This window comes from Triplophysa dalaica, chromosome 14 (assembly GCF_015846415.1).
Source record: "Triplophysa dalaica isolate WHDGS20190420 chromosome 14, ASM1584641v1, whole genome shotgun sequence".
NCBI lineage: Eukaryota > Metazoa > Chordata > Actinopteri > Cypriniformes > Nemacheilidae > Triplophysa > Triplophysa dalaica.
Genome location: NC_079555.1, coordinates 1,627,486 through 1,915,843, shown reverse-complemented (window position 1 = coordinate 1,915,843; position 288,358 = coordinate 1,627,486). Strand labels below are relative to the sequence as shown.

The following is a 288,358-nucleotide window of genomic DNA, read 5'->3' as shown; positions in this document are numbered from 1 at the left end:
GTAGAATAATGATGAAAGATCTGGGCTTGTAAATCTTGTTCAATTCTTTTAAGAAATGATCTTTGACTTAGTATTCCTGAGAAAAACAATTAACCTCAGGTGACAGCACAAGGATTATGTTTCTTCAATATCTTTAAGAACTATTGTGCACGGCAATTATACAGAAGTTAACAAACTGTTGATTACTTTTGCAATCAGCATGACTCTCGCATGTTATAAATCCATTCAGTTCAATTATGTTACATCAAGCATTCGCTAGTTCATTACTGCATTAAAATTAGCCGTCCTGTAAAACTGTTGTTTCCACTTGTTCAGCCATGCATAAGCTGTCATTTTGTTCTCTATTACTGTTATTTTTGATTCAACAGAAGCTGGCTTAAACATGGATAAAATGGGCAATGCCTATAATGTCTTTGGTTTTGGTTCAAAAACCAAACTGAATTTTTCCTGCTTCATTTTCACTGCATTTCAAAGATATTTGGAAGAATGCTTCAAACAAACAGTTCTAGCACCATTGACTACCATAGAAGCAAAACATGCTTTATAAATTTCTTTATACTGTTGAATACAAAATGAGATATTTTGAAGAATGTAGGACAAGCAAACAGTTCTGGGGTATTTTCGACTACCATTTTTTCCTTCCGAAAATATGGTAGTCGATGGTGGCCAAGAACTGTTTGTGCACAAGCAATCTTTCAAATATCTTTATGTGTTCTGATTAACACACAAATGTGATTTATAACAACTCAAGGGTGAGTAAATAAAAACAAATCTTTATGTTTGGGTGCACTGCCCCTTTAACTGCCAAACCAGATTCATGTTTCTCACTAACGCTGTGACTACTCTTTGTGTGCATCGCATTTATCGTTCCCTCTTGAATTTCATAACCGTACAATATTTGCCCTCTCTCTCTCAGTCCGGCTCATCTTCTAACAAGCTGGAGGCGGTGTTGAGCGTGGCGTCCTGGGACTGCTCTCTCTGATAGCTGGGAGTGAGTTCAGGAGAGTACAAGTGTGATCCCCAGGCCGGCCGGTGCTGCTGTCAGCTTCTATTGTGAACCGAAGTGACTAATTGACTCCCAGGCCACTGATGGCTAGCCTGCATTAGCCCTCGGTGTCCACCTCCACAAAAGGGTTACAAATCCCAACAGCTTGAGGAATTATCATCCCTCTGGATTTATACTTTATAGACAGGAGGAATCTGACCTGTGCTTCAAACGCTGTCTGAGAGAGATCAGATTAAAGGAATGGCTTTGACATGTTTCAAGATGTCGTCGTGAGTCGCAATGAAATCATGGCGTCATTTCACTTGCGATTTTCACCTCCGTGCGCCAAATTCGTGCTTAATTCGGAAAACACAGTCAAGGTTTGAATCTTGCAAAAATCTGACCTTTTATTAAGAATATCCGATCTTGCACAATGAATGTCTTTGCACATACAGTCCAAAATGTTCGTATGCGTTTTTTTGTATTTGGCGCTCATTTGTAGGGTGTCTCTGAATAGTCAAAAGGCTCTAGCAATGCTGTGAAGCGAAATCGTATTTATTTTTAACGTGCAAAAATTTCGGACGCAAACTTCGGACTCGATGTGCAATGGCCTTAAGAGGGAATGTCGTATGTTTGCGTTTTTGAAAGGTTTTACGTACAGGCAACCAAAAAAAATCTGCATTTAGAAATAAATGCTGTAATACACAAGCCAGGACAGTGAATGGAGATGTTGCGTTGTCAAGAAACACTATGTGCCTGCACACATATGCATACACTGTTTAAAGCTAAAAGCACTTTTTGTTGCACAATTGCACAATTTGTTGGCTTGAATTTGTGTTTATAGTTTGCGTATTCAAAAACAGTAAATAACATTTTTGCTAAAAACGTTAATAAGCATGTTGCGCAGCACAAATACACAGCATGGAGGCCGGCATTATAGTTATACTCACGAATGCCTAGACTGGGCGCGTAATACGCATGTATATGACGTCGTTGTTATCGGAGAACGCAGCCTTTAAGAGTGGCATTTCCAAAATAAGTTATTTAACTTGATCTATGTAGAAATTTTGCTCTGAAAAAAGCTTGCAGTTGGTAGACTTCAGGTAATTTCTTATTCTTACATAACCCTTATGTAATGTTTGATCTAGTGGGCAATGCAGAGAATCAGGAATTCAGAAAAATGAAAAAAAAAAAAAACTTCTCGCGGATAAATCATTTAATTCTTAAACCAATGTGTACAAGCAAAAGTCACTTCACATGCAAATCCATGCGTCATAATTCATACATCAGCTATCAATTTTCATTTACGTACTTCAGGCTGGTGTAATTTGGTGCACACATTATGTTAAGAACACACACACACACACACACACACGGTCACACACACAAATGGTTTTTTTAGTCACCCTAAAGGATCTGGATAGGCACATGATTAATGCCCTGTCGAGCTGAATTAGCCCCGCAGCCATCAGCGGGCGCTTGGAGCCGGGCCCGAAGAGATTCACCCCCGCACACAACACGGCACAAAGAGGCGAGCGGAAGAAAGAGACGAACAAGGAAATGAGAGAGAAGAGGATGTGAAGAAGTGAGGCAGGAGGAATATGAAGCGAATTAACTTACGATGGCTGCCGCGGAGAGAATGCGAGAGGCGAATCTGAAAAGCGCATTCACAATATAAAATGAAAGAAAAAATTAAACCCAATATTGAAATATTTTTGATATTTGTTTATTCTCATGTCAGTCCAAAGAAAATGATTCACCCCTTATTCTAAATATTCTGCAGAGATGTGACAGCTATGTGTTAAACAGACGCAAACTTAAGTCTTTATTACCTTATACAATAGTGTCCCCTTTACTTTGCACCTTCAGATGTGCCGTGTTGTGATCTCAATGAAGATAACCTGGTGGATAATAAACCAGAAAACACAAAGTATCTAACTTTATTATCACAAATAGAAAATAAGGGGTGCCCTCTTTTAACTGGGACAAGTAAGAAGAGTATCTTAGTAACCACATGGTAACGCCCTGGCAACCACCCTAGAAACATGGCGTGTTGAACAGGACCAAACAGAATCTAGTTTTAAACCAGCGCGACTTGTTTAAACGACCAACACGAGTGACATCATGTCTTGAGTTTTGTTAGCAGAAGATCCGGCTGTGTGTTTTTAAGACTTGGTTTTGCGTTAAAAATGCAGCCAGTTAATCTGCGTCTGCTGTTTTCTCTAAGTGAGAGTAAATATTTCATTCTCCATTTGCTATCATTTATTTTATGGCATTTATTTATATATTTACCCATTTCCACGTTCAGTTTGTACTTCCAGTCGATATGTCTTTGCATTGTGTGTATGTGGCGCTCTCCGCTTCATTAATGTATCTGGTGGACCATATGGGTATCATTACCGTTGACTCTCAGCTGTACTCGCGCTTCTCCGTTCGCAGGACAGCACATCTCAGTCGAAGCCAGACGTCCAGAGAGAGAGAAAAACGGTCGAGTTTGCTGTCTGCTTAGCTCCCGTGTTGTTGTTGTTTTACCCGCTGCTGCAGTCTGTGTTGAGATAAAAGCTATTTTGGTATTTGCAGTTATAGCTCCGTCAGACACACACACAATCGTCTTCAGACGCACGTGTGGAATCACAGCATGCCGCTGGTAATTGCCCTCACTTTTAAGTTTGTTTGTGGGAGTGAAAAAGCTAATGACTCCAGCCACAACTTAATTGCTGGAGAGGAAGATAGCGAGAAGCCAAATCTCTACTCTAAACACGTTTATATTCCAAAGAGAATTTGTGGAGAAAGATTACGGAGATAAACTTGCGGAGGAATTAAGAGCGTGTGGCTGAGGGACGATCGCCCGGGTCAGGCTCAATATTTTACACCTGCTCTGGGACCATCTCGAGGTCTTTTTCCCCTTTACAAGCATCCGCGGCCAGCTTGCCAAAGCGCGTGTAGGTGTGTTGGCAGGACGGGAGGTAATTAAAATATATGCAGGTAGCAACTGTATAATGAGGTTAGCCGAGTGTTGTTTATTGCTGTCTGTCGGCACGGATGTAAAAGCATGCGAATGGCAGTAGCGTTGAGGAATTCCATCAAGGTGATCTCGCTCATTACTAAAACTCGCTTAAGAATAAAACAGATCACGGCACGATCTGTGCGAGGACAAGGCGAATCAAGACGGAAAATAGCATGTGTAATAAAAAGTGTCAGCCTGTCTTGTGCGCACGTTTTAATTCTATTCAAATAGAGAAAAATGAGCAGCACGTCACCAGTTATAGGATTAGTTTCCTGAAAAATGAACATTCTCTCAGAGTATTACAGATTTAGGACTTTTTTCTTAAGTTGAAAACAAATATTTGTTTAATTTATACATGTATATACAAAAGCATTACCCCTTTATTACACTTATCCAATCAACTCCAGGTTATTAAACGTCATCTGAAGCATTCATGTTTTGAGCTCACTTTGCAAAATGAAAGTAATGAAAGCAATCAATTCAAATATGGTGACACGCTTATTGTTTCAAATCTCATTGGTTCTTGAGTGCCTCATGATGAAATATCATATCAAAACTAGTCACGAGCAGTGTTGGGCAAGTTACTCTGAAAAAGTAATTAATTACTAGTTACTAATTACATATTCAATAGTGTAATTAGATTACTGTACAAATTACTCTTTAAAAAAAGTATTGAATTACTAATTAGTTTCTATATCCTACATCAACCTTGATTAGAATTGATTCAAGGATAGACAATAAACAGCTTATTTAATTAATCAAAATAAATACATAAATGATCTAACCAAAGTATACAAATGTGAGAAGGACACATCAAAGCATACATTTTAAAATTAGACTTCATCATTTTGATGTTTCCGCCATTGAACATATTACACAGTATCAAGTTAAATTACATCAGAAGTAACTAATAAATTGACAGAAAAGATAACAGTAATACCTTTATCGAGGGAAAAGTAATTAATTTACATAGTAGCTAGTTACACCCAACACTGGTCACGAGACACGTAAGAATCAACTAAATTTGAAGTTATAGCAGTGTCGCCATATTTGAAGGGAATCATTTTGCTTCATTATACCATTAAATATGTACGTCACTATGAAATCAAAAAAGGAAAATTCTAAGGCGAGTCACACTTCGCGTCAAACATCGAAACGCGTGCTGAAATATTGTATCGTCAAAATATTTATATTTCCTAGAAAAATGTGGTACATCGCTTCCAATTTTTGCACAAGCTTGCCATGTGTCAATATTTAAAATAAAGAACCTGTGTGCGCAAAGACCATAAAGACCATGTTTTACACAGTGTTGCAGTGATTATTATCAATTATTATAAAAAATTATTGTTTTTTTATTCATTTGCACTTTGAATCTTTAATAACAACATTAAGCTCATCTCCCCCTCTCAATAACAATTATACCTGTAGAAAAATTTCTTTGTTCAGATGAACAAAGATATTTGGAAGAATGTTAGCAACTGAAATTTCTGGGGCACCATTGACTACCATGTTCTACTTCCCCAGAACTCTCAGTTGCTAACATTCTTCTAAATATCTTCCATTGTGTTCAACAGAACAAATACATTTATAGAGGTTTCCAACTACTTGAGGATGAGTAATTCATGACAGAATGTTCATTGTTAGGTGGAGTATCTCTTAAAAAAAAAAAAGGGCTTTAACACAGTAAATGCAGTCAAAAAAAAATTTTTTTTGTTGTCTCTTGGACAGTATGAGGGTTATAATATGTGAGAGAATTTGTATTTTTATGTGAACTATAGGACATTTTGAAATAATGTTGATTGTTTTAATACATACAAAATCTTGTGAACGTCAAACATGTGTTTCGTTGAGTTTGTTTCTACCTTTTATGAGGTTAGCAAACTTTTTTAACGGTCATATTCAACCTAAACTACTAATAGTTCCTTTTACAAAACGCCTGACTGGATTTATCATTCCTGTCAAGCCACTTGTTTAATGGGTAAGTGGTTTTTTTACAGCCACACCTCAATCGTTTTCCCCTGCCCCACAACGGCCTTTTTCTCCTACCGGCTGTTATTTCTCTTAATATCAGCGAGAATCTCTTTGTTGTTGTTTTTTTTCCTTACTTTCTCTAGATTACTGCAACTGTGTCCAAGTTGTTGTCCACGGAGCGAGCAATATCCATTCATCCATCCATCCACCTGTCATAATGGGAGACATACAAAGATTGCATCTTTATTTCTCGCTCATTCTCTCTCTCTCCTTATTTATGACAGCACAGGGCCACACCGGGTGCAGTTTGACTCTAATAACCAATTACAGCATGTGAGCACAAACACTCGTCTCATCCGTGGATACTCGGGCCTCCGGCAGGTCAGGAGACCATCTGCACCCGCAGCTCATTGTCTCCGATGGTTTTCTCTATCCTTCTCTCCTCGATAATAAGTCTGACGCTCACGAGGACGATGCAGTGCCGAACAAGTGTTCATAGCGAACTAATCAGTTTAGATGCGGCAGAGTTATCAAGTGCGGCACTCGAGAAAAAAGAACAGCTGGTGCTCGCTACCTGGGAGACAAATTTATCACACGTCCCCGTTTCCTCCAAATATTTTCATTTTCTTTACACAAGAAGAAAGGAAAGAAATAGCAGATGCTTGTGGTGCTTTTATTCCCACGTGGCAAACACCTGGGTCCTGATGCATCGCCACCCAGTTGCTTAAATGTGAAGGGGAGGGGCACATCTTTTGTCTTTTGCTAATTCTTTTCGGGTCTTCTGTGTGACAACATCTGGCATCACACGTAGATGTCCCCGCTTTCATGTTCTAGGGAGCAGACCTGCAATCGAAAACAAAAGCACTTAAAGGGACAGTTCGCCCAAAAATGTCATCATTTATTCATCCAAATTCATTCCAAATTTGTACGACTATTTGTTGTGAAACTGAAACATTTTCAAATTATGTGCAATATCTTATTTTCTTTGTACTTTTAGATGAAATATAGCGCACTGCAGGATAATATGTATTATGATGTCATGTCCTGTAGCATCTCGATAATAAAGTAAAATTCCCTCAATGCCGCTCTTTTATTTTAATGGTAGTATCGTAGTGCCGTAACTAATGTTGGATATGTTCATGCTAATGTCTTTTTGCTGCTTTTCTCTCCTAAATGAATGTGTTTTGAATGACTCTGAAGATTCATTGAGTCATTCATCAATAGACTTGCTTCGTTCTTGAATGAATACGCTGTTTTGAAGGAGTTGGGTGAATGATTCACTGACGAAAAAAAATGCAGCCACCTATTGGCCGTTTAGTCACATTTAAAGTAAGCATAACAATTTTCTTTAGAAGCATTGCTGTACATGAAATTTGTCACATATTGATCGAACGAGTTACGATGTTAATTTTTTCTCCGTTTGTAGTTACTACAGTAAACGTTGCTAAAATTCTTACCACAGTAAATATTATAGTAGCTTTTTTTCAAATGGTAATATCGTAGTGCCGTTACTAATGTTTGATATCCTAATGTCTTTTTGGGGTCTTTCTCTCCTAAATGAGTATGTGTTTTGAACGATTCGGCTGAGATATTGATTCAGTGAGTCATAAAGACATTTGCTTCGTTCTTGAATGAATCAGCTGTTTTGAACGAGTTGGTTGAATGATTCTCTGACGAAAAAAAATGCCGCCACCCACATGCCATTTTTGTAACATTTAAAGTAAGAATAACATTTTACTTTATAAGGATTGCTATAAATTAAATTTGTCGCAAATTGATTAAACAAGTTCCGATTTTCTTTAGTAGTTACTACTGTAAGCGTTGCTAAAATTGCTATACACTAGTGTTTTTAATTCTTACCACAGTAAATTGTATAGAATACTACAGTATTTGCTAAAAATTATCCAACCACTAAAGTTAATACTACAAATATTGTAGTGTGCAGTATAATACGGTTCACTAAATACAAGTTTCATCTGTTTATTAAGGAATTTTGGTCTATTTTGTAGATTTGAATCATGAAATGACACAGCATTGGAAAACTACTTTGTATAGTCAAACTTCAAAAGGTAAATCGAACAATATTTTTATGTTACCGTGACAACCCTAGCTCCAATCATAATCTAACACATCTGAAGCATCCAACCAGGGTCTCCAGGATGAGCTAAAGATTACAGACAGGTGGTGTTTGATTAAAGTTGGAGCTAAATTCTACGGGACAGCGGCCCTCTGGGACCGGAGTTGAATAGCCCTCTGGTATACATTCAATAAATCTAGTGCAGTCTGTTCTTCAATAGCGCCCTAACAGGCAGACACATGATTAAACCGACAGCTCTGTGCAAGGCGGCGTAATGGGAAAAGATCAAATATAGACAACCAGGCAGGATCAAAGGAGAAGATAACCCGTGAAATTACCAGCCTTTGCAAGGTGCAATTGCTCCTGCCAGCGCAGATGCATTCATGGACACTGTCCACGTGTCGATTCGATTTTCAGTTCATCAGGAATCTATTAGAGGGGCAATTCAAAGCATAGACTAACACAAGGTCCTCAGAAATACACAGATAGCCGCAGTTCTCTCTACCCCGGTTCAATTCGACATATCGCCAACTTGAACTGGCAGACGGGGACAAATGCTCTTGATTATGTGGTTTTATCCCACTGTCACGTTCTCCCTTCATTCAACGTCTTCATTTGAATTATGCAATCAGTGAGCTGATGGGCAGCGATGGGACGTTTGAGCTGCAGTTATTCCGAGAGAGAATTGTACCAGGACAATACAAACTATTCTTTGCGGTAATGGAAGTCTCTAAATGTAACGACTTACAAAATGCAATTGTCGGATGAAAATCCAAACACAAACCTGAGTTTGTCTCTTCTTTTGTAGCCGGTTTCTTTCCTGGTTTCTCTTTAGCTCTATAGATAGATTAATACCCGCTGTTCTCCAATGACCCTTGGTGTCGACTCTCTGGTGTAACATGGATTTCTGCCGAATTTATCTTCGCCTTCAGGGGAGCCAGGCGCCTTCGCTTTTTATGTGGTGGTTCTGGCTTACTTGGTGTCTAAAGTGAGATAAGACTCAACCAAAAAAATGTCGTAATGTGTGTTTCTGCACATTTTTAACATGGAGTTCTCATTTCAGAACCTAACTCTTCATATAACAGTAAAAAAAAAAAAAAAATCATGTTCTTTTATTGTGCATTCCAATTAATGTCAATCAAACTACAGTTGGTTTGTTATTATTTAAGCCATAACTAAAAAAAATAAAGCTAACTAATACAATAAAATCATAAAAAATATGATTCGTGAAATTTTGTGAAAATAGAGTTCTAAACTGTTTTTCTGATTTTAAAATGTACTATTTGTAGGTGTGTGTTTAGGTAAAATTATTTCATTCAGTGAACGACTAACAATAATTCTACTAAATTTCCATTAAATATTGTTTCTTTTTGCATTTATAAACCAAAAAATTTATTTGTTGAATTTCCTTAAAAAAACTGCGTCAAGTGGTTTCACGCAACACTATTGAGTAATTTGAACAAATAAACTTCAGTTGTATGAACAAAATAAATGTAAGTAATGTTGACAAAACTGAGTAAATCCAAACCATTCCGATTGTATCAGTAATTTTAAGTTAATTAAACTCAATATATATCCTTCTCAATGATACTTTTTGTTTCATACATAAATTATATACAGTCAAAACACAATGAGCAAATCAGATGAGAGGTATCTTCGAACCGACATTTGCATCATTCAATGAGCTTTAACTGTGATATAGACATCATGGGCGCGCATAAACCTCTCACAGCCTAAGCACATGTACCACTCTTCGAAAAATGATAACCCTAAAACTAAAAAGTACAACAAACTCTGTTAAACCTCAAATGAAAATGAAAATTAAGCACAAACTAGTCTTTTTTCATTACTGGAAAATCAAAATGAACTGCCAAGATGCAGTCTTACGCATGCTGGGAACTGAAATCCCTCTCAACCAGTCATGTTGAATAAACTTGTTTATATTAAGTGAACTCAACAATAGGTCCAATATTATAGGGTTTTCCGTTCTACTCAACAAGTATTTGACTGGTCATCTTAACATTGTTGAGTAAAGCTGACAGATCTAAATGTTTAGTATAAATAACATAGTTAACTTAAGTTAATTCGGTTACTTGCATTCTTTATGTACTGTGAACAAGGATGAGTTATGTAAAACTAACAGCAGCAACAGTTAATTTGTGTATGGAGAAAATTAAAACTGGAGAAACAGGTCAAAATAATCCTCTGTATTTGTTCAGACCTCGGATACTGAAAAAAATCAAGTTCAATTTTTATGTGATAACCTGGATTTTGTCATGCTGTCAGTCTTTAACATTGCTGTTTGATGGATACGTCACTCCTGCCACTAGACTCGAATGACCACAAGATATCAGAAATGCTGATTTGTAATAACAATTTGAAAGGGTCTCTTAATTCTTCCAAGAACAGATCTGACATTTTCAAATACTTCAGAGACACAGTGATGAACAGATGACGACCTGCAGTTTAACAAAGTGTGACCAAATATAGTGAATGTGTTTCCTGATGCTTAGTGGTAAGATCATGGCGATAGCAAGGCCAAGGTCATGTATAGTATAATGCAATGCAAGTCTTTGCATAAAAGTCTTTGGAGTCTGTCAAATTTAATTGAGGGATATTTTTTTTTTTCATGTTTTTCTTACCTGCAATAATCGCTTGAAGATTTGCACTTCACAACAACAGAAAGACATTCAGTATGAGCACAACACTGAGGAGGTTTATGCAATTCTCAACTCTTAACAGACTGCAAAAAATGGGTTTTTCATTCACAAACGCTCAGCAAGATCCAACAAAAACCCCACATTTCACTTCCGAAACTATATTGCAGACTGAGAAATGGGTGATACATCCAAAGAATGGTTTATCTGTCATTCCTGGCATAAAATAAATGTTATTTTCTCTGAGTTACTGACAACTTCACAAGGCATTCTTTCTCTTCACCTATAGCTTACAGACACTTGCATTGTGCGCTGCAAAATTCAGCTCTGAAATCTGATTGGCCTTGCCACATTCAAAGCTGAACGCATTCATACAGAAGCTTATATTGTTGATATGGCAAGATCCTAGTTTGAGAAGTTCCTCATTGTGTTCACGTCTGTAAAGAATGAAAGAATGACGATTTGTTTATCATTTGCTCACCCTCTTGTAATTTCATACCTGTATGAGTTTCTTTCTTCTGATGAACACAAAAGAGGACATTTGGAAGAATGTTTGTAACCAAACAACACTGAACTACATTGACCTCCATTGTGTCAACACAAAACCACTAAGACATTTCTCTAAATATATTCTTCTAAAGAAAGTCGTACATGTTTTGAATAACATGAGATGAATCAATGAGGACAGACTTGTTACTTTTGGTAGACCTATCCCTTAAAATTTTTGGACCGCTAAATGGCGCAATTTCAAAACAACAATAAAAGGTGAAGTTAAATGACATAATTATGTATCATAGTGGAATTATGGGACATGTCGATTACACCATCCAGATGCTTTTGGAGACTGCCCATCAAGTTCACGTTCATGTAATCTCATCGTAATGAATAAGCTTGCAAGAAACATGGAATGTAATGCTACGTTAGCCCGCAACTGATATTGGATTTTGTCAATTGATTTGGTAGAGTTATGCTACACAGTTTCACCTGTTGAAAACAATCATAAAGTCGTCATTTAAACCTAAGCATTTACAAGTAACATTATTGGCTACATATTTTTGTGCTACATATAGTGTATTTCATAGAGTAACTCAATTCAAATAGTCTGTGCATGAGTTTTTCGTGTACAATAAAAAAAAGGGCGTACCTATCCATTAAAATAAATGCGAGAGCGTCACTGTCGACACAAAGTTGGTCCCGAAGCTCTCTCCATTCAGAAAACGGCACGTCGCTATTAATCCTTGTTTTATTTCTTCATTTGTCCATAAGCCTGCTTGCCTCATATGGCCTACGTTGACACTTTTTGGGGTTTTCTTTACTCGCCAAAGGGTAATCGTGATCCATAATAACAGTTAACAGAACAACAGATCTTGCGTCCCAGATGCCGTATAACCACTTCCCCATTTGCGTGTTGCCGTAATTTCTACAACCGGAAACTGAGGGTAGTGCGGAGCACAGGATATTAAGTCATATGTGACAAATACAAGGGAGACAAGGGACCGGCCATTGTCCTTAATGGGAATTTCTCTGGATTTGCACATTCTTGGGAACATTTGGGATGATACAAGTACACAACTGGAGGAAATATACCACACTGTGCAAGTGATTTTGGGATAGTTCATAACAAAATTCCTCCATATTGTGGCTTTGAGGTAGGAAGTTTTAGATTGTATGCTGAACGTGTGCAGCACGTAGCAATGTTCTGCAAACCCCTAGCATAACAGTGCAACTTTTGCATTTAATAAAAAATCATAATTCGCTAGTTGCACAAGATGGAGCGGTGAGCTTTTGGGATGCCAGAGTCGGCAGAGTAATTTCTGGTCGTGTAACACTGTAACCTATTGGGAAAATGTTTGGTCAGCAAATATGGGTCTTGTTTAGATAAGAAAGAAGAAAGTAACATATATAAATGATACGATAGATCCTCTTTACATTGCTGAACACTTTGTTAAGACTAAACAACTCGAGAGTTTTATTCGACAGGAAATTAGTCTGCAGGCTCTGGCATCGCAAAGCTCACCGGCACCATCTTGTGCAACTAGCCCATTACATAGTGTTTTTCGAGTATTATATCCTCGAGTCCCAGCCAATCAAAATCATTATTTTCTTGCACACTGGGTTGACTCACTTATATTGTGTTAATAAAAGGACCTGGCGCTTTCCCCCTCAATTATCACTGTAAAACTTTTCTCCAGTGAGTTCACACATCTCTCGGGCCTGTATGGACGGTTTGCGTTACAAACCTGTGAAACTGTGGCCGTTCTTACACAAAAGGTCACAACTCCTTCACCAGAGAGTAACATCTCCTTGCATCAACCAATTAGGACCCGATACGTCGAGTCCGTTGCTTTCTCGCCTTTTTCCCTTATTATCAGTTCACACTGAAACGATCATAAGCAGAAAACAAGTTAACGTACAGAATGAAACAACCGTTGAATCTCATTTCTGCCTTTTTGAACCCAGCGACAGAGAGAGTGTAGTCATTCACTGTAAATATGGAGATACCCATGAAAATTAGAACAAGAGAGTAAGAGAGAGATAGACAAAAAGAGACCGAGAGAAAGTGGCTGAAGTTTTGAGGTTGCCAGGCAACAAATGCTTTCTGCAATGTCATTCACTTAATTATAATTTTGTGATTAAAACAAACACTAACATATTACAGCCGTTTCTAAAATACTTGAACTGTAAAATACTCAAATGCTCACCAATGGTATAAAACTTACTTTTTGGCTACTAGCTTCAAACCACAGCTAGCCTAAAGTAGACCAGCTCAACCCATGTGACTGACGACTTGTGAAAGATTTTGATGAGCGTGGTTGTGTTGCGATGGTTAATCACCTTCTCCGATTCATCCAACATGTGCTTGAGGTGCCAATTCCATAAACGCTATTCACATTCCTTCAAGGGAAGAGAATCTTTGATGAGGAACAGCTGTAAACGGCAGGAGATGCTCAGTTCTGTCATTCCTCCGGTAGCCATCTGGGTCCCATGCCTTCAGCCCATCATCATCGATCCTTCACTACACTACGACACCCAGATGTGAGGCGTATCTGTCCCTCAAACCTTCATGTACCTGTCAAAAAAGACAACAGAGGTGAGAATCAAGAGGAATGTTTCACTCGCCTTCAAAGACGCACAGAGCTCTTGAGTTGCGTCAATAGAGCAGCAACCAAACTAATTTTGACATGTTGTTAATGTTCTTTTAATGTTACTCCAGTTCACTCAAGCATGAAACATTTACTGCTTTCTGAAAACATTCAGACTTTTTTTTGTAAAAGCAGCCTTCGGGCATCTATTTCCTGACATTTATTTCATGAAGGTCGTTCCGCAGCATGCAGACTGAAGAACAGTATCTGCATTTAGGATACATGGCAAGAAGTCATCACAAATATTTAGGTGTTTATTGAATCTTTGAGTCTGCTTGTAGAAGAAAACAGCCTTGAAAATACATCTCTAGCCAAAAGCATCCAAGTTCTGTTGGCTCTCCATTTAGAGACGCCTCACATACTTTATCTTGAAATATCTGTTGTTCCCTATCGATCCTTCACTCGTACTGCGTAGCAGGACGCTATGGGGAAAACTCCTTTTCTCCGATGACTGAAGCTTTATAATAACGCAGCGAAAATGCTGCACGGCCATTGGTGCGTGTAAAGTAAAACTTTACGCCAATGGCAGCGAAGCTGCACGGGCCTATGGCGATGGTGCCCGCCAAAAGGGGCGGGGCTTATGGCTATATAAGCAGACACATCGCCGTAGGAACCTCAGATTTCTTCTCCTTCAGCGACGACTTCTCTTCGCTACCCGGACTGACAGCTTCGCCGTCGAGAAAGCCTTGCAGCGGACTGGACCTCTCTGCTCAGCGATTCCGCTGATTCCTGCAGCGTCGTATCCTTTTCCGCGCCGCTATCCGGCAAAGAGCTAAAAGACTAATTTTCCGAGCAAATTTCCTGCGGCGTTGTTTCAAATGCCGCGCCGTTCCTGTCACTCGTGCGGGGTCCGCCTCCACGCCGCTGATGGGCACGGCGAGTGCGTCTCGTGCTTGGGGGTTTCCCACGCTCAGGACGCACTCGGAGAGACAGAATGCCCTCATTGTGAGAGCATGAGTCTCTCCTCTCTGCGCTCGCGGATAGCTTTCTTTTCAGAGAGCGATTCCGCCCCTCCTTCCCTCCCGCTTCACCCTGCCGGGACGGAGCGGCGGGGAAGAGGAACTAAGCGCTCGGGGAAAGGCGAGCTCACGTCCCCTCGGCGTGCCTCGCCTTCTCCACAGAGAGAAACTTCTCCGGTTCGTTTCTCTCGGGCGGGACTGCGCCCGGCGGCATCCGCCGGTGACGTAGTCTCGTTTGGTGGAAGCGAACTCGAGGAAGACGACAGCATGTCGTTAGCGGCTTCAGACGGGGAGGAGCTATCGGGCTCAGTTTTTGACCCCGCCCCCTCTCCGTCTGTAGAGCACAGCAGACACGCGCCTAGCGCGGATACCGAGCTTTTTCGGGTTCTCGCTAAGGCCGTGGAAGAGCTGGGCTTAGAGTGGTCCTCTCCGGAGGAACCTACTCGCAGCCGTCTGGATGAATGGTTTCTGCCGGGGCGTCGCACGGCCCCTCGGCAGCGAAATTCACCATTCTTCCCGGAAGTTCACGACGAACTCACCAGGTCATGGCGCGCCCCCTATTCGGCCCGTCTACGACCTTCTTCCTCCGCCCTCACCTCCATTGATGGCGCAGAGGAAAAAGGCTATGAGAAGCTGCCTCCCCTCGAAGAGTCTGTGGCCGCACATCTGTGTCCGCCCTCAGCTATCGGGTGGAAGGCAAAAGCGTCTCACCCCTCAAAGCCATGTAAGACCACATCGGCCCTTGCTGGACGCGCATTCTCGTCCGCCGGCCAAGCGGCTTCCGCTCTGCACTCCATGGCACTACTGCAGGTGTACCAGGCCAAACTTCTCCAAGGGATGGACGAGTCCGGCACTGACAGTGCGCCCTTCAAGGAGCTGAGGAGTGCGACGGATCTGGCTCTACGCGCCACCAAGGCCACAGCCCAGGCAATAGGCAGATCGATGGCCAGTCTCGTGGTTCTCGAACGCCATCTGTGGCTGACGCTCACGGAGATCAAGGAGGCAGACAAGGTCCCCTTCCTCGACGCTCCCATCTCAGCCAACGGCCTCTTTGGACCGGCAGTCGAGGGTTTTGCGGAACGCTTCACGGCAGCGCAGAAGTCCTCGCAGGCCATGAAGCACTTCCTGCCCAAGAGACCCGGATCCAGACCAGTGTCTGCCCACCCCAAGCCACAGCCGACTCAGCAGCCGGCCAGGATCACTCCCCCCGCTGCTCAGAAGGCATCAGGTGCCGAGACGCGTCAACGCTCTCGCTCAGGGAGACGCTTCCCTCAGCGCCAGGGACCCCGGCCCAAGATCACGCTGGACCCGGCGCCTCAGGCATCCTCCTGAGACCGAAGCAAGGAAGAGGAGGAGGAGATCGTGTCCGGCTGGACCTCCTCCCAAGAAAGCTCTATTGTGTGCCCAAGCACCCCGTTCTGTTCCGGGTGCCGGCATAAATGTATGTTTGTTCAGGGTAACCGGGCCTGTTTTAAAGCCCGCACAACCTACCGCTGTTATAGCGGACACTTAAATAAAACACAAGCATTTTCAAAAAAAAGAGCAACCTTCCTCTTCCACTCTCAGCGGAAGTCAAGCCCCCAAAAGGCGGCTTGCCTCCCCAATGCATTCAACCCCTTGCCATACGGGCCAAGGCCTGGCAGGCCATACCCGGGGTATCGGCGTGGGTGATGGGGATAATATCTCTAGGATATTCACTCCAATTCGCTCGCAGACCCCCGCGGTTCCGCGGGATCATCCCAACCCAGGTTCAGAACGCGAATTCACACGTTCTGCGCACGGAGCTGAGGAACTTGCTGGACAAAGGAGCCATAGAACTGGTTCCCCCAGATCAAACCGAGTCAGGCTTCTACAGCTGTTACTTCCTCGTACCCAAGAAGGATGGCGGTCTCCGCCCCATCCTCGATCTCAGACATCTGAACCGTGCCCTTATGAAACGGCGCTTCAGGATGATTACTCTGAAACAGATCCTCTCGCAAATATGCCCAGGGGACTGGTTATTCTCCCTGGATCTGAAAGATGCATACTTCCACATCCAGATAGCTCCCCACCACAGACGATTCTTGAGATTCGCTTACGAGGGGGTTGCATATCAATACAGGGTCCTTCCGTTCGGACTGTCTCTAGCTCCTCGCACTTTCACGAAGTGCATGGACGCGGCTCTATCCCCTCTCAGGCAGACGGGAATCCGCATTCTGAACTACCTCGACGACTGGCTTGTTCTAGCGCAGTCAGAAGAAGAGCTAAGGTCCCACAGATCCCTTCTTCTCAGCCATCTAGAATGCCTGGGACTAAGAATCAACTTTGCCAAGAGCTCTCTGTCCCCCAGCCAACGCATTTCGTTCCTGGGGGCGGTTTTCGACTCGAGTCGTGTGACGGCCAGGATCGCGCCAGACCGCGCCCTGGCTATACGGCGGCTCGCGGCTTCTTTCACACTGGGAGCGTCTCGCCCCCTCAAGTCGTTTCAGAGGATGCTGGGTCTCATGGCCTCTGCTTCTCAAGTGCTGCAGTTAGGCGTTCTTCGGATGCGTCCACTGCAGTACTGGCTGAAACAAAGAGTTCCGCCACACGCTTGGCGTCATGGACGCCTACGCGTCCGGGTGGACCAAATCTGCATAACTGCTCTAGCCCCATGGAAGGATCTTCCTTGGTTGGAGCAGGGTGTGCCCCTGGGCACATCATGCAGAAGAAAGGTGATCACGACAGACGCCTCCAACACGGGTTGGGGAGCGCTGTGCGACGGTGCACCGGCCTTCGGCCACTGGTCAATTCAGGAGAAGGGGCTGCACATCAACTACCTGGAAATGCAGGCAGTATGGCTGGCCCTTCGCTACTTCCTGCCGGTCTTACGGGACCGCCATGTCTTAATCCGATCAGACAGCATGACAGTGGTCTCCTACATAAATCACCAAGGAGGCCTCTCCTCAAAACGCCTTTTCTCCCTGGTACTTCGCCTCTTGGAATGGGCGCAGTGCAATCTGCGCTCACTGAGAGCAACTCACAGATGATCAGGAGGATCACGGAACAAGCGCACACAGTGCTGTTCGTAGCCCCACTCTGGAAGAACCAGCCTTGGGTTGCGGAATTGTCTCAGCTGCTCGTAGCAGCCCCGTGGCCTATTCCCCTGAGACGGGACCTCCTCTCTCAGGCAGGCAACACCATTTGGCACCCCCAGCCAGAGCTCTGGGCGCTGCACCTTTGGCCACTCGACGGGGGCCTACGATTCTCCCCGAGAGTGTCATGAACACAATATCACAGGCTAGAGCGCCGTCTACGAGACGACTCTATACCCTTAAGTGGTCTGTCTTCTCCGCCTGGTGTGTAACTCGCGGCACAGACCCAGGATCCTGTGATATATCAATAATTCTGTCATTCCTGCAAGAGCTGTTGGATAAGGGCCGCTCCCCTTCAACACTCAAGGTATATGTGGCAGCAATCGCAGCTTCCCATGCACCTATAGCGGGCCAAGGAGTGGGAAAGAACGACTTGATTATTCGTTTCTTGAGGGGTTCCAGGCGGCTACGTCCCCCTCGCCCCCTCACCGTTCCTATATGGGACCTACCTACTGTTTTGAGAGCTCTGAAGGGTTCTTCCTTCGAGCCTCTACAGTCCGTAGACCTCCGCCCCCTAACACTAAAAACTGCACTGCTTCTAGCGTTAGCATCTGTAAAACGTGTGGGTGATCTACAAGCGCTCTCTGTGAGCCCCTCCTGTCTTGAATTTGGGCCTGATGACTCTAGGGTAGTCCTCAAACCAAGACACGGTTATGTACCTAAGGTGCTTTCTACTCCGTTTAGAGCACAGGTGGTGACATTATCTGCGCTCCCCCCCTCCGAGCAGGACCCGGAGCTTTATCTGCTCTGCCCAGTCAGAGCGTTAAAAATTTACATTGAGCGTTCCGCCGCCTTCAGGAAGTCGGAACAGCTTTTTGTCTGCTTCGGTGACCGCACCAAAGGGTCCCCGGTCACCAAGCAGAGACTATCTAAATGGCTAGTTGAGGCTATCGCGCTGGCATATTCTTCCTTGGGCCTTCAATGCCCCACGGGAGTAAGGGCCCATTCAACTAGAGGCGTTGCCTCTTCATGTGCATGGTCTAGCGGAGTCTCCATAGCGGATATTTGTGCGGCGGCTTGCTGGGCCTCGCCTTCCACATTTACCAGATTTTACAGTCTGGACATTCCGGCCTTACAGGCCCGGGTCCTTTCTGCTTAAGACTAGACTGCTGGACCGTGGTTGCTCTCAACCACACTGGCATCTGGCACATTCTTAGGACGATTAACTGGATTAAGCCACCTATTAGCCTGGCTTTTCCGTCTTCTACAGGGCTTCCCTGCATTATACAAATACTCGAGCTACGGCTCCGGTATTATATGATGTTTTTCGTTCTACTTGTGGCACGGCGGGATTATACTGGTTCCCCATAGCGTCCTGCTACGCAGTACGAGTGAAGGATCGATAGGGAACGTACTCGGTTACTAACGTAACCTCGGTTCCCTGAGATACGGGAACGAGTACTGCGTTCCTGGCCGTGCTCACAAGCTGCATATGGTCGTCGCTTCAGTCGAAATAACCTGAGGTTCCTACGGCGATGTGTCTGCTTATATAGCCATAAGCCCCGCCCCTTTTGGCGGGCGCCATCGCCATAGGCCCGTGCAGCTTCGCTGCCATTGGCGTAAAGTTTTACTTTACACGCACCAATGGCCGTGCAGCATTTTCGCTGCGTTATTATAAAGCTTCAGTCATCGGAGAAAAGGAGTTTTCCCCATAGCGTCCTGCTACGCAGTACTCGTTCCCGTATCTCAGGGAACCGAGGTTACGTTAGTAACAGAGTACGTTAACGACTGATAATCCAGTAACTTTGTATTGGCAACATTAGGTATCTGTTATCGATTTTTGTTATACTTCTTTTTTAAGTACAAAAGGGTCTTCACTCGATTAAACATTAAAGTTTTAAGCAGGGGATAAAGCATTTTCATTTTTATCTCCTGCCTGAAACTTAAATGTTTTTCAGAGCGCAGACCTTTAAGGTACTTTCTTGACTACTGATATATAGAACTTGCCATTGAATTATCTAGGAGAGCAACTATGAGCGTCATAATATTTTTTTATAATAAATATTATGAACTTGCCACATAGCTGCCTCCCTTAGATGAATCACCTTGTTTTCCTTGTATAAAAGTGTCTGCAAAACGCCTAAATTTAAATAAAACATAAAATGGATGTGTTTTTTTTGAAAACCTTCATTTTCAAAATGTACGTACGAAAAACAATAACATCACTTAAAGCACTTAAAGTAGCAGGATCTGCGGAGAAAACGTATGAGGCGAGACTAAAGCACTGGAGTCAAGAGCGCTTCCATCGTTCTGTTGTTGTGAACTCGGGGGCCGGGAAACTACAGTCGGCTATGCCTGCAGGAGAAGACCGCCTGACAATCATGAACGAGACTCAAAGGCTCTTTAAAGCGCCTCTTCTCTTCCCTCTTATCTCTCCATCCTCAACCTTCTCCTTCCTCATTAACACGCTTATTTCATCTCTGTATCTGCTCGCGTCTAAGAGGCATTTTTTCTAATCAGCAGCAGTTGTACGCAGGCATGCCAGCTGGTCAGGCATCTCTCTACATTAGAAAGCGGTGCTAGGAGAGGACGCAGAAAGACGATCTGCTCCCTGCCTCATTAGCATGACCTCGGTCTCGGGCAAAGCGAGAACGGGCCAGGACTCTTGCCAAAGCATCATCCAATGAGAAGACTGATGAGGAAACAGCCAATTAGCCGGATCTGTCCAGGAATGAAAGACTGAAGGGCAAACATTCCTCAAATTCTTAAGGTGTGCATTGTGGGGTCATCCCGCCTTCACGTGCTAAAAAACACAGTGTCAGACGGTACAATTCTGAGTATCTGATATACAGATAACCTGCCAGCGCTTCGTTACATCAATTCGACTGCAACTATTCCAAAATGACAAGACAGTTTTTGTTAATTCTGAAATAACTTCAGGCAGTACTTTATATAACTAATGGAGGTTAATTCAATTAATCGCAAGCCTCCGACAGGCACAAAGAAATTGATTCGGGTTTAGAGCAGGAAAGTACACTCACCTGACACGACTACTCCGTGTCATCTGTCTTTACATCCATGTTGGACATTAAGTGAGCATTTGACAAACAAAATATATATTTTTTATTAAAAAAGAAACTTGTATTTTATACTTTTTACGCGCACCAAATGTTAGTTAAACATATATCATGTTAGATATAACACAATGACATTCACAGGTGTAAAATGCTTTTTGGGGCACTTCATTAGCTTACAGTGCCTATGATCTTATATTAAATGATTTTTTAAGAAAAGTCCCGCTCTGTTTTGCCTTACGGACGTCAACGGAGACCTTTCAGTCATCAGGGTTGTTAAAGGATATCTTATATTGTGAGCAGCAGAAGATGAAGTCGTACAGGTTTGGAAGGACATGAGGGTGAGCAAATGAAGTGAAAATTAACATTTTACCAACAACTTAAACAGCTTTCAAATAGGTTTATTTGCATTCATCCTTTGCTCTTTGGACAGCTTCATTCGATTAAACTTTTCTAGTTAACAAAGTTTGCAGAACAACATTTTGATTCGCCGCAATCTGCATCAGGGTCCTGTGCCTGCGAGCAATGTCTGCTCGATTCACCCGGATGTTTCACACTTAATAACCCTGAGGTAGAAAACAACAAAGTTATTAGGTGACGGCTGTCATGTCAAAAGGTTGCAGTCGGTTCACCGACAGTGATTGTTTGAGTTTATAAATGTATATTGAGGAACTTTATAACCGACAGGAGGCAAAGCAAAGTTCACCACGCCGCAGTAAAGCGGTACCCTCATCCTTTTCAAGACAGCGGGGTTGGCAGATGTCATAGCAAGTTTTAATTGCTCACGCGCCTCTGCCGGACGTGGGTCGGGCGAGCAAATGGTGGCTTATCTGTAATGGAAAAATAATTTACTTCCATTAATGGGCTGCATTGTTAGAGCGGCAAAGCCAAAACCGCCGCAGGCAAAATCCTTCCCACAAGTCTCTGCTTTTGAGTCTTGCTGATGTCAGAGTCAGTTACCATTCATTTCTTTAAATACTTCAAACTGGTCATCATAGGAAAGCCTGAGAAACTGCAGAAAGGCAGAGAAATATGCTGTTAAAATATGGAAAACAGTTTTATAGTTGGAAGTCCTCAAAGTTATGCAGGTTTAAATGCAAATGTCCTTATTTCAGACCGCCAGCTCAAACGATTGTGATGCCGCAGAAGTTACAATTTATTTTCTGAAAAAAGGTCCATGGTGCATGCAAAACTCACCAGCGGAACGCTGAGGTTGTCCCAGGTTGTTGCCTACCGGCCCAAATCCAATGAGTCCATCCGTAAGTGTCCTTGACATTGCGGTCATTAGACATGGATTGAGATCTTGGGTTGAAATAACCTTTAGGTCAACAAAGAAAAAACATCATAATTTGATTACTTAAATGGAAATAAACACCCCGACACGATGACAAATCTTCACAGCAAACATATAGGACTGCAAACAGCAGAGAGATTAACTACAAGTACAGGTCAAACTACGTAACAGTATCTGTATCTGTTAGCAGTGTGTAATGTTTGTAGCAATCTGCAGGAAAATATTGAATAAATAAAACAATAAGAATTTATATTTTTGCCTTCCGGGTTTAAAATCCTCATCTGACCAACGTGAAAGGATGTGATGTATTCATGAGACTGCGTTTTCTCAACCAATGAGAAGACATTTCCCCTAATTTTTTGTGACAGTTTCTTGTGTATTTCTATCTGACCCTTCAGAGAGAGGCGTTCATGGCACATGATAGTAATCTGAATGACATTTGCAAAAAGCAAAGATATATGCTACAGATTAATAACCAAAAAGACATTATTTAGGCCTATTTGGCACTAAATAAAGGAAGGCAGTAGGCTAATAATAACAAATTGCGCTTTATAGCCACCTAAAAATACCTCAAGGAAACATCCTTGATCAGCGTGATCGGCCCAATTTTCACGACTAAAGAAATGCCCGTTAAATTACATTTCATAATATTACTTCACGTGTCTTTACGGGATGTAAAGATGGATTTTATGTATGCATTGCAGCTTTAAAAACTGAATAAATGCTTTAAAAAAATGAACATATCTACATTTCAAACTAAAATAGGCACATTTATCTATACAATACAGTGAGCAGAGTAATCACAGCAGCAGAAACTGATAGCAAAGCTTTATTCATACAACACGACAATGATCCGATTCACAAGATGGATTTCTTCTCATCGTCAAAACTCTTTTTTGTCTCACAGGCCTCAAAAACCTGCAATAGATTTAGACCACCCGAGAAAGATGGACTGCAAATTATTGCTGAGGAGCTGCAGTTAGCATCTTTAAACGTCATGCCTCGGCGATCACACAGGGTTTTGACATTCCCCTAATCTCCTGTGTCAAGCTCCTGGAGAAGCTTCGAGTCGGCAATTCATTTCACAAATCAATACACAGCGATCAAGCAGAATACAAAATAATTAATACCGCAGCATGATCCTGGCTGTCATCAGCACCGGCTCCTTCATATCTTCTACAGTCATCTCTGGATTCATCTCCGAGCCCGGACACATTCTGACACTTTTCCAACCTTCAGTTCACATCTGCACCAAAGCGTAAACCATATCTGAGGATTTGAGATTTGTTTTGCAGAATAAGCTAAGCCACTTGGACGCCTCGGAAAAGAGAATCAAATCCGGTCAGACTGAAAATAGAGCGAGAACATAATATTGCAAACTGTTGTCCGTGAGAAACAAACGGATACATTTCTGACATCTCCAGTCGCAAAGTATTATTGCGTTTCCTGAGGAAAATCAGTTATCAATTATCACAATATTTATTTCATTTTGGGGACCCAGAGAGATTTACAAACGTATGTCTCACGCTGGGACCTGTCGGCTGTTTTAAAAGCTTCTAGATAAACCTGTCTTATATTAAATTACAGGATAATTGATGATCTACTGAAAACACGTAATAGTTAAAAAATCTGAACTTTGGTGAAAATTCACGCTGTGTTAACCAATCAGGAGCTTGCTGTAGTAGCGAAGTGATTATGACGTAGCGAGTGGAGACAGGAATCCGAAACAACAACTGCGGACAAATTATCATTGCTGTATGTGGATACCCGGAGTTGTACGATACATTTTCCTTTAATCTAAACTTTTATTGGAAAAAAGTGAGTGAGGAGATCCGACAACCTGGTAAATTGTAAAAAACGCTCTTTACTCTTTTTGAGCTAAATATATAGAGAAGCAGAAGCCACTCCCATGAGGCGAATTTGTGTCGGTTGTGATATGACTTCCTACTGATCAAAGAGCCGTAGTTCACGGAAGACCTTTGCACAAAATATCGAATCGAATTCAGAATCGATTTACATGTATAATTAGTGTGAACCGCGATATATATATCACCCAGCCCTACCTGGGTGGTACGGAAAGGAGCGTCACCTTTATTCTGGAACAAATGTCATGCCATGTTGCCAAACCATTTGTCATCCCACACACTGTTTCTATAAGCTTTATGTAAATCAACACTTCTTGCATTTGCTCTCAAATAACCCCGTGCGTGTTTCCATGTCCCAATTCTCAGATTAAACGCAGTCCTTTATAACACATTATAAATAGCATTTAACTGTGCCAATATAGCACATTAAGGGCTGTATTAACGGACAGCGGCTCCGCTGGTTGACATGCCCTCCACGATGCTTTTAAAGTCTGATATTGACCGTCCTCTGTGACATCACTATGGTAATGTGGGCCTACGCAGACTTTTATGGTAATCAAGTGTTATCTGCTCATTCAGGTGTGTGCATCTAAACACGAGTTCAAACGGAGCTCAAGGATTTATGACTGTATCACACACGGCATGAATGAATTCAGGAGATTAAAACACAAACAGGTTACTGACTTTACATAGAGAACAAACACATACTGTTCATAAAACATCCTTCTAATGTTCTTTGTTTTGGGAGTCTATTATTCACAAAAATCCAGCATCAATGCTACCTCGCGTTCGTGAAAATTTGGGACTGATCTTCAAAAAGCTTTGGTCATTTTTTTCTAGGTGGAGGGTGAGGTTGCACCTCCGTAGCTCAGGAGACTGTTTCAAATGTTCCCCGTTAAATTGCTTGAGTCACAAAAACTTGCTTAAATGTCAAATAATCTGGATTTGGGTACATTTGATGGGAAACGTAAGAGTTCATATCAAGTTATTTTATAATATTGACATCTGATTGTGGACCACAAATCTGAGCTCAGTTTGTGAGTGGAGATCTCTTCTGAAACTTTATGGAGACATTTGTGAGATCATCAGACAGTGCGCAAAATACTGAATCGAGTTCTTTCGCGTCTTCTTGCTCTTAATCTGACACATTGACACAAAATTATGCCAAAATGGCAATATTACCTAGTATCCTTCTAAAAGTAATCAATTATGTCTTATATGAACAAAATGTATGTGCAAACAAAATGCGTGTGGCACATTATATAAGATCAGTGCATCTCTTAAAGGGGCACCAGCATAAAAAAACGTGTCAGTTTTGTTCATCATACAACAAAGAACGCAGACAAAAACACTCACTGTTCTTCACTGATTACATTTTAACATCAGTGAGGTTAAATCAATATTATATATAATACAGAGAAGACTATAAAGTATTTACATTATTTAATTTCTGTGCCTGATAACTCCAGATAACTTTTATTAGATCAACATAAAACACCTGAAATGCACTGATTATTTGTATGTTTGCTTTATAATATTTATCTGTGCTATTGCACATACTTTGATTACTTGATCTTATTTTATTACTTACTGATGAGTTGTCTTCAAAAATATTTGAAATTTTGAGTTATAGGCTAGCAGTCTTATGGTGTCATACCCTTATTTATTAAGATTCCATATGTTATACAACAAACGGATTACTAGATATTGAATACTTTTTTGAGGTGGGACCAGTGAAAATTTTGGCAGGGCCAGTTAAAATTGGAATCACTTGCCCGACCAGGGCCTTGGGAAAAATCCTTAGCATTAAGTCCTGTTTTAAGATTAATTAACCGTGCCATTTTTACGACCGGTTAATGCCGAAATTCAGCATTCGCTGCATCCCTAATGGTGTTAAGAACATTTTTGCTGATACTGAGGATCTGAACAAATCCATCAAGTTCTTTTAGTCTGGGGGCTTTTGACAGGTAGGCAATAAAGCAGGTAAAAAACCTCTTCTGAAGGCAGGTCAAAATCCATATTCAGACACAAGAATATCACAGACACTTGTGATGTGCTCCTATAACTTTTGGATGCAGGTAACCCCCTAGCAACCGCCCCTAACTCTCTATCAACCACCTTGCAACTGTGAGAGCATAGCAATCAACCAGAACAGCTAAACATGCAAACATCCCAACATGCTCCCAAATTTTCTTCCAAAATTTTTTTTCATCCAAATGACTCTTGATCACATCTAAAGACAAAGCATCTCTGAAACGGAGTCAGCAGTTATGCGAGAAGGCTAAATCAATTATGAAAGTTTAAAGAAATCTTAGCTTCTGGATTTTGATTCAGCCTTGAACACAAATTACCCTGGCAGACTGTACACTCAAGTAAATCAGAGCCATTTAGCTGTTAACCACGACACGATGACTTGATGGAACGCAACACAATTCCATTAAAAGTCCAAATGTGAAAAGTTGGAAATGATTCGGATGGCGGCGTTCCAAACATCTGCTACAATATCACACATGGGGAGGTGGGAAAAATAAGAACCGCAGCCACCATAATCATTTCATTTGCATAATTTAAAAGCATTTAGAATGGGAAAATAATCCCTTGTTTGTAAGTATTGTCTAATCACTCCGACGGTCTGTTTCAATGGTGTACAGCAATGCAAGGCTGAGTTTCCATGACAGCTTTATACTGTGATGGATGATGTTTTATACTCAGCCCATGCGAACTGTAAATAGTTTATAGGAATTTATACATTTCCAAAACTTAATTCTAGGATTATCCGTATCAAAAGGAGTAAAAAGAAAGTGAAGTGAAAAGTGAGCCACAGACGTCTCATGCTTACAGGTACAGGGAATGTGGATATCGCCATTAAACAGCTGTGAAATGGAGATGGATTTTACTTGAAAGTTCCATCGAACGGAGACATCGACCCCACGCGCTGTCTGTCACTATCCGACTTCAGATGGGTCACTTCCAATTATTCTGGTGACATGATCATTTTTGAGAAGAGAACGGTCTGGTTTTAGGTGGGCATTATGTTTTCACTTCAAGCTGATCGAGCGAAAATTGATTTCCACAGAGCCAAGGTGGCCTTACACTGGATTCTCAGAGCCTGTGTGTGCCACCCACGGAACAAATTCAACAAATACATTTTGCACATCTCTTCACAGCAGACAGGTATGTGCACGATATTCAGGTCTAGTCTGCAAGTACATCTGTGATTGGGACGACCCGAGTTAACCTGTGTTAGCGGCTCTGTCCTCATAAATCAGCTGCTGCTCTTTAATGAAGCTCTAAAACTGCAGGAGACTCATCGATTCGCCGGTGCTTTCACACCTTCACTGCCCGTCATAAAAGCCAAGCCTCACCACCGCAGGCCGTTCGGAGAAAACACGGATCTTTTTTTCTTAATTGTATCTTTTGTGAGCAATCAATCAGGATCTGAAGAAAAGACATTATGACAACACGCACATGTGCTTCATTAGCCACTATCCTGAGGCATCATGTTAAAAGTAGACGAGAGAAAGTTATGAACAGGGGTATTCCTGGCTCAAAATGAGGCGGTACCATCCTTATCTTGTACACACATGCACCTTGTAGGCCTACCGTACCTTTAAAAGGATTAATCGAACACTCTACATATTAAAACATTTAAATTAGATGAAAATGACAATTATTAAGTTATATAGAACATGACTCACTGTGTACAGTTTAACTTTGGTTCAACGAGCCATCTGCACAGCTTAAACATTATACAATTATGTACGCCACATTAATTTAAGAAACCTTTTAAGAAATTAAAACTACTTAAATGCAAAACAAATAATATTCACTTGAAAATTTCTGAAACACAGCTAATACAGCTCCTATAACCTCATGTACTGCAACTCTTCAGCTCCTCACTGGGCTGATAATGAAACAGCGCCTCCATTGTGGCGTAATGCCGCAACTGCAGTTACTAATGACAGTCCATAGACAGAATACATGCAGTGTTTTTGCAATGTCGGACACCCAACATTATTTTAGGAGACTGAGGTGGCTAGAATTTGATGGGGGCGGCCTCCTCCAAATTTTCTATGCCGGAACTAGCCTGATAAAGTTCACACGAACATCTACTATAACAATGAAATATTCAAAATAATCAGAACACATGGCTACATCGAGGACATACTGTACTGGACATACACATACTGTATATATAAATATTTTCATCATATTTACATTAGGACTTACTAAGAGGCTTTAATCTCGTACAGAAGTCACAATAGTTTTCCTACAGAGTGCTTTTTCTTTGTAAAAGAAATTAGGGATGCACAATAATTTATCAGCCAAATCGGTATTTGCCGATAAATGGTCATTTTGATGTTATCGGTATCAGGCGTTAATAAAATTAAGGCCGATAAATTATTGTAGACATATTGTGAGTCTTTTTCTTTGGTTAAACTTCTTTAGCTGCACGCTGCTCGCAGTTAAAATACAGTACAGTACTGTCTTCTGTTGTGATCATTCACTTACTGCTATTAGCAAAACATTTTTGATGTAGGTACAGTTCGTAGATATTTACGAATGTAAATTATAGTTACAAAAGCATATTTTTTAAAGCCGATTGCTTTCTGTCTTGAGACCTGTTAGACTCATGGCTATTAATAACACTTTCTGGCTTGCTCTGGAAGAACATCTTTAATCTGTTTATTAAATGAACTTTTAAATGTTTCTGGTATAATGTTTAAGTATCTAACTACTGTTAACTAGGCTTGGCACATGATTTTCAGGAAAAAAAGAGAACTAAGGGTTGACTCTAGAAAAATGAAACTGAAAGGTTTTCTATAGTGAATATTTTTAAATAAAAGCAGTTGTCCAATTTTTGCCTTTTCTTTCAGTCTTAAAAAAATTTGCTTTAATAATAATTTCTTATAATGTTGATATTTACATACATATCGATTATCGTCTTCCACTGTTAAAGAAACCTCCATTATCGTCATTGGCCAAAATCGGTGCATCCCTAACTTTGCATTTAGAGCTGAAATCACAGACGCCTTCTTGATTTATCTGGAAAGAAATGTATATAAGGAAAAGAAAGAGCTTACTTAAAAAGATTGCAAACCTTTAAACCCTTGATTACCATAACACCTTGACAAAGTTATCCAGCTATGCCCCAGTGTTCCCCACGGACCAGGCACAGGATCCCTTGCATTATATTACCATGGCAACAACCGGTGAGCATCAGCCAGGCTTGGTTACTTATTATGTAACAGGAGCTTTTATCTAAAGCAACGTGTAGTATACTGATCAGATGAGAAGACCTGACAGAATAAGCCGGAGGTCACTTCTGATGGCAATAGGAGATCTCTGTAGAGCACTATAGTTCACAGGTCGTCCCATACCGGGAATCAAACCCACGACATCTCTGCCACCAGCCCCGATCCACTGTAGCAACACATCTTCTGTTACACTTCAGGAAAGCAATGTGTGTCCTGCAACAATAAAAATATAATGCATACCCAACCACTAATGTGATGAAGAGATCTGTGCATAAATGAAGATAAACAGTGCATTAGCCACTCAACACAACTGATAAAAACTTGTTTTTAGATCATTTGGTGATCCTGACATCATCTATTCCGCTAGACGGAACAAAGTACTGACAGTTGTAAACATCAATGTGGTCGTTTATGAAAATGGTAGAAATACATTACTACAGTAAAAGCTGTCAGCTTGTTTTCTAGACTTTTCAGCACCGGCAGAGCACAAGATCTTCAAATCTACTGCACTAACAATCTTATTTTTTTAACTGCAGTCATCACAACAGGGCTTTCACATATTCTGGCACAGCATCACTCACATTTCTTCAAAATCTTATTAAAGTGATACTTCACCCAAAAATGTTGTTCCAAATTGGTTTAAATGTCTTTGTTCTGATGAACGCAGAAAAGATATTTGGAAGAACGCTTATAACCAAACAGATTTTGCCCCCCATTGAATCACATAGTAGGAAAAATTACTTTATCATTTTCATTTTTTTCTGTTGGACACAAAAGAAGACATTTTGTAGAATCTAGGACCGCAACCGTTCTGGGGCACTTTTGACAACTACTGCATTATTTTCCTACTATGGGAGTCAATGGGTGGCACAATCTGTCTGGTTATAAGCCTTCGTCCAAATATCTTTCTCTTTGATTATCAGAACAAAGAAATTTAAACAGACTTGGAACAACTCGATGATGAGTAAATGATGACAGAACTTTCATATTTGGGTGAAGTTCACTTTAACAAACTAAGCAAGCATTATAGAGGCTGATCTCACGGAGTTTGCTTTAGTTTCGTAAACATATTAATGCAGTTGGGTTAGGGATGTTGTCCAAATCGTTAAATAAACAGCACACATTCTCCGTCCACTATATTGAAATATTGAAAAGACTGTTTCCATTGCTGGAAAAGACAGCAAAGAATATGATGGAGTTATTTTATATAGATCTGTCAGACAAAACACATAGAACTTCTGTTTCTCAGCAGCATAGTTTGAAGGTAAAGTTGTACTGCTGCGCTCTCTCGCTCTCATTGGCTAGATCCATCTTATGCCTTCATAACACATCCTGATTCTTATGAATTTTGATATGCATTGTTGACAAACAATGGGGTTGAGAACAGAAAGAGAGAAAGATACTTTTCAGTACAGTGTGCATTATTTCTGTACAACCAAAGCAAGAAATCAAAAGCCTACGCTTCATTCACTGCATCCACGTGGAGCAACATCACCCCCCTCAGGTTCCCAGCCGTATTCCAGGAAATCTCATCTGTGTTTTATATGATGTAACCCACTGTGATGACTTATGAAATGTGTCGTACTCAATCAAAGTAAGTTCTCTCCCTTTTCTGTCTCCTTCAACTTTCTTTTTCACAACTAAATTGGGAATCTGTAAAATACAATTTCTGCCAATGTAGATTGTGTGTCATGAAATTGTGCCATTGAGAACATGCTATTGACCACACAAATGTCTGCAAACTTCGGCCAAGACGCAAGAAGAAAATTACAAATCTTATTGCATTAGATAGCAAAATATCAAACTATTTTGATTGAAGAGAAAGATCATAAAAATAAAATCTGCAAAGTTTGTTTGGAATTCTAAGCTTATACATTTAAAAGAAAAACGGATGATCCACTTCTGTGGCGGCTCTCTACAATTCCTTAATTGAAAAGAATTTAAAAAAAAATATTTTGTTATTGCAAATGTAAACTGTGCATGCATGTTTAACCAATTGTTTTTACATTCCTCTGGTCTTTAGTGACACGGGATGTTTATCTAACACAATTGGATCTCTAAACTATCCTAATACCTTTACAATTCCACAGTGATAAAGGAAAGCATGTTTTCTACACTTTGACATTTTAGTTGACATTAAAAACATGTTCATGTAGAGGGTTAAAGTTAAACAATAATGATTTAGGCACCATAAGAATCAGAGCACTGCAACTTTTGTATCAAATAATTTAATTCTATCCATCCATTCACGCACTTTCCAAACACACTTCTCCTATACACGGTCAGCAGAGTTTTTGGAACCTAACCCAGCATCTTGGGTCACAGGCAGAGTACACCCCGTATAGATGAGCAGTCAATTGCAGATCACTTACAGACACAAACACACACACAACTTAGGCTGGTTTAGTAACTCTGGTTTAACTCCTCTGCCAGTTTTTAGACTGGAGTACAAGCAAGTTACGCATAGAAAGGCTCAATGGCTCAGCCGGGCACATCTCAGGAACCCTCTTACTGTGAGACAACAGTGCCAACCACTGAACCAATGTGTTGAATATCATTTTAGTAACCCTATAAATTTTATAAAAAAATGATATTTGTTTAATTAACATTAATCTATATCTTGATACATTTTTAACTTGCACTGTTACCCACCTTGGAGTCGGGTCTTTAGTGACCCTAGTCCCTTTTTGTCAAATTGTACATAGACCTTAAATCAACAGAACTTGGTAGCAAAAGTAGAATACATTATAAAATAACAAGCATCAAAGTTTGATTTCAATATTTGTCATGGTTTTACTCAGTCAATATTATTAATATCAAGGTTGTATTTTGACTCAAATCCTGCACGATGTAAAGAACATTTATTGTATGTTGAAAACTGTAATCACAACAAAATACTTTAAATTCTTTGTTCTGCTAAACACAATGGAAGATATTTGAAAGAATGTCAGTAACCAAACAGATCTCATCCCCCATTGACTCCAATAGTATTTTTTTCCCCTACTTTGGGAGTCAATTGGGGAGGAGATCTGTTTGGTAACAGACATTTTTATAAATATATCTTCCATTTTTTTTAGAGAAGTACACAGGTTTTGGACATAAATCATCATAAAAGATTAAAGAGTTTTCATTTATGGGTGAACTATCCCTTTAAACATAACATTTATCATAACTTAAAGTAGTAGTTCACTTTGAAATAAGCCCTCATCTATTTTCCATAGTAGGAATAAAAATTACTATGGAACGTCAATGGGGCCTTTTTTTGAAGTGAAGCTTCTTTAAAATAATTTCTTAATGTTAATATTTTTGTAGAACTTAATTTGTTTTATGAAACGTACACTTTAAAAATTGGTAACATAAACTACTGATTTTCAGTAAAGTTATCTAATTCGGGTTAAGAGTGATTCTTTTTACCATAAATTAATAATAAAATAATAGCATTATAAATTCTAACGTTTCTCTGGTGTTGAATTGTTGATAAGACTTGATTGAGGACACCTGGAAAGGTGGAGGTCTAACTTCAAAAAATGAACAAGGGGAGGGAGTGAATGATGCCCTGGGTCACTTCAGACCCACGGTATGCATGTAAAGGTTCATGTGTCTTTGAGCTCAATGTAGAAGCATTGGATAATTAGAATCAACACGCTGTTCAGCTTAAGGATTCAGGTGAGAAAATAGCAGATGAACTGGGCTATATGCACGTGTAAACTGTTTAGCAGATGCTGTACACTATGGCACACTGCAGTGACGTAATGTACAACATTTGCTAAATTTAACTATTTTCTCAGTTTCCCATGTAGCTCTTCTTTCAGTCTCCCCAATCGGAAGCTGCCTAGGGTTCTTCTCGTGAAACGCGGAATTGCTTATTGCTCACGGGATGTAATAGTTACAAATATTTTTCATGTAGGTGGATTTATTAGCATAGCGTTTAAAGATGCGAGACTTTCATCAGCCAAATCCTTCCTAAACCATCAAATGGATAAACCCTGTTTGCTGTAGTTTATCATAGTGCTTGCGTGGTGCGGTTACCCGGATTGCGGCACGGTTTTGTTTTACAGACTAGGTTAAAGAAAATACAACAATTGACCAAGAAAAGTAAATTAGATTTAGATAATTTGCCCACACAAAGAACAGCCTGTTTATGTGAATAGTAGACCAACACATTATATAAACCACACAAGCAATTTGAGGAAAAGTCTGTAATTCTGACTTCTAAGAGAAATTGAAAACTGCAGCTAGAGAAGTGAGAAATAAAATTACACAACATCTAAATTAATAAATAGATGAAACCTGAATGCGCCCAAGGACGACCTGCTAGTTCTTTGCGTGGGGGAAAGACTATGGAATGCAATTTCATTAACTTCTGTGTTCTCGTGAAAACAGAAACAACCTTGAAAAGTTCTCTAAGGGTTTCACTGCCCAAATGCGTCTCAAAGACAAAGCGTTGAGATCTACTTCACATTATAAATGTTAACTGCTCGCTGTTAACTAAAGTACAATGCACTCATATGTAGACGGAGGCTGTTTCTGATATATGAAGCTAGTGTGAACAGCCTGGCTGTGCTTCAGAAGAAAATTGAACATTTTACAGAACCGTGATTGGTGGCAGAATGAATAGCGCACAATATAAACTCTGAACGCTGATGGCAGCCTCAGACGCCACTTTGGTAAGATGCTTTTTTATTACGTTATCATTATAAAGAGGACAGTTCTGCTCCTTGAATCTGATTGGACGAGACGTATTGAAAGCTCCTGTAAAATACCTGATATACTCACAGCTGTGACACTCCATCAATTGAATTTGATATTATTGCGCCAAGATGCGGTGTTGCTTGGTAACAGTAAACAGCCTGCTGTTAAAGTGATGTACGTTCCTTGGAGGAAGAATTGTTGGGTTTTTCGTGATTATTATTTTTTATTTATTTTATGACCACCGGTGTCTTCTATCATACAGCAGTAAAGGTAGTTGATGGTATTCTATGTTTGGTGCCGTACCTAACAACATCCCTTACTCATGATAAGAATCACTGTAAAGTACCATAATGCCTCAAGTGGCTTGCTGATTTATTAATGCACCAACCGTACACACCCTCCAGTCAAGCCAATTAACTATATTACTCTCCACTTGAATTGTTTATCATTATTGCATTAAATTATTAGTGTCTTTTATCATATTGCCCCTGCCGATGTTTCATAAAAGCAATAAGCAATTTAAGACCCAACCCCAACGTTACAGGCATTTTACCACAGGGGGGTTTTGTCATTTTATGTTTCAACAAAAATCACAATACTTCCCATAAGAGGTAAGAATCAGGGTAAAAAAAATCACTATAAAACTCACTTTAGCAAATCCCCTTAAGTGGTCACAATCAGGGTAAAACGTAAAGGGTACGTTAACCTTCTTGCACATAGCACCGCTGTACAGAGGTTTTAAGTTTTGTAGCAAAAATATAAATCTGTTATCACACATAAAAAAACATCATCACATAAATAGACAGGTAATTGAAAAATGACATGAAAGTTATACAAATGGATAAATTAGGGCCATATAATATTTTGTTTTTGCCCAATTAGTTTTTTCCTTTAAATTTTTTTATTCTGTATTATCAATGCTTTACTATACAGTAGTAAATGCATTTGTCCATAAAAATACTGTTGGCTATACAATAGTATTTAATACAGTAAGCGTGTTGTGTACCATTGAACCTTCCTAAATATTCCATTATACTATAGTGTTTAGTACGGTTTATAAATGAACTTCAAGTTATTTCTTTTATCCTGTTCAAATGAAGCAGACTTTTATTTTGGCCGGTTGTCGCAAAGACGCTTGAGCTTCGGTCTGTTTAACAACTCTGTGGAGGAAGTTCGTGTGTCATGTCCTCGTATAGTAAGATCCTGACAAATCCAAGTGTCACGCTTGTTACATGTTAAAGTGTGCAGACAAGCAGAGGACATACTTAAATAGTAGAATACCGCTATCGTGATTCCGTCCATGTTTTGCCACATCGCGCAGCTCATATGGCTCTAGATCAATGGACTTGATGCAGTTTAATTGCATAAACGAAATAAAAATGAAAATAAATAGTGGTGCGCCATTAGTTAACTTCACACATGAAAAAGCAAAAGGAAAAAAAGGACTTCACACAAACCAGCGACTCTTTATAACGCACCTGGCAAGCTGTATCCGTGCTACACTATTAAATTAATTCGTAGCACAAACAGATTTTTTTTTCGGAGCATGTGCGAGATATGTCGCACTGTACAGCCCTGTAAAAAAAAGAAATCACTTTAAAGTGGTAAAAATCTGATTCAAATTCAATACGGTTTCAAGCAGATTGTGTTTTTGGATCAACAATCATTTGTTGGTCCTAGAACAATAATCCTGTCATCCCGACACCATATTCTGACTGTTTGACAAGAACGTTCCAGGACCAACAGGAGATGTTGATTCAGGAACTTGTCCTACTTAAACTACTCAAAAATGGTTCCCATCTGAGTTGTCGTGTCATACATGAATCTCCATCTGAATAAGGGATGACTTGATTCCAATTACCTCCGAACAATGAATAATGCAGTGAGATCTTACCATCTTAAACTCTCGAGAGGAGAAACGAGTAGCCTTCCGTTACCCTTCTAACTTCATGAATCTGTCACATCATGCCTCCGTCACTTCTGGCTCTTTCTTTACGGTTAATCTGTCTGCTTTTCCCTTTTTAGCTTGTGAGGAATAATGATCATAATTGTCTGTTCTGGAACTTCATTCATCCCCCCATTCCTTTATGTTCTATGTGCTTTGACTGAAAGCCTGTTTCTATTTGCTTTTATCCTTAAATAATCTCTCTCTCTCTCTCTCTCTCTCCCTTTCTCTCCCCCTCTTGTTCTATTCATATTCTATTTAATGGTCTTCGCTTTGGCTTTCCTCTATCATGAGAGTTTGTTTTCTGTTTGTGTTTCTGTGAATGAATCAGGTAAATACACTGGCAAGGCAAACTGCGTAAGAAGTCCAAAGATTATCGAAGGATGAATCATTTGAGATGAAGTCATTCCGTTTCATAAAAAATTTTTGAATTCCATATGGACAATAGATTAAATAACCAATGCAGAATTTCCATCAATGTTTCAGACCATCGTTGAGCTGTTGTGGAAAGTTCAGAGAATTAAAAAAAAAAAAGATATTTTGTGATCAATGATTCATTCACCTCTAAGACATACATAAAGAAACTCATTTCACAATTGCTGCGGGCCACAGCTCACACGATTCACAGTGTGCATTTCGGTCTGAATTATTTGTCATCCTAGCACCAATTACACAAGGTGTCTTCATAAATTGATACCGACTAAGCATAATTTGAGCAAACACGCTTCAGTCAAACATAACAAGAAAGAACTTTTATTTCAGTAGCTCATCCAAAACTGCAAAGTAGACTTCTTCAAATGTTATGTCACTGCATAGAAGCTTAAAGCTGCAGTCCTTAACTTTGGCCTCTTTGTCGCCATCTCAGTTTGAAAGTAGAGCAGAGCTCCAGACAAAAAAATGATGAAGGAGCCATCGGCTCCTGCAGAGGTAAAACACAAGTGCCAAATAATTTTTTTTAACAGTCACATAACATGAACTTAATTTTTTTAATTAAGTACTTTTAGTTATCCTGTTTTATGTACATCTTCCGTCTTCATATGTTTTGCTCACTTAAAGTTTTTTTTTTTCAATTCTGCACAAAAGTTTGGGAAAAATCTGCAGAATTCGGTGGAATAGGATCACATGTGAAATATGATTGTGTGTAAATTTTAGGGGTGCCACAATTCTCAATATAATATTGAACCATTCGGTATGACCCAGGGCGAGCAGAGGCTAGTTGGGTGGCAATTGCCACCCCAGACGAAGTCCTTGCCACCCCTGTTGCCACCCCGCTGGAAACATTACACTGTTAGATTTTTACGAACATTTCCCAAATCTCCCAGCGGACGTGAATGCATCCTTACGCAGCACGCACAAGCGTGCAGCCGCAGCGTGCTGTTGCTGCTACACTTTTCATTGGTTAAGCTGACACGCAGTACTTTCGTGACGTGCTCCAAACGGCTCCAAAACAACGCCGACAGCTCACGGGATCGATGAAGAGCATGTTGCTGGTATGTACGGCTTTTATTGGTATTAAATTAAACGAAGTACTGTTTAAACTGGAAGTAAGGGAGACGTTGCACTTTAGTGCTTAGAATTAATACTTCATGAGCATTACTAGTCGTAAAACTGGCTGACTAATACTGTCACGCCTGCGTGAATATGCTTAAAACATGTCGTTAGCAAATGTTCAGCAACAATCACAGACATTAGGTAGGCTTATTCATATTGGCACGTGTAATGCAGCACTAATCTTAGTATAACAGACCGTTGTCATGAAAAACAGAGCGTTGCCATGGACGTAGGATTCTAACCGTAGAGACCGAACGGACTATTTTCTTTAGCGGAAGCAATATAAATAGTTTTTAAATCAATAACTCCCTTTTAAATCAATATGTTGTGTCAAATTATTTATTTATTTGGTAGGTAGCCATGTAATAAGCGGGATAATGTATAGCGAGGTGGTTGTTATAGCGAATACAACCCCTTCAGGCTGATTTAAGATCCCTCCGCTTCACGCCGGGCTCCTAAACAGCCTGTCGGTGTTGTATTCGCTATGACAACCGCCACGCTATACATTATCCCTTACTTAACATAACATGTCTAGATGTCTTTAAGCAATTTTCCTTGTGTTGTCAAATAGGCTAGACCTCAATATACTCAGATTTTGTCGTCATGTATTACTTTAGTATTTGTATTATTAGTAACGGTGTACTCATGGTAAATAATAACAAGCAAATTGTTCCAAATTATGGTTTCTTCATGAGGTGTGTAAAACATTTTGCTTCATCTCACCAGAACCGCAGAATTATGCTGTTCTGAATCTGAATGTTTGTATTTGTGAACTTGGTGGTGCCATAACATGGGTACATGCAGGTTATACCTGGTACAACTATTGAAGTTTATCATTCGAGTCAGTGTTAAAGGGCTCTATGTTTTTTTTGTATTGTTGTTCTACTATTATTCTTGTAGTACATGTTTGAATGTGTACAACTGCCTACTCCTGCCTTGTTTTGACAGGTCCAAGTTTACCTCAGTTTTTTCTCTTGGACTTGATTAGTCCAAGGAGCACTTTGAATACTTATTGTTCTATTTTTGCTGTATACTTAATACATATATAGTTGTGTACATTTTGGAAAATAAACAACTTTAATTTAATCTATTTACATTTTGTGGAAAATAATTTATTTTTACCTTGCAAGTGTAGCTCCGCCACTGGTATGACCTCCAAGGTTCAATATGTGTAAGTGAATTGTGGTTTTGCGTTTAATATTTTCTGTGCGCTTACTCTGAACTGGCTCTGTCCATGTTTGTCTGTGCGCAGAGATAGATAAACACATCCCAATGAATAACATCTAATATTGAGTTTCTGTCGAACTGTGAAGCGAGACTGCCTGCAACACGAGAAGCAATACGTGTTGAGTATAATGCTGACGATAAAGTGATAATGTCCGAATTTGGCATTTCAAGAATATATTCATACTGCATACGAAAGCAGCACGTTTGCAATGCTCACATCCAGCACATGCCGAAAGAGCGTCTACAGCACCACGCCAAAGTCCCTTTAAGGCCCGATTCATATTTCACGTCTTTTCTGCTTGGATATTAGTTATTTTAACTGTAGGTATGAGCAAATAGGGGGCGACCGCGGTTCATTTGAATAGAGAAAGAGGCGTGGGTCTTGCGTTTTTCGCAAGGTTTAGAAGCAAAAATTAATCGGGCCTAACGAAAGTAATGCCACTCGGCTGTCTTTCGACAGCTATTTAAGTCATAGCAGGAGCGCCTTGAGGCAGCTATTTAGCATTGCATTTCTTCAAATTCATTCCAATGGCAGTGGAGCACTTTGTTTATTGTCTTTTTCCTTTCCCATTGAGCGCTATTGTTTGCAGTGTTAAACACGCACCGTACTTTTGTCGGTTTATTTTCATTACAGCAATCGCAAGTTAGTGCATTACGTAAATTTAAATACTCAGATACGCAAAACTTTGATTTCCGATAATTTTTACCCCAAAATGATCACGGATTGCCCCTTCAAAAAGATTATTCATATTCAGTAAGAACAAAAATCAAATGGCTCCGTTCTAAAACCAAGCTCTCTTAATGTATACACAATTTTGAGACTTTGGTCTACCAGAGATATCCTGAAAAAAAAAAATCTGCCTTCACGTTTTAAAAAATCGGAAGAAAACCCCAATAACATGGATTATACGCTTGCACAGAGATTTTTTCTAACCACTTGAGATATTACCACGACCAACACACACATACACACACATATACACACATACACACCTATTCACAGGAGCATTAACAGGGATAATTCTAGGGGTTTATCAGATGGGTTGATCTGCGCCCGTCAAAAAGCAGTGGCCAGTTCTCACTCAAAGTGGATTACTCAGATGAAGAACTGATTTGCTGAGGGATTTAAAGGTGTTTGTGTGCTACGTTTCTGTTTATTTTCTCTGGTTTTATCTACTCTGGGTCAGAGTAATTGCTTTAGCAAGGTCTCACTAATCTTCTCAAGATATACACTCAGCACAAGGTCAGACTTTTTTTACAACACCTTGAGGAAGTCATGCATAAATGAGGAAAAATATGGATTGACAGAAAAATTATTTGATGATTAAAAAAGCGGTTTAAAAAGTCAGTCATTTAAATATACATAATGAAACTGCCTAATTTTCATTAATGAAAAGGACGTACTGTATATGTGTGTGATGAGTTTGATCCTGTTAAAATCCATATTGTTATATTAAAACTTTTCTGATATTGCAAAACAGTCATAGTGCAGGGATGGGGAGTTGACACAAAGAGTCAATTTCTCGACTCAAAGGTCTGATTCAAATGATTTTAGGGACATTAAGTTGACTCCGTAATATTTAATGCTGTCATTAACTAAAAAGCTTAAGCAATATTTCCTGTTTATTCTTCACCTTCAATCCGATCACATTCAATTCTTTTTGTTATTAAAATTCTCCTATATTTCGTTTGTCCCTCTTCACGCATTTATTTCTCAAAAACTGTTAACTTTGTAAGTTGCTTTGAATGAAAGAGTCACGCTATGCTTCAATATTAGTCAAGTTTGTGGAAACAAATTACCATGAGTTTCATCCAGCTTAAAAACTTAAAAATGAGCAACAGCCAGGAAGTCACAAATCATATATTAAGTTCTTGTTGCTGGGTTATTATCATAGCATATTTGTTGGCTTTAAAATAACATGTTAATATTTTTAAATACTTTTTATTGTTAAATGGCCAACACAGAAAGGCAAGGAGTTAAATTAAGAAAAAAACACAAGGTAGGTTGAACGTCTATTCTCATTTTTAAAAATGTGTTGAACTTAGCCTAATATATAAATTCTTAATAGAAAATAAATAAAACATGTTTAAGGCATGTTTAGTGCACATTTACGGAGCCTCAATTCAAAACAATGAAACGCGGTGTCTAAGTAAAAAACATTTTATATAATCTAAATGTAACTCTCCAAAATCGATGCAATATAAAAATAATAAAGAAAACGAAATGTTTGGAAAACCACATCGGTTTAGGACGAGAAAGCAGTAACAGGTCTGACAGCACAAAAAAAATAAACTCTCGGTGACGGTGTTCGTTGCACAAATGCTTGTGTATTTGCTAATGACTTTGGAATTTGGTTGCCAGGCCAAAGTTTCCAAACTTGTGAAGTTACATTCATTTATTTTGTATTTATATTCCTGAGACCGTTTTGAAATGTCAGTAAATGGAGACCAAGGGTCGATTCCATCGACTCCAAAAGTGAGAGTACAGAATCGGAGTCGACTTCAAAAAAGCCTCAACCAAAACCATAAAGTTGAAATTGGTCTAGTATAGAATAAAATCAGGTTAAATTACAGTCTAAAGTAAAGAGTAAATGTTAATCCAGAGAGAAGATGCACAGGATTCTCTTTCTGAGACCGGTCACCGCACAAATAAGACAAGAAAAGATTACAAGATGCTACATAACAACTCTATACACAACTTGATAATGATATCGCCGTCATAATCTCACTATTCCTCATTTACGGAACTGTTCTCTCATGTTGCAACATTATTGTTTTTTTGACAAAGTCCAGACCACATTGAAGCTTGCAGTGAAAAATCCACAAAACTGAACTGTCTATATTCAAAGGTAAACACAGTGTTGTTTATATAACAACATAAATAATATGAAAAAAAAAACTCACTTTGTAAGCAGTTGTACTGAAAATATTACTGAAGGAGTTTGCAATCTAAAACAGTCCATCTAAAAGTATTAAGTGTTGATTACTTTATACATAAAAAACACTGTACAAAACAATAATAACAACTTGTCTTTTGTTGCTTATTTTTAGCCAAATGTAATGCATGTCTCCCCTACTTGATGCACAATTACTTTTTGAATCAATTATTTTGATTTGAATTTCAAATATGGGAGACTCATTGCCGTGGATCAGCATTAAGAACCACTTCTATACAAACTATCAAAATAACCACACAGTCAACCGTATAGGGATGACCCAGCATATGTGTGATGCCCAAAAGTCCAAACAGAATCACTACATTGTGATAAAGTACAAACAGTCCTGTGTGAATAATGAAACAATCCATGACACGCCGCAGCTCCAGGATAAACAACACAATAGAAGACACCGAGTGACAGCGGTCGTAGCCGCAGAACCCAGCAGACAATGCCTCCAAGACCTACACTACAGTACAGCTTCTGTTATTGCAATCGGAAGCTGACCGCTTGTGAAACATCTGAATATCTGTTAATAAACTTCAGGGAAAATCCAGAATCAAATGTTCTTACTGTGACAAACTACTGCAATGGTTACAAAGCAACTAATTGACCCATCATCGACAACAACAGCGTTAATGACATTTGAACGAAATGAGTCTTAAAAAACGAAAACACATGATAACTGGTCCATTACAGTAACATTCAGTGAGTGTACAACATAACGCATAACAATAACATATTTCTCACAGCGAGTGTCTATTGATCCAACATCATTGCCTCTGATAAACGAGGAATCGCGAGTCGTGTTAAAATATACATCTGTATTATATACATCATATATGCACAAGGGATTTTACCATAATTAAAGTTCTACTCTACAGCCCAACGAAAACAATCTCTTATAATCTCTTCCGCAGGTATCACAATAAGAATGAGATCGTGCATTGCCTTTAACTTACAATCTGTTGCATCAGAGGCATCTTTTAATAAACACTACATAAGGGGGAGACGTTTCCTTTGCTTTTCTCTATGCGAGACAGGTCTGTTTGATGGTAAAAATTTGAACAGATCCAAACAAAGTCAAGTCATCTTGGTTGTCAGCAATTCAGCATTCGCGAAGTCAAATATTTGTGATGAGACATTAATTTATCAAACTTTTCCCAAAACAATGATGATCCGCCAGTCTTCATGACGCTAACACCAAATAATACATAAATAGATAAAGGTTTTCTTTATAAAGCTGTGTGTTCTTCGCCATACTTAATTTGCTGCGGTATCAAATATAGTACGTTTAATTTAGCAAGTATTGTGAAAACGATGGTGTCATGACAACCTACAAAACATTCAATAAACTCCCCTGAACACAACAAACAGCCATGTTTTCTAGTTGTCCTGCAGGGTTAAAACTGTTACACATTAATGACTACTGCACGTTGTAATTCGCTTTGATGGCATGAAAAATAGCTCATTTCATTATTTATTAATTAGAGAGAGATAAATGTCATTTGTAGAAGCGGGAAAGCAGTTTTCTTTTTAATCATTAGATCAGTATGTGTTGAGCAAACCGCCACATTCTTGCCACAAGTGGAAATATAAAAGGGAGAGAGAGAATATTTGTTTGTATTCCACAGAGCTTTAATGAAGCTTTCTTTCAAGTGTAAAAAAAAAAACAGGAGTTTAGTTCAAATTAGTGTTCCCACTGAACTGCAGAAAACTAAGATAGAAAATCATTCCTGCACATAGAATTTAAAGGGTCATATGTTGAGGAATAAAATGTTCCTCGATCTTTTAAGATAAGAGCTTTACATTCGATGTGAAAACAATGTGAATTTTTGATATCTTGATTTTCTTCACTGTATCTTGTATGAAAACAGGGCCTTACAGACCAGACACATTCTTGAGATATCAGTAGATTGCATGCAACTTCCTTTGAGAATTAGGCTTGATTTTTATGCATTTGTATTTTGAAATCTAAAATATGATCTACAATATTGTTCAACCTCACTTCATTTTGACTTTTGCTATCTCAATCCTTTACACACATGACTGCTTTCACTCCAGATGACGGGGCGATAGCATCAAACTTGCTTAAATTATCAGATCATCTGCGACAGCCCGAGACAATCTTAGATCAAATCTCTGAACCGCTCATACTTAAAGGCTGCAAACCAAATTAACCAGTATTTCTGTCAGATTTAACCGCTCAAATGCACACCCTACCTTTCCAAAAGCCCACCATTTAAAGATATTCTAGGACACTTATATCAGTGACATCTGTCAGGTAAAAGGGATTGAGATCAGTTGGGAAAAAAGAGGTATAAACTCTGATCACATCATTCATATAAAGGCCCACAGTCTCACTATTTATCTGCCAGTCAGTATTTGTTGATGAGGAACGAACGCAATCACATGAATTCCTGCTGTCACCTTATCACTGAATATTATTCCCATAGAAAGCTCCATAAGAAAAGCAGTTTATTTCTGAGCGTATTGAAAAGTCTTCATGACATCCAAGATAAATACAGTGAGGGAAATAATTATTTGATCCCCTAAGTTTGCCTGCTTACAAAAAAAAGAAGGGTCTATAGTTTTTATGGTAGGTTTCTTTTAACTGAAAAAAATGTATATAAAAAGGTTAAAAATGTGCATTTCATTCAGTGAAATAAGTATTTGATCCCCGAGCAAAACATAACTTTGTACTTTTGGCGAGCACAGAGGTCAAACATGTCTGATAGTTGGTCACCAGGTTTGCACGCGTGTCAGGATACATTTTAGTCCACTCCTCTGTAAATCTTTAAGGTTTCTTGGCTGTCCCTCAGCAAAATGGAGTTTTGGCCTCCTTCACAGATGTTCTATAGGACTAGTGTCTAGAGACTGGCTAGGACATTTAATCAGCTTCTCCTTAAGCCACTCTTTTGTTATCTTGGCAATATGTTTTGGGTCTTTGTCATGTTAAGGCAATATCACGACCCATCTTCAGTGGTCTAGTTAAGGGGAGGAGGTTCTCGTCCAAGATTTTACGGTACACGGACCCTTCCCTAAGCCCCTCAATGCGGTGAAGTCATCCTGTACCCGTAGAAGAGAAAAAAAAGCCCTAAGCATAATGTTTCCAACACTGCTTCTCTGTAGGGATGGTGTTCTTGAGGTCATAGTCAGTATTCCTCTCCCTCAATAAACAGTAAATTTTGGTAAAGAGCACTTTCTCCAAAACCTTTCTGAATTGTTTTGATGTTCCTTGTCAGACTTCAGATGAGCCAGGCGGGCCTTCTTGGGCAGGAGGACCTTGCGGGTGCTTCAGGATAGCATGTTACCAATGGTTTGCTTGCTAACTGTGGTCCCAACTGTCTTGAAATCATTAACAAGCTTCTTCCGTGTAGTTCTGGTCTGATCTTTAACTTTCTCATGATCATCTTTACCCCCGTGGGGAAATCTTGCATGGAGCTCCAGACCAAGGGCAACTGATAGTTATTTAGCAATTCTTTTATTTCCAAATAATTGCACCAGCAGGTGTCTCCTAACAAAGCTTATGTCTGTAGGCTATTCAAGGTTTTTGCAGGTCTACAATCTTGTCCCCGACACCCTTTAAAAACTATTCGGTCTTGACCATGGTGGTGCAGAGGTTGACATGAAAGATACAGATTCGGTTGGCAGACATCTTTTATATACATAAGCTGATTTAAGAGTACTTTCTTAAAGTGACACGACTAATCTGTGGTCCATTTAGGCACATAACCAATCTGTGAAGCAAGAATTCTAGCTGGTTGGTAGGGGATCAAATACTTATTTCAATGACTGAAATGCAAATCAATTTATAACCCTTTATATTCATATATTCATATATTTCAGTCACCAAACCTGAACGTACACGTGATATACAAAATCTTTTTCGCAGTAATAATGAGTCGCATTTGAATGCATTTTAAACCCTCAACCAAATTGTGTACAAAATGAATGCCAATGGACATTAACAATATGTCTCGTAAAGGGATTTAATCTAAGCACCACTGCAATGCCTTGGAACGCGGAGCATTATTTGATGCGTTTTACATCACATTTACACCACAGTCAGCCTGACAAAGTTGCATTTAACAGCGTGATAGCCACAGTGATGTAAAAGTCAGAAAGATCAGTGATACCAGTGACCAACGCAAGGTTGTGGGTTCGATCCCAGGGAATTGCACATAGCTGTGTCTAAATATAAAGGATAATGCAATGTAAGTCGCTTTGGATAAAAGCGTCTGCCAAATGCGTAAATGTAAAGCTTATTTACGTTGTTACATTAAGAGAGAGAGAGTTCTGCAAACGGAAGTCCAAAACGCTGGAGCGTCAGGTGATTCATGTAAAAACAAGTTATGCTTTATTTCTGAAATTTTTGTATTCATTAAATAGCTTTCGTCTTTAAACGGGTTAGAAGTTTCCCTTAGTAGGTCTGTTTAGTCGCAGCTCCATGCGTTACTAGTAACTTCCGGAAACTATTGAAACTGTGAAGAACTGTTCCATTGGAGTCTACGAAGAAGACGCGACTCTCTCTATTAATGGCTCTGGAGAGGCTGAAGTGTAGCGTGAATGTCTTGAAATAGATTTATTTGAGCGCACGTGAGAGACGGTCAGTTTTGAACGCTTATATCATCTAAATGGGAATTTTGTCAGCGCATAGGAGCATATCAGATTATTGACGTCCTTAAGGCTAATTTATTTTTAATAAAAGAAAAAAAAAAACTTTCACCGGAGCTTTAAATAATATGGAAATAAGCAACGTATATGTCCATCTCGACAATTCAACGTCTTTGAATAATCGACGTCTTTTTATTTAATATTTGCATACAGGACTTTGGTTTGACCATTTTTAACAGTCTTAATATACAGTGTACACAGTGGATGTAAATCATAACGTTACACACGTAACAAACAACAAAATACACACTAACGTTAGCGTTCTCTAGCGTCCAAGCGTTCTGGAAATGCACAATCCGTTGTTATAAACAACATTTTCAGCAACAACACAACCTGACTGTACAAAGGCACATCACTACATTCATTCATAATACTAGTACTTAGACATAAGCTATACACATACACTATCAATACAAAAAAAATGTCGAAGCACGCATTAACCACAAATCAAGACAACACATTTTTTTATAACAAAACAACTCACCTTGCACGGATGTTGTCTAATGAAACATTCCTCCTTTTATCCATTTATCCCTGTTGTAAGTTTTACGAGCACTTTTTCTGGTGATCAACGATGTGAATACTTCAGGTCTCTTAAATTAGTCCACTGACTGAAAACACCTGTTAGATTGACAGCTCGAACTCGTTTCTACACCGTCGTTCATATTATTTCAGTAATATATTACACTTTAAAAACGAAATGCCCAAATTCTGACATTTCTTTTGCTTATTTTCGGAGTCGAGGGACTAACTTTAGTTCAAATCAAGATGTACATTATTGATATATTCTAGCCGTCAAGTACGTACTCGTGCTGTCCACTTGTTTGTATAGTATAGTGTGGGATTAAATGAGTGCACTTGATAATGTATACTATGGTCTGTGCCCCAAATGGTGCATTATAAACAGTATGTGGCGATTTTGGACACCATGAACTATAAAAATAACTATATTCCTGCTTGAAAAAGCGTCCAGACTTGTAGCGTAACAACCTGATACGTGTGACGTCATAAAAATCGCGTCGATTTTAGGTTTCTTCGCTTGATCATTTTTTTCTAGATTCTTCTTTAATTTAAAATGTATGTTTAAACATGATGCATGTACAATTGTTATATTGTATTTTTTTATATATTTTGGAAACATAACTTGTAGCAGTAGAGTTAAAAATGGTTATTTATAATAATAATCAGCATATTAATAATTATTATAATAGATGTTTTATTCCTCTATATTTCTTTGATTACATTTTGTTTAAAAAAAATGAATGCTAACATTAGATTTTGTTTCTGGAAAGGCAACATTTATATTGCTTTTTAAATGCATTAGTTAAATGCCAGGTTTCTTTCACTAAATTCATTGAAAGCACAAACCAGCTTTAATTGTTAATTTGATCCAAAATATTTGCTGCAATGTTGAATTAACTCAAAAAAGCCTTGAGAATCACTGCCGGGGTCTGGATCTCACTTGTTTGTTGTGAATGAGATTAAGGAATGAAATGGAGTAAGAAATCACAAACACTATTAATGTTACTCCCAAAGGTGTCACAGTATTTGAAGACAATCATCATCCACGGATGCATGTACTCTGAAATTGAACTACAGCTATCAGTGTATGAGACATAATATTCTCTGGCGGTTTTCTATTGTTGCTTTGGCAGAGGATACTTTGAACATATGAGGTGCAATGTAAAATACAGATAAAGTGAAAACTGTTTGATCTGGCACAATTAAACAACCTGGGAGCAATTTATAATTTCATCACTAGGTTGAGATATTTCAAAGGTTTGGTCAAAACTGGTTCAGTAGATGGTTTACCTCCCTTAAAGGTCAAGACTCAAGTTTCCATCTCTGGAGACTGGTGTGACAGACAGTGCTATCTGTCAAGGTCATATCCAGAACACCATAAATAAAGTGTAAATTGATGTCATAACCTAACATCAAACGCTGGAAAAAAATACATAGGATGTCAAGTCACAATAGTTTCATCTCAAACTGTTAGGCGGATGTTCACTCCACTTAACTTCTGTCCAAGACATACATTTTTAACTAAGGGCTTATTAAAACCACCTCATCTATTAGCTGTAAAATAATCTGCACCATCACGAAACATCCACAGCTAGTAGACGTCAGCTGCAATGTCTTAACTGTCAAAACATCTGCTTTACAAATGTCTTCAGGTCCAAGTCAATAGCCTGTGATATATCTGCGAATCCCCGCTCATCTCCAGTGCCCTGTTAAAGTCAAAAGACTTCTGGTTTTCTCATAAGTGACAAATCTCTGTTCTGGTTGGCCAAACGCGGCATCCAAAGAACTCAAAGGCAGGCTACTGAAACCATACCACAAATAAAGATCTTTAAAGGATCAAAACAAAATCCGTAAAAACAGGCCACAAAATACTCTCTGTATATGTTCTGTATACATTTTTTACATTTTTTACATTTTTTCACTTGAATTTTACATTTTGCATTGCATTTAATTAAATTCTAGCATTAACGGAAATGTCCGTAAAATAACAGGAAATGTACTGGAAATCTTCTGCTAGTACTTTATGCAACTTTCATTATTCTGATTCTCATCAGTGTATTACATCATTTTCTGTGTTTCTAACACATACGGTTGAAGCCAGGGTTAAACCACTTATTTAATAAAAGTAAAAATCACCTTTTTTAAAATAGCAGGACATTTAGCTTCAAAGATGTCTGTCCTTTTTCTGGTCAAGATATACATATCTGGTCTCCAAAGGTTCTTTCTTTTTAGTTCTTCATTGTAAATTAAAAAGAAATACCGTTTTCAGCTTTTCGTTCCATTACTGCATTGTGTTTAGAAGAATATCGGATGTAAATAAAGAACAACATCAAGGTCAACTTTTGTGAATTTCTTTGCATTTTCTCTAAAAAGCCCATTATGCAAATTAAATTCAGCATTCTTTAAATTCAGCTTTGCCATCTGCCTCTTAATTTTCTCAAACATTTTTATACGACTCGAGGCAGCTGGAGTGGCTTATTAAAGGGACATTCCAATTACATTTCTGCCATTTTCTCTGTACCTGCGATGATGTCGATTCTCGCAGGTCTATTAAAAAACTTAAATGCACAATAACGGCAGATTTTTGAATGCGTCTGGTAAACCTGCATAGGCTTAATCCCCCATTATCTGTTTTCACACAGTTTCACACTCGCATAATGTCTGCTCTGATTACTTGTTCTGCAACATTTGTACAAAACACACCCAAAGCCAATTCTTATCTCCCTGATATACTTCTGCATAAAGTTACAACACTAAGTTCGGTGGAGTAACTCATGTTCCGTACAATGATAAATGGTGAAGGATGAAAATGGCTGGCGACTCATGTTTTCCTAAAGCTAATGAAGCCAGACATGGCGTCTGTTCCAAGTAATCACTGATCTAATGAGTCTGTGTGTTATAGCACTTGACATTTTAACCAATTATCCCATTATTGTATTATTGTTGCAGTTGTATTTACATCGTGACTCATCTGTGGGTCATCCCCTCCAGTTAGTCACCCCTAAAAGACGACAAAAGTAAGTGTGGACATGTCACAGATCACATTCTCTCTCACACAAGCACAACGTATAAACTCTGTTGGTTTGCTTTTAAAATTGCTTCATTTTTGTGGTTGTCCAAATTGTAGAATAGTCCAAGAATAAGATGATCACAACAACAGAATATTTGTAACATTTGAGAACAGAAGCACATCTAAAGTCTTAACGATGTGAATGTGGTCTTTATGAACATCAAAGCGTGGCGCTATTTTTAAAAATTGGTGTCAAAAAGGTCAAAAATAACATAATTTAATGTTTTTCATACCTCATTAGTTCTCCGGAGGTACGTCTGCTGTTCTGTGGCCCTTTGATAATGAGTGAAGTTTTAATTGCCCACCGAACCCTTGATTCTGCTCTGACATAGAAAATAATTTGAGATGTGGTCATAAATTATTACAGTTGGATGCAGAAGTTTGTTTGGTTATTAGAAATGATAACTTAATAATGGTTTTGTGGGGTCCATTTCCATAAATCGCTTAGTGCAAAGAGGAATTTTCTACATGCATTGAATACAAAAAATATATTGATATTTGGTGTGACACCAGAACCAAACCTATTCACAGCTCTCTGACTTATCATAAGAACACCACACACACTTTTATTTAGACATTAGTTTTTCTAATGCACACCATAATCCCCATTTAAAACATTTGTTTGTTCTTTTAATAAACATTTTTCAGAGGCCTGACGTCACACACACTGTGGTTGGTCATCGGTCATCCTGCAATATCACCAGATAGAGTATAATGAAGATCCAAGTTGAAGTTGAAGTTTATTCACTTTTCTGCTTATCAACATTATTCTGCTTGCTTTTTTGTGCAACCAACTAACAGCACATTTACATACTGCAGACAGCGTCTGATCAAGGAGCAATACATACTGACTAAATCATTTTCAGGAGCTCCATGTTTTGCAAAAACTGAAGACGCTGAGATGTCCATTTTACACCCTTGTCGATGTGATCATTTCCATTGAATTGATTGTTAAGAGGATACTCGAGGAATTTTGTCTGTAATACCACAGGAACCTCCTTACCTCCGAGTATAAGCGGTGATGGTTGTAGTGAGTTTTTGTCCAAATATATCCTTATTTCAACAGATTTGTTCCGGAGCATGTTGCTACGTTGAGCCCAATTTTCCAAAGAAATTGCCTCCATTTCCATCTTTTTGTCTGTTTCTATGTCTTTTAACTTTACAGCCTGTGATATACAAACATCTTCTGCATAAACTGGGTGCAGTATATCATCAAAAATGACTTAAAACGTAACATAAAACATAACATAAAAACCATTTGGTGGAAAAACTCCATCTTGGGGAACACATTGTCACAACTTTCTATTCAGTGCTTTTATTGTTTGCAACCACCCTTTGTCCTCTTCCTGTTCTGTAGCTAAACCACCAAGCCAACAACTGTGGATATAGGTTAAATGCTGGAAAACCCTTGCATGGTCGACTCGATCAAATGCTGTTGATATGTCTGCCAATAACACACGGATCATGGTTGGTTGTTAGCCTTATTTGCATATTCTTAACCAAAGCATTCATCATTCTGTGTTTAGGAATGTAAGCATACTGATTGTTAGATTCTTTCAGAACTGCTTAGTATCATGTGATGATTTGCTTTCCGTGTATCTAATCTTAAAAGGTATTGTTTTATCTGTCCTATACTACACAGTTCTTGTGTTTTTTGTTGGTTTGGCCAAAGTAAAAATCATACACATCTTATCACTAGTCCAAGACTCGGAAAAAAACGTTCAAGACGTCTGCCAGGTAATCTCCATTCACATTTTAAAGTTTTATCTCAGTTTTATTAATTGTAGATCGCCTAAGATCATAGTTGATGTAATCCCACCAATGTCTGGCTTTATACTCTTGAAATTTTCGATTTTGCTTGGGTAATATTAATTTTTTTCTTGTTTGATCCGCCATTGGGCAATATTCCTTGGCATCTTCCATTTTTTACTTCTTATAGTTTTCAACCAACTTTTTATAGCACATTTGATTTCTTCAGTCATCCGAGGTTTGTCATATGTGTTTCAGTTTCTCAAATTTTCTCAATATGCTCAGCTTCACAGGAGACCAATCTCGAATGGTCATACACTGATCAAGGGCTTCTCTTTCTTCTTTGGTAACACATCGGCCCACTCTATTCCACTTTTTTTTACCAATCGAACCATCAACACTGTGCAATGATGACTTGACCCAACTGGAGCAAGCACTCTTGGAGCACTGTAGTTGGTGTCAGGATTCATTATGATCAAATCTAAGGTAGCCTTTCTATTGGTGTTTTCCTTAACAAGCTGTTTAATATCTGGATGACAACTAATAACAGACTTGATAGAACGTTGGTTAAAGTCACCACAAAGAATTATGCCATCTTGAGGGGATTTCATCTTTACTGTGTCTATAGTGCTGATAAAATAATCTATAGCTTCTTGACACAGTTCTTTCTCCTTTGCCAAAGGTGTCTGATAGAATAATCCAAAAACAAGGGACCAGACTGTTCTGGGAATTAACCTTGGTTTTAGTTGTTTCCACATACATTCTATATTTTCTTCCTCCAATTCAACACATCTGATTTTGTAAAGATTACTGGATACATGAATAGCTATCTCTTTCCATTTTGTGCTTGAAACTATTTCTTCCTAAAGAGTTCATAGCCTTCAATAGCCTGGGTTTCATCTGGGATATTTCCACATGTCTCTGAGACATCCTTTTTCAAAAGTCTTTAGTTAAGTCTGTAAAAAATCAGATGTGCTCCTATAGTCTTTATTTCAAGTTGGTGTAAGTTGATGCAGGACAGACAATCCATGAAAAATGAAAGATCCAATGAAGGTCACATCTGAAAATAACACATATATACAATTAATATAATATCTGTGAGAGCATAAGTCAATTCCCCCAGTGAACAGAATGCAGTGTTCAGTGGATTCTAGCAGGAGTGCAGAAAAAAGCTGACTGTAGGTTTTGTATATGTCAGGATCAGAGCTATTTCCATACTTTAGATATGATACAGACTACACACTCTGAACTAAAGGAACGCAGAGATTTGCTGGCGTAGCATCCTTTTACAGGTGTCCGGTTTATGAAACTGCTGTTTTCTGATCTTCTCTGTACCATCTCTCTCTCTCCATTCGTTCTCTTTGAGAGAAGTGCATACTTGGCAACACCATCTGATAGTTCTACCTTTATAAAACATGAAGCTGAGACCCACAGTTCTCTTATTTCCTCATTTGTAACAGGAATGGGCAGTTCTTAGCGCTGACAGGAACAATTCCATTGAATTTCATGGCAAGGTCAGCTACATTCTCGTTGACACCCATCTCAAAATAAAGTTAAATCGGATATTTTCTGTCCAGACTAGTTTGTTGTTTGCCGGAACTTACAAGACTAGTGTTTTGTTTGAAATACAATACTATAGCATTGTGCACAGCAACAAAACATCTTAGTACTAATTTACCCTAGATTTTTCTTATTTATTCAACTTTTGGGCAAGCAGAACTAAATTAACTGAGTAACTTTTAAAATAAAATAAAATTGATTTAATTAGGCAACAAGCAGATTCCTAAGTTCTCTCAACTACAACTTTAAGTCCATCCAACTCGGAGGATTACGTTTTCATTTTACTTTCTTTTATTATTTTTTAATTACATCATATAAGCACTTTAATCAAAACAGACCAGAACATTGGCCAACTGCTCAAACACTGTTGAAGCCACTTTTAGCTGCAACAAATTTGCGTCATGCAATTACAGTGAGGGAAATAATTACTGTATTTCATCTCCTGCTGATTTTGTAAGTTTGCCTGCTTTAAAAGAAATGAAAGGTCTATATTTTTTATGGTAGGTTTATTTTAACTGATTGAGACAGAATATTAAAAAAATCTGTGAAATTAATATAAAGGTTATAAATTGATTTGCATTTCAGTCATTGAAATAAGTATTTGATCGGCTACCAACCAGCAAGAATTCTTTCTTCACAGATTGTTCATGTGCCTATATGGACCACAGATTAGTCCTGTCACTTTAAGAAAGTACTCTTAAATCAGCTTGTTATGTATATAAAAGATGTCTGCCAACAGAATCTGTATCTTCCATTCAGCCTCTCCAGCACCATTGTCAAGACCGAATAGGTCACATTAGATTGAAATCCTCAAGCACCCGGAAGGTTCCTCCTGCCCAAGATGGCCCGCCTGGCTCATCTGACATTTGTCATCAAAATGATTCAGAAAAGGCTTTGGAGAAAGTAAAAACACAAAAACAGTCATACTTTTTAAGAAACTGATTTAAAAACGAATCGAACAATGCATGCTGAGAACTTTTGGTTTGTTCAGATGAAATAGTTTGTTGAGTTGAGCAAACTTTGAACAAAACCACATTTTGAACAAAATCTTCAATATCTAAGTCCATTAAAATAAAATATTCTGTGTAAGCAACAATTTTTGTCTAGTTTTGTTCAGTGTACACAAAATAATAAATTGTCTCACACTACTAGCAATACAGTATGTATTATGCAATCGATGAGTATTCCCTTGAGCCAAGAAGGACAGTTTTGTCACTGATTTGGGTCAAAAGAGAAACAGTAATAACGATAATGTTACGCCACTAATCACTTAAATTTAATGAGAATTCATAATAGACAGACAAACAAGCATAACTCTCATGAAAGAACATAACATTTTTATTGAAAAGATTTATTTGGAGACTGAAAGTATATTGAGACAGAGTTGGGAAAGTAAAGTGAATGAGCAGAAAGTTCTCAGCATTACGCGGCTGTGACTGCGGTCTGTGTTGGCCGTGAATACAAATGGAAACTGCTGGAATACTCAAGGGACGACATCTCCACTGAGCTTTGCTTCAAAGTCACATCAAACTAAGCTCAGATGTGTGTGTGTGTGTGTGTGTGTGTGTGCGTCCTGTTATTCATCACTGTGCGGCAGCCTAATGTCCCCACAAAGATAGTAATACCAGTAGATTTTGACTTAAGGGGACATTTTGTAGCTCCCCATGAACCAAAGCAACTTATAAATCATACAGAATGATATTTTATTTATTTGTTTAAAATTGAAAAATGCAGAAAGGTTTGTGTGATTATTAGGTTTAGGTGTTGAGATAGGGGATATAATATATCATTAGCCTTATATGAAATCAATGGAAGTCTATGGAATGTCCCCATTTAACAACAGTGCTGATTTATAACACAATCTCATCATAATTTGTGTTTCCATACAACCTGGTTTCACAGGATGAAGTAATCATACATTTTGTGCAAACCTTTACCCTTAAATTTTTTCGTGTCTCTTTGATGCTCAGTCGTGCTGATGAGGTGCAATTAAAAACACGCAGACAGGCAGTGAGCATAATAGGCTGTTAATTGACGGACAGATCCACCTTCAGAAATCCAGTAATATCAATCAGTGCGCTTTTTATTTCGACTTAAATGAAGCCAAACTGGAAGAACTCATTGACTCTTTCTCTTTACACTGATGGTGTTAGGAGACACTCGCGCCTCCAGATGTCACTGTGGCACAGTAATGAGAGAGATCACAGATGGAGTTCTAGGAGTTCATTTACTTGGAATGATCTGTGTTTGATTAGACAAACCGAGACGGACTTGTGTCGGGTTTATAAAAAGTGCAATAGCTTTAAATGTTTCTTTTCATGTCTGATTGACTGAAAGGTTGTTTTTAAACGAAAGCCTTTACACAACCTTTATTCACAGAGGTTGTTAGAGAGAAGACAGGATGGGATATAACAGGAAAGATGCAAGCCGGTCCTTAAGCTCTTGTTGTCCACATGGGCATCACAGTAATGTATTTAATATATTAAAGCCCTGTTTAAAGAACTTAATGTGTAGAATTGGATTAAAAACTAAAACTCTTTATTATAGAGATGTCACATCGGTGGCACAATCTCAGCACCACAAAGATTTAAGCAACTTTATCAGTTTAGATAAAACATAACAGAAGTGATTTACCCAACATATGAGCAGAGCTGGGAAGTAACAGATTACATGTTATCTGGATTACAGACTACAGTTACTTTTTCATAAATTACATGATTACATATTCTTCACAGAATGGCAGTGAGTTGTTTACAGTTCGGTGATTTTCCGTACATTTTTTATTTCTATTTTTTTTTCAAATATTTTAATAAAAGACATACCATTTATTTATGTTTGTAATTCTTTGAGCTTTTCGGGCAGAGAGGGGAGGGGTTTGGAATCGCACAGAGATGCAAAATGAAGCCCCACTTAGCTTTTGATGGATGGATGTATAGACAGTAAGGGTGTGACGAGACACTTATCTCAAGAGAGACGAGACTCAAGATTGGGTTCACGAGAACAATGTTTTTACACAATTTTTAAGTAATCCTCAATGATGAAATATATGAAAAAATAGTATTTTATTTAAATGAAAATCACAAAATAGATGCATTTTGAAACAGCATCTTAAATTAGTGTAACTTTATGTCTTTTTTATGAATTACAATATGATTTAAAAGTGGCAGGGCATCGTCAATACTAACTTCACAATCAAACTCCATCATGCTGATTTCACGAGACCTTGAGAAGAAATCCCTTTCATTTTTAAAGAGAAACTATTCAGCAAACACTAACAGTGTTAGTATTTTGTAAGTACTGTACTTTAAAAAGATGTTGAGGCTCTTGTTGGTGATGAAGAATGGATTTTTTTCTGTCAAAATAGTACAAAATTATCCTGCTTCAATATATGTAACATCAATTAAGATTAAAATCAAAAGTAATCCAAATGTAATCCAAAAGTAGTCAGATTACGTTACCAAAAATGGGTTATCTTTATTATCAATTTTGTAACTTAATCTCATAAATAATCTACCCAGCTCTTCATATGAGTTTACGCTGACACAATTAACTTCTATTGTAAACATTTTCCATTTCAAAGTTCAAAAGTCAAATTGAACAAAGTTATATGCATGCACCGCAAAGTAATAAAAAGACATCAAACTTTACTTCTTTGGTGAGTTGTGGTTGTTGCCTCTAGGCATTAGAATATTTTAAATGATGTAAACCCTTGAGATGGAAGATGTTTGCTTGTCCTTGGCAGAATAATTATCCAGACAGTCATTGACCACACTTACCTCTCTACGGGGCAATTTCCAACAGTGAGCACGTCTCTGACAACAGACAGATGACTCACCTGTTTTCTGACAAGACTCTCTCTGAAACCTCCTCTTGTCTTCTTGATGGCTGTCGTGTGCTGTCCTTGTTCCTGCCAAACGTACGTCTCGAATCTGTCGTTCTCTTGCCGTCTGTCTGTCTCGTTTTAACTCAACGCTGTTCGACAGCTGCTGTATCAAGGCGGCCTGGGCTTGCCGTGAGACTTTATAGAAGATTGTGAAGTCTCGTGAGGCCTCCGAACATCACGCTCAACCCTCAGGATCTTCATTGAAAGTATCTCTTTGGGACCTGAAAAAGACAACAAAGAGAAACACGCAAGTCTGTCCCCGATTTTTTTCACTCAGAATTACAAACAAAAAAGATCAAACAGTCTGGAATAACTAAAGCTGGAACCCGACAGACGTGTAGAGGAGCAAGAATGAGATGTCCTGGATAATGTTTATGAGAATAACTTAAGAAGTTCACCTACACATCAAGAAGTTAAATTTAACTTTGGTCCCTAACCAAGTCAAGCAGCGGTCGCTGTGAATCCCTGCGTGCACAAGGTCTAAACAATGATGTTAATCTGGTGTGGTTTAGAGGTTAACTAAAAGGTTGTAGGGTCAAACCCTGAAGGGAACTGTATTTGATTAAACAATGGTTTAGAGGCACAACAACAAACATAATTCATTTTAAGTCAAGATAAACTAAGTAATAACTGTTTTTGTACCAAGAAACTTTAAATAAATTTGAATATAGATGACACAAAGATATTTGTGTTAGAACTAGATATGACTTTAAAAACAGCTGGATATTTTTGCATCTTCACAAGCTTTTTAATTGACAGTCTGTTTCTGAGAGCCATGAAACTTCTGCATACATTTGAGTAATAAGTCTTAGTAACTTAAGAGGTGCTGAATGTACCAATGCATCAACACTTCTGATTTGCACCTCGGTGCACTTTCCTCCGGTCCCGTGCACCTGCTGCGGTTCTGCTGAGCATCATGCATGTAACAGTGATGAGTAAAGAGGCTTTTGGCACCTTGTCGTCTCTGATTTCCCACACCTCATTAGATACTTTATAAACTTCTATGCCCAGAAACTTTTCTTTCTGTCTGTCAGGGAGAGAAGAGGTAGCGGATAAATCATTCAAACATAATTGATTCTCTTTTAATTAGCTCTTCGTTCATTACCCTGCTTCTAAAAGGTTTCCTCACCAGCCTCAGGTCTGCCAGATTTAACGAAATTGGTCAACCTCAGGCCCACCAACTGGTTCTGTGGCAGCTAACCACCTGAAACAGCTTCAACCAGCTGGAAACCATTTAGGACCCATTACCACCTCGATCTGGCTTTATCTTTTTTTTTGTTAATGGTTTTATGGTTATCACAGTGAAAATTGTATAAAGTACATTTTTTACATGTTATAATCCATATGAGTATATAAAGCAGAGGGACTCCTGGTTGACATACTTTAAGAACATCAGAAGTGCTTAAAAACATTATTTGAAATGAATTTAATAAAAACCATCCAGACAATCATATTTCATTGCAATAAAACTCAATATTTCATTGATTTCATTAAATGCTCAATAAATTCTCCATAATGTTTGTTGTGATTATTTGAATCTTTAGAAAGAGTTTATAAGCCAAGTGTGAGAAAATAGTAGAGTAAAATAATAGAGCATCACCCCCCTCTAGTGGTGTATGTACGCAATAGCCAGGAGGATTGTCTCGGAGGAAGTCTGAATATTTCACATGAGGAAATTACACCTACCAAAAACAACTTTTTTCGTACATTGACAGTCAAATGAAGACTATGACTAGATGTAAGTCAAAAGTACTATGATAATTTCATGTTTTTTTTTTCTTGAATACTACTTTATTATGGCAATTATGTGGTGTTGTTAGGGCATCTACAACAAAAATCACGGAGTATAACAAAAATCGATATAAATGTGTTGTATACAAATCTGTTCTTTGCTAAATGTGTTTTACATTAGAGTGAATTATTTTGCATCTAGTTTAAATGTTCGAATGTGTTGATTGAAAAAAATTACATTAGATTTGACGATTGTTTGGCGAATGACATACCGACAAAGCGAGCGACAACTATCGCGAGAATAATTAGAGAGCTGCACTTTACTGAACACTAGATGTGGTCTCGCGGTATTTTGTTGTCATACTACGTCGAAGTCGAATCGGCCTGCGCAGCCGCATGGTGTTGAACGCAACATCGCTTTTCTCAGAATTTCATAAGTTTTCCATTAAAACATTCAACTTAAAAAACCGATTTAGTCCGAATTTCGTGCCGTTATTAGAACATGCAAGTTGTGCCAAATCACGTCTACTGCGAAAATGGCCGTATAAGACACCGAAATTAAATTAATTAAGGTAACGTGAGGACAGTTATGTGAGGCGTAGAACGTTATCTATTACTTCAAGAGTATTTGTTATCAGTTTAGTCATGTTTTTATTTAGAAACCTATTACAATCATACAGACACATATTTAGAAACCGATTACAATTGTACAGACCAATATGTTTACAGTCAGCATCGCTAATATACATTTTTGTGCATCACAATACCACAATTTACTGTCCGATTACACATTTTTGTTCAGTTAGTTTTGGTCAATGTACACCAGTGCAATAATTTCAAAACGCTACAGAAATTAAATAAATATATTATTCTTACTACGCCCACAAAAAATATGAGGGTAGTTGACATATTTCATGATTCAGTTTGCCATGTGTGTGAAACATATTCCATCTCGCCTTTATGTAGAAGCGCATTTCAGACACTAGAGGGCGCGCAAACTCAAGCCATGGTTTTATTTCTGTAAACCATTTTATTGCAATGATACAATTACACTGTAACCAAATGACGTAGTATGCTTTATATTATAGCATTTATAACATTATGAGTGGTTAAAAACAAAAAATAGGATAATATGCAGCTATAAAATATATTGCACACAAAAAAACAAAATACCACGGTAGTTTTTTTGATGCTTGTTTTTGGTTTAGTACACTGTGCTTTGTGTTTGTCACATCTGACATTCAGACTATCTCTTGTGCATCAAATGTATATACAGACCCATGACCACAAAAGGTCAAAACATCGGCATTTTTTGGACAAAAATCAATGCCCAGAAAAAACTGCTGATCTCAGGCACTAAAAGTGGCGCATGTGGATGACTTGATCTTTGACTCCATTCGTTTCACTGCACATAATGTTCATGCGCCATAATATTAATAATCCCTCACTCGTGCGTTTATGTTTTTGTGTGTTTCTGACCAATTTTGCGCATGCATGTGCCGAATGGCCGATGTTCTGAATAACTGGTGTGTTCTGTTCGTTCTGCGTCAGAATCAGAGGTCCTCCCCTTGTGTTTCCATGTACTGCCCCTCTGTCTCCCCCACCCTCCCTTCTCTCTTCTCTTCTGGCATCCCCCATCCCCCACTGCTCTACGTGCTTCCATACAGCCTGAAAAATCAACCGGAGGAAACGGAGGAGAATAGACTAACCCTTGCCAGCCCGGGAAGATCGCGCGTAATCGGGATCATAGACTGGACCAGAGTGACCCATCCGAACCATCGCGCTCCGGTAAGTTGGATTGGAACGAGTTCACATATGTAGAGCCCAGATCGCTCTCCAAAAACACCACTCGAGGCTTCACCACCATCAAACACCAGCAATGCCTTTCTCTCGGCAATGCAAGGGATGGCGAAGCGCTCTCTGATGGCATTTTGTGGTGACTTACGAGAAAAGAAACGCGTTTTTTTCCCCTTCGGATTCGAGTCGTGCGATCGATAGATGAACGCGCTTTTCGGGACGAACGCGTGAACGAAGCAGATTTTTCACGCGGACTTTCTCCGTTCCCTTGTCATGCGTTCGTGCATTCCATAGAGCTGAGACAACAGAGAGAGAGACTCAAAATGGTGTCTGGAGGAGTTTGAGGCCTTTAAACCCTCAGATCCTAAACGCCGTCAGGAGAAAACATCAAGCGCGATGAAAGAATCAAACGCGTCCGTGTGCAACAATGTAACCGCGAGAATGACGCAATCGAGTTCTTTTGTTGATCGTGTAACAACGTATCGCGCCAATGTTAATGTTACTCTCTTTCTCCCTTTTTTGTTGCATTGCACATGGGAGACGTTTGCAGTTCAATTGACAAAGACTATAAAGCATCAGTTTGGTCATTGTAGTCCTTGAACGATTGATACAAAGGAAGCGCGTAGCACATTTTACCCTAGTAAACTGCTGTCAGCATGTTAAAATACCTTTGTCTGTCATCATCATTTTTAAGTTTGTTTATGAAAATAATATCAGATGTTTGTGGGTAAGAAGGGGTATACAAAACTGCTTTGCATCGATCAGGTGCAGATACAACAAAGGGGGTCAAAGGATAGCACTTTACATTACAGTATCTATTATACTTACATTGCATGTTTATAACATTTTGTTTTAATAAATGCAACCAAACGTATCAACAGGCAGCACCTCAAAACAATTACAAATTTGTTTTATAGTTTATTGATGTTGCTTGGTTCTTAAGTGTATTTTTAGTATTATTATTATTATTATATAGCCCTATTGATAGTGCATTGTGTAAGCTGTGCAGAGGTCATGGGTTTCATGCCCAGGAAATTTACGGTGAGTCGCTTTGGATGCAAGGGCTTGCCAAAATATATAAAAGCAAATGTTTTATGTGATATCATTATTGAAACTCGTGTTTTCGTAATATTATATTTGAAAAACATGCAAGTTAATATATTTGCATGATTTTAAAGATATTATCCATTGACAAAATCCCAAAAGGCTTGTGTAATGTAAAGTGCGACCCAACAGAAACGTGAAGAGCTTTTAAGCAGGTGCTGACGTTGATTAAAATCTACTTGACTGTGATGCTCCAATGAACGCGTTCTTCTTCCTCATTATTTGATGTCCATTCCAGCAATAAAAGCGTCGATAGCTCTTGTGATAGCTCTTGTGATTGATGTCCCTGACGTTACACTGACTGAGCTCGGAGAGCGTTTGTTGTCAGTCATTGATAGGTGCATTATCAGCTCCAAATTTAATTTGCACAGAAGAGCTCCTCACCTCAGTATGAATGAAGGGTTTATGGATTTTGCTGCTCATGTGTTGGGTTTTAATTCTCTGAAGCGTTTGGGTTTTGTCTTGATTCAAGGATTTCTTCACGCGTGCTTAAGTAAGCAGGTGTTCTGGTGGAATGTAAGAATGAAAGTGTTCTTTTAACACTGACATCTCATTGACTCCATATGTAAATGGAGCAAACAATGTTTTTATTAGTGTTTGTGGAGCAATTAAAGTGTCTTTTAGCATTTATTTAGTTTACTATTATTATTATATTTAGTATTAAAGGGGGGTGCCGCAGTGTTTCATGCATTCTGACTCGTTTACAAAGTTAAACATGCTGGCATCTCCTGCTCGACATGGGCAACTTGTCAAAAAACGAGTTGGAGGTTTGATGTAGTATTTCTGTGCTCGAGACACTCCCACAGCGTTCGTGTAGCAATTTTTTTTCCGAACGTGAAATCTGTTTTGTAACAACTTTTTTTTGTCCTTTATTGGACAAGTCTCCCCGAAAAGCACGCCCATGCGTCAACCCGCGAGAGAGAGAGAGATAAGAACCGACCATTAATGTGCGCCTTCGTTCGCGAAGTTCAGCGGTGCATTTCAGTGATGGATGTTATATATACGGTGGATTTAACGCTGGATTTGGAGATCGTTTGAAACTGATAGATGGAGTGGCCCAAGCGCAAAAAGATGCCGGTCATGAACCGCACGTGCAAGTGAAACTGTGTAAAACGACTGCGTTTTGTTGGCAATCGTTCATACGTTCATAGGGTACACAACACAAAGTTCTATTGAATCAACATTTATGCAGGGATGATGCGATGATGTATTGTGTTCTCGTGCTTAAGTTACGTCCTCTGCGCTTTCAGGAATCAGGAGGTGGACTGTTTTCGAAAATAATCGTACAGCTCTATCTGTCTTTTATAAATTTGTTTAAACTTAAGAGTCTTCGAAGATAAGAAGCATGCAGTTCTACTCTAAAGGTACTTAAGATTAATATGAGATTTGCAGAAACTGTGTGTGTAACATCCGCTTTAACTTTGGCCCGTTACACATCCTGCATCGCTTGTGCTGCGTAAATGAAAAAGGTTTGGTTTGTCGAGAGGACATTTTACTTTCCTAAGTGATCACGTTGACTGACAGACTGTAAAAATGCAATCAATAGACACATAATTTGTTTCGCAAATGTAAAATGGTAGTTACCATTGTTGTTTTTGTGTTCTTAAGAAAAATAGATGCAAGTGTGAACTCGCTTTTGTGTATCTGGCAGCCATGTGCCAACCAGACAAACTTGGTCGGCCTACTATTGTGTCTACTAGCATCACGTCGTTTGTCATTTTTAGAAAGATCCTAAGAAGTGACGCTTTTTCCACCCATGACTTCCAGAATCTGTGATTCATCAGATCTCAGTTACCGGACGGGTGATATTTTATGAGTTGAGAAAAAGTCAAAAGAGTTGAAATTATTGAGTTAATTCTGTTAATGCATGCTTCTTGAGAATAATTTTTTCCCGTTTCATTGTTTGTGTGGGACCATCTGAGGTGGACTCTAGGTGGCTGTTTTTGATTAACCTTCTGCAGACTGAAATGAAAGGATTAAAATAGATGGCACCTCTCGGCTCTGTTAGTTTACGCGTTCACTGTAATAGTGCATAAAGAGCGCAGATTGTTCCTCCTGACTGCTGACACACACACACCCTGAGGGGATGTTGGTTTCCACTGATAAACACACGAGCACAGAAGACTCGGATCCTGGCTACAGGGGAATCCCATTAGGGATAGTGAAAAGCTGGTTCAGGGTGTTGATGTATCCTCGTGTATGATATAACATTATAAATGTAGACTTAAAGGGGCTGAAACATGTTTTTCTGTGTATTTGGTGTGTTATAGGTTGCCCATGCATGTATTGGACATGTAAAATTGCACAAATGAGAGTGTGGGAACAAAAGATGCATTCTATCTAATATCGAATGCTCACCCAGACCTGCATGAAACTCCTTGTGTAACTACACCCACACAAATCTATCTCAGTTGGTGGTCTGATTTGACTGAGACCGGCCAAATGTATACGCAAGTAATGTGGTTTGCCTGTCCGTACAGTTGCTTTGGAACCTGATGTTCCAAATATGGTAAGAGACGTTACATTTCTGTCACACGCTTGCAGTATTCGGCCTATCATAGAACACTTTGCTTTTCAGAGCAATGAGCTAAGCTTCGTAAAAAATCTGCAAGTTTCAGAGAGGCGGGGCCAAGAAGAGATAAAACATGCAGGGTATGTGGAAAATACAGTGTTTTTGAACCTTAAATCGTGTATACACATTGTTTTACATCTTAAACATACCATAATCTTCGTTTTAGCCGATTCATATGACTCCTTTAAACGTGTGTTTGGTGATTTCCTGCGGTGGTTACATCTTAAAGCTGATCTGTGTTTTGTGAGGTAGATCATTTAGGTGAAAAGTTTAGTTGTTTAAGTTTTAATAAAGTAAATAAGGATAGCTCAGTAGTTGGAGCATGGCGCTAGCAACGCCAAGGTCATGGGTTTGATCCCAGGGATTGCACATACTTAGAAACAATTTGCCTAGTATAATCCGATGTAAATTGGACAATCAGTTTTTTTATAAATAACTTAATTATTTTCATTCATTACAATGATGTGTGTGGTCCTAGTTAACAAATACAGCAATACTAGTAATTATTGACTTTTTGTGATTGGCCAGATGAGGATTTAACATCATATTAAATTGTAAAAAGTTAAAATTTGTCTCCAAAGGAGCTAGGTAATAGGATATACAGTTTGTACAGAATAAAAACCATTATAGAGAATCTGCATAAATCAACAAAATGTGTTTTTGATAGTTTTTTGCACATTAATGTGTCTTGAGGATTTCCAAATCAGATCAAAAGATCTTAGAGAATAATTCCCTTCAAGTGAAAGCAGAACTTGTATAAGTGAGACTTAACGCCTTATGTCTCTTGCTTTGATGTTACTTTCACAATGAAACAGATGTGTTCTTTAATTCAAGATTTAGAAAACTGAATATGTCTTTGACTTAAAGTGCGTTACACCCTTAATAATTGTACGAATGAATGAGAAATGAGATCAGAATTTGGTGACGTGGCATTACCAGGTCTGTGTTCATGTTGTTATTCTCCTCGGGTTTGTGGTAGTGAGTTTGTTTAGCAGGTTGTGAATTGTCTGTGATGTGTATAACACACTCTGTGTGAGTTTGGACGAACAAACGTCTGCTAACCATCATCTTGGCGGTGTGTGAGCTGGGACGGATCTGGATGGGCGTATTTTGGGATTTTCTGTGGGCGTACGCTGAAATCGCAGCGTTTCTCTGTGGGAAAAATGAAACCCCTACTGCTTCTGTCACACCGCACATATTAAAATGTCTACGATTCGACTCCTGCGCAAACAGTAAACAGAGGAGCCTCATACTGTGAGAGCGTCTCTGGTTGCTTTGAAAAGCTGCTTAAACTTAGTTACGGTAAACCACAGATCGTAGACCTTAAATAGAGAGTTAACCCAAAAATGAGAATGTTGTCTTCATCTTGCGTCATTTGTTTAAAATATAAATATGATTCTTTCTTCTGAGAAACACAAAAGAAGATATTTGGAAGCGTTTCGTGTCCCTACAATGGAAGTCAATGGGGGACAATGTTGTTTGTTATCGAGCATTCATCAAAATATCTTCACACAAAATGAAATGAGAAAGATTTATTTTATTCAATGTTTCTTTGAAACGCCTTCATTTCCTTACAGGGTTCTTGTTTTGGCTAAATGTTTCTGAGGATGTATAAAGGTTCTCAATGATTGACTGTGCTCTCGGTTCTTCTGAGCATTATGCTAGTTATGAGGTTTTATAAATTAAAAATAGTTTCATGCAGTGGTGGATGATTCACTGGGGGGGGATTGTAGTAAGAGACATTTTATATTTAAAACTATAGATGCAGATAATCACACTGTATTTATGTTTAAAAATGGATGCTATTATGTGGAATAAAAATACCGGAAAGCATAAAACATCCCCGGGTTTTTATACATGGTTTTCTGTTTGGCACCACAAAGTGGCATTTAAAGGCATAGATCACCCAAAAAACAAGAATTCTGTCATCAATGACTCGCCTTCGAGTTGTTTCAAATCTAGATGAATTTCTTTGTTCTGATGAGCGCGAAGATATCCATTGACTACCATATTAGAAAAATGGGAAAGGGGATATTTTGAAGAATGTAGTACAGCAAACAGTTTTGGGGCACTTTTGACTACCGTTGTCATTTTGGGGGTCCAAGAACTGTTTGGTGACGAGCATTTTTCCAAATATCTTTCTCTGCGTTCAACCAAACAAAGAAATTTACACCGGTTTCGAACAAAGAGAGTGAGTGATCCATGACAGAATTGTGGTTTCTGAAAACTATTCCTTTAACATGTTTGTGTGTTGTTTGGTATGTTCAATCGTGCCTCTTGTTTAGTTATATCTGAACAGATTTATTTTTCAATTGCAAGACAATAAAACTAGTGAACAAATCCCATGGAGCCAAAAAAGCATTTACAGAGTTATGTGTGCGTTCTTTTGATATGTCCACACACCCACACAGTGGGAGGTTTTGAACATCGGACAGAATGAACAGAACTTAAAATGAACTAAATAAAAAAATAAAGAGTGTCGCAGCCGCATTCTGTGTTCGTGTAAGTGCGTGCATGAGTGTGCAGTACGGTCTCTGCCAGCCTCTGGCTTCTCTCCATTGTCATAATTTGCACAGAATCCTGCTGAACAAACACATTTTGGTAAATGTGGATTTAGATGCGACTGACTCTCTGTGTGCATGCGTGTGTGTGTGTGTGTGTGTGTGTGTGTGTGTGAAAATAAAGGATGTATGTATTCGTGTGCCGTACGTAGAGCCAAAAGTACGCAAAGCAATCACCACCAGTGTGAGATGCTGAACAATCTAAAAAATGCTTTGGCACAATCTGGAGAGCCCTGGTTGTACACTGGACATTTTGGCAAGTGCATTCGGTCATTCGGCTATTTCAGGCGTTCATTAGAAATCGAGTACCATGGTAGTCCATTCCAGACATACCCGTTGATTCATACAAGAACATTCTTCCCTCCTTTTATCACGAAAATGCGGCTCTTGCGGGGCTGTCGTTACTTTCACGGTGAGGGTAAATGGAGCCAATAAAGACAACCCGGGGCATGAACACTGACAGGGGCATCTCAACACACCATGTTCGTTTTCAGACAATTGTTTGCTGGATAATGGTCTATACAAAATGGAGGTGGGTCCTCTATGAAAGGCAGGATTTGAGGCAGAATGGACCTTTTTAGAAGCGGAGAAGACCAGCTCTTGCGGGACAGTTAAAACAATGGCATTTTTTTAGATGAGTCACTCCCCCGATGCCCTGTTCTCATTCATATCCGTTAGGGAGCTTCTGGAAGGGAAGGGGTCTATTGTGTTCCTCGTGTTTTTCAATGGCTAATTAAGCTTCTTAAGTGTTTTATGGAGTCTCCCGCGCTCTCTTTCTCTGTGTGTGAGATTTGACCCTGCTGGATTTTCCCTCAGGTTTGTGAATGGCTCAGGTGAAGACGTTCCTCCTTGCACCTGTAAGCTGGTCTGAACTTTCTCTTGTCCCGATCCGAAGTTCTGGGTTCAGTGAGCTCTGTCACCAACATCTGCTGTCCATTACCACAGAAAATCATTTTGATTTGATCCACAGTTTGAACAAACAAACAAAAAGCTCATTTACTGTGATTGACTAACAATGAGCGTCTCTGTGTGCCGTTTCAGAGAAACAGGGTTGCCAGATCTTTGTTTTTAAAACTAGCAATCAAACTCCGAGCAGAGTGTGTTTCCATAAATACAAATTATATTTCCTTAACATTGAGAGCTGATGAACAAATTTCTTTCACCTTTTAACCGCAGACGTAAGTCGGTCAATGATGTATAACGACCACTTTTCGTATGGTGCGACCGATAATATCAACAGTTGTATTAAATGAGAAATAAAATATACTGAGTTTTTGTGGCCGAAACATGAATCTCTGATACAATATGCTTAAGTGAATGGCATTTTTAAAACATTTAAATCAGTCGTGTGCAATTTTCAGGAAAAATAAGTTTGTTCATTTCGTTAATTTAGTAAAACAAAATTATAGAACAAAAATATGAGATGATTACTAGCCAAAATTATTTTTACTGAACACTTTAAATAATAAATATTTTGAAAAATATTTTAAAACATGTCAAGTCAATTAATTCATTTAAAGATAATCACATGACAATTCCCATAGATGAAAAACACTAAAATCACTTAATTCACCATTTGAACCTGCATTGATGTGTTCGCAACAATCTTAACGTTCGAACAACTGCAATCGATATTATTATTTTATATTGTTTTAATATTGACCTTATACGTCATTGACACATGTACAGTTTGAGGTACCAGATCCTGCAGGAAATTCGCTGACTTGGCAACGCTGTAGAGAAAAGTGATGCTGTTTCATGTTTTTATTTAAAAACTTCAATTATATTGGACTCAATTATATTATAACTGTTAAATTATATTATATATATAATTTTTAGGTATGATGTTGTAGGTTATTTAAAAACAACCTCATTTTAAGTCGCATTGGTCCAGACATCAAGATTAATTTTAGTCGATTTTCCTGAAATAGAAAACCGGTGTTGGAATGCAGTTATTAATTGTGCGTCAGTGTGCGTGAACATCTATGCTAGTGTTAAATGACCCCACTTATGATCTCAGCCGTTGAATTGTATCCTCCCTCAAATTATAAGACAGAAATCACACGTGGTTTGGCACTGACGGATGAATGTCTTTCTCTTCATCTGTCTGATTAGTCTCGCTCCCTCTTTCAGTGTTTCTCTCTCTCTTTCAATTTATGCGTGCTCTGTTAGCACGACAAATATTTTCCATTCATATTGTCAATAAAGTATTTAGAAAAAAGTACACAATAAATCTTCGCAAATCTCTGTCTATGTAACTGTAAATATTACCCCATATCAGCTGGTCTGCGCTTGTACTGATCTCATAACAGAGGTTGTGAGAGAGACGGATGAGAGAGATGATGTGGGGGGATGCAGCGCTCTGCATTACTGCTGTGAATTTACGATGCTTCTGCGGGCAGCACGACCCCGTCAGCTCTGTGAAATGAGACGGGCTTTGTTAAACACGAGACGGTCGATGACTCACAGGCATTGGTACGGCACATGTATACAGCACATTCACGGGCCTGTAGAGTAGAAAGCAATACTGAATTAATTGAAAGTCATTTTACACCGATTCTGTGTTCGGGTGTGTAAAAGCAAGTGTTAATAAAAATAATAACGGCCATCAGAGATCTATTGGTCATCGTCCATCTTGATCTCTAGATATTGCTGTTGGTTTCTATATCAGACTGTGAGTGAAGTCGATGATGTAACGCTAGCTACAGGCGTATCTGTTTGAGTCAGTGTGCATGTGAATTTTGCTTGTATGTGTTTGTGTTTCAGCAGCTGATGCCTGTGTGTGATTGTGTGCTGCAGTACAGGTTAGCTTGTCTTTCTCCTACTGTTTGCACAACGCACACAGCTGGACCTGACAGTAGTGAGTGTTTTGTCCCCACAGCATGCCCGCTGACACACACACACACACACAGACACACAGAGAGAGATAGTGACTGATCTGTTCACAGTAGCTCTTTAAGCCCTTATTATCTAAATAATTCAGACATCCTTGTGTGTTTCATCTCCCCTCATCCTGTGTGCGCATGTGTGTGTGTGTGTGTGTGTGCATGTGCATGCGCGCGCGTCTGCACTGCGGCTGTCGGATCAGAGTGATGGAGGCGGAAAAACCTCTTTTCCTGTCGCCCCGCCATGAGGAACACTCTTCCGCCACCCCACTCTCATCCCACACTGAGTCGCTGTGATGTCATTTCACCTCGTCTGTGTCTATCTGCAGTGGTTCCTGCCTTGAAACTCACTCCCTTGTCCAATCAAAACAAATGGTGAGATGCAGTAAGAACTAAGAATTGTGGGAAATGTTTGCACGGGCAACTCTCACTACATTGGCTGCAATGATTGTGGGTGGTTGCCTGGGTGTTGCTAGGGTGCCCGTATTGTCTGTGTACCGCCAGCTTCCAAAGGCTGTGATGTTCCGTTCTCTATAGTTTGAGTCTCTCAATGTAATTTTAAAATTTTATACATTTCTCGTTTGCATAACACAAATGCATTTGAAGAACTCTTTAACTTGTCAGTAACAAAAGTAGACTTGGCACTAAGCTGACGCAGGTTTAGCTGTGTTTGTTTGTTCACTGCATTTCAGTGATGAATGTTATATAAACAGTGGTTATAACGCTGGATTTGGAGATCATTTGAAACTGATTGATGGCGCGTTCCTAGCGCTAAAAGATGCCGGACATAAACTGCACGCGGTAAGTCAAACTAAGTAATATGTCTGAGTTTTGTTGGCAATCGGTCCGTACGTGCATAATGTAAACAACACAAAGTGATTAATGCGATGATGTGTTGTGTGCTCGCGCTGTAGTTCCGTCCCCCTGCATGCCTCCACCAGCTCGTCTTTTTCCAGAAATAATCGTACAGCTGTATCTCTCTTTTATATATTTGATCAAATTAAATGGCTCATCTTTAAGAACAGTTTAGACTGCCATAAGATCATGTAAGACTCCTCAGAGGAGTTACACAAATCTCTGTGTTATATACACTTGACTGATAGTCAGTTCCTCGGGCTGGTGTCTGTTCTGCATTGGTTTCAGGGGTCATAATTAATTCAGTGTTTGTGCGAGATATGTTTGACTCTAGGCCGGACCACATGACGCTGTCTTAAGACTTTAAACTCGCATGTTCAGGTGCTCAGTTCTTCGTTTTGAAGTGTGTGTCTATTTCAGATGACCAGATTTTAAATGGATTATATTTTAATTAAAAATAGTTTTTTAGGTGATATTTGCAATGTATTACAACAACTAACTGTAATAACCCTGTTTGATATGTGAATGCCCTTGATCTTGATTGTACGTTCCCATTAGCTGGACCAAACTGAATTAAGTTTTCCTGACTTGAGCTAAAGAAGTATAATGGATTGGACTGTTTGCGTGATATTTTATCCTTGATTTGACATTTGTGCGAAATAAATAAGATATGTCTCTGTTCTGGCTTATCGTTAATATGTAATTCATTTTAAAATAATAAGCATGTATGTTATCTCTGTCAGCTTTGGAGGGAGGCTTCAACAGGGATTGAATGCGGTTCCGCATATTTTAATAGAAAGAAACTGAAAAGAATGTGACCTTGGCTCCTCCACAATCTGTGCCGGCTGAGGTTTATAGAGGATCATGACTCCGGAGGACACGCGATTGAGTTGCTTTTGTTAGAGCTTAGATCAACACCATCTTTACTTCTCTGGTGCGGCACAGCATGAAACTATAATGACAAAGAATGCAGTCTGCTGAGGCTTGTAGGAAAAGTACTTCCTGTTTTACAGGAAGCTCATCCGTAAAGACTCCAGCGGTCACTGCCGGTAAGTTGTCTGTCCAGTGACATCATTACAGGGTCACAGCGAGGTCATGTGTCTGTCGGTTCAGTCAGCAAAGGAATATTCCACTCGACTGAGCTGCTGTTTTAAAAGACTCGTCAGTCAGCCTCGCATGTCTGGGTCACATTTTAACCAAACGTTAACAGAATAAAATAAGAACTTATATTTGCATTAAGTATGAATTAAAGTATCAATATGACCTTCTTCGACCGAACACAGAAGATATTTTAAAGAACATTGGTCAACATTGAACCTCATTGACTTTCATTGTATGACCTTCTTTAAGAGTCATATGCAGTTATTGGATGACACGAGAGAGAATACAGAGATGCGTTTTCTACTTATTATTTACGTTCCTCTAGCTTTTTCAAGGCAAGCTGTGCCAACGCTGTTCACTCATGCCGAATCTGAGATTGAAATTATCCTGAATATGATTTCAACAGGCTGATGAGATGAGTGCTGTGGTGCTCGGTTTTATTGTACATCTGCAATTCGCTTAATATTGTTTCCGGTATCTTGATACTGCGGAGTGAATATAATGAACAATATGCAATGCACCTTTCACCAGCCAGTTACATAACTGTAACATAACTGGCAAGCAGTGTGCTCTGCCCGGGCCGTGAGAGAGCGAGACGAGAGCGAGAGAGAGAGAGAGAGAGAGAGCTCAAGGGCACTGCAGCAGTGTTCTGATTCACCCGGATATAAAGAGAGAGAGAGAGAGAGAGAGGAAGAGTTATTCATAGAGAATGAAGAGGGGGGATGGAGGTATTGATTCGGTTAATAGGAGGACGGGAGCGATTGTGCAAATAGAGAAAGAAGGACCGAGGGGGGATGTAAATGGAGGAAATTTAAGATGATTGTTTGTGTATTGAAATCGTTTTTCTTTTCCCACATTATAATGCAGATGAACCTTAAAATGTGTAGGTTTTAGCATCCCAGATAGATTGTTATGTATGTGTAATTGTCTGACCATTGGCGGATGGGGTACTGTGCCTAGACCACCTGTTTGAAACCAGTTCTTCTTGGTGACGTGTAGAAAAAAACTGAATCGCCCTCGTGTCATTCCAACCCTTTATGACTTTCATTCTTCTACAGAACACGAAAGAAGATATTTTGGAGAATGACACCATTGAACCCCATTCATTTCCGTTGTATGAACGCAAAACCTTTTCTCAAAATATCTTCTTTTCTGTTACAAAGAAGAAAGAGTCATATTCATCACATGAAGGTGAAACAAAGACTTTCATGGAGGGCGGAGCTGTGACCAAGAGCCCGAGAATACGTTTTGGTGTTCTTGGTTCACCAACGTCATTCGGTTCACAGTTTTTTTTTGCATTTGTTCGTTTTCTGCTTCCCAGTCGTAATGCAGATGTGGAGATGCTTTAAGCCCTTGCGCTCTAATATTCTCTCTCTCTCTCTCTCTCTCTCTCTCTCTCTCTCTGTCATGTACGTACATTAATATCAGTTAAAGCTGTCCGCTTTATTGCTGTCTCCGAGTGCTGGAATGCATTAAAGCAGCCGTGTTTTAGCAGTCAGCCATTTTCCCGTCCGTCTGTACCCTCGTGAACGACTCCGCAGGGACGTGAGAAGGGCAGCCTGGTGCCGTATAATGCCGGTTAGTTACCCGAGTGTCTCATTCTCCACCTCTGATGGGCGTCTACGGCTTCTACAAGAGTCCATGAAGCAGTGAATAATACCCGCACAGGATAATGACTACACTTTCATGGGTTTTATCTGGTAGTTTTCGCTGCGTTCTGACCGCTGGACTGTAAAATGTTCTTGTGTGTCGCTGCTAATCATTTTAAATGTCTCTTTGTGTCAGTGGGGGTCTTGCGCTTTGTGGGTGTGATGTATGAAAATGACGGTTTGTTTGCTACATAGAATACAAATGCAAATTGGTCACCTGCTGAGACACAGCCTGATGGGCTGTGCTAGTTTCAGCCGGTCTTACCAGCACAGTCTGCAGAAAACTCTTTGAGACCAGACCAGTTAAGACCGGCAAACGAGTTTAGACCGGCAAAACCAGTTAAGACCGGCAAACACAAGTCTACATTATATCAGAATGTCTATCGAGCTGGCTTTGTGTCTCTTTTTTGAACTATTAAGAGACATCATCTAGAAAGACTATCATCTTGTCCGAGTCCACTGAACTATTTATTGTGTCGATACTTTCGAAAAAGGTAAAGATCATGTAAAGAAAAATGTAAAGTAAACGGTCTTGAGGATTAAAAAACAAAAGAGACATACATACACAAAGTATAATTTTATTCAAATAAACAATTGAAAATCTTCCCAAGAAATCTTTTCCTTTAAATGTTTTGTAATAACAGTATTCATAAAAAATCTCAAACATCATAAATATTAATAAGTGAAAAATGTCCCTTTCCGTTCATGCATATGAGTGAAGTTACAGGAGATGTATTTTCGCAGACGGTACGCTGTTCTCTGAATCTCATTTATATCTCTAAAAGTGTTCTGAAAACACGTGTTAAGCCGATTTCCCGGTTACATCTGTTTGGCAGTGGGATAGTTCTTCATTATTACACCATCAATCATACTGGCCTACCGAGGAAGACATTAGTACACAGAGAGGGAGGGAGGGAGGGAGGGGGAGAGAGAGAGAGAGAGAGAGAGAGAGGGAAAGAGAGACATGGAGAGAGGGAGAGGGAGAGGGAGAGAGACATGGAGAGAGTGAAAGAGAGAGAGAGAGGGAAGGAGGGAGGGAGAGGAAGAGGGAGAGAGAGAGAGAGTGAAAGAGAGAGAGAGAGGGAAGGAGGGAGGGAGGGAGAGGAAGAGGGAGAGAGAGAGAGAGGGAGAGAGAGAGAGGGAGAGAGAGAGAGAGAGGGAGAGAGGGGGGGGGAAGGGAAAGAAAGAGGGAAAGAGAGACATGGAGAGAGTGAAAGAGAGAGAGGGAGAGGGAGAGGGAGAGAGGGAGAGAATGTGTGTGCTGGTGAGAGAGGGCACCTTCATCCACAGCTCAAGGTGATGCTGTGACCGTCAGATTAATGACTCATTGTCTACAAAATAAGAGTTGTGTGAGAGACGCCCATGCTAGAGACAAAACAACACGCACATATCCACAATTCAGTCAAATCTTCTTTATATCACATAATGCAGTTGACTGTGTAATGCAGTGACATTAGTGGCTGTGCATTATACAGTTCACTAGAGGGCGCTGTTGTACTGCTTATTAATGTGACGCAAAAATAGCATTACACAACACATGAAAGAACAAAAAATCTTTTGGTTTTTATAAACATTGTATGTTGGTATGTCATTTAAAGGGCTGAATGACTAATTCTGATATAATACAGATATGTATATTGCATCATTTAAAGTGATGGAACTGACTTCATCATTTACTCAACTTCTCGTCGTGTCAGACCCGTCTGCATCCACGTGGCGCATGTTTCAGACATAGTCACATTAAAAAAGTGTCACATTGACAACTAGTGACTTGAAGTGAATCTGACTGCAGTGTTTACGTGCAGTTTAAATCACGTTCTTCAAAACCAGCTCTGCTTTTCCCTGATGCGCTGTTATTCAGTCCCATGCTGATCTGTCCATCAGTGTGTGAAGTTGTGTGAGCTTTGATTTTTTTTTCTGCTTGTCACTTTATGTGTTGCTCACTTGCGCTTGCAATCCCTCTCTCTCTCTCTCTCTCTCTCTCCCTCCCTCCCTATCTCTCACTCTCCCTCAATCTCTCCCTTTCTCTCTCCCCCACTTTTTCTCTCTCTCCCTTTCTCTCACTCTCTTTCTCTCTCTATCGCTCACTCTCCCTTTCTCACTCTCCCTTTCTCTCTCTCACTCTCCCTTTCTCTCTCTCACTCTCCCTTTCTCTCACTCACTCACACTCTCTCTCTCTCTCTCACTCTCCCTTTCTCTCTCTCACTCTCCCTTTCTCTCTCTCACTCTCCCTTTCTCTCTCTCACTCTCCCTTTCTTTCTCTCACTCACTCACACTCTCTCTCTCCCCCACTTTTTCTCTCTCTCACTCTCCCCCACTTTCTCTCCCTTTCTCTCTCTCACTCTCCCTTTCTCTCTCTCACTCTCCCTTTCTCTCACTCACTCTCCCTTTCTCTCTCTCACTCTCCCTTTCTCTCTCTCACTCTCCCTTTCTCTCTTTCTTTCTCTCACTCACTCACACTCTCTCTCTCCCCCACTTTTTCTCTCTCTCACTCTCCCCCACTTTCTCTCCCTTTCTCTCTCTCACTCTCCCTTTCTCTCTCTCACTCTCTCCCTCACTCTCTCTCACCCTCACTCTCTCTCACCCCCTTACTTTCTCTCTCACTCTCACTCTCTCTCTCTCTCCCCTTCTCTCACTCCCTCACTTTATCTCCCTCACTCTCTCAATCTCCCTTTCTCTCTCACGCTCTCCCTCACTCTCTCTCTCACTCTCTCTCTCTCCCTTTCTCTCTCACCCTCTCCCTCACTTTCACCCACTCTCTCCCATTCTCTCACTCCCTCACTTTATCTCTCTCTCTCCCTCACTCTCTCTCCCCTTCTCTCACTCCCTCACTTTATCTCTCTCTCTCCCTTTCTCTCTCACTCTCTCCCTCACTCTCTCTCTCCCTTACTCTCCCTCACTCTCTCTCTACCTCACTCTCTCTCTCCCGCACTCTCTCTCCCTCACTCTCTCTCACTTTCTCTCTCACTCTCTCCCCCACTTTCTCTTTGTCTCTCGCTCAGGCTGCTGCTTTCCCCGCTTTGTGTTGCTTTGCTGTATGTTGCTTTGCTTTAATGTGCCTGTGCTTGATGGTTTGCCTTTTAATCATGACCTGCTCTCGTTTTTGTTTGTTTTCTCCTTTTGTCATTTTCAGAATTGCATATCCATTCCTCTACCTCCTTCATTTGCCTTTCCTTCACTGAGAATGGCAAGCGGGCATCCCAATGACAAATTCAGTTTTCTGTACCCAACAGACAGCAGTCAGAACGTTAAGAGGTCAGTCTCGCGTCCGCCACCTTCCACCATGTGTGTGTGTGTATCTGTGTGTGTGTGTTTCGGGTCAGTCAGGTTCAGGTGAGTGGCTTGTGTTGACCCTGTTGTGTGTTACTGCCGTCATGACCTACTTACGAGCAGAATGTCATCTTTACCTCACACTTCCTAAATCTGTATGACCTTGACTCTATTCTGTCCCAGAGCGATACACAGGTTTCCATGCCCACTGCTATTTTTAGACCTTTAGTGAAGGCAAAAGGCTTTTTGCAAGTTTAATAAAATCCACAAACGCAACAGTTGAAAGACTTGAAAAGGAGGGTTCGCTCAAAAAGCCTTCATTCAGTGATGTCATTCAAGACCTGTTTATGACTCTTTCTTCGGTGGAACACAAATGAAGCTATTTTGAGAAATGTCTCAGGGGTGTTGTTCATACATTGGAAGTTAATTGGTTTTTCGTTTATCAACATTCATCAAAATATCTTCTTTTGTGTTCTGCAAAAGAAAGAAAGGCATACTGGTTAAGAATGACACGAGGTAAATGATGAAAGAATGAACTATCCCTTTAAACAGATTAATTTGTTAATAATCGCTATACTTCATTAATCTTACTGTAGGTTGTTGCCAAGCAACTTGGCTCATTAGTAAAGAAATAACTTGTGCAAGAATATTGCCTATTTTTAAATGGCTTTAATCAAAACCATGAAACTAATCGTTCAAAGTTTTAAAATTTCCACATTTTTCACAATCTAACAGTGCTGTGTTATTTTATTAAAAAACATTTTCACAAAATTGTTAAATATATAATGTATAATATGTAGTGAAATCTATAGCCTACATGTTAATAAAATGTGTAGACGATTTAAATGGTGTGTTGGTGTACGTTTTTATTTTATTCAGAACATAATTTAATCCATCAAACATGTGTCATGCTCGATCACTGTGATCTTCACTAAAAGGACGTCATGACCTTGATGTTGCACACTTGTGTTTGTGAGTGTGTGATCACAAATCATCACATCATCCGCTCGATCTGTCGAGAACATTTCCCTGTGACACATCAGCTCTCCCACACACACACACACACACACACACGCATGTCACACCTGCTGACAGTGTCCATGGGTGCCTGAAACATATCAAAATGTCTCAAAACTCAAGATTTATAGAACTGGAGTATTAAACGCAAATGTGATTTCTCCTCGTTCTTTTTTTCTTATTCAACTGAATTAATTTACTATGTGGTGTTAAAACCACACTGCTTCAATGGTATGTGTTGCCAAATGTAATTCCCTTATTCAGGTGAGAGTAGATTCACTTTCAAACAAACAATTGAACTCGGGTTAAGGACAGCCAGGCTGGTTTTAAAACCCTTTCACGTGCCACTGAAAAAGTCATCTTATTCAAACTTGCCTCGTTTAGGCCAATTACGATGTCTGACATGTCATGTGACCTTCCATCTCCGTCTCGCAATGGCAACATTGCCCTCGCGATGTTTTTATCCGCACCAGTGAAATGTCTGCCTGTCACAAGGCGATTATGTCATCTAACAAACATGAGCAACAGGATATGATGTCGTGCTCCAGGATTGTATAATGCATAATAAAAAGTGTACTATGCATAATGAAGATCACATTTAATGTCATATTGAAATTAACCTGTAAATCTCATTGCTGTATGTTTTAATTTTTAGAGCAGAATAACCTTGTGAGTCTATGTAGAATGTTGTTTGGATTTGTGTGTTGTATTGTGTACGTGTGTGTTGGACGGGAGGAATTATTTTGGGTTACTTATGGATTGATGTTTCATCAGTGATATAACTCTTTTGCTTTCTCTCCGTCTCTCTCTCTCTCTCAGTAAAAACAGGCTTTCTTCAAACATGAACCCGGTGTACAGTCCAGTGCAACCGGGAACCCCGTACGGAAACCCGAAGAATATGGCATACACGGGTATGTGTTGACTTTAGCGTGCCATAGTCATTTTCTGAGTTTTATCGTGAAAAGGCTTCGTTTACACAATCTGAGAAAAACGTTCTTACTGAATATTCTGTATTTCACAAGTCACATTCTGCTTCGCATTTATTTCATGTTGTGTGTAAATGTTCATTATTTCAGACGTGTGTTGTTATCCATGTTTGTGTGCGCCAGCCCCAGCAGGTGTTTGTCTGCTGTCATGGCAACCGGGAGCTCATATTTAATGTGCTCTCATTGAAGGGATTCTCTGTCAATATAGTGTGTTTACACAGCAACTCTCTGTCTCTGCCTTCTCCTTCAGTCTCTTTCATTATTGTTTCTCTCATCTCATTGCCCAGGATTTCATTGCTATGAGGTTTCTCTTTCACAGCTAAGAAGATGTAATGGTGCACGTGGTTGATTTAGTTTTGACGTCTTTTAGGTGAAATAAAAACAGACCAATAAGACGACAGTATAGATCTTAATATGCTTATTATGTAGATAGCAGAGCTTCGATTATGTCGAGTGTGTGACATGATATAGCGGATTGTATTGTTTTGGCAAATCTGACAATTTGCCACAATTTTGAAAAACTAGAGATGTGAGATGTATGTCAAAATCTATTGTATACTATACTAAATTCATATTTCGAAACAAAGCTAGATTTTCCAACAGGTTTCTCAATGGGATCTCATTGATGTCTTGGAGAAGCCGCCGATTATATAAAGAGATCTCTTATTCTATGTGTGGGGATCATCACGGACCACATGACCATCTAAGTTCACAGACCTGATATTTACTAATGGAGAAAACAATAGTTCATTTCTTGACAGCATTCAGACATCCAGAAATAGAGACGGTGTGAGAGGATGATGGTTCATAACACATAAACACAGGAAACGGTTTAATGGATAGATTATTTTTTTTAAGTTTTGTGGGTCAGCGCACATGCAGGTGGAACGAGCGTCTTTTAAGAATTTGTGAGGACGGATGAACGGATGGATGAGTTTTCAGGTCATTACACTGAGAGATCGATGAGGGATACAGAGGATGAGAGTGTACCGAAAGAATGCTGCACTCTTTCACAGACCCCTAGTGGTTCATGATATATTTGCAGGTGGTACAGAAATGTACACAGTCAGACGAAAAATAGTTGATTCTATATAATATAACGATGACTATATAACAATTTATTTACATTTAAAAAGAAATTGACCTATGAATTAAAAGACAAGTAATATTGTTCTGTGTTTATAAGGGAATGTTTTATAAGTCGTTGCATTTTTGATATTTGTTTAAATGTCATGGTTTGGTGGAACGTCAGTGCGTTTTACATTTGTTTACTTGTCATTTTTACTATCTCGACAATTGATATCTTATGAAGATGTTGCCGTATAAGTCAGGTTGTGTTATTATGAGACGTTCATTGTTCATGTGTATCTGCACAAAAGTAATTTATGAAGCAACATGCGTGAGGTGATGACAAAATGTGTTTTAAAAACACCGTCAGGCAGAAAAATGAACAAGCTTCAGTCGGTCCGGCTGTAATCAGAGGTGTTGTTTAAATGCATTGAGCCGTGTGGACTCCGTTGCTTATCTGTTCCTTCCCATGATGCCCTGCATGTCTGACAGCTCGTGCCGTTCTGCAAGGGAGAGATGCACTTGGTTTCACAATCATCTCACAGAGTCTTATTGAGACAGACGAGTCGTAGTGGAGACCATCTGTGCACATGCTGATCAATCAAGAGCTCACCTCTCTCTCTCTCCCTCTCTCTCTCTCTCTCTCTCTCTATCATGTCTCTCTCTCTATCATCTCTCTCATGTCTCTCTCATCTCTCTCATGTCTCTCTCTCTCTCTCTATTATGTCTCTCTCTCATCTCTCTCATGTCTCTCTCTCTCTCATGTCTCTCTCTGTCATGTCTCTCTCTCTCTCTCTCTCATCTCTCTCATGTCTCTCTCATGTCTCTCTCTCTCTCTCTCTCTCATGTCTCTCTCTCTCTCTCATCTCTCTCATGTCTCTCTCATCTCTCTCATGTCTCTCTCATCTCTCTCTCTCTCTCTCTCTCTATCATGTCTCTCTCTCTATCATCTCTCTCATGTCTCTCTCTCTCTCTCTCTTATGTCTCTCTCTCATGTCTCTCTCTCTCTCATGTCTCTCTCTGTCATGTCTCTCTCTCTCTCTCTCTCTCTCTCTCTCTCTCTCATCTCTCTCATGTCTCTCTCATCTCTCTCATGTCTCTCTCTCTCTCTCTCATGTCTCTCTCTCTCTCTCATCTCTATCATGTCTCTCTCTCTCTCTCATCTCTCTCATGTCTCTCTCATCTCTCATGTCTCTCTCATCTCTCTCATGTCTCTCTCTCATCTCTGTCATCTCTCTCACGTCTCTCTCTCATCTCTCTCATCTCTGTCATCTCTCTCATGTCTCTCTCTCTCTCTCTCTCTCATATGTTTGGAACGGGTTACAGAGAGTGAATGGTGTTAGATCTAGGTCCGTGTCATTTCTTTCTCCTATCCTGGAGTGATATGCATTTGAAGGTTGATTTCCCTGGAGCGCATCCAGACCGGCTCGACTCGGCCGATGACATGAGCATCATTTTTGTTAACATATTGAAAATATAGTGTTTCTAACCTCATTTATTTAATATTTTCAGGTTATCCTGGAGGTTATCCAACGACCGCTCCAGCATACACAGCCAACCTGTATCAGACGGGCAACCCGGGATACCCGCAAGGTGTGTACACATGCTTTCTGAACCTCTATCACCTTTGCATCTAATCGTTTAAATATATATATTATATTACATTTATTTGTATAGCAGGTAAGTTGGTGGTCAACTCACAGTAAGCACACAAATGTACCACGTATAACACAAATGTGTACATATGCAGGCACACCTTTCAACCGATGTGGATATAATAATTACTGATGGACGAGAGCAGATGGCAGAAGGATGAAATAATGCCTTTATATCAAATATCATTAACATGATAGCGAGTCATATTTCAGGTGCAGTTGTTAGCTTCTTTATATATATAAGATCTGCACAATCTCCATGGCATGTATTGAACTAAATTTCTTTGTTCTGATGAATGCATAGAAAGAGATTTGGAAGAATGCTTGCAACCAAACAGTTCATTGATGACCATAGAAGGAAAAATTGCAGAAGTTGAGGCATTCTTCCAAATATCTTTCTCTGTGTTCATCTGAACAAACACGTAAACGGAATGTACACAGATTTGTAACAACTCGAGGGTGAGTAAATAAAGACAGAATTTACATTTTGGGGTGAGAAATACCTTGTGTTATGCGTGTGTGGTGACTAGTTTTGTTTATTGAAATGATTTGATAGAAATGTGAACCATAGAAGCTCTTATAATGAAGTGAAATGCGCTCGACGATGACGTTTAGAAGCTGTTTTCAGGTGTTTTTCTGTGTAATATAGTGTTGAGAGGAACGCTTGGAGTCATTTGAAGTTTCAAGCTTGTTCTGTGTTAAAAGGGTGTTGTTTCTACACAACTTTATGTGAACGTGTTTTACAGAAACAGAAATTTGTTTGCGCCGACTCTTTATGGGTCTCATTGTCGTCTTCGGCCCTGAACAGATGGTTGCATGGTTTCATCTTGTCCGTGTTTGGATGTGATCTTTAAAAAGGATTTGTTTGCTGTAAAGGTCTTCTAGGTTGAATGAGGTTTGTGTTTTGCCGTGGCAAAGAGTTCATTTTGGTCTGTGCTTTGTTTTTTAAGCTGGATTTGGATGATGGCTTGTCTGGACATGATCTCTATCAGTCAGGAACACGATGTAGTCATTTCTCTGTTGGCGTGTGTTGCTTTTTAAAACAGACCTCGTGCTTTTTAAGTACATTACTTAAAACGTGCAGAAGAATCTCTTCTTATTCCTTAATATAAAAAATGCGTCTTTTAGCAGAATCACGTTGAATATGTGCACATATAACATCATTGAGTGTGAACGCAAACTGCACTATTGTCACGCGTGATGTGTTTTTAATCCGTGTATCATTCGTTCTTTTCATATTCAATTGAGATTCCAAAATCGGAAAATTAAAAAACGGTTTGTTATTTCGTTATTCGTTTATAAATGTGATACCAAAAAACAAATAACGGGTCATTTTTCGTACTTTTGATTTAATGCTCAGATCAAAAATAGGAAATGAAATAAAGGGGACACGACAGATTTTGATTTTGAGATTTAATTTGTTCGATTTGGGTAAACCGGAAGTTATCTTCGTGTGTATGTGTTGCACTTGGAAGTTTGCCGCATTTGCAAAAAGTTAAAAGAAGCCTGAAAATCCTCAATCTTGCAGTGATTGACTAAGTAATTGTTTTTGTAATTTCGTATCGACACCATGGCCGTACTGGAATCATATGCTGATTTAATTAAAGACTTATTTGAAACTGTCAAGACACATAAAGAGATGTCAACTACGCTGCAGAAGATGGGTATCCAGCGAAGTTCTGCTACAAAATGCTACAATAAAAATATCTGCTTTTTGGCTAGATGTTAGTCATGAATACTGGGTATAACTCCAATGTAGAACGTCTAACGCACCCTCAAAGAACTCGAGATATGGCACCCCAAATTGTCCAATAACCCAAAAATGCTACAGTAAAACTGTTTTCTTGCATGACGGTAGACATCAAGACAAGGTGTAACCTAGCTGTGGAACTTTTAACGCACCATCAAAGACATACTTGTACAAAAACACAGTTCTGTGTCAAAGTTTACTTAAATATATATACATGTAACTACATAGCAGTAATATAATGTGTGTATAATGCACTGGCTAAGACCAACAAGAGTATAATAAATTGTATAAGAACAATGGATCAGTAAAAAATTAGAATAAGCTTTATTTTCAAATTGTGCACACAAAGACAAGCAACGTGTTGTGGTTTCAGGAGCTCAGAATGAAAAAATACAGTATAGACAAACAAAGGAAATAGAAAAAATAAATATATAGAATAAAAACAGTTAATTATATATATGCAAAGTATAACAAAACGGTGTATACTATGTTTTTTTTACAAATATACACGTAAATTACTCATGCATAAACCGTACTGCATGTTCTGCACCAGAATATTGCACTTTCAAACATGTAGGTACTTTTGGATTCGATTAATATTCATGGTGGACATAGGCTGCCTAAAAAAACTGTTCGATCAAAGTAATATAGAGAATGTTAAGGGGAGTGGGTGATGGAGGTTCCACGTGAAGTTCACGGTCATCTCAAGGGGCATTCAGCAGGTCATGACTTAGACAGCGAGCAGCAGCCCATCCTCTGTGCACTCTCTCTCACACACGCACGCAGGCAGGCACAGACACACGCCAACAGACACACACACACGCGCGCGCACACAGAAACACACACACAAAAAAGTTTTTATTTTAAAAACGTAAAAGAAGAGAAACGCGAGATGGTCCCTAAGAAGCTAAGCGTGAATAAGAAACTGCGAATAAGAAGCTGGATTCAGCCTCGTCTCATTTCAGAACTTCGCTGGATACCCATCTTCTGCAGCGTAGTTGACATCTCTTTATGTGTCCTGACAGTTTCAAATAAGTCTTTAATTAAATCAGCATATGATTCCAGTGCGGCCAGGGTGTCGATACGAAATTACAAAAAAAAATACTTAGTCAATCACTGCAAGATTGAGGGTTTTCAGGCTTCTTTTAACTGCAACACATACACACACGAAGATAACTTCCGGCTTACCCAAATCGAACAAATTCAATCTCAAAATCAAAATCTGTCGTGTCCCCTTTGTTTCATTTCCCATTTTTGATCTGAGCATTAAATCAAAAGTACGAAAAATGTTCCGTTATTTGTTTTTTGGTATCACATTTATAAACGAATAACGAAATAACAAACCGTTTTTTAATTTTCAGATTTTGGAATCTCAATTGAATATGAAAAGAACGAATGATACACGGATTGTTTTTGCAGCACTCTGTGTTTTTATTGTGTACACGATGGTGTGATTCCAGAATCCGTGTATCATTCGTTCTTTTCATATTCAATTGAGATTCCAAAATCTGAAAATTAAAAAACGGTTTGTTATTTCGTTATTCGTTTATAAATGTGATACCAAAAAACAAATAACGGGTCATTTTTCGTACTTTTGATTTAATGCTCAGATCAAAAATGGGAAATGAAACAAAGGGGACACGACAGATTTTGATTTTGAGATTGAATTTGTTCGATTTGGGTAAGCCGGAAGTTATCTTCGTGTGTGTATGTGTTGCAGTTAAAAGAAGCCTGAAAACCCTCAATCTTGCAGTGATTGACTAAGTAATTTTTTTTGTAATTTCGTATCGACACCCTGGCCGCACTGGAATCATATGCTGATTTAATTAAAGACTTATTTGAAACTGTCAGGACACATAAAGAGATGTCAACTACGCTGCAGAAGATGGGTATCCAGCGAAGTTCTGAAATGAGACGAGGCTGAATCCAGCTTCTTATTCGCAGTTTCTTATTCACGCTTAGCTTCTTAGGGACCATCTCGCGTTTCTCTTCTTTTACGTTTTTAAAATAAAAACTTTTTTGTGTGTGTGTTTCTGTGTGCGCGCGCGTGTGTGTGTGTCTGTTGGCGTGTGTCTGTGCCTGCCTGCGTGCGTGCGTGTGTGAGAGAGAGTGCACAGAGGATGGGCTGCTGCTCGCTGTCTAAGTCATGACCTGCTGAATGCCCCTTGAGATGACCGTGAACTTCACGTGGAACCTCCATCACCCACTCCCCTTAACATTCTCTATATTACTTTGATCGAACAGTTTTTTTAGGCAGCCTATGTCCACCATGAATATTAATCGAATCCAAAAGTACCTACATGTTTGAAAGTGCAATATTCTGGTGCAGAACATGCAGTACGGTTTATGCATGAGTAATTTACGTGTATATTTGTAAAAAAAACATAGTATACACCGTTTTGTTATACTTTGCATATATATAATTAACTGTTTTTATTCTATATATTTATTTTTTCTATTTCCTTTGTTTGTCTATACTGTATTTTTTCATTCTGAGCTCCTGAAACCACAACACGTTGCTTGTCTTTGTGTGCACAATTTGAAAATAAAGCTTATTCTAATTTTTTACTGATCCATTGTTCTTATACAATTTATTATACTCTTGTTGGTCTTAGCCAGTGCATTATACACACATTATATTACTGCTATGTAGTTACATGTATATATATTTAAGTAAACTTTGACACAGAACTGTGTTTTTGTACAAGTATGTCTTTGATGGTGCGTTAAAAGTTCCACAGCTAGGTTACACCTTGTCTTGATGTCTACCGTCATGCAAGAAAACAGTTTTACTGTAGCATTTTTGGGTTATTGGACAATTTGGGGTGCCATATCTCGAGTTCTTTGAGGGTGCGTTAGACGTTCTACATTGGAGTTATACCCAGTATTCATGACTAACATCTAGCCAAAAAGCAGATATTTTTATTGTAGCATTTTGTAGCAGAACTTCGCTGGATACCCATCTTCTGCAGCGTAGTTGACATCTCTTTATGTGTCCTGACAGTTTCAAATAAGTCTTTAATTAAATCAGCATATGATTCCAGTACGGCCATGGTGTCGATACGAAATTACAAAAACAATTACTTAGTCAATCACTGCAAGATTGAGGATTTTCAGGCTTCTTTTAACTTTTTGCAAATGCGGCAAACTTCCAAGTGCAACACATACACACGAAGATAACTTCCGGTTTACCCAAATCGAACAAATTAAATCTCAAAATCAAAATCTGTCGTGTCCCCTTTATTTCATTTCCTATTTTTGATCTGAGCATTAAATCAAAAGTACGAAAAATGACCCGTTATTTGTTTTTTGGTATCACATTTATAAACGAATAACAAAATAACAAACCGTTTTTTAATTTTCCGATTTTGGAATCTCAATTGAATATGAAAAGAACGAATGATACACGGATTTTCCAGCCGTTCTCTTTGTTTGTTGCTCTTGTGTTCTGGAATCTCTCATTCGCCTCCTGGTGGCTGTAATGTGACATTGCACCAGCACTCTTACTCTTTGTTCGTTTGTGAAATGGCTGAAGTATTTACAATGGAGTTATTATACTATAATATTTCTCTTCTTACTGAAATCTGTATAGAATAAAAGCCATAGCCTCAGATAGTTTCCTTTCATTGTTAAATTAGCAGGTCAGAGCGAATGGAGAACATTTACACATAATTTGGCTTTAGACTTATTTGGTGCATCAGATTTGGTTTGTCACACAAACCCCTCTGGTACAGTTTCAGCCTGATAACATTTTAGGCGACTAAAGAAATTCTATTGAACTTTCCAGCCCTGGAAAAAATTATAAGAATCTGCATTTCTAGATGTATTCTGGCCATTTCAGTCCAGCGTCTGTTGAATTTCAACAAAACCAAACATCAGGAGTGACATTAAGTCATCCAACAAGAATGTGAAAGACTGACCGCATGATTAGACGCATGAAAACTGTAATACAAATCTATTTTGTTTTTCCTAAATATGTGTAGAAATATGACTGTTTTATTGCTTAAAAGTAAATCTGAACTTGTTTTCTTTGCAGTATTTGAGGTCTGAAAAAATACGGAGCCTCTTTTCTGTTATTTTCACCTGTTTCTCCAGCTTTCATTTTCTGAAAATAAATGCAAATAGAAACGATATTTTGATTTCAACTTTGGGATAAATATTGTTAGAATGAAACCAAAACGATGGTTTTATCTTTACACATATCTTTAAAGAAATTGTACATTTTAAAATCAGATTTACGGTCTGTGAAATGGTCTCCGCGGCTGTATTTCTTCAGTACCTTTTACAATTTGCATGGTTGAAAAGCATCTTGACAGAAAATAAGTGTTACTACAGACTGTGAAGAAACTAGATAAAACCGCATAGAAAGCAGGATCATACAATAATATAATATACATGGCTTCATTGTAGTTTTGTACATTAATGATAGCTACTGTATAAGAAATTGTCTGTAATCGAACATTTGTTTGTGTAGCGTGATACGTCGAGCAGATTTAAGATGTTTTATTGCCTTACAAGATATAATGTTCAACATATTAAATGTATTCTATATAAACCTGTTTCCTTTAATGACACCTGGGTTGTGTTTTTAACACCCCAGATCGATTGACGTTTTTTCCTTAGTCGCAATTTTTTTATTTTATTGGTTTCTGTACAGAGGACACGTGTTAACTAGGAAGGTATCGCGAGGGATTTTAGGGCTGTGTATTGTGTGCGCTGGGTTCTCGGGCGGTTCTGGAGATTGATGTGTGGTGGCAGAGCTTAAGTATGTGTGTAACCCTTCTTGTGTTGTTGTGTTTGTTTGGGACAGTTCTGCTGGTGAAGCAGGCCTGGCCCCAGACGGCGTCGGCCCCGGGGCCCGCAGAAAGCTCCTATGACCTGGCTGTGGACGCTGGCTCAGAGAGCAGGCAGTACCAGGCATCATCTACTGCATTCAGTAAATATGATTACTATACTCTACTGTAACTGCTGTGTGTTCACCTGCTGCTCTGTACAACACACATTACACATCAAAACAGACTGAAAGACACTTAGGTGATGGACTTGATCTGTATCGTGAAGCTCTGCACGGAAATCTCTGTTCCCAAACCAAGTTTAAGATTATTGCGCATGCGGTCCGTGTTTGTTGCAGTGCATTCTGGGATTCTTGCCTTCTTTTTAGCAGACTCTCCTTTTTTGAGAGCCTTTATGTTGTGAGTGTCCCCTAAAATGTTGTCGAGTTTGGAACAGAGCGTGTATCTCGCATTGCATACCGGAGTCTGAAATTTACGTTTAAGGCCGACAAAACTAATTGTGGTTTTACTATAGCAAAAGTACAGCAACCATGTTATGCCATGGTTCAACTGTGGTTGTAGTGATGAGATTGTAGTAAATTTGTGGTTACTCGTTGTTTTGCTAAAAAATAAAACCAAAACTTATGGTTATTATAGTTAACGTATGGTTAGGTTTGGTAAGGTTTTGGGTGGAGCGGTAGTGTACTGTAAAAGACTCTTGGTGGTGGATGCTTTCCAATTAAGTGCGAATCAGCTTTTTCTTCTTTGGTGGTTTGTTTTGCATGTAGCAACTGATCTTCAGCGTGTATAGTTTTATCGGCGTGTTTAAATTGTATACTGCAAGTAATGGTCTTATCTCCCTCAAAACAAATTCCTGTGTATCTTTATTTGCATGTCGTGAGCAATACTCCAATAAACCATTGGCCAATAAAACAGATGGGGTGTGGTAGAGAGAGAGAGTGAGAGAGCATGTGTGTTTGATGTGTTATATTCTGAATGGGTGTGTGTTTGTATTTCATATCTGCTTTGGATCATAACTGCTGTTTTTTCCGTCTCTCTTTTGTGGAATTGAGTTTAATTACAGACTGCCTCAAATGGGTGGGTGCTTTGCTGTTGCTCACCAGAAGGTGGCGACACTCAGCACACAGACCTGTGTGAATGATTGTTTTTAAATATGATGTGAGCATTGGAATCAGAATATTGAGGTTTCAGGTGCTTCACTACGGTGGCCCCTAGGTGTCACGCGCTGCAATGGAAAAAACAAGTGCAAATAGAAAGGGAAAAAAACTGAAAGTATCTTCATTAGTGAGGCGAGAAATTCCCCACAATACTTGCAACACAGAAATGCACTGCAAATTCTCGCATCACAAACAGTGCGCAAACATGGTCAGTTCGAAGGGCACTGTGAACGGTGTAGGGAATGAGGAAAAATTGTGAAGAAAAGTGGAGAGGGATAACCAACTAACTGCGCCGCATCACAAGTGTGAAAAACAACGGACGAGTTTACATATGCGTTTTGTACATAGTGAAAGTTAATTTAATTATTTTATATCATCTTTAATACTATGATTTGTTTCACATAAATCTGTTATTTTACTTTTTTGTAGCATGATTATTCACTTATATTTGTATTTTATTTTATTATGGAATTAAAAGACTTTATACATGCGTGAATATTCATTTATTTAGCCACTATCATACAAACTAATGTTAAAGTTGTAAGAGTCAGACATTCTTTTTTATTATTTTAGGTTTACCTTCACATATGTTAATAGTCAAACCTGCAGCAATCACATAAATACAAATATAAACAAAAGTTATGATTTTATTGATTATATACATATACGTGTTACGTGTATATTATAGGGGTGTTCACTGGCTATTCAAATATTCAATCTGCAATATTTATTTGACAGTTTAAAAACGCTATTACTTCAGCGTTCGCTTTAGAAGACATGAATGCTCTTTTTTATTTAACATTTTTTCGCTTCATCTTTAATTAATTTATAATACATATAAAAATTATAATTTGTAGCCAAGTTCCTGTCTTTGTTCACTCTAAACACAAGTTAATTTAAATATTTTAAGTTTACACAGGCTGGTTTGTATAATACTCTGCTCACATCTAAATGATAAAAAAAAATTGGGGAGCCACAGAATTCGTTTACATAATAAATACGGTATAAAAATATCAACCTAATATTAAAAAAGATATTACTATAACTTAATAGCGGTTGATCTTTAAATTCATGTTCGTTAGTTAAAGATACACCAACTTAATGCTAATTTAATGAAGCCTGTTTTTTTTATCATCAACATTTTAAATGATAAAAACGAGGATGAGGAGCAGTGCGCCTTCTTTGCTGTCAGTATTAATCTACTGTAACCAATTGAGGAACAGACTTTAAGTAAACAAGACCTTTATGCTTATTCTCTTATCAAGTACATTAAAACAAAATACACACGATAACCATATACCACAGACTGTCAATGTACATTGTTTTGTACGGTTTTTTGTACAGTCTGTTTGATATGTTTGATGCGCGTTTCCAAAGTAGATATATTTCCAGGATATAACATTAGGGCGTTATGAATAGTCTATAAATTGTGAAAGAATATTTTATTAACTTAATTTAAACATTAGAATATGTTTTTTTAATGCCCATCCCATTATATATGCTTTAAATTTAAAAGTAAAACACGTACATTTTTATTTATGTTATATCATAATCTGCGCAACCCTGCCGTTGCCTTTCTATGATGACGTTGCAGGGCATTCCTGCATACGTTTCCATAGCCCGATTTGAAGAATTAAGCAAAACTATACTATGAAACGTACTGTTAGCTGCCCGACATGCTTTCACAAATGTCACTATAACATAAAGGAGGAAAAGTTTCATATTGTTTAATCAATTATTAAGTACATTTAACATGATCAACAACAAATAAATTGAACCTGATATAAGTTATTTGTTGATAACTCCACCAACGGATATGGCCACAGTGGAATGACGCGCGTCCCAGCCATGGTGCATCAGTTTTTTAGTCCCCCTGAAACACTTTGGCATCACTTTTCTGTATTTGTTTGTGTTGCGAGTATTGCAGGGCATGTATTGCCAAACTAATAAAGATGCTTCTTAAATTAACTGGTGTATACTCTATTTGCACGTGTTTTCTTCCATGGAATGCAGTGACACCTAGCGGCCACCATACTCTACAGTACAGCATATACACAAATACACAGTAACAGAAAAATTAAGAAATAAAAAAAATCTTTTAGTACCTAATGCCTTTCTTCTCTCTCTTTCTGTTTCTCTCAGGATATACTGCAGGAACGCCTTATAAAGTGCCACCTACTCAGAGCAATGGAGCCCCCCCTCCCTACTCCCCGTCCCCTAACCCTTACCAAACGGCCATGTACCCCATTAGAAGTGCCTACCCCCAGCAGAACCTCTATGCTCAGGTAAGACTCCATCCTAACTCAAACAAGTAAAAGCAACACTGGTGACTTTCCTCATTCACTCTTCTGGCCTTTATGCGCACACTTCAAGTCATGTGTTCTCTTTAGGGTGCTTACTACACACAGCCGGTGTATGCGGCCCAGCCTCATGTCATCCACCACACCACCGTGGTTCAGCCCAACAGCATCCCCTCCGCCATCTACCAGACTCCCGTTCCCAATCAGCGCTCAAACGGGATGGCCATGGGCATGGTGGCTGGGACGACGATGGCCATGTCCGCTGGTATGTGCAGAAACTGTTTGTGCCTTAAAAAAAGTCCAAATAATAGAAAGCGTATTAATGTTTTTCGTTCGATTCAGGGACCTTGCTGACCACCCCTCAACACACTCAAATTGGAGCACACCCCGTCACCGTGCCAACGTACCGACCCCAAGGGACACCCGGGTACAGCTATGTGCCACCTCACTGGTAGAGCCCACCTGCCAATCATGTGAGTCCCCTCCCACGTGACACTTCTGCTCCGCCCCCCCAGTTTAAAGTCACTAAATTCTCATCTTTCTTTCTCTCTCTCTCGGCAGATCTGGAGTCAAACATTGTATGCAACTACTAAAGTCTTACATCGGCGCTCTGTGCTCAACAGTGAGGCGCCACGTCTGTTTGCAAGAACAAAAGAGAAAAAAGTGCAAGGGTCACTTTATGCATTCTTATGTGTTTTTGTAAAAGCTGCTTTTTTATCTTTTATTTAAGTTCTTATTTTCTTGGGATGACGTTCTTGCATTAGGTTTTTTTTCTCTTCATTTTCAGTGTTCCACAGTCACTTCTGTAAGAGCTCCAGAATGATTTCGACCAATCACGCCTCTTCGAGCGTTTCCTATTTTTTGTGTTCCGTGTAACCGCCGGTGTGTAGGAATGTACCGACGCAATATCAGCACCACTCGGATCATTCACTCGATTATGCTGCCAAATTTTATAACCTTTAGATATTAGCACAGGTTTTTTTTTCTTTCTGTTTATTTACAGCGTTCTTTGATTTCGGCCTTCCCCCGTTCCCCCACGGAACGTCCTTTTGATTTTTTAAGGACATTTAATTTGGTCAGATCTCCCTGATTTTGGTCATTGAAAACAAGGGTGTCTTCCAGCTTGTAGCTGTTCCTGTAGATTTGTAAGGAATTATATCATTAGTAGGCCTGTGCAAACGTGGTTTAACCTTCATTAGGATATCGAGTGCATACAGTAATCTTAGTTATTCACTAAATAGAGAACGTTTGAGTGAGCCGGTTACTTTCTTAGCTTATGTGTCAGGATAGCGAAAGCTTCTGAACTATAACGTGTATATTCGATCTATATAAATGTGCGCACGGGTGCTCTCGCAGGGAAAGCGGCGTCACGGTGGAATATTGGGGGGAAAAATGAATCGGTGGCACTTAGCTGGAGCCTCCGGGTGCGATGCCATCACGGTGGTGTCGAAAACCGATCGACATGTGCCAACTTTGAGGCCGGATAGGATGGACACTACTCTTGACTTGACCGTAAGGATTGCATCCAGGATTCAAAGGGATTTTAACACGACGTAGATAGCACTAAAAGCAAAAAAATAAATAAGAGGAGCGGTTAAAAAAAAAACAGGAACCTACGGTCTGCTCCGGGTCTAGGGTGGGTGGAATCGAATCCCTCTGTGAATTCTTGGGTCTGTAAGCCTTTAGTTGCACAGATTTTAAGCGTAGAAGCGGAGCTGATCAATGCAATAATGAGAACGGCCTGCTCGAGCGGCTTTTTAAATTGTAATTTACAGCATTTTAGAGCAGAACAGAGAGAATTTTGAGTTCCTATCCGAGGCCTCGCCTGTATCCATGAATGGTGTATTCAGAAGTGACATATCATGTATTCTATGAGATGTTATACTGATGCATTGCACATTGACAAATAGACGTAACTTAATAACCAATTATACGGTACACTCTCATATTTAATGATGTAATTAAGAAACACAAGCATTTACTCTAGAAACCATTAGTCTTGGTATGTCTCTGGAAGTAATCTTATTGTCAGTACAAAGAAAAAACAGTATCTCTCTTTTGTTGTCGTTTTCGTTGGCTAATGAACCACTATTTCGATATAGTAAAGCGCAAGGTGGGGAGAAGCGATCCTCTGGTCTTATGTGAAAGTAATGAAGTCTAGTAATGCATGTGTCATGCGTTTGAATGCAGTATCGTGTCATGGGATGGAAACTGTGCCCTCGCTAAGCATGGTTGCATCGTATCCAATCGCAGCTTACGGATTGCTTCGAATAACACGTCAATCACACATTCCCTTCGATGTTTCGTTGTAGGTAAAAGGAGAATTGTGAATCGCACCCCGAAGTCACGTTTGAGCCCAAAATCAAAAGAAAACTCATTTCCAACTTTACATTTCTACTACATTGATGCAGCTGGATGTTTAAATTTATAGACGTCATTCTTTACTTCGTTACAGTAAAAAAATACTGTATTGTAATGCTTTTGTAAGTCGATAAATAGAACCATGAAGTAAAAATACATTTTGTAATATTTTTTAATAATTCTTGCGTTACAGTAGCTGGGGTAGAATTCTCGTGACTGGTTTTAAAACAAAACGTCATCTTTTAAGCAAAATCTATTTTGTCTTCTTGATTTTGGGGTGAAATGTGACTTTGGTGTGCTCTTGAACTGTTTCGTGAGATTCATAGCAAAATATTGCTGTAACTTTTCCACATTAGGAACTTCTAATCATTTATTGGCCTTTGAGAATGATGAATATTTTTGGCCTGCGCTAGTTGGAATTAAACGCCAGGTTTTTTTTCACAAAGTTCCAAGTTGATTGGTTGATAAAAGGATTAAAATCCAAAAATGACTTTCCCTTTAGTCTCTAAACAGTATTACAGCAAGCAGTGAGATGTATTTTCTAGGTTTTTTGGGGGGGGGCAACCTCGTGAGCGATGGATGCAACTGATCACGATAGCCGACATAAGTAAACATTCACCGGTCCGAAACACAAACCTGAGACCTCTAAACTCAAAGCTTAGAGATATCACAGATGATTCGTTCAGGACGAAAGGAATTCACCATCCAAACTGTAATTTAGGCGCTTTTTACGTAAGTGTTATTTAAAGTTTTAATTAATGATTGATGTTAATTTTTTCTTAAAATAGGAGATCTTCATAGTTGATCTGGAGTGGAGTGAAAAATACAGTTCATGTGGTTGAGAGGCATTTCAGAGCACAAGTCTTCAAAGGGTTTCCTCTTCATTCATTTCCACATTCTGTCTTTCTCTTCCTCGTTCTGTTGAAATGGGATCAGCGGAGGTCAGCCGTCTGAGATTTAAGGTTTTCTTTGAGCTTTTTCTGAAAACGAGTTTCGTTGCAGCTACCGGAATGCACAACGCAGGATCATCATCATCGCATACTTCAGTCAAACATCATTCGCTCGCCCTCGTAGCATTCCAACTCTTTCTTTCTTTGAAGAGGTATAAACGCCCGTCCTCTGTTGCCACACAATAATTTGGCACTGGAAGTCGAACATCAGATTTGTGGCGTTGTGAGGGCAAGTAAATGATGAAAAAAACTTTCATTTTTGAGTGAACACGGCTGTTCTTTTTCCAATATCATGCTTATCAGTCATTATTTTTTTGGGGGGGCTTTAGATGTTTGTCCTTTCTGAAATAGATTGATCTGTCTAATGTGAGCCCGAGAGTTGAGATTCGCTCTTGCGTCGGTGTGAGCATTTGGTTTCTTGATTGTTTTAGATCTCGTTGATTTTGTGAACCCATGCACTGTTCTGTTGTTTCATTTCAGGGCATCGATCAAACGATTGTTTACTAGCGCCCGTGACGCATGCAGCGGGTTTTTCTTTGAGACACCTATGTTCCCGGACCCCTTGAACACGAGATGGTGCATCTCAAGGGGTTCATCCGATAAATTCATTTCATCATTAGCTCCGGCGATCTCAGTCACGTCACCAGTGTGTCAAGATGTTTCCACAGTCATTGAGGCACTGGTTTCTCTTGCTAAAACCCCCACATCATTATCCATGATATGAGAACACTGTTGTTTAGGGTGACTTTGTTTTACGTTTCACCCGTGCAAGACTTGTTGTTTGCATTCTAAATGTTAAGCAAAAAGGGGAAAGTCTTCCAGAATTTATCTCCCTTCAGTGAGAGTGAAAGATGTCTCGGCCCACACGACGTGTCAGGCACTACATCACTGTTCTGGCACCGGTGAGATCTCATGCGGGTCAGAGCGCCAGCGCGGTCCAGGCCGTGTCTTTCAATCATTTTAGCAAGGAGACCCACATTAGACTTGTGAAATGAAGTGTAATTCTGTTTTTATTATAATGGGTTTTTTATTGTTTTGTTTTTGTTTTGGAAGGTCAGTTAGTGATCTCTGTGACATAATTAAGCCAAGTTTGTAATTGTATAATATTTACTGTAAGATGTAGAACATTCAATAACTATTAAAATCTTTCCAAAAATGTTGTTCGTCTTTGACACGTCATGTTACGTACAGTGATGAAGATTCCGTCAGGTCGGTTGAATTGGTATTTGCTCAAAAGGTCAAACATCTCAGACATTGATGTTCATTTCATTGCACTACACTGTCAGCTCAGACAAGTTCATTTGGCTTAAAGGGATAGTTTGAAATACAGACTCTAACGTCACTTATTTACTCTGATTACTTTTACTTTAGTGGAACGAAGAAGATATTATGAGAAATGTCTCAAATAATAGAAGTCAATGTAGTTTGGTTACCAACTTTCTTCACAATATATGCTGTATGCTGTAGAAGAAAGGATGTCCTACAGGTTTAGAATGACACGAATGGGAGTAATCGTATATTTTAAGTGTACTATCCCCTTAATGCACAAACCCCTGTAACAGTTATGCATCCTGCAATGCATGATGGGTAAAACAAGTGAATCAACAGACTCAAATTATTCAAAGTTTCTAATTAACAAGATACTTTTTGCAGTAAATATAAAATGCTCGACAATGGGTGGAATATTTCGAGATTAAAGGGAAGCTCCACCCGAAAGGTTTGGAATAGCTTGATGGTGAGTAAATGATGAAAGGATTTTCAAGTTTCTGTTTAAATCTTAACAGTCTTAGGTCTTATGTAAAGTCTATTTTACACTGTTAAAAGCTTCCAAAATTGTTTGTCTTAAAACACTGCTGAAGTTCAATGGGGAAGATGACTTTACACAGCTGGCCAGACGAATCTCCACATCAGATTATTTTATCACATGAGAAGAGACGAGGCCCTAAACAAGGAAATCGCAAAACTCTATTGCTAAGATGTCATATAAAAACTTTGGCCGCAGTATTGCAGAGAAGCGTGTGACCAACTCAAATTAAATGTACATGCACTTGACAGAATAGCATCATATATTTGAGTTGTTCAGTAGCGTGGATGCTCACACTGACAGGTGTCAGCAGGTTTGTGTTTCCTGAATTGTGACATGCTTCTCATTTACTAGATGCCATCGACATGTGACTTACACTGTTTCTTACTTCCCCAAAAGAGAACAAGGTTCACTGATGCTCTTAACACAAGGCATGGTTTAAAAAAACAAGAGGAACTTCTTAATAAAAATGCCACTTTCTGTTTGTTGTGCAATATTTTCACTATTAAATCTACCCAAGAAACCACATTAGTTTTCATTTCTGAGTGTTTTTGTGTGGGAGGTAATGGAGAATCGGTCCTGTGTCCGTTTCCTGCTATAATAAACCAGAACTACCGGCTGCACGTCCCACAATTCAATTTGACTCCATTCATTAGCATTCATTTATGTGAAGAATATTACAGGGTCTCTTTCAATTAGACTAAGATGGGAAAAACAACGAGCACAAGGACAGAAATAATCTTGACCAGTTAAATCATAAAACATATATCTGCACATGTATTTACTTTTATAGTTATTTTAGTATTTTGGGGGAGAATTACATGAAGATTAAATATGTCAAGTGTGTGGTCAGTCATGAGCCGTATGACAGCTGTTTTGGGAGTGTAACATTACATAAGGGGACATCCCGGGGTCATAGCGATCGGTTTGCGTTCAAGAATCCTGTACTTCTATTGGTCAACTCAAGGGCTTGTGCTATATTTGCCAAAAGGCATCCAAGTGCTCATCTTTTAACCTGAGGTTTTGTTTGACCCTAAGACCCCACGACACTGACCTCTCTTGGTGCTGGTCTATAGTCATGTCATAGATTGAATCTCGATGTGCTGCAGAAGGAAAGTCTGTCAGATCTAAACCTGGCACTGGATTACGTCTGTCAAGAAGAACCTGAACCTCTGGATCTAACTCAACCTGGCTGGAAAATGATCAATTGGTTTACGTGTCCTGACCTGTTGAGCTGTGGTGTGTGGAGGCAATTATTTTCCTATAACAGCCCCCAATCCCGTTTCCCCTGCCAGATAAACGGCCAAAAATCTAATAAAGGAAAATGAGCCCGGAACAACACTGTTCTAAACAGGCTTTAAAGTTTTTTAAGTCATGAGTGTAATACTCTGTGTCTAGACGAATAAAGCAGTGAGTTTTTGGACCAATCTGTCAACTTTGTAAATGGTATGTGCATGTCTAGCAATTGTTTTAATCTTTTTTTTGACTGGTGACAACATGGCAAAGATGCCAGCAGCTCCATTTTTATCATCAACCCAAATTACTTGACTTAAGATAAAAGCATCTGCGTTTTAATCGCATTTACTTAAATAAGCAAATAAAGTTGATTGTGCATGCGGAAAAATCATTGCGATATGCACATTTCCTGACCTCAAATATTGTATGAGTAAAATGTATTCAGGTCAGGTATTTGGATGTTATTGTGCTGTGCTGGTTTACATCAACTTCTATTTCTAATTTATTTTTATTTTGCTCTTATTCTTTTTATACATACACTCGCATTTTTAATCAATTTTATTGCCGTTTTATTGTTTCTTAAAATCTTAAGTATTTGTGTTCTCAAATCATTTCCATTTTAAAGACATGTCTTCATTCTTTCTGTCAATCATTTTATGTGAAGCACTTTGAATTGCCCTTGTGTATGAAATGTGCTATATAAATAAACTTGCCTTGCCTTGGCTTATTTGTGTAAAACAAAATATTCCAGCATGTGATCAGACCATCACTTGTCAGACTTGCATTAAAAGAGTAAAATAACACGTTTTTTATAGTCAAGACATGTTGACAAATCAAGAAACTAGAAACAAAATATTAATTTAATTTCTCTTTCAGGTATACTGTTGCTGTTGGGAAATGGTTCAAAATGTATTGTTACAGTAAATTATTTGTTGCACTTCACAGAAAACCAGGCAAGTGGCCAAGATGAACAAAAGACATGTCAAGTTTACCATAATAGCATTCCCTAGAAACAGAAACTGAATTTAAATGATCAATGATCAATAAACTGCATTGTACTTTTACATTTTGGACTCATTTCAAGAAGACCTACCCACTGCTCATGAATTCACAATTTCAGTTAAACTCAGCATCACTTGAAGCATGCTCTCAAAATAAAACTGACAGCACCTTGAGAAACACTGGGAAAATATTTTCATAAACAACAAGAACCTCTACAGTATCACAATGTTGCCAAATCTTAAGAACTTTTAGTCATCCACTCAATGTATTCAACTTAAGATGTCCAAGGTTAAGTGATACTGTACAAACAAAGAAGTAAACATAACGTTGATTTATCATGTTTATATTTCCGTGCAGGCCAAAAAATTGAGAAAATAAATTTCTTTCTAACCCACAAAACTGTTTTTGTCATCTATTAATGAGTCAAATATACACAGCTGTATTAATGTCATAGAAAGATCTTTTATTAAACGCAGATTTATTAAGATCTTGTTGGTTTATTGACATGTCTGATTATTCACTGGAATTAAGGGTATTAGTCTTTCTTGGCTGTTCCCAGGCCTGGAGTGCTGTTTTAACTTGTCTTTCAGCGTTACAAACGAACTGAAGATGTTTGAGTAAAAATGGGACAGTATAAAATCTGTTTGCACTTGTTAAAGCTTTAGGGAACGGAACTCTTTAAGGGACATGTTGGTGGAAAAATATGAGAGGGAAGAGAAAAATACTTTATAAAGCAAAACTTTTGCGTTCCCCCGATAAGTATTGCTTCCCTCGCAAAACCTCTCCCAGCGGATCATTAAACATGAAGTGTTTGTCCATCGAACTCGATGAATGTTTGGCGAGATAACGCAAATGTGTTTGCGAGATAACGCAAAGGTTTCGCGAGATAACGCAAACGTTTTTCGAGATAACGCAAAAGCTTTAAAAAGTATATTCCCTCTCTTTTTTTAACAGTGAAAATTGTGTATTAATCATCTAAAATGTTCTTTAGGAAGATGTTCTGTTGTCGTGACGAAAAAACATGGCAAAGACGGTTAATACCGTCTTCCCCGTCTTTCAAAGAAGCTTTATTGGCATAAAACAAATTTTACATTGCCTAATCACGTTAAAATTAAATACAAACATTCTGCACAAATAAAGATCAAGATGAAAATAAAAATATCTATATATAAATATCAATAGGAACAGAAAAATAGCATAGTATTGATGACAGTTCTGCGGTGAGGGTGACAGGATCCCGTCATGTAGTGTTAGTTTGTGTGTGCTGCGTCATTGTTGTGTTGTGCTGTTTGTTCTTTTGTCGTGGGAGGACTTGAAATCTCTTGCAGCTAGGATTGAGTTTACTGAGTCTTGCAAAATATGGAAGTGGTGCAAAATATCGCCATATAATTACACATATAACATCTACACCTACCCCAACCCTAAACCTAACCTTACAGCGTGACCAAAATGATGCGGTATTGAAGTGCGCATGCCCAGTGGATGTGGCTGTATCCCGTCTAGTCAAAACCTTTAGAGAGTCGCGACAACGGAAGTTAAATATTTTCGCCTGTCACGCGATTTATGGAGCCTTCAGATGGTTACAAAAAGTTATGTCATTAAATGGGTCAAAATTTTAACTCAATTGGTCTGTTTAGCCGCAGCTCCATAACTACAGGGAACTATTGAGAGGCTCCATGAACGCCATTGCTGTGAAACAACTGTTTCATTGGAGTCAACAGAGTTGACGCAACTCTCTAATCGTTCTAATCGTGGATCAACCGTAATTCATATAAATGGGCATTGTCTAAGGGGCGGGGCTTACGGCTGCGGGGTCGAGTACGCACAGGTTACAAAACAGGAGCGTGAGAAATCATAAGCAGTTTTATGAAGCGTGCGTGAAGACTCCGACAACTTCTCTTTGAGGAGATCTCATGTTTGAAATATTTTCTGTTTCTCAAGACAGAGAACTACCCAGGAGTTAAAGTAAAGGTAAGTTTAAAAGTCAATTAAAACTTTTATCATTAAACTTTAATTTTAACTATAAAAAACGTCCATGAAACGAACACTGAACTGTAAGAAATGTAATGTAAATATTGCAGTCACATGGACAATGACATGCATACACTACTACTTACGTTTTGTTTCTATACAGTAGAGAAACTAATAACGAGTTCCTTAGAAAGGCTTTATAAAATAAACGTATTATTATTACTATTATTAGATATAGCATTTATCCTGTCTTTCTGTCTGACTTGGTGTAGCCTAACACAATGAAAAAAAAATTGTTTTAGTGTTAACAAATATCCTATTATTGAAACCCATATCAATTTTCCCAAGAAAAGTAAAAATGCATTAAATTGTAAATAGATTTGAGACATAATTACTGTACATATACATAGTTAATATATCAATTACTTTCCAGTTCCGTTTCAAAACATGTTTTTTCTTTATGGGACAGAAATCTTGGTAATGCTGTAAATCACAAGTCGGTATATAAAGTCTCATTCTCAGCTGTATTTCTGATTGAAATGAGGATTAGCGTGAACAGTTCAGTAGATTCTTGGCAGTGCCGTATTTACTGTATGAATTCCAGTAGATTAGTAATGCGTCAGTGAATGGCTTCTCTGTTTGTTAATGTGCTTGGACAGGTCTCAGAGATGGCGGGTCTGTAACTAGACATCAGCTCATGGTGTGGGTGAAACAGTTGGCATCAAAGCGAAGCAAGGCAAGCATTCCCAGCAATGATGTCAAAGTTAAACTACTGAATCTATGATGGCCCATTTCAAATAACAATTACAGCTTATTCGCCTTTGTTAACATCACAGCAGTCAGTGGTGCCAGTGCCAGCGTGTGCTTTGATAGTCAATGTGACTTTCCCAGTCAAAGGATGAGTGTTTTAGTGTTATTTGGTTTGCTGCAATGTGTCTAGCGTGTTCCCGCTTGATGTTGACAGTGGGCTAAAGATATCTCCTCTCTGGTGGGCTATTTTTGCACCTGACTAGTCATGTATGATACACGCTTGCAGGGCGAATTGCTTTTCAAAACCATTTGACCCACGAAAGTTAAATAAGAATGATCTGTAAGTCCTCATTGTCTCCATTAGATGGTATTGGAGGAAATGATTTTGAGAAAGATTCAGCAGCTGACTCTCACTTCTCCTTGAGAGTTTTAATAGAGATCTCAATGTCCACAAGTGTGCCGAGGTATTTAAATGTGTTGTCAAAAGTTATAGACTTTAGTATGTGCTCGAACATTTCTCATCACGTTCTTTCAAAACCAAGTTATGTGATCTGTGCTTTACATATTTACATTTGTTTGAAGGATTATAGTACTTGAGGAAAAACACGATAGCCAACATAAATGAAACTACGTGTAGAACTTAGAAGGAGCAAATGTTGAGCAATAAAACGGTGACCACGGACACAGCAAGTTCTTTCATATTTTTCACAGCTACAAGCTGACACATCACTTGTTCATACTGAATAACTAGTGTTCACATTGCTTGGATTGTTGTGTTTGATCTTGCCTGTAGACATGTCTGCGTTGAGGAAACATCTGTTTAAACATACATTAAAACCCAATTGAGCTACAAGAACAAATTTGAAAAATGTTCGATGTCAATATTATTGTGTTGTCATTACTTTTACAGTTCTGTTGTTTGTGCTAGTGGCACAGATATGCCAGTCAAAATGATTTTAACACGAAGCTGGTTGCATTAAAATGGGTGTCAAGGTTGGAGGAACGTTTGAGGCACAAACCGTGTTTTAAGTTCATGCAAATGCACAGACAAAACTCTTTTTTTGCATGGCTGTTGAACAGGAGTCTGTTTGAGAATGAGTAAGGTCTTGTGATGTCAGGGACCGTGACGCGGCTAAATAAAGACTCCAGCAGGCTCAGTTTGCTTCTGACTCTCAAAAGACTGTTTTTGCCGTCGTAAAGTAGCAGTTCACCAAAAACTAAAAACAAATCTCCATCATGTGGTTCAATACCTGTATGTGGAACACAAAAGAAGATATTTGAGAAATGTTTCAGTGGTTTTGAGGTCATTCATTGGAAGTCATTTACGTCTGATGTTTTATTAACAACATTCTCCAGAATGTCTTTCGTGTTCTGTAGAATTAAGTCATAAAGGTTTGGAATGACATCAACCACACGCACGTTGCATGCGCAAGACGCTCTCATCACGACTCAAAGAACCTCGCCAAGCAAACATTTCATCTAGCCGGGGCAATAAGCAGTCAGACAGCAGATGGTGATCCGTGTTTGTTTAAATCAACAGGCATGACCACCACTCCCTATCAGATCCACGTCTCAGTCCACCGCAAAGTGTTGCTTTAATCCCGTCAAGATCTCAGTCTAGATCCCGACGAGCTTTGGCACGTTTTTGGTTTGTGCTGTCTGGTTGTGACCGTGCTGGGTCATTCTTGGCATCATTTATAAAAACTGCTTGGCATGTGTGCTACAGACATGAATGGGATTGGGAGTTAAATTCTTCGGTTTGTTGAGTTTTTTTAGAGCAATAATAATATAATTTCAGATAAAATATATTTGAGATACAGTTTTTTTTTACTTTGGAACATATACGCTCTTTAAAATTACTATTTATAAAACGGTCAGTTCTGGTCCTTGATTCTGATTGGCTGAGCTCTAAGCCCTTATAAAATACAGGGATTTATAGTGGCTCCATGTGTAACATAGCCGAAATATCATTTTATTTTCTTTATTTTTAAAACCTTGCTACGCAACCGTTTTATTAAAGCAATAAGCCCCGCGAAGCAGTGGCTTACAGTGCATTTTATAACGGCTAAGGCTGTGTTCACACTTGACTTCTTTTTTGAGCGGGATTGGCCGAGCTCAAGCTGAAAAAAATGCTGATGAAGCATAGTTTTGTATAAATGTAAGTTTAATTTTTATATGCAATATCTTCCGATTGCATTTGTAGCAAGAAATTCGTTTTGTTGTTTTTAAATATGTGATTTGTTATAGAAGCTTTCTGTTTATAATTCAAATAGACTTCCGTTACGCTGCGTTTGAAGCCTGTGTGCCTTCGTGCACAACGGCTATCTTTGAATATTGACGGCTACAATTTGTAACCAATACGCTGCAAGTGTTTTTTTTAACCAAACAAGCACCAGTGTCAACTTTTTCTTGTCAAAAAAGAAGTCAAGTATGAACAAGGGGTCCGCTTCACATCGTGCCACAACGGCCTTAGCTGTTATAAAATGCATTGTAACCCACTCCTTCTTGGGGCTTATTGCTTTATTCTTATTTACATTTTTTTCTGCAAACCCCTTTTCAACTACAACGAAACTTTTGTGTAACAGAAGGTTTTGGCGTATGTTAAAGTTATGGGACCAAACAGCCTGTCAAAGAATCCTTATTTTATAAAAGCCTAAAAACAACCCTAAAATGAATTTTTGAACTCTCTTTTCAGAACTTTGTGTATTGGCTCAACTTAACCCGAGGCCATTTTCAGCAGAGCTCACATTTCTTAAACCTGTCCAGACAAACCTAGCATGCTTTCTCCGTTCCAGCTCTCTCGGAGATGTAGAGAGGGACGGGAGGGCCAAGAAACATCAAGAACTGATGAGTTGATCAATAAAATGAACTGAAGGTGGGGTGGACTGATGAATAAGATCGGGGAAGTTGCTCAAGAGAACTTTATATGCAATCAGACTTGTGTTGTGTAGTGTTGGGCAAACACAAGTTAAGACTGACAGACGCTCTTGTGAAACTGAATGTCTCACTTCCGTTGTGCAAGATGCCTGATGATGATGACTTTAAAAGTAATGAATGAAAAAGAGTGAACAAACTCAATAGGTTACTAGAATAAACAAGTGAGAGTCTTTACAGGAATGTTTTCATTAATCGTATCTTAGATAAGCTCTTATAGACGAGATATAACCTGTAATCTACACATGACCTGCAGCGGCTGTTGAAGCTTGTTAAACAATGCTTATTTAATAATAAGTTATAAAAATTCTTTCTAAAAAAAGTTCTTTCTATACATAGTTTTTATGAAACCATCTCCTTTTAAAACATAAATAACACTGGGGTCATGAATAACACTGTTTGCTATTTGGATTTCATTATTTTAATCAAGCTTTAATACAAGATTGAGATAATCCTCTTTTAGGCTGTTTTATATTATAAATGTTAAGATTTATCTTATCTATGTCACAGTAGGTATGAGATTTTGATGGTATGATCATCTTAAGCCCAAATATCCCAATTTCACGGTATGTCAGTACGATTGCAGCTTTAACATGTGTTCTTTTAAATATCTGGGTTGAACACGATATATTTTATTTTTGAGCGACACAAAATATTTGGAACAGTGGTAAAGATGTACAGTATGTCAGGGTAAATCAATGGTTCCCAAACTATTTACATGTACATGTATGCATTTGGCAGACGCTTTTATCCAAAGCGACTTACATTGCAGTAACCTATACATTTATACTTAGGTATGTTCAATGTCCTGGGATTAAACCCACAACCATAACGCAAGGATGGCACCCATTTATAGTCTTTTTTTAACATGCATTACATAAATATTAATAAATTGAATGCAGATGAGCAAACAACAGATAAAGCAAAAAACAAAAAATAGCTCAGAACTTTCTGTCTTTGATGAGACAAACATAACAACAACTCATACCTTGGGAACGGTATACCAGAAAAATATATTATATTTTATGATTTGACTGTGATGGTCAGATCTTCATTTTTCATTTGAATGAGAATTGCATCATGCAGAAGGAGAAGTGAAAGCAGAAAAAGAGATATGTGAATTCTGTCTTTTCCTGTGTCTACCATTCAGCTTGTATCTGTTGAGAATGCAAGTGTCATGAAAACTCTCATGTAACCTTTCAATGTAATTGACATATGCCTTTAACAAAAACAAAGAAAATAAAGTCACATGAATATTTCAGGAGCGCTAAACTGAGCCTGTTATTTAAAACCTTTTCAAAAGATATCATGAATAAATGATGAGGAGGTCCCACGAAATGCTTTATGTGGTATGCATTTGTTCCATTATCACATCTGTTGGACCAAACAAAGAAGGATGGAAAAATCTCTAGTTTTGCTATTGTTTTTGCTGCCATTACAGCGTTTAAATGAGACTGCGTGTCACGATCACAGTCCACGTTTCCCCTGTGTTTGTGTTACTACATTGTGTTCTGTGCCATGTTTTGTAGTCCTTCGTAGTTTGAAGTGTTAATTAGTTCCTCCAGGTGTGTTATGTTATCTTGTTAGTATTTAAACCTTTGTGTAGTGTGAGTCTTTGTATGTTTGTTCCTGTTCCCAGAGTTGTTCCTCAGTGCCCTTTGGATTATTTTAGTGCCTTGTTTCGTGGTTCTTTTATTGTTTTGTACTTTGTGTTATTGTTCATTTAAAATCTGACTGCATGTGGATCCGCTGCCTCCCTGCCTGGATTACTCCAAGTTACACAGTGAAGCATTACAGGAATAGTTCACAAAAACAAAAAACGATTCTCAAAAATTTCTGGAAGACCAGGCACATCTAGGTACTAAATATGTAAACACATCATTTTTTCTTTTTATGAATTTAGTACATTTTAAGCACCATTCAACAAGAGACTAGCAAAGAATATTATGAATAAATGCCTCCTGCTGATTGTGTGTGTGATCAGAGACCAGTGTTGGGTGTAACTAGTTACTAAGTAATTAGTTACTGTAATTTAATTACTTTTCCCTTGAAAAGTAAAGTAAGGGATTACTCATATGTTTTCTGTAATTTAAATACAGTTACTTTTGATGTAATTAAACTAAATACTTTCTGAAACATATGCGTGTGCAATAGTGTAATTGACATCAACATTCAAAGTCTTACATTAAAACTTTGCTTTAATGTATAATTCCCACATTTGTAATACTTTGGTCAGTTAATAATATTATTTATTTGAATGAATTAAATAAGACGTTCCATGTCTATCCTTGAATAATTTAACTAATCAAGGTTGATGTAGGATATAGAAAGTTATTAGTAATGAGTAACTAAATACTTTTTGGACAGAGTAATTTGGACAGTAATCTAATTACACTATTGAATATGTAATGAGTAACTAGTAATTAATTACTTTTTTAGAGTAACTTACCCAACACTGTCAGAGACCTCATATTAAAACACACATTCCTCATTAACTTCTAAAAAAATGAAGTTCGTTTCTCACTGCCTGCATAAATCACTGGATGTTATTGAAAGTTTTGCACTGTTATTAGGTTTGGATAAACAAGCTGCAATTTGCTTCGACCGTCTTCCTTTACTGGGAATACATGAATATGTTTTGCATGCACTGACTAAAGGAATGCAGAGTTTTGATTCTCAGTTCAAAATTATACTATAACAAACATAAAACGAATAAATATAAAAGGTTCTTTGCAGCATTGCATAGAATAACCCTTTTTGGTTCCCCAAAAAACCTTTCAATCAACGTTTCTAAAAAGAACCATTCTTGGGATACTTTTCCACTTTTTTGTTGTCTGAAGAAGGCCTTTTCACTAAATAGAACTTTTTGTTAAAAGTTCCTTTAATCTGAACAGAAATATGTAATTATATATATATATACAAACTATATATTTTATTCTTCTCTTGACAGAATGTGAGGCAAACTGTCGAGATGGCGTCCAACCTTTCCAGCTCCGCTCTGCCCTCCTGCACCTACAACGAGGACTTCAAGCGCTATCTCCTCCCAGGCGTCTACAGTCTGGTCTTCATCTTCGGCCTGCCGCTCAACTTCATCATCATTCTGCGCATCTGGAGCTGTCGGCGAGCGCTCACGCGCACTAAGATTTACATGCTGAACCTTGCGGTGGCGGACTTTCTGTACGTCTGCTCGCTCCCGCTCCTCATCTACAACTACGCCAGCAGAGACTACTGGCCTTTTGGCGACCTCACCTGCCGCATGGTGCGCTTTCAGTTCTACAGCAACTTGCACGGCAGCATCTTCTTTCTCACCTGCATCAGTGTCCAGCGTTACCTGGGCATCTGCCACCCGATGACTCCGTGGCCCAAAAGAGGAGGGCGCAGGCTCGCCTGGATCATTTGCGCGTGTGTCTGGGGGTCCGTGGTGGTGCTCTGCGCTCCTACGTTCGAGTTCGCCGCGACGGGCGTCCAGCGCAACCGCACCGTGTGCTACGACCTGAGCGTCCCAGAGCGCTCTCCGGAATATTTCCCGTACGGCATCGCCTTGACCTGTGTGGGCTTCATTTTGCCGTTCCTGGTCATCCTGGTACTCTACTGTAAAATGGCGAAGGTTCTTTGCCGGCCTGGCGAGGCCAGAGGACACTCCCGCGTGGAGAAAAAGACTAAAGCGGTCAGGATGATAATCATCGTCATGTTGGTGTTTGCCATCAGCTTTTTGCCATTCCACATCACCAAAACGCTCTACCTGTTGGTGCGGACGTTTCCCACGGCGTCCTGTGAACTGAGGAACTTGCTGTCGGTGGTTTACAAAAGCACCAGACCCTTTGCCAGTATGAACAGTGTACTGGATCCTATTTTGTTTTACTTCACCCAGCCCAAGTACAGACGCAGTACGCGGACTTTACTGCTCAAGTTCACTTCACTAAAAAGCCAATTTTCAAAATGATTGGTTGGTCTTCTGAATCAGGATGATGATTAAAAAAACACAGTAAAGGTGCTGCGTTGGAATATTACACTAACACATCATGAAGGTTTTGTTGGCCTTGAAGTGATGTATCCTATGAAAACTTCATTATGACTGAAGAACTGACTTTTGAGTCAATACATTTACATTTAGTCATTTAGCAGACGCTTTTATCCAAAGCCACTTACAAATGAGGAAAACAATAGAAGTAATTGGAACAACATAAGGACAATAAAAAGCATAAGTGTAGTTAAGCTGGTCTCATAGCCTACCTCAGTATAGAGGGCTAAGGCTTTTTTTAAGGATAGAAAAAGAAAAGACATAGAAGTAAGAACTCATCGGTCAGATGCTGACGGAAGAGAACTGTGTTTTCAGCCCATTCTTGATGACGGCTACAGAATCTGCTGATCTTGTGGCAGCGGGCAGATCATTCCACAAAGTCACAAACATATGAAGGGTTTTATACCCTTTGAATAAAAAAGGGATGATGATTATGAGAGATTTTACCTAACATGGTTCAATTCAGACACATGATCATGGATTCAGCTGGTCTGTGAAGGCATATTTTTGACACAGAGTAACAGCAGACTTTCAGTGTTACTAATAAAAAGAGAAAATAAAAACAACAAACCCTTGACTAATAAAAACTATGCGTAAAATGTGATGGGTGGAGATCTGAATGATTTTTCATCATCTGTGTAACACAGGACTGTCACGTCTTCAGCACATGATCTAGTGGTCTTTATCACAAGGTGTTTGAGGGCTTGATCCCCCATATGACTGATGTCCTGTATATATGTCATTTTTATAAGAGTGACATGTGGAGTCTCTGATTCAGAGAAATGTAAAGCTTGTGTCTGTGCGATTGATCTATTCGGCTATTAAAATGTGTAAACTTCATTACGGTTGAACTTTTAAGCTTAACAACGATCATAACAACAAGAGCTGTTTAAAAAGACAAAGCGTTAGGTGTTCAAATGCCTTTGATAAAGGTGTGTCTATTGTTCAGGAAAAGAGCTGCATTTGAGTAGAAAACACTGAGCTTCTAGTACTGTGAATGTATATGTTTATTTTATTCGTCCAGTATCATCTTTGTGTTATTTTGTTCAGCTTTAAATAAAGTAACTTTGCTCTGTATCTGAAGGTTGGAGTTCAGTTAAACACCTGCAGTTTCTGTATCTCAAATTCATTAAACTGCGTCTGCCACTAGGTGGCGCACTCTGCCCATTTTTATGAAACACTGCTTTAGCGTAAATATTTTATTGAAAATGTTCGTAAAAGCCAAATATACGTATAAATTATATATACGGCAAACTTTATAATGAAGAATACACGTATGTCTGTACCTAAGCATGATGTAGCCTACACAACATACTGGTAAATACATGTGTGTTAGTTGATCTGCAAAGAAAATGTCTTGACAATTAATGTCTTTGTAAATATTAATATTCCGTTTTCACATTTGTATAGTGCTTTTCACAATGTGTATTATTTTAAAGCAACCCTACAAATAATGTATATGTTTCCATCATATGAAGCGAACATTATCAATTAAAAGTTTGTCATAAGTGTGATATATTATTTTTAAAGAATAGTGAAAGACATTTCGTTATTTTATTAAATGTGACATCATAATTCGTCTGATTTGTGTGTTTGTGTGGAGTTGTTTTTGGTCAAAACAATAAACTTATACTAATCTGTGTCCTTTTTTGTCGGTGTTTCTATTCACAACCAGTTAAATACAGATCCATATAAAAATAATCAATCTATGAAAGTAATTCGACTTGCATTTTAGAAAGTAAAGGTAAAGTAAATCCCAGTGACTTTCCTTTAAATAGTAGAATAAATAAACACTTTATCTATGTTTTGGTAAGCAAAGCAAATGAAAGAAGTTATGGTGTCCTCGGTTAATAAAATCTTCACTGTGGCCGCTAGAGTCCGCTATAAACTCGTGCAACTTAAGGATCGACTAGAAAAAGAGAAAAATGGAAAATGTTTGAAACAAAGAAATGAAAACGTTTTGTTCTGTACAAAGACTGAGCACGTTAAACATCTGTGAGGATTAAACTAGACAAAAACTATAACAGACAGTAACAACAACTTAATGTCTTCTGAGTAAACCCAAACATTATCAATGAAAACTAAAGACCATCATTTGTCCGAACATTTTCCACTGTGCGTTCACAAACTGCCTTCTGCAATCTGCTCTCTCACATCAGAAAGAGGAAACGCTTGAATGTCCCACATATTTCCCAGGGGTCTCTCTCTCTAACCCCCGACCCCATGTTGTAGCACCGCCCTCAAACAAAGCAGCTATCTGCATGTAACAAGCCAAAAGTTTCGGAAACGCACAATTGTGTCAAAATAAGCTTCAGCGCACCGAGTTAACGCCGGGAATAAAGGATGCGCTTGAAAAGAGACTGTCGGCCAAAGAAATGGGATTCACTTTGGAAAATGTACATCATTCAAACTTTGCTGGAGTTCGTGCAGAGTTGAAACGCTTTGGATTTTTCTGCTCCAACGTTGAGCTCGTTCTAAACGCATGGATGGAAACCAGGATAGCGAAATACGTTTGGAAGTACATTCATTTGTTTTCGTAAACAATCTCATGCTCTGCCGTTCTTGTTTTTGTCTCCCCCAGGCAACACCGCCAGGCAAGTTTTGTGGTTAAATGGGTGCATTGTAAGATTTTTTCAACGGGGATAAAGCAACGGTGGAAAAAAGTCTGGACAATTTATCAATGAACTGAAAGAAGAGAAGACTAAAAACTGGGAGGACAGGCAACGCCATGGCTGAAAGAGAGATGGAGAGGAAAGCGCCGGTTTATAGGAGCGTTTCTTTGAAAAAACTGGAAAGCTGGAAAGCAAAGCGCAGATCATTTGGAGAGGATTTGGAGAGGCGCGGTGCCCTTCCCCCAGACACCGCAGAGCGCAGCGCTCAGCCCTCACTGGCGACGCGCGCTGTTACTGTATCCAGAAAAGTTTCCAAAATCTCAGCGTCAAATCTTCCGGGCTCGGATCTAAAGAGAAGCACTCATGCGACCTCTCTGTCTGTTCGCGAGCTTTCCGAAAAGTTCGTTTCAAACGCGGGGTCGCAGAGCAACAATGGAAACGTTAAAAGCTCAACTTTAGTTGTTAAAAGTAGCGAGGATTCGTTTTTGGACGACAGCTGCTCACCCAAGGAGATTTTGGAGTTTGGGATTGAGAAAGTCAAGGATAGTAACCAATACAGTTCGACCCAAGAGTCTGTGTCAGGCTCTGATTCGGACAGAGGAGTTCGAAACACTGGGGCTGGCACCAAAGCAGGTAAGAGAGTTTTTGTAATCGGGTTGTGTGTTTTTGTGCTGGTTTATAAGAATCCCTATAAAATGTATATTGTGGTTATTGCCATGAGTTCTGATTAAATTCACCGGTTTTTATTTGAACAATGTGATGAAATTATAAGGCCATTTTTAAAACAACATTTTGTTTTTGTCTTAGGGAGCCCAGTATGTAAATCTCATCGTCGCTATCACCCTTCATATGGAGAGACTCTTCACATTGCTGCAAACTGGCCAAGTGTAACTAAGATTAGAGAACTTTTTGGGGATGGACGCAGAAAGCAACACAGGTCGACGTCTGATGCTGATGACTTGAAATCTGCCTATCAACACCTCCAACATTCTTTCAGTGCTGAATATGGTAGCTCGGCGTCAGACAAAACTGACTGGCACCATCCAGCTAGGCCCTGCCATGACACAAGCAGGTCTGATAATGAAAACATTGCACCGTATGTAGACGATTCCACCCCAAATTGCAACAGATATCAAACTTCATGTGTTGAAAGCCATTCCTGCGAGTCGATTTGTGATCCCCCACAGAATAATTGTTGCAGTGACCTCCAGTCTTCTCCCCCGGCACCCCCTCCCCGCATCAGAACCAGCGTCTCACCCCTCAGGACTCACTCGTTTGCTCGCCGTTGGCAGCTGCAGGGGCAGAGACAGAGTGAAGAGCAGCCGCAGCCACTGGATAACTTGCATTCCTCGCATAACTCCACCAAACCACAGACGGGCCCCTCCGTGGAGCTAGCCGGCACACGGGGAAGACTGAGCTCTGGAGAAGAGGACGAGGGGTCGAGTGGAAGGACACTCGGCACACATTTCCTCCTAAACAAGCATGGCTCCCAGGCTAAGGTGAGGGGGAGGTCTTCAGGCAGTGAGGAGGACAGTCCTGCAACGCTCGCCCACCACAACAGGGACGTGAGACGTCGCTCACTAAGAAAAAAGAAGAAAAGTAGCTGCAGTAGGGATAATGAGGTGTCGGACGACAGTGATGACCACCCTGTAATGATGGAACACTTAGAGACCTCTGATTCTCGGCCGGCCGGACGTGGGATTGAGAACCTGCGGTCTAGAGCAGGCTTTATGGGCCAGCCATGGGCTCGTGGGACCTTATCTCTCGGTTCACGTGTTTCTAAGGAAAACTTTAGGCATCTATATAGAACATTTGAGGGACCAGTTGGAGGCAGCCCGGTCCCACAGGTGTCACGGGTATCAAAGGTCACCATACCCTCATTTACATCCAGTCCACTGGGGTCGAGCAGTTGTAGCAGGTATTCCAGCACAGAGACATTGAAGGAAGAAGATCAACCAGCCAGCTCCCACGTCTTCAGCAGGGCTTCATCAACTGTGCAGAGTAAAACATACCATGGAAATTCCACCATGTATCGCTCACCCAGTTTTGGCCATGGAGACAACTTTTCCCATACCCCAGTTCGAGTTCATCCAAGACTGGTACCCAGCTTCAGTCCATCAGAGTGTAAAGAAAACAAGGTACTTCACCATTCTTTAAACGATGATAAAGAAAAGAACAGGATCTCTATGTCAAACCCTGATATTTCCTCAGAAACCCTGTCGCTTCTCAGCTACCTTAAGACAGATCTGTCGGAGTTAAGAATGAGAAAGAAAGGGCACGGCGATGAGGGAGGTCTGAACTCTGGGTTTCAGGTTGGTCAGAGCACAACAGTGCACAGAAAGAGCTCCAAGACACATCGGCCGCACCCTGGCCGGCCTTCCCTTAAGGACCTCACTGCTACATTGAGAAGGGCCAAGTCTTTCACGTATTCGGAGAAGCCTGTAGTGCAGCGTTGTTATGGAAGCGGGCCAGGTTTGAGGAGTTCCTCCGAGCAGCGGCTAGACTGTGAAGGTAATATAGAGCGGGTGGTGGTTTCTGACAGGGAGGTGGAGAGTGATGACTGCAGGAGTGCTTATGGTTACGAGGAGCCAATGCCAACCCCTCTACAAGACCGCTATGTGCAGGAAGCCAGACAGGTAATAAGGGACATCTGTCAGATGGGTGAAAGTAAGGATGAGGACGATTTTGAGGAAGAAAGTTTCAGGAGAAAAAAAAATGATGCTAAAGAAGGTAGTGAAAAGGAAGATGAGGTAAAGCGGGAGGAGAGCAGTCTTGCTGGGTTTACAGGGTGTGAGGAAGGAGAGGCTGACAGAGAAAGTGGAAAATGTTTACAGAAGGTAAATTCAGAGGAAAATGTGTTCTGTGATAAGTCATTGGATGAACTTTCTGGTCATGAATCTAGCCTGACAGATGAAGGAATTGTCACAGAGCCAGAGGTTGGCTCATATGGGGGGTTATCCATTAGTAAAGACTTGCTTGGGCAGACCCTCACCGTTTGGAATCAGTCAGGGTTGTATGAGCAGCAGATGCTTGCTACAGCACCAGATGAATCTCTCTCATCTCAGCTTCCCTCTGTTAGGACAGAGTATGAGGGAGTAGCCATAGGAGGAGACATTAGCAGCAGTAAAAATGTAAACCAGGGGGCCTCAGAGGCTCCTTCAACTCCCAGCGCTATTCGCAGGCGAAGGAAATTCTCCTCAGCTGGTAACAACGGCTCGGACTCCAGCAATGGCAGCAATGGAGAGTCAAACGGTGAATCTGCATACCGCTCACTGAGCGATCCTATGCCTCACAGACGACGTTCGATCGCGGAGGAAGGCGGAAACAACTTCTCCATGGACAGCAACCTGCTGGGTTCCCTCTCTTTAAACTCGAAGGTGAGCGGTTGCATGCAGTCTTCGGCTGCAGACCTTTCTGAATACACGGGTAGTGCTGGCAGTGACCTCTCTGTTTGTAGCGACAGCCTCCGAGATTACTGCACGTTGATTCAAAGCATTGTGTGCGAGCCCGGCGCGATGGACAACCTCATCGATGAGAAAGCCAACGGCAAGGCGGTGAAGAAGAAGAGCTTTAGCGATCCCAGCAGACGTGGAGAGCTGGCAGATACGGCCACAGAATTTCAGAGAAATCCCAGCGAGCCTATTTGCGAATTAGAACAATCCATACCACCATCCAGCAGTGAGCCCATTTTATCTGAGCAGAGAGACGAGCTATGGGAACTCAGTAGCGAACGACAGCTTTGTTGTTCCCCCAAGAGGCCTCGTTCCCAATCGGAGCGGGTTTTACCCTCCCACCTTGGACAAAACGGAGAAACAAAAGTGACGGATGAGCCTGTCTTTCCCTTTGACCCCAAGCTCGCTCAAGTTTTGTCACCTCGCATGAGTCGTAGAAGCAAGAAACGCTCTAACCGCTTTACCCACCAGGCGTCTTGTGATGACAGTGATCAACAGGAGGAACAGAGTGAGGAACCGTCTTCTGAACACCCAGATACCACCTCCATCCATCCCCAGCTTCCAGTCTTAAAGATCAGATCCAAACATGTCCGTCATGCCAGTGAACCGCCCACATTTTTGCCAATAGATTCTTCAAAAATCTCTGAGGACCACCATATGTCTAGCCACGTCCCAGAGTCTTCACCTGCCCGCAAGGTAGTCCAGGGGGAGGACGCCCCATCGTTAGAGGACGTCACTGAGCCACACATCTTGGCTTCAAACCCTCCTGAGGGTCCAATGGAGACCCCCGCATCCACCGTTGCGGTTATACCCTCTACACCTTCCGCTCCTACCAACTGTGCAGAGTCGAAGCTAGAACGGAAGTCCAGTGAGGAACTTGCCACAGCTCCTTTGAAGACCAAACCAAGAGTGGTGAGTGAGAGTCTTTCTTTTTATGCCATTTGTTTGAATCAGTATTGTTGATGGTGTGTCATGGCGCATGTGCTTCCGAGTTCGTTTCTGAAGGTTTGGATGTAATTTTTCCAATTACGTTTTGTAATGTCATCTAACCACTCAAGTGTGGTCCAGTAAAGGACCACACTTGAGTGTGTAGCTTGTGAGCGAAGCAATCTTTGAAGCTTTTTTTGTAAAGTTATTTTTAGACTTTAGCTAGATGAAGGATATATCACTCTGAAGAGAACTTGGATGCGTGTTTCAAGGCCGTCAGACTGTTTGTGTGTGTAGAATCATGTCTCAATTTGTACGTCTGATGTGTTGATTCCTGTTCTAGTGCATCCGAATTTACAGCTCATGACATTTGTTTTTTGTCTGAACAAGATGGAATAAGCAGAACTGAATAATGCTTCTAGGAAATTAGAAAGACATTTTCCCACAACAGGTTCTGCTTCATGCTGTTTTTCTTGACCTTCCCTTACCTGTCTTTTGGTGGAGTGACTGGGTTGTGTGTGTCCTGCATAAGTTCCTTTGAATACTTTCCGCTATAAAAAGATGAAATGTTCTGGCATTCTTAACTGGCGTATTTTGAAGGCAATGCTTCATCTTGTCTATTTATGCTCAATGGTTTATCCGTTGTGTGAAACATAAGACGGTCTTGAATTAGTGTTTAAAAATAGCGTCTTCTGTTACCAGCCTGACCTTAACTACAAATACCATTCAGAAATGTCTATATTTAAGAGTGTTGTGCTTGGTGTTGGTGATGCAGTGTGTGTCCAAGTGCTGTGATGTTTTACAAAGTGATGAATTGGTCTTTGGTAGGCACTCTGTCTCAGACATCGGGGTTGTTCATAGTTCTCTCCGTCCACCTTTTATGGTGTTGTATTTTCTTAGGATTTCATCTGTGCCAGCTTTTTCTTTCAATACTGTGCTTCACTCAGAGCTGTTCCAAGCTGATGCTTGGTATTAGCTGATTATATAAGATGAGTTTGTTTGAATGACAGCATGTTGGCTTACAGGACCCACATTCCTCTCTTTTCTTTTTTAATTCTCTTCTTTCTTGTGAGGGTCATTATGAAACTTGCAGTGGGGAAAATGTTTGCTCGGCCTTGTCAGTCAGCTTGGAGACCAGCCTGGTCACACACAGACACACACTTGTCTGGTTTATTATCTCCGTGGGGACAGTCCATAGGCGTAATGTAAAACACACGGTATATTTTATCCTCTAAACCTAAAGATCATAGAAAACGTTTTGCATTTTTAGATTTAAAATAAATATCGTTCTGTACGATTTATGGACTTTTTCAAAGACTCAATTTGGGGACACGAAAGCTTGAATAGGCTAAACGGTCTTCCTCTTAATCGTCTGGCTTCAGGCATCTTTCCAGAGCTTAATGCTTTCTTTATGACCTCACTGTAGCTCTTTCTTACTTACAGTTGTTTTTAAAAAGCCTCTTTTCAAGCTGAACATGATACTTGTTTTTGTGGTGATTTTGAAGCAGTTGTTGTCAATAATGTGATTTTCTAGTAGTGGATGTATGAAGTCAGGTCCACACAGGTGTTCTCAGTTATGACGCTGCACATTCTAGATGTCTCTCATATTTAACGGAGAGATTATGGAACGATCCGTGAGGTAAATTGGGTGTGTCAGATAAGGGAGAAATACAAACGTGCAGCTGTTCTCGTTCAGTGCTGAGCACATTACCTGTAGACGTGTTTTACACCATTTCACAGCCAAAGCTTGACAGTATGTCTACTCTTCATTTATTTAACAAACTAGCTGTGAAGTGATTTGCTAAAATTCAATTCTTTATCTTATTATGTTAAATATTTATAATAAATAATAGTAACTTTTTATGGGAATGCACACTTTTTAGAGTAATTTATGGCAAACAGCCAACACCAATTGTCCTGGTTTTATACTCTCCATATCTTTGTAAGCGTTCTCTTTCATTTTGGTAATGGTTTAATGACCAACCACAGTAATGACATTCATTGTGTTAAGTTGAGGCTCTGGTAATGACTGTGAGCTGAGCTCAGGCTTCATCTGAGAGGGAGAGAGAGAGAGAGCGAGAGAGGGGGGGGGAGAGAGAGAGAGCGAGAGAGGGGGGGAGAGAGAGAGAGAGAGAGAGAGAGGGGGGGAGAGTGAGAGTGAGAGAGAGAGAGAGGGGGGAGAGAGAGAGAGAGAGAGAGAGAGAGAGGGGGGGGGGGGGAGAGAGAGAGAGAGAGAGAGAGAGAGAGAGGGGGGGGAGAGAGAGAGAGAGAGAGAGAGAGAGAGGGAGGGGGGGGAGAGAGAGAGAGAGAGAGAGAGAGAGGAGGGGGGGAGAGAGAGAGAGAGAGAGGGGGGAGAGAGAGAGAGAGAGAGAGAGAGAGGGGGGGAGAGAGAGAGAGAGAGAGAGAGAGGGGGGAGAGAGAGAGAGAGAGAGAGAGGGGGGAGAGAGAGAGAGAGAGAGAGAGGGAGAGAGAGAGAGAGGGGGAGAGAGAGAGAGAGAGAGAGAGAGAGGGGGGGGGAGAGAGAGGGTCCAGCAGGAGTAGGTTAATGAATATTGAGGATTTGGAGAGGTTCAGACCATAAACACAGGGTGTTTTTACTGGGGCTGTGATGTGTGTGTGTGACAGGATAGTTAAGTATTCCCTGAGGTTGTGAGGATCAGTAACAATGTACACGCCCCAGAAAAAACTGAAAAAAAAACTGAAGGAAAAACACATGTGGACAGGCAGTAGAAGGAAAACGCCCAGCCTGAGCTCTTTGTGGGTAACCTGTAAAGATATCTCAATGCTGAAGAAACCAGATACGTTTCCAGAGCAGAGGAGGTGACTGTCAAATGTTTTTTTGTTTGTGAAAGCACTTCATTTTAAACACATTTTTAGGACTTGTTGATAAATTTCTTGTAATTTGGTAAGTCATGGAATGGGATTTGCTGAGAAGCAATTTTATCACACAAAGCAACGTTAACTCAAATGACATTAAAGATGCTGTGATGTCATGTGATGCTTTTTTACAAATATAACTCTAAATATGGGATCGTATTAATGCAAGAAAGTTGATAGATTTCATAAGAGACCAATTACCAAAGTCGTTATGTCTTGTGTCGATTTGTTGTGCGATTTGTGTATAACTGCACAAATGTAAATGCAATTTGCATAACACATGAATTTTCATTTTAGCTCAGTGGTAGTTTTTTTACTTTTTCGTACATGGATGTTACAGAATGAGTGTGTCTGTAAAATCCTGACACACTGGTACTGGTGTTGTGTATGTGTGTGTCTTGGCTCGTTTATCAGCGGGACTGCCGAGTGATTCTGTGCAGACAGGAAGCTGAGGAACAGAAACAGGAAGTTGTTGTGGTTACTGATATGCTTGATGATCTGCAGAAGCAGGAATGTGTTTCTGTGATCTGGAAGTGCCAGGCGTGAGACGACACACACACGTTGTCAGTGCTTTGATGCTGTTGTGTCCGTAACTGCTGGACAGCATCTTCACAGGGATTAAAGGCTCAGTCAGGATGAGGACATGTGTTTGTTGTCTGCCTGCGTTTGGACGGTGGTCTCAGAGGAGGGACTGTCATGTCTGCTCCTTACCTTCTGACCAGGCATCATTCCTGCCACACGTTTCCTCAGACAATTATGTAACGTCTTAAAGTCTGGGTGTGTTTAAGACGTCTCATCCTGTGTGATCATTTTACTTTTTACAGACCATATGACCATATAACATACTTTTTTACAGTAGTAGAACACCCAAAAGTGAAAATCTGTCATAGTTTACTCACTCTCAGATTTGTCCAAACCTGTATAAATTGAAAACTGAACACAAAGGAAGATATTTGGAGAATGTCAGTAACCATACAGATATCATTTTACTGCCATAGTAGGGAAAAGACAAACTATGTGAGTCAATGCGGGATGAGATCTGCAAGTTGGTTCCCTTTTTTGAAGGGAAACAAGACCTTAAATCTTAAAGTGACAGTTCACCCAAAAATGAAAAATCTGTCATCGTTTACTCATCCTTTTTGTCATTTCAAACCTGTATAAAAATTCTTCCTTAGAACACAAAAGAAGATATTTTGAGGAATGTACTGGCCCCCATTCACTTGCATTGGTTTTGTGTCCATACAATAGAAGTGAATGTCTCCTTATGTGTTCTGCAGAAGAAAGAAAGTCATACAGGTTTAAAATGACAGGTGAGAAAATGATGCCCAAGTAAGTGTCAAGGCTCTTAATTAAAAAATGTTGATATGTTGATAGAGATTAATGAGAATTTCCTTTATTTGCAGTAAGTTTGCCTCCTAGTTTATACTTATTCTATATAAAGCCAAATGTACCTTTTTTTGTTATACATGTGGATATAAAGTATGCTGAATGCTTAGAAAAGTAATAGCACTCCATTAAACACCATTCATGATATTCGCGTATAAATGAATAAGAAAGAAAGAGATTAAAAAGGAAGATATTTCGTAGGCGTTGTGTGGCGTTTATTATGAAAGAGAAAGAAGGCCACATTCCTGGTGCCCGTTTGAAAGAAAACAACAGGGAACAACCAGATTCTCTCACTTTCTCCTGTCCTTCATTTTCTTCTGCTCTTCTCCACTCTCTCCATTCTCCACGGTTCATTTCTGTTCAATCACTCCTATTGTTTTCTCTCTTTTTTTCCACACGTAAGTATCGCTTTCCCTTCACAGCGCTCTGCCGTCCTGCGTTAATCTTTTGCTCTGTCAGAGTACCTGATATCAGGGCTGAATCTCATTTCTGGAAGAACGGCAGGAATGACTTCATCCCTTCACAATGTTCCCTGACTCCTGCGCTGTCTGAAGAGAGAGAGAGAGATGACTCACATGTGAGCAGGTCTAATGGACAGATAATGTGCTTCCCTACAGAAAGACATTCATTACGGAACAGCTTTTTAAGGAACAGCCTGCTGTGATTATCTTATTTTATTTTTTAGTGTTCTGCGTTTTCTTAAGATAACGGACAAAAGTTGCCTGCTTTGTGTGTGCGACTTATGGAAGTATTTTTCTCACTCATTTCTTAACAGGTAGTTCAAAAAGAATGGACCCAAACCAACCAGCTCTGCGGGCTAAGAATCACTTTGTTTTCAATTAACATCCTTTATATAAACCTATTATGTACTCCTTCCATGACACATTACAAATTATGTATACTGCGTAAAAATATTTGTAAAAATTACGTTGAGAACACACTGACCTTCAGATTTAACAACGCATTTACAACTTTGACACACGGGTGTATACTTATAAAAATATTTTTTTAACATGAAATGAAATTTTACTTCCAAAACCTTGTTGCCTTGTTCCCATTTTCCCATTCACAAACTACTAACGAAATGAAATCAGATTACAGAATGATGTTAAACTACTGGTGTGAAGTCTTAAACTTTCATAATACAGTATATGAGTAAAATATGGACGCTACCGTTCAACATACGCTTAGATATCTGATATTACCTTTGAAGACAAAGATACTTTTTCATTACATACTTCAAAAAAATATTTGTAAAAATGCCTATTTGGACTTTGTTAAAGAAAAGCCAGTCAAGAAACGGTCAAAATAGATGTGGGACTGTTACATAGCTGGTAAAAAAAACATCTCAGGTTACTTCTCTAAAAAATGACAAGAGAAAACATTTTTGCAAATTCTAGATAAAGAATGACTACAGTCAAGGTGATCAAATATAACAGTTCTGATTTATTTAATTACAATTTATAAAACAACTACTGGAAAATAAGAAATGAGCCAAAATTTTAGAACAACAACATGTACATTTGTATATAATCCTTTAGCTTTTGGTTTATTGTGGGCGTCTGAAAATGTTGGGCTAAACTCAGTGTTTGTACTTTGTAAATCAAGCATCATACATGTATTACTCGTCGTGTGTTTTAGAGGCTTGTTTTAAACCCCTATTGTCAGTTTTCCTGTAATTGACTCGATGCTTTTGTCTTGTTGTTGTGTTGGTGGTCTATGAGCATGAGGGTCTTTTAAAAACACTTCAGAGTTATCACACAGCAGAACAGAAGTTTTATGAGTTAAACTTGTGTGCTGTTCTATCAGTGTAAAACTAGAGGATTGCAATCATTACAATGAACAAATCTCAAAAGACCAAAATGAATAAATTGTTCAAGTGATATGAGATTGTTGTGTGGAGGGTCTGTGAGTGGGTATGAGAGTTCAGTGGCTGTATCTAACCATCCAACATCTGCATCTCTGTCTTCATCCATCATTTAGTTTTCTTCGTCATCAGTTTAGTTTCAGCTCCCAAAACAGTCAAATCTCAGCATGTTTTTTGTCATCTCATCTCACTTTGCAGTCAGTTGACATTTGGTCGACACGTTTTTCAAAGTAACTTCTAGTGAAGTAGAGATAAGACCCGATTCATGTTTCTGTAGAATTAAAGCCTTTTCTTGTGTAATGGATTTTGTGAAAATCCATGTGGTTTGGCATGTTGTTAACAAATGCAGGCAGATTATACTGCCTTAAAAAATCTGTAAGTGTGTGAATCTGTAAAATATGTGAGAGAAATAATATTATTCAGCAAGAAACATTATTTTAATTTGTCGTCTTGAGTGCTTGTTAGGGCATTATTACATTTTTTAAAGTAAGTGTCCTCTAGGTTTTGATATGACTCTGTGTTTTTTTTTTTTTTTTATCGTATGTCAGGTAAAAGTCTGATGTCTTAAATAACAACACGCCTGCTCAACAAGCCCTATAATTTAAGAGATTATTTATGTCCTTAAATAAATATATACATTATATATATATATATATATATATATATATATATATATATATATATAGCAAGAGAAATAGTCCAGATGGATAAAATAAGCCCCCACCCAACATTATCTCCTACCTTATTATTTCTGTCTTAAGCAATAATATTCCATACATTTCTATATATATTGCCATAAAGTTTCAAAATTGTGATGTTGACATATCAAAACACCAGGTCTATACCTCTCTTTTTTCCCTCTCTGTCTTTCACTCCTCCTATCGTTCTCTCTCTCTCTCTTTAATGAGTTTATCTCAAATGTCTGTTTTTCCGCACGCGGCCGCACGCACAGCTTGACAGATTTTTAATATCCGTGGTGTGTTTTTGTTGTTTAGATGTATATTTTGCTGACAGGACCGCCTACGGCTCTACATGTTCTCATTTTCTCGCCACTCCATTATTAAGAATAAAATGCAAATGACATCACACATGTTGATGCGTCTTACAGAACAATCACTCATTGCTGCAATCCTGCATTATTAAAACAAGACCGGGGCCAACTCAAGCCAACGTCTTGCAGAGGAACTTCAAAGGAGCGAGGAGTTGTATACCAAAAAGTGTTACAGCGTTCCATGAATAGAAGACGAATGGCAGAAGGTTGTTGTTGTTTTCCGTTTCAGAGGAGGCCGGTCTGATCTCCAGACCGCAGAGAACAGGGTCGCAGAATCTCATGCAGTTCACTCTTTCCCATGGTACATCTGGCATAGCTCCAGCGTGTTTGTCTGTTGATTTGTTTATTTTCCATGTAAGTTTCTCACATCTTACAGATTTACCATCGAGGCTCAAGGCATGAATAGGGATAGTTGCAGGATATGTGCATGATATACTATGGCACGTTATAGTGATACTTCACCCAAAAATAAACATTCTGTCATCATTAACTTACCTTTGAGTTCCAAATATGTATACATTTCTCTGTTCTGATGAACACAGAGAAAGATATTTGGAAGAACGCTTATAACCAAACAGATTTTACCCCCCATTGACTCCCAAAGTAGGAAAAATGAGTTTATCTTCTTTTTGTACTGTTGAACTCAAAAGAAGATATTTTGAAGAATGTAGGACAACAAACAGTTCTGGGGCACTTTTGACTAACATTGTATTTTTTTCCTGATATGGTAGTCAATGGGTGGCAAAATCGGTCTTGTTATAAGCATTCTTCCAAATATCTTTCTCTGTGTTCATCAGAACAAAGAAATGTATACATATTTGGAACTCAAAGGTAAGTTAATGATGACAGACTTTTCATTTTTGGGTGAAGTATCACTTTATTGTGTTCATCTCCAAAATGGACAAGGACTGCAACTTATGCTCTTAAAAAAACGTGTAGAGCCCCAAATGCGATGGTACCACGCTCTTCTGTTGGCTTATGCCCTTCTGTTCTCTGCTATTTGAAAGTTTCCATTATATTACATTTGATATGCGTAAGTATGACGTGTGGTTGCAAAAACATTATTTAAGCATTTGTCTGGCTCAGTTAAAAAACGTTTGAGCATTTTTGTGCATTTCTTTCGGCTATCTTTGCTTTAATGTGGTCTCATTCTTTCTTTAGAAACCCAGAATGGTTCTGTTGTCTGTCTGATGTGGGTTAGACCTCCAAATTTCATTCTCTTTCTCAGAGTTCTGCGCAGCGTAGAAGAGAACTGTCTCTTTGGAATCAGTTCCGTCTTGGAAAATTACAAACGCTTTCGATGAGTCTCTGGAAACAGAACGACGTTTTAACGAATTTACACGTGCTTATTATTTGTGTGTTGTTGCATTGGCTTGTAAATGAAACCTAGCACAATGAAACCATTCCATATTTTTCTCATTGGCGTCTGAGCCCACTTACTGTACCTCGGACAATGCGTTTTCTGTAGCGGGTCGCGAGATAGTTGAGCGTGTAGGCTGCTGGACCTTTAGCGTGTGGGTGCACCGGATCAGCGGTCCCTCGCTCACTGACACACTCACATGAGTACTGACTCGGAGTTGGCAGCACAACATGGGGACAACTCGAGATCAAACCGGTAGAATGTGTGCCAGTTTTGGGGGGACGGATCGAGACTTCCGCGCTCGTTCTCTTTTACTCTTTGTTTGTCTTTAATGGCGTCACTGCGGCGGTTTGGGAGGGCTTCACATCTCCGTGGTGATAGCAGGGAGGACTATCAGAGTCCGGGTCCTACCTCCAGGAAGAAAGTTCTGGAACATGACCTCAATGGCCTCAAAGTTGGAACTAAAACTCAGGCAGGTTCTGTTTTTGGTTGGCATCATTACTTTTAGCCAGGATTTTTTTCAGTTGTTTTATGTCTTTGATTAGCTTTTAAGTTCTGAAATAATTTGGGTTTTTAATTAATTTGAGTTCATTTTAAACTATTTTGTTATGTGCTTTCGACACCCTTTTATTTGTTGACTTTTTAATAGTCCTATTTAAGTTCTATTAAGTGCTAAAGTTTAAGTTTAATTGACTTATATTTAATAACGTTACTCATTTCAGTGTCTCATTTGATGTTTACTTGCCTTGTGTTCCTTTCAATGTTTGTAATAATAGCATCACAGTCAAGCTGTAGTTTCATCGCAACCCCAAATTAGCCGCTCTTACACCAGCGTTTTTTACACAACGTTTGCACTTTCAGCCAACCATAATAGCCAGAGTGACTGAACAATAACGTCAGTGGAGCCGTTGGGAACGATACAACGCTCACGTCACACTTCTTCAACAGTTAATGTTACCGCGATATAATTGTGTGTTTGGGTTTCCAGTCGTATTACAGGTGGTCCGGAACTGAATGTGCACAGTCTGCTATAAGAGTGAAGTTTGACAGACCTAAAATAGCATCTGGATTGTTTCCGCTTTTTCAGGCACCTTCTCTCGTATGAAAACCTTAAGATAGACAAAGAAAGCAAGCAGAATATTTCTAAATCAGACATGTAAACCATTAAAGAGCTCGGCGGAGGATGGCAGATACTGGGTCAGAGCCAGGTCCCCATCCTGTGAGGTTCATGCCAGGATACATTTTTTTAATCTAAAATGATTATAACTACAATACACAACACACAAAATGATATGTTCAACAGGTTCAATATTATTTGATTACATTGAATTTAAGTAACATTATCTATTTCACTAACCTAAAGGTACTTACATAAAGTTAATGCAATGTTGTTTAGTTGAATCAGATTAATAGTCTTGTTTTTGTTTAAAATCATTAACTTGATGAAGTTCAATAATGTTATATGTATATTTTACATTTCCAATATAAAAACCCAATTTTCTGCAATAGTTTATTCAATGAAGGCATCTTGAAACAATTTTTTTAATTTTATACATTTTATTAATAATCAGACAAAACGTACACTTGTCTTCAATAAGAAGATGTAAGTTGTAAGTTAAAAATGTAACCGCACACTAGCTTACCAAAGGCAACGCTTTTCTAAAATATGTTAGCCATAAAACTCAAAAATATAACAAACTCTTCAAAACCTTGAAGAAAAAGATGCATAAAATAACTCTAATTTAATCAAATAAATCTCAAAATGCATTCATATGCAAAGCATGCTGCAAAATAAGATTCCTTTGCCCAATAGTAACAATTTTATATTAACACAACTCCTTTATTTCGTCCCAACATGAGTGGATTCAGTTGTATGACTAAACATAAAAAAATCATGTTGTGAACAAATTTGACAAAAGTTGTGTCGATTTAACTTAAGTTAGTTAAGTAAACTGGACAAGCAGAAAAAAATATTTTTTGAGTGCAGTATCGCATATCTTTATGTGCAAATACTTCATATATCTTATTATTTTATATAGATGTTCTTTTTGTGTTTAAAAGAATGAGGTCAATAGAAGTTGCGATGGAATGCAAAACCTCGTAAAATGTTACTTCCCAGCACATTGTTTCTTCTTAATTCCTCTCTTTGACTTTGTGAAATATGACCTTGCCGTGTTCCTGACAGGCTTCTCTTCTAAACAGCTGGAGGAGGTTGTCATGCGAAGTTAATATATGCTGGTGCATTTAAGCGTTTGTCTGCGTGTCCTCATTGATGAGGTGAGCCGTCTGTCCTCTGGCTGGACTCTCAGTGTCCCACGTCTTCAGCGAGACCCACAGATCAGTCCTCATCAATCATAATAGCCCTAATTACCCCTCTAATGATAATTGGGATAATGGTAATGATGCAGGAACGCTGGAGAGGAAACAGTTGGGCAGGCGGTCGGAAGCCAGGAATGTTCCGCTCGGAGAGAAAAAGATGGGCAGAGATGACTGCTGCGGGACACTGCCTATTCGTGCCATTATGTCCGGATTGACCTCCTGTAATAATGAGAAGTCTGTATTGCTAGAATAGGTAATAAAACCCGGGTTTGTGTGTATGTGTCTGTTCTCTGTCGCATTTCAGAGGAACATTTCAAGTTTCCTTTTTCTATCTTAAAAATAAACTTTTGGGAGTTTTTGGACTTTTGTGTGATCACGGAACCACCGACACATTCCTCAAACTATCTCCTGTTGTCTTACGCTAAAGAAATAATCAAAAACAAGTTTTGAACTACATGAATAAATGGTTTTGGGTGAACTATCCCTTGAACTCTTGAATGAAACATTTTGAGTTCATGTTTGATGATGTTGGGATGTCTACCGAAACTCTTCTATGAGTTATCTTTCTTAATGCATTATGTCTTTTTATTCTTGATTCAAGTCTTTTTTTGGCAAGCAGGAGCGATGTTGTTTGGTGAGGTCACCTGAGCTTCATGTAGAACTTTTAGTCTCTTAGTGAAAGCAAGTTTACAATTGTCCAACAACAATCAATTCAACTACCAAAGTCAGTCAAGGTCTATGATCATTCATCGTTGTCTCTCGGTTCTCGATCTGTCTTGTGTTTATGCTGTTGTTCTTTGCTCCTCTTTCTTTCTTCTCCAGGAATAGAAGAACAGAAGCAGCTGTAAAAACACATTTCTTTTTCTGTGGCTGATTTTTTTAAACATTCTCTCTTAAAGGGGCGGCTCGGGTTTGGATTTACACATTTTTAGAGTTTTCTGAAAAGGCAGAATGTCAAATACATTTAACCGGAGCACAAAGTTTGCCCATGTGTTTCTGGGAATGAAAACGAATGACGTTCTCAACACCATGTAACCTTTCGCTCATGTGCTTGTTCGACATGACTTTCTGGCAGAGGTCTGTTGGAATATTAGATGACATCAGTCTGAAGCTGGAACAGGAGAAGAGTTTATTAGACATTACATTCAAGACACACTTGAATGAGAATTAGTCAAGGCATTTATTGCCGGGTGTCTTCAGGATTTGATAGGCTGAACGTTACACAAGAGACACCGCATCATCTTTTCTGTGTCTTTTAACTTTTCTCTTCCTGGATCATTGATATTTGTGTGACCAAACGAAGAGGGTAAGGTCCATGATGATGGGTTCGTAAAAGATGTTTTCTCTGAATAGTGGAACTGTCGCTGACGTTCTTGGATGAATAGGATGCGGTTGAGTTTGGCTAAATGTGATGTGCTTGCATTCGAGGGCCGCAAAGTTTCTGCCACCACCTGCACCACCTCCTCATCCCGTCCAACCCCAGAGCTTTGTTCTCCCCAAAGATACTACCAGTCACTCCATCTGTAACTTTGTCACCGTACTTGCATCTGCTTCTCATTTCTTGTTTTCGTTCCTGTGTTCAGCACAAAGAAATACTGACTTCTTTGTCCGTCTGTACTTCTCTCTTGCCAAAACTTGGTTTGCTTTTCACATGCACATACTGTAGTTGCACGTCTTAATTTTACTCTCTACTGTTTTCCGTTTATCCTGCTGTTACTCAGTACAGTGCACGTTTAAAATCTCTTCTTTCATAATGCTATAGACTGTTGTGTTGGAGCAATATTATCTGAAGTGAATATGTTTGTTTGTTTGTTTGTGTGTGTGTAGTGAACTTTAGGTCACTGCTTTCATTCCTTCTTGCACACACATGGCTCTTCACCCTGTTTGACATTTGACCTCTTGATCATCACAGGTAGAGATATTTATCACCCCCGAGTGTAAGAGGTGAGGAGATACAAGCGTAAAAAAAATTAAATCAACAGACTTCGTCCTCTGACCCTCCTGTTACATGTATATGACTCGATTAGATTTGCATTGACATTTATGCATTGCATTTATGCGACTTACATTGCATTGTACTACACAATTGTTTCTAACTATGTGCAATCCCAGTGCATTACCTCTTCTGATATGTTACTATGACGTCACATTGTTGCTGATGTGTCTGCAAGTTAACAAGTAAAGAGTGTAAAGGTCTTTGCACATATAGTCCGAAATTTCCGTATATGTTATTATTATTTGGGTCTTGTTTTAACATGTCTCTGAATTATTAAAAGCGCTTACTAAAATGCTTGACGTATTTGAAAAACGCAGAAAATCGAACCAGGTCGTAATTATTTTATAAAGTGTGGAAATCTTGGACTCAATGTGCATAACAGTTGAAACGGGTGTAATAGTTGGTTGTAGAATCACACATTTTTTTTACTTTGTGCTGGTTCACTTGTGTTATAGTAGTCTCTATGGTTCCTTATCATATGTATTAAAGTTATCTTGAGGTCATCCTCTGGGCTTTTGTTTGAGAAACACTGCTCTTATTGATCTTCAGGTCAGCTGAGCCTGTATGCAAGAGGTCTTGTTACTGTACACAGTTTGTTTGTCGGTTCTAGCTCATAAACGCTGTGTAAAGTTCTGCCTCTTCTACCAAATGAGTATTATATTCTAGCTTTCAGTTTCTTCTGGAATTGTCTGTCCCCGTCAGCTGTGTGGGACTCGGAGAGAGAAACGGCTGATGTGGAGATACGGAGTTCCTGCGGTCTGTTCCTTCGCTCCTGTCTTACCCTGTTGCTATAGCGACCTCGGGCCGCATGCAGGACGCAGGAGCGAGCGAGGCATCTTTTATGATGGCTCATGGCTGTCTATAAATAGTGGTGAATCATATGGTCATGGGAATAGTGTTCTCTTACAAGACGGAAACAAACAGATCTTCCTCTCTCAGAGACTGTGAGAATGGGCAGAAGAGTTTTTGAGCAGCAGGAAGAGAGAGACGCTATATAAGAGGGTGTGGAGATGATGGGAGATAAAGAATACGTGTCCTTGTTTGTTATGTTTCTGATTTTTGCATCGATTGTGTTTTTTACCCTCAAACGCCCTTATTTTATACACCGAATGAAACCTGGGTATATTTTTCCTGTTGATGTACTGTTACTGTAGTTGTTGCAAAGTTTCTTGTAGTTCAACGATTTTGCTAAAGTTTTCTAAACTCATTTTCCTTCTCGTGTGGTGATTTCTCTGGCTTTGCTTGACATGGGAGTATGAATTTATTTTTTACTTTATGAAAGTAAGAAAAGGAACAAGTGCTTTTAACAATGGTAGTATTTTTTTTTATTGAACCATAGTCATATGATTAGCATCATATTTCCCTAGTAAATCTTTTTCCCCACCAATAGTATTCATCAAATTGCAATCATTTGTTAACAAATAGTGCCAAAACGTGCCATGGTACTTCCCTAGCACTGTAATAACTGTGGGATTTTGTTGGAAACGGATAACTGTGTAAATTTAAAGGGACAGTTCACCCAAAAATGTACATTCTGTCATCATTTACCTCCTCAGATTGTTCAAAACCTGAATCACCTAAACAGATCTCATCTCCCATTGACTCCCATAGTATTTATTTTCCTTAGCATGGCAGTAAATGGGGGATGAGATCATTTTGGTAACTGACATTCTTCCAACTATCTTCCTTTGTGTTCAGCGGAACCACGAAATTCATACAGGTTTGAAACAGTGAGAGTGAGTAAATGATGACAGAATTTTTGGGTGGACTATCCCTTTAAGTAATTAAAAGGAACAGTATTGTGTATCCCTTTTTTCTTACTATTTCCATTCCTAAATATTTACAGATTCTTTTTGCTTTTCCGCCTTTGCACCCATAGCTGTGTGTGCATGTGCGCATAATGTTGACCGCACGCGATCCCAGCATTCATTCTGTACCTGGATTCCTGCATTTCATTCCAGCTCCTTGGGACGGAGCCAAAACCTTCTGGGAAAAGGATGGGGGTGATACGATCACCCCCCCTCCCCGCTCTCAGCTTTAAATGGAGAATGTTCTGGACTGTTGTGTTTCAGCCTGAAACTCTTCTGGTGTGCGGCTCAGATCCGGGCGGGGGGAACGGCACCGGCTGAGGCCGCTCAGAATTATGCCTGCCAGGTCGGGTTTGCAGGTGAGAGAGAGAGGGTTGAGGGTCTTGAACGGTCTGAGACGGGAGATGGAGGGGTGGGACTTTGATCTAATCACTCTCTGGGAGCAGGCGTCTCTGGGCCAGAGCCTGCATGAATCGCAGGCAGACAGAAGCCTGCCATATTAGGAGAGAGAGAGAGAGGGAGAGAGGGAGAGAGAGAGTGGATTCTCTTGTGGTTGACCCTATTACTCTGCAATTACTCTCTCTCTCTTAAATCTCTGTCTTTCTGTTTTAATGCACTCTGTTGGCATGTCAAGTATTTTTACATTTTGAAAGCAGCTCTGCCCTTAAAATTGCAGCTTAGTGGCATGCAAAAAAAACATCATTAGTTCAAAGCAACAATCAGGTCTGTCAAAAGTTTGCACGCACTTGAACGATTTAGTTTCTTATGGTTTTAAAAGCCTTTTGATCTGTGGATTACTTAAGTGCTTGAAATTAGTTTTATAGGAATTGTGCATAAGAATTAACTTAAAACAAAAGGAGTTTGTAAGGAAAAAGCAACAGTTGGTTGAAACAATGTGCAGTCAAATGGGGCAGTCTTTGAGATGCTGAAACGTTTTTCTTCACTTCTTTCTTTTGTGTTGTTTCAGATGTGTTTCAAATGTGTAAAACATCTGTAAAACATGACGCACTGCATGGGATTTAGTATCCCACAATGCAGTGCTCTCAACTTGACCTTCTGTTTTCAGAGTTAAATGGAAAACTTTTTTGAAGATGATAACTGGACTCCATTTGCTGATTTAGACGTATGACAAGGTCATGTGACGACATTGTAGCGTGCTATGGTTTACAATGTTTATCTCTGCATGATGAAAACTGTTTCACATGCTATTTTTGTAATAAAGCTGTGTACTGTATAGTATACTATTCTAAATGCAGAGCGATCTCAACATCTCTTAAATCTTTTTGTGTTGTTTGTTATCTGGTTATGTATGTATTCTTGGCTCTGTGTTGTTTGCTGTGGCTTACAAATGAAGATTTAGCAGATTTCAGTAATGTTTCTTTTACTAAACTGTAGATTAGCTTTAATCCAGCTCAGTGAAAGCAACATGTTTACAAACACTTTTAATTGGAAATCAACAGATTACGCACACTTTTAACTTTTTCTTAACTTTTATATTCTCTTTCTGTCTTTGGTCCAAGATAACTGGGTGATTTCATGTCAATTTAACATGAGGTTTAGGCATTCTTTCTTGAATTCAACAGGTATCTACTGTATGTAAAGTTACCCACATCGAGTTTTTGACCACTGAAAAATGAGATCTCCATATCTCTGGCTTTATAAAGGAAGATTCTAAAATACAAGTTCATTCAGAACCAGAATCTGAAAGGATATTAATAAATCTAACTAAGAAGTTAAAGTGACAGTTCACCCAAAAATGAAAATTATGTTGTCATTTGCCGTCTTGCCATTTCAAACCTTTATGACTTTCTTTCTTCCGCAGTACACACAAGAAGATATTTTGAAGAAAGTTGGTACCCGAACAGCATTGGACCCCGTTCACTTCGATTTTGTGGACACAAAACCAATGCAAGTGAATGGGGACCGGTTAACATCATTCTTCCAAATATCTTCTTTTATGTTCTGCGGAAGAAAGAAAGTCATACAGGTTTGAAATGACAAGAGGGCAAGTGTGGGGGGATCAACCATCACATTATTAAGTTACAATCATGCAAACTTAGGAAAAAGAGCAAGTGTTTTTCATCATGTTTGAACTATCACCATAGGAATAGCAAATGCTACAGGCAACCGACTCTAATAATAGACCTAACGTTACCAATCCCAGTGTCAGAAATAAAAAACAATGGTGTGGCCATTATTTTAAAGTCATTTTTCACATCCTGATATTTGCCTCCAAGGTTTCGGTGAAAGTTGTTGTTGTGATCCCCTTTCACACAATAGTGGATTTCTCAGTAAATAAATATTATTTTCTTCATTTAAGTACATAGGAAGAGTTATTAAAAGTGTTAGCTGGTTTACAATTGTAGTTGACTTGACTAAAAATATATCGCGATTCGCGCTAATTATACAAATCGATTCTGTGTTTTATGCTCAGCGCTCCCGTGAACTAAGGCTCTTTGATCAGTTGGAAGTGCTGCTCGATCTTAAATCGCTACACGATTGAGTCGTTTATAACGTGAATTTGAAAAAGCAGCACTCATCAAACATAATAACTATAAATATACTTATTTATCATGAAAATATCCTAAATAGGTTTAAAGAACAGCGATAGAATATGGCAATTGGTATCTCCTGTAACTATGAACTAATCGTTCTTCTTCTCCTGTTTCTTATCTTCGACGTTTCTGCACAAGAGCGCCCCCTGGCTCCGGATGTGGCGGCATTTAACCGTAATTCATTGAGAAACTGAGAACCGCACGATATATCGCGAAACGTGTGCTGCCTGCACATAACACACTCCAACTGTGCATTCGGATATTATTAAAGAACAGATTATTCACAGACATGACTCAGATATAAAAGTAATTCTGCTTGTGGATAAAAATGTTAGCTTGCGTGTTGACTTAATCTTTTTTTTCCGCCAGGTCTGGTATTTGAAGCCTCTGTGCATTTTTCTTCTCTTACTGCATGCTCTCAATCAGGTCCTGGTCACATTTATCTGATCTTCAACTTTTCATTTCACTTCAAGGTCACCAAGCATGACTTACACATATCACATTTATATACATGTAGATTTATGGATGTCAAAGGCCTGTATAGGGGCCTGGTGTATGATGTCGTACCGCAGTGATGTCATCCTGACACCTGTGTGCGTTGTAAAGTTCAGAGCTCTGTGAAATGATACGAGCAGCTCTTAGCACGACATCAGCCCCAGTCCGAGTGCTCAATGAGGCCATATATTTACTTAAAGGCATTATATTCCAGACTTTTTTGGGCTTGTTGCTTTTATTAGGTTTATGTTGAAGTCAAATACCTTGTTTCTTCAGGCCTGCAGCCAAAACACTCGCTGACCCTCATTGATGCGGACAGCGCTCTCTATACAGACCCAGTCTGACCCAAATTTAGTTCAAGTCTGTTCTTTGTTCAGATTGTTCGGATTCGTTTTTTCCCCTTCTCGCTGGGATTGTGATGTAGGGTCCTAATGTATGGCAGGTATTTATGGTTAATGTGTGTGGTAGTGTGCCAGTGGGGGGTTTGTACAAAGAATTTTCATTATTTGCAAGCTTGGTTTGAGCCGAGTGGGGTTGGGTGGAATTTAATGCACTGCCGACAAGAGAAATTTTGCGTTATGGAACACTGCGTTTGGGGAGGGAATGTACGCGAGGTGCAGAGATTTGACAGCAGTCGCTAGTTTACCAGGTGTGAAATAATGTCAACGGCAAAGATGATAAATGACATCTTTTTCAAATACTGTATGTGGTCTTACGTTTTATTTCTTTGATATTCTTGCTCTCGTGATCACTTCTGTAATGAGTAAAGAAAAGGTAAACACTTCCTCTGCAATGCGTGCATGATAAAGCTATTCATTAACAGAACCCCAGATGGATTCTGGTAATACATCGAGTAATACACTAAATGATGTCATGAATCACAGCACTGGAGTGAAATTTTAACATTTATTCCTTTTTTACGGTTAATTCAGCATTTTCAATAACATGAAGGCCGAACGCATGATTAAGAGCATCTAACATTGCTAATAATAATAATATAAATGGGTCATTCTCACGAAACTGCTGAAAACGGCAGTAAAGATTTGAATTTTAGAACATACAGTTTAATAACAAAAAATTATCATATTAAAGAAAAAAAATCGAAACCTCGGAAAAAAAATTATAACTTTGACATGGGAATTAATTATGTATTTTATAGCTTTTTCTACTGAAATTCACATTGTCGTAGCGCATCTCGATTTGTAAAATTTAAATATTCTAAAAAAAAAAAAGCAATTGGATGTTCAACTAGACGTTCTCAAAACGAAACAAATGACCAAAAAAAACTATCTTTCTTTTGTAAACTGGGTCATGCTGGTGGTCAATGTGAGATGTGTTCTGCACAGGGAGGGGGGGGGGGGTCTCTACCGTATTTTATATGTTGTGGTGTGTGTTCGTGTGTGTGTTTGAGCATGTGTTTTTGAGAACAGTGTGTATGGTTCCCTGAGTCCATAGTGATGGAAAAGGAAAAATGACAAGACCACATTCCCTCCATATTCCCTGATATTTGTCCAGATCCCAAAAATAGAGCCGTGTTTCTCATAAGGAGGCGGAGGAGGAGAGCCACAGAGAGAGAGACAGGAGGAATTTCCGGCTCAGGGTTAAAGTTAATAGAGCGGAGAGTTTTGCCCGACGATTATGCAGATGAATATCTATTTATCTTCGTCTTGTCAGAGACATTTTTTGGAAATAAAAGAAGGTCGATTACCAGTAAATGTTTGGCTTACCTCATCTTAATACAGAGCGAGACAACACAGACATGTTATTTGTCGGATCATCTTTTGTGTAACAGCCACTTTTTATGCATTGTTTTTGAGTTTTGTTTATACTATTCCAGTAATAGATCAGCAAAAAATACTCCCTGTGACGTTTGTCTTATGTTGTAGGTCATTTGAACTGACCCTGTAGTTTTGAATGAGGAAATTGTAGTCATCTTTTTTATTTATGCAAATTCAAACTTGCATTAATAACTAGTTATAATGATATCATTTTAACACCATTTGCTTTTGTTGTCTTATAAATGTTTGGAATGCAATTTTATGTCTGTTACTCGCACAAAGCTGACGTCACAGAAGGCTTGTTGTAGAACATGTCACATGTTTTTACAGTATTTCTGTGTTTTTCAGAGTTTTCTGTACAGAAAAGACAGAGTGAATATTTTATTCGAAACATCTACTTTGTTGTATTTGTCCCTATTTGGCGATGTTTGTCATGATCTCCCTCCACAACTTACAAGATCGTAACATGCTTTATTCATTTTCTTGTGTGTGCTGTGGTTGCATCTCACGTCAGACCAGATGGATTCAGTTAATAGAGGAAATATGAAATAACATTAAGTCAAGCGTGACACAACGTAGCATGTTGTTTTTAATGCTTTACCTGTATGTTTCATGTGTGTCCAGCTGCAAGCATGTGTAAAATGGAGATTTTTTTGTTTATTTACTTCTGCATGCAAAATGTGTTTGATAGTTTTCATGCTCCTATATTGGGAATATTTTAATTTTATAAAACGTACTGTGGTATTTCTACATCCTACCATTGAACAATATACATACTTGAATGCCACGGCGCATGTCCGATGGTAAGACATGGTTCTTTTTTTGTTGTTACTGTGATTTTCCCTAAATAATATTTCTGTTAAAAATACTATAATAAAATACTATACTTTACAGTGTACTATAGTAAACTATAGTAAAATTAATTAATTCTATGTACCTTAGTAAATATAGACGTATACTAAAGTATTACTAAAGTTTATCAATTGACTGTAGGTAAAATCACAGAAAATATACATTAACAAAATATACTACAATTTACTGTAGTAAATGCTAAAGCATACTAGTTTTTACATAGTAGGTTATGAAAGAATGACGCACATTGTCAGTCCACGACCTAAAAATATCAAATAGCATGAAATAGTTTTCCCATGATATCATATGGCTCATCTTTAGTCCTCAAATGCACAAACAAAACGTGATAAGAAAGCGCACACATTTCCTTCTCTCTCTCTCTTACTCACTAACTCACTCACTCACTGACACACACAACACAACACACACAGACAAACACAATAGCTCTTTTCACTGGGGTGAGACAGTAGCACTCATAGATTCGCTGGCTGTGTGCACGTTTGGAAAATGCAGCGACAGAGCATTGAGTTTGGTCTGACAGACGGCTACTCGCTTCACAGTTGCTGACCAGATGTTGTCATGACAGATGTTCACATTTATGCTTTTTATGTGATGATTTTAATGAGCGTCAAAGTGCAACTTAATGCACGTGATCTCACTGGCGCCCCCTGCTGGTGGGTTAAAGTCTGTTAATGGAGGCTCCTTTGAGTTTCAGTGTCTTTATTACAAAAACTCTGATTAATGACACATTTGGTGCATCCCCAGTTACAGCTCAGGACGTCTGTTGGATGTGAGCTTGTTTGGAATGAAGAAACAGAACAAAGAACATTATTAAAAGTACAAAAATCTGGTTGATGCTCGTCTCATCTGGTGACTGGACTGGTTTGCACTGGTGTAGTGTTGATGGTTTAGTGCACTTGTGAGCTGGTCAGTCTGGCAAACCAGATTGAAACAACAAAGACCAGCAAACAACCCTTGACTTGTTTTAAATGTCCTTTTCAGCAGGTCTTGACAACAGCGTTAGGCTCTTTTCTTCAGTGTTTGGATATCTACTGTGTCTTTACAAACATCACTCAGTTGTAATCTGCTATTTTGTGCGCTGCGGCTTGACAACCTTGTTTTACCGTGTGTGTTGATGGATGTGTGTTTAGAAAACAGCAGGTGGGCCGGTGAAGTGGCTGAAATGCTCGAGTGTGTCTCATTATGAGACGTGATGAATTCACCCACACTGTAATCTCTCTCGCTCTCTCTCTCTCTCTCTCTCTCTCTCTTTATCTCGCTCTCTCTCTCACACACACACACACACACACACACACAGTCAAATCGGGTCTCTCTCTCTCTCTCTCTCTCTCTCTCTCTGTGACACTCTCTCGCTCTCTCTCTCTCACAAACACACACACACTCACACACAGTCAAAAAAGGGCTCTCTTTCTCTATCTCTCTCTCACAGACACACACACAGTCAAATCAATAATATGTTTGTTAGCTCCTATCATCTTATATATAAATGTTTCAGGAAAAAACTAAAAGACATGAATTCAAGTCAGTGTTTTATATGTTCTTCCCTATTCTGGAGTTTGAAAAGTTTTTTTCTTCAACCTGTATCTCACCCTGGTCCATTGGAAGGCCGATCAATAAAGCTGTATTTAATACATCGTGATGACTCATGGGTTTAGTATTTGCACTAAATCTGTGCAGGTTTTACGTACCCAGCAAAATCAGCAAACATTATTTACAAACACCTTATCGTCAAAGCTAGAAACCAGACAATCAGGTATTTAAGGACAGCAAATCCGTCACTATCAGTTTCCAGTCCTATTTCATTCTTGTCATTTTAAAGGCTACACATAAACTCATAAAAACGGAGGACACAGTTATAGTTATTTTTTTCTTTGAGTTTTATCGACTCGAATAGGTCAGGCTGACAAATTGTAATGCTGTTTGGTTTCAAATATCAAAAATAAAGTTCACAGCTGGTTGATCTGTGCTGAGGACAATTTCTGTATTTTGTCTGAATTTGTGTTTTTGTTATTTAGTAAACCTTATAGTCCTTGCCGTTTCCTTTAGATTTATAACACCAGCGCAGTGAAGGTGGAAAACAAACGCTTTTATAATGTGCGTCTATTCACAGTAGTGGGAAATGAGAAATGCACTTGACTGTAATGAGTTTCGGGTGTGTGATATCTGGGTCAGGTATGATCTGTACATGTGTTTCTTGGAGTAGATCATTCAGGACCCCCTCGGCGATACCAGGCACCCTGTCAGGAATAATCAGGTATATTATTAACTGGAATTGAGTCACGTTTCAGATTAACGGTGCTTTGGTTTCTGTGGAAATGACTGATCTAGACAGGGCAAGGCAAACTGTCTACCTTGCAGTGTTGTAGCTTCATCGATTTCGGTCTTGCATTTTATATATGATCACACGTAAGTGGTTTTTGTCTGGACCAGACTTGCCTCCGGTACAATAAGAAATGATGTTTTCATCAGTACTACTTTATCCTGTGGTTTTCTTCGTCTCATTCCTTTCCCTCTCCGCTTAAATTTCAGTAGCCTGACAGCTGATGGCTTTTGTATTCCTTGAAGAAGCGTTTCCAGGTTGTGACCTCTGTGATTTACTGTCCCAAGCAGTCTTCATTTGCACTGCATTGCACTTCAGTCTGAGAGAGAGAGAGAGCGAGAGAACATGTGTGATCATACGGTGACTCACATACGGTGAAAGGTGATCGAGTGTTGTGGTCGTGTGTCAGACAGGTCAACGAGAGCCCCGAATGTCAGTAAATGTCAAATATTTTCAAATCTGCCTTCATAGGGTTTGGTGTTTGAGTACGTCGGCAGGGTTTGTATTGTTTGTACTTATTGCAGTACATTTTTATTTTATAGTTTTTGTGCTTTAACAGGCATTTTGGGTATTGGAGGTGGTCAAGATGTGTTGTGAGTGATGGGTTTGACAGAAACGGATCAGTTTGATTAAAAATAAAAATGCGCAAATATGACTAAAATACATTATTTGATTTTATGAAATACATCTTGAATTAAAGCGAAAATTCACCCAGAAATTAAATTTCGGTCATCATTTACTCACCCTTATGTTATTTCTTTCCGGTATAAATTACTTTACACAGAGAATGATATTTGGAAGAATGTTAGTCATTTTCAGTTCCACTACCATAGTAGGAAGAATTAAATGATAGTCAAAGGTGCCCGAGAGCTCTTTTGTTTTCTTAAATTCTTCAAAATAGCTCATTATGTGTTCAAAAGAACTTAAAAAATACTGTATTTTTTACCTACTATAGTATAGGATGATGTCCTAGAACTGAATATTGCTAACATTCTTTCAAATATCTTTCTCTGTGTTCATCAGAACAAAGTTATTTATACAGACTTGAAACAACCTGAGGGTGAGTACATGATGACCGATCTTTCATTTGGATGAACTATCCTTTTAAGTTTAATTTCATTACTCGTTTAGGAAATTGTAATTTTTTGTAATAAAAAAAAATTTTTTAATATTTATTTAATGTAAATGGTGCACATAACAGAATTTAGTATGCGGCTTAAAACAAAATAAAAACAGTTTTTAAACGGGGTAAGACAACGTTAGTTATCGTTAAAATTTTGATTCTTTTATTTAATCGTCTTTTTCGTGCACAATAATAAAAGTAAAAAAATGTTTTTGCTTTGCGTGTGTTTTCTGTATTCTACAGGTCATGGCTGTGAAGGTCTGAAGTATTAATTGTATTATTTCTAAAGAACAGCTTTTGAATATTGCACTACACTAGCATCTTGCGGATGATCAGACATGTCATCGGTTTTCTTTGCCTTTGACAAGCTGTTAAATGCGCATATCAAACAAAAATCAAGCGAGTGTATGAAGATGAAAACAAGCGTTCTTATGCCAGGTTTTTTTTTCATCACGCCCTGCAGACAGCACCTGTTTAGCTTTGGGTGGAATTAAATGTTGATCTGTGCTGCAGTCACTCATGTGGAGTTTTTTTTAAATATAAGCAGTATGATGTTGCGTTGAGTCTTCGACTCCACCGTTGATCACCATCAATCAGACGGGAACGAGAAATCATGTTAGCGGATGAGGTAAAGTTGTATAAATGTTGCGAATAACTGTGGTCCATAAATAAGTAACTGCTCGGAAAAAGCTAGTGGTTTGCTAGACACTACTTCCGCATTTGTCCTCGACATTGTTGTCATGCGGTTTCTACGTCAGTAAAGGTGGTAACAGAGGGTAACGCAGAAATGACACCATTGACAGACGACTGCACCGCCCGTGTCACTGTTTAGAATGGCAATTTTCTCACGATTTACAAGTAGTTGGAAACATTTGAGATATCGTGAGTATTCAGCTGAACAAAATATATAACACTAGCCTGGTGGTTTTTGGATATTTTATTGCAAAATTGTTACAAACTGCACCTTTAACTTAATGGCTGATGCTACCCACAACTCACCGCGAGAGGGCGGAGTTTAGTGACGCTATACTGCATAAAAAATATGAAAAAAAGACGTTTCGCTAAATTAATAAATGTAAGTATTCAGTAACTATTACATCCAAAATAATGAATGAACAAATACTTAAATGCAAAGAAGTGCTGTGTTCTGATGTTCGTGACAGTTCATGATCACAGTGTCGTCTAGGCAACAACGGCGTTTTGCGTTAGCATGTCCCAGTGCGTGCAAACAGTAAAATGCATAAACTTTTTCATAACAAAACCAGTTCATTTCTTAAAGTGCATAGTAGGCGAATTGGGACGCAACATCTGTGTTTTTTGGATACACAAAACATGATGCTCCATCTGTCCATTGGGACGACTGCTGCTATGGCAACCAGGATAAAAGCCACATAACCTGCATCATATGACCTTTCAGTAAAGTCTGAAAGATGCACCTTTTTGAGTTATCTGACAGTCCCTGGCGGCGTGTCCTTCAGCAGCAGACAACTAACAGAGAAACTCGTAGGTAAATAGATGTGTGTGGTTTGCAAGACCTTCTGCTTTTTCACATTGAAAAAACGGCACTTTCTGTTTAGCGTTCTGCTAATGGAAGAGATGAAGCGTCTCGATCCTTAATAATGCATCAACAGAAATGTGCTCGCTGCTATGTCTCCTAAAACGTGCTGAAACCCTCTCGCTAAAAATAATCAGACAGTGATAAAATGCTAGATAGAGGGAGAGAGCGTGTGAAAAGAGAGAAATACAGAAACAATGAGAATCTGATCCTGCACTCTTAGAGAAACGGTTCATTTCTTTTTACAGCGTGGTAACAATTTACTTTACATTTTTTCATTTAGCAGACGATTTTATTCAAAGTGACTTAAAAATGAGAACTTTTAACATTTTGTCTGTAGAAAGAAATATGCACAGTGCATTTATAAAAAGATCAAATAGATCAAATTGAAAAAGTACCTCATCTTTTTTAAATTTCTTCCGCAGGTTGTTGGATGTGTATTGTGCATCTCAAAAGGTTTTTTTAGCCTTTTTGTAATGTCTTTTCTAGGTCTCTCTTCTTTTCTGTCCATCTATGAACCGGCAGTCAGTTACTCAAGTCCCCTCCTCGTTGCTATAGCAACAAACATCCACGCCTCTGCTCTAAAGTGTTGACATCCTCACCAGCCTGAGCCAATCCAATTTGCCAGGGCAGGATCTGCCTTCGATTGGTCAGCTCTCTCTGAGCTTCTCGGCTCAGTGCTGTCGGCGAGCTGTTTTGAGCTGGTCTCTCTCTCTCTCTCTCTCTTTGTCTCTCTGTGCAGTATCACTACTTCTCTCTTCACCGTCTGTCAGATGTAGCTTTGGTAAGGGGTGAGACACTGCGATTTTTCTTCAACACTGGAATTAAACCTCTGACGTTTTTTTGCGATTACATCATTTAACTTGCGTCAGCCTGTTGCGCGTCTCCTGGCGCGGGCGATCGAGCTGTCGGAAGGGGTTGCTGAGGGTGGGGGGTGTCGTGCGCAGTTGGTGTCCGCAGACGCAGTCACCTGAGGGGCGAGGATCACGTGTCGCATGCTGCAGATGGTACGGACCCTCGCCCAGTTCAGCATCGCTCTGGAGGAGATGCAGGAGAGCGGGGAGGGTACCAGTGATGATGGAGGCGGAGGTGGGCCGGGTGATGAGACGAGCCACAGGTCCACCACAGAGCCCAATGGAAACGGGGGTGGGGGAGGCACGAGCAATCCTCAAACCGGCGCTGAGGTACGAGCCTCACAGAAACACGCTTGCTTTTAACCTGTTGCAAATGTTTGTGTTCTCCGTTTGTGCATCACCAGGGGCTTTTAACCTCTTCAGGACCGGTCACCTGTCTGTCGTTTCCTAAATTTATAATTAAGTTTTTATATACTGTATATTTGTATGATTGTTAAGACTTTAAGAATAGGTGCAGAGGATGGATGCGAGTATTGTTTAGAAAAGTTTTTGCCTCTCTCTCTCTTTTCTGTGGCAGGTTATCTTCTTATCCCGAATAGAATTAGGGGACTAAATAGGTAGCCGGTTGAATCATGAGATTAGACAGAGACATCACCCTGAGAGAGAGAGAGAAAAAGAGAGAGTCTCATCTTCACCTGCTCTGTACCTGTTGCATGTGTGTTTGTGTGTCAAAGCCCATCCAAAGCCTTCAATTTTTTCTCTTTAAACCTAACTCTGTTTTTGGATTATGTCTGGACACATAGAGGATTTTCCTGTCTGTGGGGGGGAGGGGGGTTATAAGAACGTCTTATACCGCACATATGGCACAGGTTCAACCTACTTCTCCGTTTAGCCAGAAATGCAAATTATTTCATCTCTTATGTCATTTGAAACATGTATATTCTTTCTTCGGAAAGAAGATATTTCGAGAAAGGTTTTGTGTTCATACAATGGAAGTCAATGGAGTTCAGTCAGCCACACTCTTCAAAATATCTTATTTTGTGTTCTGCAGAGGAAAGACACTCATACAGGTTTTGAATGAAATGGGGATGAATAAATGAATAATGTTTACCTTTAGGTGAACCGCTCCTTTAAATCTGTGTTCTGCTAAGCGAATAAGTGGTATTCTGGATTGTAACATTCTGTCAAAATGACCTATCGTTCTCATATATTCCTGTCTGTAATTCCCCTCTCTCCTATTGTTTTCTGCTCATGTTTGGCTATGTTTTCGTCTGCGTTACGCTTTCTCAGAGCGTTTAATGCTCTTGAATGTTTTCCTCTGCCAAAAATAGACAGTTTGCTGTGATCCTCTGACCTGCTGTTGGAAGAACCGAGCCGAGCTGGCATTCAACATGTGGCACAGATCATTCAGAATTTTATGATTTTCGAAATCCAAGCTTCACTTATGAGAAGAGTTCAAATGTCCAGGTCTGCTGGAAATGGTGAGGTCTGGAGAAAGCCAAGGAGTTTGAAAAAGACAGTACTTCTAAACTCAGATTTCTTTAGTCTTTGCTGTGTCTCCCATGTTTGACTCGATCTTTGGCATCGATACATGATTTCACATGAATAAATACTGTCTTCTGGTATTCTATAGTATTTACTATAGTAGGTAGCGTGTTGTCAAATTCTTATGCTGGGTTCACACAAAACGCGAACAACATATTCCACGCTCTTTATTTGTCGCAGGAAATCTTTGTAATTTTCGCGTGAGTGACGCTAGCTGACAATAAACATGTACACGATTAATCGGGGTTACCACTAAATTCTTCTGAAATCGAGTCTGGCTGCGGCTATGCAAGGTATCGATTATTTTATTTATGCGTAGCTTGTCTGTGAAGCACGGCTCTGGGATCAGTAGGAAATGCTGCTCGATCTAAAATCAGTGCGAGTTTGAGTCACTTATAACGTGGATTTAAAAAAGCAACACCCGTCAAACATGATCATTATAAATACACTTTATTATCATGAAAATACCAGAGGAGGCTTGAGGAACAGTGATAAAAACATGTCCTTAGGCATTTTCTAGAACTACATGTGTTATGGTCTTCTTCTGCCGTGCGTATTTGGAGTTTCTGCACGAGAGCGCCCTCTGGCTTTCGGATGCAGCAGCATTTTACCGTACTTCACTCACACGTTGTGCATAAATCACCTGATATATTTTTTCGGTTAATCGGGCAGATGTCTAGCTGACAAACATTTTAAACTTGCATGGAAGACCTGATTGACGTTCGCGTCTTTGCATTGTGTAATTTACTTGTGCAAAATGCTAAGTTGGCGTTTGGTGTGAACCCATCGTTAGATATTGTAGTGTTTTTAACATAACTAAAAGTAAATACTACAAAATACTGTAGGTTATTACTAAACCACAGTACATTAACATACTATATTTCGCTAGAATTTACCAAGGTTTACTATGGTATATACTTTAGAATGCTGTACTTTTCACGTGGGATAATCTTAATTTGATGACTTTATGTGTCCGGTTGCAAATTGAAAGATCTCGTCCTGTGCGTCTCATCAATTAATTGATTTTTTTTCTCAAACTTCGTTCTAGAAACAAATCAATTGTGCCACTGTAAAATGACCTTACCTGACACACAGATCTACTTGCTTCTACTTCAGCCACATTGTTGAAGAAGCTCTGGTAGATCACCACAGGAGAAGTTTTTCTCCGAAAGCCGGTTAAGTAAAACCTGTTGCTGTGGCAACGTTAGGAAGGATGGAGCTTCATAAATGATGATGGCAGTGTGGCTTCGGCTCTGGTGAGAGAGAGTTAAGGACACTCATCACGCGGTGATGACGGTGGAGGCGGGATGAAAATGATGTGTGGTGCTAGGCAACTAGCCTGTTGCATTTTCAATTCCCTCCACAGTTTCTTCATTTTGATATTCGCAGTGATGATGGTCGAATTGTGTTTTTGTAGGCGTTGGTATGAGAATCCCATTCTTGCCGCCCGCATTTAAATGCCACCATAACCTAATAACATGTCAGAGCTTGTGGAGCAGCTGCTGTGCCACGTTCAGACAAAACAATATATTTATATATGGGCCAGGAGTGTTCATTATTAAAAGACCATTTATCTTTAACTACATGTTGTCATGTGATTCAGACTCAGGTTAGTGCCAGATTGATATTAAAGATGTCGTTTACCCAAAAATTGGAATTCTTTCTTAATTAAGATGAAAACAAAGGAGTAATTTAATTGTGTTACTATGCCGTTGTTATCTTCTTATCTGCACAACAATAATTCATTGGGTCTTCTGAACTCGTATGAGAGAAAATAACTCATAGTCTGAGCTTATTAAGTCAAATGAAAACGTAAACAAGCAGATCTGTGCGCTAAATTCAATTATGGTGGCACATCGATAACGTCATGGTTTTTGTGACAAAACGTGCACGTGACTAGAGGATAGAAAAAATACGATTTTGTGTTTTTTGGTGACTGTTCCTTTAAATCAGAAAGATTCACTGATTAATTTGACTTGTAAAATATAGACGCAGTTGTTTTTTTTGCAGTGGGTTCGGCGTTTTTCTTGAGCAGAAGCCCAGAGCACCCGTGTCTTATTGTGATGATCATCCGATGACCATTTCTGATCAGATCAGTATCGGTTTGTTTGCTGAGGTGAACTCGCTGACCGGGTTTCATCTGGTCCTTCATGGCGTGGTGAAACTTTCTTGAAACCAAGGTTGGCAGAAATACTGTGTTTGGCTTAAGTGCACAGCGTACCTTAAATCTCTAGCAGAGCGGGCTTTTGAAAGAAATGAGATCTTCTCATAACTAAAACAGAGCCCTGCTTCACACTGCCAGTAAATATCAAGAAAAAACCTCAGCCAGCCTCAAACACGACCTTTAGACTATGACCTCATTCCCTAAAAATTCACCCGGGTCATTTAGCGTCACGGAGGAATATGGGGATCTTTTTAACCTCTATTATGATTTTAAGACCTATTATTTATTATGTTTGCATTTTTCTCCATCTTCTCCTTATGCTTCCTTGATTGTCATACATTTGTCTTTCTTTCCTCGTGAAATGCATTTGTTTTGTGTTTCTAAGTTTGAAATTGTTGTGTTTGGCTGATGCATGAGTTGCCATTAAGAGTAGCTTATTATTGATGTGTGTGATGAGGTTCAGGTTCTCTTTCTTTTATCAAGTCGCACCGCCTCATTTTATCTTAGAAATACATTTTAAGGTTCCTGCTCCATCATATGATTCCAATATTAGGATGCTGACCCATAATGCATCAGGAGCAAAAGGGCTTTGAGTACACCAGGCACATTTTCACATTATGTAAGCCAGCTGGCGAAACAGTTCACAGCTTTTATTGATGTTTTAAACAAATAGTTCAAGTAATTCATCGCTCCCACACATACAGGCACACGCTGCTTTTAAAATGACATTCTGCTGGTGGTTCCAGTGACACATTTCTCCCCCCTGTTGAGAATATTTTAGTCTGGATGCATTTTTATGAGCATGCTATATTTAGGACCAATTCTCAAAAAATCTCTTTCATTTTTAAGCATACACAGTCACGATTTGTGTGAGTGAAAAGCTTCGTGATTCAGTGGATTACTTCTAATAAACCACTTGATAGTCCTTGCGGTGTTTCACACAATTATCTACAAATAAATGTCCTAAATGTATTTTCTTGATAGTTCCTAAAGTGTATTTTCTAACAGTAATGCCAGTAAGATGATTTCGACCTTGTTTTAAAGACGAACACTTCTGAATCCTCTTCTTCCTTAGAGTTTTTGTAACTAAAGAGGGAACGATGCGGAAGTGCATCTTTTAGTTTGTGTTTGGAATACGTGACTTTGAGTGGCATGTCCAGCCCTCCGTTTGCTGGTCGTGACTTGCTCTCATTCTCTGTCATTTCTGAAAAGAACTGATATACCAGAGGACACTGGGTGCCCATTATCAACACTAAGTGTGAAACATACAGGATGTCTCTTTCAATCTGTCTGTTTCTTGAAATCTCTGTCGCTCTGTGTTTGTACAGATGAGTGTGTTGCTCCGGCCTGACTCACTGTTGTTATTTATCATCTCATACTGTACAAGGAAACATACACATATGTGGCTCACAGGCCAGTAAACAGGAAATTCTTATTTTGATTAGAGTCTCATTATAGTGTGTGTGTGTGTGCGAGAGAAAGAGAGAGAGAGAATTTAATTAATGCTAAATTACATGCATGTATGAGAAGAATTTAAGAAGGTTTGGTAAATAATTATGCTACACACAAACAAAGTTTTATTTGTTTTTAAAAGAAAATTTTGTGCAAATGTACCCTCTGCACATCACTTAGCAACTTAACAACTGCGTTATTGTGTATTGAGTCTTATTTAATTGTATTTCTCTTTACAGGACATGAGAAAACATGTAATGAGGACTCTAGTGGACACCGAACAGTCTTACGTTGAATCTCTGCGCACACTCATTCAGGTATAAAATGCACACACACATTTTTAAAGAGAAATCTTTGCCGTTTTTGCCTTTATTTATACAGTTTCATTTGTTCGGGAAAGGACCACGAGACAGGAATTGAACCCGGGTCACCCGACGCACACACTTATATCAATAATATATAATATATCAATAATATCTATCAAACTGAATTGAATCCTCCAAGGATTATTTCAATAACACATTTAGATGAGCGTGGAGTCTCCCGGTCTGTTGGTTTTAAGTTTATGGAGAACGATGAGAACATGATGTTACTCACAATAAATCACATGGGCCACTGTAGAGATTAATAAGAGACAAGTCATCTTTTCCCATCCTTTCTGACTCACAACGTCCTATTCCAGCGGCACAGAGGCTGATGGAGGGTTGCCATGGCGACAAGGTGAACCAGCCATGGACTAAAACATCATGCGCACTGCGCATCCAAAACGGCCCCTATTATTTATGGCACAGTTCTGAAGTGGGTTATCTTTGAGGCTAAATGATTGCGTTCCAGACAGCATCGTTGCTCATAAATGCAGTTCGACCGATCGACGGAGCTACCTGTAAGAAAAACACAAGCTCTGGTTAAAAATGCTCGGGGTGTAGATGGGGAGGCTGTTGAAAAGGTGTGGAGAGGTGCATGATGGGCGGATGATAGACGAGGAGGTTTTTCATTGCAGTGACGTGTCTGCTGGCACGTTCACACCATTCGAAGCACCCGAGGAACATCGGCCAGATGTTCTTTAGTCAAAACAGAAACAGAACCCGACGAGCTGACAAACACTGAAATGTGCCAACAGCGTGTGCCTGGTACTGGTCTGATTGCACATATTATTATAATACCATGTTTTTGGATCTAGTATGAGTTTGAAACACACCTGTTCCCATCATCCATCATTGAACTTTCTCTTTTCAACCCTCGTGAACTCTATTCTTCTTCACCTCAGGGCTACATGAAGCCCCTGAAGCATCCGGAAAACACTCCTCTCTGTGACCCGTCTCTGGTGGATGAGATGTTCTACCAGATCCCAGAGATCCTGGAACATCACGAGCAGTTTCTGGATCAGGTGCTGGACTGCGTCAACCAATGGCACGACAGACAGACCGTCGGACATCTGCTCGTGCAATCCGTGAGTTCGTGGCTTTATTTACCTCCATCGGAGATCATAGAAATAACCGCACTGCATGTATGAATAATGCATGAAGTGATGAAGAAATAGTTCATAGTGTGTATTCGCATGGCTAGCCGAGAACATTCATGGACTTTAACTGTGTATAACTTAATGGAGAAATTTAACAGCCCTCCCTCACCAACAAATCGTTCAATTTTGTTTAATCATGAGACGCTCGTGTGTTGCGCATGCCAGACCATTTTCACATTAACTCATAATAAAAGTTTATAATGATGTCATCCAGCTGAAAGTCTTATTAGGCCTGCAGAAAATCAGGGTTTGATTGGCCACCCTTGTGAAATTTAGATGTGTGCGTTCCCCGCTGTTTTCACATAAACGCCAATGTTTCTCAATGATGATGTCATTCATACATCAATCATTTGCAACTTCCTCTTTAGATGAGTTCAAAAGTATTCGAAATGTTACATTTAAATGCAAACAAAATGTGGCGAAGGAATTTCAGAATTCAATTGTGTGATGTGTTATCTGCTCCATCACTTTATGTTGTTTAGACGTTTCTGTCAGCTTCACATGTTGAATGAATGATTTTCACATGCTCTGACTAAATGAGTTGACACGTTAATGCGGTCATTTAAAACCCATAATTCTGATTTACAAGCATTTGTTTGAGGATCTAAGTGGATTTGGGTCCTGATCCTGTCATATTAAATGAAAGTAATTTTGTTTCCATTGTTTATGATTTATTTGTGGTTTATTGGTGCATTTATTGTAGTAACTTGTAGAAAAAAGGCTTTGTGCTTTTATGATGTTAATAGCTTGGGATTTAAACCAATTAGAAATTATAAACCATAAATGGGTTGAATAGTACACATACGTTTATTATTATTGTGCAATAAAAACCATTCAGAGCGCCTTGGCTGTCGAATAGCAGTGTTATGGGAATGGGCAAGAGCCACTTGTATTTTCTTCATGAAATGTATAAATATAGAAGAAAGATAGTCATAAAGGTTTAACATGACAAGAGGGGGAGTAAACGAGAACAGATATTTATTTTTTCGTAACATTCGACAATGCACAAAGAACATGATTTTTTGTATTGACATGAACATCGCTGAAAAACTATTTTGTTAATTGTTAGTTGATGTTTGCTAATGCATTAACTCATTTTAACAAATACAACCGTATTGTACGTGTGTTAACAAAGTTTCATCGCAATCTGCAAACAAAACATGAAATAATTTAATAAGGTTTGTTATATTACATTTACATGCATTTCAGTGTGAACATACAATTTAAAAATGTTGATCACAACCGCACATCTTAAAAAGAATAAAGCAAGTATTTTTATAAGTGAAATTAGGAAGGATCCATGAAAAGACGTGTGTGTCTATATTTTAGGGCTTGTAAACAGAACTTGTGTTTGTCAAGGGTGTAAAAGATCCCTATGTGTACATTACAGTACAACTGAATCATAGCAGTGAGATGAGCTGTCTGTCCTCACAGTCCTGTAAAGAGATTCATCAGTGAAGTGTCCGTCCACACTCTCCGTCCGCCCCTAAAGACCTGAGAGCGTCGTGTCTACAGTCCACTGAACTGACTGATGCCTCTCTCTTTTTTCTCCTTACAGTTTTCCAAGGAGATCCTGGCTAATATTTATTCAGCGTACATCGATAACTTCATGAACGCCAAAGATGCTGTGAGAATCGCCAAGGAGGCCAAACCTGCTTTTCTGAAGTTTTTAGATGTACGTTGGTGCATGTTTTTCTGTTCTGTGTATAGTTAGAAATATTTCCACATTGTTTTTTTTTACATGAGCTCATTAAACCCTTCAATGTTTAAGCTTTAAGAAAATGTGTTTATAAAATCTAAACAATAATCATATCCAGTTGAACTGAAGGGTTTGAGTATTACTGCCACCTAGTGGCAGAGTCTAAAACTGAATGTTATCTGGTCTAACCAAACAAATCACGATAAGGTCCAGTTGTACGTCTAAACGTTGCTCTGTTTTGTTTGTGTTCTCTCTCGTTCTCTGTTATTCTCTCTCTTTCCTCTTCAGCAAAGCATGCGTGAGAATAAAGAGAAACAGGCCCTGGGTGATCTGATGATTAAACCCGTCCAGCGGATCCCACGATACGAGCTGCTGGTCAAGGTTATTCTCACCTTCAATTTCCAATCTTTGTTTTCATTTTTATCAGCTGTTTTTGGATATTTTGCTTTGTTGAACATGTCAGCCTTGTTTTGGTTGTGATAGAGCTATGCTACAAATGAAACGCTGTTTGTTACATTGTATCCGTAACAAGTGCAGTAACGGTATGTCAGTGTGTTTTCAACAAATCTTTGGTGCGTTTGCTTCAGGATCTTCTAAAACACACATCTGAAGAGCACCCGGACTACACTTTTCTGCTGGACGCTCAGAGGAACATCAAACGACTGGCAGAAAGAATCAACAAAGGACGACACAATGCAGAAGAACTGGAGAAAGAGACGCGCGTCATGCAGGAGATCGAAGCTCATATAGAGGGTGTCGAACATGTGAGAGACACAAAGTTCTGTTTTTAACTTCCATTTTTAAACATCAATCCTATTTACTTGCTTTATACACCCCTCTGGTCCCACTGTGTCTTAGGGAAAATCTAAAAAGTTTCCCTTTCTTTGAAGACAAATTTAAGAAAGTATTCGGTCAGGTATAGGATGGTACATTAATCTTATAATCGGGGAAATAAAAAATAAACCAACGTCAGCCCGAAAGTTTGCCTCAAGCACAGTACAAAAAGCACTCAGGCGATCCCTAATGATGTCATTTCCTGTCAGATCCTGAATCCGCAGAGGAAGTTTCTGAGGCAAGAGATGGTGGTGGAGGCTGTAAGTCTTGTTATTAAAAATAAGATCTCATTGCCAAAGATGAAGGCCTCTCTAAATCTCCGTCCTTCTCTGTTCCGTAGAAAACGGTCGGCGGGAAAAAGGACCGCTCTCTTTTTCTGTTCAGTGACCTGCTCATCTGTACCACGCTGAAGAGGAAGTCCGGATCTCTCCGCAGAAGTTCCATGAGTCTGTGAGTGTCTTTAAATAGTTCAGAGATGTGAGGAGGGCCTGGGAAAACTGATGTTTGTTTTCGAAATCCCACAGTCCCCAGAGCTCTTTTGGCCCGCGGGTGACAGAACCTGCAGTTTAATATGGTCTCACACTGCCACCTAGTGGAAAGTCATTGCATTAGCAATTTTTGTTTTATTTATAAAGCTCTTCCTCCAATGTGTGTTGTTTCAAACAGCATCCAAAACAAAGTTGTCGATTCTGATTGTAGTCTTGCTTAAAAAACTCATTTATACTTCCAGGTATTCTGCTGCTAGTGTCATTGACACCTCAAGTAAATATAAGTTCCTGTGGAAACTGCCTTTAGATGATTTGGAGGTGGTTAAAGGTATTTGTATTTTCATATCTCTCGCACTAAACATGACATGGTTTACATTAATGTGTGGCACTGAAGATCATGTGAATGGTGAATCTCTGCTTTAGGTTCAAGCCAAGCTTCTAACAAAGAAAACATCCAGAAAACCATCGGCCGTTTGGATGAAGATCTCAGCACCCTCGGACAGATCAGCAAACTCTCAGAGACCCTCAGCTTCCCTCATCAGGTGGTTTTATATTCTAATTGACGTATAGAATTTGTTTTATTATCCTCAGTAAATTGTTTTCAATTTCAGTATCCAGTGATGAATAAATGACTCTTTCTTTTTCTCTCGCATGCTGTTAATGGTTTGTGTCTATATTAAATCCAGATGTTTGTGATAAATGTCCTTTTTGTCAGTTGAGAGAAATAATGTTTCATTGTTTCATTGAAAAACATTCCTTTTTGCAAAATTTTTTTTCAGAGTACAATATTGGTAATGCAAAGTCTCATTGGTGCCAAATATCAGTTTTTTGCAGATAACAGATTTTTTTATTCTTTCATCATCTACTCATCCTCATGATATTCCAAACCTGTATGATTTTCTTCAACAGAACACAAAATAAGATATTTTGAAGAATGCTGGTATCACAACAACATTGGCACTCATTGTATGGACACAAAAAAAGAAGAGACATTTCTCAAAATACCTTTTTTGTTATCCACAGAAGATAAATATACAGGTTTGAAAAGACATAAGGGTGAATCAATTTATTTTTGAGGGAACTATCCCTTTAAGTATCTGGAATACAAATATTATAGTCATTTGGAAAATATGGAAGTCTTTACATTTTTTTTGTCTTTTTCTAAAAACATTTTTGTTGTTTTATATTGAGAAGGCTAATTTGAAGTTCTGTTAAAACTTTCCCCCTGTGTCTTTTTCCTCAAGAGTTTGGATGATGTGATAAAGGATCTCATGGCTGCGGTTCACCGTGACTTGTCAGAGAAACAGTCTCTGGCCTTTAGTATGACGTTATTACCCACTAAACTGGAGCTGACCACAGCGTCCGCCGAGAACACATTCATCTTTGAGTTCAGCAGCCCTGACGCTCGCAGTAACTTTGAACAAGCGTTCGAGGAGGCCAAAAAGAAACTCGGTGAGCACTTGACCGCTTTATACATACTCTAGTATTCTCATAGCAATTTTCACGCAAAGCAACAGATGTAAAGTAAATTCACTTTCTGTTCTTGTTAGCGACATTTACACAAGACAAAAAATACCATGTATATCATAAAGCACTTGTATTTTTTTTCTGTTTGCTTTAATGTATAATGAAAAAAGAAATCTAAATAAATCCATGTACTCATGAAAACTCCAACTCGCATTATACATGTTTACTGTCTCCATCTTCTCTCCAGCTATGAACAAGGACCAGTGGGACCCCGAGTTCCTGAAGGCCATCCCCATCATGAAGACCCGCAGCGGGATGCAGTTCTCCTGCGCCTCCCCCAGTCACAGCTGTCCTGAGAACACGTATGAAGTGTGGGTGTGTAACAGCGACGGATACGTGGGTCAGGTGTGTTTACTGAACATCAGAGACGAGCCCACGGTGGAGGCCTGCATCGCCGTCTGCTCCGCTCGCATCATCTGCATCGCAGCTGTGCCGGGACTTAAAAACAGGTGAGAGAGACTCGCGCCAGACCTCGCGTCCCACAACATGTTTGTGAGACAGAGTTGAGAAAGATTCTCTGGTTAAACACTAGTAATAGTTCATTAGCTGTGATGATGAGCACCTTGGGACTCAGTTGTAATGTGTGACATGCTGTTACAGTAGCACTACAATAACATTAGTGTATGCAATTGATAACATGAGGAAACAATTGCAATATATTACATACCTTTATACATCATTCATTAGATTTTGTTATAGTTACCTAATACAAATACAACTGCTCACGTTTATTCATTTTAGTTTACTCGCTTAAACTAATTATATGTAAATTCATTATTTATAATAAAGGTTGAAAATACATTTTATAAACTAGGGCTGTTAAACGAATAATTGCGATTAATCTCATCCAGAATAGAAACTTTGTGTTTATGTCATACTGTATGTCTGTGCACTGTAGGGATATAATGATTCTGATCCACGATGCGATTTAATCACAATTTTTTTACAGAATGAGTTGAGGAAATTTTAAAGCAAACAACTGCCCTTTTATTATTTCTCTAATCCTGCACGAATCTTTGTAAAATACAAATATATTTTATGTCAAATAACAAAACTAAACTGAAGTTTTAAAACAAATTTAATTTAAATTTAAATGTAATTCCAAATCAAATGAAAATGAAAATGAATAATACAAAATACTTTGTAGAATAGAATAGAATGCTTTTCCTAACTTTTACTTTTTTAAGAAATATCACCACGTTTACAAAATTTGCAGAAAAACGACGGCCCCTGCTGTTCACAACATGTACTGCGATTTTTATAACGTCTCAACCGAATTGTTCATCACATATTTCAATCGATTTTAAACCGGCTCACAGTGAATGTTACATCACTAGTGTATATTCATTTATGTAACTATTAATATATACATAGTATATCCTAAATGTATGTTCACATGTATGTGTTTATAAATAAAAAATAAATATGCACAGTGCACAGACACATATTATTATCTAAACAAAAAATTTCTTGATGCGATGAATCATTGAACAGCCCTATTTAAAACAAATAAATGCTTTTAAAGTATTGACAATTTCTAACCAGCTCATAAGAATATTCCAGATTTTCAGTATTGGATCACAAACAAGTTTCACAATTAACAGTTTGTGTGGTTTTATGTCGTGATGCAGGTTGCATAAAACAATCCTAAAATAACACATTTAAAAACATACATTTAGAAAGATTATAGATATGTAAAGTAGCATAAATAACGTACTGTGGGCATGGTGAAGATACAGTTTGTGCAAGCAGTACAATAAATATCATTGAGTTTGCTTTTGTACTGTGTTATTATGAGAGCATGACTCTCTTATAAATACAATATACATTACAGTAAACATACAGTGTGATAAACAGTGCTGTATGTGACGTGTGCAAAAATGAAACGAGAAGAAACTGAGTCTGTAAATCTTCTCTGTTTGTCATAGCAGAGAACGTATTGGCAATTCTGCTCCATCTGTCCCGGTGGACTCGAGCACCACAGCCTCCGCACAACCCCAGCTGCACATCTCCATCTCCGGCTCATCTCTAGAGCTCAGCGAGCACCCCGCGGCCCCACCGGCGGAGCTCGTACCCTTCGACAGCGATGACACGGATGATGAAGACTCTCCCAGCCCCTCATCCACACTACAGAGTCAAGCCTCCCATTCTACCATCTCATCCAACTTCAGTGAGTCTCAAACCCTTTTCCTTTACCGTTCCGTCTTGAGATCTCTGGCGTTATTCATTTAAATATGTTTCATTATTCCTCTAAGATGATGAGGCGGCCGTTTCTAAGGACATGGCCACTGAGACCACCAGCTCTGAGGAGGAGCAGGAGTTTCCGGTGCCCAGCTCATTCGGGGCTGCTCGGCTCAGTGCCAACAGTCCCATGGACGGCCGTGCCGTGCGGAGGTCCAGTCGAGGGTCGTTCACGCGCGCCAGCCTCGAGGACCTGCTCAGCATCGACCCAGAGGTGTATCAGAGCTCCGTTTGGCTGGGAACCGAGGACGGCTGGTGAGTCTGTGATTGGTTGCAGTGTTATGACATCATTGATGTGAACTTCTGTGATGCGACTTCTGAACCAAACCCGTTTGGAATTGACTGCAGATCTGTCCATCGTAAGTGAAAGGCTTTGGGTGATTGTTATTTTTAGCCACCTGTTGGCCACGACTCAGTCAACAGAACAAATGGTTCAGAGGCAGGAGTACTTCACTTTAAAATTAAAATGTGAAAATGATAATTCACTCAACCACATGTCATCTAAGCCATTGTGTGTTTATTTCTTCTTACGAAAAAAATAAATAAAAAAAAAAGTTGGCCATTTTAACATGTGGCTCAATGAGATTCTGCTCTGTTTAGTGGCCACTCAATGAACTGCAGTTTTAGTCACTTCCGTGTTTGTTTCACGAGAGAGACCTCAAGATTGCCCTTTGGTTACATCTCAGTGGTGAATGACACATGAGGTCATGGACAGGAGGAGGCGTGGCTTTGGAGAGAAAAAGGGCGGGATCTTTCCTTCCTTAATGCTTTCGAGCTTGCTTGCCATTGCTAGCCTCTACAAAACTTCCTGCCGTAATATTATTTAAGATTTGCATAAGTTATTTTTGTGTACATATTTTACAAGAGAGTACAAGAGTTTATTTGCAAAAACAGATACACCTTAAAAAAATTCCAAAGTCATTCATGCAAGTCATGAGCTTTATTTCATGATTTTATCAGAGAGCTTTGAATGTAAGAACATTTAAGACACATAAATTTACTTTGATAACATTACAAACTATTTCATTGTATTAAGATTTAAGGTTTGTATAAAGGGGTCATATGGCACAAACGTGTGTTTCCTGTGTCTTTGGTGTGTTATAAGCTGCCTATGTATGTATTGACACTTAAAATTGCAAAAATGAAAGTGTGGGAACAAAAGATGCATTCTATCTAAAAGTGAAAGCGCACCCAGACCTGCCTGAAACACCTCATGTAACCACACCCACACAAATCTATGTCATTTGTTGGTCTGATTTGACTAAGACCGCCCATATGTATACACAAGTAAGGTGGTTTACCTGTCAGTACAATTGCTGTGGATCCCGATGTTCCAAATATGGTAAGAGGCGTTACATTTCCGTATTCGACCAATCACTACGCACTGTTTTACTGGCCAATCATAACACACCTCGCTTTTCAGAGCGATGAGCTTCGAAAAAAATCTGCATGTTTTAGAGAAGCAGAGCAAAGATGAGATACAAACATGCAAGGTATGTGGAAAATACAGCGTTTTTAACCTAAAATCGTGTAAATACATTACATCTAAAACAAACCATAATATTCGTTTCAGCTTTGTCATATAACCTCTCTAAGGTTATGTAATATGATTAATAGATGTTGTAATGGAAAGTTTGTTTAGACAGCGTCTGATGCCCATGAGTTTAATTTAGAGTTGAACTGGAATAGCTTGTGATGATGCAACCTCATAACGCACCGGTGACCTCAGGTGACCTTCATCTGAATGCATTACCTGCTTTACCCTGTTACCAGAGGACCTCTCACTATCTCATCCTCAAACCTGCGCGAGCCCCATGTACTGCTGATGCTCTCTCTCACTCACTCACTCTCTCTCTTTCTCTCACTCTCTTTCTCACTCTCTTTCTCACTCTCTCTCTCTCACTCTCTCTCACTCTCTTTCTCACTCTCTCTCTCTCTTTCTCACTCTCTCTCCCACTCTCTCTCTCTCTCTCTCTCTCTCTCACACTCTCTCTCACTCTCTCTCTCTCTCTCTCTCTCTCGCTCTGTCTCTCTTTGATGCGTTTGCTTGAGCCTCACTGACAGTCAACAAACACTCAAAACTAAAAGAAAATTGATTTACTAGCAACAGCTGAACAAGATATGTGTTGAGTATGACTGGTTGTAATAGAAAGATATGTTGTGTGCTTATTGTTGTCTCTGTGTGTTTCTCCCTCATCATAATTCAGACTTTAGTTCTTCAATATTAGCTGCATTATTTGGTTTGATACCGTGTGTGTTTTAGTATAGTTTTCCATTCACATCAGTAGATCAATGGCATCGTGAAGCACCTTTATTTTTAAGAGTGTAAATATATATTTTTATGAAAGACAGTTTAAATTAAGGGTGTCTAAATATATCACTATTGGCAACAACTGTGGTTATTTAAATTATATTACACATTTAAAAAAATGAATTGGAGGATTGTAAATCTTGTATATGATTCTAAAGATTGTAAATCTGGTGTAAATCTAGTGATTTATTGCCTAATAATTTTAATTTGACAGATAGCATTTTTTGTTATTTATGTCTATATGTATCGGTATAATATTGTTGTCTGATAATTCTATGATAATTGTGTAGTGATAATCTAATTTGGGACAGATCTACAATAAAGCAGCTCTAAATTTACAACCTACGTATTTAAGGTCTTTGTTTACTTTATCTGCGCTTGAATATTGTGATTATTTTGTGTGCACTGTTTATGAAAAGACAACGTTTCATGAGCATAAAGAAGTTCGTAACGTGATTGTTTTTTGTGTGTTTTTCAGCATCCATGTGTATCAATCATCAGACAACATCAGGAACAGAAAGAACAGTATGAAGATGCAGCATTCCGCTTCTATTCTCTGTATCCTGTAAGCAGCCACTCGCTCGTTGATCTGTCGTCATGGTAACCCATACAGCATCAACTTGGAGACATCTTTTTTCTTTGTCTTTCCAGGTATCTTGACAACAACGTTTTTGTGTCCTTGGCAAACGGGGAGGTGATTGTCTATCAGAGGGAAGCAGGTACACACGGATTCAGTCGTTTCAAGCTAAACATCTGAAGTATTACGAAGTTTTCTTTACAACAAATGTTCGTCTGTGTCGCAGGAAGTTTCTGGGATCCTCAGAGTTCACAAACGCTGTGTTTGGGCTCTTCAAGTGGACCTGTGACTAAAATGGTTCCCGTGGCCGGAAAGCTGTGGTGTGGTTGTCAAAACCGTGTTCTTATTATCAACCCCAGCACTTTAACACAAGAGGTGAGACGTGAAAATGTCTGATTAGACTCCTCAGTCCTAGTGTACAAGTATGCATGTACATTACGTTTGATACTCATTGTTTAGCGGTGGTGATGTCATTAAGGTTTAACTGTAATTGCTGCAATTTTCACTTCCTGTTTTGCAAAAGCATTCATTCCAAGTGGGTCAGGACAGCGCGCGCTGCGTCACCAGTATAGTGAATTATGGGAAGGGCGTGTGGATGGCATTACAGGGCAGTGCTCAGGTGCGACTCTATCACGCCTCCACCTACGAGAGCCTGACGGAGGTCGATGTGGCACCTGCCGTACACAAGATGCTCGCAGGTACTGACGTGTAAATTCATTCTAACACACAGGTGATGTCTTCTGACCCTTACAGGGTCACGTGCATGAGGTCATTAATATATGGGTCCTTTTGTTTTTTCCATAAAACTGTACAAATCTGTTTTATTGGCTTCTACTATATTTTAGAAGTCGTTCTGTGGTCACAGGTTCGTTGAATGATGGCTCTTATCATTGCTCATCCATCGAGATTGTAAATGTGGTCTTGTTTCTGGAATAGGTCTTAATCAGAGCTCCACCAAAATATGATAGCACACCCGTGTCATTTTTCCTCGTAGGTTCCGATGCTATTATTCGGCAGCACAAGGCAGCTTGCTTGCGGATCACGGCGCTGCTGGCGTGTAAGGACCTGCTATGGATCGGCACCAGCGCCGGGGTCGTTCTGACGCTGGCCATCCCGCCCGTGTCATCCAGCACCGGACCGGGCTCTGTGCGGTCTCCCCTCGTCCCGATGGGCTCTGCTCACGGTCACACCGGTCACGTCCGCTTCCTCACGTGCATCGAGCTGCCGGAAGGCTTCGATCTTAACTTCCCGCTGCAGTCAGACGCAGGTCTGGTTCTCTCTTCCTGCACTTTGTGCTTTATCGCTGTTTGGTTAACACATGATCACGTGACGTTTGCTATGTTGTTTTATTTTAGTGAACTCCACACAGAACAACTCTGAGAGCGGCGGTGGAGGATTGCAGAGAGGCGACTCGGCCCGGCGACGCGCGTCAACGCTCACGCCCGTCAAATCCAACCTGCTGGTGATCAGCGGCGGCGACGGCTATGAAGATTTCAGGCTGACCAATAGCAGCGAGACGGTGGGGCGGGACGACAGCACAAACCACTTATTGCTGTGGCGTGTGTGATAAAGCCCGGCCCCTCCACGCAAGCCGCTGGACTAGCCCACGCACTTCCCCCTGAAGCCCCGCCCCTTCCTGTTCCCTTTTGCATTGATCACGGGCGTGCAAGGTGTGAAAAACAGGGTGTTCATTTGGGTCAGAGCTTTCCGCCACTTTGTTTCTTGTTGTGAGAAATCGATCTCGCTTGCCGTGTGGTGTTCTTCTGTGGGCGCTTTTATATATCGTGTTGAAACTCAACTTTCGAAAAAAGAGTTAAGTTGAAAACCCCTCGCGGAGGAGAACACCGTCAAGTCGCCAGAGAAGGAAAACGTGGGGACAGGTGAAGGATAAAAGGAAGAAGAAAATGGACATTTATGCGAGAGAAAGAATTATTCAGTTGGCTGGAGAGGATTGTGGGAAACGGTGTGAACGGTCCGCCACTTATGGTTCCAGTGATCGACTACTGGTCCTTACAGACTGTGATTTCATTCGAGAATGAAGATGTTAAACCTCCTTGTTATGCTGTACAGGGCAGGGCGAGACTCTATCTTTATTAACCGATGTGCAATATGAAGCAAAAATACCTACAAAACGCTATAATACACACAGACACATGCAACTATATCTCCAATAATCCACAATCAGATTAACACACTATCACTTTATTATTTCTATGTATAAAAAAGACTTCACCACATGATGTAAAAGAACAGCAATGACATTCCATATAATAGTTATTATGACAAAAAACCTTTTTGTACAGTATTTATGTTTTTTAGTTTTAGTTTATACATTTTTATAGCACTTAATTTATAAATACTGTAGTCTGGAGTGTTTTTTGGAAACATAATCGGGGTGACGCTCATAAAGAAATGACCAGGGTTTTCATTATAAAATAAATACACTTCGAAAAAGATTGAAATTAAAACGCTTTTGTTAGCCTTTAGATTTAAGGGTGAAATATCAGCTGTAATTTGTCAGGAGTTGAATTATTAATTGTGCGTGTCACATAATGTGGATTCCAGTTTCGAGTTGAAGAACTGTGTTTGCGTGTAGATTATGACACACACACTGAGGTCAGAGAGGTTACAGCCCTTCCGCTGTGTTTATGAGTGAGAATTAAGTTCCCATTAAAAGTCAGTTCAGCTGCTGTAGGTTGATGATGCATTCGGTCACGAACACACTCGCCTGAATCTGAATCCCACAGAATGACGTGTGATTTCCATGTCATGTCACGTTTACAGGTTTCGCTTTAATAATCTGTTTTGTGAATGTTAGTGCCAATAACCTCCGGGTCAAAGAATCGACTTTGCCTTTATGACAGACGAGTTCATCAGAGAATCGTATTTTCATAAATCTGAATTAGTTTTTCTATCAAATATCTAAATCAAGCGAGTGATGAAACTCCTAATGTAAGTCTAACTGTTGTAAGTAATTTCTCTCTGCCCCTCCTCATTGTAAATATTGGTATATATTGGCTTTTCTGTGTACATACTGCCCTCACAGTCCACGGTTGTTCATATGAATCTAATGGCATATTTTTATAAGTCTGTTTTTTCCTCAGTTGGCGTGTGCCGTCTCATTTAAATTCAAGCTGTTTTATGAGAGATGGACAGCGTTCCAGCGTCTGTGGCTCGTGTAACAGTTGTCAAGCTGATTTCACACTGTTACTGATATTTGTCTTATTTTGTCACAGTGTGTCTTTGTAATTAAACATTTCACTGATGTCAGAATCCTCATGTTTGTGTCAGCTCGCCCCCTCTCTGGATAAAATCGGCTTTTCCGAAAAACTGCATGTTACAAGTTTATTTTGTTCTGTGTTCATTTCATTTGGAATATGTATTTAAGTATCATTCAGTTTCGTTCAGTTGACATGCATATATATACATAATATCAACATCAATATCTAGGCTGCACAATTTTTGATGTTTATAAAATATATTATATTTGAAAATTATACAACCAACAGTTTTTTTGAAATTGGTCAAAAAGGTCAAATTACAGAAAAAGACTGCAAATTCACAAGTTAACTGGAAACTTTAATTTGGCGAGAATAAATCTTTCATTATACGATATATTTCTGCCGTTCCTGCTGCCATAACATACATAACTTTGAGGTATTAAAATTTGGGTCTGTCAAATGACTAATCGCGATTAATCGCATCCAGAATAAAAGTTTGTGTTTACATAATATATGTCTGTGTTCTGGGCATATTAATTTTGTATTTATAAACACATATACATACATGCATATATTTAAGAAAAATATAAAAAATTATTGAATGAATTAATTGTAATTTCAATTATTGATAAATATAAATAAATACATGTAAACGTTTCCTAAATATGTTTACATGTGTCTGTACGTGTATGTTTTTATAAATAAAAAAGGAATATGCACAGAACACAGACACATATTATGTAAAAACTGACTTATTCTGGATGCGATTAATCGCGATTAATCATTTGATAGCCCTCATTCAAATGATTCATTTATCGTGAACTATGTGATATGGTAATATCAATATATTTTGGAGCCCTAATCTGAACAAATAAATATATAACCATATTGACACCTCTGGTTTTGATTTGATGGGTTTTCACATTGAAGTCAGCACACCCCGTAGCAATCCAAACTTTACTAACCCTGCAGTATTTGTGTCGTTATTGGGTTTACACCACATGATTTTAAATATCTGCCCGGTGTTCATAAAACTAAATGAAACACACAAGGCAGATTCACGTCATCCACTGGGAACTAGCTGCACGAGTGCACAATGAGAGCTTTATAATCTCATGCGATAGACGTTCATCCCTGCAGTTGAGTCTGGTTTTATTCTGCTGGTGTTTACATACCAAAGAATGAGTCAGGCTTCCAGTGCCTTCTCTCGAGTTACAGAGTAACCTTAGGCTGGGATCAAACCGTGAACCTTATCGTCTCTTTCAAACGCACCTATAATTAAAGACCCAGACATCTTTTAAGGTCCCTATAGAATCATCAATAGTGCCAGATATCCAACAGGATCATATAAACGTGGATCTGGACGGGGAGATCTTCTTGAGAAAGCATTTGCGTTCATTCATTGCAACAAGATGTCAAAGATTTTTCTTAAAGACAGTACTTTTTTTAAGCATGTTTCTTTTGTAAGTAATTTTTGTCAACTTTTCAATACCCAGGCATTGAAAGATAACAGATGAAAATAATAAAAATGCACATAATTAATTTTATAATTATATTTATGACATAATATTAACTAAATTTATAGTTGTATACACGTTTATACGAATGGATTCATGATGTATTCTCATTTGGTTTGGTGAACAGAATCAGTTCTCTTTCATAGGATTTTTTCGTTGGACAAATGAAAAGTTAGGATTTATGTTCAGGAAATTCTTAAATGGATGTTAAAAGATATTAAATGCAAAACAAATTGATGATTGCATCTCATACTTTGATTCAGGCTGTTTGAGGCCTGGATTTAAAGTGGTGGATTAAAAAGATTGACTTGTTTTCTTCTTTTTCAGTTTTTTAATGTGCTTTCAGACTCCGTGAATTTGGGTGGTGCCAATCGTTCACTTCAACAGTTTATTATTCTTCAGATCGAATTCAACAACGAACAAAAAGTTGCTCCACCTATTCATTTTGCTGTCGGATTAAATGTTCTTCAAAGTCTGCTAACTTTCTTCATGATCTATTCATATTCATCTGGAGCCGTAACACACCTCGGATGATGCGCATTATAGTGAGAGAATTCTGTTGAGATGCCCTGCAGCATGTGCTCATAGCCGCATTCCATTCATACACCTGTAAACCTGTCCTGGAGGAGGAGGAAGTGTAGAGAAAGAATACAGGCATGTCGACTCAAATGCAAACATCATGCAATGAAACAGAAATGACATTATCTGCTCATTTTCACACACTGCACAGTAGTGGTGCCATCCCAAAAAGGTAAAACATCTCTCTCAACTTCTCTGGGTCGGTTCTACATTTGTGACCCTGTACAACAAAACCACTCTTATGGGTCAATTTTTCAAATCGTTATTTTTACATCATTTGAAATCTGAATAATTAAGCTTTTTATTGATATGGGTTGTTAAGATATGATCATATCTGGCGGAGATATAACTGTTTAAATCTCTGGAATCTGAGGGAACCTGAGAAAACTGCCTTTAAAGTTGGTAATAAGAGGCCCTGTTAATGGTCATCCACTCACAAAAATAAAGTTTTGATAAATTTATGATTGGAAATTTACAAAATATCTTCATGGAACATGATCTTTACTCAATATCCTAATGATTTTAGGCATAAAAGAAAAATCTGTAATTTTGACCCATACAATGTATTTTTGGCTTTTACTAAAAATGTTCCTGTGCTACTTAAGACTGGTTTTGTGATCCATGGTCACATTTGTGGAATGATCAGCAGATTCTGTGTCCATCTTTAAGAATCATCTGAAAACACATCTGATCCGTCAACACCTGACTGATCATCTCATCTACTCTTGCTATCCAAAAAAATAATAATCCTTAGCTCTGAATACTGTGGTGGGCTACATGAGACCATTGCACTTACGCTTTTTGTTCTCCTCATGTTGTTCCGATTGGTTTACCTCATTTGTAAGTCTGTGGATAAAAGCATCTGCTTAATGACTAAATGTAAATGTAGAGATTTAAAGGGACATATTTGAACATTTAAGACAGAATGAGATTCATTGCTTTAGACAACTGTACTAATCTTCACCTCTCTAAGCAGTTTTTGGGATGTCTTCGAGCAGGTGTGTGAAGGTGATTATGTTGTTAACAGACAGTTTCCTTCAGGTGCACAGGGCAGGTGCAGGGCCTAAATTTATATTTACATTTCAATAAGTGATCTTACAAACATGTGTAAACTGTCATTTCACCCCACAAGTTATAGAAAAATTGAGAGAAAAATGTCATATAGTAACAATAAGAACAGGCTTAATTGTGTCAATCCGAATGTTGCAAATTTATTTCAAAAATATTTTAAGAGGATGAAAAACATAGATTAATACGCATTGTGTGTTTTAATGGTGCCTTTATTTCTATCTGTTTTGTCATGTGTTTTCTTTCTTTTTGTCTGTCTGTTTTTCTGCTTTGCCGTCCATTTCGAGTGGGTTTTCTTTGTGTATTTATTTATGTATTAGGCTACTAGTGTTTACGCAATGCAGTTCTCCAACGGTCATGACGACAAGAATAAATGCAGAGCGAGAGATCAGATGGTGGGTGGTGAGTAACTCGTATTACACTCAGTGTGACGTGTTTCTCTCTCTCTCTCTCTCTCTCTCTCTCTCTCTCTCTCTCTCCTTTGACTCATTGGTTTGAATGTTGGCTCGCGCACAGATCTTCTCTGCGCTTCTTTAACCGGCTCCATCTTTCTTTCTTTTTCTCTTTCTTTTATTATTGCTTAACGTCCTTCACAAGGCGATTACAAGACACGTATGATTTGACTTTAACAAACAGGTAAGATATAAACTTTATTCTTGGCAGTTCCTTTTCTCAGCAGTGCGGATGCGGCACTTTTGCCGGCACATTTTCTTCTTATGGATTCTAATCTGATAGACTGTAATGTTCTGAGACGAGTGTGAACGACTTTTATTCAATTTAACACCTGTATTTGTGTGATTTTGGTTGATATATGGACCTAAGTACAGTAAAACAGAGACAAAAGAAGCGTGTCGCGTCTAGTTCATTTTGACACTGTGATGAACTAACTTATCATCCATTCAATAACTTAGATATCTTTACGATCTAAAAACGAGATTAACAAACGCCTAAAAGACAAATGACTTTGGTAATACGTTGTAATAACTTAAACAATAACTCAAAAAAATATTTTTTTAAATAATTAATGTAGCTGCGCAGATATATGTGTATTATAACTTGAATTTATATAGGACACCTCTTATCAAAGTCACGTTTTTATTTCAGTTATTGTTACTTAAAATAATCCTTAATCACTCAAACAAAAAAGAAATAATTTACTATGTTTAAGGGAAATCCTGTATGCGTATTATTTACTGTAGTAACTATGCTTTTTGTGAAAACCAATTTTGTATTGGCTTACACTGATATGAAATAAATAAAGTTTGTCACGAAAGTGCAACCTTTTCATTTGATTGATTTAATTATAAAGAAAACTGGAGACTGTTCAGAAAACATTTTTTTTAATTGTGTACAACCAATATGTCTTCAGCCTGGACAATCATGTTTACCTTTAATCTACAGACTTAAGACTTATTGTGGATATTAAACTGCTCATATAATTATCAATCAGTATCTATGTATATGCTTGAGAGCATAACATGGGACCGTTTATTACTTTATGGCACAATATATAACACAATGAAATATAATCATATTACCTCCATCTCCGCAGTGCAATATGTCATTCCTGAATCTTGAGTTCATGTGCTTGTTTCCAGTGAACTGAGAAACTGTGAAGCAGATGCAGTCTCCTGTTTAAATACTGTACAGCTCATTGTGTGATGTGTCGCCCACATGGGCACACACAAACCCACACACACACACAAACACGCACACACACGGGCTCCAGACTTTGGCACGCAGTGGGCCAGCTACAGTTTATAGTGAATGCATAATTTATAGACTACACTATAAACAAATTTGCTGTGTTATGAAACATTACACAGTATATCATGCAATGTAAACCTTTAAGCGCAGAAAATATTTTAATATCAAATACCTGCAGTATTGGCACCGAGCCTGGAGTTCTATTAGGCTCAGGACTTACTTGATATGACGTTTTTCATTTTTGTTGTGTGGAACTGTAAACAAGCTGCATTATGTTTGAAAATGTGAAACATTCTTGCAGCATTAACTGAAGGCTGGTTTATGATGGCCCGCAGCGTCCTGACACACCAACGTCATGAACGGCTTGGTCTAATATAACCACAGCGTGTGTTTGTTAAAGGATGGACCATTACACTCTCTAATGCACGAATGTTCACAACTCCAAGGGAAAGTGACCAATCACAGTTTGGGGGCGGGTTTATCTGAATTAGATTTAACCGTGAAAATAGACTGGATACAAAATGTTAATAATAATAGCAGTGCTGTTTCAGAAATCTGTGTGTATTGTGATGTGTTTGTGTGAGGTTAGTGAGGGGTCAGTCACCGTGTCCGATCCTTTATGCCGTCAGCCAATCAGCATTGATGTTTCTTTATGAACGAGCCTTACATTCATGTTACAGAACCCGGTGTTGGTATAGTTATCTGTGCATTATTCACATGCCTGCGTACCATCCCTTTGATAGTTAATTCGTCCATCCCAGTGGAAAGCAGACATGTCCAAATGTTGTTCATGAGGTTCTGCTGCGCCGTCCAAACAAGATGTGACTGAACTCTGAAAGTCTAGGTTGTTATCTGTAATTACTCCCGCTCCATTGCTGACCTGAACCGAGGGAATTTCGTTGGCAGGAAGGCTTTCTGACATTGAGCACGCTCCTATGAAATTTGTGGGCTGGTTCTGGTCCAAACCCGCCACGGCTGGATACAGAAATCAGTGGTTTAATTTTAAGCTTTGTCATTTGTGTTGGTCGATGGCTTCACCCAAACTGCAAACATTTCTATCCCTCGCGTGCAGACGTAACTGCGTTGGTAGGATGTGTCCCCGTTGACCTCTGTGTGGTGTGGCACAGACTGGGCCGACCCCAGATCAACAGAGATTTCATTTGGGATATCGTGGGTTCTGCTGTATCACACGATTTTAACAATTCTGCTTCTTATCTCAATTCCATTATTTGAATCTTTAAGGAATAATGAAGCGGATGACGCTCTTTGTTTTAAGGATCGATCTACAGTATACAGATTTATTATGTTAATATTTAGATAATAAAACTGTGGCTTTAAACCACAATTAAACCCATATACAGAGAACTCACTGTGTCCCATGCACAAGACACATTTATTCAGATGTGACATTTGTTTTCACACGACCCATGACCACCGAGACCACATAAAAGGATGAGTGATGCAATTCAGGATGAGACTGCACTTGGTGTCGGGGCCACATTGAGGCGTCATTCAGGGTGTTATTACAGGGCACATACGGTCATGTGACAGGAAGTTCCCCCCTCCGAGATGCCTGAGCAACATGACCCTGACCTGCACCCTCCTCGAGGCCTGTATCTATTAATCAGCAGAGTGCATTGTGGGTAATGTGACATTCCTTCAGTGGAAGCTCATTGCTGATTTAGAGCCACGAGATGCGACCGGTGGCATTGGGTGACCAACCCTCATGACATTCCAAACCTGTATGACTTTCTTTATTTCGGAGAACATTGGTTACCAAACAGCACGGAACCCCATTGACTTACATTGTGTGGACACAAAACCACCCAGACATTTCTCCAAATATCTTCTTTTGTGTTCCACAGAAGAAAGCTGAACAGGTTTGGAATTGAAGTATTCACGTCAAACCGGCTAAGAAAAAGCTTTTTTTAAAACAGCTAAAGATACAGAATCCGCCACTAAAGGTAAAGGTCAGGATTCTAGCTAAAGGTCAGAATCCACTACTTCTATACGCAGTTCACAAGAGGCAGATTTCCTTCACGCATCCAAAACATGCTCATTGACACTGGACTTGCATACGGGTATGTGTGACATTTCGGTCCGGGAAGGTGGAATTCCCCTTTCGGGAATAAGGATTGTTCTAGGTTTCCATTAAGGAAGCGTTTGCTGTAGTTTATTTTCCGAGTAGTGAAATGAGCTCGTCTTCCCCCAGACTCTTCCCTGATCTCATTGTTTTCCAGAAGGCTTTTGGGTTCAGCAATGGGCTGTTTCCATTTTACAGTCTGAACTTCTCTCCAGGTTGTTTTCGGGATCAAACTGTGGGAATCTCAGCTTTTGGCACCGTAGGATTGTTCAGCAGAAGGATTTCATTAACATTTATTAGACAGTTCTGTATACAGGTATATATACATTTACATATGCTCTGTGTGTGTTTAGTGCTTTGAGGTGGACACTTCTGTTTGTTCTGCACAGGTGATTGTACAGCTATGGACTGTACAGCATGTCAGTGATGTCAGCCTGTCAATCAAACGGGTGGAATCCTGCACCAATGACGTGGTTTGCTCATTGTGTTGACTAACATTCTCACCATCATTGTGGTTACAGTCACCTTATGTTTACTTGACTAAACTCTTAGTGGAACATTTAAATCAGCATTAAACAATCCAATAAATCTAAACACTTAGACAATCATGTATTTATGAACAACCTTGAAAGGTCTTTATGAATAGTTTGATCATACATGATGGTACGTGAATGTGGATCATGGCCATGTTTGTTCAGAATAATGTTTGGCACAATGACTGTTATTTAGATGTGACATCAAGAGCTTTATGTCGGACAGGCGCATGTCTCATCTCTGACCATAAGCGCTCTTTCTGTGTTATTCTTCTGGAGAAACCGCAGCAGAATGATGCCCATAATCCTGTTTTCACGTCTCATACCTACTGTGTGTACGGCAAACTATACAAACAGAAACGCGATTTACATCCAAAACAACGAGCAACACCTTATTAACTTCTGCGCTTGCTTTGACTCCGACTAAAAATAGTGTTTGGTAAATGCTATGTCATTTTTTTTGCTGGTTTTAGATAAATATAGTTCCACCTCTGCGTTTGATGGGTGTTTTTCCTGGTTAAAAAAAAGTACTGGTGCCACATTTAGCACAAGCTGGTCTGTTTTTATTGTTTAGAGGCGTTTTGAGCCGGCACTTTTTCTGCAAACCAGAAAACCGGTTTAGTGATGTTGTGGAATTGTATACAAGCGTCTGTTTAAATGTCGAATTACATCCAAGATTTTGTTGCCTTTCAATCAAATCAAAGGTTGGGCCGTTCTTTCGAGGAGTAAAAATAAGGCTATGGAAATGAAAGGTGTTTGGCTATTAAAATCTAAGACTATATTTGTCAGCACCGCTACGATGTTGAGAGTTTAGACAAAGAGTGTCGAAATCTCACGGCAGGAACAGGAAGTGACACGTGTTGTGACAGCGTATGTTGACTTTAAATTACTGACGTCCAGACCACAAGACAAGATCACGTGGTTTTAAGTCTTGTGCTTGTTTTCTCACATTTCTCTGATCTGACCCTGTACAACACTATAAAGGAGGGATAACATGCTGTGTCATGCATCCTGACTTCTTTACACTGTTGAACATGCTGGCTTCATGGTCAAAAAATTAGTTGTTTCCGAAACAGCACTCCAACTTGTTTCGGAAAGTTTTTTATAAGTTTGGAACCCTGTTTGGAAACAGGGATCTATTCCTTTTATTGGGCAACTGTTCCGGAAAAGCAGGCCCACGCCAGGGGAAAGAAATAGCCCACCCACGAGCGACAGGAAGACCTGCATATCAAGAGTGCCTGCGCTGCGTCAAAATTGGCTGCGCTGTGGGCCTGCAGCTGCAGCTCGTTACTCTTGCGATAGTGAGAAAAGTTGAGGTGTGTTTGTTCGTTCACGGCATTTCAGTGATGGATGTTATGTAAACGATTGATATAACGCTGGATTTGGAGATCGTTTGAAACTGATAGTCCATGGTCCCATTGCTAAAAGATGCTGGACATGAACTGCACCCGGTAAGTCAAACATACAGTCATACAACTGTGTTTTGTTGGCAATCGGCGCGTACGTGCATAATGTAAAAAACACAAACGGATTCATGCAGTGATGTGTTGTGTCCTCCTGCTGTAGTTCCACCCCCCCCAGTCCTCCAGCAGCTCGTCTTTTTCCAGAATTAGTCGTACAGCTGTATGTCCCTTTATAAATTTGATCATACTAAATACTCTTCGAAGATACAACATATGCAATACTACTGTATAGGCACTCAAGATTAAAATGAGATTAGCAGAATCTTCCTTGAACAACCACTTGCAGCTTTTATAAACGTAACAATATAGTTGTATGCTTTATATTAGAGCCGCAAACTCAGCTGAGCCTCTGGAGGACTTTTGTGAAGTCAATGGGGTCGATTCAGACACAAAGCTATGCCAAACATAAGCTTCCCTAGACACCACGTGTATGGTGATCTTGAAATTCTGATTCATAGCTTGTTTGAGATGACATGTCAGTTGAGCAATCGATTGTCCTATTGTGGTTGTAATCTTATCAGCAAGCTGGTCTTATAATCAATTGGTTTATATTTCTTGTCTGTCCACATATTGAACCCCAGTGGAAGGTTATCAAGTCACTGTGGTTTATTGAGAATGTTTCACAAATGTAGACGATGGCTAGACACCGGCTTTGCGTCTTGGCTGTAGAAAAGACATTTTCTCTTGTTTCATGTTTGGGACGGTGCTCAGCTATGGCTTTGTCTTGTGTAATGGCTTGATTCCGGTTAAGAGCTTTGGATCCCGAGTCGTCTGGATCGAATGCAGATTTTTAGCTGCAAAGCGCCACGCTTCCGAAGTCAGTCCAGGGCAATCCCTTCATCGGGTCCAATTTGCAACTTGATGGATCCCAAATAGGCAATTCTTGTTTTATGTTTGTTGTTGTTTTATTTACTTTATTCTGTTCTTCATGCACTCCCAAAACCACGGAATTGGAAACTGGACGGACCAGAGATAGAGAGGCATGAACTGTAATTACTCTCCGTTGGGGATTTATAGCTTTTTAATGAAAGAGTTAAATTGAAACAGGCATGAGTCGTGTGCCACTGCCAGCTGACCTTGATATGTGAAGGTCGAGACATTGGTGGTGGTTTAAGGGTAGGAGGCAGTATGAGCTCCCACAAACCCTTTCATTTGGACTGAAGGCCGACTTAATGTTCATTGCCAAAACTGTAAAGTCATTTGGTTTGCATGGTGAAACATGAAGAGTTTGTATTGTTTTCTGCCAAAACATTTAGCAGGAATGTGGCAGGTTGTTCTCCAAACCAAAGTGATGTATCATGGGGTAGAAGCGTAAAGCTTTAGTGCATTAGACAGGTCTTGTCCGCTTGCATTCAAAGATCCGAATCTCAAAATCATCTTGATTGACCAGGACTCAATTATTAAGAATATCTGTATGAAAGGTTTGGCTAAAAAGTGTCGCCATCGAACTTTAGCTATATGCCAAAATCTGTGCAGATATGGACAGAACAGTCAGACACATGCTGTTTAAGTTCAATTATGATGTTTTCTATTTATTATAAAAATGTTTTCTACACATTCAACCCATTCATCACAGCCAGAAAACATATACTTAAAAACTTGTGTTTGACATAACAAAGCACAGCCTCAGACTCTTAATGTAAAAGCTCATATGATTGGAGGACTGTGGTAGAGGGGGTGGGGCTTATCACAGGTTGTGGGAGGAGCTGTGGTTTTGAGTGGCAGTATAAGGAATGGTAGCGTTATGCAGACAGGTACGGTGTGACACTTTGCAAGCAGAGCATCCTCAGACTGTTACCAGGGCAACAGAGAACAACACCACGCTGGGGTAAGTGGGGCTATCAGCAGCACTGTCTGTTCTGGTGTCATGACAACAAGTTTAAAGCAGTGCAGGTGTCTAGTTGTTCTTAAGATAATAGTTTACATTTTTTAGATTTTCTTTATCTGTGGTGGTTTTTTATTGTTCAATAAGGATTTTGAAGATTGTTGTGCTGTTAGAAAGTTGTGTTCTTCTTGCTTTGCTTTATTCTAGTATTTGTTGTAAAATAGCATTATGTTTACAGATGTGTGAGTGCTATATGTGTTTACTAAACAAAACAAAATGGGGTTTGTGAACAATAACATTTACAAAAATATAACAAATTCTCAGTTTTTCCTAATAATTTATTAGGAAAAGTAATATTTAGTAAGAGAATTTGTTTGTGGTTCATTTTATTGCTCTTTCAAAGCTTGTGAGACTAAAATGACAAGTTATGTTTTTAGTCAAAAGTCTTTGACTGTTAACGCCTTTAAATTTGTATTTATTTGTATAATTTTTTCGCCTATCTATTTCTTTTAGAGAAATATGACAATATGACAAATGACACAGTAAGAGTATTGAGTAATAAAATGTAGACAGACAGACAGCATGAGACAGGTAATCTGATTTGCTGAGAATTTGACTAAAATGTTTGGGTTCAAATTCTAAAGCGAATCTCATCTAATCTCATTTAAATAGAACAAGTCTGGGTCCCAAAGTTTTGTTTTGATTGTGATGTTTTTACAGCTACAGTATGTGCTAGTGAGATGTTAAAGCTTCACAAAATCGCCATGAGCAGATGATCAGAGCATCAGTCCATAATGTGTGCTTACTGACTCTAGTAGATCCAGTAAGTGCTTTCTATCCTGACTGGGCCTGTTCGGTCTAAAAATAGATCAAGAAAAGCAGAGCTGCCCAAAACCACAGGCCTGCAGCTATTTCTATCACACTTTAGCTTATAGATTATATTTGCGCACACGGAAACCCACAGCTGTGGCCGTCAGAAGTGAACTACAGTCTCTCACATCCTCATGTTTTTGAGGTTCTCTTGGCTTAAATGTTATATTTGCTGCATGTGTCATTAAGTCTCCGTCATGTTTTGTATTCAGATTACATGAGTATAGAAGAATATCTTGAAGACGATGAAGAACCACCTTTACTGCTCCGCTCCCGTGTGTCTCATCGTGAGTAAAGACTTTGTGTTCCTCTGTTCCTTTAAGTGTGTGTGTGTGTGTTTCAGGAACATCAAACACGTACGCACGCACACACACACACAAACACACACACACACACACACTCGCTGCAGTCAGTGATTGATGAGACAGAGACTGAAGTGAGAAAGAGTCTCTCACAACTTCACTGAATGTTCCTTCACGGAGCCCATGACACAGCACTTAATATACTTAAACTATATAGTATTTATTTCTATTTTTTACTATTTCTATCAGAACAAGGTACACTGAAAATATACGGTGATAAAGCACTCTCAAAGGATTTCATTTTTTCACATTTTTTAACCACATATTCCCATCTCAACATAAGCTTTCCATAAAACGAAAACATTTATAGATATACAAGTAGATCAAAAAAAAATATATATATATATAATAACACACATCATAACATTGTCGAAATACGAATACAACAACATTACTTACTTGAAAGAAATATAAAAAAGGAAGAGGGGGAGAGGGAGAGGAAGAGGGAAGGGGCGTTCCTCAAAGAGGGAAGGGGGAATACATTATTTTACGACATACATTATTAAAAGGGTACCATTTCTTGTCAAATATTCTGGTTTATTAAATGTGATCAATGGCTTTTCCCATAAGATTTATTGGATAGAATGAAATTGTTTGCTCGAGTCTCATGTGTCTCAGATATTTCTCATGAGAAAAATGTCTCTTCAGAAGAGATGTCAACACTGTCTCAAACTGAGCTCAGATTTGTCAAGTTTGCCGTTAAAAGTCAATAATAATGAAGATCTCAACTCGAACATTTCTCATCAGATTGACCCAAATCCAAATTATTTTAGCTCTATTCATTGTACACCTCCATACTCTTGATGTGTTTCACAATTACACTCGTATTTATATTTTTTCATGAATTTTAGGAAAAACATCTGAGACTAAGTTGATAAAATTGAGAACTCAAATCTCATGAGCTATGAATGACCAATTGAGGGTATTTGTTTAGAGACATCCATCACAAAACACTTTCCAAACTTCTGAAAGTCTCTCTAGCTCTAAACTCAAATCGACATTTTGTATTGTATTTACTTTCATCATGTCTCACATACATCTCTGTGGCTCAGTGTATCTCAGCAATTCTGAATCCGTATGTTGCATCACTTCTTCTAGTTGTTTCTACAGGAATGTTGTAAATCAATAAAAGCCTCTGCTAATAGACCATCATTTCTGATCAAAGACACAAAGAGTGCGAGTGTATTATGACATCAGAGTATTTCATTATTATTTCATTTTCAAACAACTGTGCGCTTGTAGATTATAATGTAAACAGATACATGGCAGCTTCAGGGAATATTTTTTGCTGAGATCATTTGTGTGTGTTATTTGTAAGCAGATAATGTTACATTTCTGTAAAGTCTGACCCACATAGATACACACAGGAGGAATTCTCACAGTAGGTTTCACCATATGGGAAAAACCTGTTGTACTGTAAACGTAATCGTTTTTACGGTATAATATGATAAGAAACGTTCATGTGCATCAGGAAGTAAATGACCAATTATTTATATTTATTTAACAAGTTTCCTGTTGCGTCCTGGTGCAATTCAGTTAATTTCTCTTCCTTTCATTTTAGCATCACTGCAAATACTTAATTCATAATTTCGCCCAACAGTTAATTCTCAGTGTTATTTGTGTTTTTCTATAGCTGTTGGAGTTATGGGGGACACTGGCAGCGCAGTGCAGTCAGGAGGAGGGGTGTGTGTGTGATCTCTGTCCAGCCGGGCAGGAACCCACGGTGAGGGAAAACAGACCCACAACACACACACACATTCAGTACATTGAAATTGTCATATTTGACTAGAGAAATCACTCGTTCATTTGAAATAATACATCAAATAATGTTAAGAGACATCATTTAACTTGTAAAAATATTTTGTTTAATTTGATGTCCCAAATTTAGCTAATAAATGTTAATAGACAAAGAAAGCTTTTGTTGATGCAGAATGTACTTTTTTATTTCTGTCTGTTGTCAGATTAATAGCTTCTTTTTATTGGTGCTCAAGCGTTTCACAATCTCAACACACTGCCTTAAAACACAACAGTTTATTCTTTCACACATGTTGTGATGACATAATCTGACAGGTTCATGTTTGCTTCTTTTAGGCTTGTGGGGAAACAGAAGATCCCGGCGTGACTGGAATGTGCCGAACATGCCCAGCAGGCACCTTCTCAGACACCAATGACGCTGCGCCGTGCCGCGCGCATACTTCATGCAGTAAACTCAACCGCTGGATCCTGACCGCACCGACCTCAGTGTCTGATGCTGTCTGTGGAGGATGTCTTCCTGGGTAAAGAACAAAACATATATATTTGCATGTACAGATATCAGTGAATATTTCCATATGTTTTTTCGTATTCCAGAATGATTCATAATATGTTTCATCAATTTGTCCAAATGTTGTTCTGAAAAATGGAAACTTTATGAAATAGAAAGCACAAAGTTTGTGTGTTTATGAATTGAAATGTTTTCCAGGTTTAACCCTGCTGCTACATGGAAGTCCTTCATCCTCCACGCCTGCGTCATAAGTGAGTGTTTAGAGTTTTATACAGTAAATAGATTTTGTGTGAGATTTGAGTGTATTGGTCGATTCACAAATAAACAAAAAAATGCCAGCAAGGACCATACTATTACCACGTCTTTTTCCTTGTTTGGACATTGTAATACAAGATTATTCCTAGATATACATGCCACATTCGACCACTACAGACAAGTAGATGTGTCCGCCATCTTGGAACAGTCAACATTTCAGTTGCTGCCCTCACTCGCGTAAATGAATATGAACGCGATTTTACAGGTTGAACTATTGTAACTTTAGCTAAAGCCTTTGTCTTGTTGTATCGTGGTAGTTTAACAATAATAATGTTTGTGTGCATTCAACAGAACGTAACATTTAATATTCATACATGCACAACTATTAGTTACAGACGCACAGTCAACCTTGTCTCAAGTGTTCACGGACTTCAATTGTTTCAAAATGGCAGACAACTTACAACACATCCACCAGATGCTTTCCAATAACATGGTGCGTTTTTCTTCTCCAGAGCCATACAGCCGGCGGAGGCGGAACGTTGGAAAAAGCTCCTCCACAAGGATTGGAGCTGCCAACTCCACCGCCGTTCATGGCCCTGAGGAGAAGAGCACAGAGTACGCTGTGTTCGCGCTGGTGCCCGTCTTCTGCGTCATGGGGCTGCTGGGAATTCTCATCTGCAACCTGCTGAAGAAAAAGGGCTTCCGGTGCAACGCTGAGAAAGACGCAGTGGATGAAGAGTGTGCCACACCGGAGAAAGAGGGTACGATATAACATTACACTTACACGCCAAGAAACTTTACTGTAAAAGTAAACACTAGAACAATAGTTTCCGATATGTATTGCACAAGACTATTCTGTGACATCAAACCCGTCTCAACTCGGGATTGGAAAACGAATCAAACTAGATCAAATTGTACAACGAGGACAGACGTTTGTCCCCTTTGTGTCTTTTTGTGAATCAATGGGTGGGGCTGCAGGCGTTGCAGGTTTGAGTTCTGTGTTTTGTACAGTAGCTCTGTGAAATCATGATTCAGGTTTTGCCTGTAACCCAGGAGAGTCTCTCAGAAACCGCTTGTGAAAGACACATCAATCATTGTTCTAAAGTTGAAGTAGAGGTGAGGATTAGCTTCATGGGTTTAGAAAACTAAAAGTAAAATCTCTGATCATCCAACAACTGTAGTTGTCAATACCTGATGTAAATGAATTTGACAGTGACCAGCATTCCCTGCGTTCCCTGTTTGCTATCCTTATAGGGATTATTTCAAAACAAGGCCTGACCCGACCCAGCCAGCTTCACAAGTATTTCACTAGCTGAACAAAAGACATGATTGTGTATTTAATGTCTCTGATGAGAAACTGAATGAACAATCATGTATGAATGAATTCATAATAAAACATGTGCCGTCATATATTCACGCTCATGTTGTTCCAGCCCTACATTGTTTAATTCAGAAGGAACAAGAGTGTTTTTTATACAGTGAACTTATACTTTACAGAAGAAAGCCAATATGTGGTAGAAACACATGACTTGAACATCCGTCCCGTATCTTTTTCAGCTTGTCTTGAAATGTTTCCAGTTGCTAAAAATGATATTGGCTTTGATGCTGAGTGGCATCTTTATTTCTGAAGTCGAGTGTCTCTCCTCACCTGTGTTATCCTGTGTTATGTTGCTAACAGCTCAAATAACTCTCTCTCTCTTTCCTCATCTATCTTTAAGCAACACCCCCTCTATATCTCCTTTCGCTAGATAAATAATTCAGTCCGTTCTCTGTTGTACAGTAGATATTCTCCTAACAGTTGTCAGTAAACTCTTGACTACTGACTTGGTCAATCTCAACTTAATCTGATTCACACTGAAGTAAACAAACTCATGAACATGGCTGGACCCCCAGGACCACGTTTACATCTCAATGAAATAGAGTATCTAGTTGCATCATGCAGCATTTATGTAAGAATTTTCAGGAACATGCTTGTATTAAACATACCTAAAGCCTTTAGACGAAAGTTATCCGATCTGTATGGAGTTTAATAATGAAAGTGTTGGTTCCAGTAGTGAGTGATTGAAAACTTGTGTGATGTCAGTTTGATCTTCTCTGGGGTATTGTGGGGTCAATAACGCATTTGTTAAAAAGTTAAATAAAAAGAAAATGATTGGATTCTACAGATAAAGTTTGAGAACCATCAGGAGAATAAATGAGATTGATTTAAAAAGCTGAACATTGCATTTGGATAAAAGTATCCGAGACAGTAAATGGATAAATGTAGATTGTAACCTTTAGTAAAATGTTCTGTCATATTTCGAATGACTGATACACTGACATTAATTTCATGGTCCGTATATAAGAATAAAAGCGGTCTGCAGTTCTGACGTTGTTCTTCTTGAATAGAGGAGAGTGCTGAGTGAGCCGTTCCTACAGTAACATCCCCAGCTGCCTCACTGTTGAACTCTGGGAAATTCTGTAACCTGTTACCATAGAGACCTTTATTCCCTGCACAGCCAGCCTTTTGTGTGCAGTCGACAGACTGGAAGACAATAGAGGGAATCTTTCATGAGTTTCAGTGCAGTGTGACTGTATTATTATTATGATGTGATGAATACTGTATGACTCTTCATTTACTCACAATGACGTGTCTGTATTTTGAACTCATGTGAAAACGGCTAATGAGGTAAAAAGCATCACGGGGAGCACTGCGGCTATTAAAATGAGCTCTTAATGATGGGACTGACATGGTGAAAATCCACATACACAGCTTAGGAGTTCTCAGTTATGCTTGTACTTCACAGTATTTGTTCAGAATGAAACACACTCGGATGGATCTCATCTCACTGAAGCTGTCATGAACATGCTCTGGGTGATAAATTAGCTCAAAATCAAATGGAAAAAATGACATGAAATATGACCCACACATTGTGTTTTGTTTTCTGCTTATGTATTAGATTCATTCCTCATCTTATAAATATGGCGAAAAGATTGTGTGTTGAGTTAGTCTTGAGCGCCTTCTTGTCTCTCCTCAGGAAACCTGTGTCCATATGTTGTCGATGATCCCAACGAAGACACCATCAGCATTCTGGTCCGTCTCATCACAGAGAAGAAAGGTGCATGAGGGTGTATGTCACCTTTAACGGGACACATCAGTTCAAAGAAGCTTTACAGAAAGTCATTCTGCTGTCTTAATATCTGTGTGTTTGTGATAGAAAACGCAGCCGCTTTGGAAGAACTTCTGCTGGATTATGAGACTAAACAAATGGCTCTCAGCAAGTCTTCATCCATCAAGTAAGGACTCAAGTGCACAAACACACCAATGAACACTGTATTCCAAAAATCACTTAACTCACATTAAAATAACACAGATCCTGAACGCCTCTGCTTCATATATTCAGAAGAAGACTGAATAATGTGATTTAATAGCTGGTCAAAGAATCGGATAATTCCAAGTCTAAAATGGGATAAAATGCTTTCAAATAATAAAAGGCAAGTTATTGTCATGTCATCAGCGTTGGGTGATTGATTACTAGTTACTAATTACATATTCAATAGTGTAATTAGATTACTGTACAAATGACACTGTCCAAAAAGTATTTAATTACTTATTACGTTCAATATCCAACATCAACCTTGATTAGAATTGATTTAATGATAGACATGAAACGGCTTATTTAATTCATTCAAATAAATAACAAATAATAACATCAATTATTCTTATTAACTGACCAAAGTATACAAATGTGAGAAGGATACAATGAAGCATACATTTTAAAGTTGGACTTATAATTTTTATGTTATTTCCGCTATTGAATGTATTACAACAGTATTTAGTTATATTACATTAGAAGTAACTGTAATTAAATTACAGAAAAAATAAGAATAATCCTTACATAACTTTTTCAAAGGGAAAGTAATTAAATCACAGTAACTAATTACTTAGTAACTACACTGTAAAACGTAGCCGTAGTTTTGAAGCAGGTTTGCCAGTAAAGTACTTTAGATTTAATTATTTTACTTTTAGTTCTGTTTTCAATACGAGTAAAACGTTACTTTAACCAAAATACCTTGACTTTTGATATTCAAAATGAGTTTGAAAAGACTGGCATTAGCACAGCAACACTGCAAAAAATGACGTTCTTCATAAGCACCTTTGTCTTGTTTCTTAGTAAAAATATTTGAAACTTCTTCAATTATGATGCGATTAAATAACAAGAAAAGTGACCCACGATAAAAAGTCTTGTTTCATGAAAGAAAATATAAGAAATTGGTAAGTTTATGTTTAAAACAAAATTGTCAATTAAATCAACAGTAAGCAAACCTGCTGTAAAACTACAGCAAAGTTTTACAATGTACTTACACCCAACACTGATTGTCATGCATTAAGAGCTGAAAGAGAGAGAGAGTGATGTGCATGAACTCATAATCAAGATCGACTGATGACAACAAGAAGAATCTTGTTTTTTCCTGATTTTGGAGGAAGGATGTAGGATTGGTTTGTTAATTCCTCATCGTGTCCCCTGTTGTATCTGGTTTGTTCGGTGTTGGTATAATCTCAAGTATCTCTGACAAAACACCATGTGCCAACCATGTAGAGGAAGAGATCCTGTAATTCCAGATGCCTTTTGGCCTGCCAGGATCTCTGCATTGTTAACTGCCGTCTGACAGCATCATAACTAGGGCAGGCTTGATATCAGGAGTCAAAATATACATTTAGAGATGGATGAGGGTCCTACTGTTATTTCATTAATAATGTTTGCTGGTGTAAACATCAGTAATCCTCTTTCATTGCTATGGACACGAATCAGGCAGATTGTTTATTGGACCGATGATACTCACCAGGTGGACAAAAAGATCTTTTGTCTTACATTGAAGGAGAGACCTATATACAAGTCTCTTTCTGTTTCTGTCTTCACAGGATTCCAGCTCTTCCTCATTTCTCCCAGTTCCGCTCGCTGCCCCGGCTAGGTTTTCATCAGCATCATTTGCACACGATAAACGGACTCGCCCCTCGCTCTGGGCACTGCTGTTCCCGCTGCAGTCAGAAGAAATGGACCGAGCTGCTGATGCCCGCCCTGCCACTGCCCGCCGATACGCACAAAAGCCCTGACCTGGTCAAGACCACCCTGCCCGGAGGAGAGGTCACCATTCTCTCTGTCGGAAGGTGAGCAGGGCTAACACTCACCACTGGCCAGCTTCAGGCGGTTATGATTTTAATAAACATGCCCATGCCTGCACTGACGCATCACCAGCTTACTGACCTCTGTGTCATGTGTGTGTGTGTGTGTGTGTGTGAACGCAGGTTTCAAGTTGCTCAGATCCCGGAAATGAAGTCCGGCTGTAAGGATGTGACCCAGATAGAATCCAGTGACACAGATTCTGTGGACAGTGCCCATACTGTGCTCCCGGAAGAGAGGTCCCTGCTGGGCGTGTCCTCAACCTCTAACTCCGCCTCTTCAAAGTGCAGACAGGAAGTGAGTCACTTAATATGGGGAACAGGAACACTTCAGTATGTTGTTGTTGTTGTCATTATTCTTTTATGTTACATCCGTTTGGACCGAGTTGTAGTTTCCTTCTCTCTCTCTCTCTATTTGGGGTGTTTCTTTAAAGTTGATTGTTGTGGTGTTGTGAAGTCATCAGGTGTGGTGCATTTGTCAGTAAATGAATGTCAAACTACCAGATTTCCCATTACATGTTCGGCGAATGCCAAGATAAACACCTATTTGAATAATTATTGTTTCTATTTCACTTATTTACTTCATTATATTCCAACTGTTGGACTTGCATATGAAGCATGAAATCTATTTTATTTTGCAAATACATGTTTCAGTGTTTTAATGTATGTACGGTTAAGATAGTCTGTGTTATTCAAAAACACAATCTTTTTCCAAATGTGACGATGACCCACGTCCCCAGTTCTCCATATGAGGAAAATGATTGTCACTCACATCATAAAAGTAAAAATATTAAATAGGTTTCAGATGTCATTTTGTGTTGATCTACAAGTTTATCAATCAAAAGGAAATGTTTTATTGTGGCAACAGTGAAAAATAACAAAAGTATAAAATGCACAATATTGTTACGGATATGCTTTGAAGGGAGGTCAGCCTTAAACGTTTAACCTGAATCTTATGGATACGTTTACCCTGTTTTAAACTTGTGTAGGACACAGAAGGCTGTTGGCTTGACATTGTTTGTAACTATCTATAGCTCCTGGGATTTACACACAAACACCTCTAGGCCTTCCTTGGCGATTTATCTTCACAGCTTCTGATTTTTGTGTGCCTCACAGATGAATGCAATGACAAACAAGTGTTTTGGTTATGTATAGTCCTCAGTTTGTCCTCTCCGTCCCCTTCGAACTCCAGAGGAATTGAGTTTTTCCATTACTGCAGTACACGGTCACAGAGAAATGAAATGCTGTTGCGCCCTCTCGTGGCTCTGTGTGTTACTACACACAATGGTTTTATTTGTAGAACTCCTTTGTCAAGTCTCTTTCTTTCTCTTTTTCAGATTTGAAAGATTGGAGAAGAACATGCATTAATCGGACCCTTCTTGCGGATGACATCATCAGTGGGCGACAGATCAGGGCAGATATGTGGCGGTGATGTCAGAATTCACCCATTGAGGAGCCTTGAATTCACGTCTTTAGGAAACATTGTATTTATTGAATAAGTAACATTTTATTATGAAAGCAATACTGTCTGTGTCTGTTAGCGGATAGGAGGAGCCACCGTGCTTACATTAGGCACCGCAGAGAGTCTTCATTCATCATGTGGCTCAAAGGCACTACTGCTGACTGACATGTTGCACAATGAGAACAATGAGACTCTAGTGAGAAGTATTATTGAGAAACGCTAATAGACTGATCTACGTCTTTTTTTTAGCTCCGTTACTGTTTTTTATTCTTTTTATCTTATTTCAAACGAGTTGAATTTGTACAGTCATGGAAATGCGTTTGTGTCTTGTTTTGTTACAATAAAGTTATTCAAAAATCATTTAAAATCAGTCATCAGTTTCATATATTAATCCTCAGTTTGTTACAAAGCTAGGCTTGTTGCTCATTGTAAATTGAAGCTTACCGTACAAAAAAACTGCCAGTTTCACCGACAAGGTTTATCTTAAGCCAGGACTAAGTAGTTGAATCAAGCATTTTTTTTTAAATGACTCGGAAGAATACATTACTGGTCTGCATCTTGAGACAAAACAATGGCACCGGTCAAGTTATATTCGGTTAAAGGTGCAGTTTGTAAAAAAAACACGACGCTAGAGGGCGCACGATCAAAACAACAACAATGCACCTTCCCGTGTCACTGTTTAGAACAGAACTTGTAAATTGTGAGAAAATCGTCATTCTAAACCAGCGGTTCTCAACCCTGGTCCTCACTCCCCTCGCGCCCCCCCCGAGGACCAGGATTGAGAACCACTGGTTTAGAATGACGATTTTCTCACAATTTACAAGTTGTTGGAAATAATTGAGATATTGTAAGTACTCTGCTGAAGAAAATATATAACACTAGTCTAGTGGTTTTTGTATATTTTACTGCAAAATTGGTACAAACTGCAATTTTAAGAAAGGTCACATTTTAGGCCCATTTTAGTCTGGGACTAGCCTTAATCCTAGAAAGCTGCATGCATGACTAATTTAAGATAAACTAAAGGTCTTGTTAGATTACATCTTTATATCTAGCAACCGCACCACCGTTTCCTTTCAAAAACACAGCCCTGCTTAAACTAGCATGTGACCAGCATCAAAACATACCTAACCCTACATATGCCTATTTTTGAACAGGGATATAAATAGATCTCGTGTGATCATTTATCATCATATTAAATCGAACAGGGGATTTAATTCAATCTTGCACTTCTTTCGTTTTAACTTTCTCATTTGGACTGTTTTCTTACACATTTAAAATCGCTCACTTTATCAAGTTTGTACATTTTTTTTCTGTACAACGTGCATCAGGCTCTTTCATTTAAGCAAAGCGAAGGTTTCTTTCAGGTTCTTTTTCAAACACCAGATATCATTCATCTCATCTAAACTATTAACAGGTTAATAAAAAGATTGACCAAAATAATGACACAACAATTGATATCAATAAAAACATATTTGTTACATAGAATAATTTGTAACATTTACTTCTTTCATTGTGTATTTTTTTATTTATTTACATTCATTATTATTCTATATAGTCATGCCATTTAAGGCTACTCAAGGTTAGCATCACAGCTTTGTTATTGACATTTGCATATTCTGTTTCATTTAAAAGGAATTTCATACAGCTTAAATGTGCGTCCTTTCAAAATATATGTTGGAAAGTTCAGAAGTTTCATAGTTACATATGAAATACAGACATGTTGACATTGCTCTTATTTATTATTCAATAGATTTAAACGCTTTTTTATACTGTATCTTATAACTTTTCTTTCCTTGTTTGACTTCAGCATACTGATTTTCCTATAACCCTTCACTAAAGTATGTAAGTGCTTTCATCAGTAATTATTTTAGGTTTTTCTAACACATAGAAAATGTGCTCAAACAAGATCAACTCCTTTTGAAATAAATCACGTTGACGGTAACCTGAAGCCGAGTCGACGATGCTGTGGGTGCTCAAGCATACGGTATGTGTGTTCTCTTCATGAGACACACAAAAACTAGCATTGAGTATGTTTAAGGGGAGTGTGTATTGCATGCTATCATTTGGTTTTACATGTACGGTCATCATTTGTGTCTTTTTTTATTTACAATAAAGTTATCCAAAAACAATCATCGGATTCATTTGTTTCGTCACAATGCTACGCTTGTTACTCGTTGTAAACTAGAGCGATGCACTACATTCATTTAAATTCTAGTTGGATGTTTTCTGAAAAAAAAATCAGGGTACAGCACATAATACCAGCGAAGACAGCTGAAGTGAGCAACAAGCCTTGTGACGAAACTGAAGATCAACAGAATTTGAAGGTTTTTGGATGACTTCATTTGAACAAAACAAGACACAAACGGTTGATCATGACTGTACATGCAATTCATTATCATAAATCTACGCCTTGAGTCAGGAACGTTGTCGGGGGCACAAGCAGGAATGTGAAGGAAGGGGCCAACTGAGGTCTTTTATTGTACATCTATGGGAGGCACCCATAAATTACTTCTCAATCCCTCCTATCAAAACATGAATTCTCTCAAAGAAACAGTCTGAAGTCAACACCTCGGCCCACAAGAGGAAAAACCTTCGAACTAATAAAACTCTTGCAGCATATCTCATTTCTCTGGTCAATATAATTGTTGATATTGAGACAAACAAACGTTTTGGGCTATTGGATAGGATTGTAGAGATGCTCGTGGTGAGGTTTTGGAATAGAGATATGTTTTTTTCTAATCTACAGAAATCTTGTTCCATGCAAACTAACGAAGACACGAGCATAAAAAAGATGCACGAATGTGAACAATTCATGCTGTGCATTGTGAATCTTGTCATGCTAAAGAATTCATGTGCGTGTCAGTTGTTGTGCTGAGTAATGTTGAGGGGGATTTGAAACTGTCACTCCTTCTTTTAGACTTTCTGTTCCAGCTGTTTCTGAAGCCTTGTCCCGCCATGAAGTAAAGGACGGGGTCGATGCAGCTGTTGAGACTAACCAGAGGTCGAGTGATCTTATAGGCCACGTTACATTTGTTCAACACATCACAGCTCACGTTCTCATCCAGGTATCGAAAGGTGTAGTATATACTGCGGTTCACATGAAAGGGAAGAAAACACAACACGAACACCAGAAGGACGATGATGATCATCTTTACCGACTTCTGCTTGGAGCGCTGCGACGTTGGTCCCTCTCCCACTCCGGGTTCTTGAAGTTTCTTCACCATTAGGCCGTTGCAGACCAGCACCACCCCAAACGGTAGGATGAAAAACAGGACCATAACCACCGAACTGTACACCAGAAAATCATTAAAGAGCGCTTGGATTGTGGTGTCATGACAGATCACATCTTTGCTTTTGTCTCTCAACCTGGAGAAATAGAGGACCGGAGACTGGAAGATAAGAACAGTCACCCATATGCACACGGAGATCAACCGTGCACAGCGAGCGTTCATCCATGACAGAGAGCGCATCGGGTGACAGACGCCCAGAAAGCGATGGAGACTGATGCAGCTGAGGAAGAGCACGCTTCCGTAGAGGTTTGTGTAGAAGAGGAACCGGATGAGTTTACACATCAGCTCTCCAAACGGCCAGTCGTTCCCGTCGGCGTAGTAATAGATGAGGAAGGGAAGAGTGAGAATGTAGAGGGTGTCACAAATATTGAGGTTGATCATGAAGATAGTGTTGGGCTTCCAGCCTTTGGTTCGAAACAGAATGAAATACATAGCGGTGATGTTCAGCACCAGACCCACCACAAACACCAGGGTGTAGCTCACCGGAAGAAGAATGTACTTGAAACTTTCCTCTAATGAACATCTGTACAAATTTCTGTCATTGGTTTCTTTTGTGTTATTGAGCATCCTGATCTCAGACCTGCCGGAGAAAAAATCCCATCTGAACAATGAAACAAGACTTTTAAAGAAAAATATATACTTTAAGAATATGCCCACAAACAAACACACATTATGTTTCAGATATTGTCATCAGCAATGTTCTTCTCAGAGGGGCAGAGTCTATCTAATGGTTTCTCGCAGACCCAAGAGACGAGCAAATTAGCTTTTAAGACTCATTAAATTGAAGATTTGGTTATCGCACAGCCCATCGCTGTCATTTCTGCAGAATACAGGACATCATATCGACCAGCCGAGCACATCCACCCATAGAGTAACTAAAAGCCTCTTGAGAATTTCTGAAGAACTTCCTTTCCATATCAAATGCTCACTAATGTGTGTGTGGTAATAAATGTGTGGGTTGATGAAATATTCTTTAGGCCCCTTAAGCAAACAATGTATAGATTGATGTTTCTCTGAGATTTAGGACTGTTAAAAGAATCATTGTTGTCTTAAATTTAAAAGTACAATCAACTTGGCTTTACAAGTCTGATCAGCGAACATTATTTCATCACATTTAAGCTCATGCAACTTCAGATTTCAATAGAAAATTTAAACTTTTAAGTTATATGAACTCATCACTGGCCAAAATTTTGAACTTGAATTGACTTGTAATGCCAAGTTGATTCTACTTGAAAAGACAGAAAATGTATTTTACAGTTTAACAGTCATTACTCAAAATGTACATTAAACAAATGTACAGTATAATGCAGTGTAAATTGTTTTGGATAAAAGCGTAAATGTACATTTACATTTATGCATTTAGCAGACACTTTTCTTCAAAGTGACTTACAGTGCATTCAAGCTATACATTTTATTAGTATGTGTGTTTTCTAACCCAATCCTTAAATCACAATCTTTTACCAATTGAGCCACAGAAAGTCTTTCAAGAGTAAGGGTAACAAATTTAAACTGAGCTACTGTAAATGAAAAATAAAGTTTTGATTCGGGCTTCCTCACAATGAAAACCCAAGAAACCGAATGGTGTAAACATTAAATAACAATAATATTTAATTCAACTGAATTAGCAAACACATCATTTAGTAAATGAATGTTATTGAAGTCATGCGTACACTTACATATGTGACCGATAGATGTAAAAATGTAAGAGTTGTTTCCTCATACGTTGTACTGTGTACTTTCACACCCCTTTTCTCTCTCTCCCTCTCTCTCTGAGTATTTCTGTATTTCACCACTGTGGGCGGAACAGCTAATGTTCATTCTGATCTCATTGGCTAGACATCAGCCAATAGCATGTCAATAATTCAGACCCCTATCAACATGACTGGTTTTCAATGAACTTTATTGTCATTTTTTGTGGTTTCAACCCGGGTTGGTGTAACACTCCCCTTCTATCCCACCAAAAAAAAGTTTTTGTTATTTATTAGAACATGATCGGTTGAGGGGTTTCCCAGATCTGCACAATTTCTGTATGCTCATCTGACTGACGTCAAGTACAGTCTTTCTTTGTTTTTTCTTTTACATTTTTTTCATACTTTAAACATGCATTGCATTGGTGTTTTATGTTGTACATTGAAGATTAAGTTTGCACACGGCTCATTGAGTTTACTGCAGTTCTGTTTGTTTTCATGCTGCACATATTTGAAATGAAACCAAGGTAAACATACATGACCACTTACATTTAGTCATACAATTTACATTTAGTCATAAGCGTCTTACAGATGATGTAAACAATGGAAGAAATTGGAACAACATAAGGACAACAAAAACCATAACTCCATAAAAAACTGGTCTCATAGCCTTCCACAGTATACAGGGCTAAGTATTTTTTTTCTTTTTTTTAAAGAGTAGAAGAGATAGAAGTCAGAACTGATTGATTAGGTGTTGACGGATGAGATGTGTTTTCAGACGATCCTTAAAGATGGCTACAGAATCTGCTGATTTTGTAGCAGCAGGCAGATCATTCCATTAATGTGGAACCAATCCAAAGACGTGGGAGAGATTTTTTACCTTTTTGGGATGTCACCACAAGACGTTGTTCATTTGCAGAGCCTAGGGATCTGGTGGGTACATTCGTCTGGATTAGCGAGGGAAGATAAAGGGGTGCCGAACCAGTGGATTGTCTTGTAGGCCAGGAGCAGAGTCTTTAATTTGATGCGAGCGACTATAGTGAGCCAATGTAACTAAATGAAGAGAGGATTGATGTGCGCTCTCTTCGGTTCATTGAAGACCACTCTTGCTGCTGCATTCTGGGTCGTCTGTAGAGGTTTGGTTATGCAAGCTGGAAATCCAGCCAGTAGCGCATTGCAGTAGTCCAGTCTGGACAGAACAAGAGCCTGGTCTAGGACTTGCGTGACATGCTCGGTAGGAAAGGTCTAATTTTCCTAATATTGTAGAGGATGAATCTACAGGACCGGGTGGTGCTGGCTACCGGCTCTCAGAGTGAAATGTCAGCTAAGGAATGCTGAAATGCATGCAGAAACAGTCGGATCGTCAGGCCGAAATGACGAGTTGTGTATCATCCGCATAGCAGTGATAGGAAAAGCCATGTTTCCAAATGACAGAGCCTAGGGACGTCATGTATACAGAAAAGAGCAATGGACCAAGCACTGAGCCCCGAGGCACCCCTGTGTCGAGATGTTGGGACTCAGAGACCTCTCCTCTCCAGGATACTCTAAATGACCACCTGTGAGGTAATACCGGAACCATTGTAGCACCACTCCAGAGACACCCAGAGCCTTGAGGGTCGACAGGAGGATGTGGTGGTTAACGGTGTTAACGGTAAATGTTTTGCATGTAGCATACTTGAGAATAGATTTTTTTTTATGTTTCTCATGTAGCATACTTGAGAATAAAAAAAAACACTCATTAGCATGTTGTTTGTGCCAGTAAATCAACAGCAATAAATGTGAAGTTATTTCATCAAAAAATGCAAATTCTCTTGTCATATCAAACCTGAATGAGTTTCTTTCTTTAGCAGAACACAAAAGAAGATATTTTGAAGAATGTTGATAACCAAACAACCCTCATTGACGTCCATTGTCAGTCAAGTTAGCTTTATTTATATAGTGCTTTTTACAATTTTCATTGTTACAAAGCAACTGTACATTAAACATATTGACTACATTTTAAGTTATACAAGTAAAAACAAAAAAGGTTAAAACACAGAAGAGCGACACGTACGCAAAAATAATTTGGGATATCCCAAGCCCAACCAGAGGATTCCAGTTCCCCTCTGGCAAAAGCTTGAAAGTGTTTGCACAACTAGACAAAATAACAATAAATTTAGTAATAATGTAGATTATAGTTTGAGAGTATCATTAATAATTTAATAGCAGTTAACATTTTGTAGTGAAGGCATGTTAAGTCGCAGCTTCCTTCTTGATCCAGCTCTATCATCTCAGCTCTTGTCAGGTCGCCGCTTCCCACAGTCAGCTCTACCATCAGGTCTGGGCATGAACTGCATCCTGCTCGCTGTGGTAACCTCGGAACAAGGAGACAAGACAGCTAAGAGCAGTTTACTGTTCTACAATATTTGATGCATTAAGTACATCAGTTGTGATAGGAAGTGCTACTGGTTCCGGTTGATCTGACTAATGCAGCCTAAACCCTAAGAAGATTTGTATTATGGATGCGTAGTGTATGAAAGATATAAAAGATACGTATTTAGTCTAGATTTGAACTGAAAGAGTGTGTCTGCATCCCGGACAGTACAGGGAAGACTATTCCAAAATTAAGGCGCTAGATAGAAATAGGATCTACCACCAGCACTTGATTTTGAAATTCTAGGTACTACGAACTGACTAGACACCTGAGAGCGTAATGCACGTGAAGGACTGTAAGACAAGAGAAGCTCAGGTACCAAGGAGCTAAACCATGTAGGGCTTTATATGTACTAAGCAAGAGTATGAACACAAAACCACTGAGACATTTCTCAAAATCTTCTTTTGTGTTCTACAGAAGAAAGTCACATACAGGTTTATAACCAAGTGAAGGTAAATAAATGATGGTAAACTTTTCATTTTAGGGTGAACTATGCCTTTAAGGCTAGATTACATTATCACACTTTTTCAAGAGATTCAACAATTTCAAGTTCATCTGCACTCTTAAAAAATAAACATGCTAAAAGTTCAGTTCAGTCATAGGCTCTTAAAAGAATCATTAACTACTTACCTTTTTATGGTCTAAAATAATCAAACATATTTAACAATCTTGAATCCTACACAATCTTTTCCGTAGTGTTAAAATATCAGTTTGATATGACTCTGACTAAAAGGAATCGTATTGAAAGGCTTGAAAATGGCTTGCCTCCTATATTCAAAGAAATCTGCCGGAGCAGACAAACAAAACATTTTTGCAAAACTGATGTTAAAACTGAGTAATGTAATCAAAATTTCACATAGATCAATTTAGTTAATGTTCAAAACCTTTTAACTAAAAGATTTATACAAGTATTAACTCAGATATAAACTCCACTCAACATTGCTGTTCCTTTTTTAAACCCTAACCCTAATGATCATTACATTGTAACTCTTAAAACCAATGAAAATGTTAACTAATGTGCTGTCAAAAGAAATCCCTTATTTTGTCATAGAAATCGAATAAACATTCAGTAGTTTAATAGAAATTGCTTTTAAGAAGAACATTTTAATGCAAAAGACAATTCTTTGTACGTTGTTAAAGTGCAACCATATACCCCAGATCAAATCTACAATGAGAAACTATGAACAGAACGTTTATGTTCATTGACAAAGAATATTCAGGAGTGACATAAATGTCAACCTTACAATGAGTTGCAGATTTTTTGACCTGTGAGGACACCCATGTTACTCCTTACAAAAGACCTGGAAGTGAGCCGAAGTTTAGTCAATCTCTTCTGCCAGGAGTTAAAAAGCCTTTGGGAAATTAATAACCGTCTAGACACATCTCATATTTGTCTGTTTGCTTAACAAGAAACGAAACTATCTGAGTACAGATATATTTAGGCGTGCAGGTGGTCCTTCACATACCATTAAATGGCCTTTGGTCAAGGGTCACATTTTTATTTCGAACAGTGAACTTTCATAAATCTCTTAACAAAAACAGGTGTCATTCCTCGTGGGTTCGTGGTCCTGGGACGGGTCATGGCTTAAAAAAACTTTTTACTATAGTTTTTAATCCAGATTGTTTTTGCACATGACAAGTCATAGCATGGTTGAAGGGAATTTTATATTTTCAGACCTCTTGTTAGATTTTGACCTTCTCTTAATGTTATTTCTGAAGCCCTGTCCCGCCATGAAGTAAAGGACGGGGTCGATGCAGCTGTTGGCGCTGGCCAGAGGACGCGTGAATTTGTAGGCCATGCTTGCATTCTCTAGCATCTCGCAGCTCACATTCTCGTCCAGGTATCGAAAGGTGTAGTATATACTGCGGTTCACGTGGAAGGGAAGAAAACACAACACGAACACCAGAAGGACGATGATGATCATCTTCACCGACTTCTGCTTGTAGCGCTGCGACGTTGGTCCATTGCCCACTCCGGGTTCTTGAAGTTTCTTCACCATTAGGCCGTTGCAGACCAGCACCACCCCAAACGGTATGATGAAAAACAGGACCATAACCACCGAACTGTACACCAGAAAATCATTAAAGAGCGCTTTGCTAGTGGTGTCATAACACACCCGCATACCGTTCATCCTGGAGAAATAGAGGACCGGTGACTGGAAGATAAGAACAGTCACCCATATGCACACGGAGATCAACCGCGCACGACGAGCGTTCATCCAAGACATAGACCGCACTGGGTGACAGACGCCCAGAAAGCGATGCAGACTGATGCAGCTGAGGAAGAGCACGCTTGCGTAGAGGTTTGTGTAGAAGAGGAAGCGGATGAGTTTACACATCAGCTCTCCAAACGGCCAGTCGTTCCCGTCGGCGTAGTAATAGATGAGGAAGGGAAGAGTGAGGATGTAGAGGGTGTCACAAATATTGAGGTTGATCATGAAGATAGTGTTGGGCTTCCAGCCTTTGGTTCGAAACAGAATGAAATACATAGCGGTGATGTTCAGCACCAGACCCACCACAAACACCAGGGTGTAGCTCACCGGAAGAAGAATGTACTTGAAACTTTCATTAAAATGACAGAGGAACTGATGGCTGTCATTGGCTGGCCAACTTGCATTATTTGCTTCCATTCTGATTGGGTTCTGCAAAAGAGCAAGAAAATGCATAATATAACAGCATATTGTCATGCAAACAATAGCGGTTGTAGAAAAACATTTCCGGATTTTCCAGTGGGTTTTCTTTCAGAGAGAATGAGCTTTTCAGTTTGACTACACAATCACACAAAATTATAAAGCAAGATTGCGTGCATAAGAGACACGTATCAGTCCATTAAATCATGCCAACGTGTTACTCTATATTTCCTCCAAACATCCTGCTTAATTTCTTCTGAATTTTATCTGAACATCAAACGACAGCTGAGGTTTCCTTAGCTATTGTTACAAAGCTTTTAAATCTCTGAACTCTTCACTGCCAAGCAGATTGTAAGGAGAACATTTAACTTGCTCGGAAACTTGTATTTAAAGGGAATAAAAAAGAAAATGTTTTCAAATTTTGATACAGTTAAAGCTCCACAAACAATGGAATACACTATCACACACGTTTTACTGTGTCGTGTACATAGTCAAAAAATTTGCAAAGAAATATACGTTTTACGCAAAAGTGAAAAAATCAATTTACATACTTTTATTAAGTCCTTCAGGAAAGTAACTAAAAGTTGTGTCTCATGTTGATCTGCATACATGCACAGTCCTGTCTCTCTTTCTGTTTAGGCGGCATTTAGGTACTGTGGGCGTGTCTACAGGCCTCAGCCTGCTCTCATAGGACAGGGCGTCGTCCAATAACACGTCAATCATTCAGATCTATAGACAACATGAATATACTCAGGGAATTTGTTCGGCTTGGTTATTACATTATCACAGTGATCCGTGTTCAGACAAATATAATTTCATTCAAATGAAGAAATGCACCGGCATTCTGTTTAATGGGTTGTGTACTTCAATATCGTTGGGTGATCTGACTGAAAATGTTCTGTTTTTCAGACAAGTCTGACAACAAATGAGTTAAAACACAAAACATAAAAGGAACAGATGAACTAAAAAGGCACTATATGCATATGAAGCTGCTTTGCAACAATGCAGATGAAAAACACTAAAGAGAAATAATTGAATTGAATTTACTCACCCTCACATTCTTTCAAATGCAAAATCTCCCCAATACTAAATTCTCTTTTGTCAAATTTCACACAGTTCATTCAATTATACTCTTATACCTTAACATAACATAATTGATCAACACCCTCTAATATATATATATATATATATATACATTACATTAAAAGACAGGAGTCAATTATGTATTTGTATATATAACATATATTTTATATATATTTAAAAATGTCCTTATGAAGATAAGAAAATGTGAATATGTCACCAAACAGAGAAAGGGAATCATTTGCATTGGCTCATGTTCGAGACTCGTCCCCTTAATGAGAATTGTGTGTGGGTGAAGGGTGTATGGTAATTATCAAGTAGTTCTTGGCCAACAGAAGTTTCTCCTAGTATTGGCTTAAAGTACAAACTCCTTAACAGACAGTGAAGCTTTTACTCACCTCTTCATCTAATTTGTAAGAACATCTGTTTCAATGACATGTGCATTAAGTCCATCATCTCTCCTCCAGTGACACAAAGTAACGAATGACAAGATGTTCATTTTCTGTATAACCGCCTCAAATCGCTTATTTCATTCTTACCCTCGGTCAACAGAGTTATAAACCTGATCTAAACTGCATGTGTCTGGTGTAACGCATGAGCTAACACACGTACACATACATTTAACATCTAAATACAAAGAGTAAAACAATTATATTTGAATACCCTTGTTCCAAGAACACAGTTTACTCTACCTCTATTATATCATTGACTCTGGTCCTGTAATGTATAACAGTACGGTTCTATGTTCACTTGTTTATCCAGGAGCTGTGATGCATTTAGAGGTCATGCATTTGCGTTGGATCATCAAAGAAACACTATATGATATTAAATCAGAACAACTGCTGCCAGTGTGAGAACATTTATTTTCAGTATAGAATATTTACATTAGATCTAAATATGGTTATGTGTTACTTTATACCAGGGTTCCTCAAATCTTACCCTGGAGGGCCGGAGCACTGCAGAGTTTAGCTCCAGCCCTGATCAAACACACCTGAGCAAGCTGATCAAGTTGTTCAGTATCAGTAGAAAATCACAGGTATGCAAGTTTGATCAGGGCTGGAGCTAAACTCTGCAGTGCTCCGGCCCTCCAGGGTAAGATTTGAGGAACCCTGCTTTATACAATGGACTGCTGGAAAGAAAGTGATTGTGACTGAGCAGAGAGATATGTACTGTAATAAAGGAGCAAGCACACTGGAGGTTTGAACAATGTAAATGTGCTGATGACTACTTAACACATTGCTCTTTCTTTCACACTTTGTCTTTCACATTCTCACATCCTCATCCAGAAGGCTTTACGTTGCAGAGAAAGGAACAGACCCGTCTCTTGGCAACTGATGGGATGTGTAACTAATATGGGAAGCCATCTTCATGTCTGAGATTTGTAGTACATTATGAAATATATACGTTTTTATATGACTTACCTTGAAAACATTATTTCCTAATGAAGTGCGCACATTTGATGGCCTATAATAATTTATTTAACATCTTGAAAATGTATGATCTTATTTTCAGGTGCATCTTTCATATTTGTTTCTTTGAATGGTCTTGCAGTGCATGTGGTATCTATAGCATGCAGAACTGTGATGTCATCCGACCCAAACAAAGCCTCTCATTTCTGAGAGGCTGAGCTGATAGGGATCAGTTGCTCTGCGATCGGTCGTTTAGGTCTGATCTCCACGATCGACGATTTTTCGATCGGCTGCCGATCCTTGTTGCTGTGTGGGACCACACACCAGAATAACAGTACTTTCACATTACAAGCTAACACCACACGGGGGCGCTGCCTGCATGCCTGGATTGCGAAATGTTTTCATCTACAAAAATCACATTAAACATTCACATAAATCAATTTGCAGAACAATGTTATATCAAATATCTGTATATTACGAATATAAGTATATATGTATTTATGAAAGAATTGGTTTTGCTGTAACGTAAAATAAGTTAATGATCAATTTACAGACACAAAACTGAAATTTGTGTTTTTCATTGTTATAGTTCAGTTCAGTTTAAAAGTAGGCTGTAACTGAACCGCTTTTTTCCAATTTTGTTGCAAAGCAACTTTACAAAAACGTGACATTTTTGCAGGGTGTGAAAAAATAAACCACATCCAACCTAAAAATACACAGTATCATAGTCATTGATTCTGCAACTCTGCAAAAAAACACAAAGTTGTTCTTGTCCGACCATTTCAAATAAAGAATGCAGTATTGCGCAATTTACGAACCCTACCGTGGCCAGGCGTGATTACGTCGTTCAAACATCCCAGCTGATCTTTCAGTTTGTGTCCAATCACACAACATCATTATTATTCACGAGCTCCAGATGACTGGCGACCACGAATCAACGTTAGTTTTCCAGCCTTGAACGTCCCGTTATGATTCATATTCATAAGACCGTCCTTCGTCATAGTATGACTCGCAAATTAGTGGATTAGAATGGAGTTCGTGTGACCTGTCTGGGGCGCTGTTGTTCTGGATTTACGGTTCGAGGCTGCTTGCTTTTGGAGGCATATTCTCTCTTTCAATAATTTCTCCCTCGATCCGCAGTGTTAGCTCAGCGTCTGTCCGAGCGGACCCGCTTTATCATGGCCGTCTGAATCTGGATCCGATCGCAGTCTCGAGTCTCATCTCCTTTCCCCCCATTTTCCTGACGTCGGGAATTGATTATCGGTGTCGATCTTTTCGCGAATCGTTTCTTGTGGACTATCGCTTCATTTGTGCCAATGTTCAAACATGCAGCCTCCGCCGAGAAAGGTAAGAGACCCGCTTTACGTGAAGCCGTTATTGTAAACGTGGAAAAAAACGCGTGATTTTGTTTGTTTGCAACATTGTTGCATCTGCCCGTAAGTTGCAACTTTGTATCCGGCCGCTGTTTCTTTTGAAACAATGTAACAGTGTTTTTCAGTTGCTACAATCTCATCATTGCGTTTTATTGTTACTATTAAGCGACGGATCCTTACGAAATTCAGCTCACAAAAGTGTTCACGCACTGACCTGACCTCAGCTAACGGTGAAAGCCACGAGTCCTTGTTTTCTGTGATTTGATTTATTGTTGTAGTTATAATAAAACAAACAGCAAACCATGTTTTTTAAAACGTTAGACGGATCATTGATCAACATTTGTTAAAGGACACATCACACGCAGCGTGTCTAAATGTGTGCATTTCTGCAATTGTTGTAAATGTAAATCTAGGATCACGTTACTTGCACAAATGTGTGTATTACAGTAAACATTCAGGATGACAGCAGGGGTGTTGGGTTTCAATCTCACGTCCCACGGGCTGTATGGAGGAATGTGAAATTACCACGCAAAAAAATCCTTCTATTCATGTGAGCGCACAAATGTGTTTTGAGTAAATCCTCGATGCGTTGGATTATACAGAAGTGTGTGTGTACAGTGTATAAAGCAGACGTGTGATTTTTGCCATGGCTTTGTCTTGAGATGAGATGAGAGCTGATAGCATGTAGCATTGGTTCATGTCTCAGTTCACACCGCATTTTCACAATACATTTTTTGAAGATGCACATATTAAACAGATGCATTTGATCGTTGTCTTCTCGTTTAAACCCACGCCAAATAATGAGTTTAATATGCACGAAGGTTTTGTGTAAATCACAGCTTATGTTTGTGTCTTTGTGCACAGTGACAGTGAATATGTCATCTAATGTCCTTTGTTGGCCAAACATTTGATATACGTGCAGACGGTTTGGACTTTTCCACAGAGATCTATTCAGTGCCTGGAAACTGTTGTCTTGTTGTGTTATGGCACTGTTGTTTTCCTATGACGTGAATGCAGAATAATACTTCACCTGTACATGTCAAAGTGTTGATGAGAGCCGTGCAGTCAGCTGTCATACTGTGTGTCACGCCTGTAACAATGTGTCCTGCTGCTGGTAGGGATGCATGTTGGGACTATTTCTGCATTTCATTTCTTCAGTTCTCCTTGGCTTTAACCTTAAGGGAGTTGTTACAGAACCAATTATCTCCTCAACTGCCAAGTGGAGAACTTTGGTTGTACTTAACAGTTTCTCCCCTGATATTAATCAACCTGCCCGGGCTCATTGGTCCAGGTCCATCGGGTTTACTTGGTCTTGGGGGCATTGCACCTCTTTGTCCTGGTCAAATTCTAAACCTTAAAGTGTGTATCTTCTATCTGGACACAACATGGTCAGACCTTTGGCCATAACTTTGAGTTGCATATGCAATGCAGATCATATTGGTTGTTGACACTTTGTTTTTTAGCCATTTTTGAACGCTTACATTTGGTCCCTGCAGTTTAGCCACAGATTTTTTTATTTGATGGTCTCGCTAATCATATTTCTAATACTGCGAAACATATTCTGTTGGAATGTCCTGGTTTAAATGATCCTAGACAACTATTTTATTCGTAGAGTTCATTAATGGACAATTTTGAAAAGACTTCTGACATGATCTTGGGTTTTGATCAATATTAATTTGAAATAATTTTTATGAATACAATTGATTTTTCACTGTATATAATTGTCATTTTTAAATGGTTGGAAGTTATTGTATAAAATTACCTTTGGTTTTAAATTTTATCGTATCATGAATAAGTTTGCCATAAATAGCCTCTAGTTTTGATATACCGTTAAAAAGAAAAACAAACAAAAAAACATAATAAATCATATTTCTACGCTTTTTATCATCTCAATGTCGATTCAGTTTTTACCTGCCACTTCTACCTCAAGGATATTTCAGGGATAGTCCACCCAAAAATACAAATTCTGTTGTCGTTTGTTCACCCTCATTTCATTCAAAACATGCATATGATGAATCTAAACAATGTATATTTTGAGTAATGTCTGGTTTGGTGTACATACAATGGAAGTCAATGTTTGGTTTCCAACATTCTTCAAAATATCTTCTTTTGTGTTCTGCAGAAGAAAGAAAGTCATACAGGTAAGAAATGACACGAGGGTGTCTAAACGAGAAAAGAATTTTCACTATTTTGAGCCTTTCTTTAAAAGCCATCTAAGGTTTCTCTACACTTCTGTTCATTTGCCAGGCATTCATGTTTGTGAACTTGTGTGAAGTGTTTTCTTGGCCAGTTGAGAGCGAAGTGGCATTATGTTTTCGTGAACGGGATAGCTCATCAAAACAATTCCCGTCACCGTGAAATCGATGTAAGAGATTGTTAGCAGGAATTTTCTCCTGTTGTTTAGAAAGATTTTAGCCGCTCTGGCACTTACAGCCGAGTCGAGCTGAGATCTCTCTGGAATCACAATAATGAGCTCATGTGGGACTGTGTGTGTGTTACATGTGCTGTCCTCTTCCTCATCTCTAATGATGTCTTCTGCCCTTCAGGTAAAAGTGACACAGGAACTGAGGAACACACATATCGATCAGATCAGCCGTCTCCACCTCAAACATCAGACGGAATGTGATTTATTAGAAGATATGAGGTAAGCGAAGCTGAAAATCAACAGCCTGTTGTGTCTCACCAGTAACTTTGTTCTGTGTTTTAAAAACATTTCAGCTGATATAAGTAGTGATAGGCACATAAACACTTTCTATTTCTAGTTTTTAATACTCAGAAATCACTTTTCCTTTTGCACTAAGCCACAGCGTAAAAGCCCTATGTGACTTTATTGTTGTGAGAGGCCTTGGAGAAAGAAAGAGATTTCTCTGTGTTTGAAGACCTCTCGGATCACAGGAGTGGGATGTGACCGAGGCATTTCCTTTGGACTTCCTCCTCGCAGGCTTCCATTCCCGCAGCTGGAAGTCATAACTGCGTTGCTCTTCTCTTTTTTCCTGTTTTTTCCCTCTCCGTGTGTCCTTCTCTCTCCGTCTGTCTTCTTTTAAAAGGGATTTGAGGCCTGTTACGGAACAGGGGGAGGGAATCATAAGATTCGCTGCGTTTGGACACAGCGCTTACTCGTACGTATGTGTCTGTACATGCTTGCGAGTGTTTCAGAAGATGTTTGGTTGATGGCACACCCTCGCTGAAAACTCCAGACCAAAATTGCAGTGCAATCATAATTTTGTGCGGAGGCTATTTTAGTGTGTCTGTGTGAAAAGATGTTTTTGCGTCTTTAAAGGAGTGGGTCGGAATAATGGGTGTGCAGATGACATATTTTTCAAACGAATCACTTGGTCTAATTAAAAAGTATTTTGATATATTTCGATTGTTTCAATATTTGTGTATGAATGTCTGCTGCCCTGACGTATCACGTTATGACAAAATATATTGTAGGAAAAGCAACTTGAGCTATGATTATATCTACAATACGGCCTCTCATATCTTATAGCTCAATTCTAACATCCGCCTCTTAGTTTTGGGGATCAGTTTGTCATACGGGCCATTAAGAGTAAGAAGAAATGTTCCTGTGAGTGAGATTGATGTTCTGGATGTGTTTGTAGCTTTGCGTCTTGACACGGTAAAGCTAGCAGAAGACTTTAATAGCTTTCCGCCTCGCGGCCAGAGACCTTCGGCTGGTATTTCTGCTGTCTGCGACTTCAGGGAGAGCGACACAAAATACAGTAAGAGATGAAAGTCGGCCGTTCCGTGAGTCAGCGGAATCATTTGGAATCCTGCCGAATGTGCAGTTCCCTCACTGCCATGATGCCTAATTCTCCGTCAACAGTGTTAGTCAGGGTACATGCTGCTTTAAAAGATGAAGCGTGGCTTTTTTTGTGTGATTTGGTTGATTTTCCTTGAAAAGTGTGTGAAAGAGTTGTGTGTTCGTTTGAATGTTGTGAAAGTTCAACCTGTGGTTAGAGTTAGACAACGGAGTTCAATTCAAGGTCGATGGCCTTTTTAATGAAGAAAGCAATTCATATTTTTGCAGTTTTGTCGCAAGCATCACCTGTTTTTCGTTACAAAAAGGGTATTTCATGTATTGCTTTTTTATGATTTGCGGGCTTTTATATAGATAGAACAGTCCAAAGAGAAATGGCAAATTATGGGATGAGAGCGACTCGAACATGTGCAGGAAAAGGAACCCCAACCGGGATTCAACCTAGAGCTGCACAACACGTCCACTGGACCACCAGCGTCACTTTTTTAAGGTCCTATAGATATGTAAACATAGATGCCACATTCAACCAATGTCTGTCCTGATTTGATGTTTTAGTAATGCCAAAAGCAAACAAATAATGGTAATATACACTCATGTGCTGTTAAACGGATCACTGAAACGAGTGGAGACTTTGACCCGGAAACAGTATTCCTTACGACACGACTTAACAGACGGACAGCGGCCTGTATGTAAATATATCTATAGGTGTACTGGCAAAAGAAAAGCTAATCTCATACACTTTATATGTATTTATAGCAGCTTTGTTAAAAGAATCCTACCAAATATGGCGTACAGTGCAAGTGTGTCTCGTTGGTAACTATGGTCGTCTTAAGGTGTCTTGTCTACACAGGGCACAAGTTTTCTGTGAATCTGAAACCAAGAGACTGTGGTCTTTCGATCTTTCTCCGTGTGGAATATGGGAGTCTCGCTTTGATTCACTTTCTGAGACGTGCTCAAGGTGGTCTTGTGGGATAAATCTGTGTCTCAAAGAGCTTCATTGATTGAGCTTCTCTACCCGCTGACCCGCTAATGCTCTGACGGGAATCTCTCAGATGGGGGGAGGGTACAGCGTGTCCACATGTGTAATATTAACTGTAACCTCCCCTGGGTCAGTACGGTCCGTACAGTGTTAAATATATCCGCTGAGATGAGGGTGTATTTTGGGCAGCACTGGTGACTTTTGCAGTCCGGAAGCAAGGCCAGACGGAACGGAGAAATTAAATGTTGTTGTTTGTCTGCTCTCCTTCTCATATTTTCTGTCTTAGTCACCGGTTAAGTATCAGTCCAAGAGCACACAAACTCAGAAGCCGGTCCGCTATTGCACACTCGTGTTTCATTGAGTATTCTTAGAAGCGCTCGCCCTTATATTTACTTGGAGTATGTTTTATATTTATTGCTGCTGTATTTTTTGTTTATATGACATGATGATTTGAGGGATAGCAAAACAGCTTAAAACAGCATTGGACGGAATCAGATGGGAACTGGTCCAGCCAACAGGTAGATATGAGAGGGAGCCGTTTGCAAGGGATTGTGGGAAATGGTTAACGACTCGTGCAACGTTAAAGAGAGTTCTACCAAAACAATTTGGTAGAAAATGAACCAAACCACGATATTTGGAGATATAATATTCATGCAATGGAAGTTAATGGGGTTCAGTGTTTTTTTGATTATCAGCGTTCTTCAAAATATCTTCTTTTGTTATCTGCTGAAGAATCTGGAATGAGACTTAAAATACAGTTGAAAATGAATAGAGAAGATGAGACACCAAAGTACTCGAGAAGAAAGTATTGCTGTGAGCCCTTTTGTGTCGTCCATAGAGACTCTTGCCCAGGACCGATGGCTTTTGGTTTCTCTCTTTCTGGATTTTGATGCTCTCTGTTTTATCGTGAACCCTGCACAGCTGACGACAAAACCACGGTTTCGAAATATGTGAAGACTTTGCTATGGTAATTATACTGCAAATTGTGTAAATCCAAAGTCGAGCATGTTCCAAAGGCCAATTGAAGCTATTTTATTAGTTTTATCTTTGGCTTTAACAGAACTGTTACATCATATGAAGCTGTTTATGCAAATCAGATAACAAGTACCTGTAATTTGAAAAGTTCGTAATTCGTTTTTTATTTAATTATCATATCATGAAATTACTTTAGTCAAATAATTTCTCCTCAGGCTAAAGTATCTTTTGATTGTGTGCTACTTTGAGTTTAGTCTTATGTCAAATATAACCGAGCTTAACACAAACACACACACACACACACAGAAATCGTGCTCTCAATCATTCTTTAATGAATGAGCTTTTCAAAACACACGCCACCCACAACTCACAAACGCTTTAATGAAATTGAGTCGAACTGCCTCTCCACCATCTCAAAGCTAATTTGATCAGAGAGGTATTTCATGAAAAGGCTTTTCATCCCTTCTGCAGTTTTCTCAAGCACAAAATACATCTGCTCACTGGTTTCAGACCAGCGGGGCTTTGTTTTGTACCACACGTGGACCATAAAAGATATTTGCCGGCAGTTTTTGTTGCCGGTCTGGGCAGGCAGAAGATTTAAGCATTAAGCTGGAGAAAATAAGTGGTGCCGAGTGCTTTTTAACACGTCGCCATACGGTCGCCCAGACGTTCGGAGTGGTTGTTAGGAGGTTGTTTACCGGCCCCAGTGGTAAGACTTCTGTCCATAGGTCTTTATAATCATATGCTCTTTAGATATACCTCACGTTTTCACTTGGGTACATTCAGCTTTGCATGAGGAATCTTTTCCATTATTTCCATTTTGGAATGAGAAACAGTCGTCTCTTCCTTACACAAAGTTATGGTATGGCTTTTGAAGAAATAAATATAACACATAAGTCTTGCAGACCACATTTTTAATTCTCAAAACTATGAAGGAGATTCGTTCAAATCCCTTAACCCGAATATAAGAGCTTATAACACTGATGCATGCCTTTGCGAACAGCATTAACTGCACCATGAATCTAGATTATAGCTCCTCTCTGTTTCTCCTGACGTCTTTAAGAGCAGAAGAACAATACAGCAGAGAGGTTCAGGCATGCCTTCTATCCTAGAGATGTTCTCACGGGTATGTTCAGTGTGGAGAAAAGCACATGACGGTGGTTTTGGAAGGAAACAGCATTCCTGGAGGTATCTGTGATGAGGACTGCGGGGTTACGGCACGTGTGAGGAACAAAACAGACTTGTCAAGCATCCAAGAGAGCCAAATACTTAGACTGGACGTCATAAAATATTACCAGCTTACATTTCACCCCAAAAGACAACAATAGTATTTTTTTGCTTACTTAGAGGTGATTTTTTTTTTCTAATTTTACACAAATGTAATATAAATCATAGGGGTCCACATAGTGTGTCTGTGAAGTTTCAGCCCAGAAAACCATGGGATAAATGCCCACTTTTGCATGTGAGGAGAAAAGCGCTGTTTTGGTGTGTGTCTCTTTAAGTGCAAGTGAGCTGCTGGTCTCCGCCCCTTTTAACAGAAAATGCAGTCTGTGCTTCCAGCGACAAAACAGTAAAATATGGTAACATAAAGTGAACGAAAAACAACGTCTTGTCTTTGAACACCAACAAGATATTTTTCGATAAGCACTCCCGTTTCCACAGGGGCCATTCACGAAGCCCCTCCGGTCCCTGTTGGTCCGGTCACAACCCCATTCGGGAGAGAGAACTGCGTCGTTTGTTTACAAACCATACACACAGTTTGCTGAAGTGAAGATACTCAAGACAAACGTAAAAAAATCTAAATAACGTTACACAGGACCATCCTGTCGCATGTTTACAAGCCCCACACATTGCTTTCTAATAATGAACGGACAAACGTGTCACAGTGACATTTTATCTACTTTTAAGTTTCCACAGGTCCCTGGGGTCTTCCTCAAAATATACCGGTACTTACAATGTCTTTATTTGCAGCTTTGCCTCATTCAGTGTGGATGATTTCAATTGAAAACTAAATAAATCCAGTTCTCTCTTGTCTCCCGTGAGGCTGAGAACATTGTTTTGTGTTGGTTTGTGCAGAACAAGGGGCAGAAATATTATAATAAGAACGGCTGCTTACGTCATTAAGAGAGCGATTTCTTAACATCTCGTTTTCTCGCAGGCTTGCAGAGATAGGTTTACAGGTTTACATACACGTCTTCTGAGTTGGCAGATGCACAAGAGACCCGATTTTAGCATTTAAACATGGAAAAAGTATTTACTTTTGTTGTAAATCTCATTATGCTCAATTATGAATAAAAAGATATTCCTCTGTGTTTTAATAAACATGTATTATTGCATTTATTTAGCATTATGATAATGTGCTGGTATTATTAATGAAGATTATTTATAAAAACAGCTCAAGTTTCGTGATTTCGTTCTTTACTCTAAGGTGTCATTCATTAGGATTAGTTTATGTGTCAGCTAAAATTAACTAACAATAAACGTAATATTTTTACAGTGCGCATCATTATTTTTATGTTATTTTAAGGGGTAGTTCACCCAAAATTTTGGAGGTGAACTGGCCCTTTAATAAAGATGCAGTTGTTCACTGATAGAAATTATTTTGCATTAACTAGTTATAGTTGCAATATTCGAATTTTTCGGATAAGTAAATATGTATTAGTAAATGTTGAAATTAAGGTGTACTAGGATAAATGCTGTAAATGTGTTTTGCTGTGAAATTTTTGAACCAAGCTCTTGAAAGGTTTTGACAGAGATTCAGTCACATGGAAAAGCACATCACACACACTCACACTCACACCCACACACAAACACACACACACACTTGGTCGTCTGTGTTCTGCTGTGTGTGGGATTACATTTGTCTCGCACCCATACAATCAGTAATTGGAAAAGTTGGAAGTGAAACACAAGGCCTTGACCTCTGCAACCTCCTCTTCTCCTCTCAGCTATAGCTCAGGGACGCCTCCGACATTTTTAATTAGATGAAAATCACTCTTCCTAATGCCTATTGATTCTCTTATCTCTCATCTCTCCTCTGCCCTGCGTCTGTCCTGTGCTTCCTCCTCTTATTAGTTCGGTGTGCTGAGACAAGCATCACTCAGGGTTCTCCCTGCATAACATTTCTTGCTGCCTCAGTCTCTGACCAAAATTATGTCGGGTGTCTTACAAAAGACAGTGATTACAACTGCAGTGGCGGCATTACGCCACAATAGAGGCGCTGTTTTGTTATCAGCACCAGTGAGGCGCTGAAGAGTCGCAGTAGAAGAGCCACTAGGAGCTGTATATTGTTTCTTTTGCATCCAAGCACGTTCAATTAATTGAAAAAGTACACATTGAGTTCGCCAGTACGAACACACATTGTGATCAAAACCACTCGCAAACAAATGACTCCGTTAAACCGATATGTTTGAAACTATTCAGTCACTTGCGAATGAACAGTGAATCATTTAAAGCTCAGTGAACCACAAGAGAACGCAGGATGACAGTGAGCTTTGCTCATTTAGTAAAACTGGTGATTTCAGCTGGCTATTCTGGGCTGAAAAGTTAGTTTTTATGATAAAAAGCGTATATATTTTTTTATGTTTGATATAACTTAATTGTCATTTTCGGATCATTTTTGTTAACTTTTATATGTTGTTTGTAAAGTAGCCACTCCGAATACCCTGGCAATGCGGGAGAAAGTTTTGTTAAAAAAGTTTGTATGGACACTGATATATTTCCCTGCATAAAATGTACAAATTTCCTTCTTGCAAATTTTTATCTCGTCTTACTAGGAAACCACTTCACTCAAGGTTTACTGACCTCTGGATTCATTTTGATCTTTTTATGACTTAACGCACGCACAAAGAAGCGCCACAGCTCATACATGTTTTTACAGTTTATGAGTTATTTATTTAGGAAGTCATTTAACAGTCTTTTGAAGGGAGCTGTCTGTTTTTTTGGACACTTAAATCAGAAAAATATCAGATTGTCATTGCATTGGAAAACAAAATATTTAGGAACAACAATGCAAGTACAACTTCAAAATTGACATCAAAATTGTGAATAGCTTTTTTTGTGTACGCATGCTGCTTGCTTTGTTACTCTGTTAGTACAGTTCTAAGTTATTTGAGTGTTCAAATCAGTTATCAAAGTTTTGATTTAAGGCTTATTTAAAATTAGCTTTTATTTTTAGATGTTTCGCTGTTATTTATGTTAATTTGAGTTAAAGTTTTAGCAATTTTGTCATTTGATCCTTTTGTGTTGGTGTTGCATTATAAGATTATTTAATTTTAGTTTTATTTTAGTTTTGTTGATTATTATAATTTTAGTGCATTAAACATGTTTCAGATTATTTTACAATTGTGTTTTTCATTTGGTCAAATTTTTTTTAAGTTAGTATTTGATTTTGATTTTATAGAAACGTTATCAAAGTTTTAAGTATAGCAAACTATTTTTGATTCAAATACATTCATGTGTATCGTACAAAGCGTTCTGCATTTATGACCTTTAACAGTGTACTTTATGTCCTCTGGGACAAACATTCGATCATTTGGCTTTCTCTGGAAGCTTGTGCTTGCAGAATAAATGACTTTGGCCTCGTCTCTGTTTGTATGAGATTCCTGGATTTACAGCTTGACTCTAGAAGTTCAGATTCCACAGGTCTGCTCTGTGTGTATTCAGCACTAAACACTCTCTTCTGGGCTCTTCTGGCAGGTTTTCGGTGGTCAAAGAGATGCTATGAAGTGGCTGGAGTGTTTTTAATGTTGATTGAGTGTTGTCCATTGGCCCAGGGTCGCTCCTTCTGTGTAATTCTGTAAACGTAATCCCTTCAAATAATTCTGATTGATTATAACATAACAAGAAATTGACTTTGTGAAGGTTTAGGAATACTCTTTTCATACTATCCTGTAAATCTCTTTCCAAGCGTATAAGCAGCCGCCTACCTTTCTTTTACAACAACTCATTCGGCATTCCTGCTCCACCCGACTCCTTCCAGGATCACATTTACTCCATTTATCGAATTCCGTTGTCCAGAATCTCGGGACATAGCTTCTCCTCCTAAGACAGCAAGCCGAGTTTGTTTACGATGGTTTTTAAGACCGAATGGGCACGTGAGCTTCTAAAGTAGACATATGGCATGATCTCATTGTGATGGAGTTTCATTCCAACAGGGTTACAGTCATTTTTTTCCCAGCTCCAAATAGACACCCGACCTGTTTGTCCTTGACCAAGAGTCGTCATTAGACAGCGTTTATTCTTCAGAAGCTTCTCTGTAATAGTTGTGTGGATGTCTGTAATTATTGACTCGTATCGACACTCATTTGCTGACATGTTTCCTCTTCATTTTTTTTCTTGTATGATCTTGTCAATGTTCAGAATGACTGTACTACCCTTTGTTTTTCAAAAAATGTGTATTGACAACTATAATTTTGAATGTTCTTGATTCTTGGTTGATCTAGCAACAAGACATTTTTGACCAAAATACATGATGCCATTTCGACATTTACTCATCCTTAGGTCATTCCAAACCTGTATGACTTTTTTTCTTCTGCAGGACACAAAAGATGATATTTTCAAGAACGTTTGTAACCAAACAACATTGAGCCGCACTGACTTCCATTGTATGAATATAAAACTGAGACTGAACTTGGGTGATCTTTCCCTTTAATTTGTCGCTTTAGAAATATAGAAGCTAGTAAATAGAATAAGCTAAATATTGAATGGTCAACTAAATACAATTCTGAGTTCAGCATTCACATGTAGGTTGGAATGGAGACACGTCAGCAGACATGGCCTCAGGCCGTGTAACCTTTGACCCCTACCAGGGTGTTTCCTATGTGGGTCAGTGGTGGCAAGCAGTTTAACATCTGGAGTTCACATGCACCAGTGTCTGAACACAGAATCTGTTTGTCGGACGTCGACTTCCCGTCTAGTTCTTACCCCACACACACCAGAGCCATTAACTGTTTACCATAGTGAGTGTTGGGTAAGTTACTCTGAAAAAGTAATTTATTACTAGTAACTAATCACGTATTCAATAGTGTAATTATATTACTGTACAACTCTCTCTAAAAAGTATTTATTACGCATTACAAATTACTTTCTGTATCCTATATCAACCTTGATTAGTAAAGTGAATCAATGATAGACACGAGAAAGATACATTAATGCATGCTTTTAAAATTAAGACTTTGATTTTAATGTCAATTCCACTATTGTTTACATTACACAGTAATAAGTTCAATTACATCAGAAGTAACTGTAATTAAATTAAACTTTTTTTAAAGGGAAAAGTAATTAAATTACAGTAACTAATTACTCTCTAACACCCAACACTGACCATAGCACAGTTTACCAACGCATATAAAATTTGCAATTGGCAATTAACTTTTAATTAAATAATTGCGGTTATAGCGATTAATTGTCTGATAAAGGCTTTGACAATTATAACAAGTAATTAAAATTAATTTATTCAATGAATGAAATATAGAGAAAATTCTGTAAATAACAAGTTACATTTCCTATAAAGTGACCTAACTGGATTTTTGTCAGCGTTTTGCCCCAGACAGAGGGACGTCTACAGCACTTTTCATAAGCCTTGACCTCTGATGAACTCTTTACCTGTGTTTGGTGCTCAATAGAGCTTCTGTAAGTGAAAAATGATGAGCAAGCGTATGTGACATACCACACAAAACCTCTTTCCTCGTGAACTGTGGCTCTAGTATGTCAGCAGCCGGCTGTGTTATGATAAGATGCTGGCTGTGGACCGCAGAGGGGTTGTATGGTTCCTGCATATTTGGGAGTATTTCTGCGTGGAGGGGCTGCGGAAATTCCTGTCTTGCATAAGAGCAGTGTCATGGAGTCCACGCTTACATATGGTGGGAATTGATGGAGAACTCTGTAACATTCCTTCTGCATTACATGACACTTTCAGGCACACGCAGCGAGATAAATTGAAAACAGAAGGTCCTGCGCTGGATTATGGGAAGTGGAGAGAGTTCCAGTCAGCAGAGAGAGAAAAACAAAACAGTAACTTTGCTGTCTTTGATCTGCTTGACTCAGACTCCATTTATTTGTAACACAATCCATAAACAGTGAAAGAAAGAGAGTGAGAGAGAGAGGGATTCCAAAACCGTCTGAACGCCCGCTGCCCTCTGGCTCGCAAACCAAACCAGTCACACCAGAGACGATGTTACAAACCCTCACCGCTGTATGTAAAGATGCACTTCTCCCCCGGAGGTCATTTTCATCATGATGCCAGTGCACAAGTTTCAATGATGGGTTTACCTTTAAAGAAACAGTGTCTTTAGACAATCTCTCCTTCTTTTTCTACTTTTGTACTCGACTTGTGTCTACTTATGTGAATGATTGTGACATTCCTTCTTTGTATCTTGTCTTCTTACAGAATAAGTGTGAACGCATTGAATCAGTGGTTCTCAAACTTTTTCGTTGTACGGCCCCCGTTGTATAGAGTGCTTCGCTTTGTGGCCCCCGCAAATTTAAACACTTTTTATCTTAAACTTAATTTTAAATGGACCAAAAAGCATTTTCAGTCTTACAATGGAACATCAATTCCTTTAATTGGTGGACTTATTTTTCCGATCTTTGATTGTATAAAGTCTAGGGTAAATTTCTATATTTCATAAAGGACACCAATACTGTGGCCCCCCCTGGAACTGTCTTGGGGCCCCCAGTTTGAGAACCACTGCATAGAATATCTTTACAGAGCAGTTCATCCAAATATGAAATATGATCCAAACAGTTTCAACAAATGAAACTTCCTAAATCTCAACTAATAAACTCTCCCTATTCTTCATTTACGCAGTAACTTTTAATCTAAGTAACTGAATGCAGCTGTGACACGTCATAGGAGATCTGGCCCTCCCTGCTGAGTCTGGTGGCTCCTGGGGTCGTTTTTGCTCCATTTACTTATCATTGGAGTTTGGGTTCCTCGCCACAGGGCATTGTTGGCTGGCTTGCTCACAGGGAGACTGCATTTATTTGATTTTATTAGATATTATTTACAAGAATGATCTTACTTGTTCTATAAACACCATGTACTATGCTGTGTTTTACATTTCTGTGTTTTTCTGTTTTTCTCCTGTAAAGCTGCTTTGGAACAATCCACATTGTGAAAAGCGCTACATAAATACAATTGATTGAATTGAATTGAAAATGATAATTCTTTCCTTGTTCCTGATCCGTATATTCTTGTGTCTGTTTGCAGAACATACAGCCAGAAAAAGGCCACACTGGAGAGAGATTACGCACAGGTGAGATTATGATGTGTGTGATAATGGTCATGATGATGATGATGTTGTTGTTTTTGTGTGTGTGTGTGTGTGTGTTTTACATCTTTTCACTGAGGTGTAAATGGCAGATTATGGCCCTGTTGAAATGGTTATTGATTTCTGTTTCAAGCATTCATTCCTCTTCAGGGAACCATCACGACAATAGAAAATCCATGCTGTCTTAGTTTATTGCTATAATAGGAACACTGGAAATCATTTTCTCTTTTTATATCTGTGTTGATCATCTTAGCTTTGAGAAAATGTTAAGTAACGTTGCCGTAGGGATGAGGGTGTGACGGCATCAATGAGCCAATGACTTTTATGAAGGAAAACTTTTTAACAGATGATTGAATTCATGTAATTACTGTGAACCCGGAGCAGCAAAGCAAACATTTGGCCAGAACGACAAACTTCAGTTGCCTTTGAGGTTTGGAATGTATATGTTTGTGCCAAGCAAAGCTGAGCGTCACTGCACAGTGCACACGATTACAGGCTTGCTTGTGTCATGTTATTGACATGCCTGTAGACATGTCAAACACAGCTAGTCAACACAAAAGTTGCATTGAGTTGTTGGAGGCTTTTTGTTGGGGGGTGTTGTCATGGATTTGTGCTTCCTAGATGGTCAACCCATAACATTCAGTTCAGTTCTATTTATTTAATTTTTTAGGTGAATATCAGACATCATTCAACCTTTTGGTGACATATTGTTTCGGCAGTTTAAAAGTTGATTTAACTTGTAATGTTAGACTATAGTGTGCTTTTTGGATTCTCATGGTTTTATAAGTAGTAGATTAAGAATAAGATTAAGAATAAGCACTTTCTTATGGTTTTATTGATCTGTGCATTATTCTGAAACTTAAACGAATTCAAAGATATAAATGAAAATAGATTTAGACATGCTGTGTCAGGGTTGCCAGGGCATAGATGAGATGAATATTTTTAGTATGTTACTAAGCTTTTTTTTGTTGATTGTTGGGTGCTTGGCTTGGTAGGATGTATTGAGAGCCATAAGATCCCATTTGAAAATGATATTCACTTGCCTAGATATGACTGGTCCCTTTTTCGATGTGAATTTGTGTCTTGCATGTTTTTTGGTGCCATTCATGGTCATTGATGTCAAAGTTCACAACTTGGTTATTGATTCAAACAAACCTTTCATCTGAAATGTGACTAGCAATAACAGTGATTGTGGTTCTTGTTTACCTGACCTATCGGTTACCAGGCCATATATTTGACCGCTGAACCCCAGGAAATTGAGAAGAAACCAGATAATAAAGAAAGACACATGATGGTGTGTTTGTGGGTTTAATCATTTGGCTGTGATGATAACTTCACACACTTGAATGTACACATGCTCATCTGATAGTCAGCAATCACGCTTGGTTCTCCCTCCACCTCACCAGCACTGCTGAAATGGAAAGACTCGAAAGTATGATGTCTGACCGATGGCACGCAAACTCTGCAGCGAAAAAGAGATTATATGGCACAGATTATAAACCCATGGATTAAGAGCGAATATTCTGTGTGTGCACGCACATTCATTTCTTTTGTGTTTGTCTGTGTGTGTGTTCGAGGCCCAGTGCATGACACACATAATAAAGCTATAAACACAACCACCACATGGTCTTAATAAAAACACACCAAATTTATGACACATGGAAGCCCATCTGAGTATTTGGCCATTTGTGACAAACAGTTTGAAGGATTTAGGATGCAATTAAATTGAGATTTGAAAACCATTTTCCTTGGCCGTCGTACAAATACGCAAAGAACAGATCAGCTAGAGAGTATTAAAGAATGTAAATTCATATGGAACTTTGAACTTTGATTCCAAGCGTTTGTTTGACAAGATTAGAAACCTTTGCTTAACGTGTGTATGATGTAACATTTTATATTGTATTTCATAACTGAGCGTTTCCATATGATGAACGATTTTTGTCTGGTTAATGATTGGGCATGTAGATTTTATGGTGTTTTTGTCAATCATTTAACTGTGTATTGTATTCATCAATGGTGTTTGTTTCTTGAACATTTAGTGTGGATTTTAAACTGAATATACTTCCGATAATCCATTGCCCCCTTAAAAAATCCTTCTTAAAAAAAGAATCCTTCTTAAATCCTAATACCAATGATATTCCCACGTATTTAAGATTAATAGCTACTTTTTGTTACTAGTTTGTTGTGCCGAACGCTTGCAGTCAAACCAGCAGATGCCAGGTGAAGGGGCTGAGCTCAGCGATCTCTGCCAAACGGCTCCATCTCAGGTTGCCATGGTGACCATGTCAGTCACGCTCGGTCAAAACACCTCATTCCATTATGCCCGTTTGCTCAGCTAGGATACCGCTCGCCCCGGCATGCAATGAAAACCTCGCTTTATCAATAAAAAAACAGCTGCGGGTAAACGTAGATGAGAGGCATCCCATCCGGTCCGTGAGGCGTTTCTCAAACACGCTCCAGTCTTTTATTCTTCATCGGACTTGGCACGCCGACCTACTCGCGGCCTGCAGATGAGCTCGCCGCGCTGTGCAGCTGTCCACACAAATAAACATTGTTTTACAGCCCGGACCGGGCGAACAGAGGAACTCTTGTTTTTGAAGTGGAGGGGGCAAGCGGGGGGCGTGGCTTTGAGTCGGTCTATCCTGTGTGTGCTCGGTGCTCAGATTGACTCGATGAGGCGTCCAGCATCACTGCTTGGAGTCCGGAGACGGATCTCTCTCTATCTATCTCTATCTCTCTCTCTCTCTCAATGATGCTGTCTTGTTAGGCAGGTCAGTTGGCCTTTTAATGCTGTATTCTTTCCATCTCTTTTTCAAATCTGTTTTCTCTCTCTCTCTCTCTCTCTCTCTCTCTCTCTCTCATTATCTGGCAATCATAAGGCTTGTTGAGAAGAAGTGTGCACTGCAGGTAGATTGGACTAGTAAGCAGCCACCTGGCAATTCACTTCCAGAGCACCCTAGCAACAGCATAGGCCCTTGGCAACAGCCCTAGCATCACTTTGTGTTGTGTCTCTTCATACTAAGGTTAGGTGATGTCTACCATGTTGGCATTGGATGTTGTCACAATGGACGATGACTTCGGAGGCATCAAATGTATATCAGCTCAAGATGGGAAATTGGTCTACATGCAGATGATCACGGCCATCATGATGACGAAAATGACGTCATGAAGGTGGTGCGCGGAGTATAGTTTGCGGGGGGGGGAATCGCAATAAGGGATCGACATTGTGATGTCTGTCAGCCATCGGCAAATGAGACTTTTGTCCTTTGGCCTCTATCATATCAGCTTCATGTGTCAGCTGAAATCTTATAACTTTGCGGTTGATTGTGACATTATGACACTACGAGTCTTTAAATGTCTTATAGGATAAGATCTAGAATTTTAATAGACTAATAAATTTTATATGGTGACATTTGGCCGGATTGCTTTACACTGAAGGTCCTTTCATCAGTTTTCCGGTCAGGATGTGACCCATGTTTTGTATGGTGTTTGATATTTACTTTAGTGATTGACAGGACATTTATTCATTCATACAGGCCGCTTCGATGTGATCTGGCAAACACTGATGGTGTGACCAAACCACAAATATTTTTTATGCAGATTATTCGCCCTCAGGCCTTATGAAACTGTTGAGATAAACTACACGATTACATGTGTACGTATGTTACGTTCACTCTTTAAAAGGCTAACATCAATAAATATTTTAAAGAAAAACTTGATGGTTGTTAAAATGTGTCACCGCTTAAAGTTAACACCAGTTGCTCTAGAATATTAATAAAAATAAATCTGAGATAAAGATAGATAAATATTCACAATATATGTACACAATAATCTTGTAAAATAAATAATACAAAAGAAAAAGTGGAGGACAAACGAGCCGAGCAAAAGCAAAGAAAGTAGAATAATAAAAAGAAACTAAACTCCTACCAATCCAAATACTAATCTTGAGAAAGAACGCTAAACAAAACACCGGCGCAGTTACGCCACTTAATCTATTCTAACTAATAAACAAACTAATCTTGTCCCATCACACAAAGCTGAGGTAGATCCCGCGAACAAACATTCGTTTCGAGTTTGCATGCACATCCAAACCATTCGGTAACAGAATTATAAAGTCACTCAATCGAGACGAAATAAACATGCAAACAGCGTGATGGAGAGACACAAGCAAACAAAGGAAAGAGAGCGCGAGCGGGCAATCGAGCATTAATGAGCAAAGGTAGGCGTGCGTGCATCAGATGACATTAGATATTACGGTCGGTGATCCATTGCTTTGTAAATAGAGAAGAGTGCCATACTCTGTTAGTGAACACCCATCTCGTTTCTCGAGTTATTTTAGTTCTGCATTTCTTATTTTAATATCGTTTTCACATTTTCTTAAAATTTCAGTTTAGTTTAAGTTAGTTTCACTATAGATTTTTTAGATTAGTTTTTATCATGTGAACACCTTGCTGTTTAGTTTTTATATATTTTAGTGTGAGTTTCAGTTTGAGTAGTCATAGTACATCAGAGTAAACATCCAAATGAAAGCTTTAATTTAAACTTGGCTGGCTATTGTACATTTTAAAATCGAAAGAAAATGTTTACAGTCTTGCATAGTTTACAGTTAGCTCTTGTAAATACATGAGCAAACAAACAAATCAAGTACTTAGTGTAAAATCTCTATAGGGAAATCATTGAAACGTCATTGTTCTTAAACTTTCACTATCACGAACAACTAAATGATATGTTACCTCGATCAAATGTTTTTATTCTGATAGGGCTCTGCAAGTTTGATATTGGCATGTTTAAAGTGCAATATGTTCTCTTAGCATTTGGCAGAAAATAACGTGTTGTCATGGCATTATAAACTGTTAAACTTGAAGTAGCGCTCGGGATGTAATGCCTTCAAATGATGCTGTCTTGTTAGGCAGGTCACTTGGCCTTTTAATGCTGTATTCTTTCCATCTCTTTTTCAATCCGCCTCTCTCAGTGTTCTCTCTATCTGTTAATCTCTCGCCCTCTCTCTCTCTCTCTCTCTCTCCTTTCCCATAATCCCTCATATCCCCACGGATGCGTTTGGGTGTAATTAAAGCTTTTACATTTTTCTCTTCACTCCCGATATTCTCAGTTGTATTGTGACAGGGGGCTGTCAGCTGTAATCGTAGTGTCAATAACTCTCTCTCTTTCGGCTCATGTCTTGGGAACGGCTGTAAACCATCTGCAGATTCACAAATTTCTCAGACAGCCTTTTTCATCCATCTCACCAGGCGAGACACAATCGGCCCGACGTCCGCAGTGCAGCTCCCCCCCACAGCGCACACGCGTTCCTCCGCTCCCCCTCCCTCTCGCTCTCCCCTTCCTGGGAACGTCTCCGGGAAAGGTCTTCTATTTGCATAATCGTCTTTAGCAGCATTGTGGGCGGGCTCTCGGTGAGAGGGGCAGCCACCACTGGTCGGCTCGGCCACCTGTCCAGAGCAAATCAATCGCTTCTTTGTAGACCAAACCAGCCCTGCGCACACATCCACATGCTAATGAATAAATTGATTAAATATGATTTGATTGGACAGATAAATGCCATTAGTGTTTTAGTAAGAGATATTTGGAATTATTTTATTATTGCTATTTATTATTTATTTATTTATTTTATTATTATTTGGGCGACTGCAATATTTCAGGTTGAGATGGGAGTCAGGTAATGATATCTGGGTCACGTGTAATTTTGTCATTCTTATTTATAGTGTTTTGGTTGAAAGGTTGATGTATTGTGATCTTCTCTGTTTCGACTGGAATGGATTTTGTATTTGTGTTAAACTAATGGCACAGTACTTTTCATAGACGTTCTGTGAATGGTGGTCTTTTTTTCCTTGAAAAAAGTATTAATGCAAATAATTCAGTTGTTAAAGGTGTTTTGACCAATTTCTTTGACAGAGCTGTCAAGGGTCTCGTGGAGTTGTGTCACAGACACGATGTGATTTCTCAGGACACCTTTTTCTGTACTCAGAGGCACATTTTATGTGTAAAAATATAAGTTTAAAATAATACTTTCCCTCAATCGTATGTCTGGGTTTGTTAAGAACGTTTGTCCATTACGTTTTTAGCTTTTAAATGTTTTTGTGCACGGCAGCACTGTGGAAAAAGAGGAAAATAAAGGGAGTTTCAGTCAGACTTACTTCACATATAAGAACAGGACTGGTGTTGTGGCCGAACTCATGAAAGAGGCTTAAGAAGAGATGATGTCATCATTTGGGGTCAAGCCCAAACCTTGTGAGGCCCGTCTCCTCCTGATGAGACCATCAATCACAGTCGGGGTAGGACCGATGGAACCAGAGAAGTTTAAGTCTCAGTATAAGAAAGATTGAGTTTTTATAAAGTGCAAATACATTGTGCGATCTTTTTCTGTTTGTTTGGATGCCTTGTCACCTTGATACTGATATGTATGGATGTTTTTGATCATGTTTGTGTTTTGATGTTAGTATATGTCTGTGTGCACAAATCTGTTTATAGCTCTTTAATAGCTTGTGAAAACAGTAAACCCAGTGCAGCCAGACAGTCTCTCAGGTACAGAGATGAGTCAAGCGTACAGCATCATCTGTTTATTTCAGACGAATCAAAAGCCTTTTCAATGTTTTTTGTGGGAAGCGGCAATTGATGGAGAGGTGATGTCGAGAAAAGTTTTCCACAATGGCGGGAAAGAGGTTGTTGCCATAGTGATGCCGGGCAAGGTGATAGGTTAGGGGGCGGGGTCGGGGTCAGCGATGGTGCACGTTTTGTTTAGTTTTTTTGTGACTAGGAGGGGCTTGCGTCAGGTCATTCCAAGGCCAGACGTCTATATCCGCATCTTTCCCAGGCGTTCCCGTACAGTTGAAGGACTCGTCATCTGTCTCTCCCTCCATAGGAATGTTGATCAACGCAACACACGTTCACCTCATCCGATCATCTCTACTGTATTAATCAGAGTGACGAAGCGTAAAATAGTCAGAATCAATTCTCATACTCCTTTGTGAGCGGCGGCTGGCACATGTTTATCGTGTTTTAATGCACTACTTCTCCATCAAAACCCTGATAATGTGGCACGCTGCCCCCGAGGACAGATCTCTTCCAACGGACCGGCGTGTGGGAACTCGCTGGAGGCTTCAGATAATGTTAGACGTGTGTGGTCTCGTGGACGTTACTAGTGTTCATTTAGCGAGTGGTAATTTTGAGATTTTGAAAGATTGTACAGGGACTCGCCAAATGGAAACGAAACTCCAATCCCTACCAGTAATCCAGTGAAATTGTTGTGCGTGTGCCAGCGCTTTGCTGGAGGACGTGTCTGTGGTCTGGATCTCTCAGAAGGGTCATTAAAAATGTGGGCTGAAAGGTCAGAGGTCGAAGGGTGAAGGGGGGATCAAATGCTTGGTCAGTGTTGCGCTGTGTCCAGACCGTTGATGTCAGATGGGGTTGTGTGAGTGGTATAAAGAGGAGATGAATTTGGCTTCGACACCGCCCCCTGTGTCTGTTTTCTGAACCTTCATCTATACTCCATCTTGAGGCCTTATGCACCTGTTATTTTAGTCTTGTTTTCTGTATCGTTTAATCGCACATCAACTTGATGTAATAAGAAATAAACTCCACAAGTTTATTTCTGATAAATCCCGACGTCTGTTTTGAAATATTGCCTAAGGTTACCCACATTTCATCAGTGTTTCATCAGTCGCACGTGCCTGGCCCGAAGTGAACTTGTGTTTGGTTATAATATTAAACATTTATGTTATCAATATCTATTAACAAATTAGTATTAATTTATATTCATATTTAATTGTATATAAATTGTATTGAATGAAAATAAAACCAGTCCACAGTTATTGATTCTTTGCAGAGGTCTACTGTAAGTTAAGTTTCGGCCACGTAACGTATGTTTATGTCGTTGCCGCTGATCCCGTCTACACCTCAGGCCCTTGATCAGTTTTAAGACGCATAAGGTTTTTAAACTTCAAGCGGAACACCCTAACAACTCCTTAGCAGCCGCTATAAATGCCCTGGGAACTACACACAAGTGCTGTCATGGTTTAACATGCAAAGCACATTTTCTTTATAGAATGTGGTTGTATATAATTTATGTATATTCTCTCTCCGGTACCATTTGCATCTTCATCATTTTTGACAAATGTTAATTTAAACTAATTCAGAAAGATACCTCGCAGTCTAGACTCTCACTGGACAGACCTCAGAGCTGTCTCTTTTTTTCTTCTCGTGGTGAAAGCAGGAGAAAATAGCTTGCCATGTATTTCCTTTCATGAGGAATATGAGAGGAACTATCAACATATGGCAGGCAAGAAGCCCGGGGCACAAATGACCGTCTTACCCTAAGCATGTTCCTTTCAGTCCAACACAAAGCATATGTAGTGCATGAGATGTCAGACTGCAGCCCATTAGAAGTGCTTTGAAGTGAATCTGAACACATTGGGAATTGTCTTGTTGAAAACATTGACCGGAAACACCATCACTTCTCTTCATGTCAAAAGTCTCATTTCTTTGCCCTCAACCTGCACCAAAACTTTACATAACTGAGCTATCTTACATCACAGTAACATACATAATCAAGCGAATTCGATAATTTATTTGTATTATATATTACTTAAGTCTACCCTTGTACCCAGCACTCCACTTTACTGTATTTTACAGCGTATAATTATTTCTGCTCTCAAATTTCATGCTTTTCCTCACAGTTTCAGTTTTACTTTTAAGGAAATGAAACCAATTCATTTCTAAGATAACGACACCTGTGATGGAGCTTGATGAACCTAAAACATGGAGGTTAAACTTTGTGTTGATGTTATCACATCCTCAGATGTCATAGTGCATCGAAATCTAAAACTGGACGATTTCTTTTTTTTCTTTATTCTCCCTTAAGTTTAGTATGTCGAGGTGATGTTTTGTGTTAAACAGTAGACTTAAATGCTTGTGTCCCAAACCAAAGGCCTGTTTTAGAGTAAAGCCTATATATTAGGACGTTAAACGTTTGCAATTTGACATTAGGTTAAATTAGGGCTGTTCAACGATAAATCACATCCAGAATAAAATATATTTAGTAAATATTTGCATATATATATTAATACTAGTTATGTATAATTTAAATTGTATGTAAACATTTTATAATTTTCTTAAATATTTATGTTTAAAAATCTTAATGAATGTGCACAGCGCACCGACATATATTATGTCTTTAATTCTGCATGCGATTAAGGAACTGTCATAGGTAAATAAAAACGTATTACTGCAATGTCATAGAAACTGTAGGAATATTATTTGCTGTTGTGCTTTACAGTTAATATAAGAGTACAAAAAAGACCAGACGCATTATGGCAATGAGGATTTGGGGAAATTTCATTATGCCAAAAGGACCTTTATGGTCGTTAAAATACAATTTCCTATTTTTATTGCCCATTTATTTTAATGCGACTCATATTTTTTTGAGATATATATTTAAGTAATATCTGCTACTCTTGTGTTTTTTGTCATTTCTGTTCTTGTTACATCATAAAGGCCATGGGCTTTTGGACTGGTTCCCAGTGCCTTAGAAAACGTTAAAAAGCTCAACAATAGACCGTTGGCCGTTAAACATGAACGAAGCTTTACAGTCCCAGAGGTCCGTTCAGTCGTTTAGTGTCAGTCAAACTTCACACGGCACATTAATCGTTTTCCTCCACACTTGCCTCTCTGCTATTTGCCGTGTGCCAAGCCGCTCCGTCTGTCGGTCAGTGCCAGGCCAGAACTGACTGAAAGCCCCCTCACCTCTCGGTCCAGAAGCGTGGAGAATGAGTGCACGCCGTCCCTAGTTGAATGAACTCTCACTTCACTAAAACATAGGAGGCCAGACCTGTCCATTGGCGGAAAATCAAAGAGGGCAAACGGCGCTTTATCAGAGCTCAAAGGCAGTTCAGTGCCCACTCAATACCCCTATTGTCCCCCGGAAAGGGGACTGGCCAGGTCGGGCCGGTTCTGGAAACTGACCGCACAATAGAGGAACGCACAAAGAACAGCCTGTGCGGAATGAAGCCTCAAACGTCATGCCAAAGCGTGCAACACAAACACAGAACACGACGGACCCTCCGGAGGAACACATGTCTCGGCCCAGGGGTCTTGTCTGTTTATTTAGCTTGTTTTGTGATTTTTAAGTTTCGGTTTCCTGTCTTTGTGATGTTGATTTTTTTGCACTTTGCTTGTGGGTTTTTCCTTGTAAACACCTCGAGTCTCTCTTTCCATTATTCTAACGGTCATCTGGGTTTTTCCCCTGTCCAACACTTCACCCTACACCCTTATTTTTTACAACCTCACCCTTCTTTAAAGCCAGTGACAGTTCTCTGTTGTATCAGTTGTTACTGTTTTTTCTTCACTTTTGTCCATTTCAGCGGTCTTCTGATGAAAATTTTAAGTTCAATTACATAGGCATGGAAAAGCACACCTCTTTCTGTATGACTTGTGATCTCCTTCACCAGTTGCAGCAACTGTGTGTGACACATTAAAGTTGAATACGTCTTTTTTAAATTTGAACAAAACCTTAACTTCAAATATCAAGAGTAGAAAAAAAACTTTCTTTATCACACGCAACCGCAATGTTGAACAGTGTGCTGTGGTGCACAAGTGTCTCTTAAAGGGACAGTTCACGCAAAAAGTAAAATTCTTCAACATTTATTCACCCTTATGTCGTTCCAAATCTGTATGACTTTCTTCTGCACAAACAAAAGAAGATATTTTGAAGAATGTTGCCAATCAAACAACATAGACTTCCAATACAAGAACCCAATACCACACATTTCACAAGATATCTTCTTTGGTGTTCCACTGAAGAAAGAGTCAAGTTTACAAATAAATGAGAGGATTTTTATTATTGGGTGAACTGTCCCTTTAAATGACTTCAAATTTAAACTTCAGATGTCAAGATGCTGTTTCGGTGTTTTGAGTTTGAAAGATGCTTTTGGAAAAATGCTTGTCTTGTCTTGTCAATAAATTAGATTGTGTTTTGCTTGCAAACAATCTGCTTTTTATTTCCAGCATGTTTTGTAAAGTTTCACATCTTAATTTCATATTTTAAGACTCGTCTGCAGTGTTTTGTCTTGTGGTGTAGCCGCTGAACTGACTCATTGGTTATTTTAGCACCGAGTAGTGCAGGAAAGAGACGTTCTTTCACACTTTTTTATTCTCTCACTCTGTTTTGTCTGCGCCGGATATCCTGCTGTTGGGCCGACCGCTCCAACCTCTGCCTGCTCTCACGAGCGAACAGGAAGTGAGTGTGTGTGTGTAGCGGTGGGGGCTTCCTGTGTGCTTTTTGCTACCACACCTATGCCCAATAATGGTCTTTTTAACACAGTTCCCAACACATTCACGAGTTCTGTTTTCTCTGGGAAAACACCGCTGCTACTCCTTGTATAATATATTATAAGAACATATGTTCGAAAAAGGTCCGTGTTATCTCCCTAGACCTCACAGGAAGATCACTCCAGTTGTCATGACAACCCCTCCTCCAGGTGTTTATGGTGAAGAGATGGTGTGGCTGCCTGTAATTACCTGAGATTGACTGAGGCAGTCATGAATTAACTTCTGCGCTTCAGTAGATACAACATATATGTGCAGACTCTCATTAAGATGGAGGAAACGGAGAAGCTCGTTTGTGACCGTTTGTAAGACAATGTATAACACGACTTCACAGGAAAGAATGTAACTATGTAATGAGGTGGGAAATTAGTCTTATTTTGTGTGAACGTGGAAAGTCTTTTTTAACAATGATGAGTACAAATGACATTAGTGGCCATTAACTTTTGTGATTGATTTTGAATTAATTTATAGTGCGGTCCAGTTGTCTGGCAATTCGTTACATTCACACCTCAGTTGCGTCTAAAAAAAGAAGAGCGGTGCTGTCGACATCATGCAGGTCCTTCTGGGAAGGGTGTAGGTTTTTAAGTGGTTACCTTTTTACCTGTACATGCCCAGTTGTGCAAGGCGATGTCCATTTTTGGCATATCGTCCTTTATTCAAACATATTATCAAAGATAATATGTTTAATGATGCATTCTTGTTAATATTAAATAATACAAAGATAAAATTATCAAAATGATGCATTCTTGTCGTAAACGGAAAGTTTAGTTTTCAGATGATTAGGTTTGACAAGTAAATGCTTGTCAAGAGCCAGCAGAATGAGTGCTGTAGTAAAAACCAGAGGAAAATGAAAAAGGTATAAATAATTAATATAACTGCTTTTATTTTTCTGCATTTTCGTGTAATAAAATAAAACCCATATTCCCTGACACGCTTTAGTCTGCCTTTTTTTGCCCTGTGGACCTTTGGCCGCTACACCTTTCCAAAAGTCCTTTCCAAAAGTAAACAACTAGCCTCATACTTTGGTCTACAGCACATCAATATTTTATATTGTTTATTAGTTACATTTTTATCTTCATGTGATTGTGTGTAAGCGGTGTTTAGTATAATCCACTTGTAGTGAATGATGCAGAGGAAGACGTCAGGTCAGCTGAAACAGGCCCGTGTCTGTAACTTCGCACCGTTGAGAAGAACGAGCTCATTCTTCTGTCTCATTCCCCGCTGCTTTCATCCGCATACACACTGTAGATGCTCTGTGCTCGCAGCGAGCGCCTTTGAGCTGTTGTTTGCTTTGTGGGAATCGTGCAGGTGTGGACGGACGGAACTGAAAGTCATTGGCTGATCAAACTAACTAGCACTTTCTCGCTTTGGTTAACGCTATGGTGGTAGACGGATGTGAGTTTTTAAAGGAGTAATTCACCCGAAAATGACAGTTCTCTCACCGGTTACTCACCCTCATGTTGTTCCAATCCTGTGTGCCCTCATTCAGGGAACGCAAAAGAAGAGATTTTCGGTTTGGAACAACATGAAAGTCAGTAAATGAGGAGTTTTACTTTAATTAACAGTTAGGAAGTGAGTCTGCTGTGTGTCTAGTTGTGGAACTGTTATTTTTAACAGAGACCTTACAATTTCATCCTTCACAATCCTTTCTTCATGCCAACAGAAACGTGCGTGTGTGTCTGTGTGAGCGTAACAGTGAACATCTGTGTGTCACTGGAAGTGTGCATTTGTCGCTGGATTATTTTGTGTGTGTGTTTGTTATCTAATGTGTGTGTATCTTACTGAATGTGTATGTGTGTCATTAAATGTGTGTGTGTGTGTGTGTATGTCACTAAACGTGTGTGTGTCTGTTACTTAATGTGTGTGTATCTTACTGAATGTGTATGTGTGTCATTAAATGTGTGCGTGTGTTTGTGTGTCTATAAACGTGTGTGTGTTAATAATTGTGGGTACGTGTCATTAACACATTTGTGTTACCTAGTGTGTGTGCATGTGTGTTTGCCTGTGTTTGTGACCGTGCATCACTGAATGTGTATGTGTGCATCACTGACCTTGTGTTTGTGTTTAAGTTGAATTTGGGTTTTGCTTTTGCTGTTTTCATAAATACACAAAACAAGACAAGACAACAAAGTTTTGTTTGCATACTTATACTAGGAACCTGGAGTGTTTATAAAGTAAAAACACACATTAGAACCATAAGCATCAACTTCTTTCTTTCACATGATTTGAAAAATATCAGTACCATCTGGTTATTTCTTGACATGCATAATATTAGGACAGAATGTTGAATGTGAAGCAGCATAAGACGAGGAATGCAGTCTGGTTTCTGACACAGTTTTCTGTCTTAATGTTTTTCAGGCCCTGCAGAAGTTGGCGAGTCAGTATTTGAAGAGGGATTGGCCCGGTATCAAACCAGACGACCAGAGAACCGACTACAGGTGATTTCACTCATGATCCTCCTCCACAAGTTTAGAACGTGATCACGAAGAATGTTTTTTTGATGTTTTATGACTGACATTTTTCCTCCAGGCACACCAACTTGCAAGCCGTAACTCGCTCAGTTACTGTACACAATGACGGCTTGTCCGTCACAATAAACCACATGTGTAAAAGAACATCACTATCACAAAACAACCACTGAAAACTGTGTAAACTTGCTCTATAATGACGGCCAAAAATTCTATAAGTTTTCCTGAGATTTCAGTGGTACCCCTTAAACATCTTGAATGTGTGAAATGATCACAACTGACCATGTGAGCCCAACCTTTGCCTTGAGAACAGAATTACTCATTCAAATCCAAAGGAATCATATCATATTGTTTTAAACATGCATATAAGCAGTCATGATGTTTTTTATCAGAGATGTACAATGTTCACGGTTACAAAAGCCGAATAAACCCTAAAGAATATTTCTTCTGCCGTAGGAATGTGTATGGAGTGTGGAGAGCGTATCTGGAGGGCACCGTGCAGGTGACCCAATCGCGCCTCAACGTCTGCGAGAACTACAAGAACGAGATTTCGGAGCCGGCCAAAACCGTTCGCTTCTACAAAGAGCAGCAGCTGAAGAAGGTACATCGAGCTCTCCGTATGAAAACGTGTTCTCCTGTGTCCTGCTCTGTTACTAACGGGTCCTTTCTTTGTCCTCTCCGCCCGCAGTGTATTGAGCAGCTGGGCCGAATCCAGGCGGAACTCCAGGACTCTGTGAAAGATCTGGCCAAGTCCAAAAAGAAATACTTTGAGTTGGAGCAGATGGCCCAGGCCGTGCGAGAGAAGGCTGACATTGAGTCCAAGTAAGCTCCTCTCCGGGAATGCGCCTTTCTGGGGCGTTACGTCACCATAACCCAGTTCAAAAACAACTTGAATGGATGGGCTGTCGGACGACTACTGGACCACCCTTCAGTGGAACACGGAAGAAGATATTTCGAGAAATGTCTCTGTGGTTTTGTGTTCATACCATGGAAGTCAATGGAGTTCAATGTAGTTCGGTGACCGACATTCCTCAAAATATCTTCTTTGGTGTTCTGCAGAAGAAAGAAAGTCCTACAGGTTTGGAATGACGCGAGGACGAGGAAATGTCCGAGCTTCAACAGAACCGACTAGTTGGCATCCGTATCCCTCATGCAGTTGATGTGAAAAGCTGTAGCATTTGTCTCCCAGATCAAAGGGGCGGCATCGTGAACTCCGTGTCCGCAGCCCTGGCAGTGTCATTCGTCCAGATGCCTTCATTAAATATGCATCTCGCTGGCGGATGAACAAGCCCCCTGCAGGAAACACCCCATTCTGTTCAAAGCTATTTATTAGCCCCGTACAGAAACACACTCAAGTTAAACACACTCAAGCATCTCTCGCTCGTCTTCATGGGCCGTTTGTATCCGACCTACAATTGGCAATCTTCTGTCTGGACAGGATTAGACGGTGATGAGAAAGACGAGTCTATGTGTCTTGAGCTCACACAGAATTACTTCTATTGATTCGCCTATTGACTTTGCACCGCTTAGCATGGCTGGCAGTAAACCGGAATGAGTTTGTTAGTTATTCTCAGCGAGAAGTTACGGCTCTTTGTGTTTCTAATTTCACGCAAAGTTGAGACGAACAGGACTCCCGAACAGAAATCTAACTACGGTTACTGTGTCGGCGAGTGCACAACTTCATATTTCATCTAGTTTGTCTGAACCCTGCAATTATAAGATTGGTTTATGATCGTGTTTTACGGAGACAAATCAAACTTGTTTTCAACTCATACAGATGCTTACGCAGCCCTTCAACAACATAAGCAGGAAGTATGATCCGTCCGTCCGTAGTTGTAAAAAACGCTCTTTACTCATTTTGAGCTATATATATATATATATATATTAGTGGTGGGCATAGATTAATTTTTTTAATCTAGATTAATTCCAAGATTAATCTAGATTAATCTAGATTAAAATGGCTCATTTGAATTCTGCCGAAGGCATTCAGAATATGTGTGCTACCCAAATAATGACTAAAAGTAAGTCTTTGAGAACGGGTTTCTCAAGCCAGGTGGCGCATTAGACCAGGGGCTCATCTCCTGTTTCCAAAATGCATCACAAACTGCTTGAGAAAGCTGTTCTACTATGATAATTGGTGATGAAAATTAAATTATGTTCAATAAGATGAACTTGTGTTTACTTCCGCATTAGCTAAGGGATGATTTCCGTTTAGGTGGTACTTGAGACTGGAAGAGCTCCTACAGTACATTTACATTTAGTCATTTAGCAGACGCTTTTATCCAAAGCGACTTACAAAGAGTGAGGGAGCAACAAGCGATATGTCATACAGGAGCCATAATACATTAGATCTCAATACAAAGTTACTGGTTTCAACTAAAGCTAGACCACTACCTGTTGAGAGAAAGTGTTTTTTTTAAACCAATTCCGCATTGCACAATGTGCAAACAACCTTAGTCTTGTCGATGTTTCTATTGGGAAGCTTCTTAAAAATTAATATTCCCTGAAGCAAACCCGGCGGCTTCATAGCATGTTAGCACGTCACGTTTGATGCGGTAATTTCACAGTAACGTTATGTTGTGACCAAACGCGAATGGCGCCTCAAGCGCGAGTGATTTATATGTTAATGCAAAGAGCCAATAGACCTACTTGCTGCGCGAATCGCGCGAATGAAGCTATATGGGGAGTCTGCAGACCTGGAGCATGCAGTTTTGCGCCCCCAGGCAGTTTTACGCCCTGCAGTTTTACGCCCCTGCTGTTCCTTATTTCTCCAGTAGGGGGAGTTGATTGACAAAGTAAAATATGAATCAAACTGCTAACCAAATATCTTTAGTTACCATTATTTTTTGTTGACAATGTAACGATATGCAGAACAGTTTAAAATATTTGTAGATATCTACTAACGGTCTTAATACACAGTTTAGAGGAGACAATTGATTTGCAATTGCAAGTGCAAAGTGTTTTAGTGAATTGAAAAATTAATAATACACACAGTTGGATCAGATACTTAGTACAAAAATAATATATAATATAATGTGGCCTAGTTATATACAAATATATATATATATAAGACTTGAGTGTTTGTTGTGAATGTATAGGCATGTTATAAAGTTACCTTCAAATAACAAGACAGTACAACTGCATGATCATTTAATATTTGTTTAATTATTTCCAAGTATTATTACAAACGAGATCAATGAGATTAATTAGCCAGCCAACAACTACTATTAAGAAAACAAGATGGATTAATTGAGCACTAACAATCACAAACGTGATAAAACCCACATAGGGTGCTCATACAATTTAATCCAGATCATTAAATTGAAATATAAAATGGAAAATATCAAGAGGTATATTGTATTTAGAATAGATAATGGGATCATCTCTTTAACCACTCAAATCAAGATCCATATGGGACTTATGTTTTCAATTTGAGTTTGAACATGTTTGTGGTTGTTGGTGCTCAATTATTGATTTTTTTATTTAAAAAAAAACTTGAGTATGTGTGCAGCTAAACTGAAATGGTTTATATATAATATATAATGCAAGTTGACAGGGTCAGAAGAATACCAGGACAGGCCATCTCGCATTGACTACGGAGACAAAATGAGAATAAATTATAAAGAAAATAAATATGAGAATGAGTAAGAGATATCGAGTTGGCCTACACGTGGTTAGCTAAGGCTGATCCAGAGACAACATTGACCTGGTGGCCAATAAGTATTAATTGTATTGTCTTTGAGTTTAAATTACACTCACCAATATCTATATTATATATATGTTAAGATGTTTAGATTAATTCATAACAATATCAATTAATCGTCAAAAAACGATGCATTGTTGGACCAATTCTTAGTAACAAAAACGATTATTAACCATACCTCTAACTCCCGATAGACGATGAAGTTATCTTTTAGGTCTGTTCTGGTGGTTCATAATGAACAGCGAACCCCTACTGGAGAAATAAGGAACAACAGGGTCCTAAAACTGCACAGGGCGTAAAACTGCAGGGGCGTAAAACTGCATGCTCCAGGTCTGCAGACTCCCCCTTCTCGAATGAAGCCCTGGTTATGAGATGATGAGGCTGCTTCTGCTTCCGCGAATGACGCGAATCACGCGAGTTGAAAAATCTCGTTCTCGCCCCGTACAGTGCAGTTAAACTGGTATACATCCGCGCTAAAATATCAAGGTGAAAGTCATCATAGCTTGCGTAGTATAGACCCAGCTCCCAACCCAACTTTGAGAATAGATTAACGGCGACATTTTTTTTAACGCGCGATAATAGTCTCGGCCCACCACTAACATATATATATATATATATATAAGACTGGCGCTGCCTGGCAGAAGCCCCTCCCAAAACTCAAAATGTTCAAGCGTACAACTACGTGCGAACAGTGCGATTTATTCACGCAAGTCGCATTTGGTGGGAGCGCTTTAGTAGCGGGCTTTATTCTTAGTCTTCACATCCCATGACAAAATTTGAGCTTTACAAATCTTCTTCCGTCCTTCTCAGGTTGCAGGATCGATTCACTCCAGTATGATTTATAATGTTTCCCTCCTCAGCTGAACTGGGTTTTTGAGTTGGGATTGATTTGATTCGCTCCTGATGGCTCTGATATGAGTGTGATTTATATTCTCACAGGTCAAAGCTCGGCCTCTTCCAGTCCAGGATTAGTTTACAGAAGGCCAGTGTGAAGGTAAACATCATATTCTCGTTGGCTATAAAACCGGATCTGCTAATCTTGACAACACAAAGTGATGTCCGGATTGATTTGCTTGTGTGTGTGTTCAGTTGAAAGCCAAGAGAAGCGATTGTAACTCAAAAGCGACACACGCGAGGAACGAATACCTACTCACGCTGGCGGCGGCCAACGCACATCACGACCGCTACTATCAGACCGACCTGGTGAACTGCATCAAGGTGAGTTTGACAAGAAGACAACAAACATTTAAACTGAGTTTAACTCATCACAGCTAAATTAGTCCTATTATTTGTTTGAAGGGCACTGCAAATGTTGGATTTATTTATCCAACATTTAAAAAATATATATTAATTTCATTTTGTATAAATGTAAATATTAAAGGTGATTTGGAAAGGTGCTAACTTTAGCCTGCTAGCACTGAAATTATAATCCCACCCTCTATGCGATTCGCCATCCAAAGCCACGCCTCCTCCAAACACATGAATGTTTTTCGTAAATCCACGTAACGAATTACAAACTAAATCCATTAAATTCTTCTGGAAGCATGTACATACCTGCCCAAAAGAAAGAGAGCAACCACGGTATCGTCTTTCAGACCCTTTGTCTGCCGGAGCTGTCTCCATCGTGTAAAAGCTCCTCTTTCATGATGCAGACGTTTTTTCATCTGTGCTTTTTAAAACACTGACTTTCATTTTGTAGATTTACTTGTTGTCGGTTCCGCCAGAAAGTTTGGTTGTCCGCCGTTCCCCCTACATTGGCACAGCGGACATGAGCGCGCTGATGACGTATGATGTCTGCGTGAACAGGGTGCGCAGTGGTATGCAAAATATGTTAACTTAAAATGTACACATGACCAGTCACAGCGTTCGTTTTGTTTGGGCGAAAGTTTTTTGGTCCTACGCCTTTCTAATATATATAAATAGTATTTGACCACTATACTTTTTGATTGCTATCCACCAACATGACATAAAAATGTTCTGGACGAGATAACCCACCCCTGCCATCAACCCATTTGTTGCTGTTCAAATCACCAAAACGGTAACACCTCTAACCCCATCTTTCGCTTTGTCCATCCTGTGCACTGTGCACCTTACTGCTGATTGGCTACAAGGTTGTTTTGGTACTCGGCCCGACTTTGACTAAACAAGCGTAATTCGGAAAATCGGACACCCCAATAAAGGTTAGTTTTCTTAAATATGAAAAAAACTCTCATTATAAAAACAACCATTTAAATTAAGATTAAAAGTTTAGAAAAATTAAGTATGTTTTCATTTGGGTGTATATATATATAGGCTATATATATATCTGTGATTTCTGTTTGGACATCGGACTCTGATCTCTGTGCTATTTGCATGAGTCACGTCTGTTGATATGAATCATGGACATTGGGTCAGATGGTGATGTCACAGATGGGCAGATGAAACTTGTACTTCCTGTGTAGATATCATCACAGGAAAAAGCTCTGTTGGAGAGAAGAAATATCAGTCCTGTCTCTTTAAGAAAATAGTTTTCTTGTTTCTTTTGCAATGTGTAAAATGACTTTAATGGATTATTATAGATCTCAAGGTTTTTGTTGTTGTATGTTTTAGGTAAAGATAGACATTTTTTTGTGTGTTTGTGAGAAGCATGTCTGGTATTTGGTTTATTCTGCCTCATTTTCTCAGGGTCACATCACATCACATTTCTATTCTCTCTCTCTCTCTCTCTCTCTCTCTCTCTCTCTCCTGCTCTCTCTCTCCTGCTCTCTCTCTTTCTCTCTCTCAATTTCTCTATCTAGCTCTCTCTCTCTCTCTATGTCTCTCTCTAAATTTCTCTATCTAGCTCTCTCGCCCTCGCTCTCGCTCTCTGTCTTGCTCTCTCTCTCTCTTGCTCTCTTTCTCTCTCTCTCTTGCTATCTTTCTCTCTCTTTCTCTCTCTCTATGTCTCTCTCTCTCTTTCTCTCTCTCTATGTCTCTCTCTCAATTTCTCCATCTAGCTATCTCGCCCTCGCTCTCTGTCTTGCTTGCTCTCTCTCTTGCTCTCTTTCTCTCTCTCTCTTGCTATCTTTCTCTCTCTTTCTCTTCTCTCTCTCTATGTCTCTCTCTCAATTTCTCCATCTAGCTATCTCGCTCTCGCTCTCTGTCTTGCTTGCTCTCTCTCTTGCTCTCTTTCTCTCTCTCTCTTGCTATCTTTCTCTCTCTTTCTATTTCTCTCTCTCTATGTCTCTCTCTCAATTTCAACTTAAGTCTGCTTTATTGGCATGCAAAATTGTAGATTCATATTGACAAAACATTTGCAGCTGGGCTGCGTACAAACAGTGCAAATATGTAAACAAACGAAAAGAAAGATAATTACAGTAATAAAATAAAGAGTTATGAATGTAGTGCAACTGAAAGTGATTCATCTCTCTCTCTCAGGTGACATTTTGCTCAAGCTCACACATCTAAACTTTCCTCATGATTTTAACAGACCTAATGTACCGCCCACTGCGGTCTGTACAAGTGTCTGTTTAATATGTTTTCTATCAAATTATTCAGCCGGTGAAACCCGAGAGTCTTCTGTTCTCATGCAGTCGGGTTAGTGAATGTGTTACCAGTATAAATCTATGTTTCATGTCGACAGACTGACACTGGCTGGAGTTATGGCCTTATTTAGTGGTGCAGACACTTGAAACAACTCTTGAATTCTTCAGCGTCCGCCCTGATCTGGAACTTTTGGGACACATCTATGAGAATGTACTGGCCAAACTGACCGCCCCAACCCAAAGATACACATCTCACAACATTTCTAAAGCTGACCTCAGAGTGGTCCCAGCCCACAGCCCTTCTCTCTGCCCTGTATCTTCCTGTCCGATCTATATACTGTCAACTTTCGTAAAGGTCGAAAATAGTTCACAGAACATGAACAATATAGAATTAATACTAGGAAAAAGAGAAACACTTCATGTTCAGCATTCAGCATATGAGAGAGATGAGAGATTGGATTTTTTTTGTATGTTTTGTTGTTTTCTAATATATAAACTCAGCAAAAAAAGAAACGTCCTCTGACTTTCAACTGTTTTTACTTTCAGTAAACTTAATATGTGTAAATATTTGTATGAACACTAAAAGAGTCAACACCATAAGACATAAACTCAAAATGTTTCACAGACATGTGACTAACAGAAATAGAATAATGTGTCTCTGAATGAAGGTAGGCTCAAAATCAAAAGTACCAGTCAGTATCTGGTGTGGCCACCAGCTGCTTGAAGTACTGCAGTGCATCTCCTCCTCATGGATTGGACCAGATTTGTCAGTTCTTGCTGTGAGATGTTACCCCACTCTTCCACCAAGGCACTTGCAAGTTCCTGGACATTTCTGGGGGGAATGGCCTTAGCCCTCACCCTGCGATCCAACAGGTCCCAGACGTGCTCAATGGGATTGAGATCCGGGCTCTTCGCTGGCCATGGCAGAACACTGACATTGCTGTCATGCAGAAACTCACGCACAGAACGAGCCGTATGGCTGGCGGCATTGTCCTGCTGGAGGATCATGTCCGGATGAGCATGCATAAAGGGTACCACATGAGGGAGGAGGATGTCTTCCCTCTACCGCAAGGCATTGAGATTACTGCAATGACAGCAAGCTCAGTCCGAGGGTGATGTGATATACCGCCCCAGACCATGACGGACCCCCCACCTCCAAATCGATCCTGCTCCAGGGTACAGGCCTCGGTGTAACGCTCATTCCTTCGACGATAAACACAAATCCGTCCATCACCCCTGGTGAGACAAAACCGTGACTCATCAGTGAAGAGCACTTTTTGCCACTCCTGTCTGGTCCAGCGAAGGAGGGTTTGTGCCCATAGGCGGCGTTGCCATAGAACTGTGACCTTAAATGCCTTCTCTCTATAAGCTGTTAAGGTCTTAACGACCATTCCACAGGTGCATGTTAATTAATTGATCATGGTTAATTGAACATGCATGGAAAACATTGTTTAAACCCTTTACATTGAAGATCTGTAAAGTTATTTGGGTTTTTACAACATTATTGTTGAAATACACAGCAAAAAAAGAAACGTCCCTTTTTCAGAACTGAGTTTATTTTTTTAAAGGAAAATAAAAGCAAAGAATATCTCCCATGAGGGGTAAGGGAAAAAAGTTTGACCTCTTTATTGAAGATTAAGATTTCTGGATTATTTTTTCAAAACATAATTTGACTTTAAGAAAGCAGGTCATTTTGATTCCATACTTGAGTTCTTGATACAAGAAATGTAAATATTGGAACTGGAAAAAAATAGAGATGCATCCATATTATTATGTGTTGTTATTGAAGGGCAAATTCTCTGTTCCACTCAGCTGCCTGATGGGCGTTTGACCCCGGGCGATATGAATGAAATATAAATGCTGAGGGCGAGAGAATCTGGATTGAATTATTGATCGGTGGAGGGTCAGTGCTTTAGGCCCACCAACTGCCGAATGTCAGCCCCCGCTACAGACCCTCTCCTTATTTCCTTTGGACTTGGCTGTACCTTGGTTATGGTCAAAATAGCAGATCTAATGTTATGATATTAATTGATGAAAACCTCTATCATACTTTCAGATTCCAGCAGTGGTCTGTGTGTCACTGGCAGCTGCTCTTTAGCGCCCCCTGCTTCTTGAATCTTGGTGACTTTTTGCAGTTTCAAAGTTTATTGGCAGATGGATTGTTTTTTGTGTGTGTTTGTGTGTGAATGTGTGTGTGTTTATGGGTCGAGGTGAGAACATCATGTGCTTCTTAGATGCGTGTTTGAGTGTGTTATGAGCTCTCAGTCCTGTTTTTGTTTGTGAAGCAGCTCTATGAGAACACTATTGTGTCATTCTTCTGCTTTGGGTTTTTATAGAAAGTTGACATTTACTGACGACACGCACACACACACAAAACCTACCTTCCTTCCTTAAAGGACTATTCACCCAAGAACCCCCCTTGTGTTCTTCAAAACTCTTTTATCTGTGATCTACATATCACTTTGTCACTTTCTTTAAAGAGTACCTCACATATGTTTTTTTAGGCCCTACGGTTTACATGTGGTTGGATGTCATGTATATTATATGTGTAGATAGAGATGGCGGCGATTTAACCGTACCAATTTGAGCCCGAGTCTGACGAGGAAGCATCAGAAGACGCTTATCCACACAAACTCCACCACGACTGGAGCAGGATGTTTGTCAGTGGCAAGTGACAACTCTTGTCATAAAAACACCCAGCGTGACAACATGCATGTTGTGCTTTTGCTCATCAATGAAATAAAATATTATTTTTCTTAAAATTCTGTTAATACGTTAGTTATACTATTATTTCGCACCAATATTATTAAAGCAATCTTCGGTGAAATGACGTGCGCACAGTCAAACCCTGGGGTTATACTCCTTTGGTATCGTTTGAAAAATGAATTGTAACCATTTTTCCTCAGACGACTTAGTTTCACACCGTAGAACACAGGCTCTAGACATGATACACACGCATCACGAACGACTATGTATAGTGACGTAGATATGGAGGTGTTCTAGTTCACAGGCTCGTTTGTGTGATTCAGAGTCGACTCCCATTTTTACAAGCAAATAACTTTGTTATTAATTCACCTTCAGACTTACAACTTGGCAGACAGCTTACTTTCAAACACGGCAACATAACAGACTGCATGAAATGTCATTTTCATGATCTCATGCTACCTTCTCTTTAAGACTTTATTTAAGATAAACATATAAAGATAAGTATAGGATTTGTAGCTTTAATGCACTTATAGTTGCTTCGGGAAAAAAAGCATCTGACAGATAAATGTCAAAGTGCGCATAAACTGTTTGCAGTATGTAGCAAGTTTAGTCTGGCATGTGTATGTGTTTTTTGTCACATGTATAAAAATACCTTCGGGACACCCAAAAATGAAACAAATGACTGTGTACTCACGTTTTTTTTAACTACCATAGTAGGAAAAATGTCTTTATACATTTCTTTGTTCTGTTGAACACAAAAATATATATTTTGGAAAATGGTGGAAAGCACCGTTCTCATTTTTCAAACTATGGTAGTCAATGGTGGCCACGAACTGTTTAAAAACGATCATTCTTCCAAATATCTTTCTCTGAAATGTATAAATGTATGAAAAGAATATATGAAAGGGTTCCTTCCATGACAACAGCTTCTATGTATAACTAACAGACAGCAGTAATGTGCATCACAAGTTTATATTAATTCTTGGGAAACATTGTGGATGTTGTTGTGTGTGTGTGTGTTGAGGTTCATTAAATCTCTGTGTGAGGCATTTAAGTGTAAAGTGAGGCATTTAAGTGTAAAGTGAGGTATATTATTATGTTTGTTCAGCTGATGGTGTTGTTTGTTTTGTTTTTGTGAGAGAGAGAAGGAGAGAGAGCACAAAGTTTTCTTGTCCATCCGGGTGTTCTTATAACCCCTGGACACATGAATGATCCTGTGGGAATATATTTAAAGTGTGTGTGCGCGCACAGTCATGACAAAACCTGGAAGTGTAAGATCTCTCGCACCTTTGAAAGACAAATCATTCCACAGTGTGCCGGTCTTATATGAACCCCGCACTCCGCTTGGTTCACGGCTCACGCACACACACACACACAAACGTTACCGAATCTCAGTCTGGTGAGTGGAGGTGCTCGGGACCCTATCAAAAGGAAGCGTGCACGTAACGGGTCAGTCTTTCTCTCCCTCTCTCAGTCTGAGTCTGTGTATCCGGAGAGCGCTGGCACCTGCCGTAACCCGGCGGCACCTTGTATCCACGCTCAAACCTGTGTGCACTGTCAGGCCTCTGTGGCATTTCCAGTCCTCCCACAGCAAACAGTCACACAAATCAAAGTCTGTTTCCAGAATGCATTCCTTCCATGTACTCCAGAACACGGAGGAAGAGAGAGAGGGCAGAGGTTTTTGTTTTTGTGGCTCTGGAATCTGAACTGGATGATCTTTCTCAGCAGCTGCCATGATCCGGACGAGTAAACGACACGGGCGTCTGTTCATTGCAGGTCTGCGAAGAAAACATCTCATGCTTTCTCTTTCCTACAGCCGGCTAAAAATGCACCACGACATCCCACAATGCACTAGTAGAGTCTATCGGTCAATCATGCCGTGACGTCTGAGCACACACGCGTCTCATCTATTTAGTATAAATAAGATCTGTGATCTGTGTGTCTTTAGGGTCTGGAGGGAAGCGTGTACGACCATGTGAAGGATTATCTCGTATCCTTTTGTCGTACTGAATTGGAAGCATTTCAAGCCATCCACAACACCTTCCAGTTCCTCCTGGAGAAGTCCAGCCGGGTGAGTGTCTCTCTCTCTCTCTCTCTCTCTCTCTCCATTCCCAGAAATAGATTCCCTCTGCCAGTTCCTCATTATCATCTCCCCTGTGAAGAAATCCCTACACACACACACTTCATGTCTTGAATGTGCTGACAAATCTGTCTGCATGCTCCCCGCCCAATGGCTCTTGATTTTACATACCACTCACATTAGGTATTGTGTGTGTATATAGATGTTATGTGCACCTCTTACATTATCTTTAGATGTGATCTGATGTGTTTTTCTCTGCAGGTTATGCAGGACTTTAACCAGCAGCTGTTTCTGCAGGAGAACCCCGTGTTTCACAAAGAACAAGACTTTCAGTTCCAGCCCTGTGACAGCGATATGGTGAGAATCACACATGTGTTTAAAAAGCACAGCTTCTGTTTCTGTAATGGCAGAGGCACAGGTTTGTGAGACCGAGCCCGACGGCAGGTTCTCATTTTTTCTCATGCTGTAAAACAACACAAATGCAGTCTCTTTAGAATTAACAGAATTGTCATAAAATTCACTTCTGGTTTTCGTCTTTCTTAACATCATATTTATTGGTTGATTGGGATTAATTGGTTTTGTTTTGTTATTTAGTGGGCCAGTGCTGGTTTTTCTCAGATTTTCTGTCTGCTTTTTAAATCGTGTTGAAATGTTGAAGATTTTATTCATTGTTAACAGCGTCAGCGATGCATACAGCACAAGAGCGGCAAAAAAAAATCCCTCACTAATTTCATCGTCAGCTATTTTTAGCGCGACACATCTGAGAGGCTCTGGGAACAGAATTTCTTGTTCCTGTGTTGATGTACAAAACATCCTGCGTTCTTTAAATGCTCTTCTGTCGTCTGCTTAGCCAATTTACTGAACGTTCTTTAAAAGTTCTGCCACAATTCTGCTCAAATGTGATCATCATTTATTTGATTTTATATTTCTATTTATTAAATGATTTACCTCACTTTCTTAAAAGGATAGTTCACCCAAAATGACATAATAGGACAGGACATCCCTGAGGCTTTTGACTTTCAAGTTTTTTTTAAACACATTTTGTCACATTGTATGTATAAAGTAATCCAAAAGATTCAAGTGTGTTACTAAAGGGCAAGTTCATTCAAAAATGACAATGCTGTCATCCTTTACTCACCCTCGGGTTGTTTCAAACTTATATGCATGTCTTTATTCTATGAAACACAAAGAAAGATATTTGTAAGAACGTTTGGCATTTTCAGTTCTGTGACTTCATCCACTACCATAGTAGGAAAAAAATATTGCACCTTTTTTGTTCTGTTGAAAAATGTTTTTGTTCTGGGGCACCTTTGACTTCATTTAATTGTTCCTCCTATGGCAGTCAATGATGTCCCAGAATAGAAAATTGTTAACATTCTGCCAAATATCTTTCTGTGTGTTCATCAGAACAAAGTCATTTCTACAGGTATGAAATGACATGAAGCTTAGTGAATGTTTCTCATAATGCTAAACGATACGTGTGCGAAAACGATATTTTAAAATTATTTAGGTAAATATAACACCAAAACAAACCCACAAGAGCACTAAAATAAGATACGATGACATCCATAACTTCTCATCTCATTGGTTTTGTGTCTTGTAGACATTTTTGGGTGAACCATTTCTTTAATAGTGTTATACCTAATTATTTAAATGATTAACGAAAAATAAACTATACTAATAAATAGGGCTGTCAAAGGATTAATCGCGATAAATTGCATCCAGAATAAAAATTTGTGTTTACATAATATGTGTCCGTGTATTGTGCATATTAAATTTGTATTTATTAAAAGAACATACACGTTTATATATATTTAATAACAATTTTAGATGTATTATTCATATTTACTAATAACTTAAATTACATATAAACGTTTATTCATTTTATATTTTTCTTAAATATATGCATGTATGTGTTTATAAACACAACGTTAATACGCACAGTACACAGATATATATTATGTAGACACAACTTTTATTCTGGATGCGATTAATCGCGATTCAACTTTTGACAACCCTACTGATAAACGAATGATTGTCGACTGAAAATGGTAAATAAAAGTATGGTTTTATGGCTGAAGCATTCAAAATCTCTCTGTCTCTCTCTCTCTCTCTCTCTCTCTCTCTCTCTCTTTCTTTCTTTCTTTTATTGACTGTTGTTCTATCCTTTAGTCTCGTTTTAGAGAACCTCAGTGGTTGGTAGCTGTTTCTAAGCATCTCTCTCTGACTGCTTTACTGTTTCTAACTCATTTTCCTCTCTCATTTTCCAGTCTTCTAACACTTCTAACCTGCACGTGTGTGTGTGGTGTGTGTGTGTGTGTGTGTGTGTATGTCTCGTCTCTGCTGCTCTCTGGCTCAGACTCTCGGTTCCGTTCAGCGGTTGGTGGACATTGAGCCGTCGGCCGTCAGTGTGATGAGAATGACTCTGGCGCAGGTACACGCCGTCAGCTGATCCTCATGTCCCATAATGCCTCGCTCTCGTGCGGTATTATCATCTCCGTGTCGTGTGCATGCGTGCCGACACCGGCTCTTTTACGTGACAGTGGTTTTCTCCCTGTGGAGTGTTTTATTGAGCATCCGGTCTGAACGCTTTCAGATTTTCCACCTATGCAGAAAGCATCGTCCATCTCCCAGAATGCATCTCACCGTGAGTCTGCAGCAGAGACACATGGGATTGATTAGGCCTTAAGTGAGCGCTACACAAACAGATGGAGGCCTGCACACTGTCATGTGTTTTTGCCAGCGGACTCGGGCTTCCCAGCATGCACAGCACGTTGGCCTTAGGGGGCACGGAGAAGGAAAACAGGAAGTCGAGAGCACGGCTCAACAGGAGAGTCTGTGTGCATGTATTTGTTTTAAAGAAGCGTCTGTCAGCTGATGTTGACATCAGATTGATGCGGCAGCGTTGAGTAGTGACTCCTCCGTTAACGTGATTGAAATGAGTTTGTATTGACGTGCCGTCAGGCTCGCGACAAATAAACACACACGTCTACACGTGTGCACGTTGCATCATTCATTTTGTTATTCTTGCTGAAGAATGACAGCGTAGCTTGACTATTAACCATTGTGTAACTATAAAACACATACTTTTTGTTTTAATTTGTATTAAAATCATATTAATCGTAAATTGACTATGGTCTCACCATAATCACCATAGTTTCACCATGGTATTGGCATTAAACTACTGTAATAGAAATAGAAATCAATCTGCCAAACATGCTTACTACATTTAAAGAGTTTGGTTGCAAAATTAGATTTTGATTTAAGCCATAATAACCCAAAAAATACAGCTAACTCATACAATAAAACACAATAAAAACATAATATCGTGCTTTAAAGATCTCATTTTGAACCAAACTCTTAATTTTTACTATAGTAAAACCTTGGTTAATTTTCCTAAAGCTTTTCCTTGAAGTCATGAGATACAACCTACCCCAAAAAATTGTTATCTTTGGATAAAAGAATTATACAGCATTGTGTCCTCAAGACTGACATTTAAGACTGTTAAACTTCTGATAATCCAGTCGAGTTCATTTGTTTTAATTAAAACTGATTAAATATTGTGATTCAGTTTTGTATAAGAGAGGGTAAAACAGTCTAAGCTCTCTGCATTTCTTCTGGATTTTTAATTGTAAATGTAATGAGTTCAGACTGGCGGGTCTGATCTTCGACCTGCGATTCAGGCAGGTGTGTGTTGCCGTGGTAACCGGTCCTCCGTGTGTTTCAGAGTCGGCAGCTGGAGTCGGAGACGGGCACCACCGAAGAACACAGTCTCAACAAAGAGGCGAGGAAATGGGCCACGCGGGTGGCCCGCGAACACAAAAACGTCATCCATTACAAACGGGTGAGAGGCGCCACGTCATACACACATCCAGATGACATCACGATCAAAACTTCAAAATAAAACCATTTACACACACACTTAAATGGTAATATGGGTATGTTGATGAATCTCACAATGTTGAAAACATTTATTACAGGTACTGTTGACACCCAAACGCTAATGAAAGACAAATACATACACTGTTATCAGAATAAATCTCACTATCATTAAATAAACCCGACATCTCTGCAGATTACAGTTCACCTCAAAATAATAATGAAAATAGATAGGTTGCGTTAAAAAAGTAAACCGTTCATGACAGTTGAGCAGGTTCTCACATACTGTAATGCAGACATTTTACTTTTGAGTTGTGTTTTGTATCTATCAGTTTTCTCATTTGATTCTCATTAACTGGTACAGTAATATTCACTTTTTGACAAAGGTCTCATTCATTGTTATACAAATGTGTCAAAATAAGACCTGATTGCCTTTGTGATTTTTGCATTGAAACATACCCAGAAAATATTATTTACACGTGTTATACATTTTTGAGAAAGTTGTAGTTTTGATTATGATTCACGAAGGAGAATTAGTAAGAAATACTGAGCTCGTGTTCGCTTTCATTGTTAGATGAGCAGTAAATGTGTTCTGGTGATATTTTTGTAGATTATTTGCATAATGAGTTAAATTTATTGAGCTGTTTTACAGTCCTTTGTTTTTTATTGACAGACTCTTGACGAGTGTGAGACGCTCGGGACTCCGACAACAGAACAGAGCCGGAATGAGCTGGAATGCCGAATAGAGGAAGCCAAAGAAAAATCCGTAAAGCAGAGGTGTGTGTTTGTGTGTGTGTGCGACTTTACCTGCAAAACAACAAAATTACATCAAAATTGACTTGTGCATTCTTAGTCTTATTGCTCATTATTAATTTATATCAATATCTTTCATTTTCATCGTTTTTATTAATATTTATAATGTGTGATCTTTTTTTGAACGTCTGTTCACCTCAAAATCAGTCACAGAGAGTGAAAATATCATGCGAATGTTTCATGTTGATTTATGCTTTCTGGTAAATACGTTGAGTACAAAATGCCTGCCCAAAAAATATGTCCAAAGGATTTTGTGTAAAGAAGTGTATCCGAGTATAAAAAGAGAGGCACAAAGTAGTTTTGTTCCAAACATCTCTGTATCGATCAGGTCAGAGTCAGGCTGTCAGACTCTTTTTCATGATCAATACGTCTCTACAATATCCTGTCCTCCTCGCACCCATCACTTTCAGCAGCCACAGCGCCCTCTTCTGGCCCTGCCTGTGACCTCCATCAAAGCTTATATTATAAACTTATATATTATATTTGTCATCATTTACTTCCTCTTATGCTAATTCAAACCTTTAAGACTTTCTGTCTTATGAGTTCTCCGCTTTATTTATTTGATGTCTGCATATCTTAAATATATTATTATTATCCTATTGTTTCTGCTTGACCAGCCACCATATGCTTACATTGTATGAAAAAGGATCTTCAGCTCCAGTCAACACATAGGTTTGAAACAATTTGTAGGTTATGAATTAGCAGTATTTTTATTTCTGTGGAAATTATGCTCTGGGAAGTTATGAATGACATTGATACTAAAATTAATAAACTAAATAAAGCAGATCCTGATGGTGTTATAAAGCACTATCTTTCTTTTTTGATCTTGAATCTCCTGCAGCCACATTGCCTGAATTCACCATTAGTTGTTACAGATCATTAAATATTTAACAGCCCCATTAAGAGCTGATGGGAAAACGAGAGCAAAACAACAGACAGAATAAGCAATGGAACGTGAAGTTCGGCTCCAAACTACAGAAAATCTTCCACTTTAAATAGTTTGAGTTAGTCAACAGATATAACAATTATAATTGGTCTTTAATTGTTTTCTTCCCTTTAGAATTGCTCAAAAATGAAGTTTTGGTTTACAAAGCAAAGCTCATTGTTGGAAATTGATGAGTCTTCAGAATGTTGATTTGCATCTGTGTAAATAATGAGAATTGCTGAAGTGTTGTTGGTGTGTGGACACCTGTAGGCTCCTCTGAGATCACACTGATGGTTTGTTAATGAGAACAGTGATGGAGAAAAGCTCTCCGGCATGTGTGTGGAGCTCTGATGATGAGACGCTCGCATTCCCAGCAGTCTCCTCTCATCCATTATTCTCCCTCTCTGAACATAACTTTCATGACTTTCACCCAAAGTCAAAAGAAATGTCGATATTTTCCATAATGAAAATTAAGTTTTTAAATTAAGAATTTATGCCGGTTTAATCTCCAGAGTCAACATTAAGATCCGTTAGCCTGCGACAAATAGTGGCACAGAAATTACATTATTATTAAGGACGTTATTATTTTTTGCTTCGTGACATGAAAATACTTTCATTGTTTATGATAATATTTCCTTAATTGAAAATAACTTTGTTTCCAGGGAGGAAATAATTGTGTGAATAATGGCTAGTTTCCTTTTAAGTATAATTTATTAGTGCCTTTAAAACATATTTTCATATTGCTTTCTTTTTTTTAAACAAAAATAAAACATTTATGATATCAGCCCCTTTGATTAAAACAGAGTCATCTCTCTCTTTCTCACTCTCTCACTCACTCACTCTATCTCTCTCACTTTCTGACTCACTCTTTCTCACTCTCTCACACACTCAATCACTCTCTCTCCCTCTCTCTCTCTCTCTCTCTCTCTCTCTCACTCTCTCTCCCCCTCTCCCTCCCTCTCCCTCTCTCTCTCTCTCTCCCTCTCTCTCTCTCTCTCCCTCTCTCTCTCTCTCTCTCTCTCACTCTCTCTCCCCCTCTCCCTCTCTCTCTCTCTCTCTCTCTCTCTCAGACGGTAAAGCTGAAGGCTGAAGCTCGTCTGGATCTTCTGCGGCAGGTGGGCGTCTCAGTAGACACATGGTTAAAGAGTGCCATGAATCAGGTGATGGAGGAGTTAGAGAATGAACGCTGGGCATCGCTGCCCACCCTCACTACCCACGACCTCTCTCTTTCAGTGAGTACCTCATTTACACATTATGGGGTGAACAACATTTTCTTTTTTGTTTTGACAATCTTCAATCTGACCAGTGGTGTAGCCTGAGAGTGAAGCATGAGTAAAGGATAAATAATTATTTCTTCATAGTAGATATCTTGTGTTCATACAATAGAAGTCAGTGGGGTTTAGTGTTGTTTGATTATCAACATTCTTCAGAATATCTTCTTTTGTGTTCTGCAGAAGATAGATAGTCAGATGGGTTTGGAGTGACATTAGGATGAGTAAATGATAAAAGACATGTTGTTTCTCTCTGAACTATACCTGGGTACCAGAGTCAAGAACGAGCGACAAAGATGAAGAGAAAGAGACCGAGAAAGTGAGATGCATCTGAAGAGCATTGCATTAGGAAGGTGTTCGTTTCCCAATGAGCGCTTAATAGTTCACAATATATAGTTTGAATGAATTAAATAATCTACCAAAAGGCCTAAATGTAAAAAAGTGTCAAATGTAGAGAGAGAAAGAGAGAGAAGGGAATATAAGAAAAGTTAAAAGTATAGTTCGCCCTAAAATGAAAGTTCTGTCATCATTTACTCGACTTTGAGTGGTTCCAAATCTGTTTAAATTTATTTGTTCTGATATACACAGAGAAAAATATTTGGAAGAAGGCTTTTACTACCATAGTTGGAAAATTGCTTTATGCCTTTCTTTGATCCGTTGAACACAAAAGATATTTTGAAGAATGTCATCGTTGACTACCTTTGTCCTTTTTCCTACTATGGTAGTCAATGGTGGCTAACAACATTTTGGTAACAAGCATTCTTCAAAATATCTTTCTTTGTGTTTATCAAAACATAGAAGTACATGATGACAGAATTTTAATTTTGGGGTGAACTGTCCCTTTAAGAAGGGTGTATTTTAGACTGAAGAAAGCGGGAGAAATGCACGGAAATAAAAAGTAGTTTTCCCGCTGCTGTCTATGGAGGACAAGTGCAGAAAATAGAAATATTATCCACAGGCTTTAAGATAACAATGACCTTACAGTGTTCTCCCACAGCCTCTAATCTCGGTGGTGTTTTATGTCAGCGGTGGGTGTGGCTAATGTCAGCTGACCTTCGATGATTTGCGATCTGTTTTCAACCCTCTTTCACAGTCTCGAGCCAATCAAAGCCGGTTATGTTGGACAGGCATAATGTCTCTGAATGGTCACAGGTATGAGTTTCCGGTGCCTGTGATCAACGCTCTGATGCCACGTTTATACTCAAGGGGACTGTTGTCAGCTGATCAGCTCCTGACCAATGAAATGACCTGCTTTCCACACACCTGCCTGCTTTCAACCTGTGAAACGTTTGCCTCATTTTAAGCGAGTGCAAATAGTTTGTTACCCTAGTCAAAGTGGCATTTGTTTCTGTAGACCACGGTGGATTTGGAGCGAGAGGAAGGAGAGGAACTAGAGGAGAACATGGAAACACATGACGACAGCAGCTCAAGTCCTTCAGGGACCTTGAGGAACTATCCGCTCACATGTAAGGTGCTCTACTCCTACAAGGTAAGAGAAGATGCCAAGGTTCATATAAACCCTGTTAGTCTTTCTTCACAAACATGATGCTGTTTTAAATACCCTGTTGTCGTGGATTTGCTCACATGATTCATTTGAAACGTGAAACTTTCTGAAACATTACTCACTCTTACATTTAAAATACTGAAAAGCCTTTGAATGAGATGTATGGCATTGATTCTTGTCAAATGGACTGAATGGCACCTGATTGAAAATACAATTGCGTCCTGTTTTTCGGGTCTGTGATTCTTTAGATGTGTACAGGTCACTCGGTGTGTCTGTAACAGAATATATAGAAGATTTAATAGACAAATATTATAAATTTCCAAATGCTACCAATACATTTAGCTATTTAACAGCATTCATGTTAAAGGTCCAGTGTGTGACTTTTTGGAGGATTTTTTTACTCTAATCTGACCACATTTTTCAGTAACGCGTAATCTAACGCGTTACTATTTCCAAACCATTAATCAGATTAAAGTTATTTATCCAAGTCACTGTGCGTTACTATTTTTGTCATTTTCCTTAGTAAAACTATTTATTTTTTGCTTTCTTCTTGCAACTCAGGGAGTGAAGTCACGTAGCATTATGCGACAAGTCACGTTTTCAGCATGAGGACAATTCACGTGTAAAAGCCCCTACCACACAGCGACACAAACGTTAACAACAATGGGAGGGAGGAGAGAGATGCGCGTTTCTAGCTGTAAATACAGTCACAAGTTTGTGTCCGCTAGATGACAATATTAAAGTTTGTTGTACTCTCTGTGCTGGCGACTAAGTGCTATCTAGCTTCAAAAACACTACGGCAAATTTGAAGAAACAATTAGAGTCGCAGCACTGCACAGTTCAATTTACAGAGCAAGTCCCACCAGGTGGTGTGAAGCAGAGAGCAGCAGGTCCCCCACCACCAAATGCTGGACTCTGGTGCAAAACCAGTAAGTGGGGGAGACTTGAAGAAGTTGGTCGGGCAGAAACATTGTTGACATTACTGTTAAAAATACACTTCCAATAAAGTGAGTTTTGGCATATCCGATTGTCATTTTATGTTGAGGCAGCGGGGGTGTAGTTACTTTTAAAATCCAGTCATCTGTAAAGTAACTAAGTTACTTTTTAGAGGTATAATCAGTAATCAGATTACTTTTTCAAAGTAACTGTGGCAACACTGTGTAACATACATAACTATGTCTTCGGAGGTGTATAAAGAGACCTAACATGATGAAGCCTTATGTTTTGTTATCGTCGAATGAGCTATTTCTATCTACATACACCGCAGGTCCCCTTGCATGGAATTCACCATGTTGTTTCTACAGTAGCCCGAACCAAAAATCTGGAAACTCTACCCAGTAAAATATTTCAGAGCTTGACATTTACTGGAAAAATGTAGATTCAATATAAAAAGGGACACATCCTTGTGTTTTAGTCTTTTAAAAATGCATTTCAATGCTCGTTTTGTCTCATTGTGGAATTATTAGTCATCCTGAGGCCCCCCTGTTTAGAACCACTGCTCTAAACGGACAAACTGCTCTTTCCTAAATACCTTATCTCATTCGGGAAAGAAGCGTGACGTGACGACCTCTCTTAGACCTCACCACTAGATGCCGCTTAATATGACAGGATGGTCCTTTAAATAAAAGCAATAAAAACAAATGACTTAGATTAGCATGTGTTCCTCCTGGAGTTTATTTTCTCAGTACCTCTGCTCCATAATGTTCTTTATTTTGTAATGTTTGCCCAGTAGGCATAATTAAATTGTTAATAAAATTAAAAATAGTAAATAAATAAAATGTAACTTCATTGATGTAGGTTTTTATCATACTGTCTCACTCTCTTTCAGTCCTCCCAGCCGGATGAGCTAACAATCGATGAGCATGAGATGTTGGAGGTCATAGAAGATGGAGACATGGAGGACTGGGTGAAGGTAAAGCACATGCTTGCTCCTGCAGACGCGGCTTCAACGCCTGCTTTTTATTTCCATAAGTCAATTATATTGTGCGTTCATAGGACACACTCATGAACACACATGAACAGACACTTAATCTTTACCTTCAGAACTCCACTGAATACAAACATTCTAACCGGTTGCATTATCATTAAAGAGTAAATATTTTAGCTTATATTAGGAATATTTTGTGATTCCTACTTTGGATCATGGGGTGTCCAACAACAAGTTTACGTACATAAACTGTCTAAAAACACTTTCGTTTTCCAATAATAGGCAGTTATTGTTACCAAATCACCCCCCGGACTTGAAATTCGAACGACAGACGACTCGTTCGAGTGATTCAGAGTCGACTCCTTTTTCCCCAAGCTAATAACTTTATTGGTTCACTTTCGGCTTTACAACTTGGCAGACTGCTTACATTCACACACAGCAACCTAACACACCGCATGAAACGTGATTTTAAGGACATTGTAATGATTACTCTTTAATGAAAGGTTTTGGACACGTTTTCTTTTTACTTTTCCAGGCGCGGAATAAGTCCGGTCTGGTGGGCTACGTTCCGGAGAAATACCTGCAGTTCCCCACGTCCAACAGCATTCTGAGCATGCTGCAGTCTCTTGCCGCTCTGGACTCGCGGTCACACACCTCAAGTAACTCCACAGAACCCGAGCTGACCTCAGGAAGCTTCAACGGAGACGCCAGCAGTGAGTCTCTCATACAATAAACACTGAGTTGTGTTTGTGTTGATGCCGACGTTTATCTTTGCTTGTGTCTTAAAATTGTTCACACTCAGTAACACCTCTCTCTCTCTCTTCTTGTTTTCTCTTCGTCTCGCTCTCAGTGAGTTTTGCTAAGGCCATGTATGACTATGAGGGTCAGACAGACGACGAGCTGTCCTTCCCCGAGGGCGCCATCATCCGCATCCTCAACAAAGACAACCAGGAGGACGACGGCTTTTGGGAGGGCGAGTTTAACGGGCGAGTGGGTGTCTTTCCGTCCGTGCTGGTGGAGGATCTGACGGCCTCGGAGAACGGAGACTCTCACTGGCTGACGGACGCGCAAGTAAGAAAACTCAAGCTCTCCCCGCTTTGTAAACATTGAAACTCAGTGTTATGTCTGATGTCTGGTATGTGTGACCGGTACAGGCGCGGTTTCTTCCTTCCTGTAATTAGCGTGTTATCAGCCAATGTGCCAAATCTTTGCCTGGTCGACGGAGCGGGGAAGCTATTAGAAGTGCCTGATCAGCTTCCAAAAATTCTTTATCAATTGTTGACATATCGTGCTCTATTTTAAATGTTTTATGACAGAAATACCAAAACAGACCAAATTCCAGAAGAGTTAGTGGTTTATGACAAACCCATATATATGTAATGCTTCCATCTTATTTGAGGGAAACACAAACACACGTTGTGTTGTTCACAGGTGTCACCGTGTCAAAGGCTTCATTCATCTCTTCCTCCTCTGCCGTTATACGATCAGCCTCCCTGCAGTCCGTACATGAGCCCAGAGACAAGCTCCGCCCCCTCCCTGCCCCGCTCGCCGTCCGTCAACGGAGAACACAAACTGCCCGTGCTGCAGAAAGCACCTGTTCACAGTAAGACACGAGTCGCCATCTTCTGTCATCACATCTTGTTTCAATAGCAGATAGACACATTTCTCCAGCTATGAGTCTGAATGTTCTAAATAAATGTGAGACTCTTTTGTGTTTGGTTTAGATCACAGTTCCACCTTAAGTCCAGAGAGTCCGGGTTTCTCCTTACCATTGAGACTCACTCCAGACGGATCCGGGCCTGGCAAACTCAGACCCGTATGTGAACTATAGATTACTATATGATTAGAATGGCTCTTCGTTGTGTGAATGTCTATTTTGTAAATTTACATAAAAATATTAGGGCTGTCAAGAGAAAAGAAAAATTATCTGCGATTAATCGAACATGTACAGTGAAATTAAACATACATTATTTATTTTGTTTAACATGTTTATTTTACATTTTCATTACATTTAGTCATTAAGCGGACGCCTTTTATCCAAAGCGCCTTACAGATGAGGGAAACAATGGAAGCTATTGGAAGCTATATTGTCAATCGATACATTTTTTTTATTAACTAATCACACACAGCTTCGATGTTTTTAAATATACTTTTACATTCTAATAATTTCACATTTTATCTCTGAATAATTTTACAGTAGAATAATTTTATGAATGAAAGCCAACATTCTAGTATTGTTGGCTTTGCAACTGATGTCTTTATTAAATATATTATTTGTTTCTACTAATCAAACCCATTATTATAAGTGTGCCTGTCTAACAGGTAGGAAATATACAAATCAAAACAAACGTCCTTAAACACTTTACAGTCTTTACTGCTAAATACATGAAATACAGAAGAATCCTTATCAAAGCTACAAAATCACCTCGAGTTCTTATATTCTTTTGTTCTTTGATTAAGTTTAGTGAGAGAGTCACAGCAGCACGATTAAGAACGCGGCCCCTTTAAGAGCTGCCGCTGCCGCGCATCTGAATAGTTTAAAGGCCTTTATATGAAAGAGAGCGTAATTATATAATGTAACGTTAGACAATGGTGACAGAATAAATGGATATTGCGTTAATTGCGTTAAATATTTTTAAAGCATTAATCTGAAAAAATGTAGCGCATGCGTTAACACGTTGATGTTGATAGCCCCTAAAAAATATATAATAATGTACCTCAGTGGGATAGTGAAAACTCTGTCAAGATTTACTTGACCTCAAGTTGTTCCAAACATGTATACATTTCTTCGTTCTGTTGAACACAAATAAGATATTTGGAGGAATGTTAGCAACTGGCATTTCTGGAGCATCGACTATCTGATTAAGATGAACTATTATTTTATATTTTATAGTAGATTGATATAAAAGAGTTGTTTATAATATGAACGAGCATTACGATCTATTTGCATTATTACATCGCTTTCATGACAAGCACATTTTTTATTGACGCTCATTTAAATCGTAAATTAAGAATACAGTTTAAAATTGTATTCTGGTAATAGCAATCGAATAACAAACCCTGTGTCTTTAGGTTCGGGCAGCTCCTCCTCCTCCAAAGCAACACCCCCGCAAGCCGGTGGAGAAAACTGAAGAGGTGGAGATCACTCTGGTGTAGAGCTCCGCCCCATTTGGAGAACAACCCCATTTGACCCCCAACCCCTCCCACTGCTCTCTGGAGGGGCGGGGCTTTCTTTATCCCACCTTGTGAGCATCCTTATTTCCCTGAGGGCCGGAGAACAGCATCTCGACGGCATCGCCTCCACTCTTCCTAAAAACACCTACAGAGACTGTTTGGTGCCTTAAAGCGCTTTCATGCCAAACGTTAATCCTTGTATTCGTAATTATTGTACAAAGTTCATAAATCCACTCAACGACAGCAGCATTTACACAAATAGACTGATGAGTAGAAATGAGGATTTTGTAGGTGTTTGTTGATTCGACAGACTTGCACATTCATACCTTCAGCAGGCTTTTCAAAGAGCCGGACATGCAATACTAGGAACGCCGGGAGAATACAGAAGGACGGGAATGTTCGGGGGTCGGTCGGGAATATTAACCATTTACGTGTTTCATGTGTAACAGCACAGTACATTACTGTCGTCATAGGAATGTGTGAGATCGAAGGGACATCTCAAGGAGAAAGGGAACTGTACATACGGTTGGATGAAAAGTGGAAAGAGGGGACGGAGACGAGAGATAGACCGAAGAGAAGAAAGGCGGGTTCCTTTCCTCTTTTCTGCTCTTTCGCCTCCTTCCCCCAGCCGGGATATTTCTCTTTTGTCGTGTTGATCTGAAAAATGTACTAACCTTCAAAACTATATCCTTCCTCAGCTTTTCATTATGAAGACCAGTGTTTGTACGTATTACTAATATTTAGTCCTCAAAAGAACTCGTTGAGACCGATTTAAGGATGTTGTGACGTTTTTGAGCGAAAATGTGTTGACGTGTGTGTGTGTGAGTGTGTGTGATCGGGCGGAACATAATCATTAATATACAGATGAATATACAAATATCAGTTAAAGTGCTTTTTCCAGCCTAACGCATTTCGTCGTTGTATCACCACTGTCCAGAACAACATGAGTTTTCTTTTCTTTTTTTGGCAGTATTTAAATGGGGATGAATCTGTTTGATGTTGTGAGTGAAGGTTCCCTCAGACAAGCACAGAAAAGACTGAAGTGTGACGGAAAGACTGATATGGAGACGTTTTGTTTGAATCTTTTTGTTGTGTCCTAAGTGCATTTCCTCTGTACAGGGGGCAGCTATGTTCTTTTGTTTTTCTTTTGTGGCGTTTCATTGGTACAATTGAAATGCCTGTAATTTACATCATCATGCATTTATCATCTGTAAAGTTCCCCATGTGCATATCTTTTAATGTGTCCCTGCACTTTTCTGGATTCACAGTGCTTTGACTGACCCTTTATTTTATACGGTTTTATTGGTCTTTGTATCCCAGCTGCCTCTCGTCAATGCTAAAGCTGCCCGAGGTTGTGTTATTAATCTTGTACGTGTGATTGGTTATAATTTTACCACACAGTTTTGTAAGAGATATGTTATTCCATAATGTAGACGATGGAAAGAAATTGAAAAAAAAGCTCCATTTTGTGAAATGGTACCATAGTTCTGTTAAGCAAGAACAGGGTGATAATGAAAAGAACTTGAGTGTGTAAGAGTGAGATGTTGTAGAAAAACAAACATTTGTTCGGTAGCCTTTTTTTAATCAGAGCGGAAGATGTTGGAAAATCTTCTCTTTGTTTTCTATTTTCCTCGATCACAGCCTATTTTCTTGTTGATCTCGTTGAGATCTTTTGAATGTTATCAAACTTGTTTTGAAGTTTATGGTTAGAGGTTAAAGCCCATCGTGTCAAAAACTGTTCTCGCCTACAAAAGCAACGCAAATTTAGGATTGTTTTTGACGCTCCCAGTTTTCTTGGCCAGTTTCACATCTTTGAAGCTTCTTCAATAGCATTAGCGGCATAATCTAGTTGTTTTTTTTCAAAGTGTTTTTATTTGCATTTCTTAAATTTTGAAAGTCATTCAGAGCTGCTAGAGAACCGATGGAAAAACAACAATTGACTGTTGCCTGCAGTGACAATATCAGAGAACAGGTGAAAAATATTCTTTCTGCATATTATTAGCTGTAAAATTATTTGTATTTATTGTGTACAAATGTTAAATAAAAAAATTGAGGAAAGTTCCTCTGTTTTGTTGTTGTTGTTTTATGGATATTTGATCAATAAAAACCAACACATGGTCAAATTCTTTTTAAGTTTTGAGTCCTCTTTTACCCTATGAGTGTGTCAATTTCTGACTTTATTCGTCAGCCTTTTGTGAAAGTAGATTTTTGCCTGTGTTGTACATACACTACCCATATGAATCTAAAAGATGCGGCACAAAGGTTTATATATGTTTCTGTTGCTTTTGATGTCCAATAACAATGGCCAGATGGTAATAATTGTTTGTTAGACAATAAACTGCTTATCAAGTAATGCTTTCAGTCTTTTAGTTTTGAAAGGGTGGGCGGTTCTCACAGAATTCCATGTAAATATCAAACATGTTTCCTGTCGGGAAATGAGAGAGAGGGAGAAACAAACAGCGTTCTGACGCTCTCAGAGTAATATGTGTGGATTTCTCACATTGTTAAAGGAGAACAAAATGTTTCATTATGTTCATTTTATGTGGCCACACGCAGTAAATAAGATGTTTTCACTCTGAAGAGAATTCGGATGGCTTGTGTTAAAGTGTATTTGTGCTCCAACCCAGAGGGTATGTATTATCCTTTCGTTTCTTTTTTGTATTTATATCATTTAAATGTGTCCAATGTAGTAAAAATGTGGTGTTTTAATAGGACAATAATGAAAGAGAATGAAGTAGTTAGTTATAGAGGGAAATATTTACGGTCTTTACTGAAAATATTGAATCTTTACATACCCAAAATTCCCAGCAGTTTCTGCACCACTTGGTCTTTCAGTTTATTGGTTAAAGGAATAATTAAAACTAATTATTTCAGGTTATTTGCTCTGAGGAAAGTGGTTTCAAAGGCAGAGCAAATTATTGCATTTGTTTAAAAGGTAATGAAAACAAACACTGCTTTATTTTAGAATGACACATGAATCATGCATAATAACACAAATGTGTATTTAAGCTGGGATGTATTTAAGTCCGGGTACCCCCAGGGGGCCTCCAAAAGCTTGCGAGGGGTCCTCAGAAATGTTCAGGCAAAAAGACAAACATTTAAAAGTCTTCTGAACATTATGATTGTGTTAAGTATTGATCTGCTTTTTTGCTTCACAGATTTTTCCCACCAAAGTTCTTTTTTTACTCTCCAAGTGAAAGCCAACTATTTAAGTTTAGAATCAATATGTTGTCTTCATAATATCATATTTATGTAACAAAGTTTAAAAGTTTCTTTACACTTAAAAATATAGAGGGCTATGTATTTTGAAATGGGGGTCCCACACAAAAGGTTTGTTTTTATTTTGTGGTCCTTGGCATCATAAAGTTTGAAATCCCTGCATCTTTAAAAGTTGCTTTCTCATGGCGCTGTACAACACATGAAGCACAACAATGTAAATCAACACATAATGATGACATTACAACACACTAGAAACATAAAATAAATAAAAAGCCAGCCTAAAATAAATAGTTTGTATTTATACAGTAATTGATGGGGAGAGCCAAGTAGCATGACTTCTGTCAATGCTGTCAAATGTAGATGCCTTAATAACATAGATTTTGTATTTAAAAGGTAGTTGATTCTAACCTTTTTGGTGTTGATCAATAAACTATCATGGGATGTGAGCCTGTAAAGAGTGAACTGTATATTCATCTTTCAGAATCTGTGGTTGAGAGGAGGTTATTAAGAGGGAAGACCTTCCCTAAACTGAGAGAATACTGCAGACGCACATATGGAGTTGACTTCAGGGTGAGAAAACATTTGACGCAACATCTGTTTAACAAATTCAATTCCTCCAGAGTTCAAGTTTTTTTCTGCAAAGAATTTTTATTTGTTTTTCTTTCTGTTTTACAAGAACAAATGATTTTGCAACAAGCTATTGTGTTGAAATCAAGGCGTATGAATAAATAATGTGTATCTCTTTTATTGGTGCAGTGAGCATTTAACAGACCCCTTGTCGCCACGATAATCAAAACATAATGAATTATTTATTATGGGCTTGATCCAAATACGGGACAGCATGGCCTGTATTGTCCATTACCTTTGAAAAGCCTTATGTCTTTTTAATCTATGACCCATGTTGAGCTGTGGTGATGTGATGAGTCATTTTGACTGAGGTTCATGTCTTTTTCTAATCTATCCTTTGTGTTAAAGTGCAGTTAACTGTCAATTTGGTTCAGATTGTGTTCTAAGCAGTGCTGACTGTCTGCAGGTTATTGATCCTTATGAACCGACAGATCCCACCAACTGGCCTTCACAGCAGAGACGCATGCAGATGTTGGATAACTGCAGAATAAACTCTCTGGGCCCTTTCTTTGTGGTAAAATTGTTGTTTGTAAAAATTACTTTCAGATTTCTTGTTCAGTTTTTTTCCCATCTAGTAGCACATCACATTAGCAATGCCAAGGTCACAGGTTCCAATCTCAGAGCATGCACACATGGTTAGGAAAATATGGACATTTTTAATTTAATATAAACTGTTAGGTTTGTCCTTATTAAAAAAAAGATTGTGATATCATAATGTTTAACTTAATTTTACTGTAAATTACTTGTACTGTAAATTACTTGTTTCAAAAATAAATGAAACTGCAATCTTAAAAATGTTGGGTTGTTAGAACAACCCACCATAGATTAATGTATGACCCAACAATTGGTTTTGTCCATATTTTACCAAACATGGGTTGAAAACAACATTTCTTGAGATTAAACAAATATAAATGTGAATGTTTTCTCTTTCATCTGAGGGGTTGGTTGGTGAACAGTACGGAGATGCATGTTTGCCTGAGCAGATAGAAGCTTCAGAGTTCCAGAGTCTTCTGCAGACCTGCCAGCGCATGAATCTAAAGAGTGAAATCCTGGAGAGATGTTACCAGAGGGATGAGAACGTCATACCTCCCTCATTTTGTTTGGTGCTCAATCCGTCAGAACACACTAAACCTCATTCTATCCTGGCAAGAAACTTGTTTTACATTATTGGAGTACAAAAGCAAGTTTCAATCTACCTTACATCCTTAATTTCTCATCATTAGACCAAGAATCCAATCGAGGAGAAGACCTGCTCTGAGATGCTTTGTGAGCTGAGAAGGATCCTTCAAGATGTCGTGTCCCAGTGCGTCCAAGAGGACACAATAACACATGACGCTGCTCAGAAATATTTTCGGTCGGGTAAGTCAGTGTCACCCTATGTCTCATTACTACATAGATGTACTTCTAAAAGCGATCTAATGTGAGATTTTTGTGTCAACAGCCATTGAGAATGACATCCGATATGCACATGAAGACCGTTCCAACAACAATAAAGCAAGATCTCTTTGTTACGTTCATAAAATAAGCATCCAAAGAAAACCAAGAGGATTCTCTCCAAAGGATCCGGCCCAGTCAGATCGACTGTCCAAACTACGAGATCACTTTCTACCAAGTTTTGTTGCTTCTCATAAAGCCCTGGTGTATACCACCACCACAGAATGCAGTGATCGGGATGGTTACACACCTGAGATGAGACTCAATTTTGCTGTTGGTCTGAGAGAGCAGCTGCAAGTGGATCTTAAACATCTCATTGACGGTGCCTTCTCAAAGGAAAAGTTGGGTTGTAATTCTCTGGGCGATGAATGGGCCCAGAAAGACTTGCGCTGCATCTTTTCTTCTTTTTACAGAATTGACCGTCCAGAAATCAATCATGTTAAATCATACCTAGAGGAGAAAAACACAACATTTCCCTTTGTACTCACTGGAAGAGCGTGCTCAGGCAAAAGTGTGCTGCTGGCTCACTGTGCAAGTCAGGTATCTCCCAAAAACTATTTTACTTAAATTTGACAAATATGAAATGTTACTTGTGTGAATATCCTATGACGCTAATGTGGCATTTCCTGTTTACAGGCATCTATGTGGTTAGAGCACCTGGATCCTGTGATCATTGTGAACTTCATAGATATCAACTGCTCCCTGAGACAGCTTCTCAAAGACATTAGTCAACAGATTGAACCAAGTAATTCTGTCAATAATGTCCTTCAACTAAAAGAAAACGTCAACAGGCTCCTAACCACAAGCTCGTCCAGAAATCCTCTAGTGCTCCTGATAGACGGACTTGACCAACTACCAAATACTGCTGAACCACTTGACTTCAAATGGCTTCCCAAAGTTTTACCTCCAAATGTAAAAGTTCTCATGTCCATCACCACAGACAGGCCTGACATTATTTCTACTCTAAAGACGTATTACCAAGATACAGCCCTGTTCTGCGAGCTACAACCGGTGGAAGGTAAAAGCTGTAACCAGTTACTAACAACACTTCTACAGGCAAGCAACAGGAAAATCACTTCAGGCCAACAGATGTATGTGAATCAGGCTTTAAAGGAATGCCCTGTTCCGTTATATGTGCATCTTCTTCACAAACAGGCAAGCCTCTGGAGGTCAGATCTCGAGGTAACAAAGAACAGTCTGGTACGAGGGGTCCTTAATAACATTGAGTTGATGTTTGATCATCTCGAGTGGAAGCACGGCAGTACCATAGTTTCCAAAGTGTTAAGCTACATTACCTTAGCCAGATATGGCCTGAGCCCGGCTGAACTGACTGATGTTCTCTCTTGTGATGATGAAGTTCTTGCCTCTTTCCTTCCATCAGATGACTGCATACCACTTATGTTAAGGGTGCCTGAGATTTTGGTGGAAAGTCTTCTTTTGGACCTTGAAGAGTTTCTAGTGCTGAGGAACATTTTGGGTACCCAAGTTCTTTTCTGGATCAGCGGAGACTTCCCTTGGATCGTACGCAAGAGGTACCTGTGTTCAGCAGAAATGTGTGAGAGCATACATCATGTTCTGGCATGCTATTTCAGTGGATCTTGGGCAAATGGCACAGCAAAACGTTTGATAATCAACGAAGACTCGGAAACGCCATCTTCAGATATTTACATTGACCGACAAGTGCCAAGTCAACCCTGGAAGTCCACTCCCACGATTGTGTCAGAAAAAATATGTGCCAATCGGAGAAAACTTCTTGAACTTCCATTCCATCTGTTGAAAAGCGGAAGGATCAATGAGCTAGGTAACCAGATGACATGTCAGGAATACCTCCAGGCGACGTTTCTTGCAAAGCTGTCCGATGACCTGTTCCTATGGCTTGAGAAGGCATCTCAACTGGAAACTCACAGGAACCTTAAGCTCCTTAACATCATCTTGCGATCGTCTTATTGTCTTGTGAATGTCAACCCAGCTGACCTGCCAACAGTACTTCAGGCCAAACTCTTCCCTTTTCTGAGTGTTTTGCCATCATTGGATGACTGTGTTCATCAAGGCCTATCTGGTGGTGTGATTGTAAAAAACGAGGTGTATACGGTTTTATCCTCAGTTCCTTCAGTCCCTTATACTCACCATACACTGCAGGAGTCAGAAGCTTTCCAGGTAACGCACACAGCCGGATCTGATGTGGGCTCTGTGGTGGTTGTATTGGAGAATGGTGCTGCTTGGGTTTATGGTGATGGCTTATTTGAGGGCTTCAAACTTCCCCAGTCATCCGAGTTGCAGTTCACAAGTGTCCTTAGCTCTGGAAGTACTTTTCTTCTAACTTCCCATTGTGGTAAACTTGTGTTGTGGGATGTAAAAGTTGACACACAACCTCAGGAAGTTAGAATCCAAGAAAAGGGTAAAAACGTCATTCCTGGTGGTGCTTTGGTGTTTGGGGACAAATTGATTGTGTGGTGGAAGAGAGAAAGCACTGTCAGTATATTTGTTAAAAGAGAGAAACATGCCCAACTGCAATGCACTGATGAGATAACATGCGTATCATGTTCAGAAGATGGTGATATTATTTACTGTGGACAGAAGAAAAGCTCTGTGATGATATTTGACTTGCCCAATAACAAGCTTCTAGCTACTTTCATCTGTCCAGAAGAATTGCCAATAATTGACATGATTCTTTCTAAAAATGAAGGAATAATGACATGCGTAGACAAAGCTGGTAACGTGTTTGTTTGGAACCTCGAGATTATAGAAGAGCCAGTTCTGATTAAACTTTTAACCCGCAGAACCAAGGGAAAGGTGTTGAACACAGACCACACGAAGACCGACCTTCTCCTGATTTGTAAAAAGCAACAAATAGAATTTATTGACATTGATCAAATGGAAGTCCTTGACCAATTCAATCCCCCAAAAGGTAAAACAATTAAGCAAGCGATAATGGATGATGACTCGCACTTTATCATTGCTTTGCTGGATAACTGCCCATTTCTGCTAGTGTGGAACCGTGTTAATGGGCAGTGTGTGTCGAGTCTGGACACTGTTACCTGTCAAGCAAATAAACTTCTGAAATGTGGACCTCACCTGGCAGCCATCACAAATGCTAATGTTCTTATTTGGGACATGGACCTCATCACCGCTTCAGCATTGGCACCAAAATCAGGTAGGAGAGTAGAAACCGTGCTGGTGGGATTGCACGGAGAAAGCTGTTATTCTGCAGATGGCTCGGAGCTTGTGTGGAAGTGGGTGGTCTCTAGTGGCAAGGTAGAAGAGCACTTTCTTCATCACGGTTCAGTGCAGTCCATGTCTATCTCTGCAGATGGTGATTATCTGGTGACTATAGCAACAGGAGACATCTATGTGTGGAACACTAACAGTGGGGAAAACATTTACAGGATCGCTGGGAGTCATGCAGTCAACATTCTAATAACGCCCAAGGGTTATTCTGGAGTTGCTTTGTCAGAAAAGGGACCATCTAGGGTGTGGAAACTGCCGAGTGGAAAGGTGGTTTGTAGCATTCATACCGACCTCAAGAATGCCATCATTTCTCCAGAGAGCACCTTCCTTTTAGGTCTGAATGGTGGAGACCTCCTGGCTATGAGTCTTTGGTCTGGTGATGTTTGCAAAAGCTTCTGTTGTCCTGATGAATCAGATGTTAATGCTTTTCATCCTCTGCCTGACCATCCAGATTTTGTGGTTGTTGTTTCAGCTTCAGGTGCTTTGTACACTTGGAGGTTAACAGAAGACACTGTTTGCCATCAACTGCAGCTGCCAAACTCTTTGTTGTGCCAACCTGAGGTCTTCAGACTGTCATCAGATGGTGGATATGCCATACTCTCTGTTGCTGCATCCAAAATAAACCTCTTGGATCTTTCCAACAGTAAGCTCTGCTCTTTAAGAACCATTGGACCTCTACAGAAGCCGCTGTATGTAGGAGTTTCTGGACAGTATGTTGTATATGTATGTTACTCTTCTCAGGAGTGTCAGAATGCGTACTGTGATCTTCATGAAAAGCCAATGTTGGTAGTCATACGTATGACAGATGGTGAAACTGTAGGCAGGTTCTACCTGTGTAAGAACATTTCTGCTCTAACCGTGTCAGAGAATTTGTTTGTGTATGTGGGGTTTGAGGATGGATCTGTTGGGATTTATGCTGTTAACGAAAGGTGGAAAAGGTTTGGTCAAAGCCCAGAACTTTTGTGTCCATTGGATAAGCCATTGGTAAGGTCATCTCTATTAAATCCTAACATAACCTGGGTTGATTTGGCCTCTGAATTTTTCTAAACTAGACCTAGATCTAGCATTTAATGTTATGCTCACAGCATGGTTTCCTTCTAACAATATAATGTAATTTAACATGGTTGTCTGAATCTAATCTATATTACAGCACATATAGATTTTTTTATTATTTTGTATAAATGCATCCAGAATAGCATTGCAGACTCTACTTGATTTTGCTTCATATACGTTGGATGAAAGTGTCTGCTAACACGTATATTGTAAACATAATAGTGCATTTAATTTTGCAGTGTGAAGATGAATTTCAAGAACATTGTTATGACTGAAATCTTAAGTGAAAAAGTGTTTTTCATAAAATAAAATATTTAAAATAGCATAGAGTGTGTTATTTTAAGTTTTGTACACTTTTGGACTTTTTAGAAAACACAAAGGTTATATATAAAATGTCAAATGAAATGCTCGTAATCTCAAAACACAGATGAAACCGTATTCAAAGGCGTTGATCGAACGGCTATAATTGTTTTTATTTATTTACGCAAAATTCTGTTGTTTTATCAAAGATATATCGCCGCATAAACCGTGTCGGTAAAGAGTGTAACAGCTAAGACTACAATCCCCATGACCACATCAGGTCATACGGAAGTAATTCTTTGCGATAAATCTTGTTCCGCTTTTCTGTTCATTCCTTTCCTGTCTGCGGCCTCCGTCAAGATGGCGGTCCAAATCTCTAAGAAGAGAAAGGTTGGTACGAATTTCACCCAAAACATGCTTATTAAAGAGCAGAGTTGAGAAATATGAGCGGTGTATAACAACAATGATCCGTCGTTATAGTTGTAAAAGTTCAGATGATGGTTTTGTAGAGCAGTAAAGAGCGATTGATCCGGATTCAGGCGTCAGCGAATCTGAGGTAAAACATGGCAGATGAAGCAGACGCCGCGCGCACTAGATTCATAATTGCAGAATGCTAGTTAAAACATTCTTATAATAAAATACATTTTCTATGTATGTTTTTGAAAGCTAGCTTTAATGTTGTTGTTGTTAGAAAACGACACTTAATTTTGGTGTGTCCGGGTGTTCCGAGACTCATGTCAGATGTCGGTCACAATTCAGATGTTACTCAGCATTAAGTTGATTAAAGCCTTAACTAGCATAACCGAATTGTTTTATTAAACATTTTTGTAGGTTAAGTGGCATATGCAATGGAAACCATAAGAATGCATTCAGTGTGAATTTCCCTCAGTGATGATACGATGACGAGTCGGAAAAGGACCGGTTCTGTTCGAGGATTCTGGGTTAGGTGCACGTTCTGTGCTTCTGGATGCAGGTCCTCAAAGCAGAGGGTCCTCTTTGCTTGAAGACATCGAGGCATTTGTCTGAGAGGGATAGAAAACGACATTAAGTTTTAGTGTTTAATGTAAAGTTGAAGTGTCAGGGGGTTCAAATGTTAGTCTCTTTTCAGATGGTGTGTAGCACAAAATTGAGCTTCCTTTGCAGAAATATCACAGATTTTAAATTGTGATTACCCTGCTGAACATATAAATAATTACAAAAATTCAGACTGGAACCAATAGAACACTTATACAGGAAAGACTTTAAAATGTACTGGCATAAAAGAATGACGTGATTGTTTAAATAGTTATTGTGCCATATTCAATGTAAACCCTAAGAATTTGTGTTATTTTCCTTTCAGTGTTGTCTATTCAGTGATTCTCTCATACAGTTTGTGCAATAATGACATTCATGTGTACTGTTTTACAGTTTGTATCAGACGGAGTCTTCAAAGCCGAGCTGAATGAGTTCCTGACCCGAGAGCTGGCTGAGGACGGATACTCCGGCGTGGAGGTTCGTGTCACACCAACAAGAACAGAGATCATCATCCTAGCTACCAGGTGAGGAACATTGCATTTCAAATCTTGAAATTTGCGCTTGAACAAACTGATATTGGTTGTTCGTCCACACTCGTAACTAACCGATTGGCATCTTTCAGAACTCAGAATGTCCTGGGAGAGAAAGGCCGCCGTATTCGTGAACTTACTGCTGTGGTTCAGAAGCGTTTCGGCTTCCCCGAAGGAAGTGTTGAGGTAGGATGATACTTATGGTCACTGTCCACCTTGAACAAAATGGTGGTAGATTATGTCTAGTCCTAGTCTAAATTGTTTTGGATATGTTTGTCCGTGTGAAACACCCAAAGAGTAATTTTGAAGAATCTTCTTGCTGTTATTTTCTGCGGTCATCAGTGACTGTCTGTCAAACAACTTAACGCCACAAGTCATGTAATGAGTCATAGATTCTGAGTTCTATTGCATTATTTTTTTGTAGCTCTATGCTGAGAAGGTCGCCACCCGTGGTCTGTGTGCCATCGCTCAGGCAGAGTCACTGCGCTACAAGCTGCTCGGCGGTCTGGCTGTCCGTAGGTGAGCTCCTTTCCCAGCATGCTCAGTGTCGTAACATGCACTTGGCTGCTTCCATGCAGTTTAAGCTCCCTTCAGTGATGATACGATGACGAGTCGGAAAATGACCCTTCTGTCTGAGGATTCTGGGTCAGATCCACGTTCTGTGTGTCTGGCTGCAGGTTCTCAAGACAGAGAGTCCTTATTGCTTGAAGACATAAGAGGCATTTGTCTGAGAGGGGTAGAAAGCGAGCAATGTTGTTTTTCATAGTTATGAAGCTGGATAGTGTCTGAATCCCTTGAATTTCTTTGCATTTGTAATTTATCGTGTTTGTTCTCTCTCCAGGGCCTGCTATGGTGTGCTGCGTTTCATCATGGAGAGCGGAGCCAGGGGTTGTGAAGTTGTTGTCTCTGGTAAGCTGAGAGGTCAGAGAGCCAAGTCCATGAAGTTTGTGGATGGCCTGATGATCCACAGCGGAGACCCTGTTAACTACTACGTTGATACGGCTGTCCGTCACGTTCTGCTTAGACAGGGTGAGTAACAGCAAAAAAAACCTTTCATTTATCATCTCTAAGATGGCAAGAGCCGTTGATTGACCAGTTTAGTGGTGCCTTATTGTATACTGGTGGGCTCCTGTTGTGGTGTTTAGCTCACATTCCCTTCAGTGATGATACGATGACGAGACAGATGGGGGGGCCGTCTCTGAGGATTTCTGGGTCAGGGTCACGTTTTGTGCCTCAGGCTTAAGTTCCTCAGAGGTGTGTGTCCTTTTATATTGAAGACATCGAGGCATTTGTCTGAGAAGGGTCTGTTGTTAATTTCAAATCCTTTAATTGTATGTGCATTCTTTTGTCATTTTGGTTTGATCCCATTGACACCAAACCATTACTGGTTTGTAAACACCTAATGCCTGTGGTATGCTACTTTTTATTAAATGCACGCCCTGCAAAGTTTATGTCCTGACTCGTGCGTGCATTATGACATATTGCAATACCTCTTCTGTCCTATCTTGAGTCAGTGGTCCCAGGACATGGTTGCCACCTGGTGGTCAGACTAATTATTGCAAGAAATGGAGTGAGCATGAGTGACCTGTATGCCAGGTAACTTCTGGTGGTGCCATTCAGATGATGAAATTTGACACGCGCACTGTCCCTCACTTATGCATAAAAAGGAACCATACCTCAGCCTTAATCTAGCAGTGTCTGTGGCATCAAAAACATCTTTCTTCAGTGATGATAAAATAAACCAGACTTGGAGTGTTTCAAAAGAGTCTTTGTTCGTTTCCGTACATCGGTCTTTGATTCTTCATAGCAGTGTGAAGATCTAGAAGCGTTAGTCTGAGAAGGCTTCTGAATGTGGTGTTTGTATAAAAATGAATCTAGATGTTAAACTTGTGAGACCTTAAATAGGCTGCTGTAGTCGTTAAATCACAACAGGTTGTCGATTTGACATGTAATTTGATTAGAATAATACTTAAATTTTGTCATCTACCTGTTCATAGGTGTGCTTGGAATCAAGGTGAAAATCATGCTGCCCTGGGACCCCAGCGGTAAGATCGGTCCTAAGAAGCCCCTCCCTGACCACGTCAGCATTGTGGAGCCCAAAGACGAGGTTCTTCCCACCACCCCGATTTCTGAACAGAAGGGAGCCAAGCCTGAGGTTCCCGTGATGCCACAGGGAACTCCAGTGCCGACTGCATAAATGGTATGATCAGGAAGCACCATTCAGGGGACTAGTTATGAACTTAGTTAGGTGTGGTAGTTGTGCCGTAAACTACGATTGGGCTCAGTCGCTATATTAGGGTGACCTGATGTTCACATTCCCTTCAGTGATGAGACGATGACGAGACAGATGGGGGCCCGTCTCTGGGGATTTCTGGGTCAGAGACACGTTTTGTGCCTCTGGCTTTAGTTCCTCAGAGATGAGTGTCCTCTTAGTTTGAAGACATCGAGGCATTTGTCTGAGAAGGTTTATCATTTTGTTGTGTGACTGAATGATGTTTGGCAGTTCTGTCGTTTTAACAAGATGTTTGTTTTTCTCACAGGTTCAGCAGACACTGATGGAAGTTCTACAATTTTCTGTATAAAAAATAAATAAAGGGGTAAAAACAATTGTGCGCTTGTTCATTTGCTTTATACAGTGTTGCAATACAACCGATGTAAATTATTTCTATGTTTAGCAGTGTTGTGTGAATTATAATCCCTGAAAAGATATCAATCTAAGAATAGCAGTTATTAGCTGATGTCTCAGAATACCTGTGAACTTTTTAGAGAAATCAGAATTGTACCTTTGGTGACTGGTTAGATGTGGCATATCTGGACAAGTGGTATAAATAAAGTGCTTCTATAAGGATATTTTATCCAAAATGTAAATTCTTAACAGTATGAGTGAATATTTTTTTTGTGAGGTAAAGCCTTTATTTAAAAGCCTCCCCTCATGAAAACAACATTGCTCCAAATGCTGTTGAGAGGTTTAATTCAGTGTAATATAAACCTGAAAAGCTTGTTCCTTAATTACTAACTAGATCCAAACCCGATAGTCGGATTTATTAACCATGCAGAGAGTTCTGTGAAGTGAAAATAACATGAACAGTACAGTCATGGGTTTCAAACAACAGTTTGTGCGAATAAAATGCAACGTTTTGTCCATGTAGCTTGAAACTAATCAAACCTAGAACTAATAAAAAACGAATACCAAGGCAGTATTTAAAATGTAAATGACTTTAGTTTGTGAAGTAAATGTAAGTACGTGTGGTGTTCCTTTACCTGTACGTGTCTGTGTCATTTGTGTGTCATGGGTGGGTCTTACAAAGTTACACACACACCTGTTAATGTCTGGACTGTGTGAAGAGCTGAAGATTAAAAAACATGAGCTTACCAGACTGTAAATCAACTGGAAAACAGTCCACATCTCCTGTTAAGGCGGTAAGACGAACACATGTGACTTTTAAACAATGTTATTGAATTAATAATGTTCTCGTGTAAGTTTTCGTAACAGCTGGTTTGCTTCCTCTGCCTAATGTGCTACGCGAAATACTGTTTAAATCAACGAATGTGTCACGTTGTAACAACGTTTTGATGCGTTTTATGATTCTCTGACACATTGTAACAGTATTCTCCGTGTCATTGTGTTCAGGTTAAGTTCACGCTAGATCGCGTTTTTCCAGCACCACCTTCAAAACAAATAGTACCTAGTTCTCAACGAAACCTTCATTAACCAGGATTTTATCATCGTAAGCGTTGTAACCGTGGTTTTAAATTACCATTATATTTGTGTCTACCGTTCTACAACGACTGATGACTGAAGTACAGTGAAAGTATATATTATTGATATCACAAACGACTGTGCCATAAGTGTCTGAGATCGTTTTTGTTGGTGTAGTACAGTATCTCTCTCACATGAAAAATAATGCCGTATTTTTAAGTATTAACATAGTAAGCTAAACTATAGTAAACGTAGTTTTTTTAACCTTTTCATAGAAATAGGAATGTTGACTATTTTCTACAGTTAACTTTAATACTTCAGAAAACTACAGTAGCCTATAGCATAAGTGTTAATTATTATGCTGTAATAGCATAATAATGCTATTATAGCATAAGTGTATTAATTACTATTATTTAGTACATTTATATAACAATTTATTACATTTTCCGACAGAATTTATTCAGGTGGGTGGCTTTCGAAATATAAAAAAAGATAAGAACAGCATTTGTTTTATTCAATTTGTCAGATTTTTACAATTTACAGAGTTAAAAATCTTTAAACAATATCAGTGTTGTATAAGCTTATTTTGTAATAAAATCCATCATGTGATAAATGATAACATAAAGTTACTTTAAATCTTGGTGCACTGCGTGACTGTCCATCCCACTTCTCTGTTAAATCAGTCATGACAAAAGGTGGTCAGCAGTTTTCAAACAAACCACCGTCTGTTTTCTTTGTCTTCAGAAATCTCAGGTTGTACAGCTCAATATTGGGGGTCATGTCTTCAGCACAACTCTTGCGACCATTCGTAAGTTCCCAGACTCCACACTGGCAGACCTGTTTAATGGGTCATCCAACGCTCGGATGGATTCAGAGGGTCGTTACTTCATCGATCGTGACGGGACTCACTTTGGGTATATCCTCGCGTACCTCAGAACGGAGAACCTTCCTACCCAACACTTACAGGAAGTGCATCAAGATGCATTGTACTACAACATCAAACTTCTTGTCAAAGCCATCGAGGAGACACCGCAGTTTTTCGGCGAGAAGGTGGGAAGACAGCAGTTCTTGAACCGTGTGCCCAATTACCGTGAAAACCTAGAGGTGATTCTAAAAGTAGCCAGAGCAGAAGCCATCGCCTCACGATACTCCACAATAATTGTGTGTGTTGTCAAGACCGACGATGATTTGGCCAGATACAAAGATGCTATTGACAGTCTCGGCGCCCTAAAAGAATCTGTGGTGACCTTCGGTCCGTGGAAAGCTCCAGCTTCAGGGGTGGACCTGTTAGATTGCATTAAATTGGACATAGAAGCCAAAGGATATAACGTTAAAATCCACCCTCACAGCAAAGCGTTTCTCTTCAAGAGCAACGACTTCTTCTATAAACTGACTTTCACATGGTGGTGATTTATGTGAGCTCCAACATATAGGCCAAGTGCCTCCTGGAAATGGGGATTTGAGAAGTGAATTAAAGGTATCTCATATTAATCTTGAGTACCTATAGAGTAGCATTGCATACTTCGTATCTTCAAAGAGTATTTAGTTTGATCACATTTATAAAAGATAGACAGAGCTTTACGATTATTTCTGATGACCTCCTGGGGTTTGCGGGGAGGAACTAAATCACGAGCACACAACACATCATCGCATTCGCGTTTTTTGACAAGTTGACCGTGTTGAGCATGAAATGGCAGCGCATTTTACATTGTTAAGAAATCAAAATGCATGAAACAGAATCTCCATTTGTAAAATCTATGGCAAGATCTGTTCTTTGAGCTGAAGCAACAGTGTGAGTGACAGACTTTCTTTTCTGAAACTGGGCAATTCCATGAAAATGTCAACCTTACCATGAAAAAAAAAAGTTTTAACAGCGATTTTTACTATGGTAACTGTACAGATATTAACATTTGGTGGTTCAAATACCCATGTGAGATCTCTCTTCAAATTTGTAAAGAATTTGTTTTATTTTTAGTGCATGATTTTTCATAGTCAGGTAAGTGCCATTTTCAGGATTTTCACATCCATAACGCTAAATATTCCTCATAAATGGACACATGAAATACAAAATAAAGTAAATATTTTCTGTTCTATAAAGAGGAGTCCCTTCTCCATTTATTGGGTATTATTGCTTCAGGATTGTGCATTTTATTTTACAGTAATCCTACAGTTAATCGTCTCACAATTTTTTTTTCTTAGACTGACATTTTTTGATGTTTAGACTCTATCTACAAGGGTTCAGTAAAATATGAACAGATGGTTCAATATAATCGTAACAAATTTATTCTCTGAGAATTTTTATGTCACATCCATCGCACAAAATGTCACGTCCATAACGCTGGAATTGCCCAACTGGCCTCCCTTGTGTAATATTGACTTAAGTTGTACTGTCCCTTCTTATCATATAACATTCTTTGAATAATCACATAAAGTAATAAAAGGATATCTCCATCACTGCAATTTTGTCTTGATACTGTAAATATTGACGTAGATTTCTGCAATCTTAAATGTTTTGAATGTGTGCTTTTAAATGCCAATTGCCCAAAAAAATCCAGGATCCTTTGTATAATTTGTGCATTAAAACTGTTGTTTCACATCACTGGTCTGTCAAAATTCAGCACTAAGTAAACATAATTAAAAACTTAAAATCGTATGTTCTGGGTGTGGCATTGTTTACTATTTCCTGTATGTTTCATGATGTAATTCTTTTGGTTCTGTTAAAGGAATAGTTCACCTTAAAATACAAAAAATATCTGTCATTATATAAATGCCCTCTTGTTTGACTTTCTTTCTTCTACAGAACACAAAAGAAGATATTTAGAAAAATGTTTGTAACAGAAAACTGTTGATCCACTTGTAAAGTGCCTTTACAAAAGAAGTCGATGGGGACCGTTTTTTATAAAAAATATCTTTTGTGTTTTGCAGAAGAAAAGAAATCACACAGGTTTAAATGACAACAGGCTGAGTAAATGGATTTGGAAGGTAAACTATTCCTTTAAGGCTGGAATACACTACAAGAACTTTGCTCAGATTGCCCCCAGATCTTCAGTCAGGACTTGTTACAGGAAGTCTGCTCTAGTCTGCAGAGTGTGATGTATAGTTTTTTGAATCTGGTCAGATTTTATAAATTAGTATAGTGTATTCCGGCCTTTAAAATTGCATTTCTATACCCTGTTATAGTTTTATACTAGACTAAATATTTGATCAGTCTCAGTAAACTGCAATTTAAGAATCAAACATCTGATTAATTTTAACATTTTAATTTAAAAAATTAAGTGCAGTGCTGTGCTATTTTCTGCCAACCTTCCGTCCATGCGGTGGCGCTGTTTTTCCTCAGTTCTCTGAACGCCACTGAGCACAGGTCACGTGAAGAAGCGCAGGACGCACCTACTGCGCATGTCAGCGACCGGGAGGCGTAAACACAGCAGCTATGGCAGCTCATCTTAAGAAACGCGTTTACGAGGAGTTTTCTAAAGTAGTCGTACAGGTGAACACATGAGTTTTCATACATGTACATCATTAAGTATCATATTCTCATAATATTGACAGATTTTGTTGTCTGTAATTTCTGTGTGACATTTAATGCCCTGATGAAAAAAAACAAGAGAAACCAGCGGAGGAACTAGAATGGATTTAATGCTGTTAATAAGAATTGTATTGGTTTTAGTGCAAACTATAATGTCCTCTGCTGGTTGTGTCGATGGGATGTTGTCCGTCAGATGGGCACCAAAAGAACATCGTTGAATCCACTGGAATAAAACACACATACAATCATTTTGTCGTAGTTTTTGCCATATGAATGTCTTTTGTTTGGCTGTTCTTATGCTTATGAATTATTGTAATGACAGATAAACAAACCACCTATTCTCTTTGGTCAGTTTAAAACTTGTTTTAGTCACATGACAGCTAAACCCTGGTTTGTATAGTATAGTGGAGCATTTATATATGTATATAGACATGCTTCTCTCCTCCTTCAATGTTTGTAACACATTTGTTATTGTTGTGTTTCTTTTGATCTCAATACAGCAGGTGTCTCTTGAAGAGGTACCTGCGAAGAAGCTTCGGCTGACCAAACCCAGTAAATCAGCAGCTCTTCATTTGGACCTGTGTAAAGCCAGCAGCCCCACAGACGCCCTGCAGCATCTCCTTAGTTTCGCACGCAAGCCGGTGGAGGCCGAGAGCGTGGAGGGGGTGGCGCGCATACTGCTGGAGCATTATTACAAGGTGAAGCATCACACGACCCTGTTACATGTTACATTTACAAAGCGTTTCATAAATTGCGTCAACCTGTTTTTGTGGTATCCAGGAGTCTGATAATTCTGTCAGGTTGAAGATTGCTTCTCTGCTGGGATTACTGTCAAAGACACAGGGCTTCTCTCCAGACTGCATAGTAGACGATGCTGTCAACGTTCTCAACAATGAAAGTATGCCTTTTCGCTTAACCGCGATACTTTTGCAGAGAGTAATAAATATCCGTGTCTTCTTTGTAAATTATTCTCAATGTTTATTTCTCTGTGAGTCAGAGTCTCATCAGGTGTTGGCTCAGCTGTTGGACACTCTGCTGATCATTGGTACTCAACTCCCAGACAAAACTGCAGTTATTCAGAGACTTATTGATGTAGCGTGCAAGGTAGGAATAGTATTTACGTTCCTGCCTTGTGTTTTTTCATGCATAGACAGACTTTGAACTTTCTGGACCGGGGTTGTTTGACTTTGCAAATGTCTTCTCAGCATCTGTCCGGCACGTATTTTGGGGTGAGGAACAAGTGTCTGCAGCTCTTGGGTTGTCTAGGAACGGTAGATAAACCTCTCAATAAAGAGACTGATCCAGGACCAGCAGGACAGACGGCACTCATACGAGATGTGCAAAGTGTCATCAGCGACTACTTTCAGGACCAGGACCCTCGCGTCCGCACTGCTGCCATTAAAGCAATGGTACATTAAACCTTACTCTCCGCCATATCATGCCTGATATACTTCATTAAATATTGCTTTGATTTATTCGAGATTTGTTTTTGCAGCTGCAGCTACATGAAAGAGGAATGAAAATTCAACAGAATATTTACAACCAGGTAAAAAGAAACGTACATAAATTTATTGTAGTGCTCTTTGGAATACTTAATTCAAAGTTTTTGTTCAAATATGTTTGTATGATCACAAGTGCATAATTTACTGTTGTCACAGACAACCAGTGCTAGTTAGTCCTAGTCATATCGTTTTATAAACATCACTTCTAAGTGATTGAAGGCTTTAATCTAGGACTGTTTGTTGTCTCCTCTCTCAGGCCTGTAAGCTCTTGAATGATGATTATGAGCAGGTTCGCTCAGCAGCAGTGCAGATGGTTTGGGTTCTGAGTCAGCTTTACCCTGAAAGGTAGAGGTGCAGTTTTTACTTGGAGCGGTGTTGTGTTAAACAGTGCTTCCTATGTTATGCTGTGATCTTTCTGTATTGTTTTATGTTTTCTACTCTCAACCATCTCCTATTATTACATTTCTCTCTCATCCACAAACTAAATTGGATGCATCTTATTACGGGGAAATCCAAATTGTGTAGTACAGGCATTCTCCAGGACAGGGTTAAAAAGCATGCTTGTGTGGACACTTTTCTGCCATTTCAATATTTTGTTAGGACAAATTTTATTTCCATTCAAGATAGTAGGCTATTGACAGGATTATAAAGTGTAATGCGAGCGTGTGTATCCACACAGTATTGTTCCCATACCCTCGTCCAATGAGGAGATCCGACTTATAGACGACTCATTTGGGAAGATCTGTCACATGGTCAGCGATGGCTCGTGGGTTGTCAGAGTGCAAGCTGCTAAACTGCTGGTGAGTCTTGTAGCGCGCAAGCATACATTTCGACATGCGATTTCTTGACATATAGTCATGAATATCTTTCTTTTTGTCATTTTTTTCCCTTCTTTTCTTTCAGGGCTCTATGCACCAAGTCAGTCCTCATTTCCTGGAGCAGACTTTAGACAAGAAACTGATGTCAGATCTGAGGGTATTTCCACACAAAAACAATGACAAACATTTTTCTGATTGATCCTCAGTGTTCATACCTTTAACAAAATCACTGCATAATGAATTAAGAAAAGAGAGACTAAAATATAAACTAAGAGTAATATGAATGGCACTTTGCACTATTTTAGAGAAAGCGCACGGCTCACGAGCGAGCTAAAGAGCTGTACGCTTCTGGAGAGTTCTCGTCTGGACGCCGCTGGGCCGATGATGCCCCCAAAGAGAAAGTCGATACCTCGGGTGTGAATCTCATCGACTCCGGAGCCTGTGGGGCATTCGTTCACGGGCTGGAGGATGAAATGTACGGTATGTATTTTAAAACATCTCTGATGACATATTCAGCATGTTGCCACTATGTCTTCAGATGTGCATGTTATGTCACAGAAGTGCGCATCGCCGCTGTAGAAGCTCTCTGTTCGCTCGCCCAGTCGTCACCCAGCTTCGCAGAAAAGTGTCTGGACTTCCTGGTGGACATGTTTAATGATGAAATCGAGGAGGTGCGACTGCAGTCCATCCATGCGCTGCGGCAGATCTCCACTCACATCACCCTCAGAGAAGACCAGCTGGACACTGTGCTCGCGGTACTGGAGGTACGACACCAGAGGGCACATACAAAAATACAATACATGCAAAACATGATCCGTCAACACTTCAGAGCAGGCTGCAGACGCATCGTTTAGAAATTGTGTTTAATTTGTGTTTGTGTTGCTATGACATCACTATGTGAAGGTTGTTAACGTGTCTGTTCATCTCAGGACAAATCTCGAGACATTCGCGAGGCTCTGCACGAGTTGCTCTGCTACACTAACGCCTCCACCAAGGATTGCATTCAGCTGGCTCTGCTGGAGCTCCTGAAGAACCTCAGCAAGTACCCGACCGACCGCAACTCAGTCTGGAAGTGAGTTCATCTCTGTTCCTCCCTCTTGTTTTTGTCATTCTCAGTGTGGCTGACCTCGTCTTTGTTCTCTTATGTCAGATGTCTGAAGTTCCTCGGTGCTCGACACCCAACACTGGTGTTGCCCATCGTCCCGGAACTTTTGAGCACTCACCCGTATTTTGACACCCCTGAACCAGACATGGACGACCCTGCCTGTATCCTGCACATCTGACATGACGGCAGAGTCTTGAGATTTAAACAAACATAACCTGTCAAAGGTTTCAATCTCTTGAAGTTTCATGTCTGTAGTATTCCTATGTATTTGATGTGTCTATTCAGCTGCTGTTCGTTTTTCCTGAGTCGTGTTTGTTTAGACATCGCTGTATTAGTGCTGGTCTTCAATGCAGCCAAATCCTGTCCCACAATGCCTGCGCTGTTCTCAGATCACACGTTCTGTCACTACGCCTACCTTCGTGACAGCCTGTCCCACCTGGTGCCACATCTCCGGGTGAGAAACCTGCTCTCAGTCCACTGAATTCGATTAAATGGTTGTTTGCCTTATGTGTCGCCTTTAAAAGAGTTTGATCCTCATTTGACCTCGCGTCTTTTCTCTCAGCTGCCGGGCAGAAAGCAGACGGCTGGTTCGGAGGCATCAGGTGTGGCTTCAGGCAGTCTGGAGTCTGCACGGACCTTCCTGCAAGACAGCATCGTTCGTGTCAGCGCCCTTCAGAATCTGGAGTCTCCTGGAGCTCAGGATCTGCTAGAGTTCACGATCAGGTATAAAACAAATGGTTTTGAAATCAGTGAATCAATTTGATTTAAATTATATGCTTTTTTATGCTTATGATTCCATAAAAAACACAATACAGAGTTTGCGATCAAAACATAAAACTGAAATTCAAATAGCAGATTTTTTTAACAAACATTAAAATTTTCACTGAAATGTTGAATTGACAACGTACAAGGTTTAATTAAACCATTTACATGCAAATGAACACATCTGAATTTTGATGTAAAATTAAGAAAGGAATTAAAAAAATCATATTTTTTGTAGTATGATGTAATGTTACACCCCTATAATGTTATGTTTTATTTTTTATGTTTTAAAACAATTAGCCAAGTGGCTATTGGCCATGGATCACTGCCATCTTTATTGATTTTAAAAATGACTTCTAATATTAAGTGATGTCATTATTGTCAAGTATTTGTCGACACAATGTTTTCACGTGCAGAGATCTGCAGCGTCTGGGCGAGCTACAGACTGAGTTGGCTGGATCCGCAGATTTCTGTGCCACGTATCTCCGCTGCCAATTGCTGCTCACCAAGGTCACTGCAAATATTACACCACTACACAAGTGCCAACACTCCATGGTTACATTTACCTTGCACCACATGTATTCATTCATATTCCTTTACTTTTGTTTACTCTCAGGCTCTCCAGGAGAAGCTATGGACGATGGCCGTGCCTCTGTGTCTCAAACAGAATGCTAAAGTCTCCACGGCTGCCCGGCAGGTAAGCATGAGGAACCCAAACCATAGAGGTTTCCCATCGTCCTGAAGTCTGGACTGCAGCGGTTTCTTTGTTTTTAGATCCTGGACGAGACGTATAAACTGGAGTTCTTGTACAGCGGATTGGAGACGCAACAGATCGCCACGATCCACAACGTTCGTCTGCAGGCGAAAGCGTTACAGCTCATCCTCGCCGCCCGATCCAAACGAGGGTCAGCGATCTGTCGCAAACACTTTCTAACACAAAAACACCTCATAGAAGCGAAACTGATCCCTCTCTCTCCTTCTCATAACAGGGTTGATCGTGTTCTTGGTGTTTGTGAGAAATTCTTACAAGATGTGGAGTCGTTTCAGAGGTGAAAAACATGATACTTTCTCGGAGAGGCTGTGCTAATGCATCAGAACTTGTTCTAAACTTCTGAGTTTTCACGTTTCAGGCTGTTCGTGATGGAATTGCCACATTTCCAGGACAGTTTTGTGGAGAAACTCTTGGAGTTGATGCCCAGACTGGTGGCCTGTAAACCTGCTGATCTTGTTAAAATCCTCCAGACCACCCTGCGCCAAAGCAGATTCATTCATCTCAAACTACCCAAGCAGGTTTGCAGATTGTCAAAGAACTTCGAGACGAAAGTTAGACTGTCGTATAGTAGGATATATGAATGATCCTTTTTCCATTTCATTTTGGTTTATTTAAGATCCACAGGGCATCGGCAACGATTATTGAGCCAACGGGAGAATCGGACAATCCTTTAAGATTCACCTCTGGTCTGGTGGTGGCGTTAGATGTCGATGCTACTCTTGAACACGTGCAGGATCCACAGACAACAGTCAAAGTGCAGGTCAGAGTTCTTCGGCTCATTTAGGAAGATTGATTTGTATTAAATGCTCGTAATGACACATTTTCTGTTTCTGTCATCCCCTGCAGGTTCTGTATCCGGATGGACTGTCTCATATAATCCACCCCAAACCTGGAGATTTCAGAACCCCAGGACCTGGACGCGTGCGACTGGTCACACAGGTTTATCTCTCTCATTCTGCCTGGACAGGTGAGTCATCGCGAAATCTAAACGGCACTTTTTTTAATACATCGCCTATTCTTCACGAATAAAAGTACTTGTCTTCATAGTATTTAAAATGCAATGACTTCCACCTGAAAAATTATGTTCCTGTCAGTCTCACATCACCCAGCTTGGACCCTTGACATCAGGCATGGTTGTGGGTTTGGTCAGTCATCCAGTTGGTCGGTTTAATTTCATCCGTATTTTTATTCCCAGAGCCATGTCAGATTGAGGTCCGATTGCTTCTGGCCTACAGCTCCAGCAGTAAGCTTTCTGCATCTAAACCTGCGTGGAACGACAGCATGGATGGGCTCCCCACCAGCGAGAGCTCCATCGAGGGCACAATCCACCTCAGCAAACCTGTCAAAGTCTTTATCATGCCAAAACCATCTCGCCGCTAACCTCTGTACAGCTATAGTCGTTCTTGTTAGTGGTCAAAAGTGTGTTTAATCGGAAATAAATTGTTTTTGATTACTTGAATCACAGATGTGTGTTGTGTCATTTGTAGATTACTAGTGGAAACCAATGGAAATGACCGCAGGCCAAGACTTTGCACTTATCGGGCGGTGGCTTTGACTTGAGATTCAGCGGTCTTTCTTTATGAAACTACTCTCACTTGCATGGAGAATAAATAAAGACACAAAATGTAATTAGAAAGCATTTTAAATTCTCACCAATACCCAAACGTTGCAAAGTTATGCAAGTTATTTTTACGCATTTTGACTATTCAGAGACCAGGTACAAACGAGCGCCAAAGACGAAAAAACGAAACTTTCGGAGTGAATGTGTAATGGCCTAGCGTTTGTGATCACAGTTTGAAAGAACCGATTGGCGTTAATGTTTTTAAATCTCGAGTCATACTCAAGTCTTCATCTTTTTCAATACGAAAGCTGTAGTAAGATATATTTTGCATATATTGTACAATGTTTTTGTAGATTGTGTTAACATAAACGAAAGCTTGAAAGCTCAAAGTAGTCAGCAGATGGCACCATTGATTCGGTTTGACGTTTGGGTGTGGCATTAAACTCTGTGAATGTTGGCAAATCTTTATAATGCTTTTTGAATCATTTTTCCTGACTGTGTGAACTCATCAGTGTAATGAAAAGCAATAAACACAGACGTTGCAAACTGAATTTATCGACCAGGAGCCCAAACCAAAGAGCTGCGGGAAATATTTGGATCAGAAGATTAATTTAATTTAGCATTTGATTAATTATTTTCTTCTTTAGTTTTTAGATTGCTCTGTACTTTTAAAAAGCGACAGTTGCTGATGTTGGCTTTTTAGGACCAACCCCCTCTTTTTGTCTTGTAAGGGCACTGCAAAAAAAGTACATTCTTCCCAAATGTTTTTGTCTTGTTTTGTAGAACAATCATCTAAACATTCTTTAATCAAGATGTGACATAAAATATTTAGTCTCTTTTTAAGGAGAAAAAAATAAGAAATAAGTAAGTTTATGATAAAAACAAGCCAAAAAAGGGCCCCATTGGGTGAGAAAAATAAACTTGAAATAGGTACTTGAGAAAATGGTTGAATAAATGTAAGTTTATTTTTCTCACCACATTGGCAGATTTTTTGCTTGTTTTAACCATAAATTAAAAGAATTCTTGTATTATTTTTCATAAAACAAGACAAAATGTCTTTTGTGGTCAAGTATATTGTATACTGATTTAAGAAGTTTGATCATTTTACAAAAAAAGGCAAAAGTGCTTAGTAAGAATGTCATTTTTTGCAGTGTGGTCTTGGATGAAAGCAACTGATAATAATTAAATGTAATTGTATTCAAGCTGTTGATGAACCCTTAAAATTAAGACAGGAAATGTGCCAAACTACAATTTTCTTCCATCAGTAACTTTAAAGTAACCTAAAAAAGCAGAACACACGAAAGTAAGTAAACAAAACATGCATGTTTTTTTTATTATGCTATAGTAATTTGATGCCATGTAGCTGCCTGTATGTGAAGATGTTTTGCTTGAGATTTAAAGGTGTTTGGACGCTTTGACCTGCTGTGAGATGCTGTAGAGATCAACATGTTTCAGTGAGGACTGAAGGTGATCAGCAGTGTTTCTTGTCTCTTGAGTTACAGATGGATGTGCTGTCTGAAAATGGGATCCGAGGTTCCGGTTTTCTGTATCAGACAGAAAGAACTTTAAATTTGCTGATGATCACACATCATACTTGGCAGATTCTCCCTCAGCGACACACAGAAGATAAAACTGACAACAAACTGCATTAACAACACAACGGACAAATTTTATTACAAGTTAAAATTATTTATTTTAACCAGTGTAATGTGTGCAATAGTCAACAAAAAAAGCAGATTGAGTTCATAAAAAGTGTGAACACAATTTTTCTTTCGGTTGTACAACTGCTGGACCTTATTTGCAGACATTTGCAAACAGTTTTAAAAGATATGTAATTTTTACGCAATTCTTTACGATAGACCTCAAAGTTTGCTCATTTGAAATACGTCTCGGAGAAGTCTGAACATCTGTTATGCGTCTGCTAAAGATCTGGAGATCTGCTGTGTAAAAAAATCCTATAAACAGCTTAGAAAGTGCAGCTTTACATCCATTCTAATTCATAAACATCTTACAGACATCGTCTAGATGTCTATATGACGTCTGACAGCAGACATCTTTGAGACGTATTGCAGATGAGCAAACTATGTCTTGTAGATGTCTTGGAGATGTAAATGCACACATCAAATAGACGTAAGCCAGATGTATGTGTGTTATCAGGGTTGTGGGGGTGTGGTTACACGAGGTGTTTCAGGCAGGTCTGGGTGATCATTCCCTTTTAGATAGAATGCATCTTTTGTTCACTTTCATTTGTGCAATTTAACATGTCTAATACATGCATGTGTAACTTATAACACACCAAAGACACAGAAAAACATGTATTTGGGCCATATGAGCCCTTTAATACACAGAGTAGGCTAAGAAAGGCTCCTCTTGATGAAAATGATAAATGTAATAATTGATAAAAATACAAATGGTTCTATATTATGAAACTAGTTATTTAGTATCTTTTTAAATCAGTATCATTAGATTTGATTAAGAAATCCCAGATTGCTATTTTGGAAATGGTTGATTTTGCACTCCACTTTGTGTGCTGGCAGGAGCGTGTGATTGTGTTTGTATCCGGTGTTTGGGATTAGATGACCCTGTGGAGCAGAACAGCAGGAACACGGTGAACTCATACAGCTCAGAAGCTACTTTCGACATCAGTGACACCTGCCTGGCAAAACCCAAATTGCCTCTGAGCACCATAGCCTCCGCTTCACTATGATAACGATTATTATCAGCTCGACAACTCTGAAAAATGTAGAGTTTGACATTTTCTGAATGTTGCCCAACAGTCTCTGTTCATGTATCCACGGGCGTTAGATATCTGGTGTTCAAGTTAGTCTGTAACTCTATTCCCTTCAATCGGTATGTTGTGAGTATCAGGGGGACAAAATATCCTCTGTTAATTGTAAATTTCTGTACCCTCAGTTGCGTGCCTTCAGCTTGGAGATTTACTCTATTTTCTCCTTCAGGAGAGCTAGCATTTTCGGACTTCCGGTTCCATCCATCTAAAGTCTATGAGTTTATTTAGTGGGTTTTTGGTAAATCGCCCATCGGGAATAAGGTCTGTGGTAAACAAAACCTCTAAATATTTTTACGTTTTATTCCATGACATAAAACACAACAATTATATACAGCTTGTGATTTTTTAAAGCTTTAATGAGTCTTAAAAACGGCTGTTCCTTACATGTTGCAAAATGCGACTACTTTCTTTGGCGGGGACGTTAGAGGTCATAGCACATATAAAGCTCACACATGATACAACATGGGCACAAATCTCTTAAAACGTAGATGTGGATTCATTCAGAGTAATAACTTAACAGCAAACACATTTTTTATAAAGTTTGAATGAGTTGTTGGAGGCTTGTTGGTGGTGATGCTGCTATCAATTGAATTGAACCTTAAGTGTCTGTTTATAGCCTTGTGTTAGCTTTTTACTTCTGCTGGTTGTAGGTAGGCTATAAAACCGTAACAAATGTTGTTTTAATTTGTTAATTGTTTTAAGATTATCTTGATAGACAAAACATGTACAGATCATAAACCTTTGTTATACACAGAGCTTATTTCTTGCAATCTTCCAAAAAAATGCAAAAGACTTTCGGTCAAGGGTACCATCGCAGACTACAAAAATATACGTAATCTCTGCAGCTCCCTCTTACTCAAACTTTTAATGTAAGTTTTTTTATATTTGACTTTATAAGATGTTCCTATATGGTGTACCCAGTCTGCGTGAGTATAGTTCTCAACAATAAAAGACTTGTGCATGTCCCTGGTGGGGAATCGCGCAGGCGTCTCCCGTGGGCCGTCGCTCTTCTGACTGAGAGTGATAAGTGTGTCTCTCTTGACTGTGTAAGCTTTTCTCTCGCAGGATTCAGCTCTGTTCTCCAGCATTAGTTCTGCCTCTTAACAGTTTGTCTGAAGCTTAGCGAGCTGTTTTCTCTCTTTAAAAACTCTCACACACTCATGAGTAATCGACTCTCTAACTGTCAGGGGCATCCTCAGGGAGGGCCGGGAGAAACCTGCTGAACATTAAAATGTGATATACGAAACGGTTGCGCTGCGGTTCCACGGCAAGACCCGTTTAATCTAAAGGAGTTTATGTCACAAACACGTTTGATTTGTTTTGTTTTTAAAGCGAACTGGCAAACGCCTGCATCTTCTCAGGTTCAAACAGGTGTGTTTGGCATTGATGCAGTTTATATTTTTGTCTTTCTGTTGCTCTGTAAAACACTACAAAAAGTCCAAACAAACTGTTTCACACTCTACCTCTGACACGACACTTCATAATCCAGGGTGAAACATGCTCTTTAGATATATTGAGTTGTGTAGAAGCATGTTGTGTAGTTTGTGGAATACGGTCACATCAGGTTTCTTTTTGCCTGAACTGTGTTCATTTCTCTCTTGCTCTTTTCTCTGATTAAACTTACTTTACTTGCATTACTTTCTTCGGCTTTCCTCTTGTGTCTCTGAGCATTCATATAATAATCAATAGGAGAATCAATGAATACGATTTTATTCGTTTAATGTAGCTTTTTTTCTTTGTAGGAAGGACAGCTAGAACCTTCTGTCTTACATCTCCAGTGGAGACGGAACATCAAAGAGGTTCAAAACAACTTGATGGTGAGTGAACACCATTTTTTGTGAACTTTCCTTTAAAGTCTTCGGCATTTCTGCAGATTAACCTTCATGACCTATTGGCGGCAGAAGTCTCATGAGATTTAAGGCAGTATTAAGAAAAATATAAGTTAAAGCTAAAGCCAGATAGCAGTTCATTCTCTAAGCCTGCTTTAAGTTAAGAAAACCCTTATTTATTGAGGATGCAGGGTTGCACTTAAGGAACCTTGTCATGTGACATTTGTGGTCTAATAAAGTCCTAATGTTGTATTGTAACTATAGACGGTTTCAAACCAACAACATAAACAAACGTTATGCAATTACGCATCCGCGCGTTCGTGGTTTGACCTTAACTTCCGGTACACTTTCAGAAATAATAGAGCGCCTATATGAGTTAAATGCAGCGCACAAATTCCGAGTATGGAAGACCATACTTGGCCTCACATCACATCAAATTCTATAGTTTTGACAGAAACCATCTCACATTTCCTAAACACTTTGTTAAAAGTGCTGGTTTGAGACATGTGTGGCAACACTTTTTAAGAAATCTCTTCCTTAAGGCATTTTTTCACTTAAGGGTTTTTCATGCAACGGGGCATCGAGGATAAAGATTTATTATTCATGCGCTGAGACCGGAAGCTGTTGTCAGGAGCTTTAAGAGGACTCCGGGGATCATTACAGCAGCCTGATGAACAGATGTGAGATTCTATGCTGTCAGCTGACCGCTTGAGGATGTTATATTTCTAGAGAATGCTACTAAGATTGAGTTTTCATTTGAAACATTGCGAGTGAGAGCTTTTATTTCTTGCGTTTCTGAGATGAATACGTTTTTGTGAGATTCATTTGAATTTCCAATAGGACAGTGCCGTCCTGACAGCTGATTGGTTGATGAAATCATTAGGACGGAAGCAGTACCAGACCCCACACTGGTGACTGTACTTCTGGTGCATGAGCTGTGATGTCACACACAAACACACTGACATCATCAGTAAACACAGTGAGTAAGAATGTTGTGATGTTGTGTTTCAAACACCGCAGGCTCATTTACAGTGTGTGGATCTGTATCTCTCTCTGTCGCCTTTTATCTGTTTCATTCTCCTGTCTCTATTTCTCTGTTGATGTCTCTCTCTATTTCACAATAAGGTGATAAATTTGACATGAAGCTACAAGTGTGTCTTAATATTTATAGTCATCACAAAATAAGACTTAGTATACACAAAATAAGACTAAGTTTTAAGCAGATAATAATAAATCCTGAACTGTAATTTAAATGATCACAAAAGTGGAGTAGTCTTTATATTGTTATTCTTAATAAAGTGATTTGTAGAATGAATGATGAGCTGCAGGAGTTTCTGTGGTCACTGTGAAAGCAAAATTCCATTTTCTTATTTTCTAAATTCAACAATCCAAACATCTTTAAAACAATCATGTTTACTAATGTATGCATTGCTTTTAGAGAAAAGGTTGTTTTAAGCTGCTTAAAACAAAAAAGCTGTTTGTCAATGGTGTAGAAATTCTGATGAAACAGGAAAATGCAAATCCTGGTTTTCTTAGGATAACCTTAACAAAAGTCAGTTAGATTTTCTTGAAATCGATACATAAATGCATTATTGTCTCAAGTGATTATATCTTGTTCATGGTAATCGTGTTGGAATAAGAATCAAGGTTTTTTTCAGCAGAACATCAAACCCATCAGCATCATCCATGAGTAACAACCGTCTGGTACACGAGAAGCTGTTTACATGACAAATGAGCAGAATCTTCAGATTTACAGTGTTAAATGCTTGTGGGTCACAGTGTGCCTGCACTTAATTGATTTTTGAGATAATTTTCTCATATAATTGCTGTGCTGGTTTGCGCTCAAAAGCAGGAATCCATAAAAGCACTTTGTAAAGGAAACTAATGTAGATGTTTTACATTTTCTGCAGATAATGAGAGAGCTGTTTGCCTATGCAATGTTAGTGCCTATATGGTGTTCTGTGTGGTTGCTAGGGCATTGCTAGGCGGTTGCCAGGGTGGTTACTTAATGTATCATATCAAAAGATCCCATGGTTCCATATGATTTTAATGTACATCACTGGGATTTTTTTGTAGTCAGACAAATATAATAGTTCCTCTCCCGATAGATGTGCACAAGAATGACTGGAAATATGAAATAATGATTTATTTCATATAATAAAAAACCATCACTGAATATTTCTGAGAACGCTGTGCGGTGTGTAACATCACAGATCATGTGTTTATTCTGGATGTTGTGAAAGCAGGTGTGATGGACAGTACATGTCAGTCGGATAATTGACTCTCTAGAGGACGAATGTACTGAGCTAGGTTTCAGACCTGAGATACAGAATGGACCTAATACTGGGTGGATATTGTGCGCTTGCTGTGTTTTAATGGTCATTTCATCCTGATGTGCAAATATTAAACACTTTATCTTATGTTGCTTTGAGATTGCACAGGGGATCTGATGGAGTTCTCAATTGTTAAAATCCATGTAAATGATAGAGGTAAAGTAATGAGGATTGTATTAATCTGATGAGAAATGTTTGAGTTCACATTGAGATCTTCAATAATATTGACTTTTGATTGCAGACTTGACAAATCTGAGCTCAGTTTGACACATAGTTGACATCTCTTCTAAAACTATAGTAAACTATAGTAAATTGTAGTATGATGTATTGTATTATATGTATATATATATATATACACACACCCATATACACATATATATACATGTATATATACATACATACATACATATATAGTATATGTATAATGTAGTATTACCTATGGTACAGTGACATTTATTTACAATGACAAGATTAAAAACACTATAGGAATTTGACAACAGACTACTATAGTAAATACTATAATGGTGTGGCCTTGTGCTTTTTGCTATCTCTGGAGCTTAACTGCATCAAGATTTATTTCTATGGCAGTGTGACAGTGAATTTTATTTTCGGTCAGCAGATGGCAGTGGGGTTCTTGTGTATCTGCACATACAACCTCAACATACCTTTGACTGTTTTCAGCTCTAGAGAATAATAGCCACTCCCTTCATCTATACTCTCACGGAGAAGATGAGCTTTTGTCATCTAATGCACTTTGTAATGCACTCATTCAAGCAGAAACTTCTTCAAGATCTCAGCAGAGCACCGGCTGACCTGTGGATCTCTCTTCTCAATGAAACCTTATTATCAATTATTAATAATTCATCAGCATTAGGATTAAATGTGTGAAGAAATCACACCGTGTGTTTTATGAGAGAAAATTCTGATTTTAATATACTGTGTGATCCTTTACCTTCAGTCTTACAGAATTAAATGAAGCAATATATACTTTCTGTATTCATATGATACCGCCGCAATGCTTTTATTTATACGGGACCTATAGTGGACTCTCTCTATCTCTCTATTTGGGCTGCACAATATATCATAAAAATAGAAATATCGCAAATGTGCATGTCGCAATATTTTGCCATAACTGTTTTGTGATAAAAACTCAAAAAGTTATATCCTTGATCCAGAGCTGGTCCAAAAGAACTTCCTGTTTCAGTTTTTAACACTACACAATGGTTGGACAAAATTCAACTAACGGAACACTTTTAACCCAATCAAAATGTTAAATGAACATCTTAAAGTTTCTATTAAATATGTGAGATTTAAAATGAACAAATAAATAAAACTAAAACTGGAATTGCTTTTAACCAGTGTTTACATCTTGTGAAGTGGTCTATACATTTTAGGTGGATGCAGATTGAAAAAGAAATATTGCATTATTTAGCATGCTATCGCATGTTGCATTTTACTTTAATATCCCACAGCCCTACTCTCTATCTATTGATACTCTCATAGAAACACACAACCATCTGCACACATAGTCACACACACTAGAAGTTCCCTCACAGTTTTCCGGCTGCATGGGGATTGTGATTTATCACAGCACAGTAAGGGTGTTCTCCAACAGATGTTCCTCATCTTTAGGTCTGTGCTGGTGATATCCATAGGTTTACTCCCTTCCCTTCTGAACACTGCAGGTGAGATGTTTTCTCATCTTGTGTCTGAACAAAACTCATGTGTGTCTGGCAGCCTCTTCGTTCTAATGAGGACAGACCATCATGATTGATGTTGAATGTAAAGTTGTGTGATGCTAGTGAGTGTTGACAGCACTGCTCCTTACAAAAGTCATGCATCATGGTATAAAGATTAGCACACACACTTTTTAAAGCAACGAGAAGCAGCAGCAGTGTTATTTAGACATAGACGGCTAGAGATTTTATCCGAAAATACTTGGCTAAGTGTTGGAGGAAAGTTGGTGCCAATCAGCTTACAGTGACACTCAAACTGCATGTGATTGATTCTCTTGACAGTCGAGTCTGTGCAGCTGTCAGATGAATTATCCGTCATTTGGTTAAAGAATCCGGCGTGACGACTAGTTCAGCTCCTGGCAGGACTCCTGTAGTACTGTACCGCAGCACCGCAGTAGAGATATGAGTTCAGCTGCAGAACTGTCATGTATTGATCCGTATTGTTTGTGAGTAATGTGTCTTTAATTCAGTTTGGAGAGCAACTGCTTATAGGATTGTTACAATATCAGATTTTTTACTGCACAGTTATTGTGATAATAAAGAACGTCTGATAACGATATTATCACGATGAATTATAATACTCGATGAATCACACTCAAAGTAAGAGAGAGATTACCAAAACCTACGAATTGTCAACCAGATAGCTCTGAATTAAGTAGGATATTATCATATGTGTGGTATTAATACAACAATCACAGTTATTAATATCACTGTTATTGTCATTACTGGTATATTGTGACACCACTATTTGCTTATATACAGACGCAAAAATCATTTAGTCACATTCGAGTTGTTCCAAATATGTAAACATTTCTTTATTCTGATGAACACAAAGAAAGATATTTGGAGTAAAGCTTATGACAACACAGATCTCGACCCCCATTGACTACCATAGTAGGAAAAATAAATTGGTATTTCAAAAGTGCCCCAGAATTGTTTGCTGTCCTACATTCTTCAAAATATCTTCTTTTGTGTTCAACTGAACCAAAAAATGTATGAAGTAATTTTTCCTATATGGGAGTCAATGGGGGTCGAGATCTGTTTAGTTATGAGCATTCTTCCAAATATCTTCCTGCGTGTTCATCAGAACAAAGAAATGTATACGCATTTTGGAGCAACTCGAAGGTGAGGAAATCATTTTCATTTTTGGGTGAAGTATCCCTTTAAGTGACCATTTCAGAGACCCCTTTTTCCGATCTTAAAATTGATTTATTTGTCTGTGTTTTGGTAAAATTATCATTTTGTTTTATTCTGTGAACTACTTACAATATTTCTCCCAAATTTGAAATAAAAATATTGTTTCTAATTTCATTTATTTGCAGAAAATGAAAACGGCAAGAAACAGGTGAAAACAACACTGCAGATGCTCTGTATTTTTTCAAACCTCAAATACTGTAAATACAAGAAAGATTGATATTCACTTTTAAGAAATATAATAAATGTATTTAGGAAAATGTCAAAAAGATTTTTGACGTGATAACCTGGATTTATATTCCAGTTTTCATGCGCCTTGTAATGCTGTCAGTCTTTCACATCGCTGTTGGATGACTCTACGTCACTCCTGAGGTTTGATTTTGTTAAAGTTCAACAGACACTGGGCTGAAACTGCGACAATATATCTAAAAGTGTTGATTTGAAATAGAAATTTGGAGCGGTGTCTTCATTTTGTCTGCAGCTGTATATCTTTGAGAGGATTTAGAGATTAAGCAGATGGAAACTGCCGGTTAATGTAATGCTATGCACATTTTAATTTGAATGCTGTGCAGTTAATCATCTCATTTGAAAAGCTTACTGCTGATCTTTTGAGAATTATATTTTCCCCACCTCAAGCCGAGGGCAGTAACTGTTACCCCCGATTCTGAATATACGCATACAGCCCTGAAAAAACACTCTATGTGTTATGTTACATCAGAAGCCCTGTGCTGTGAAACCCTGCCACAGTGAATATGAATTGAATTAATTTGAATTGATAACTGGAATAATGAAATGATCCATGATCATGTTCTTTTGAAACGATTAAAAATATTTGGGGGTTAAAAATTTAATTGTTGTAGATCAATGGTTTGTGTAAACATTGTTTTGTATTTCACTCTGCATTTTTGTACATGGAATATCAGTAGTTATTCATGAGAAAACACGGCACTGTTGCCTGTGAATGACAACAGACATAGACACACAAACACAGTGACACACAATACTTCTCATCTCAGAGACAGAGAGAGAGCTGCTGTCTGTAGGGTCTGTCGGAAGTCAGCTGAAGTCATTAGAGTCGAGATCTATCACCACCAGACCAAACCAGAGCCCAGAATTCACTCTCCAATTCAGATGAGGACAGGTTCTGAAATCCTTTGCCCTCCTCTGGATTCATTGAGCTAATGATTTCCCAGCTACCCCAGCGAGCCGTATAGACTCAGTTGAGGTCAGGCAATATTTTTGGTTCGGTACTGTAATTGCTGTCCATCAGGACCTGGGCCGATTCAAAACGTCACGTCAGCGTTTCTCCTGCGCGCTTAACAAGTGTGTGATAAATGGAAACTCTGTCAATAAGCTTTGAGTAAACGACTACGCTTTTAAATAATTGAAAAGCTTCAAGGCGTTTTTCTTGCAACGGGATTTCTCGGTCAGAACTGCATCAACATCGACTGCACGGATCAATCGTTCTTCTGAGAGAGAGAGTGAAATCGAACAGAAGGTAGTCAGTTAAAAAATGCTGAGATGTTGAAACTTGCGGGCCGTATCGTGGCTAGCCATCCTGTATTTGGTGTTTGCACATTACAGCGGTTAAATTCATTTCATGAACACAGAATAATTCAAACTTTATTCAAAATAAAGTTTATCCAAGAGTTTTGATAATCACTCAAGAAGATATTTTGAGAAATGTCTGGTTTTGTGTTTATATAATGGAAGTCAATAGGGTTCAGTCTTCTTTGGTTATCACATTCTTCAAAATATCTTCTTTTGTGTTCTGCGGAAGAAAGTCAGATTTTGTATGCATGAGGGTGAGTGAATTTTGAAAGAATTGACATTTTTCCCATCATGCATTGCTCTTAACATGAGCTTCTGGTTTTTTTCAGGGATGAGTTTTTGTGTTGTAATCAATGACACGTGATGAGCCACATCCTCAACCACAAGTCACTTTGGATAGAGTGTTTTATTGAAATGTACTCGCGATACTTAAAGTGAAATTGACGATGGCTTTCGAAATACAGACTGAATATATTCTCTGTGTGTGTGTGTGTATTAAGTTGGCTGGTAAAATGAAGTTTTAGTCTTTACATCTGGACTCAGACCGGAGGCAGAACGAGGGTTTCATCACTCAGATGTGCCGGAGTCGTGCAACCTCAGAAGTAAACGAGATGATACGAGAGGAGATTAAAGGATCAGTTCTTTCCAAATGAAAGGATAAAACACAGAGTACTTCTGAACAGCCTCTTGTGCGCCGTTTCTATAAAGTGAGCTGACAGATGCTCAATGCACACGCAAAACAGGATGAATCGCTCTCTGTGTTGTTTGTTTAATTTTTAACCATCAAAAGGAAGTTAAGGTTGATCTTTTAGAAAAATGGGAAATGAAGCTTGGATCTGTCACAGCACGTTTGTGGAGTTTGCTCTGCTCTGATTGTCTGGAGTAAAAGTGAACAGAACATGAGCTGATGTTTTCCCATTCTTAGTGTGTTGGTTGCTTTACAAGTCAATGTGTTCCAGTGTGATCAGATTTTGTTCCAAATGAGATGTGATTTTAACAGGTTCAGGTCTCAGAGGTGATAAATGCTTCTTGACTCTTGTGTTTAACCCTTCAGACAGTCACCTGTTCTCAAATGATATACAAAGACAAGAGTCGAAACTTTTATAAATAATGTAAACCTCTAGAAGAAGATACTGCATGAGATGCGTGAAATACACAAGATATTAACCAGGTAGTTTACCTAATATTGAAATTCTGTCATAGTTTGTTCACCCCTAAGTTTTTCCGAACCTGTTTACATTTCTTTGTTTGGCTGAACACAAAGAAAGATATTTGGGTACACTTTTTGCAACTGACACTTCAACTACCACAGTAGAAAGTAATTGGTATTCAAATACGATATTTTTTCAACTCTGGTAGTCATTGATGTCCTATATTCATCTATATATTCTGGCAAAACAATTAGCTAAAAACAATCAGACAACGAGGTGAATTTTTTTTGTTTAAATAATATCATTTGAAAATTATTAAAAAAAAAAAAATATTATATATATATAAATAAAGATTTTTTTTATTTATTTTTAGTAGAAAACTACGTTGTTTTCAGATTTTCTCACGAATGAGTAAGGAAAAATTAACTCCAATATCTATTTTATGAAAGCAAGATTACTAATCATTTTTTATTTAAGGGTGCATAGAATTTTTTTATTAAAAATAACTTTTTTTGCCATAATACAATGTGTACTAACTGTCTCAAACAACTAGTGTAAAGGAGGAGATTCAGAGACTAGTTAGACTAGAGATTTTACATTTAGTATCAGACAAACAGGTGAACGCGGTCTATTTGTATCATCTCTTGTCCTGTCTGTTAGTGGCCGTGTCCACCGAGGCGTTACTGCCGTCATGGGGTGTTTTTTCAATTGTTTCCAACAGTGTTTTTTTTAATCGGCTGCAGCTGGCGTCCTTTTCTGCACGTTTAGCGTCGACGCTAAGCGTTTTTTCATGCTCAGCGTATCATAGTACAAAGCGACATTCGATTGCAAAAAACACCTTTAAAGCAACCGCAACCGGCGTTTTCTGCCAGCACCTGCTGTTTTCAGCCACGTAAAAGTGCCTCAGTGGATCTGGAGCCTTAGGCCGTGTTCAGACTTGACTTCGATTTTGACAAGAAAAAGTTAACAAAAGCGCTTTTTATCCAAACAAAATGCTGGCAGCCTTTGGTTACAGATAGCAGCCGAACGCCATGACTTCAGAGGCAGCGTCTCTGCGCAAAGGCGGCCCAGAGAAACAGATAGGCAGAGTTAT

General features: G+C 39.1%; 11 protein-coding genes and 4 non-coding genes across 21 annotated transcripts; 13 read left to right on the top strand and 2 right to left on the bottom strand.

The window, feature by feature from the left end:
* The first annotated feature begins 60,488 nt into the window (after nucleotides 1-60,488).
* Nucleotides 60,489-95,877, top strand: fam168a (family with sequence similarity 168 member A). 3 transcript variants are annotated; one of them, XM_056765859.1, is made up of 9 exons: nucleotides 60,489-60,674; nucleotides 76,544-76,665; nucleotides 78,517-78,608; nucleotides 81,264-81,344; nucleotides 87,967-88,092; nucleotides 91,249-91,391; nucleotides 91,497-91,671; nucleotides 91,749-91,879; nucleotides 91,968-95,877. In XM_056765859.1, the coding sequence occupies exons 2-8, from the start codon at nucleotides 76,595-76,597 to the stop codon at nucleotides 91,859-91,861; spliced, it is 801 nt and encodes a 266-aa protein (XP_056621837.1). In that variant the 5' UTR covers nucleotides 60,489-60,674; nucleotides 76,544-76,594; the 3' UTR covers nucleotides 91,862-91,879; nucleotides 91,968-95,877. The 3 variants fall into 3 exon arrangements, with proteins under 3 accessions (XP_056621837.1, XP_056621838.1, XP_056621839.1); XM_056765860.1 differs by lacking the exon at nucleotides 87,967-88,092 and having other exon boundaries at nucleotides 60,490-60,674; XM_056765861.1 differs by lacking the exon at nucleotides 76,544-76,665 and having other exon boundaries at nucleotides 60,535-60,674.
* Nucleotides 95,878-100,605: 4,728 nt separating this feature from the next.
* On the top strand, nucleotides 100,606-110,048 carry LOC130435142 (P2Y purinoceptor 3). Its single transcript, XM_056765489.1, has 2 exons — nucleotides 100,606-100,730; nucleotides 107,365-110,048. The coding sequence occupies exon 2, from the start codon at nucleotides 107,386-107,388 to the stop codon at nucleotides 108,355-108,357; it is 972 nt and encodes a 323-aa protein (XP_056621467.1). The 5' UTR covers nucleotides 100,606-100,730; nucleotides 107,365-107,385; the 3' UTR covers nucleotides 108,358-110,048.
* A 92-nt stretch (nucleotides 110,049-110,140) lies between these two features.
* Nucleotides 110,141-162,112, top strand: LOC130435410 (rho guanine nucleotide exchange factor 17-like). 2 transcript variants are annotated; one of them, XM_056766022.1, is made up of 21 exons: nucleotides 110,141-111,680; nucleotides 111,855-115,411; nucleotides 147,044-147,121; nucleotides 148,072-148,254; nucleotides 149,885-150,001; nucleotides 150,314-150,406; nucleotides 150,613-150,789; nucleotides 151,069-151,119; nucleotides 151,200-151,309; nucleotides 151,590-151,675; nucleotides 151,771-151,889; nucleotides 152,592-152,799; nucleotides 153,062-153,323; nucleotides 154,806-155,044; nucleotides 155,130-155,370; nucleotides 157,905-157,991; nucleotides 158,078-158,145; nucleotides 158,230-158,378; nucleotides 158,527-158,701; nucleotides 158,998-159,270; nucleotides 159,359-162,112. In XM_056766022.1, the coding sequence occupies exons 1-21, from the start codon at nucleotides 111,164-111,166 to the stop codon at nucleotides 159,568-159,570; spliced, it is 7,002 nt and encodes a 2,333-aa protein (XP_056622000.1). In that variant the 5' UTR covers nucleotides 110,141-111,163; the 3' UTR covers nucleotides 159,571-162,112. The 2 variants fall into 2 exon arrangements, with proteins under 2 accessions (XP_056622000.1, XP_056621999.1); XM_056766021.1 differs by having other exon boundaries at nucleotides 154,803-155,044.
* A 2,776-nt stretch (nucleotides 162,113-164,888) lies between these two features.
* Nucleotides 164,889-183,030, top strand: relt (RELT TNF receptor). 2 transcript variants are annotated; one of them, XM_056765561.1, is made up of 11 exons: nucleotides 164,889-165,024; nucleotides 173,082-173,156; nucleotides 174,865-174,954; nucleotides 175,323-175,507; nucleotides 175,693-175,745; nucleotides 176,262-176,510; nucleotides 178,767-178,847; nucleotides 178,947-179,025; nucleotides 180,653-180,898; nucleotides 181,037-181,208; nucleotides 182,248-183,030. In XM_056765561.1, the coding sequence occupies exons 2-11, from the start codon at nucleotides 173,115-173,117 to the stop codon at nucleotides 182,251-182,253; spliced, it is 1,203 nt and encodes a 400-aa protein (XP_056621539.1). In that variant the 5' UTR covers nucleotides 164,889-165,024; nucleotides 173,082-173,114; the 3' UTR covers nucleotides 182,254-183,030. The 2 variants fall into 2 exon arrangements, with proteins under 2 accessions (XP_056621539.1, XP_056621540.1); XM_056765562.1 differs by lacking the exon at nucleotides 173,082-173,156 and having other exon boundaries at nucleotides 164,898-165,024.
* A 797-nt stretch (nucleotides 183,031-183,827) lies between these two features.
* Nucleotides 183,828-187,414, bottom strand: LOC130435588 (P2Y purinoceptor 2-like). 2 transcript variants are annotated; one of them, XM_056766326.1, is made up of 2 exons: nucleotides 187,339-187,414; nucleotides 183,828-186,242 (listed from the first exon to the last, which is right to left on the bottom strand). In XM_056766326.1, the coding sequence occupies exons 1-2, from the start codon at nucleotides 187,380-187,382 to the stop codon at nucleotides 185,207-185,209; spliced, it is 1,080 nt and encodes a 359-aa protein (XP_056622304.1). In that variant the 5' UTR covers nucleotides 187,383-187,414; the 3' UTR covers nucleotides 183,828-185,206. The 2 variants fall into 2 exon arrangements, with proteins under 2 accessions (XP_056622304.1, XP_056622303.1); XM_056766325.1 differs by having other exon boundaries at nucleotides 183,828-186,263; nucleotides 187,339-187,398.
* A 2,023-nt stretch (nucleotides 187,415-189,437) lies between these two features.
* On the bottom strand, nucleotides 189,438-193,010 carry LOC130435628 (P2Y purinoceptor 2-like). The gene is made up of 2 exons (XM_056766386.1): nucleotides 192,945-193,010; nucleotides 189,438-192,405 (listed from the first exon to the last, which is right to left on the bottom strand). Exons 1-2 carry the CDS (start codon nucleotides 193,002-193,004, stop codon nucleotides 191,404-191,406), a joined length of 1,062 nt encoding a protein of 353 aa, XP_056622364.1. The 5' UTR covers nucleotides 193,005-193,010; the 3' UTR covers nucleotides 189,438-191,403.
* Nucleotides 193,011-195,901: 2,891 nt separating this feature from the next.
* On the top strand, nucleotides 195,902-251,594 carry LOC130435372 (F-BAR and double SH3 domains protein 2). Its single transcript, XM_056765954.1, is given in 21 exon segments — nucleotides 195,902-196,229; nucleotides 198,802-198,899; nucleotides 210,182-210,227; nucleotides 223,938-224,017; nucleotides 224,504-224,648; nucleotides 224,736-224,869; nucleotides 228,690-228,744; nucleotides 228,840-228,968; nucleotides 235,908-236,030; nucleotides 236,301-236,396; nucleotides 239,767-239,883; nucleotides 240,592-240,676; nucleotides 240,679-240,695; nucleotides 242,727-242,888; nucleotides 244,282-244,416; nucleotides 246,260-246,343; nucleotides 246,894-247,071; nucleotides 247,209-247,429; nucleotides 247,790-247,961; nucleotides 248,083-248,174; nucleotides 249,431-251,594. Coding segments are annotated over 21 exon segments (2,274 nt in total). The 5' UTR covers nucleotides 195,902-196,208; the 3' UTR covers nucleotides 249,515-251,594.
* Nucleotides 251,595-251,995: 401 nt separating this feature from the next.
* LOC130435127 (NACHT and WD repeat domain-containing protein 2) lies at nucleotides 251,996-259,345 on the top strand. The gene is made up of 7 exons (XM_056765463.1): nucleotides 251,996-252,162; nucleotides 253,233-253,321; nucleotides 253,785-253,892; nucleotides 254,317-254,523; nucleotides 254,602-254,737; nucleotides 254,820-255,352; nucleotides 255,449-259,345. Exons 1-7 carry the CDS (start codon nucleotides 252,123-252,125, stop codon nucleotides 259,085-259,087), a joined length of 4,752 nt encoding a protein of 1,583 aa, XP_056621441.1. The 5' UTR covers nucleotides 251,996-252,122; the 3' UTR covers nucleotides 259,088-259,345.
* A 305-nt stretch (nucleotides 259,346-259,650) lies between these two features.
* rps3 (ribosomal protein S3) lies at nucleotides 259,651-263,544 on the top strand. Its single transcript, XM_056766656.1, has 7 exons — nucleotides 259,651-259,783; nucleotides 260,801-260,931; nucleotides 261,030-261,123; nucleotides 261,362-261,456; nucleotides 261,779-261,966; nucleotides 262,935-263,137; nucleotides 263,478-263,544. Exons 1-6 carry the CDS (start codon nucleotides 259,661-259,663, stop codon nucleotides 263,132-263,134), a joined length of 831 nt encoding a protein of 276 aa, XP_056622634.1. The 5' UTR covers nucleotides 259,651-259,660; the 3' UTR covers nucleotides 263,135-263,137; nucleotides 263,478-263,544.
* Nucleotides 260,277-260,424, top strand: LOC130436196 (small nucleolar RNA SNORD15). The gene has a single exon (XR_008909030.1). It is a non-coding gene; the product is annotated as a small nucleolar RNA SNORD15 (small nucleolar RNA).
* On the top strand, nucleotides 261,526-261,673 carry LOC130436198 (small nucleolar RNA SNORD15). Its single transcript, XR_008909032.1, has one exon. It is a non-coding gene; the product is annotated as a small nucleolar RNA SNORD15 (small nucleolar RNA).
* LOC130436199 (small nucleolar RNA SNORD15) lies at nucleotides 262,093-262,239 on the top strand. Its single transcript, XR_008909033.1, has one exon. It is a non-coding gene; the product is annotated as a small nucleolar RNA SNORD15 (small nucleolar RNA).
* LOC130436197 (small nucleolar RNA SNORD15) lies at nucleotides 263,257-263,402 on the top strand. The gene has a single exon (XR_008909031.1). It is a non-coding gene; the product is annotated as a small nucleolar RNA SNORD15 (small nucleolar RNA).
* Nucleotides 263,545-263,691: 147 nt separating the features above from the next.
* kctd14 (potassium channel tetramerization domain containing 14) lies at nucleotides 263,692-267,290 on the top strand. The gene is made up of 2 exons (XM_056766657.1): nucleotides 263,692-264,357; nucleotides 265,382-267,290. The coding sequence occupies exons 1-2, from the start codon at nucleotides 264,301-264,303 to the stop codon at nucleotides 266,045-266,047; spliced, it is 723 nt and encodes a 240-aa protein (XP_056622635.1). The 5' UTR covers nucleotides 263,692-264,300; the 3' UTR covers nucleotides 266,048-267,290.
* Nucleotides 267,291-268,037: 747 nt separating this feature from the next.
* On the top strand, nucleotides 268,038-274,581 carry ints4 (integrator complex subunit 4). 2 transcript variants are annotated; one of them, XM_056766090.1, is made up of 23 exons: nucleotides 268,038-268,124; nucleotides 268,664-268,861; nucleotides 268,944-269,061; nucleotides 269,161-269,267; nucleotides 269,369-269,572; nucleotides 269,659-269,709; nucleotides 269,922-270,010; nucleotides 270,345-270,465; nucleotides 270,569-270,640; nucleotides 270,789-270,963; nucleotides 271,042-271,247; nucleotides 271,413-271,555; nucleotides 271,634-271,749; nucleotides 271,909-272,042; nucleotides 272,151-272,311; nucleotides 272,767-272,860; nucleotides 272,967-273,047; nucleotides 273,125-273,255; nucleotides 273,340-273,399; nucleotides 273,481-273,640; nucleotides 273,739-273,882; nucleotides 273,969-274,089; nucleotides 274,318-274,581. In XM_056766090.1, exons 1-23 carry the CDS (start codon nucleotides 268,068-268,070, stop codon nucleotides 274,500-274,502), a joined length of 2,928 nt encoding a protein of 975 aa, XP_056622068.1. In that variant the 5' UTR covers nucleotides 268,038-268,067; the 3' UTR covers nucleotides 274,503-274,581. The 2 variants fall into 2 exon arrangements, with proteins under 2 accessions (XP_056622068.1, XP_056622069.1); XM_056766091.1 differs by having other exon boundaries at nucleotides 268,050-268,124; nucleotides 268,667-268,861.
* Nucleotides 274,582-288,358: the final 13,777 nt, after the last annotated feature.

What these genes read in the sequence shown, in the direction of transcription:
- fam168a (XM_056765859.1), top strand. Translation starts at nt 76,595, where the DNA reads ATGGCAAGCGGGCATCCCAATGACAAATTCAGTTTTCTGTACCCAACA. An exon ending in AGCAGTCAGAACGTTAAGAG is followed by an intron (nt 76,666 to 78,516) that starts GTCAGTCTCGCG and finishes TCTCTCTCTCAG; the next exon opens with TAAAAACAGGCTTTCTTCAA. An exon ending in GACGATGGCCATGTCCGCTG is followed by an intron (nt 91,672 to 91,748) that starts GTATGTGCAGAA and finishes CGTTCGATTCAG; the next exon opens with GGACCTTGCTGACCACCCCT.
- LOC130435410 (XM_056766021.1), top strand. Translation starts at nt 111,164, where the DNA reads ATGGCTGAAAGAGAGATGGAGAGGAAAGCGCCGGTTTATAGGAGCGTT. An exon ending in CGTACACAAGATGCTCGCAG is followed by an intron (nt 158,702 to 158,997) that starts GTACTGACGTGT and finishes TTTTCCTCGTAG; the next exon opens with GTTCCGATGCTATTATTCGG. An exon ending in CCCGCTGCAGTCAGACGCAG is followed by an intron (nt 159,271 to 159,358) that starts GTCTGGTTCTCT and finishes GTTTTATTTTAG; the next exon opens with TGAACTCCACACAGAACAAC.
- LOC130435588 (XM_056766325.1), bottom strand. Translation starts at nt 187,382, where the DNA reads ATGAGGAAACAACTCTTACATTTTTACATCTATCGGTCACATAT. An exon ending in TACATCTATCGGTCACATAT is followed by an intron (nt 186,264 to 187,338) that starts GTAAGTGTACGC and finishes TTCATTGTTCAG; the next exon opens with ATGGGATTTTTTCTCCGGCA.
- rps3 (XM_056766656.1), top strand. Translation starts at nt 259,661, where the DNA reads ATGACCACATCAGGTCATACGGAAGTAATTCTTTGCGATAAATCTTGT. An exon ending in AAATCTCTAAGAAGAGAAAG is followed by an intron (nt 259,784 to 260,800) that starts GTTGGTACGAAT and finishes ACTGTTTTACAG; the next exon opens with TTTGTATCAGACGGAGTCTT. An exon ending in TCACGTTCTGCTTAGACAGG is followed by an intron (nt 261,967 to 262,934) that starts GTGAGTAACAGC and finishes ACCTGTTCATAG; the next exon opens with GTGTGCTTGGAATCAAGGTG.
- LOC130435127 (XM_056765463.1), top strand. Translation starts at nt 252,123, where the DNA reads ATGGCTTGTGTTAAAGTGTATTTGTGCTCCAACCCAGAGG. An exon ending in CTCTGGGCCCTTTCTTTGTG is followed by an intron (nt 253,893 to 254,316) that starts GTAAAATTGTTG and finishes CTTTCATCTGAG; the next exon opens with GGGTTGGTTGGTGAACAGTA. An exon ending in TGGCTCACTGTGCAAGTCAG is followed by an intron (nt 255,353 to 255,448) that starts GTATCTCCCAAA and finishes TCCTGTTTACAG; the next exon opens with GCATCTATGTGGTTAGAGCA.
- ints4 (XM_056766090.1), top strand. Translation starts at nt 268,068, where the DNA reads ATGGCAGCTCATCTTAAGAAACGCGTTTACGAGGAGTTTTCTAAAGTA. An exon ending in TGCTGGAGCATTATTACAAG is followed by an intron (nt 268,862 to 268,943) that starts GTGAAGCATCAC and finishes TGTGGTATCCAG; the next exon opens with GAGTCTGATAATTCTGTCAG. An exon ending in AACTGATGTCAGATCTGAGG is followed by an intron (nt 270,641 to 270,788) that starts GTATTTCCACAC and finishes GCACTATTTTAG; the next exon opens with AGAAAGCGCACGGCTCACGA.
- LOC130435142 (XM_056765489.1), top strand. Translation starts at nt 107,386, where the DNA reads ATGGCGTCCAACCTTTCCAGCTCCGCTCTGCCCTCCTGCACCTACAAC.
- kctd14 (XM_056766657.1), top strand. Translation starts at nt 264,301, where the DNA reads ATGAGCTTACCAGACTGTAAATCAACTGGAAAACAGTCCACATCTCCT. An exon ending in CCACATCTCCTGTTAAGGCG is followed by an intron (nt 264,358 to 265,381) that starts GTAAGACGAACA and finishes CTTTGTCTTCAG; the next exon opens with AAATCTCAGGTTGTACAGCT.
- LOC130435628 (XM_056766386.1), bottom strand. Translation starts at nt 193,004, where the DNA reads ATGTATGCAGATCAACATGAGACACAACTTTTAGTTACTTTCCTGAAG. An exon ending in TCCTGAAGGACTTAATAAAA is followed by an intron (nt 192,406 to 192,944) that starts GTATGTAAATTG and finishes GCTCTTTTGCAG; the next exon opens with AACCCAATCAGAATGGAAGC.
- relt (XM_056765561.1), top strand. Translation starts at nt 173,115, where the DNA reads ATGAAGAACCACCTTTACTGCTCCGCTCCCGTGTGTCTCATC. An exon ending in TGCCACACCGGAGAAAGAGG is followed by an intron (nt 176,511 to 178,766) that starts GTACGATATAAC and finishes GTCTCTCCTCAG; the next exon opens with GAAACCTGTGTCCATATGTT. An exon ending in ACCATTCTCTCTGTCGGAAG is followed by an intron (nt 180,899 to 181,036) that starts GTGAGCAGGGCT and finishes GTGTGAACGCAG; the next exon opens with GTTTCAAGTTGCTCAGATCC.